The sequence below is a fragment of the Vanacampus margaritifer genome, chromosome 12, assembly GCF_051991255.1.
Source record: "Vanacampus margaritifer isolate UIUO_Vmar chromosome 12, RoL_Vmar_1.0, whole genome shotgun sequence".
Classification (NCBI taxonomy): Eukaryota; Metazoa; Chordata; class Actinopteri; order Syngnathiformes; family Syngnathidae; genus Vanacampus; species Vanacampus margaritifer.
In genome coordinates this window covers 5,381,270-5,669,627 of record NC_135443.1, presented here as the reverse complement: position 1 = coordinate 5,669,627, position 288,358 = coordinate 5,381,270, and the positions used below count along the sequence as shown (strand labels likewise).

At 39.1% G+C, this 288,358-nt stretch overlaps 3 protein-coding genes and 2 long non-coding RNA genes across 13 annotated transcripts in view; 3 read left to right on the top strand and 2 right to left on the bottom strand.

The window, feature by feature from the left end:
* LOC144061371 (protocadherin-15-like) overlaps positions 1-128,053 on the top strand; it is a 254,801-nt gene extending 126,748 nt beyond the window's left edge. For 2 of the 3 annotated variants that reach the window (XM_077581759.1, XM_077581758.1), the window contains 25 exons: positions 795-905; positions 5,246-5,416; positions 11,656-11,764; positions 11,922-12,034; positions 17,214-17,420; positions 20,196-20,330; positions 24,755-24,904; positions 30,178-30,371; positions 31,554-31,686; positions 33,121-33,200; positions 39,830-39,923; positions 47,700-47,828; positions 54,897-55,202; positions 58,935-59,165; positions 61,715-61,831; positions 69,693-69,833; positions 71,891-72,003; positions 93,011-93,120; positions 94,960-95,100; positions 102,604-102,731; positions 105,777-105,992; positions 107,251-107,339; positions 109,041-109,217; positions 112,161-112,379; positions 113,089-113,465. In XM_077581759.1, the coding sequence (XP_077437885.1) occupies positions 795-905; positions 5,246-5,416; positions 11,656-11,764; positions 11,922-12,034; positions 17,214-17,420; positions 20,196-20,330; positions 24,755-24,904; positions 30,178-30,371; positions 31,554-31,686; positions 33,121-33,200; positions 39,830-39,923; positions 47,700-47,828; positions 54,897-55,202; positions 58,935-59,165; positions 61,715-61,831; positions 69,693-69,833; positions 71,891-72,003; positions 93,011-93,120; positions 94,960-95,100; positions 102,604-102,731; positions 105,777-105,992; positions 107,251-107,339; positions 109,041-109,217; positions 112,161-112,379; positions 113,089-113,101 (3,627 nt within the window). In that variant the 3' untranslated portion in view covers positions 113,102-113,465. Of the gene's footprint in view, positions 1-794; positions 906-5,245; positions 5,417-11,655; positions 11,765-11,921; positions 12,035-17,213; positions 17,421-20,195; positions 20,331-24,754; positions 24,905-30,177; positions 30,372-31,553; positions 31,687-33,120; positions 33,201-39,829; positions 39,924-47,699; positions 47,829-54,896; positions 55,203-58,934; positions 59,166-61,714; positions 61,832-69,692; positions 69,834-71,890; positions 72,004-93,010; positions 93,121-94,959; positions 95,101-102,603; positions 102,732-105,776; positions 105,993-107,250; positions 107,340-109,040; positions 109,218-112,160; positions 112,380-113,088; positions 113,466-113,493; positions 113,614-120,709; positions 120,732-122,081; positions 122,121-122,270; positions 122,345-124,142; positions 124,258-124,434; positions 126,380-127,903 lie in introns of those variants that run through there. The other variant, XM_077581760.1, reaches the window with a different exon arrangement.
* Positions 128,054-147,500: 19,447 nt separating this feature from the next.
* On the top strand, positions 147,501-149,690 carry LOC144061121 (uncharacterized). Its single transcript, XR_013296088.1, has 4 exons — positions 147,501-147,639; positions 148,679-148,709; positions 149,121-149,156; positions 149,597-149,690. It is a non-coding gene; the product is annotated as an uncharacterized LOC144061121 (long non-coding RNA).
* Positions 149,691-173,390: 23,700 nt separating this feature from the next.
* On the bottom strand, positions 173,391-178,999 carry LOC144061799 (dickkopf-related protein 1-like). 3 transcript variants are annotated; one of them, XM_077582567.1, is made up of 5 exons: positions 178,842-178,970; positions 175,875-178,774; positions 175,415-175,559; positions 175,218-175,328; positions 173,391-173,843 (listed from the first exon to the last, which is right to left on the bottom strand). In XM_077582567.1, the coding sequence occupies exons 2-5, from the start codon at positions 176,055-176,057 to the stop codon at positions 173,587-173,589; spliced, it is 696 nt and encodes a 231-aa protein (XP_077438693.1). In that variant the 5' UTR covers positions 176,058-178,774; positions 178,842-178,970; the 3' UTR covers positions 173,391-173,586. The 3 variants fall into 3 exon arrangements, with proteins under 3 accessions (XP_077438693.1, XP_077438694.1, XP_077438692.1); XM_077582568.1 differs by having other exon boundaries at positions 175,415-175,556; positions 175,875-178,999; XM_077582566.1 differs by having other exon boundaries at positions 175,875-178,994.
* A 552-nt stretch (positions 179,000-179,551) lies between these two features.
* Positions 179,552-288,080, bottom strand: LOC144061798 (cGMP-dependent protein kinase 1). 5 transcript variants are annotated; one of them, XM_077582562.1, is made up of 18 exons: positions 287,508-288,080; positions 268,325-268,491; positions 241,087-241,200; positions 216,514-216,619; positions 211,799-211,862; positions 208,467-208,544; positions 207,020-207,114; positions 195,385-195,450; positions 192,109-192,183; positions 187,132-187,228; positions 186,882-187,021; positions 185,278-185,367; positions 184,575-184,716; positions 184,338-184,501; positions 184,143-184,265; positions 184,010-184,072; positions 182,767-182,833; positions 179,552-182,694 (listed from the first exon to the last, which is right to left on the bottom strand). In XM_077582562.1, exons 1-18 carry the CDS (start codon positions 287,762-287,764, stop codon positions 182,596-182,598), a joined length of 2,007 nt encoding a protein of 668 aa, XP_077438688.1. In that variant the 5' UTR covers positions 287,765-288,080; the 3' UTR covers positions 179,552-182,595. The 5 variants fall into 5 exon arrangements, with proteins under 5 accessions (XP_077438688.1, XP_077438687.1, XP_077438690.1 ...); XM_077582561.1 differs by lacking the exon at positions 287,508-288,080 and adding an exon at positions 277,796-278,296; XM_077582564.1 differs by lacking the exons at positions 268,325-268,491; positions 287,508-288,080 and adding an exon at positions 252,904-253,014.
* On the top strand, positions 240,534-241,665 carry LOC144061801 (uncharacterized). Its single transcript, XR_013296274.1, has 2 exons — positions 240,534-240,882; positions 241,069-241,665. It is a non-coding gene; the product is annotated as an uncharacterized LOC144061801 (long non-coding RNA).
* Positions 288,081-288,358: the final 278 nt, after the last annotated feature.

Sequence of the window (288,358 nt, the reverse complement as noted above, 5' to 3'; positions counted from 1 at the left end):
TCAATAAATTACAATAACAATACAATAAAAAAATAAAAAAGAGACCAATGATGATGACATGTCAAAAATTGAAAAAATGAATAAAATAAATAATAAATAAATATAAAAATATAATAAAATTACCGAATGAACAATACTGAGCTCTCCAGAAAAAAAAATAAATAAATAAAAAAAAATTACAATAACTTAATACCAATATGAAATTAATATAAACAACAACAATATAACTATAAACTTTGTCCAGTAACTTTTTCTGCCATTTTCTTCACATCCACAAAATCTTTTGCCGTTGCCACTTTAAAATCAGTCCCCAACAACGTACGTAACTCGGTACTATTATCTCTTTGACTGCCAAAAACGTTAAATAACGTTTAGTAAAATCCTACGGAGGAGTGCCAAAGACGTTAAAAGACGTTTGTTTCAAAACAGAGGTGAAACTAACCATTTTCTATTGTTGATTACTCAAAAATGGAATAAGGTAGAAACTAACTTTTTTTTTCTGATGAAAGATGAGAGTCCAATCTTTCATTTGGTAGTATGTGTGTTTCCATAGTCCAAACACATACTTTTCTATGGACCTTGAAAGATCAGTCAAAATGCTTAAAATCGGCTGGCACTGGGGACAACCCGTTTCTGAAAACGTCTGGCAGTCAAAGAGTTATGAAGTGTAAAAACCGACATCCCCAAACTGAGCCGTTGGTATAGCGTCGCGATAACCTCACTGGAGTTCCTCAGCCGCCGCTAACTCATTAGTCACGCCGACCTCATTTCCTGTCTTTTATGGCTCCTTACAGGAATCCAACAACACGGTGAGCGTCGCAAATACCCTATCGGGACACATTGTTCTGGCTGAGAGGCTCAACTACGAGGAGAGAACACGCTACCTGGTTTTGATCCAAGCCAACGTAAGTGATCCAGACTCTCGTTTCAAGCGCTCCCATTCCGAAAGGGAATTGGATGCAAATGTTCGCTTGCTCCTGCTTGTGATGCTTCTCCAACTAAAAGGTCGATTTAAAATATATATATTTTTTCCTAGCGTTATTAATGGTGAACATAAGGACAAAAGTAGTCACCTATGCTAGAGGATAATTGATAGTGTTGGTCAAGCATTGAATTTTAATTTAGCACACCTTGCACATACAGTAGGTGTTATATGGGATGAAATGAAAGCATCACATTTCCCGCTCAGAAGGTCAAAGACGGAGGTGGGAGGCGGCCGTTCGCCGACCACCAGCTCATTGATTTTTTTGCTGATTTTGACCTTCAAGTGATTGACATGCACCGCAAGCTCGTAGCTGTTTCCTGAACTCCGATGTAATATTAGTGACAGTCATAATAAAAATATCCCCAAATCCCGTTGCAGTCTGCGCTACATTCAAACATGGCTCAAAGTGACACTTTTTCTTGAAATACATGAAAGGCCAATTTTGATCAAATATTATTCACAAATCTGTTGAAATCTGTTAGTGAGCACCTCTCCTTTGCCAAGATAATCCATATATTTTTGGTGCGGGGTTATTTCTCTCACATTTATTGAAAAAAAAAAAGGTTATATTTTTGTTCAGTTTATGTAGATGAATTAAACAACTTTTCTTTACTAACATCAGGGATGTGATTTTTCCGCTAATTCGCGGAATTCCGCTTTTTTTATCTCCAACCCCAAAAAAAAATTTCGATTTTTTTTTTTTTTTTGTAGTTCATTGTGTATGTACATGACTCCGACAGATAACATATTCTGCTATAACAAAGACATTTGTGGTATGCTCTAATATGAGTTACTTTTCATTTGGTCATGATACAATTATTTGTTCATGAAATTTGAACTCTTCAACATTATTTATGTGTTAACTTAGTAATCACATTAGTTAGATATGATGATATTCTCAGTGATAGTTTTTAAAAGCAAAGGCAGTCCAATGTTTTTGAATGTGACTGATTTTGAGTTGACTAAAACTGCCATTTTATATGGGATAGTTCAATATACATTGAAAATTTATGCTGTTGTTTTGTCTATTTCTTTGTCATGTGAGTGCATTGAAAGTACTTAAAAACACGGAAAACCCATGAGCTCCGGGGGGCTTGGCCCCCCTTGTCCCCCCACCAGGGCACTGCCCTGGACCTAGCTGGGTGCCAGCGGCCCCCAGACCCCCGGCTAAATTTTCAGATAATTTCACTTTGGTCAAATCACATCCCTGTAACATCTTAATGTATTTAAGTCACTTTAATTATTTATTGTATGTTACTGGATTCACATTTCTTGAGATAGCGATTTTGGATTTTTCGTTAGCTGTAGGATAAAATCATCAACATTATGAAAAATAAAACATTGAAAATTTTCATTCTGTGTGTTGTAGCGCGAATCGGGTCAATGAATTATCATTAGGGCAATTTTGCCGAAAACGCCTAAAAAGGTTCACCCAAATTTGAAGCTGTAAATTTTGGAGTATCGTCATAGTTTTAGCTCTCTTTTTGAAGATAACACTTTGAATTTTTGCCACCGCTTGGTCAACTCTTCAGCTGACAGACAGCAGTTCAAATGTTCTTTTTATTCATTTCTCTTTCAACTACAAGTAGTACTTTGTAATTTTCACATAATTTATCTTCCAATTCACTTCATAAGCTATTAGCATTCAGCTTCCAGCATTCCCACGCGATTTCTGCAGAAATTGCACTTAGTCTAGTCTTATACGGACAACCGTTGCAAAACCTCTTTAAATCAGTTATTAATTAGCAAGTTGCTACATTGGGAGAGTTTTCCAATCTGTTTTCCAATCTACATAGGTTTATACGGTGCAGTTTATCTATATGAACTAAAAATAATGAAGTGATCAAAAAAAAAAAAAAAAAAAAAAAAAAGCAAACTCTTTTTATCACATGTAATTCATTGACAAAAGTAGCAGAAATTACAGCCTGCCAGCCAATATAATTACTCATACCGCGATAACTCGAGTCATTCCCGCGGCGGTTGGTGGTCAACTTTGCATGACAGAGTTGATTGAAGTGCTACTTAAAGAGGTGTAATGTCCATCTCTGCGGAGAACATGTAAAAACAAGTCATCCTAATGACGCTATTAAAGCAGCCGCCGTCATCGATGATGGACTTTGTACACACTCGCCCTCGGCTTCCGGACGGTAAAGTAAATTACTCCGGCCGGGCTCCATTCCAGTAAGTATTTCACAGCCGGGGGTCCGATTTCATTATAACATAGCGATAAGTCATCCTAAGAAGTAAACTTATGAGATTAAATACATCAGCAAAGAAGATTTAGGCTCCGGTTGCTGATGGTCATTGTGCAGCTGAATTTATTTCTTACGAGCTGCCTGGATGATCACATGACTCAGCCTTTCAAAAAGCTCCACGAGTCCCTGAGAGGCTCTCCGGAAAAAGAAATGGAAGGAAAGCGCGCTATTTACAAGAATCCTCTTGCTGTGTGTCAAAAGTTTAATTGTACTTGGACTCTGTGAACTTGCTTTTCAAGTGCTCGCCTCAGTTCGCAGGGTTAGCTATTCTGGGAACAACCGCTTATACTGTAGGTTTTGGAATATTGCAGTGGGACTAAACAAACAAACAAAACAAAACAAAAAAAACAAATTTAATCATATTTTATTCAAGTGTGAATATTTGAAACAATAATGTTCAAAAGCTTTGGGGTTAGCAATTAGAAACTCGGGCAACAACATTGTTGAGCTGAATATTGAATGCGACAGTTCTATCACTCTCAAGGCCTTTTCACACTGCACTTAGCTTTCTTGGAACCGCGGGGGCAGCACGCAAGACCAACAGTGTCAGTTTGCCCATATTTGGAATTGTTTGCGTAACAGCCCACCAGGAATGATTAAATATTAAAATTAAAATTAAATTAATTAATTAAATTAAATTAATTTCCCACTGGTTGATCGATTGCTGTTAGCACTCTGAAGTCACTCCGCCAGCCCCTCCCCTTTTGGATGTGCCGTCTTACATCACTGTAGCTCTTGAGTTTTTTTTTTTCAATTTGATGGCGCGACACAGCATTACATCCTCGAGGCCCTCGTAGCAAATGCACAATTAATGGGTTTGCTGATGGCCCATTGCTAAGTGCAGTGTGAAAACCACTTCAAAAGGGTGGTACATATACGCTGTGCAACACTGGCTTAAGGGCACTTAAAATGGCTTGCTCTAATTTATTAATACACTTTTTTTGCTGTAATTAACTCATTCAAACCCCCAAAAACATATAAATACCTTTTTAATACTTTGTCATGCACTCCCAAAAACGTATTTATATGTGTTTTATGTTATTTTTAATGCTACAGCATACAGAAGACTTTGATACAGCTTTTGACATGAAGAGGTCACTTAAAGCAAAGGTAGTTATTAAAATGGCCAGCAGGTGGCAGCAGAGTATAAGAGATCAGCCAGGGCCATGTTGCAACAAGCTCTTTTTCCCAGTGTTTTCAACAGGTTAGTTAATAATGATGACACTTTGCTCTTTTTTTTTTTTTTTTTACAAATATACTTTTTTTCCGATGAAAGAAGAGACTCTAATCTTTCTTTTGGTAGGTTCCATGTTTTTATAGCAATAGAACAGAATATTCTGTGGACCTGGCAAAATCAGTCAATATCCAGTAAAACAGCCGGGAGCGAAGGGGGTTGCTTCAGTGAAAATGGCTGCGAGTGAATGAGTTAATGAATATTAAAGCAATTTAAAGTCTTGACTTTAATATATGTGTTTATTTATTGTGACTATTGACTATAGTGTTTTTTTTGGCATGGCTGCAACAGATGAATTGAATTTCAATTTATATTTGATATATTAGTTAATATTTTTATTTTATTTTATTTTATTTGCCTAATAGCGTAGTTGCCTAACTCATAATTGGATATTTTTTAAAAACTAGAATAAACACAAAAAACGTATCCGATGAACAAGAGCAGTCCCTCGATACACGTTTTACGTATTACCAACGTCGGGACGACGAGAATATACGTGGACAAGAACAAAAAACACAAACTTTTTGATATTGTAACGGTAAGTAAAAATGACTTCGGCAATTATGCTAATGATATTGTTTTCGCTCGTAGTTATTCTAATGCTCTTTGGTGACGCAGCGGTTACAAATGTTTGCTATCAACCGGCTGCACACAAGTGTTATGATATATTACAGCGATTCTATTTAAAGTATGTGCAGCGCCAGCTCACAAATCAACACCTCTCCGGGGAGTTTAAAGGTTGACACCCGAAAACGATTGTTCCGCTTCCAGGACCGGGCGCCGTACCCTCCCAACAGACGCACCGCCACCACCACGCTGACGGTGGACGTCCTGGACGGCGACGACCTTGGACCCATGTTCCTGCCCTGCGTTTTGGTCAACAACACAAACGACTGCCACCCCATCACCTACCGCGCCGCCATCCCCGAATTCACCGAACCGGTAAGAGCCGGCAAACGCTCGCCAAGCCACAAGGTCGTTTGAATAGATTACACCCTTTTCTTTCTTTCTTTTTTTTTTTTTATAGTGTGCACCCGTGTTTGGATAATATCATAGCATTTCTTGTTCTGTATGGAGGGAGAACGCCGCTGTGGCTGCAAAGCGTCACTATGGTAATTCCCGGGGCAATTTTCCAGGGTGTTGGACCAGCAATTAGAGCTGAGGGCTGTGTTGGATGACAGTGAGACACCCACAGAATTCATAGCAGCAAGAAAAGTATATGGAAAGACGACAAAGTGGGTTAAAAAGACTAAGCGACTTGTGTTATTATGAAGGGCTTGTTTATTGAATCAGACTGTTTTTTTGTAACCTTAAATGGGAACTCAACTTTAAACATTTCTTTACAATAATATATGTAATAATATAACCATGATATTCTGATTAATATTACATTTGTGGAATATGAGTTATGCAGCAAAATCCAGCATTTTTTTTTCCATCCATCTCAGGAGGCGGCCATTTTGCCACTTGCTGTCGATGGAAAAATGACATCACAGTTTCTCAGGGCTCAGGCAATGACCAATCACAGGTCACCTGTTTTCTCAAGCTGAGCTGCGATTGGTTGCTATCCGAGACCTGAGCACCCGTGATGTCATCTTCAGTCGACAGCAAGTGGCAAAATGGCCGCCCAGTGATGTGGACAATCACATTTTTCTGTCATTTGTTTTTTTTGCTTTATAGCAGAAACCTAATCATTTTTTCACGCCTCCATCACATGCACAGATAATTTCTAGAACATTTGACCTTAAAGCACAAGGATCTTTGTTTGTCACTTTTTTACTCGCGACCAAAGCGTAACTACAGCATCTGTGTCAGGCCTGCTCATGGTGCGCGCGTGCGAGTACGTGCACGATCTTAAGTGCACACCACATGTGCATGACGTCACCCTCTATCACTCTACCCCTCCCCTCCCCAAAGAAACTGTGGAATGTGCTTGAGTAAAACAGTCAGGGCTCTTCGTACTCATCTGGGCATTGGCGGAGCACGCATGATGTAGAAAAAGCTTCAATATGACCTTTTGAAACGTCACAATGCACCTGCCGCACATTTATAAATATTTATTATTAGTATTTCATTTATTGTTTTAAATTTCTATTTGTTCAACTTAGAAATACATCTGTTGCCATTTTAATTTTAAAGGATGTTTTGCTTATGACCAAGCAAAATGTTCATTTTTGCTTTCATATGATTTTAATTAGATTACTTCCGATTCCCATTAACTCATTCCCTGCCTTGGACGAATGAATGACGATTCACTTTCGGTGGAACGTGTCTAACATTTTCCAAATTTCCCATCTTAGCCTTATATGGAAATGACTTCCTCCTTTACAACTGACACATTAGCGCTCACGTTGTCTCAACACGTCACCCTGGTCGTCATGGTAACGGATGGCCTTCTTTTACTTGTTTTACTGCTGAAAGTGACATGATGTATAAATCTTTTTTTTTTTTGGATGATGTGTGTGCTTACACCATTTAGTTTTCTATGTAATTTAGTACAAGGTCGTAAGAAGCGATGTTGGAAATTCAAGTTTGTTTTGGAACAGTGTGATTATCAAGTTGAATTTAAATTCGACCTGATTAGATTGACCCGTGTTGAATCCGATTGATTGGCCTAGACGAGAGTAATCCGGATTGGATTTAGTGGACTGGAGGTCTGAATGGCTGTCCTCAAAACATTCTCATCGGTCCGCGAGTCAACTTTGGATCCCCTCTGTTTGATTCCAAAACATGCCGAGTGACAGTTGTTTATTCAGAACTTTTCCCCTTCAGATGAGCCCGATGTGTGATGTGCTGTATAATTCATCATAAAAGCTCTGCACGCTGCCAAGCGGCGGCCGTAGAAGCAGAGGCTAATTCTTCACTGGAAGGAAAAGTTGGCCGCCTTCTCCCCCGTCGCCATCCCCCGCTCGTTCCCGCCTCAGCACCGCATGTGACCGAATTCCTTTACTGTCAATTATGACTGATGTTGCAGTCATGTCATATTTCTTTCTGCATGGCAATGATGGGATCGTGTCACTCGCCTGCAAGTTTCAAGTTTGACCTTCAAGTTTCAAGCAATTCCCGAGTAAGTTTGTCTCGGGGTAGTCAAGACACGCCAAGTCACCTTATTCATGCAAATTCCACCTTGCGGTATCTTTTTTTTTTTTTTTTTTTTTTCATTATTTTTGTGCAAGCAAAAAAAGGAGTCAGGAAAAGCCTACTAGAACAACTGAATTTACTCATAAGCACTTTCTTTTATTTTTTTTCTGGAGAGCTCTATATTGTTCATTCGGTAATTTTACCCATTTGACATGTCATCATCATTTTTTTTCTTCTTTTTTTTTTCTTTCTTTTTTTTTGTATGTGGGTGATTATGTGTATGTGCGTGTGTGCTCTTAAGCACTTTCAATAGTGACAGGTGCCTGCTGACTCACATTTAACTCTTTGACTGCCAAAAACGTTAAATAACGTTTAGTAAAATCCTATGGAGGAGTGCCAAAGACGTTAAAAGACGTTTGTTTCAAAACAGAGGTGAAACTAACCATTTTCTATTGTTGATTACTGAAAAACGGAATAAGGTAGAAACAAAAAAATTTTTTCTGATGAAAGATGAGAGTCCAATCTTTCATTTGGTAGTATGTGTGTTTCCATAGTCCAAACACATAATTTTCTATGGACCTTGAAAGATCAGTCAAAATGCTTAAAATCGGCTGGCACCCACGGCATTCCTTTTCTGAAAACGTCTGGCAGTCAAAGAGTTAAGGAGTATGTAAAGCCATAGTGGAATCAGGTGAGAGATTTAGATAAGCAGCTGTATGTTTATTATTTAAAAAAATTGAGTATAGGTTTTCATCTTTCTGTGACCAATCTAACACCTGGACATTAGCAGCATTGTACTTTTCCCCCACTCCGTTTTTTTCCTTTCTCTTCCCCGACGTGGTGGCGGCGTGTCGCCCCCACCGGGAGTTTTGTCTCCTCATAATTGATGATTGCATTGTAATAAATCACAATGGCGGGACGCCTGTTATTAAGTTGATGTGAAATAATGCCGGGCTCCCGAGTCCCGTGTATAATGACCACTGGAGGAGGGTATTAAAGCTAATCATCATTGTGCCGAGCTAGGGGGGGATTGGATTTAGCACACCTCGAGACATTGTAAACGCGAGAGGGCTTCTTAAGGGAGGGCTGCGAAGATTACCCCCGGAGCTGTGAGATATAAATATACACCTTAGGGAAAAGAATTTTTTTTTTTCTCCCCCAGCCAGACATCTGTGGAGAGGCATGTGTCTGACTAAACCAACCGACCCCACCCTCCCACCCCACCCCCACCCACTCACCTGCACAGCAAGCACGGCTCTTAAAATACGACACGCTAAATATATTCCCCTTTAGCTATATGTTAGCGCTGTAAAGCTTTCTAATTGCTGCCGAGGATGTCAGATTGTGCCCGACTGCGGCGTTGCAAATACATTAACCTGGATATGCAACACTGTTATTGTGAAGCGTCGTGAAGCATGCTAATTGCAAAGCTCTATTCGCCCGTGGTTCATTAAACGCTCTATAAATTGCACACCGGCTCGCTTTACGTGGACATCGATATTTGCCGTATGAAGTCAGGCAATGCATGTGAATAGAATTTTCCTCCTTCCCTGAACACAACAAATAAGTTGACATTTGGAATCATCTATAAGTAGGTCAACTAGAACGTAAACTAATCAAGATATTGCGTTTTCTGGTCTTCTGGTTGCTATATTGTTGACGTGAACCGTATGATGAATTATTATTGACGTCTATGGACTTGATGAAAAGAGATACATTTAGCATACAGATAATTGAATTAATGAATTCAATATAAGAATGGTAGATATGTAGATATGTATTTATATATGTATTATTTTATATAAAATATATTTCTGTATATTTATATATGTATATATTGTTTAATGCCACTTCCATTTGATTACTGTCAAACTAGACATACAACAAAAAAAAAATATTTGCGTATTTAAAACAATTTGACCGAATGATTTCTACCTGGCAGAACAGTGTTTTGCTATTTGATTACATTTGAATTGTGATTTTGTGATTTCTTAGTTGTTGTTTTTTTGCACTGCATGTTAAAAAATCATCCATCCAGCCATTTCCTGTACCGCTTACTAACTCATTCACTCCCAGCCATTTTCAGTGAAGCAACCCCCTTCGCTCCCGGCTGTTTTACTGGATTTTGACTGATTTTGCAAGGCCCACAGAAAATTGTGTTCTATTGCTATAAAAACATAGAACCTACCAAAAGAAAGATTAGAGTATCTTCTTTCATCTGGAATTTTTTTTTTATTTCTATCTAATTAGCATTAGAATATAGCTAAGTTTCATCGATATTCACATCCCTGGTGAGGACACTGGGAAAAAGAGCTTGTTGCAACATGGCCCTGGTTGATCTCTTATACTCTGCTGCCACCTGCTGTCCGTTTTTGTAATAACTATCATTGCTTTAAGCGTTCTCTTCAGTTCAGAATCTGCATAAAAGCCCTTTGTATGTTCGAGCATAAAAATAAAACAAAAAACGCATAAATACGTTTTTTGGGACCATGGTAGTATTCAAAATATAATGTTTTTTGGCAAATGAGTTTGATATCAGTATCTGCAATACTGTCCTTGTATTTACCCGATGATGGATGAAACCAAATCTTGCACCCTACTACTGTAGATGTAACATCATTTTTCAAAAGGATTTTAGCAACATCATTCCTAATACAACTGCAAAAAAGAAGATGAACTAAATATGCTTGCAGTGTTCGCGACCGGAGGCACGAGCGTAATCCTTTCCTGGTGCAGACGGAAGCGGGATAACATTATTATGAGAAGAATATCAGCGGGCGGAGCTTGGGGCTCATTCCGTTTAAACGAGGAGACTTTCTTTGTTGACTTTCTTTTCAAGGGAGCTCAAATCTGATACAGAAACCTAAAAAAAACATGAATGTAATAAATAATCATGTGGCATTATCATACAGAACAACGGACACGGTCTTGCTTTTTCGGAGGGCAGATTTTGTACGACGAGAGCTGGATTCTCCGCATTTTGATGCACGCGCTTATTTTAGGAGACTACATCAGGGGCGGGGAGCCTTTCTTTCATCAGGGGCCATTTCAGTTCGAGGGCCATACTAAGTGCATGATGCAATTAGCAAAGCAATGCTTGGTCTTATATAGTAAGCTAGCAACCAAGAGTGAATGTGGAAAGTAAAAATTCAGTGATTACACAAATTCTCCAATTTTTTAAATACTGTACATACAAAAAAGTTCCGGATAGAGAGCTTTCAGGTGACATTTTAGGATGAACCTAAGTTACAGGTGAACCTCATTTGACCTTCTATAAACTTTTGACTGCAGGTCAACTGCAGCAGCAGTTTTTGACGTGAGAGTTACGTGTGGCCTATGGAGGACCAAAAATGCCCAAAATGAATAAAATAAAAAATTAAAAAAATATATATATAAAAAAATTAAATTAAAAAAATAATAATATAAATGAAAATCAAAACAAAAATATATATACATACATAAATCAATCAACCCGTAAGTACAACCCAAGATGCTGCTTTCATGCTGACGTCTGAGCACGAAATAAATGAGAGCAGAATTGAATTCTACTTCTATATTTATTTTTAGATTTATTTTAATTTTTTGAATCTCATTTTTAATTGTTGTATTTATTTTTAGTTTATTTTTTTATGCCTATATTTATTGGTGTTTTTATTTCATTTATAGAATTTTTTTGTATTGAATTTTTGAAGACAATTTTTGTTTGTATTGTCATTTTTGGTCCTCCATAGTGTCCAACTGTTCAGTGTTTCAGTACTGAACAAAGAAACAGAAACCCTGACAATATATAAAATTATATTTGAACATCTTAAACAACAACAACTTTTTTTAAAATTTTGGTATCATGAGACCAAGATCACATCAAACAATTATTAAAAATTCAGATCAACAGATCATCAACTTTGCCATTGAGAAGTTGTTGAGCGTCTCTTGACACAAAAAGTCATCAGCCGCTTAACTTGCATTCAAAGAGGGGTGTGTACATTTTTCATATCAGTCCCACTGAGGTTTCTCGCCCACGATTGATGTCTTTTCCGTCGTTGCTCTACATAGTAACGTTTGACCTGCGCAATCTTGACTTTTCTGTCTTCTCCCTGCAGAGCAAATTGAACCCCCTCAATGTGACCCCTCCAATCCGGGCGGTGGACATGGACAGAAACATACAACCCCCGTCAGACCGGCCCGGCGTGCTTTACTTCATCCTGGTTGGTAAGTCCATCACGTCCCCTCGCCATTGATTTTTACTCATTTAATCTTCCTCACCTCTGCTGCGACAACATGCTTTGACTTTTGAATGATCACTCTTGCCGCTCTTGGCCGTGCCGTAAAGTGTTTTTTTTTTTTTTTTTTGAATTCTTCATCGCAGGCCATCCGGTCACGTATCCTCAGTACTTCTCGCTGAACAAAACCACGGCGAAGCTGCGCGTCCTACAGCCCATCAGCAGGGACTTGTATCAAAGGTTCACGCTTGTTATTAAGGTAAAGGATGAATTTTAATGTGCTCATTAATGTTGCATCAGTCAAGCCCGCACAACTTTTTTCTTTTATTCAAATTTTCACGGCTGCTAGGAAGGCTGACCGTGTCGTTGTCGCCTTTGATTGGACGTATCAAAAAGCAACCGTGCATTGGGCTGGGGACCATTTGCGGCCTGCAGGATGATATTTTAAGGCCCATACTTGATATCAAAGTTTGTTTTGTTTATTTATTGTATTATTTTTGGACTTTTGCAGTTGCCCAGGTTCTTTCTTTCTTTTTTTTTTTCGTGACACCGGGTCACCAATCTTGTACTCATTCTGAAGAATCGTTAATGTTCTAGAACTGTTGTTAATAAAGATTGAGAAGATTTATTTTTGAATACCCTTTGATTGTTGAATATTGTAGTGACCCAGTTTCTGTCCCAGTATTAGGGTTATTTCTGATCCTGGTGCTGAACCAGTTTTTATCACAATGTAAACGTTCGTGTTTAATCTGGTTCTGATCCAGCTTCTTTCCCAATGTTAGGGTAAGTTCATATTCTGATGCTTTTATAGGTTAAACCCTAATGTTGGTGTTTTTTTTTCTGACCCTTGTCAAGTTTCTATCCCATTGGAAGTGTTGGGTGTTTATGTACTACTGTGATGGTCCAGTTTGTTTCTGGGTTAGTGTTGATTTTGCACTCTAAAAACAGTTGGGTCAAAAGTAACCCAATTATGGATAAAAAATTGACCGATCCACTTTATGGGTCAATTTGACCCATAAAAAATAGACCGATCCACTTTATGGGTCAATTTGACCCATAAAAAATAGACCGATCCACTTTATGGGTCAATTTGACCCAATGGGTCTTTTAGTGTAAAACAACTCATAAATACTGTAGATGATACCACACTATTTTGTTGGACACAAATTTGAAAGAAGAAGAATGAAAACATAAAATAGGCCAATTTCAAACTCATCTTTCATTCTAAAAACAGTTGGGTCAAAAATAATCAAACTATAGGTCAAAAATGGAACGATCTTCTACTTGGGTCAATTTGACCCAAACTTTGAGTCAAAAAATGGGTCTTTAAGTGTAAAACAACTGGTAAATATTGGTCAGATCCTTTAACTCTTTGACTGCCAAAAACGTTAAATGACGTTTAGTAAAATCCTATGGAGGAGTGCCAAAGACGTTAAAAGACGTTTTTTTTCAAAACAGAGGTGAAACTAACCATTTTCTATTGTTGATTACTGAAAAACGGAATAAGGTAGAAACAAACTTTTTTTTCTGATGAAAGATGAGAGTCCAATCTTTCATTTGGTAGTATGTGTGTTTCCATAGTCCAAACACATAATTTTCTGTGGACCTTGAAAGATCAGTCAAAAATGCTTAAATTGGCTGGCACCCACGGCATCCCTTTTCTGAAAACGTCTGGCAGTCAAAGAGTTAATTGGGTCAAAAAATTGGGTCATTTTGTATAAAACAACCCAGAGAATTGGGTCGAATTGACCCAAGTAGAGGATCGGTCCATTTTTGACCCATAGTTGGGTTATTTTCGACCCAACTGTTTTTAGAGTGTGGTGCTGTTTTTAGAGTGTGGTACTGTTTTTAGAGTGTGGTGCTGATCCAGTTTGAACCCCAACGTTAGGATTAGTTTTTATTCTTGTGCTGTTCCAGTTAATATCCACTGTAAATGTTAGGTATATCCTGGTGATCTTTCAGGTACGGTTTATTATTTATTATGGGACCGGTCCAGTTTGAGTAGTATATACATTATGTGCAGTTTAGGGATAGACTTTTTTTGCAGTGCTGGTCCAGTTTGTAACTCTGAGGTTAGGGTCTTGGCAAGACCATGTCCATCTTCACTCTAATCTAGGAAGTTCATATGATTAAAAAAAAAAAAAAGTTGACTTTGAGTTGGTTTGTCCACCTGTTCCACGTAGATAGCCTCAATCGCTGGCGGCTGGCGTACCTTATCTAGAACCGCTTTGGTGATCGAGCCTAAGTAGATGTGACGATTCATGAGGGGGAAAAAAAATGAGCTTCTCTCGCGTGAATCCTAATTCGAACCGATGGAATCGTGCCTCCCTCCCGATAAGATCATCAACCTGTAGACGCCTCTGAGCGCGGCGTTTAACTCCCTGTTTACTGTGAAGGAAGGGTTGAGAGGAAGAGGAGCTAAAACGGGAAGCAGGAACACCGGAGATGCATGCGGAGTTTTGATCGACAGAGATGGGGGAAAGGGGGGAGGGAGTACAATTGAGAACGGGCACTGAGGAACCCGAGTGGAAATTAGACTTTGGTGTCTCGGGAACGCCGCGCAACTTGCTGCACTGTACCTCTGAAACGGGAACAAATGGAGCTATACGGCGAGAGAAGTCTTCTTATCATACACCGGGAGAGGGAAACAAAACGGTCCGCTGTGACATTTTAGAGGAGGATGGGATTGGGAGACACGCGAGAAAAGCGATAAGCAGTGAATCTCCCGCTTGGTCGCAAGGGAGCGGAGGTCATTTAGCGCCGCTTCCCACAAACGGGGACCTGGCTAAAGAGTAGACTCTCAAGAGAACACTGCACTGCCGGTCTGTCTTTTACCAGGCTCAAATGTGTTAGAATGTTGAGATGGTGCGCGCACTTTATCTGTCAATGACAGCCATTTTCCCCTGGGTGTTTTTTTTTTTTTTTTCATTTTTTTTTTTTTTTCCAGAGAGCGCTTTGGATCTTCGGGTAAGGAGAGTGTGGGTGTAGGCAGATAGTCTTGTGTGACATTGCGGTGGCAACGAAACCGGGTCGTAATGTCATCTGGAGGCTTGAAGGCGGAATAACCGGCAATATGGAATCATCACACACACACACACACACACACACACACACACACATTTCAACAATTAGCACCAATGACGACGCTCGCACTTTGTCAATCTGCTCGTCAAAATTGAGCCCAAGTGCAGAATTCGTCTCAGGTCGTGGCGTAAACCGATGTTGCCTCACTCGCCGCCTCCCACAGTCTCTCATCTGTATTTTTTTTTTTTTCAAAGCCGTAATGATTCCTCGGTGTGGGTGGCCTGGTGGGCGCTTATAGGATAGAGCAGAACCACAAGCGCTTTGCTTCAGTTTGATCCGGTTGGGTTGCTCTCAACTCACATTTTGGGGACACTTATCGGATAGGATTACACGCACGTTGGTGTGTGGCAATGCAGCAGGTTATAAAAATTGATCGCACTGCAAATAGAAGGGAAATGACTTTATGCTTCCATTTTGATCCCGATGCACGACACTCTGAAGTTACGGACTGCGTATTGCGCCGTGAGAATAATATTGTCAGAGGTGGGTGTGTCGATGAATTTTGTGAGTCCGTTCTTTGTCAATCGTCAACAATTGGGGCAACCATCCGTCAATATTTCAAACCGAATCGCATTGTAATGTTTGCGGTGTACCTTGCATCTCGTTCCCAAGTCAAACTCGTGTTCTAATGGATTCTCAAAGTTGATTTGAGTGGAGCTTCAATGTTGCGTTTTTTTTTGCATGCCTCATGTTGCCAGAAATGGATCAACAAAATGCAAAGTAACATTTGCAATTGAATTCTGAAGTTTCTCGCAGCCCTTTCAGACTCATCAAAGACAATCCGCCTCGGTTCCGTTGATTCTGAGCGATGTGCGTGCGCTGACTGATGCACTTGTTTACTTTTACAACTCAGCCTGTTGCCCTACGCATGGAAAGCTCATCGCCTTTTGCAGTCCAATCCTCTAATTACATCGCCGCTCGCATAAACGAGGGCGCCCGTGCTAATTATTAAGGCCCCGTTCCTCAGTGAGCCGCTGATTAAATTTGCTCAACTTTTACATTTCGTTTAAATTACATCCTGAGGATCGACCGCACGTTGTTTTCCGCCTGCATTTGGCAACATCACTCAAACTACCAGCGGCCCTGCATACGTTTAAAACAGAGCTCGCTGTCTTATATTTAATACCCACAAAAAATCGTGATGTAAAAAGACAATGTAAAAAAAAAAAATTAACTTTATACTTAAAACACTTTTAAATGTGTAAATAAAGCTCCCCCATGTTTTTTTCTTTACACTAAAATGCCATTAGATGGTGTCTAAGCACTACTTTCATTTAGACAGGGTTATAGCCTATGTGAATGAAGATCCTCCAGTCACTTCAACATAGTTCATTTTCACCAAGATGCCAATTGATGGCGCTAAAACACTACATTTGTTTTAGATATGTTTTTTATAAATAAAGCTTTTCCACTCTCTTCAACATAGTTCCTTGGCGCCATGATACTACGAGATGGCGTCACAGCACTACTTTTTTTTTTTTTGGACATTGTAATGGCCTGTGTAAATGTAGCTACTCCAGTATCTTCTGCGTGGTTCCTTTGTACCAATATGACACTAGAAGGTGCCAAAGCACTACGTTTTGGATAGACACAGCTATGGCCTGTGTAAATGACGCTCCTCCCATCACTTTAATATACTTCCTTTGTACCAATATGCCACTAGTTTCAGCAAATTTAGCCAATTGATGGCGCCAAAACACTACATTTGTTTTAGATATGTTTTTTATAAATAAAGCTTTTCCACTCTCTTCAACATAGTTCCTTGGCGCCAAGATACTACTAGATGGCGTCATAGCACTACTTTTTTTTAGACATGTTTATGGCCTGTGTAAATGTAGCTAGTCCAGTATCTTCTGCATAGTTCCTTTGTACCACTAGAAGGTGCCAAAGCACTACGTTTTGGATAGACACAGCTATGGCCTGTGTAAATGACGCTCCTCCCATCACTTTAATATACTTCCTTTGTACCAATATGCCACTAGTTTCAGCAAATTTTGCCAATTGATGGCGCCAAAACACTACATTTGTTTTAGATATGTTTTTTTTTTTTTATAAATAAAGCTTTTCCCCTCTCTTCAACATAGTTCCTTGGCGCCAAGATACTACTAGATGGCGGTATAGCACTACTTTTTTTAAATTTTTTTTAGACATGGTAATGGCCTGTGTAAATAAAGCTACTCCAGTATCTTCTGCATAGTTCCTTTGTACCACTAGAAGGTGCCAAAGCATTACGTTTTGGATAGACTTTAATATACTTCCTTTGTACCAATATGCCACTAGTTTCAGCAAATTTAGGAGAGGGTAGATGATTTAACTGGAGGCACCACTGCATTTTATTTATCTTGTGTCGGCAGGCCGAACAGGACAACGGCCACCCCCTGCCAGCGTACGCCGACCTGGTTGTGGAAATCCTCGACGAGAACAACCAGGCGCCGTATTTCCAGTTTGTCTCCTACCAGGGCTACGTGAGCGAGTCGTCCCCGGTGGGCACCACCATCTCGGCCGGGGCCAACCTCACCGCGCCGCTGGGGATAGTGGCGCTGGATAACGACGTAGAGGAGGTACGAGGGACGGCATGCGACATCGATCAATCATAGCCATTGTCATTTCATACACGTCGAAGAATAATGATCCATATTTATCCTCCATTTATGAGTCATTTCCTATGTTTGTCATCATTGTAGCTGGCCCCTGGTGATACACCTGTAGGTAAAAGGGATGCTTTTGAAGCTGTGACGCACACACAAACATATGCAGAATTGATCATCATATCATGGGGATGTCCTGAGTTTTGAGCGCATTGCGATAACGCCTTTAATTCACAATTCCTGCCCTGTAAAGAACAGCAGCAGAACCCTAATGACTTCTTCATTCATGCCAGCGTACCTCCTAACGATGCAGTATTAAATCTGCATTTGAGTTGAATTTGGTTTTAGTGTGCTGCGGAATGTATACCACGTTGGCACTGATCTGATTAATACGTGCAAATTTAGCGCAGATTGTAAATAGGTTACGATTCATTTGCTGGCTAATGAAGCCAAGATTGGCGGGTTGGATCTGCAGTCTCACTCAGGACGTCCCTCCATCCTGTGCATGGGGAAACACTTAGGATGACTACTGGAGATCATTAGGATGATGGAGGCGCTCAAATGGTACACCTGCGCAAGCTAATGGCGGAATAATGAGAAGTTTTGAGTCACATGGTCACATGCTGGAGTACTACTGTTACTACTACTACAGACACTTTCATCACGAATACTACTACTACTTTGACTACTACTCTTACTGCTATTATTAGTGCTACCAGTACTACTATTTCTGGTACTATTATATCTATTACTACTATTAATATGAATTCATTCACTCCCAGCCATTTTCACTGAAGCAACCCCCTTTGCTCCCGGCCGGTCTACTGGATTTCGACTGATTTTGCAAGGCCCACCGAAACTTGTGTTGTAATGATATAAAAACACGGAACACACCAAAACTATCAGGAAAGAAACATTTTTTTTTCTGTTTCCATTTTGTATCAATTAGCATTAGAATATAGCTAAGTTTAATCAATATTCATAATTCCTTTTGAAAACACTGGCAAAAAGAAGTTGTTGCAACATGACCCTGGTTGATCTCTTATACTCTGCTGCCACCTGCTGGCCGCTTTTTTAATAGCTACCATTGCTTTAAGCCACCTCGTCATGTCAGAAGCTGCATCAAAGCCTTCTGTATGCTATTGCATAAAAAAAAAAAAAAAAACATTAAAAAAATGTTTTGGGGAGTGAAGGGCAAAGTATTCAAAAACGGTTTTACACGTTATTGGGTTTCAATGAGTTAATAAAAGCTACTGCTTTTACTATTACAGCATTTTCTGTTACTCTTCTTTTACTACTACTACTACTACTATTAGGGATGTAACAATAACGTAATATTGCAATATTGCGATATTAAATTTGCCACAATATCATCGTTGTCATGCCACAATATTAAAAGCAGCACATCTCTTAAAAATGTGAGGTTGTATCTCATTCGCGCACTTCTAGCACCCTCTGGTGTTTATTTTATTACGGCAGTTTAATTTTAATTAGGAATGTTTTAGAAGTTAGAACTCCTATAAATCAGTCATAACAGCAAATATTTGTCAACATCTCCATAAAAAAACTAAAAAAAAGACATCGTTGTGAACATGATACTTTGCACTGCTGAGCCAATAGGAGCGTTTTTTTTAAATAGATTTTTTTTACAATGTAGCGAATATTTTATACAGTATCGTGCACTTTTTTTTTTTTATATATCGCCAACCTCCACACAATGTTGTGATAATTATTGTATCGTGAGGTATCGTGATTCTATTACTATTATGACACGACTAGCAACTACTAAAACTGCTACTGTGTTTACTTCTGCAACACCTCCAGTACTGCTACCGTGGAAGCTAACGCTACTAGTTGATTGTGATATTGTCATTCGAGGTCAGGGGTCACCAACGTGGTGGCTGCAGGCACCAAAAGTAGCCTGTTCTAAATGTAGCTAACCCGTGATGGGACATTATAATTTCCTAGGAATGTTGCTAAAGTGATCGTTAAAAAAATATAAACACAAATGTGGCATATTATTAAATATTTCTGTAAAGTAAGCATTGTTATCTTTGTAAAGGCAATTTTAGGACACAGCTGTCATTACATTGTGAAGGTGTACTTTATGACGAGTGAGTGTAGTATTGATGGAAAATGTCAATATTTTATTTGACTTGCGTGTGTTTTATTGGAGTGTTTTGCTGTGTTGTTATACACTTTGCTTGCATCTCGAACCCTGCTGTTGAGACTTTTGGCATGTGTTTGATAACACGAAGGTGTGCTTTTCTATATAAATACATTTCTATACATCTTCCCCAAAGAGAAATCCACCATCCTCAGTTCACCTTTCAAAAGATCTTTTTTTTTAATTTTTTTTATGCATTTCAGGAGAAAATGTGAAGGGTAGACACGCGGAACGTAATCGATAACCGTCTCTGTTGTGATGTTTACCGACGCAGACTGGCAGACGCTAATCGAATGCGCCCAACCACCGCGGCGGACACGCGCAGACAAAGAAGTTGTGCGCTTCTGCGAAAGCTTTTGTTCATCAGCGGCGTGCATCTTCTTTTTCTTTGTGGCGATGGCTGTTTGAGTAGAAATAATTCATTTATTGATATCGTCACGTTAAGAACACATCGATCCATCCGTTCTCTCACTCCTCGCTTTATAAGCATCAGACATTCGCGTTCCTCAGCCTTGGACGAAGCGTTCACGTCGTCATGGTAACGCCTTTCTCGTTGTATTCCATATCTCCGCCGCTGCAAGACTAAAGACCCCATGTTGAAGATAACCCAGGACGACTACACGGCCGTCTTCGGCCTGACCTCCACCGGCATAATCCGCTACCTGAGGCTGCTGAAACCCGTGGACCGGGAGAAGCAGATGACCTACACCTTCACGGTACGCTCCTCTTCTATTTGCCGCAGTAAATTACCGCTGACCTTTGACCTGCGGCTCCTCTTGTTTGTTTGTCCGAGTTGAAGGTTAGAGCACACGCAAAGTCTGGGGGCAGGTGCATCTCGCACCTTCGACCTTTGTTAGGTTTTCAACAGCACTGTATGTTCTCGTCAATGTATGAGGTGTGTCAGGAAAGTTCCAGGACTGCCGTCACCAACGATATGCAATAAAGCCATCTCCATCACGGGGTTTTGTTCCACAATAAGTGAGGTCTGCAATGTGGAAATACTTTATTTAAATACTCCTTAGGCATGTTTTTATAGCATTTACAACACTTAATTTTTTTTAAAGTGTTTACACATTTAAAATAATACTAACACAATTAAAGTCCCTGTGTCAATAAACAAAACATTTTTTTTTTTTTTTAAATACACTTAAATTATGATCTCACACATACATACTTCAATAATCATGCCATCGTGTCATCAACAGCTGTCACATTCTCTAACCCTAAACCCGCATAAAAAGCAGGATTAAAGTCGATTTTATGTTCAATAATCTTTAATAAAAACAACACTCTAAAAACAGTTAGGTCAAAAGTAATCCAATTACGGCTCAAAAATGGACCGATCCTCTTTATGGGTCAATTTGATCCAACTTTCTGGGTTGTTTTATACAAAATGACCGCATTTTTTGACCCAAGTAAAGGATATGACCAATATTTACCAGTTGTTTTACACTTAAAAGAGACATTTCTTGACTCAAAGTTTGGGTCAAATTGACCCAAGTAGAGGATCGTTCCATTTTTGACCAATAGTTTGATTATTTTTGACCCAACTGTTTTTAGAATGAAGGACGAGTTTGAAATTGGCCTACTTTATGTTTTCATTCTTCTTCTTTCAAATTTGTGTGCAACAAAATAGTGTGTGACAGTAGAATTATGAAGTTTGCCTTTTTTTTTTTTTTGCATTTTTTTTTTTTTTAAGGTTTCCAAGTTAAAGATAATTATTTTTTTAACGGTAATAAAGCAGCTCAGTGTAAGGTCAATATTATGTCAATTAGCCCCTCTTGTTACATCAGTACAGTATTTAAAATTTAGAATTGCTAGCTTAATACTATATGGATAACAGAATAGACAGGCTAACGATTTGCACCTGTGTTGTCTAAACACTTTAAGCAACGGATATTTGAACACAAACAATGCATTGAAACATTTAAACGTTCACTATAACAATACTCAGGCATATATTTTTTTTATCCTTTGTGAAAAACGACTTATTACTGTGGTTTCGGAGTCAAAGTAATTGTGAAAGTCTTCTTTTGTTCGTGTTTGCATGCCAGTTATTATAACGCCCCCCAGTGGCCAAGAATGATGCGCAAACTGTTTAATTTTTTAAAGTTCTATTCAATATATGATGAAAAAAAAACAATTATATAAACTTTACAAAATGTTTTTTGGGGGTGCGGGCTAGAGCAGGTGAAAAGCATTTGAATGAATTTAAATGTTGGCAGATCTGCCCATGAGTTTTTAGTGCAACTCTTATTTGTAAACAAACAATTAAAAAGTCCATTTTCCATAATGGGCAACCTTTAAGCCACACACTCGTTTTAACATGCCGCAATAGCAGACAGCCAGCGGGCGGCTGCCATCATTTTCATCTACTTGGCTTTAAAAGTTCACTTTTTCAGTTAAAAAGAAGCCAATTACGGGTTTTTACTAGGCTTTAAATGTGGAAAAACTGGCACTTGGTGCGATGCTTTCCGTAATTATGAAGTTCTGCTTAATCAGCAAAAGGTAAAATTGGGTATGGAATAGTTTGAAAAGAATTGATTATGCTCATTTTATTTTATTGCTCTGCTCGCCACATTTTTCTAATCTCAGCCAAATCCTGATGATCCGCATAGTCAATATGGGGGTGGGGGGGTGGGGCAAAAAACTCTCAAAAATCTCTTTGCTCCGTTTAGAAGTTGTCCTGCAGGTGAAGCTTTATACAAGCACCCTTAATATCACTCCTACGCGCTGCTTGTAAAGTTTTCCATTTAATAAACACATCCTTCTCCTGTCAGATTAACCTTGTGTCAAAACGCAAATATGCGAGGCTTGTCTCAATAAAACCTCACTCACTTGTTTTATTGCACATATTGTATCCGTCCGGCAAAGGGCAGTTGGGGAAAAAGCGCATGCATCTTGAAATATTTTGATCATGTTACTATTACTCAGAGGTCACATGGGGGGGCCAATATGATTAACAAGAAGAATAAATTAGACGGAGCCAGCTTGACGAGACGTTAGTTTATAGTGGAAATAAATTTGTTTGCCCTTTGGATAGTTCTGAAAAAACTGCTTCTATAATTAAACAGAAATACCGTTTTGAAACTTTTTGAAAAATATAGACAGTATGCTAAAATAAGTAATACAATTGCATGTATCCATCTGGAATGATAAAAATAAATACAAAAAAAAAAAAAAGACTCAAATTCCTGAATGTTTGATGCCATATTTTTGTACAAAAAAGGAAGTCAACCCCCCAATTTTTTTTTGGACAATATTATGTTCTATGCAGTTGAATGCTGAAGCATTCCCACATATGTTTTTGTGATTTTTATTCTCCACACTTTTTTGCCGTTTAAAAACTCCCACATAATACTTTCCGATTTACACCGTTCAAATTTCAACTTGCGTCAAAAATTAATGCCTCCCAGGGTATATATTCGGATTTCAGATTACGTAACATATAACGTTAAATATCAACGTTTCCCCATTCATTTTCAATGGGACAGACAAGTATCACTTTCCACGCCCATTTCCATAAATATCTCTTTGACTGCCAGACGTTTTCAGAAAAGGGATGCCGTGGGTGCCAGCCAATTTTAAGCATTTTGACTGATCTTTCAAGGTCCATAGAAAATTATGTGTTTGGACTATGGAAACACACATACTGCCAAAACAAGATTGGACTCTCATCTTCCATCAGAAAAAAAAAAGTTTGTTTCTACCTTATTCCGTTTTTGAGTAATCAACAATAGAAAATGGTTAGTTTCACCTGTTTTGAAAAAAACGTCTTTTAACGTCTTTGGCACTCCTCCATAGGATTTTACGAAACGTTATTTAACGTTTTTGGCAGTCAAAGAGATATAACTTAGCCTCTTCTTGCTCAGTGATGCAGTTGGTAAAGTGCACTGTCCAGTAACCAGGAGGTCGCGGGTTCGAATCCCACCTTTGCCTGTACATTCCAAATATATCCATTCCCATTATGCTAAATCTTATATATGTACACCAACTGACTACCATATCAAGAAATGCATTATAATTTCACTGAAATGATTAAATAGCCTACATGCTAGCTTTCGGCATCAGATGACACTTTTCAAAATAAATATGCCATAATCCATGATTTGGAACAAGTCACATTAGCTCAGTGGTTAACCTGGGTTCAAACCCTGCCCGGACCATATTTTGGTACATTCGATGGTTCGATACGATTATAATTTCACTGAAATGATTAAATATGTTAGCTTTCATCAGTTGACACTTTTCAAAATACATACGCTATTAGCCATGATTTCCAACAAGTAAAGTTAGCTCGATGGTTAGAGCAATTGCCTTCCGCCACGGACTACCTGGGTTCAAATTACACCACATTTGAGTACTTTAGTAATTTATCTTTCAATTGACTTCATAAGCACACATGCATTCGTAGTCGTAGCATTCAGCTAATAGCATTTAGCTTTTCTGCAGAAATTGCACTTTGTCTAGTCCTAAATATGATATTCTGGAATTAAGCAGCAAAATCCCGCCATTTTTGGATTTTGCTTCATAACTCAGAATGTCATGTTTAGACGAGTGAGGTCACATATAACATATTATTGTCAAGAAATGTTTAACTCTTTGACTGCCAGACGTTTTCAGAAAAGGAATGCCGTGGGTGCCAGCCGATTTAAGCATTTTTGACTGATCTTTCAAGGTCCACAGAAAATTATGTGTTTGGACTATGGAAACACACATACTACCAAATGAAAGATTGGACTCTCATCTTTCATCAGAAAAAAAAGTTTGTTTCTACCTTATTCCGTTTTTCAGTAATCAACAATAGAAAATGGTTAGTTTCACCTGTGTTTTGAAAAAAAAAACGTCTTTTAACGTCTTTGGCACTCATCCATAGGGTTTTACTAAACGTTATTTAACGTTTTTGGCAGTCAAAGAGTTAAGGTTGACTTCCACTTTAAAGATGAAAGTACAAATAGTGATCGTTTTCTTTCAAATCCATAGTAGTCACGCATTACTTATATACTTGTTTTATCCTTCCTTAACCTCCATTAAGGACACCTGCCGCAACATGTTTGCGATGCTCTCATCAAACCTACAGTTCTCTTGTCTCGCAAGGTTACAGCAACTCGACCCTGCGCAATATGTGTCGTCCGCACAGATGGTGGCGTCGGACGGCGTCCAACGGAGCGGCCCCGTCACCGTCAACATCTTAGTCATCGACGCCAATGACAACTTGCCCACGTTCGCTCAGGTGTCCTACAGCGTGGATTTATTCACAGACATGCAACCCGGGGAGACGGTGCTGCAGGTAATCGGCACGCACAAAAAAACATTTCTGCCCGCTCGGCGGATTCTCTCAGCAACTCGCCAATGTTGACAATCACGTTCGCAGTCTTGACACGCAAGGTGCGCTTTGCTTTGACCGTTTATCACGTTTGCATGCGATCAAGAGGCGAGATGAATCAGTCACATTTGTTATCTCCTTTTCAAATAGTGAAGGCCAGCTTTAACATTTGCAAAATGTCACATAGTGAAGCACTAATACGCTAGGTTGCCTTAAAATAACCACTTCAAAATAATGTGGACGGTGTAGTGATTCATAATAAGAATAGAAAATAATGTATCTCGGCCTGATTTATTTAAAAAAAAAATTCCAAGCATTCAGGTGGAAATGAACTGAGCAGGATTTTGGCAGCTCGTGAACAAGTCTTCAAAAAGAGGCTTGCAGATGTTTAATGCCACCTCCAGATGAAGTTGCTTTTAAATTAAATAAAAAAAAAAAAAAGACATGCATTGTGTATTATAAAGAATCAAGCAATGTTGCCTAAAAAATGGCCTCGCTAGCTTAATGCTAATATAGGCTACAATGGAAAACTTCATTCACATGCTAACAGTGGATAGTCACTGTTTCAAGACTCATTAGGAAAAGGATATTTAAACACAAAATGGTGCACAATACATGTAGACAGATAATATAACAAGACTCAACTCAATGGCCTATATTCTTTATCCTCTTTGGAAAAATGACTCAAATTACCAGGGCCCGAGTGACATGGATTTTGATTCCGATAACCAAACAATCAGCCATAAAATTAAAAAAAGATATATAATGAATACAATAACTTCTTTTTTGGTCAATATTTATGACAATAAATAATTAATTACAGGCAGAACTTTTTGCAATACTTTCCTTTCTATTTGTTATTGACTTTTGGGGGTGTATGTATGTCATTATCTTTATCTTAAGTTGTAGTTTGTGTAAAAAAAAAAATAAAAATTAAAGATAAAAACTTAGAATAACTAAAAAAAATAAATGAATACATTATGTTAAAGAGACACTTAAAGTAGAAGTCTGCATTTTTTAACCTAATTCCGGTTACTTAATTCTGTCTGTTAGCGAGAGCCACTACATCGTGATAACTTACATTGATGTTTCTGCATCTGGCAATTTATTATTATATTATATTATTAGTATGGGATTTTTTTTTTAATGGGCTTTAGGTGAACTGATGAATACACACACGCTCGCACGCACACACACACACGCACACACACACACGCACATACACATACTCACCCACATACAAAAAAAAGGGTATATATATATATATATATATATATATATATATATATATATATATATGTGTGTGTATATGTGTATATATATATGTATATGTATTTAAAAAAAAAAAAATAAACATTTATTAAATTTTTTTAATTGATTTGTTGGATTTTTTTAAAAAAAAAAAAGGAGAGCAATGATGATGTCAAATCGAATGAACAATACTGAGCTCTCCTGTAAAAAAAAAAAAAAAAGAAGTCTGCATTTATGTCTGCATGCCTGCATTATACTGTCTCCTGGTGGCCAAACTGGGCAAATCAGAGGGACCATCACAATGAATTATATTGCAGCATTAAATCCTCATGCACAAACTGTGTAATTCGGTACATTCTATTTAATGAAATTATTATTCTATGTATTTTTTATTTTTTTTTCAATTATAGAGTGCTGTTCTGAGCATGGTCACAGTACAAATCAAACCCGTATTTGAAGGCACCAATGTGCATTACTGAGATTGGAACATGGAACATTTTTATAATTAACTGGTTGCAGCAAAAAGCACAAACATCCAGTTGCTTTTCTTGCATGATACTCGAAACACTGAAGTTATCATTAGCATTGGTGCTACTGAGTGAATTTTCACACACCACCTTTGAGACCTTTTTAACGGCACATGTAGACTTGTTGCTGTCTTTTCGGCCGTATCATAAACAACTGAAGGATGCACCCTGTGGCATACATCGTCGAGGAGCGTGCATCCATGCTGGATGACTAATGTCCATTGTAAAAGGTTGTGTCTTTACACACTCCAGTAAAAAAAAAAAAAAAAAAAAAAGAATCAATAGGTCGTGAGGCTTGTTTCTCCTCGGCTGTTTAGTAATATATATAAACTTTATAAGATTAGCATAGGTCGACAAATATTTACCACTGCCACTGGCACTGCTGTGTGCAAGTGCATTATATTCACTGCTGTAGGGGGGGGGGGGGGGTCAAGGAGTAAAATGGAGCCAATTAATGATTCCACGCTGTACAAAAGGGCTTTGTGGTGGAAAATAGGCCAATGGCGCGAAAGCAACACAAACTGGTTGAATGTCATTTTCACTCGGCCTTCAGCGATGGATTTATGAACATTATGGATTTTTTTTTCTTTAAGACCAATGCTGATTCTGATATTTGACAGAATAAAATTTTGATAGTTGATTAATTTAAAAAAATATATATATAATGATTAAAATAACTTTTGGCAAAAAAAATTGACAAAATATCGTACTATTATTTTTTGTTTGTTTGAATGTCATTATGTTTGTCTTCTTTTCTGTGTTAATCTCTAAGAAAAAAATCCCAAAAAAAATTGGCGTATTTCTTTTACTTTTTTTTTTTTACGAGTTAATTATGGCCTATTAAATACAATACAAAGTCATAACAGCACACAACTGTGCCACATGCATCACATGTACTGTGGAAGTTGATAATAAACATTTATCCAATATGATAAAACTCATTTAATGTCATTTTCACTCGGCCTTCAGCGATGGATTTATGAACATTATGGATTTTTTTTTCCTTTAAGACCAATGCTGATTCTGATATTTGACAGAATAAAATTTTGATAGTTGATTAATTTAAAAATATATATATATAATGATTAAAATAACTTTTGGCAAAAAAATTGACAAAATCTCGTACTATTATTTTTTGTTTGTTTGAATGTCATTATGCTTGTCTTCTTTTCTGTGTTAATCTCTAAGAAAAAAAAAAAATTTGGTTTATTTCTTTTTCTTTTTTTTTTTACAAGTTAATTATGACCGATTAAATACGATACAAAGTCATAACAGCACACAACTGTGCCACATGCATCACATGTACTGTAGAAGTTGATAATAAACATTTATCCAATATGATAAAGCTCATTTAAATACAATATATTACATACTCACCATATACTGCTGATTTTTTAAAATTATTTTAATGTATGCAAACCGCGTCTGACGTCTTTCACTAGTTGAGCTTGGTTTGCTCTGCCAAACCAAACAGACGACAGAAAAAGGCTGATGCTATTCTGTGCGGCAAATTTGAATTGTGATTGGTTAAAGGGATACTTAACTTATTTCCATTTTCAGCAGTAAAAAGCTCATATTTTGTCCATGATTAATTTAATAGCCTAATTGTTTTTCATGTACAATTAATACCTTTAAGAACGTTCGCTAGTCTAACCATGACATTCTGATTAATATTACATTTGTGGAATATGAGTTATGCAGCAAAATCCAGCCATTTTTATCCATCTCAGGAGGCGGGCCATTTTGCCACTTGCCTTCGACTGAAAATGACATCACGTGCTCAGGCTCAGGTAACAGCCAATCACAGCTCAGTTTGCGAACGTCACATAAACAAACCCAGAAAACAGATTTTTACTGCTGAAAATGGCGAAATGATTAAATTATCCTTTTAAAGAAACATTAATATTGGTAATATAGGCCAGTACTGATTCTGAAGATCCTAGGCAGATCAGATTGTCATGGCAACACAAAAAGGCTGAAACCTGATTGGACAAAAAAAAAAAAATACAAATCCATCATACCTGGACACGTACTCGTGCGGTAAAAAAATGGTATGATAATTTATTATTATATTATATTATTAGTATGGGATTTTTTTTTTAATGGGCTTTAGGTGAACTGATGAATACACACACGCTCGCACGCACGCACGCACACACACACACACACACGCACATACTCACCCACATACAAAAAAAAAGGTATATATATATATATATATATATGTGTGTATATGTATATATATATATGTGTATATGTATTTAAAAAAAAAAGAGAAAAAGAGAAAAAAAAAAACATTTATTAAATATTTTTTAATTGATTTGTTGGATTTTTAAAAAAAAAAAAAAAAAAAGGAGAGCAATGATGATGTCAAATCGAATGAACAATACTGAGCTCTCCTGTGAAAAAAAAGAAAGAAAAAAAAATGGTATGAAATGAGGAAAATGCTCAAATTTAGGTTAGAAATGTAGGTCAGTGTTTCAGTCGAATGGCCGACCACCACTGCCACTATATAAAAAACAAAACAAAACACAATGACGCAGCAACATGAAAAGCATAAAAAGCGCTTTACGACCAGCATCAGCACCAAAGGATTATTTATTTATTTATTTATTTATTTTAGCGTTCTACCTACTCTGATTATGTTACTGGATTAGGGACATTATCCCTCCTGATTCCATTAGTGTGCCGCTTAAAATATCATTGTTTGACTGCAGCTGTGCACAAACATGCGGGGCTGCCAATTAATAGCGAGCGCGTACGCGCGCGTGCACGTCCTAAAAAATGGAACTCCGTAACCCCCATTCGGCTCAACCCACTCATGCGGGGGGAGTTCCATCTTTTTCATTTCCTCTCCATTCGCATTCGGACTACGCTCGTTTGTCTTTCTGTCCGACTCAGAAAGGTCGAGTTTAATCTGTCTTTAAAAAAAAAAAAAAAAATGTCCGTTTGGCCCTCGGCGAAATGAGGCCAGCGGTCGCGCTTAACCGTTTTTTATAAGCCCTTATGAAAGAGGGTAAGCAGGCAGGTTCCCTCAAGCGGTTGTTTTATGTTTGATGCACATACTTGTACGAGAAAACAAAGTGCGGTTAGTTTAGGATGAAAGTTCGGCGAGGTCTGAAAGATGTAATTACTCGCAGCGGGCCGCCACCGAATAATTGTCTGAACCGCACTAATGCCTTTTTGAAATCAAAGCGATATCCCGAGCTTTATTCTTTCATTTTAAAAGCGTACGATCCATTCAGTGCAATCTAAACTTTTATTGATCTCTATTGTCAACAAGCTGCGACCACCTACAGCGAGGATTTATCTTCAATACAGCATGTATACCTTTAATGTTCCGGAACAAAGCCGGGCGCTTCTGTTTGGTAGTAGCCAGACATCAAAATCGGTTCGAGTCATTTTCACGCTTGACTGCTGATGCGCCCCCCGTTTCTTTCTGTCTCCCTGCGTCCCAAGTTAACGGCGGAGGATGCAGACGAGGGGTTAAACGGACTGGTGACCTACGAGATCCTGGCCGGCGCGCAGGGACATTTTGTTATTAATAATCGCACGGGCCGCATCACGGTGGCACCTGGCGTCGGCCTCGCCGTCGGCCGATCCTTCGCGCTGACCGTCAAGGCGTCTGACAATGCGCCCGAGGCCCTGAGAAGGTAAAGTAATCCTGCATGCAACTTACATGGAGGGATGGGAAATGAAGCACTGAAACGCTACATCGGATTTGGATGGACAGATAGATGCGTGGCAGGGGTAGAATAGATTTGGACTTTTTATAGGGGTGTCAAAGTAAACAAATGCCAGTCGCAATGCAGCAGATACATCCATGTCAAAATTTAGCAGTAAAAAAAAATCAATAATAATGCATATATTTGTGGAGACTGGGGTCAAGTTGTATTTTACAATTTTAAAAATGCACTGCGCTGTCACCAATGTCTTACAAATGCAATGATGCCATCAAGTGGCAGAAAAATGACCTCAACCCAAATCAATATCACACAAATTTTTTTTTACTGTACTGTAAGTCTTTGTAATTTTAACAAAATTTTATACGTAAATTATTGTATGACTAAAAGATGCAGCCATATTTTTATTAATTTTACATTTTTTATGTTAACAAGAGGATGAAAACTTTATTGTAGATTGTATTGTGCATTTGGAACAGATATAAAATTTGCGATTAATTGGGAGTTAACTATTGAAGTCATGCGATTAATTACAATTAAAAATTTTAATCACTTGACACTCCTAAATTTTTATTTTAGTTAATTTGTTTTTAGGACAAGTTCGTTAGCTAATTTTTCAAAAATGCTTTGTTTTATTTTTATTTTCGTAATAGTTTTTTTTTCACTCTCTAGGTAATTTTAGTAAATATGAGATGCAATTTCAGTTACTTTTCATTTTTGTTATAAGCTCTTGCATTTTCGTTTTATTTTAATTAATTAATTTGATTTAATTTGGCCTTTATCCTTATCTTTACAATAACATTTGTATGTGACCTTTTATGACATGAAACATTTTCTAATTAGTAGATTAACACCTTGGCTGTTCACAATGGGTACTCTTCTGGCCAATAGTTTTCAGACAGAATTCGGGTTCAAATTTCCCACCCTCTGTCTGTGAATGTGGCGTCCTGTTCGTGTTGTGTAAGTAGGCTATGTGAATGTGGTTTCATTTTTCGGCCACAGGGGGCAGTAGCGATTCGAAATTCAATTTCCTGCATCCAGTAGCTTTAACGGAAATGTTTTTTCAGTATTTCATTAGTTATCTATAATAACTGGTGGGTGTTTTATTATTTTTATTTACTTTTTTTTTTTAATTAATTATATTCTTTCCAGGAGCTCCATCACAACTGTCTATATCGAAGTGTTGCCACCCAACAACCAGAGCCCGCCGCGCTTCCCCTTGCTCACTTACAACCTTGAGGTGAGCGAGGCCACCAGGATTGGCGCAATTCTGCTCAATTTGCAGGTGAGTCATTGATTTCAATGTTTATTGTAGATTATTGAGATATTTTAGTGGTTTTCCTACCCATGTTTTCCAATTTTATAGCTAATCCCAACCTTCCCCAACACTAACAAAATATATAGGTATAGAAATAATCAGCTCAACTCCATGAGTGCTGTAGGTGGACCCGTTCCAATATTCCAAATCTGACTTTTCACCTCCCAAGAAGTCAGGTAGGTTAAAATGAGACTGACCCCTAACACCCAGACCCCCGATAGTGTTTGTGGATTCTGTGCCTTGGAACTAGGAATCCATTTTAATTTCAAATAATTAATTCCCTACGAGAAGACCCTACCACGAAGGCATAGCCTACCCGCCATTTAAAACATGCAGGAGATTGGCCCTTGATTTGTACACCCCTGATCTAACCGTTGCTCATGGCATAATGCAAAGAAATCTCGAAAACTTTCCAAAGTACACAAAACTGATGTTTTCATTCCCCCACTTTGATTGGTGTTACTCCGTATGTCGTTTCCCTCCAGACTCCAAAATGCTGATTGTGCTTTGCTTATTGATTTTTGTGTCTAGTTTTATTAACTTTAAAATCAGGTCTTGAATTAGGAATAAATGCCACTTCAGTCCATCACAAATGATTTTGCTTATCCTCACTTTGCTCTTGTTTTGCGTCTTAAAGGAATAGGCTGAAATGATGTTTTTGTCAGAAGTTAAGTTCGTTTCTATGTTGATTGGACATTTGTCATCATTTCTACCGATATTTATATCCTTAACCCTGGAGAACCCACGGGGTCAAATTTGGCCCCTATAAATTCTGCTACCCAAATAACAAAGACCTTTTTTTTTTTTTTACAAATTTAACTTCAAAAGTCCAGAGTGCCACTTCTGACCCCTACATGGGGCCATCTAGTGGATGAATATTGCACTTACATGAGCCAGAGTGGTGGTGACAAGATGGCTGGCAACATGCTGTTTTGTTGAGCTGGAAATCAATCCAAACAAAACCGTCTTCTCAGCAAACCATCAGATGGTAAAATTGTGTTTTTTTTTTTTTGTTAATCTATTTCATATCATGTTGCAGAATGCCTAGGAGTATGTTTTATATATATATTTTGATAAATTAGCAACTCCGAGCTAGTTAAAAAAAAAAAAGGGTTAAAATTGAAAAAACATATATTTTGGTGTTCAGTGAACTTATAGCAGTCATTTAATGTATAATTCATAATTTTCCAAAGGAGAAAAGGGTTGTTGGGTTCTCCAGGGTTAATAGAAACTGGTGAAACGTGTGCCATAATACTTTGCTGCACATGCAGGACGTCCTGGTTTTGCGTCTTCTCGACTCATCCATCCATCCATCCCTACGTTCATGCGCAAATTGGGTTGCCCAGCCTTCCACCTTAATAGGACCTTTTAAAGCCGCCCCGCATTCTCTTCTCCCTGCAGGCCACAGACCGAGAAAACGACCCCATCGCGTATCACATTGTGAGCGGGGATTCCCAGAAGGTGTTCAACCTCTCTGAAACGTAAGTCTGCAGCTTTTGTCTCACGTTTGACGGCTGGCGAAAAGTCTGTCTATTTTCATATCAGCTGTGAGTTGACATTTGATTTATTTGTTTGAGTGTGGTAATAATGATAGTTACCTGCTTTGACGCATGCTAATAAAACTGCATGCGGAAACATTTGAGCGGAATTGTAGTAGTAGTAGTAGTATGTTTACGTTTTGCAGCAATTAGCATTAGAATATTTCATCATTATTCACAGATCCGTTTAAAACAGTGGGGAAAAGGGCTTGTTGCAACATGGCCCTGATCTCTTATACTCTGCTGCCACCTGCTGGCCGTTTGTGTAATAGCTACCATTGCTTCAGTTCAAAGGCTGCATCAAAGCCTTCTTTCTGTATGCTCTAGCATAAAAAACAACAACACATAAATATGTTCTATTTAAAATATTACTATGGTCCCAAAAACGTAAAATAACGTATAAATTTGTTTTCGGGACCTTGTTGATATTTTAAATAGAATGTATTAATACGTTTTGGGGAGCAAACGAGTTGTAGTGCGTTTTTTTTTTTTTTCTTCTCCTGTCTGAAACTGTCCTCTTTTTCAAGCCCCTTTTGCCGTCTCCGAGACGACAGCGCGTGAAACGCAATGCGCCGCAATCCTCAGAAAAGGGAAGCCGTTGTAAGACTCGTGAAAGCAAAAAAATCTTAGCTCAAAAATGTCAACGTGAGATAGCTATCAAAGGTGTGCAGGCTAAGCAAAAGTGGGAAATGATGCTAAGCTCATGTGTGGACTGATGACGAGGGTCATGGAAGAGGGTTTGGGGGCAGCAGGGACGGTATGCATAAATAACACAACCGCATACATAAAAGCCGAGAACGGACCAACTCTTGAACAAAAGACGACAACGCCGCTATTATTACCTGTGGGGAGGACAAGAAACGCAAATAGAAGTTTCCCAGCCGCCTTTGTTCTCGCACTCAGAATCAATATCGGCATATAAAAATCCCACCCCGCTCTGCCGCCTGTCGCACGGCGAGGAAACGCCATGAAATATTAAGGTGCCTTTTTACCGTCTCGTAAATGAGGAAGTCAATTTGGAGGGTCAAGACGCGAGGAGACTCGAGATGCGCGCGCACACACACACACACTCAACTTGCCCGCCTCATTTGTCTTTTGCACACTTTGCACTGGCGCTTGATTTAAAGGCGATGCTGTACTTCCTATGGATGGCGGTATTTTATTTATATGGCGCCAAATTCACAACAGAAATGATCTCAAGGCACTTTCAATATGTAGCCATTCTCACAAAGTTAATAATCTTATTTGAGCATTTATTGGATATTCTGCTAGCCTTACGCCAATAAGACAATTCAACTCACTAGTAGAGTGACAGGGCTGCGCTAGTCGAACGATTGATCGAACATGTTACAAAAAGCTAACTGTGCAAGTCACAGAATATTGTGTTTGAATACAATTTATTTATTTATTTATTTATTTATTTATTTATTTATTTATTTTTGGGAGAGCTCAGTATTGATCATTTGACATGTCATCATCATTGTTCTCCCTTTTTTTTTTTTTTGTATGTGGATGTGTGTGTGTGTGTGTGCGTGTGTGCGTGTAAAAAAAAAAATCCCATACCGTTCACCTAAACCGAGTGTTTGTGTTTGAATACTATAAAAACATGGAACCTACCAAAAGAAAGATTAGAATTTCTTCTTTCATTAGGACAAAAAAAGTGTATTTCTATATGTTTACGTTTTGCAGCAATTAGCATTAGAATATTTCATCATTATTCACAGATCCGTTTAAAACAGTCTCTTATACTCTGGTTCCACCTGCTGGCCATTTGTGTAATAGCTACCATTGCTTCAGTTCAAAGGCTGCATCAAAGCCTTCTGTATGCTGTAGCATAAAAAAAAAAAAAAAACATATAAATATGTTCTAGTTAAAATATTACCTTGGTCCCAAAAAACGTAAAATAACGTATACATTTGTTTTCGGGGCCATGGTGATATTTTAAATAGAATGTATTTATACGTTTTGGGGAACAAATGAGTTAATAGTGAATTAGGGATGTTTCAATCAGGGTTTTATGTTGCCGATTCCCATATCAATCATTCATGAGTGAGACCGGCTGAAATCAATTCTGATACCGTTCAGACGGATTAGCTGCACATTGCTCACTAACGATTATTTAAAAAAAAATTGATTAATCCCTCTGTTTTGTTCGACTAATTGATGCATCATATCACATACTTTCCCATGGAAATCGGTTTGATGGGATTTTAAACTTTTTGATACAAAAGATGAATTAGTGAATTTGCTCTTGACAGAAAACTGCTAGTGGCAGAAATGGGGGGTGGGGGAAGGTCGTGTGTTCGGTTGGGGTGGGGGTGCGCTGACGCTGACACCGGATCCGCATCACAAGCTTTATTCGACTCAGTGTGTGTACAACATTATTACATTGCATTAACTCATTCACTGCCAAAAACGTTAAATAACGTTTAGTAAAATCCTATGGAGGAGTGCCAAAGACGTTAAAAGACGTTTTTTTTTCAAAACAGAGGTGAAACTAACCATTTTCTATTGTTGATTACTGAGAAACGGAATAAGGTAGAAACAAACTTTTTTTTCTGATGAAAGATGAGAGTCAAATCTTTCATTTGGTAGTATGTGTGTTTCCATAGTCCAAACACATAATTTTCTGTGGACCTTGAAAGATCAGTCAAAAATCAACTGGCTGCATAAAACATACAGTAGGCAGCTGCTGATGGTATCAAAGGGGAAAAGGAACAACAGCTGCAGTAGCAGTCAGATAGATTGGTGTAACGCTACAGTTTAAACATTGTTAAGCAAAACAAAATATGCATTTTTATTTTTTTTTTTTCCACTTTTGGTCGCCATCCTCATGTTCTACACTGTAGTATCTGTGACTTTGAATGTATGTGGCTTTAAAAGGCGGGGGCCTGGCCTGGTGAGTGACGTGGGTGTCGGTGAAAGATGAGTTGGCTGTTGAAAGCTCAGGTTAGCAGCCGGCGGTTAACTGGCTAACCGTTGAGACGCTCGGTATAATCAGAAATGAATGTGCTTTTTTTTTTCTTTTCTTTTTTCGTAGAGTTCGTTCAATAAAGTTATTGAAAATGAAGCGGCGGCTGTCATATGTGCTCACGGAATTCCCTGCCTTACAATACAGCACAGTGGGTCGGGCTGCATTTAAAACGCTTCGCAAAACGCCCAAGCAGATGTGGATGTGGCACACTCGGAATGAAGACTGATTAGCTACTACTCATGTTTAGTCGCGCATCCAACACACCCACTGAGACTTGTCATTTTTCAAGCATTAAACTCGCAACGAGATTCTCGCACCGCTGCGTTTTCAGACGACACTCTGCATATGTTGCTACTTGTGTTAGGCTATTATAAAAAAAAAAAATGAGCGCTCCAGTCCACCACTTCTTATAAACGAGGCAGGTTCCCCTGGGGGAAGGCGAGTGGGGATGCTTGAGATGGTCACCATAGCAGCAGAAGTGAACAATTTAAATGTCTTACATTACATAGTTGGTTTTAGTGTAACAAGTTAATGTAAACTGAGCCGAGTCAGTAATGGTGGCAAAGCCCTCCAGGAAGAAAAAAAATATATATATATATATATATATTTTTTTTTATTTTATTTTTTATTTTTTTTAAATAATGGTGGCAAAGCCCTCCAGGAAGAAAAAAATTAAAAAAATATATTATTTTTTATTTTATTTTTTATTTTTTTTAAGTAATGGTGGCAAAGCCCTCCAGGAAGAAAAAAATTAAAAAAATATATTATTTTTTATTTTATTTTTTATTTTTTTTAAGTAATGGTGGCAAAGCCCTCCAGGAAGAAAAAAATAAAAAAATAAATATTTTATTTTATTTTATTTTTTATTTTTTTTAAGTAATGGTGGCAAAGCCCTCCAGGAAGAAAAAAATAAAAAAATAAATATTTTATTTTATTTTATTTTTTATTTTTTTTAAGTAATGGTGGCAAAGCACCGGCATGAGCACCAACTGAGCATAATTCAAAGACTCACCTTGTCTAGTATGGCCGCTGACCATGTCATCATCCCCTTTTATCGCGACGACGACTTCCAGCGGGATGACCGTAAATGTTCCCTTTCCACGTACTGTATAGAGAAATCATAAAACAGACTTCAGCTGTGGCTCAGCGATTTGATTGATGCCGTCCGTGTCACGGTATCATATCATGCTGTCCACCTCGACACTGTATATATTGATCCACATTCTTTCGCGACATCATTTATACCCATAAAGCCGAACAATGGTCAATGTATCATTCCGAAAGGTAGAACTCAAGTCAATTTACAGCCATTAATCCTCTCTGAAGTGAATCATTAGCGTGACAGCTTGCACATTTATCACGCCAGAGCTCTTTTTCTTCGCTTAAACCTCCTTTTTTTTTTTCTTTCCCTCATTTGCATCTCATCAACCAACAGAGAATCTCACTGAATCATGGCTTATGTCTATTAACGCCTTAGCTTTTATAAGCATAATTGTGTTCAGATTGAAATTGTTTTGGTCAAAAACTGTAAACATAACATAATTTTTCACAAAGTACAATCAAAATGTATTACAACATTAACAGTGTTTATTTCTCAGAAAAGTAAGTAACATCAAAGTGGCAACGAACTGATGTTAGCATGCTAGTTAGCTACTTAGATCGTTATCCGCTGATGCAGCGAGTCTTTAATATTTATTTCACCAATTGTAGACAAGCTAACTCATGTAGCTGGTTGAAAACATTCCGTTCCGTTCGGTACACATTAAAGTTACCTTGAAGATGTCAAAGATTGACCGGTTGCCCTCTCGTCAATGTGATATCCTTCCTCTGCCAAGCTAGGCTAACCTCACTGACTGCTGACGCTGCTCATACGCAGTATAATTTTGAACCGGTAACCAGATATAAACATTACATTATTTTTTTATTTTTTTGTAATAGGTATGCTCCTCCCACATGCTATAAACACATTTAAACTCATTAAAGCACACAAACTTAATAACGATGGAAGCTTGTCTGGCCATGTCCACCGTTTGTTATTGTTGATGAAGGGACATTTTGTCATATTGTTGATGAAGGGAATTTTTTTTTAACCTATAATTATAAACAATTGATTCAAATTACAATATTTCACGGAGAAAGAACGATTATCCATGATATAACAGGGGTTCAATAAACAGTGATTGTGGCCCCACTATATTGTGGGTGGATTGTTTTTTGTACAGCATAGAACTGTTTTGTTCTGCCTCCCGATTATTTTGGGTGTCATTCCCATGTCAACCACCAGATGGCAACACACACTGAAGATTTCACTAAAGAAGACTGCAAACAGGAAGTATTTCAGCACAGCTAAAAAAAAATAAAAAATTGCTGAAGATTAATGAATGTCAGTCCTCTTCAGTCCTGTTTTTTACGTCTACAGAAAGCAACGGTATTTGGTTGGTTTTATAATGTTCATGTTTGGAAATTGTTGTTGATGTATATTGTGAGAATTTGGCGGGGGGGGGGGAATTTACTTTTCAAGCTAGTCCGTTGATGTTATTGTAGCTTTTTATTAGCTGTTTTCATTGTTGTTTATATTTCATATTTTTATATTCTGTTATATTATATTCTTAAATGTTCTTTTCAGTCTTTGTCATTTGTTGATGAGAGTTCAAGATGTCGTTGTCGATGTCAAGAAGTAACCACATTGTGGGATCAGTACACTTTTTTTATTTTTTTTACAGTATTTTTTGTTTTATCAGTTGACCTTCCTCTTTCAATATATACTTAAAGTGCTTCAAAGTGTGTTTTAATAACTTGATTTTTTTTGTGTCAAATGCTACAAAAATGCCAGGAGTGTGTTTGAATAGGGTATTTCTATGTGGTAAATGTAGCTTATTAATACTTTTTTCATTTCAAAGGGCATCACACGAGCATATCAGTGTCATGGATTTATCATTGGAGCGCAAGTTAAGAAAGAATGAACAAATGGCATTCATGAATGAAAAAGGTCATACCGTTTGTCACATGTGGTCCACAGCAGCCGTCAATTAGAACAGCAAAGAGACGACGGGGAGTTGCGGCTGTCATTATTCTAGCTTGGCGTTCCGATGCATTTTGTTTGTGGCCTTGGCAGATGCTCTCCTGGGCGCCATTGTTTTGTGTGTGCTGTGCGCCCGTGAGTGTTTGTATTAATGCACTCGCACCCGCTGCCATGTCTTACGCCACGCGGTGTGTATGTGTGCAAACAAAGATAATTCCGCGCGCTGCTCTCGGGAATGCGCGGGCCCGCCGTGCGGAATGCCGCCCTGCCAACAAATTGTAGCTTGTGCGCCGCACTGACTGGAACCACAACATGAATTTCTGCTGTTTGTTGTGCGTCTGGGCGGGAAGCACGGTAAAGTTTAAAAGCCCACCTGCTTCTTTCCCAGTAGTCAGTAGCCAGACTTTGTTTATTTGCCGAATCTATAAGCAAATACATTCGGATACTTATATGACATATTCATGTGCTTACAAGAGACAAATAATGCGAGAACGTGGATACTCAAAGCCTTTTTTTTGGTTGTTTGTGAAAATGAGCCTGAATCTGTTGAATTTTACATTTTGCTTTTCTCCATAGGATTGGTCTTCTAATTTTGGATCAACCTCTCGACAGAGAAACCAACGATCGCTACCATCTGGTCGTCACAGCCTCGGATGGCAACCCTGGAGGGGTAAGACACAAGCTGCTTTATTGCCACCATCGCCGTATGGCTGCTCTTATGTTGGGAAAGTTTGGGATGAAATTGTGGACTTGTGCAGGTTTCAGGTCCATGCGTGACACTTAATTATACCTCCATCTGCTTGTAAGAGCAAAGTGACATTTAGAATTTTTTGTTTTGTTTTAATTACTCATTAAAGTGCAACTTTTCAGTTTTATTTGCTGTCATGATGACATCATTTACAAACAGTTGAGTTAAACATATGACAGTCTTGTATTAGTTTTTTTTAAATGACCAAAAACAGAAGTTATATTTTTATTACAGTTCATTTTTTGGTATTAAACTTTAATTTACTGAGTGCAGCTTATGTTCATTTTAAACAGCTTCAATTAAGACAATATTCCTTTAAAAAAAAATTTTTTTTTTTTAATTTTCTACTAATTAAATAATAAAACTATCCAAAGCTTTATTTTTTATTTTTTTTATTTTTTTTATTTTTTGTGCTAATTAGTGTTTTTTTCTGCACAGAATGTTACTAAATTCTGGATTATTGACTCCCGATAAAGCTACAAGTATATATATATATTTTTAAATTATCTTATTATATTATCCCTTTAACACACGTTTCTCTTCCTCCCACTGATCGTCATATTAACCATCCTAATTTAATTAAATGCCACCTAACTTGGCCAAGTTGGGTCAGCTGTCTCCGTTCCAAGCCGAGGTGAAATTGTCGATCTGAAGCATCTCTTCATTCCCTTGGCATAGTTATGGTGAATACATCTTTTTTTTTTTTTTTGCAGGAAAAGAGTAGGAAGTGGTTGGGAGGGAATGGGGCTATTCATCTCACTATAGATGGACAGATTGTACGAGCCAATAACCTTTACCTATGTTGTGCGAGTTTTAGATCCCGGCGCAGCAGAGGGAAGCATCTCAGGCGCCAAATAAATTGCCGCGTGACTCGGGTGTGCCAAATGTCAGCGGCGGGATGAAAAGCTGTCACAACAGGAGGGGAGTTAAACGAGGACGGGGGTGAAGGAAGAGCTCCTTCTGCGAGATAAAGTACTGCGCGGAAGGTCGGAAACAAAAGAAAAGATCCAAATGATGCTCCGGGGGCAGGAAGGGACGGAAAGTCAGGATTTTGTACGCGGAATTAGTCATTGGGTTGCGGTAACCGTGGCAACTCGGAGTGATGTGAACGCAGATTGCTGTTGATCTTAGTAAAATGGTCATAAGATAGTGACCGAAAAGAGACGCTCTTGGATACAAGAGCAGGAAATGAGTTTTCTTTGCAACTCGCCTTCAGCGACGGGGTGAGGAACTTGCTCACCTAAGAATCAGCTGACTTGTCTTGGGGCTTCTTCTATGGATCTGAGCAGGCCTAGTACACTCTAGAGGTCTTTCAGTTGGCTTGTCTCAGAGTTCTTCAAGGACTTGGGATGGTCGTACCGCAACCCATAGGTTGTGGGTTCGATCCCATGCCATTGTGACCGTGTCAAAGTATCCTTGAGCAAGATACTGGAGCACCATTTGCTCCTGATCAGGGATGTGATTTTTCCGCTAATTCGCGGAATTCCGCTTTTTTTTATCTCCCCCCCCCCCCCAAAAAAAAAATCCGATTTTTTTTTTTTTTTTTTTTTTTTTTAGTAGTTCATTGTGTATGCGCATGACTCCGACAGATAACATCTTCTGCTATAACAAAGACATTTGTGGTATGCTCTGAGTTACTTTTCAAAATTTATGCTGTTGTTTTGTCTATTTCTTTGTCATGTGAGTGCATTGAAAGTACTTAAAAACACGGAAAACCCATGAGCTCCGGGGGGCTTCGCCCCCCCTTGTCCCCCCACCAGGGCACTGCCCTGGACCTAGCTGGGTGCCAGCGGCCCCCAGACCCCCGGCTAAATTTTCAGATAATTTCACTTTGGTCAAATCACATCCCTGCCTGATGCTGCGTCATCAGTAGGTGAATGAGTAGTCGAATGTAAAATGAATGAAGTAGCATTTACCATTCAGATGGAACTGGAGGAGGCCAGAGATGGGAATGTCTGGGCTTCTGGAAAGTCCGGGTGAAGAGACCCTGAAACAAGAATTGCAAATCCTCAAAAGTCGAAGAGGTTATCAGTCAAGCAATTCCCAAATTCAGCCATCATTTTGAAGAAAAATGTGATTTTGAAGTCTGATGTAGTTTATATTGAAGATTAAATGTCTTCAACAAACAAGAAAAGTCCGTTACCTAGATTTATTTGTGGGTTACCATGACCTGGATAACAGGGTATATACCACGGAGGAGGCGGGACTTCCGACTTCCCTAAGACACACACCCACACTGTTTCCGGTTACTGTTGCGACGTAATAGGCCGTGTCCCAATACTCCTCCCAACCACCCTTGTGCCCCTCAATTGCACGTTCCCGTTAATGGGTGCGAGTGTGTAGGGGGGTCTACAGTTCTCCGAGTGTATCTCAGAGTGCTTCAGAGAACTGACACGGCCTATTACGTCGCAACAATAACCGGAAACAGCGTAGGTGTGTGATTTAAGGAAGTCGGAAGTCCGTGGCATCTACAGGATTGAGAACCCACACAAACCTATTAGCCGCGTTTCCACCGCAGGACGTTCGGGTTTGACTTTTCACAGGAACAGTCCTCTCAGCCGGCACGCTTTGTGGCTGTGTCTCCACTGCGGAGTACGACCCATTTCACCACGTCACGAGTTTTGATCGACACGTAAACGCCGTGCAACGGTTTCTCCCGTGACGTCACTTAAGCACCGCGCGACGATAATCACAACGAGAAAAGAGAAAAACTTTCGGTTGCTGTTATTCTCTGCTTTTGATTTTATGTACTTGGCGTGGATGGAGGGTTCGAGTGAGAGGAGACGGCGTTTAGATGAAGGCTGACTTGCAAGTCATGAGTTTTGATCGACACGTAAACGCCGTGCAACGGTTTCTCCCGTGACGTCACTTAAGCACCGCGCAACGATAATCACAACGAGGAAAGAGAAAAACTTTCGGTTGCTGTTTTTCTCTGCTTTTGATTTTATGTACTTGGCGTGGATGGAGGGTTCGAGTGAGAGGAGACGGCGTTTAGATGAAGGCTGACTTGCAAGTCATGAGTTTTGATCGACACGTAAACGCCGTGCAACGGTTTCTCCCGTGACGTCACTTAAGCACCGCGCAACGATAATCACAACGAGGAAAGAGAAAAACTTTCGGTTGCTGTTTTTCTCTGCTTTTGATTTTATGTACTTGGCGTGGATGGAGGGTTCGAGTGAGAGGAGACGGCGTTTAGATGAAGGCTGACTTGCGAGTCATGAGTTTTGATCGACACGTAAACGCCGTGCAACCGTTTCTCCCGTGACGTCACTTAAGCACCGCGCGACGATAATCACGAGGAAAGAGAAAAACTTTCGGTTGCTGTTTTTCTCTGCTTTTGATTTTATGTACTTGGCGTGGATGGAGGGTTCGAGTGAGAGGAGACGGCGTTTAGATGAAGGCTGACTTGCGAGTCATGAGTTTTGATCGACACATAATCGCCTTGTGACGGTTTCTGTGACGTCACCCAAGCACGGCGCCGCAAAAATCAAAACAAGGAAAGAGAAAAACTTGTGGCGGTTGCCGTTTTTTTTTCAGTTTTTTTTCCTGTACTTGGCGTGGATGGATGGCTTGAGTGAGAGGAGACGGCGTCGAGATGAAGAATTTGAAAAGGCAGTAGAGTGGAACGAAAATAGGCAAAGGATTATTAAGAGAATTGTTTTGGTGAAAGAGACTTAAGCCGAGAATGCATCATCGTCGCGCATGAAGGTAAGATCATTTTTTAATACGAAATCATTTTTAACCAATCGATCGGGAGTTTATCGGGTCTCTCTCTCGAGTAGGACCGCTCGTCCCCGTAAATTCCTGTAAATGTGTCCCGGTTGGGAAGGCTCCTGCAGTGGACACGCGCACATACGGGGCCGGCCCCGTAAATTGACCCCGAAAGTTCCTGTAGTGGAAACGTGCCTATAGACTTTTAGTAGTTTTGCTATAATTTTTCCACCTAAACTTTGCGCTGTCCCAACGCTCAATAAACAGGAGAGACATTTTCGGATTTCAGACGTCTCTTTATTTGCAAATTGGTGCCATCAGACACAGTCATAAAAGACTGTGAAAACAGTACAAATGAACACAGTCAGTTCCAAGATTAGGGAAGGAATGCAGTGTCTTATTACAAGTCAAAAGAAAATGTCCTCATTTCGCTTGCCAAGGGAGCTAATCCAAGATGTCAGCTTTGTTTCTTCTTTCTGTACCTTAACATAAGATTCAAATGTGAACAGCCGTAGGATGAACATGAATCCAATTACATAGGTGAAAAGCAGAGAACGTTTCACTTTGAATTTAATGATTGAGGATTATTTCAGGACTTCTGTTTCCTTGCTTTGTCTGCTAAAGCTCCTTTTTCTCCAAATTCTCAGGACCTCTTATCCTTATTTGATGTGAGATCCTCTCAAGAAGTTACTATTAAATCTCAAAGATTACTTAACTCTTTGACTGCCAAAAACGTTAAATAACGTTTAGTAAAATCCTATGGAGGAGTGCCAAAGACGTTAAAAGACGTTTTTTTTTCAAAACAGAGGTGAAACTAACCATTTTCTATTGTTGATTACTGAAAAACGGAATAAGGTAGAAACAAACTTTTTTTTCTGATGAAAGATGAGAGTCCAATCTTTCATTTGGTGGTATGTGTGTTTCCATAGTCCAAACACATCATTTTCTGTGGCCCTTGAAAGATCAGTCAAAAATGCTTAAATCGGCTGGCACCCACGGCATCCCTTTTCTGAAAACGTCTGGCAGTCAAAGAGTTAAGAGTGCGTATCATTTAAATACTTTGTGACATGAAGATGATAACCTGTACAAACTTTATTTGCCGGTTAAAATCTGACTTCTTCCGTACCAGGAGCACAGTTTGCTCCAGCTCTAGTCCGTGTGACCAATTCCAAAATCAGTATTCCCAAGTGTGAAGTCTGTAATCCCAACCGCCTCGCGGGCTCAAACACCAGCTGGGATGACACTTTTTTTCCCCCCCAGCTGATGAGCTACATGAGTCCTAACAACATGATCTTATCCACGGCTTCCGGTCAGTTGAAAAGTCGACACGCAGAAGGGTTCCACCTCTGCGTCCTTTCAGATCCCACGGAGTGCCGGCGTTTTGACTTTAAATAAATAAAAGCCGCTCGTTAATCAGGCTCTCGCCTCCTGCGGCTTTGATGAGAACATTCACGCCAGGATGGTGACACTAATTGGCTCCAGGTCTTGTGCAAAGCGAAAAAATAAATAGAGCCTGTCACCGCCACCCCGATGTTAATGATACCCCGCTTACTGTATCCCATCGTGGCGGCGGATCAAGCGGGCCTTACGTGTGACGGTTTCCACCAGCGTGTCAGCTCCCACGTGAATGTCTGTAATTACGGCGAAACAAAGCAAACAACAATTGCGGATGAAGCCCCCCGTGAGGACTGCGGGATGGAAGAACTAGATCCTTTCCTCTGGGACGGACGCCGCTCAAGTGCCGGGGGCAAACTTCAAACGTACGTCTTGGGGGAAGTGTTGCGAGGGGCCGACCACTCCCACTTCGCCGCCATCCCCTCCAAGACCGACCGTTTATTCCATGATTAGCATACGGCTTTGTTCCTTGACAGTCATTTTTGCCGAAGACTACCACAGCGAGGCGGCGGTTTACAGATGGTGCAAATCATGCACCGGCATCTGGCAATTTTACGTTGCTGGAATAAACAAACAAGAGGTTAAAAGTTAGATCCACAATGTTAGTAGTATACTGTAGGGTGAACTAAAGGTTTAGAATTATGTAGAAACATTTCAAACAGAAGTCCCATTGGTTGTTAATCGAGACTCTTGGGCTCATAAATGAATTCCTTTGTTTGAGTGTGAGATTTTCCAAATCCATTCATTTTCTATTGCGCTTCATCATTAGGGTTGAGGATGAGCCGTAGCCTTTCCCAGCTGACTTTAAGTGAGAGGCGGGGTAAACCCTAGACTGGTTGCCAGACACTTGCAGGGCACATATAGATAGACATGCGTTCATACCTATAGCAGGGATGTGATTATTCCGCTAATTCGCGGAATTCCGCTTTTTTTTTTATCTCCCCCCCAAAAAAAAAAAATTCAGATTATTTTTTTTTTTTTTTTTTAGTAGTAGTTCATTGTGTATGCACATGACTCCGACAGATAACATCTTCTGCTATAACAAAGACATTTGTGGTATGCTCTAATATGAGTTACTTTTCATTTGGTCATGATACAATTATTTGTTCATGAAATTTGAACTCTTCAACATTATTTATGTGTTAACTTAGTAATCACATTAGTTAGATATGATGATATTCTCAGTGATAGTTTTTAAAAGCAAAGGCAGTCCAATGTTTTTGAATGTGACTGATTTTGAGTTGACTAAAACTGCCATTTTATATGGGATAGTTCAATATACATTGAAAATTTATGCTGTTGTTTTGTCTATTTCTTTGTCATGTGAGAGACCTAGCTGGGTGCCAGCGGCCCCCAGACCCCCGGCTAAATTTTCAGATAATTTCACTTTGGTCAAATCACATCCCTGCTATAGGTGCATAATTTAAAACATACATGTTTTAGGAATGCGGGAGGAAGCCTAGAGAAAACAAACGCAGAGACACAAGCTCTCTAAAACCAATCATTGCACGGTGTAAATCATATAACTGGCATTCCACCACCACACATCCGATGGCGGGAAAAAAAAAAAAATCACAAAAATAGACCGGTACAAACAGAATGATGAATGATCCCAGACACCTATTATTTGGACGCAAGGAAGTGAGGAGACGACTTTATTCTCACAAAAGCTTTATAATCGGAAAAGAAATCAACCGAAGCCAAGAGGCTTTTTTTACAGAATGGAACACTGACGGGGGCTACGACAGCGAGTAATCCAAAAACCAAATCTAAAAGGAACACTGCTGCCAGGATCAGAATTAAATCGGAAAGACTGGGTAACTGTAAACACAGCATGGAAAAAGGTCGGGAAAACCAAGGACAATCCTCACAAATGGGGACATGACAGCAGTCCTGACCCGTCCATGTGGAGAAACACACAATGAACCGCACCTTTTAACTCTTTGACTGCCAAAAACGTTAAATAACGTTTAGTAAAATCCTATGGAGGAGTGCCAAAGACGTTAAAAGACGTTTGTTTCCAAACAGAGGTGAAACTAACCATTTTCTATTGTTGATTACTGAAAAACGGAATAAGGTAGAAACAAACTTTTTTTTCTGATGAAAGATGAGAGTCCAATCTTTCATTTGGTAGTATGTGTGTTTTCATAGTCCTCATAGTCCTTCATAACCCATGGCATCCCTTTTCTGAAAATGTCTGGCAGTCAAAGAGTTAAGAATGCCAATTGAGTCCTCACAGCTTGAATCAGAGTACCTTTATTGTCATTGTACTACAAGGCGCAACAAAATGGAACCGAAACAACTCGTCTAAGAGATTTGAAAAACAATAACCAACACAGGGAGACAGAATTATGGTTTCACAAATTCCAAAAAAACTTTAGGAAGGTGGAGGGGGGAACATTTAAAAATGAAAAAAAAAAAGATTTAAAAAAGATTTAAAATATGCTCAACAAAATTCATGTCATCATAAATTTGAGATGAGATGAATGAATTGTTTGAGTGCGGACTCTAGATTTCAGCACACTCGCTTGTCATTTTGATCATCTAGCGCATTGATGACTTTCATACTGAATTGAACGTTTCTCTCCCCAGACATCAACAGCAACAGTTGACATCGTTGTGACGGACGTCAATGACAACGACCCCGAGTTTGACCCCGCCACGCCCACTAACTTTACTGTGCGAGAAGAAGAGGCCAATCTCTTCGTTGGACAAGTCAAGGTAAGTTTAACGCAAAGGAGTTGAGATCCCGTTTTTGTGCTGTCCCTCGCGCCATCTGAATGATCCTGCATTTCATTCTCACTGCTTGAATTGGACTTTAACAGCATAATTGATCATCGTACTGACCTTGTTATTAGCGGTTTAAATGAATCATTCCTGGTTTAATGATGAACCCATGAAAGGGTACATGAGAATTAATGTCTATAGCCACTAAATTGTCGATATAGCAATAAAATCAATTGGTCTTGGTTTTATTGCCCTCCTCCTCCTCCTACAGCCACTGCCCCATTTTGCATATAAATAGAGAATTAATCTCAAAATGATGATGAATAGAGAAACGGATGATTATCATCTGTTAGTGTATCGTGTCTTTGATGTTGCTATTCAAAATTATGTTTTCATTATGATCGAATACGTTGATTTCGAAAATACGGATTTTGAAGTTGAGGCATCTCACACTTGAACAGATTATGTAAAATAACGTGTAGTAGAAAGTGTGTGTTACAATTATGAGAAAAGACGATGCAGTTTATGCAGTGAATGACAAACGCCATGTAAAAAAAAGACGTTCAATTCAGGTAATCAGAACCCATTTTATAAAAAATAAAAAAAAAATAAAAATAAAAAAGGAGAGCAATGATGATGACATGTCAAATCGGTAAAATTACCGAATGAACAATACTGAGCTCTCCAGAATTAAAAAAAAAAAGAAGAAGCCATTTTGTAATGTTTGGTTCACAAAATCCAAAAATGTTAGCTTGATATGTCTCTTCAGAAACAAAACAAAACAGGTATTTTGGGCAAAACCAATGAAAAATTTTGTAAAAAAAACAAAACCGTATTCTTAACTCTTTGACTGCCAGACGTTTTCAGAAAAGGGATGCCGTGGGTGCCAGCCGATTTAAGCATTTTGACTGATCTTTCAAGGTCCACAGAAAATTATGTGTTTGGACTATGGAAACACACATACTACCAAATGAAAGATTGGACTCTCATCTTCCATCAGAAAAAAAAAGTTTGTTTCTACCTTATTCCGTTTTTCAGTAATCAACAATAGAAAATGGTTAGTTTCACCTCTGTTTTGAAACAAACGTCTTTTAACGTCTTTGGCACTCCTCCATAGGATTTTACTAAACGTTATTTAACGGTTTTGGCAGTCAAAGAGTTAAATATTAGTCAGTTTTATTGCATGCATGATTTTTTTTCTTTAATCTGAAAATCTTTCATTTCTTTTCGATCTCCCCTCCCCACTTTCACTTTGAATGCCATTAACTCTCCTCCTGTTCACACACATAAAAAAACAGCTGGATATTTTTTTTTTGTACCGAGAGTGAACCGAACCGTCGCCTCAAACCAATATTAACCAATGTTGCACTAAACTGTTAATGTCAGGACTTGCCCTTTACTTGGAGTACATGTTCAGCTCAATCAATAAAAATAAGAGCTCCTACAGTTAGTTCCGTCGCTTGTAGTCCACACCGGCCTTCATTTAGAATAGCGGCGAATGGCAAAGTCATTTTTCTAGCCGGGTGATACAATGCATTTCTTTTTTTGTATTCCTGGCAGACTCTCTCCTGGGTTCAAGTGCTTCACGCGTGTAACAATACTGCCCAATAAATAGTGGTTTGTGTTAAGAGTAACTTTCCCTCCATTTTTTGGGGTTTAACTGTTTAGACTGTTTGCCATTTTATTTTTTGGCCTCCAAATATGAAATAAGAAAAGTTGCACTTAAAGGATTGGACTGTATTTTCATTGATTTAGCACAATGTATTTTTTTAGGGGGTGCAAGGTGTAAAAAGTTTATGAATCACTGATTTTAAGACATTCCTCAAAAATGTGTCATAAAGGAATGAGAGCTATTTTCTGCAGTGTGTGCCTCCGTTTCAGAGTCTCAAAAGTTTTTGGCCAAATTTGAATTAATACAATAATTTCTTCTTACTTGGATGAAAGAGAGACGGACTTTTTGATGGCAAAGAAATGGAATATTCTTTCACGGCCGAGTCAGTCGCTTGATGTCCCGCCAATAGCGAATGCGTCTTACTGAAGACAAAAGTGAAGACGACAACACCCGCAATTAACGCCATTATTTTGTGAAACCTCTTTGAAATTACATTTGAAACGAGCGGAGACTCTGGCTTTTTCCGAGGCGATATAACGATGTGTGCATTTCTCATTTCAAATACGCTCGTCTAGCGGCAAATGTTTCTTTATGAAGTGTGAAATAGACGCTAAGGAAGCCGAGTTTCGTTTTGACTCTCGTCCAAGTGCGCGTCCTCACAAACGCGGCCGGCGGCCGGGTTGGTGCTTACACAAATCTCCTCGTCTCTCTTCCGCCTCTCCGCCCCAGTAGGTAAGCCTCGCCATGCTCAGCTTTTTCCAGGACTACAGTGTAAAAGTACATTAAGGCCCGAAGACATGGCGGCACCCCCACTACGCACTCGCCAATGCCGAGGCTGGAGATGAGCTTGATCAAGAGGGCTTTTTATATTCTCCACGCAGCGCGTTCCCATAGTAGTTTTGCTGGCTTAAAGACACTGCAATGAGATCTGCCATTTGAAAAATCACTTCAAAGCAGTCTACTTCTTTATAAAAAAAAAAAAAAGTCAAGAATGGAGGCTTTGTGTGCCCTCCATGCAGCCGTTCACCAAGGGCACTTTCCATAAGAAGACATATAAAGAAAGTACAGTTCAAATAAAACGCTGATGCTAAACTCTCAAGGAGAGCATTAAACGGCATGTCCTAAAACTTTACAATGCGTCAAGGTGGTCATACACCCAGTTTTTAACCACTGGGCTTTTTTTTTAAGCACTTAATTGCTTTGGGCATAAAAACATGCCTGATTAAGACTATTAAAGCAGTTAAAGCAGAGATCCTTAGGGATGTGTCATCTAACAATCGATAGTTTTTTATTTTTTATTTTTTTGCTTCTTGGCATAACACTAGCATTTTATGGTTTCCAGAAATGTGTAACAAAACATAATTTTTATACACAGTAATTCACTTAGTAAGTAAGTAGCTAAGTTACTTTTGTCATGTTTTTGTTTTTTTAACGGACCCATTACAACCACACCATGGAACAGTCCACAGACTCCCGTTTGTTTTGGTTCTATACTATCTGGCTTACAACATGTTAAGAATTGAGACGAACCCCCTACCGCAGACATGCTATTCACTTGATCGCTGTTCTGTCCTAGTTTTATTGTTTAAACCTTGACTTACAATTGCCGTCATTCCGTGACGACACTCACAACTCAAATTAGAACACATCTCAAATCATTGTTGTCCACTGAACTCAATACAAATGCCATTAATCTGTTCCGGACCCCGCAAAAAGCACACCAACAACTAAAGAAATCCACTTTTTTCTCAAAAACGAATTCTCTTAGGACCAATGGTTGAAAAACATAAACATTTGTAAAAAAAAATATCTAAAAATACACACCTGCAAGGTCGCTAACGTGAACTGATGGTGTTGTAAGTTTGCTATGCCACCATCAAGCAGTGAAGTTCAATCCGAAGTCAAATTCTGTTAGAGCAAAAAAAAATCGACCCAAAAACTCATAAGTTGGTGCACTTAAGTAAGTTAAGGTACCACTGCATGAATTATTTTGTGTAATTTAATCACTATGAGTTATCTGCACCATTGGCGTTGCTGTTTGTTTATTGGCGAGCAGGAGTAAGCACAAAATCCTCAGTCATTTTCCATAAAACTTGGTGCACAGGCCAAGAAAAAACCTATTAAATCTTGGTGCTGTTCCAGGATTTTATTTTTCCCCCACTTTTTTTTTTTTATCATTGCAAAACATGTTTTTGGCATTTAATTTTTTAGGGAATGATGTGTGAATATTAATGATTATATTCTGGCACGAACATACAGGAAGTCGGTGTCCAATTTGATACCCTCAAGCGGGCAGGACTATAGATTAAGAAACTGCTTACACCGTTTCCCATTTGTTATCTTTGTCAAATATGTGCTCAAATGTGGCCAAGTTGCACTTAAAGGATTAGATGGAATAAACAGCGCTTCAACTGAACCAACAATAACACATTGCGGTGTAGACGTTGAGCTTTTATTTAAGACGTTTCACAAAAAGAAGGCATTTACGTTTGAGGATTTTTTTATTTGTTTTTGAACGTTTGTTGTTTGTTGTAAAATAATAACACTGCAAAAGTTCAAAAGTAAAGACTCTGTCACTGTCCAAATACTTGCGTCTGAAAACTGTAACGTGTGTCGCCTACAGGCCAAATAACAGCTTTGCTCATTGTGCTAATGTGCTAATACGAGTGGAGTCGGTGACACGTCCTCCATTATACATTCGCGCTGTAGGCTCCTTCCTGCGAGCCGTGATTTCAGCTCTGTGATCAGCAGAAGACAATTCCGTTAATTGTATTCCTACCTACTGTTCGGTGGCGTCATGCTTGTTGTTGAAACCATTTGTCCTCAATTTGCCGCTGCAAAATCCAGTGTACTGTATTTTTTGTCATTTGTCATGTAACTTGAGCCACTTAACCATAATGGGAAACTCGAGACGAAAATATATTCTAGTTGCCCCCATGATTTTAAACATGATGTTTTGATTAATATTGCGTTAGTGGAATAAAAATAACTCCGATAAATCCATTCATTTTCATCAATCAATGCGCTACCATTTTGTCGCCCTCTGCTGTCGACTGAAATTGACGTCAAATTGCCCTCGGGCTCGCATTGCGGACATCGCGGTCCACCTGTTTCTTGGGTTTTGGTCATGTGACGTTTGCAATGCGAGCCTAAGGGCACTTTCAGTTTCAGCATTGTTCGCTGTCAGTTTCAGTCGACAGCAGAAGGCGGCACTGGACAAAATGGCAGCGCCCTGAAATTGATGAAAATGTGTTTGAGATTTATTTCCTGTCTTCCGATCAAAGCCAGCAAAGTATCCCATATCCCGACCGTATACTCTTGACGTGTGGGTTGTGTTAAAGGCGCTGTAAAGTTTAGAGGGCATTTCTATTTTTGCTTTATAGGGACTTGAAAAGGGTTTTTTCCTTTCTGTTCACAAAATGGTTGTGGCAGACAATCGTAAATGTTAAACCGGTTTAATATTTAAGATGGCAAAAATCCTGCTGGCTGTGCTGAGTTGTTTGTGTAAAGTTTCTCAGTAAAAAATGTCGAGAAGAAAAGTTCTCACGAGCAGTGTTATTACCAGATGGGCTAACAGTTAGCCTAGCCTAGCCTAGCCTAGCTTCTTTTGTTTGTATTTTCCTTCATTCTGGAAGGCCCGTAACTGTAAGAAAATAAAGAACACATCAGTAGTTTTTTTTTTTTGTATTTTTTTATTAAAATAAAAATAAAACCGCTTGACATGAACAAAATTTGAATGAATATTGCCAAACCAATTATTGGAAGTAGGTCTACTCCTTGCCCATGGTTTTCTTATTCATTCTTTTTTTCTTTTTCTAGTAGTAATTTCAAATTCACTCTTCTTCACTTGAATCATTTTGGATATAATACTTATTTAATATCATTCTTTTGTGATGAAAAGCATGATTGTAATGTGTAATTGTAATATGCTATTATTCATTCTTTTTTTTCTTTTTTTTTTGAGAGAGCTCAGTATTGTTTATTTGGTAATCTTACCGATTCGAAATGTCTTCATCATTGCTCTTTCTCTTTTTTTTTCTTTTTTTTGTACGTGCGTGAGAATTTGCGTGTGTGTGTGTGCATATGTGCGTGCGTGTGAGTGTGTACTCATTAATTCACCTAAAACCTATTAAAAAAAATCCCATACCGTTCACCTAAACCGAATACTATTCATTCGATTTCTGATTCATTCTAAAAGGACCACAATCAGTAGGTACACACTTCCTCCGCACAAGAAATTGTCAAGGACCAAATGTGAAGGACTTTTTTTTTTTTGTTTATTTCATGCTATTGACTCGGAGAATAGCTTGTTACCTATTGAGGTTAATTCCAAGCGTTTCCTCTGTGATGAAAAGCAGGCCTTGCGTAAGCAGAGCGTGTTGCCCTTTCGAACCAGCGCATAATTCGTCACAAGGACTCACGTCTCCCAAGTGACGGCGAGGATGAGAGCCCGAATTGCGCCAGCGTTGTTTCAGCCGGCGTCTGCAGGCTGTGTAAATATGCAAGGTGTTAGAATGAAAAACCCGGCTCTAATGGATCGTGTTCTGGATCAGATCAAACACAAAACAGCTGCCGTCAGCCTCCGGGCCTTCACTTTTGAAATGTGCTGCTCATTCCAGTTGAATATTTAGCGCTTTGCGCTATTAATGGTGTATGTTAATAGTCTTACTCACAGTTTTACATCTGGCGGGTCAGGAGGGAAATGAGGTTATTTATGACTTTTGATGTATTTTTCATCCGGGTGCTGCAGACTGCTAATGACGTTGCAAACTCATACGATGTCATCGCACGGCGCAGTCGCAGTCATTACTGGTGGATCACATCTCTTTTTTTTTTCAGCTCAGTATTGTTCATTCGGTAATTTTACCGATTTGACATGTCATCATCATTGCTCTCACATCTCTATGGTAAGAAGAACAGATGGAAACGGGTATAGATTGCACGTCCGTTTTTGCGCATTTTCGGTAAATTCGCATAAAAATTTCGAAACGATTGGATGGAAACCTGACTAATGAACTATGTTGGAGTTGAGGAGTGACGCCATCATCTTGTGGCATCCATAGGCAATTTGAAATATTTTTTCGGGGGCATCAACCACTCACTGATTTTTTTTGCTAATCTGGCTAATCTTTTCTAATTAGCTCGGATTCTCGGCATGTGATTTATTATTATTTTTTATTCAATTTCACACATTAAGTGGTGTCAACCAAGCATAATCGACATTGTACAATGGATCACAACAATTGTAGCAACTCACAGTGGGATCTTGGCAACATTTAACTACAGTGGAAATAAAAGGCTGCAGGTTCCACATAGTGGATCGTGTAATTTAGAGGTAGAACACTTGGCAAGCAAATCTCATTTCTGCATGTATTCATGTCGCAAGTACACAGAGGTGATAATTTATCTTCCTTCCAGCCAAGCTCTTCTGCCTTTTATCCCCGCCGCAGGCCACAGATCCAGACGCGGGGCCGAACGGCCAAGTGGGTTACCGCGTCATCAATCACCCCGACTTGTTTGTGATCGGCGCCAACGGCAGCATCTACGCTCGGGTGCCGCTGGATCGCGAGCTCTCCGCCGGCTACGAGCTGGTGATCGAAGCCTCCGACAGGGCCGTGAATCCCCGGCGGACCACCTTGACCCTCGCGGTGCAGGTGACGGATATCGACGACAACAGCCCGGTGTTCTCGCAGCAGACGTACGCGGTGAACGTGCCCGAGAACAGCCCCGTCGGAACCGTGATCTTAACGCTCAGCGTAAGTGTGTGTGTTTGCATCCTGTCTTTCCGTTGGCTTATGTGTTATTCAACGTGGAAGCTTGGAACAACTGTCGGGTGATTTAACACAGCTTTTAGAGCAGGGCTTGTCCAAACTATCTACTGAAAAATGGGAGGAAGAGGTGGGTCCGCTTCATCTTGTGTTGAAATATGCTAAATCCAATTTCATTCGCTTTAGGTCAGTGATTCTCAAACAGGATGCCACAGCACATTAGGGTGAGAGTTGCTGGGGGAAATTATTTCACATCAATTTCATATAGGCTTGTCAGATTTTTTATTTTTTATTTACTATCTTAAAATCCCGTCATTAACTTGCACATTTTTGAGAAAAAAAAAAATCACATTTTATAGAACTTTATTAATAGTATCAGTAGAAAAAAAACTTGCATTCCAACATATATGTATATAAATATATTTTATGTCTAATGTTAAAAATTCATGTAATATAAAATTTATAGAATCTGATAAGTTCAGTACAAGAACAAGATTTTGGAAAACATTTAAAAAACACTTTGAACGACCTTTAATCATCGGTGTAGGAGCCCCATGTTTGATTTGTCTTTACCTCCAACCACTAGGGGGCAATATGTTTTTGTTTGTTGACCTGAGCCATGGATAGGTGGCCAGGTAATACTAAAGCTACATTTACACTGCAGGGCGTGATGCCCAATTCGGATTTTTTGTCAAATCCGACATTTTTATGTACTATTCACATTACAAAAACAATTTTTTTTATGTTCTTTCTTCGCCTTTTTTATTTTATTTTACAAGGAGTCAAAATTAAACAACAGTCAGCGTAGCAGATAAGTGGGGGTGAAAAAGAGAATAGTTGACCTTAAATTTAAATGCATTTCGATTTCAAAGGTATTCCAATCATCATTCATTATTCATTCATTCGCAGTCCAAACTTCTGTGTGGTGTTAACAACGATAAAGCTAAAACATATTAAAAGTGTGATTTCAAGATTAATTAAAGAAAAAAATAGATATATCCTGTAACATTAATCTTGAAAAAAATTGAAAAAATAGCGTAGTATATTTCATCAGTCAAAAAGGTTCTCAAAACTTTTTTTTTTCTTGTATTTTTATTAAATAATCTAAAAAACGTTTTCTTGCAACCACCTATTAGATTATTTGGGCAGGCCAAAAATAAATAAATAATTTTTAAAAAAAACATTTAAATGAAAAGTGAGTCGACTTCAGTCCATTCATTGCATTCTTAAAGCAATCATGGCTCACTTGTTTTCTGGGTTTGGTCATGTGACGTTTGCAAGCCGAGCCCTTCGGCACTGCGACGTTTTATTTAGCCGACAGCAAGTGGCAAAATGGCCGCCCCCGTGTGATGAGATGGACAAAAACGGCTGATTTGTAAATAAATTACATTCCCATTTATCCCACAAAAGCACAAATACTGCTACAAAACGCTTACGTAAAACCAATGGAGTCTGTCTTTAGATTTAACTCTGTCAAATGTCACTGCACATTTCCCCCCCCCCTTCATCGCCGTGCCGGCACGCGAAAGGAAACGCAGAGTAAACGAAGTGGAGGGATGAGTAATTGCTGGCATATTGTAAGCGACAATTTCTGCAGCGGTAGGAAGTGAGAGGAGAGAACGCGAAGGGCGAAGGGTGAGAGTGAGCGACGCGTGCGAGTGTGACATTAATCTGCCTCGAACCCAGAGCGGACACTCGCGGGGTAATCATCAGACAATTAAATCGGGTGTATCTCCATGGATGCTTATTTAAATTGAGTGGGCTCGCACGTATGCATTCGTTGGTGGATGCACGTTATTGCAAATTACGCATATGCTTATGAGGTGTCATTTCATCCCATCAACACCAATATATCGTCATATTTACTATGAGGTCTAATAAAATGGATGGATGGATTAGCCTAAGAGCTAAAATAGCATGCGCATATTCATTGTATGTCTTAAATATGCAGTATGCAGCTCTCCCGCGTAACGCCTTTTGCTTGAACCCTTTTTTCTACTTCTATATGTGATTATAGACACCAAAAATAATTGACTCTCCGAGGACCACCGTCATGGCCAACATTCAAATACAGACAGCAATACACACACATAATCACCCACATACAAAAAAAAAAAAAAAAAGGAGAGCTGAGATGATGACATGCCAAATCGGTAAAATTACCGAATGAACAATACTGAGCGCTCCAGAAAAAAATAAAAATAAATACAGACTGCAAAGTGTTCATCAAAAAGGAGGCATTTTATTTCTAAAATAAATATTTAATATTATTCTAAGTCACATTGTTCTGAACTGTAACATTATTCAGCATTTGAAAAATGTATTTATTTGATCTTAACTGCTTTGCTCAAAATACACAAGATCAAGAATGACAGCTTTTTCTTTTCTATTTTTTTTTTTTTTTTAACCTTTCAAGCTACCTTTGTTTTTAGAGAGGAAGTCAAATTACCTCGATTTAATGGGCGGTCCAGTCTCATGCATGCAAATGCGTCTCTGCCTGCCTTTATTGCTTCTGCAGTACAGCTTTGATTATTGTGATGGCTGTGGGTGGAGCTTAGGAGTTGGCTAGCTGGGACTACTAATTTCGAGTATGAAGAAAAAAAAAAAAAGTAAAAATGTATGTAATGCTTTCCTTTAACTCTTTGACTGCCAGACGTTTTCAGAAAAGGGATGCCGTGGGTGCCAGCCGATTTAAGCATTTTTGACTGATCTTTCAAGGTCCACAGAAAATTACTTGTTTGGACTATGGAAACACTCATACTACCAAATGAAAGATTGGACTCTCATCTTTCATCAGAAAAAAAAGTTTGTTTCTACCTTATTCCATTTTTCAGTAATCAACAATAGAAAATGGTTAGTTTCACCTCTGTTTTGAAAAAAAAACGTATTTTAACGTCTTTGGCACTCCTCCATAGGATTTTACTAAACGTTATTTAACGTCTAATGACACATTTTTTTGACTGTGTTGCTTCACAAAAACGTAGTGTGGGGGCGGTATTATGTAAATTAGCTGCACTGTTGCATCACAATCTGACAAAAAAATCAGAGCATCTTTGGATTTGGACAGAAAACATTATTTACTTTCAGCATTTCTTATTTCACCAATTAGTGTTTCCAAAATCTAAATACATACATACATACATATTTTGCATGAGAATTTTTTTTTTATAAAAAGTACGACTGATACACACACTAAATTTACTTGCTGCCATCTAGTGGTAGTGCAGTGAATTGTTCTGCCTGCCACTATATGTCACTGACGGCGATAACAAATACACATTTTTGTAAAAAAACAAAACAAAACCAGGCTAATTGGCTCACTTTTATTTACAATATGACAATATGACAGGATGTGATCGCAGATTCAGAATCCTCTTTATTGATCAAGTACGTCGAAACACATAACACGTTGAATTTGTCTCCGGTAGTACGAGCTCCTCATCCCGTGCTGCATTCCCCGTGCCGCAGAACATGTGGAGGTGTTATATAATGTAACTCAGCTTCTGTGAGTGTAGAAAGCCCTCAAGCGTATTAGTGAGTAACACTGGCTGCGAATCCCTTCAGGGAGCAGCTCTACAGTACACTTCCTTCATACTAAGGTGATGCAATATCGCCTCCAGTGGAACAAAGCAGAATTGCAACCTTTCATGTTTTCGCGCTGTAACTCTTTTGGGGTTTATTCCCTCCTCTCACCCCCCACCCCCGCGCTCTTCTCTGCAGGCTACGGATGCAGACCTCTTCTCCAACGTCACCTACCGGATCAAGTCGGAATCGGCCCGTCGGCTCTTTTCCCTCAACGCAATCACCGGAGAATTGTCCGTGCTGCAGTCTCTGGACTTTGAGGATTTGGCAGATATGGGAACGGGAGCCTCGTACACTTTCCAGGTGGAAGCTGTCGACCAGGGAGGCGTCACGGCCCCGGGGCAGGCTACCGTCACGGTCCGGATCACGGTAAGAACCCCCTGACATTCATCCCCGCCGCAAGCTCTCAGTGCGGTGTCATATATTTCCCCCGCAGGATCTAAAGTGAGTCAAGTGAGAAACTCTCAACTCAACTTAACTTTAAACACTTTAAAAAATATATATATATAAAATAACCGCAGCTGAAATGTAGTGTTGCACATAAATGTACCTCGAACATAAAGCACTATGAAAATAATACTAATAATAAACAAAATATGCTATTTAGATCAAGTATAATAAGCATAGACGATTATCGGCATTTTGACAAATATCGACCTTTTTACAAATATCGACCTTTTTACAAATCTGAAGACCGATAAAGCTGGCATCTCAATGAATGTAGCGAATTTTGGGATTTCATCAGCATTGGTAAGATGTTCACAGACATGTTAAAAATTAAAAAAGTAAAAACTGTCTGCGAAGATCTTTTGAAACCTTTTTACGAACCCTGACGAAAACCCAAAATGATTTTACATTTCCACTTTACTTTATAAAAGATTGTGCTGACACTGGGAACGCCCTACACTTAAAAATAATAATAATAATAATGTTTTTGTTAAAACTTGATTAAGTGCAATTTCTGCTGAAATTGCGTGGGAATTCTGAAAGCTGAATGCTAATAGCTGAATACTTATGAAACAAATTGAAAGATAAATGATGTGAAAATGACAAAGTTTTAATTGTAGTTGATAAAAAATGAATAAAAAGAAAACTTGAACTGCAATCTGGTGAAGGCGGGATTTGAAACCTCACTTTCAGCATTCCCACAATTAAGACATTTTGTTGAATTTTTGGAAAACATTATCGACAGTAAAAAGCTGAAAGTAGCTTGCTTAGTTTTAGATTTAGTTTAACACATGGTGATGACCTTTGTTATCATTTTTAAACAAAGCTGTCTATTCTTTAGATATTTAAAATGAAAAGAAAAACCTTCAAAGTGTTTAATGGCATTTCAACAAAATTATTATTTTTTAATTTTGATGGTAATATTTTCTCTTTTACTGCAAATATCAGTTAACGGCCTCCTTTACTACTAATAATCGTATCGATATTGATCCTGAAAAAAAACAAACTTATCGGTCTATCACTAAAATATAATAAATACACTTCTTTAAAATGATAAAACCATTAATTTCTTGTCATTTTTAATGCATATAATTATTTATTTTTGTACACCACTAGTAGAAAAAGTTAAGTGTTTCTCAGTGTTGAGTTTGTTAACAGGGAAAAATATTACCACAAAATGGTGACTTTCCCAAGAGTGAATTTCCGCATTTCAGCTATGAACGATTTTCCTTTTGACTCCAAAACGAACAATTTAACAAAACATTATGATGTCCGAGATGCACCGTCTTCTTATATGACAGAAAATCTTTGTGGAAAAGATTTTTTGGTCATCGTTGCAAGATTGGGATGCGCCAACTTAGTAAGTTGCATGAGCTTTGTGAGATCAATATCGCGCGGACGGCCGCTTATCAGGTGCCCACACGGCAATCTTCCGCGTGGAGTTTGTCCTTCGATAAGAGTAAGCTTTGCGTTTGATTGGCAAAAGCCGATCAGTCCTCCCTGCCGATATCAAACCACGTTTCGGCTATTTGAAAATGGCAGCCGTGGATTCGCGCAGGCGAGCGCTGGAGTCCGTTCGGCTTCTCGTGTAATATCTCCAGAGAGCTATTTGAAGTATCTGGCGTTTGATTTCCTCTTGTATTGTTTTGTTGTTGTCTCGTTCCGAGGATGCTCTGCAGTGCAGATTGTCCTGTGTGTCCTAGACGTCAGAATGAACTTATTTTATTTTTGATCACACACAAAAATAGATGGTAGCGTTATCCTGGAGGACGCGTTTATAAATCATTGATAGCCAAGACTCTGTCACAACAATAGCAAAATAACAATTAGAAAGGGAATATCAACCCAAAGTTCTTGTTTTTTTAATTTTCTCGTGGGTGAGATTGCATTAGAATACACGGCCAAACTTGAACCCTGACCTGTTGTGCATTATTAACTCATTCATTGCCATTGACGACTATTGACGTCAAAAAATTCATTTGAACTATTTTTATTAGATGAAGATTTTTTTTCCACTTTTGTTAACAAGAGTATGAAAACCTAGAATTTTTTTATGGTACTGTACATTTAGAACAGATGTCAAATTTATAATTAATCGTGAATTAACTATTGAAGTCATGCGAGTAATTACAATTAAAAAAAAAAAACCCGCCTGAGGCGATTAAAAAAAAAAAAAAAGATTATTAAAAATTAGGAGCGCCAGGCGATTACATTTTTTAATCGCAATTAATTGCATGACTTCACAAGTTAACTCACAATTAATCACAAATTTTATATCTGTTCTAAATGTACAATAAAAAAACAAAAGTGGAAGAAAATTGTCTATTTTCTGCATCTCAATAAAGCTACGTAGTTTGTTGCCTTAGTTGTGCTCATGTAGACGAGTGATCATGTTTTCGCCCAATTTTTTTCCACTGTCTCGAAGGATACTTTCAGCGATCTTCATTCATGTCGTCTCCCCTTGTTTACAGGATATGAACGACTTCTCCCCCGTCTTTCGCCAGCCCCTGTACAAAGGCATGGTTGCGCCCAATGCTGAGAAGGGGACAGTCATCACAACCGTGTTTGCTGATGACCAGGACCCACCCGTGAGTACATTTTTTTTTGCAAACCATCAGGGGTACGTCGGACCCAAAATGGTGTTGCTTGCTTCAGTTTTGAAGTTATTCCAGATACCGTAGTTACAAATATAAAAGACAAGTCGTACGAGATATGAGATTTTTTGGGGGGCGGACGGGGGAACACCCGACACTCTTTTTAACTTAACAGTTACGATTTTTTTTACTTCAATAAAAGAACTGATTGTTCAACAAAATATTATAAAACTTGATACAACTTAAACTCATTCACTGCCATTGACGGAGATAGACGTCAAAGATCAATTTTATTGAGGCTGGCAGTGAACGACTACAAATAAATCTGCTTTTGATTACATGTTGCATGGATGTGACAAAAATACATTTAATATATTATTTCTTGAATATGATACCATTAACTCATTCACTGCCATTGACGATTATAAACGTCCAAAAATCATTTTAACCATTTCTATAAGTTTAAAAAAAATTCTACTTTTGTTAACAAGAGTATGAAAACCTTGAATTTTTATTATTTAAATAAATAAATATTAAATAATAATAAATAATAAATAAATATTTATTATTGTACATTTAGAATAGATTATTCGTGAGTTAACTATTGAAGTCATGCGATTAATAATGATTTAAAAAAAATTATCGCCTGACGCCCCTAATTTTTAATAATCATTTCGTCAGGTGATTATTTATTTTCTTATTGTAATTAATTGCATGACTTCACTAGTTAACTCTCGATTAATCACAAACTAGTTAACTCTCGATTAATCACAAATTTTATATCTGTTCTAAATGTACAATAATTTTTTTTATTGTAATTAATTGCATGACTTCACTAGTTAACTCTCGATTAATCACAAATTTTATATCTGTTCTAAATGTACAATAATTTTTTTTATTGTAATTAATTGCATGACTTCACTAGTTAACTCTCGATTAATCAAAAATTTTATACCTGTTCTAAATGTACAATCATTTTTTTTTATTGTAATTAATTGCATGACTTCACTAGTTAACTCTCGATTAATCACAAATTTTATACCTGTTCTAAATGTACAATCATTTTTTTTTATTGTAATTAATTGCATGACTTCACTAGTTAACTCTCGATTAATCACAAATTTTATATCTGTTCTAAATGTACAATAATTTTTTTTTATTGTAATTAATTGCATGACTTCACTAGTTAACTCTCGATTAATCACACATTTTATATCTGTTCTAAATGTACAATCATTTTTTTTATAGGTTTTCATACTCTTGTTAACAAAAGTAGAAGGAAATGTTAAACTCAGAAATCGTTCCAATGAATGTTTGATGTTTATAGCCGTCAATGGCAGCGAATGAGTTAAATTCCCAGTGAACTCTCTATCGAAAGTTTGTAATATTTCCTGCGTTCCGCAGCAACCAATTTACCGAAAACTTTCCAGAAAAATCCTGCAGGGTTATAGAAAATGCATGGGCAGATGTTTGAATAGTGACCGATGGGATACATTGTGCTCGTCGACGGAAACTGCGCATTTCTGGCTACGTTTCTAATTAAAGTGTTGCGCCTATACAATGTGGAACAAAGCCAGCCAACCCGCTTGCGCTTTTTTTAATGAAGCCGCATGAAAGAGCGGCTCGGCGAGGTCCCGCTCCCTCACGGACACGTCGCTCTTTGAACATCAGACGTTTCCATTTGTTGGCTTGTTTCACGCCACACACTTGAAAGTTCCTGCACGCTTTTCATTCGCGTACACGCGTTTCCATTCTCCCTCGCCGCCTCGGCTTGCATGACTCACCAGGCTTTTAGCCTCTGACAGTGTCATACTTGAGAAAATATAAGTTGTTTTTTTTTTTTGTTTTTTTTGCTTGTGGTATCTGTGGAGTTTCTCCTGGGAGTGGAGCAATAATGACTTTGGTCTATTTTCTTCCGGAATCCGTCAGTTACACAAAAAGATGTCGGTCACGGCGGTGAGAAAAAAAAATGTGCGAATGTTTTTTTTTGTCATTCATTGCTAACTAACCTTTTCGTTTGACACTTCTTTCATACTTGTGACTCATAGTTGTTCATGGAGATAAGGTTGTTTATTTTTCTCTCTCCTCCTCCTCGTAAACACTTTTTCGGTTTAAGGTTGAAAACACTCACTGACCTCGCCGTGCTGCCCTCACAGCATCGAGCTGTCTGGAGAGCCCCAGCTTCCACTTCCTTTTATTATCAGCAGCCCTTCATGCTTGTGGGTTCTCGCAGAGTTGGCGTTGCACCTTGACACCGGGGGAAGTCCCAGCTGAGGGTGGGAGAGTACCTCGCATAATCACTGTCTCACTCAGCCACTTGAGCAACTTCGATTTTTTTATTTTATTTTTCCAAGTTGTTTTTCAAGCCTGAGCCTTGATGTTGCATCCAGCCATCCGTTTTCTACGCCGCTCATTGTGATCGGTGTCTTGCGGGGGGGGGGAGCTGGAGACCCTCAAAGCGGACTCATTTCACCTGTCAATCAAAGGTCAGCGTGAGCAAGAATTGACGCTGATGATAGCGTTCTCTTTACGTGTTCATTTTTTAATAGCCCGTGTCCTTATTAAAGTCATTGAAAATGAAACTAAAATGGAAAACTGACCTTTTTAGTGGTTTGTATATAAATAGAGTGATGCCTCATTAAGCCCGGTCCCCATTGAAATGAGTGAAGATGCCATCAATCCCTTTCAGCTGCCACAAAAAAATATATATATTTTTTTTTTACATAGCACTCTATAATATTTCCTTAAAACATAATACAAAATACACCACACATAGATAAAATGTAAAGTTTTGAACAATTTGTGCATCATGATTAATTCATTGCTACTCCTTCGGGTGTGTGTGACTGCATACAAACAGAAACGAAGAAGACTTTCACAAGTACTCCAAGTGACTTAGTAAACTGCTATAATATTCAATTTTTTTCGCAAACTATGAAGAAAATATGGCTGTGAGTATTGTTATATTGTGTTCAAATCATTTGCTTAGATAATTTTTACGCTGTGACTATTAATGGTATTTGTCAGTGTTGTTTTGGCAATTTGCCTTATGTCTTAGCATTAAGCTAGCAGGATTGTTTAAAATTGTTTAAAACATTCACATTGCTTAGCCTCTTACATTATCGTAGATTAGCATTTTATACAGTTATATTTTTTTCTCTTTTGGGGGAAGTTGGAACAGATTAATGCCATTTTCATTCATTTCAGTGAGGAGCGGTTATTTCAAGTGTTTGAAATGACTAGCATGGTCAAGGAACGAACAAAACTCATATCTCAAGGTACCACTGTACATTGCTGGCCTTTTTGAGGAATTCAACTGACTAGTAGATTAGCATTTTATACAGTTCTCTATTTTGGGGGAAATTGGAACAGATTAATGCCATTTTCATTCATTTCAGTGAGGAGCGGTTATTTCAAGTGTTTGAAATGACTAGCATGGTCAAGGAACGAATAAAACTCATATCTCAAGGTACCACTGTACATTGCTGGCCTTTTTGAGGAATTCAACTGACTAGTAGATTAGCATTTTATACAGTTCTCTATTTTGGGGGAAATTGGAACAGATTAATGCCATTTTCATTCATTTCAGTGAGGAGCGGTTATTTCAAGTGTTTGAAATGACTAGCATGGTCAAGGAACGAATAAAACTCATATCTCAAGGTACCACTGTACATTGCTGGCCTTTTTGAGGAATTCAACTGACTAGTAGATTAGCATTTTATACAGTTCTCTATTTTGGGGGAAATTGGAACAGATTAATGACATTTTCATTCATTTCAGCGAGGAGCGATTATTTCAAGTGTTTGAAATGACTAGCATGGTCAAGGAACGAATAAAACTCATATCTCAAGGTACCACTGTACATTGCTGGCCTTTTTGAGGAATTCAACTGACTAGTAGATTAGCATTTTATACAGTTCTCTATTTTGGGGGAAATTAGAACAGATTAATGCCATTTTCATTCATTTCAGTGAGGAGCGATTATTTCAAGTGTTTGAAATGACTAGCATGGTCAAGGAACGAATAAAACTCATATCTCAAGGTACCACTGTTCATTGCTGGCCTTTTTGAGGAATTCAACTGACTAGTAGATTAGCATTTTATACAGTTCTCTATTTTGGGGGAAATTGGAACAGATTAATGCCATTTTCATTCATTTCAGTGAGGAGCGATTATTTCAAGTGTTTGAAATGACTAGCATGGTCAAGGAACGAATAAAACTCATATCTCAAGGTACCACTGTACATTGCTGGCCTTCTTGAGGAATTCAACTGACTACGCAGGCTTCACCTTAAATTTTTATCCCCTTTCCACTTGCCTCTGCCCAAGGCGTACCACTGTACAAAAACCATTTCAAAACCTTCTGCGATATGAGAACACAACCTACCCCGAGCACGTCTACGTGGTCAGCATACGAGAACGAACGAGGCTGTGACGCAGAGCGGGGCTTTGACTGACACACCAATTCGATTTCCTAACAGGAGTGGACTAACCCAGTGTCTTATTGACCCGGGGCTCAAAGCATTTTATTGACAGAGTGCCCGTCAAAGGCTAATACAATATGTATCACAGCCGGACAGCGTACTATACGTCTCTGTCAAAAGTTCCTCACGGTTCGAACCATCCCTGTTAGCTTTGTGGCTAGACAAATATCTATCCAGCTTACAAACCTCGGGAGAAGTGATGCTTGTGATGTCTAAAAGTGGACTGTGTTTTCATCTAGTGTTCCATCACTCTGAATGAGATTACCATGGAGACAAATGCTCCTGAATGCATTATTCCTCATAGCCAGCCGGGTTTGAAAGGTCTGTTATTTATGACCGAGGGGAAAAAACAAAACAAAATTATTGCAGCAGAAAATGTATCCCTGCCATTTGTTCGAGAGCCGCCCAACTTCTTATAGTGTTTTAAAATGCATCGTTAATAAGATGTAATGTGGTGGACTCGGAAGTAAACTTGATTATTTCGCGCTTCACATTTAATTTCACTCCGTCGATTACTGTAGATGTGAAGCCGTCACAGATGCAGATGCTTTTAGGAAGTACTGAACAGCTATGACTTTTATTTTAGCAATGGTAATAGCATAATGTGATCACTCTGGCATTGTGAATCATAAAAAAAACAAAAAGTTCAACTTTTAGTTATCTATTTTTGGGTGGTTAAAAAAAAAAAGTTATTTCTACTAATAATTGTATTTTACCCCTGCAGAAGCCGATGTCAGAAAATGTGCAAAGTCATACTTGCTTTATCACACCCCGCAGTAGAGGGGGCGGGGTGAGCAGTGGCTCATTTGCATGAGAGACCCGCCCCTTCTAAATATTGATTTCAACAAGGCTGTAAAATAAGTGAACTTTAATTTAAGTTTATTTTTATTAATAATAATGATAAAGATAATGATGATAATAATAATAATGATAACAATAAAGCATTTATTTTAGTCGGGCTACTTTTAATATTTGTGTGTGGTAAAACATTATTACATATAGTGAAATTATAAAAAAAAAAAATCCTGCATGTAAAGCAACATGTGCTTGAGAAATGTATTTCAACTCACCGTTCATAATTCTTGGTGACAAGCAAGACTCAGGCATCAATTCAGGTGTAAATAAGCACTGATTATCCCAAAATGAAACCAAGACGGGAGGGCTTTATGAGTGATTGATAAAGGGTGTCGGTAAGCGACCAATCTGCTGAGTTGATGAGTTGTTGTTTTTTTAATCCAGTAGACATCTGGACTCATTTGATGTTATCGACTGCTGCTGCATTGACACATCTACAACCTCTGTAAAAATGACGGATGGATCTTTGTAAAAAAGCTTAATATATGGCTCATAAAATACGTTTTTTTAAGTGGTTTTAGCCGTGGTAGCTGTGGAAAAAAATGACCTTTCGTATCATAAAATAGAATGATTTTAATGTCATGTAAAAAATATAACAACTATGTTCAGAAGGCTAGCAAATAGTTTGACTCTGCTACAGTAATGTTAGCTTGCCACTGTGGCATCAGCTAACTAGCTAGCTCAAGTTAATGATCCCTACTGTTTGGTGTTTCGATTACCAAACACAAAGACATAAAACTACCTGGATAGATAATACAGTATATGTTTTATAAAAGAAAGTTTTTGCGGTGTAACTGTATCATAATTAGAAATTGTAGTGTATCGTAAACATTAATTTAATTTTTTTTATTGGTCTGACCAAGCTACTGTGATCCTAGCTTGCCTCTTTCATGTGAGCTAAATAGCCATCTTAAGCTAATGATTTCTATCGTTTGTGGGGATTTGAAAACAACACGCAGAGATACTAAACTCACTTATAATTGTTAATTCAACGTACATGATGTTAGTCTGATGTTAGTATGTCACTTTTAGCGACATTTTCCAGCTTCCGCAGTTGCATAGCAGTATCTTGCTAGTAGCGCTAATGTCATCACAAATTGATGGATGGATATTTGTCACCAGCGAAATAGATTTTTTTAAAGCAGTATTAGCAAATAGTCTGACTCGGCTACATGGATGCTAAGCTTGCCTCGCTAGCTTAAGCTAATTTTTACTAGTTTGCCACACAAGTAGATTCAAAATTTACTGTAAATTATTCACTAATTCAAAAGCATAATGTGTTTCGATGACTATTTAGCCACATTGTCGGGCATCGATAGCATTTTTACAGTATTTGTGCTACTCTCATGATACATGACAATTACATTAGTAGAAATTTAACTAGTTTTTAATATCATATTGCATATTTTATCCTGCACGTTTTCTTTTTAGCTTCTTTTTAAGGTGACCTTGAGTTGATAATCCCCGTACAATAAAACAGTAATTATGATAGTCAAAAGGCAAACAATAAAATAGTGAGCTGATGAGATTGCTCAGGCTGGTTTAATATGCGTGTATAATGTTTACTGACCGAAGCGGCTCCCATTACGGCGGTCATATGATACAGTGAAAACAATATTCCTGAATTTTATTGTTGATCCATTTTGACATCTTATCCATCGTCCTGCAAATCCCCCCAAAGACTTCCCTGAGAAGGTTTCCCAAGCCCTTAAAGACAAATGCGTGTGAGGAAAAGCCCCTTCGGGGACATGTTCATGCTTGTGGTTTTATCTCTTTGTCAGAGTCCAGACTGGCCAATCCCCGAGGCAGGCAACAGACCAACTTTGGCGAATGAGGCGGCGAGAAAAAAAAAAGATTATTAAAAGATCAGTTCTGTCCTCAGGGAAGAAAGTGTTGTAAGAAAAACTATTAAGATGATCCGCAATCAGGAAGTGTGTTTAATCTTAATCCAAGTGTCACACTTAACGTCCGGCGCCTACTAATTATTAATGCAAGTGATTTATTCTGCAGACTGTAGGCATGAGTTTAATAAAGAAGCGTTTCCCCCTTTTCAATAAAATTGAACTCAAGACATCTGAATTCATAAATAACGTGATTTATACTAGGCGGTGCAATCAAGGGATGACTACTAAGAGCAATGAGATGGGGAAATCATAACAAAATTCATCATTCATTTTATTTTTTTTTTTTTTGTAAATAATATTCAGGAAAAGTTTCTCAAAGAAAAATATGGAAATAACCCAACAATCCATTACCATTTTGAACTAAGCAGCCAGGACGTGTAGCTCCATTCTTACATCTCAATAACTTCTATTACTGCTTCCATGACAGTTAGCAACAGTGGTTCCACCTCTGAATTTTGGTCAAATCCTGAATTAGACTGTCCGAAGATCAGATTTTTGGTGGTATCTGTGTTATAGTCCAACAGTTCCTTTGTTTTGAGGCCTCGACCATCATTTTGCAAACTACCATTAATCTCATGTATTCTTTATCCTCCTCCGCCTTGTGCCTTTCAGGGCACTCCGGCGAGTTTTGTGCGCTACAGAGTGGACCAGGACAAGTCGCCTTACAGCGGGAGCATCTTTGATGTGGAAGAAGTGAGCGGAAGGATTGTCACCAAGGTCAACCTCAATGAGGACCCCAGCCTTACCTTTAAGGTTGAGAAGATGTTAGCGTGCATGGATAGATTGCTTGAATGACGGAGACAGACAGAGGACGTGATATTTTTGTGCTATTAACTCTTTGACTGCCAGACGTTTTCAGAAAAGAGATGCCGTGGGTGCCAGCCGATTTAAGCATTTTGACTGATCTTTCAAGGTCCACAGAAAAGTATGTATTTGGACTTTGGAAACACACATACTACCAAATGAAAGATTGGACTCTCATCTTTCATCAGAAAAAAAAGTTTGTTTCTACCTTATTCCGTTTTTCAGTAATCAACAATATAAAATGGTTAGTTTCACCTCTGTTTTGAAACAAACGTCTTTGGCACTCCTCTGTAGGATTTTACTAAAAGTTATTTAACGTTTTTGGCAGTCAAAGAGTTAAATGGACATCTTTTTTACATTGTGACAAAAAAGTTTTTAGTCTGAAAGACCACGAAAAGGCAGACCAGCTTCTCTTGAACGGCCGTTAAGCAGAAATTGATCAAAAATATCCAAAGGGAGAAAAAAAAAAAGTCCAGGAAAATTCAATTCATGGATTTATGTAGGGGTTTCTTGAGGACTACCAGTGGTCCGCAGGCAGCCATTTTGCAAGACAATACTCTCCATGAGAGTTGCATTCTAAAACTTGGGCTTCAATTGAAAGTCACACATTCTCAAAATGGGACCATGAATCAAAACGGGATCTAATTAATATGGAAGAGCAAAACTGACGATTAAAGTTCTGTTCCAAACATCAGGTCAGAAACTTACCGGTTTCCTAGTTTCGATAGGCATCTAATTTAATGGCAATAGTAAAGAAGCCACTCTGTTAAAAGCCTAAACCATGAAATATATGAGAGAAAATTCTGATTCTTTGCAAATAGAGTATATATTGGTCCTTTTGAACAAACAAACAAATATTTTGAAAATCAACTTACACATGATTTTTGATTTGTGTCATATTTGGTACATTTGGTCACAATGCTTTAAATTAGTACATTTGTAACTGCCTTAAACTTATTAAACATATTAGCATTTCCAAAAATCAGAAAGAAACATTGGGAAGTAATGACTACTAACTCATTCACTGCCATTGACGACTATAGACGTCAAAAATTAATTTGAACTATTTCTATTAGTTTTGTTCATAACATTTTTAACATTTTTTTGTAACATTTTTTTGACTGCCAGACGTTTTCAGAAAAGGGATGCCGTGGGTGCCAGCCGATTTTAAGCATTTTGACTGATCTTTCAAGGTCCATAGAAAATTATGTGTTTGGACTATGGAAACACACATACTACCAAAAAAAGATTGGACTCTCATCTTTCATCAGAAAAAAAAAGTTTGTTTCTACCTTATTCCGTTTTTCAGTAATCCACAATAGAAAATGGTTAGTTTCACCTCTGTTTTGAAACAAACGTCTTTTAACGTCTTTGGCACTCCTCCATAGGATTTTACTAAACGTTATTTAACGTTTTTGGCAGTCAAAGAGTTAATAAGTATCGTTGTCCCTCCTTTCTCAATTGGGGCGATCTTGCAAGGTCGCTGGGTGATTACCGCCCTCTAATGGATTATCCGTGCAATGCGTGTGTCAGATCATATACGTCAGGGTTTTAATGGGAAAACATATTATACTTTTAAAATTGTTAAATTGTTTTATAATTAATATGACATGTTTAACATAATACGGTTACATTTGTAAATGTGGCTATGAGTGCCACTGAGGATCATTTTTGGGATCCGTGATATCCGTTAACTGGATGACAATTTCTTTCTGCGATGTCGAAAAGCTTGTTACATAAAGCCATCGTCCCAAGGTGACCCGTTCTGTTTATTATTATTTTTTTTTTTTTATATATATTTATTTTTTTTAAAGAGAGAAGCAGGTGCTCTAGGACATTTGGTTCTAATAAGGATGTCTCAGACACCACCTTGCGACCGAAATGTTCCCTCTCTCTCCGTTCCTGCTTCTTGTGCTTGTAAAATGAATTATGGCGGCTGTTGTAAACAACTTGTAATATCTGACGGCTGTATGTGTGTGTGTGTGTGTGTGTGTGGGGGCGTGCAGCTGTTTGTCATCGCCTTTGACGACGGCGAGCCTGTGAAGACGAATAGCACCTTGGTGGAGATCACCGTCCTTCAGCCTTCGCGGATTCCCATCTTTACGCAGGAGGAGTACAGGTGAGCGCGTCGTTGTTATGACGGTTCAACATGCTTGAATTAATATTCGCCTGCCCTGTCAAATATTTATTGCTGCGAGTGCCCTTATTTGGCTTTAATGATGTGCGTCAACTGCTTTGGCCTACATTCTGCTCCTGTGTCCTTTTTACCACATGAATCCGTTTCCACCATAAATATGTACGGAATCCTCAGGGTGCTTGTCGTAAATCACAGCGGCTTAAAACTTCCTTTCTTAACGAATTCACTGCCAGCTGTGACGTTTATAGTCGTTAATGGCGGTGAATGAGTTAAGTGCGGCACGCGCGTACCGACCATCGGTTAGTCAGCAAAAGCCGAGTCAGCAAAAGTCTCTTTACAATTTGAAGCGTTTATTAATATAGTACAGTTAATATATATTACATATATTTTTTTAACCTCATTTAATACACCTCTTTGATGCAGCTTCTGACCTCAAGAGGTCGCTTAAAGCAATGCTAGTTATTACAAAAAAACGGCAAGCAGGTGGCAGCAGAGTATAAGAGATCAGCCAGGGCCATGTTGCAACCAGCTCTTTTTCCCAGTCTTTTAAACACGTTTGTGATGATGAAACTTAGCTATGTTTGTATAACAGATAAAATTAAAAAAAAACTGATGAAATAAGAGACTCTAATCTTTGTTTTGGCAGGTTCCATGGTTTTATAGCAGTAAAACATAATATTATGGGGCCTTGCAAAATCAGTCAAAATCCAGTACAACAGCTGGGAGCAAAGGGGGTTGCTTCAGATTTCTGCATATCAACTGTAATTGTTGACTGATTTATATAGCCTTCATCAAAGACGACTGATTATTTTCTGTTTTTAATCAAAATAAGACTTTTGCAAACATCTGTTTTTACTTTGGAAAACATTGGCCGAACCGGTAGCATAGCACCAAATCAATCCCCCTTTTTTTTTAATCACTATACGAATACGAAGTACAAAATAAACACCAATCACTGCTTCTAAACAGTAATCAGGGGGAAAAATGCTTTTGTAATACACTTTAAGGCAAAAGTAAAATGAACCCGATTAGTCGATTAATCGATAGAATAATCGATAGAATAATCGATAGAATAATCGATTCTCAAAATGTGTGAGTGACACCACCTAATTCGTTCTACGGACGGTCAAAATATTGACGCAAAAACTGGTCCACAAAAAAGATTGAGGACTTCTTCACCACACTCGAAGAGCACATTTTAAAAATCACTTACTTTGGTTAAGAGGTTTAAGCGCCAGCACAATTAAAGTGTCAGAAGGGGCAAAAGTCCTCCATATTTCTCAAGGATGCCGACGGTCTGCCACGCAAGGCGGTGCGTGTCCAAGCGCGGTCCGACAAAAGGCTGATGTTGCAGTGACTCAGGAGGAGTCGGCCAAGTGATTTATAATTAAACTACGCATGGATTATTAACACTCCATCTGAAGCGCCTTTGAAGAAGTCGCTCATTACGTGCCAGCGCCGGCTTGGGCGGCTTGTAATATGCTACGTTGCATGCTCGCAGCAGGCACCTGTCTGGGGTGAATTCCCAGTAGGCTGAGGCACCGGAGGACTGATGGCAAAGTTGTCTCCGGCGGGACTTAATGGGAGCGCTGCTTTTAAGTGGATTGATTTACGAGCTGACGTGTCAGTCAGCGTAGGCAGACGCGCCGGCGTAACTGAATTTGACATGCTATTAAAGACTTGGGTAGGCAGGCTGAGGCATGACACAAGATGTCAACACAATGGCGGTGTTGTGCGCGACTTTTGCACAAATATGCCCATCCATTTTTTTTTTCTCTGTGGTTACCAGTTGCAACATTAGGTACACTTGCATGATCTAATGATATGACATGAAACGCTGTATCAAAAATGCATTTCGACAGTCAGCACTTAACAAGGATCACTGGAGATATTCGCTTTTCAATTCGTATGATAGGCAGACGCTAAGTAAGCAATTTAGCACTTCCACGAGAACACAGACACAAAGATCCAGAGCCACTTTCAAGTGATGGCTGGAGTCAGCTGGAAGTGGCGATATTGAAAATTCATGATACATTTGGCCTACATTGCCTACGTCAAGCAGTTATTTGGGGGACCAAAACTGCCAAAATTAAAAATAAATATAAAAATGTATATAAAAATATATATATAATTCATAAATTAAATACAAAAAATAAATATAAATGAAAAAAATATCCTTAAACAAATAAATAAAAGTAACAATGAATAAAAAAATAAATAATGAAAAAATAAATATAAATATATGTTGAAATAAATACAAAAATACATGAATAGACTTAAATATCAATCAATAAATAAAAACGCTCTGCACATTTCATGCTGCAGACGCACTGTCGGGTTGAAATGTTATGCAAATGAGGGGGCGGTCCTAAGTGGGTCTTGGGTTGGCCTCCGCTGTTGCAATTTTTGTATTTATTTTGACTTTTATTTATTTATTTTAGGGTTATATATTTATTTTGTTTTTTTTATTTCCATTTATATCTATGTTTTTGTATTTAATTTTCGAATTATGTTTTTATATCCATATTTATTTTTTACTTTCATTCATTTGTTTATTTATTTAGTCATTTATTTATTTATTTTTTGTGGCTGTTTTGGTCCTCCATAAGCAGTAACCTCCTTGGGGGAGGTACTTACTTAATACTTAATCACAAGAATGATTAGCTTGACCAATGATTTCGGATTCCGCTCTTGGGTTGGCTCTTATTGGAATGCATTCGAGAATATCATAATGTTTGTAAACAAACAATAGCTTAGGGTACATCCAGGTGGCGGAACGCGATGACAAAACTTTATTAAGGATTTGCGCAGCCAGTTCATTCTCAAAAGCTCTTTTCGGTTTCAATTAAAAAAAAAAAAAATCTCCTTCTCCTGCTCGACCGCCGTCTCTTCCTGCCGAGGGTGTCCAATCTGCTGGCTTTTTTTTTTTTTTTGAACGGAGAGCCGGCTCATCCCTCACCCGGGCTATTCCTCCCCAAAGAGAACCCGCCGCCGCCACAAATCACCGCGTAAATATCCAGAGAAGCTCACGTCTGTCAACGCGCAGGCAGTAAGTTATATGAGCAATCAGGTAAGTTATGCCCGCAGCTCGGGGCCACACAATCAAAACGGCTCTGCTGGGTTTTGGGCCGGCTTAATGATTTCTGCCCGGGCTTTACGGTCGGTCCTGTCCATCTGTCAGAGGGAAATGAGGGCCTCCCAGTCGTTGTTAGCCACAATAAATGGCCCCGATTGCTGCTTATGCTGTAGCGGCACACCTGCTATTTGTCGCGGCGCTTTTGAGATCATAGCAGCATGAGCTGTTTATGTAAGCGGCTCATAAAAGAGAGTGCAAACAATAAAGTGGAATGTATAGCGGTTATTCGTAATTGTGTCGTGATTTTTAGAGGGTAAAGGCGCTTGTTTGAGATGGATGGAGCAGATTTGTTTGCTTGTATAAATGCACTAATACTAATAAAAACAATGTTGTTAGATTATATCTCCTCCAGGTAAAATCAGCCAAAGTGTGTATTTTAAAATACTTAGCTCGTTCACTGCCATTGACGGCTATAGACGTAAAAAAAAATATTTTAACTATTTCTATTAGTTAAACATTTTTTTTTAATTTTTGTTAACAAGAGTATGAAAACCTAGGGGAAAAAAATTTACTCTTCGAAGAGATATGAAATTTGTGATTAATCGTGAGTTAACTAGTAAAGTCATGCGATTAGATACGATTACTAATATTAACTCATTCACTGCCATCGACGGCTATAGACGACAAAAATTCATTTGAACTATTTCTATTAGTTTTAAACATTTTCCCACTTTTGTTAACAAGAATATGAATACCTAGATTTTTTTATTGTATTAGAACAGATATAAAATGTGTGATTAATCGTGAGTTAACTAGTGCAGTCGTGCGATTAATTACGATTAAAAAATTGTGATCGCCTGACGCCCCTAATTTTTAATAATCTTTTCTTTAAAAAAAAAAAAAAGAAGATTATTAAAATATATATATATATATATTTTAAAAGAAAAGATTATTACAAATTAGGGGCATCAAGCGATTAAAATTTGTAATCGTAATTAATCGCATTACTTAACTAGTTAACTCCCGATTAATCACAAATTTTCTGTTCTAAATGTACAAAAAAAAATTCTAGGCTTTCATACTCTTGTTAACAAAAATGGAAAAAAATGTTAAACTGATAGAAATAGTTCAAATTAATTTTTGACATCTATTGCTGTCAATGGCAGTGAATGAGTTAATTGCCTGACGCCCCTAATTTTTTAATATTTTTTTCTTTTTTTAATCTTTTTTTTTTTAAAGAATAAAAGATTATTAAAGATTAGGGGCATCAGGTGATTCATTTTTTTTTAAATTGTAATTAATCACATGACTTCACTTGTTAACTCACAATTAATCACAATTTTTTTTTATATCTGTTCTAAATTTACAACCAAAAAAATTCTAGGTTTTCTTAATCTTGTTAACAAAAGTAGAAAAAAACGTTTAACTAATAGAAATAGTTCAAATGAATTTACAGTATGGCAGTGAATGAGTCAATAACAATGATATTCATTGTCACCATCCAACACCACCACTAATACTGTTATTACTAAAACTATCTAATGACTAACTAATGATCATGTCGAAGTATCCTTGGGAAAGATACTTAACACACAGTCGCTCCTGGTGATGTCATCAGTAGGTGAATGCGCTGTCAAACTCGAAAGTGCTTTGATGGCCTTGCTAGGTACGAAAGCGCTATTATATAAATAAAGTACCATTTACCATATTTTTATTATTTACAAAGTCAAAATCCTCTCATTTCAGCCTCTTAATTAAATGTGCATACTTTGTCATTTATTTAGTCTTGTGTAAACTAATTACAGTCATCTTTCATTCATTTGCAGGTACATTGCATTGCATTTTTCTTTTGTTTATTGTACTTATATTGTAGATGATTTACTATATCGCAGGATTTTTTGCAGTGATTATGATTCCACGCGGCCTGCTGCAGAGAGTGTCCAATGTTTAGGCTCATTTCACACTTAATAAAAGAAACTACAATGGTGTCATTTACACAACTGTGGGTCAACAGTCAAGTAAATATTATTACGCAGCTAATTCTATGTAGCCCATCACGGCTAGTTGGAAGGAATTGTAATTGCTAAATAGGTGGTTAGGATAAGACTTAAGAGGGAATATAATATAATATAGATTATTTTCTTTGCTTTGATCCTTCCTCGGGTCTCCTGACAACCTCACGACTCTAGCTGGATTCTGAAGTAGGTGAACGGTATGGGATTTTTAATAGGTTTTAGGTGAACTAATGAACATACACACGCACACGCATGCGCACATGCACATACTCACCCACATACAAAATAAAAATTAATTTAAAAAAAGAGAGCAATGATGATGGCATGTCAAATCAGTAAAATTACCGAATGAACAATACTGAGCTCTCCAGAAAAGAAAAGAGAAAAAAAAGACTGAGGGAATATAGAAAAAAACATCTGTGCACTTTCAATCACTTTATTAAACAAACTTTTTTTTTTTTTAAACACATGTACATATACATATAAATAAACATGAGCACTTTCTTCGACGACCTGCAGATGGCCACAACTGAGGCCATCGCTAAGAGTGGCTAATATTTTGGCCAGTTTACAGTTGACATAGAATTTTACATTCTCATTCACACAAGTCAAAAGGCCAGGCCATTTTCCTAAAGTTAAGCACTTGATGTTTAAACTTCTGCCTTGTTTTTAAATAACATTAACACAGGCCTAATTCTCTATTGTATTTTAAGGTTGTTCAGTATGGTGGAGACTTTTGTTTTTTTGAGAAACACTGCTAAAGGCGCCTTGAACACGTTTGAAGATCAAGAAAAGCGACTTAGAAAAACATAGCTTTAAAAAAAAAAAAATCATAAAAAAAAGTATTTGAATATAAACAGATGTGTTATTTGTGGGCTTTGTTGCCAGAAGAGCACCCAATTTATGTCAGCGACACCTCCGGCGGGATTCAGCTTGTTAGAGAGAGAATAATGTCTCCCTGCGGGCGAGGCCTCCAGGTGGCAAATGATTTAGTCGGCCGCTATAAAACATGCAAGCCGCCGCTGCGTCTGTTTGTGTGATGTCACGATGCATCGCCGTCCTGCGGTGTGCCAGGCTGACCCGCTGGTTATTAATCATGATGATGATATTAATGTCATGTCATGTCGGGGCAACAAACTCACAGTAGTGTTATTGGCAGCCATTTTCAGAGGTGGCAAATCCAGATCCAGAAAGTAAAAAAAAAAACGCCGCAGTTTGGCTTTAGGTGCTAGCTAAGTGAGCTCCCCTAGCTAGCTCCTCGGGTGCTCGATAGCTAGCACAAGGGGCTAAAGCCAAACTGTGGCAGTTTGGACCTGGGTTTGCCAACTCTGGATGTGATAGAACATATACTTTAAGATAATGCAAGGCAAAACTGCTTCTTGCTGCGACGTGAAGAAAGAAAGTGAAGAAATATGATTTCTTATCCGTTCTACTGGCTCGAGCTAGCGAGCTCCCTAGCTAGCTCCTCGGGTGCTTGTTTACCTGCTAGGGAGCTAATTAGCTAGCACAAGGGGCTAAAGCAGGGTTTTTACTTTCTGGACCTGGATTTGCCACCTCTGGCCATTTTAGTTTTAGTCTTAAGATAGTATCTCACTGAGTGGCGAAAGCTTGCGAGTGTTGTGCTGTAGTGCTCTTCTTTTTTTCTTTTTTTGTCAGAGCTCATTAACTCATTCACTCCCAGCCATTTTCACAGAAGCAATCCCCTTCACTCCTGGCTGTTTTACTAGATTTTGATTTTGCAAGGCCCACAGAATATTGTGTCGTATTGCTATAAAAACGGGAAACCAAGTGAAGTCTAGAAAGACTGTGTGTCGTATTGCTATAAAAATAGGAAACCAAGTGAAGTCTAGAAAGACTGTACACTCTAAAAACAGTTGGGTCAAAAATAACACAATTATGGGTCAAAAATGATCAGATCCTCTACTTGGGTCTATTTGACCCAACTTTGAGTCAAGGAATGGGTCTTTTAGTGTAAAACAACTCATAAATATTGGTCAGATCCTTTACTTGGGTCAAAATATTGGGTCATTTTGTATAAAAACCCCAAAAGTTTTTTATTTTTTAAAATTTTCCCTTTTTTTTCTTTTTTTCCCCTCTTTTCTTCTTCTTTTTTTCTTTCTTTTTTCTTTTCTTCTTTTTCCTTTTTTCTTTATTTTTCTCTTTTTTTTCTCTTCTTTTTTTCTTTTCTTTTTTTTCTCTTTTCTTCTTTTTTTTCTCTTTCTTTCTTTTTAAGGGAAAAAAAATAAAAATAAAAAATAAAATAAAATAAAAACCCCAAAAGTAGAGTCAAATTGGCCCATAAAGTGGATCAGTCCATTTTTGATCCAACTGTTTTTAGAGTGTATTTTATTTCATTATTATTATTTTTCAATAAAAAACAAGTATCCCATTTATGTTGAGCAAAGTCCAGAAATGACTCCTTATTGTATTTTTAAATAAATACAAATTTTATTCTTAAACGTCACTAGAAAAAAATGCACTTGCAATTGCTATTTGTTAAGCAGGGTTGTCGTAAACGTAACTATTAAAGTAACTTAAAATCAAGTATTCAGTAAAGTACCTAGGTTGCGTTTAAAAGTAAGTAATCCATAAATTAAGCAAAAACATGCTCAGAAAAAAAATACAACATATTTTTCAGTTCTTGCCAATTACTCGTCGGGTGCCTGCAGAGGCTTAAAAAGCCTTCAATTGGATTTGTCCAGAAGTGCGCTGCTAAATTATCCTTTAAAAAATGACCCCTAAACATTAAATCTGTTGTTCAAGAGTCTTAAAAATGCCAGACCCAATAAACAACTTTTCTAAAACTTTGTAATTAGTCTACAATCACCATAAAAAAAAATGTTTTATAGCCTAGTGGCCACATTTTCTGAATGAGGGCTGTTAAATTTGATCGATATGTCCTTAAAGAACCATTCTGAGAAGTCATAAATTTGTTTTCCTCAAACCTGCAGATACCTTGATTCCTTCCCCCCTGGAACGTGTAGTAAAGTATGTGTATGAGTAACATGATTATCTCCTTTGACGTTTTTTATTACGATTATTTTTTTCACTTTTTGTTTTTCTTTCTTCTTTGCTGCTACTTGTGTTCAAATTTCCGAATGAACCAATCACTTTCAATCCTCACAACTGTGAGGCAGGTGTGCTACCCACTGGGCCAACGCGCTGCCGGCTGCCAGGAACATTTTCATAAAACTATTCGTATACAAGCAATTAAAAAGTCCATTTTCCATATTATGTCCCCTTAAAAGGCCGACGCGTGGAGCTTTTAGTGCACATGCAGCAAAATCGCATCCGTTTTTTTTTGCACTAATAGTCATCGCAATAAAAGCAACTAAGAAGGTATAAGTCATGAATTATTCTAAATTCTGTGATAAAAAATGCATAGCCAGAATTATAACAGCATAGCAAACCTCATTTCCTCTTGGTTCCATACTTAATTATGAGGAATCATCCAAGTGTAGCGGAGGTTTTGCAAAAAACGGCGTGTATCTTCATTTTACTGACCCAAAGAGGCAATTAATAACATTTTATAATAATAAGTAATGATAATTTAGCCGATAAAGAGAAAAGTCATAGAATAATATTCCCAAATGCTTTTGTCCACCCCTGATCCATTATTCATCTCCTAACTCTCATATATCAATATAAGATTATTACACTTTCTTATAATGATGTTCGTTATTCTCGTCCTTTTCATGTTTTTGATACACTGGAATGAATTATGATGATCAGGCAAAAAAAAAAAAAAAAAAGGGCACCCATAGCCAAAATGTTCCTTTTTTTTTTTCAGCTGTTGTAGTTTATTTTCTTGGCATCATGCTTCAGATTTTTTATAAAGTTAAAACATATTTTGTGCCTAATAATCATTGTTTTTGCTGTTTCTGACAGAGTTGAAGCATTACACAAATAATATACTATTAAACCTAGACAGCTAAATAACATTTTCCTTTCTATTAATGTTTTTTTTTTTTGTATGCTCTGTATCATAGAGCACTTTATTTCCCACCTCTACATCATCGGTGTCAAACACAAGGCCCGGGGGGCCCGATCTGGCTCCCTCATATCAGTTCATGTGGCCCCGGAAACCAAATCATGTCAACTTCCATGATTCTTCCTAAAATCTGTACCAAAATGTCAAATAGGCCTGTGTAATAAATAATAACTTTGAGATATTGCAAGCATTTTTTTTCCCTTACCAAACTCCTTTTTTTTACAGTAACATGGATAATCCTTGAACTGATTTCAAAACTATCTATTTGTTGTGTAATCTATCAATAAATGAATGAATCATGAGGTGATTAAACACTTCTATGATTTCACAGTCTTTCTGGGAGAAACAAATTTTTAGCGTAATTTTTCCTCATGTAAACTTCATCTGTTGAAGTTTAAATGCTTGGATGAAAATATCTCCTTGACGAAAGGTGACTTTTTCCTACAAAAACACATTTTGGGGCGTATAATTTTTTTTAACGCTTCATTGAGAGAGATACTTAACTCTTTGACTGCCAAAAACGTTAAATAACGTTTAGTAAAATCCTATGGAGGAGTGCCAAAGACGTTAAAAGACGTTTTTTTTTTCAAAACAGAGGTGAAACTAACCATTTTCTATTGTTGATTACTGAAAAACGGAATAAGGTAGAAACAAACATTTTTTTCTGATGAAAGATGAGAGTCCAATCTTTCATTTGGTAGTATGTGTGTTTCCATATTCCAAACACATTTTTTTCTGTGGACCTTGAAAGATCAGTCAAAAATGCTTAAATCGGCTGGCACCCACGGCATCCCTTTTCTGAAAACGTCTGGCAGTCAAAGAGTTAATATTCAACCGCAAAATGTTTCGCGGTCGTGCTTGGTTTCTTCTTCAGGCTTTCACGTCAAAAAGATTCAAGATCGTCAAGTTAATAAAACTGGTGAACTCGTCTCGTTTGTAAAGCAGTTAAATTCTCTTCATATTTGTCGGCGCGCTCTCACAACTAAAAAAGAGAATGCAACATTGTACGGTATGTTTAAGGGAATCTATCATTTTTCCCAACAAAAGTCGGCCATCTTAATTAATGTTTTTTTTTTTTCTTTTTTTTTTACAGGAGAGCTCAGTATTGTTCATTCGATTTGACATCATCATTGCTCTCCTTTTTTTTTTTCCAACAAATCAATTAAAAAAAAAATGTAATAAATGTTTTTTTTTTTTTTAAATACATATACATATATATATACACATATACACACATATATATATATATATATATATATATATATATATATATATATATATATATATATATATATATATATATATATATATATACCCTTTTTTTTGTATGTGGGTGAGTATGTGTATGTGCGTGTGTGTGTGTGTTTGTGCGTGCGTGCGTGCGAGCGTGTGTGTATTCATCAGTTCACCTAAAGCCCATTAAAAAAAAATCCCATACTAATAATATAATATAATAATAAATTGCCAGATGCAGAAACATCAATGTAAGTTATCACAATGTAGTGGCTCTCGCTAACAGACAGAATTAAGTAACCGGAATTAGGTTAAAAAATTCTATATACGTAGACCATGTTTCTATAAATTTTGATATTTGGTTTTTATTTGAGGCAGATATTTTTTCCATTAAAATGTGATTTATGAGGAGGTTAGACCATTGGTCGATATTCAGAGTTTGTTTATTTTTCCAGTTAACAAGAATTGTTTTTTTAGCGATAGTAAGGGCTACAAGTGTAGATTGAAATTGTTTATGTGGTAAGTCAGTTGTTGTTAGGTCACTTAATTAATGCTATATTATAATGCAAAACATCATAAGCAGGCTAATGGAAATTAGCATAGATGTTATGGTACTTACTGTATAATCCTGCAAAAAAAAAAAAGCTCCTTATTGCAGTATCTGTACCAAGGTACTTCATGCATCAAAGTCAGAATTTTGATATGATGGCAACTACGAATGTCATACAGTAGTGGAGGGGGGGGGCGGGGGGGGGGGGGTCATACCAGTAAGAAAAAGTCGTCATTACTGTATACTAGGACAAAGAGTGTATTAGTACATGAATCTGGACTGGATAGCAAATAAATGATCAAACAGCTTTTTATAGTGGTTTTGTTAAAAGCTTCAAATATAAAAGAGAATTACAAATCATGACTATCCACCTTGATTATAACAAAATGTCACACACATCCCGCTGTTGATTGCGTCAACATCTCCTACCGATTTATTGTTTCCTCTAATAGCCTTTTATGTAACATAGTTAGCTTCACGGCGCTTTTGTTGAGCCGGCATTATGCTGCCTAATCTTGAATCTCGTGTAAATGCAAATGACGGCATTCTTTCTGACGGGGCCGCTGCAACCGCCATGCGATTCTGTCATTTTGCTGCAACGGCGCGGACGGGGTGAAGCAGATTGTATAATGTCGGCGCTCCGTATAGAAAACACTGACAATAGCAAGGCCTCTGTGTTCATTGATATTCTTGTGGTGAATAAAAGGCCAATTTGGTGGCCTTGACTTGCCTGAGAGCAGTTCAGAATCAATGTGTATCTACTAACCTGATGAACGCATAAAAAAAGGAAAGAAATGCATCTCTAGAGTAATGCTGGTTATTAAATGTACTGATGTGTTGAAATTGCTAGAAATGCGTTTTCATAGTTGAAAATCCCTGTAAAAAGTTTTGCTCTGACCAACCAAATGATGACAGATTGAACATGCTAGCTTTGTGAGGATGAATTTAAAATCTCATTTGGTTAAAGAAATATCCCCATTGCTGATGAGGTGGTGCCTTATAGCGACCCAATTTAGGAGTTTTTCGCAATCCGGGCCATTGTTTGGATTATTATTTTATTTTCGAGATCAGTGCTCAACTCAACTTGATTCATAACAAGCAGTAGTTTGGTGTCAAACTAAACCTGAAACAGAAAATCTTGTGCATTTTAAACAATCACATAAATTAGCTTTAGCTGTTTTAAAAATAGCTCACCAGTGATGGGTCACCGACTTACTGAGAATAATTTAAACAGAAGTTAACGTTAACATTTATTTATGTATTTAAAAATTTCCATGCTAACCTTTTTCTGTACCATTTTTTTGTTGAAAAATAAAATTGTTTTGTGCAATAGAAAAAAAATGTTTTTTTTAATGTATCCAAATATTTCAAAAAAAGGTCATTCTAGAGCTGCAATTTTCATAACGCAATATTTTTGCTTGCATATAGTTTTTATCCTCTGCAAAGAATGACATAACCATGGCTTACTGAGGAGCTGACTTTCTCGTATGTCCTTAAGTCAGTATTATACTGCCCCCAGGTGGTTAAGATGTGCACACCAGGAGGAGCAGCACAGTGTCCATTGAAATGAAGCCAACATTTAATTTCTTGACATTCAATTTAGTTATGTCATTAGTGTGGTTTTATGATATACAATATTAGTGATGTTTTTTATGAATTTATTCGCTGCCAACGACGGCTATAGAAGTCAAAAGATAGATTGGGGGGGGGGGGGGGGGGGTTTCAGTGAATGAGTTGCCATTTTCACGATTCCTGCAGGTCCTCCCGGAGAACCCGGGGATACCTCCAGGGGGCCGTACCAAACTCCCTCGCACCCGAGGGCGGCTCCATCCCCACCTGGTGAATTTTGAACATTTTCCCGGATTCTGTAGGACTTCCAGGAAATGGCTCCAGCAGGCCTAGGGTGAATCCCCATCTTCCCATCGATCCAAACATCGACCCCCGGCCGATTTTTTACAATTTTTCCAACGGTGTATGGCCCGTCACTGTACGACCTACCGCTCCAGAGATAGAGGGGGGACACATGCCGGATTTTTACCCGCCGTAGGTACCATCGATCCTGGGTCAAATTTGGGGATTTCCCGGGGCCGTATCTCGGGGGGGGATACCCCGGTATGGCCCGTCGCTCCACGAACTTGAACTCAATGCGCAGCGCTATACTGAGTGTGTATTGTACATTGTTTTCATGTATGTATCATGCAGAAATCCCCAAAATGTAGTCATCCTAGAGAGCAGGCAGTGTGGAAGCATACAGTACCTTTCCCTTCCTCCCTCCTTCCTCCTCTCCACGCTGCTAACAGTTTTGATTGAACGAGCTGGAATTCTTTCAATGGCGGGAGTGTGTGTACGTGCTAACACTGTGGCAGGCTCCCATAACTACAAACTCTTTAACACCTATGCAGCCCCAGCAGACATTAAAATATCCTACTTCTCACGCTAATTACTTCAACGTGCCGGATTGCATTAGCAAGACCATATGTGCACGTTCACGACGATGTGGAGCAGAGAGGGTTGACACAGTCACAGTCACCCCCCCCCCCCCCCCTGTGGCACATGGCGAGGTTTGTACGCCTCTGCCTCGTCTCGTAAGCGTCACGCCGCCATCGGGCCCGAGGCTGGCGCGCTGGCTGACACCTGTGTGCCGCCCGCGCTTCTCGTGGCGTGTCGTGTTGACACCAGGACTCTCTGCCGCCGCCTGTAGACATGTCTTGCCTCTCCCCCCGCCATAGCGAGCGAGTGTGTGTGTGTGTGGCTTATTTTTTTATTACTCATTTGAATATGAAAGGAATGAAAAGTGACTTAAGTCTTGCACAGTCATATTGCAAAGCTGAATCCGCCGTTGGAATTGCAGTCGTGCCAAATGTTGAGTGTTTTAGGGGCATGTTGGGACGTGCCCCACCAAATCCAACAGACCGCCCTGTCGCAAAAACTGCTACTGTAAAATCCCATGTGTAATACCCCCGCAAAAAAAGCAAAAAAAAAAAAAATCAACCTTATGAATAATTTTTTTCTTTCGTTATTATCAGAGTGACTCCAAACATACCAATAAAGTGTAAACGCTTTTAATTCCAGATTCAAAATTATGCTCTATCCCCATAGCTATGATTAAGGTCTTTTAAAGTATACTTAAAATCATGTTTTTGAAAATCTTTTTCTAGCCCTTTAGTCATTTTAACAACCACATTGTTTTACTTGCTTTAAACTCTTTTTAACTCTGTATCTGCTTTTAAATGGTGTACTTTTAATTACAGTAAGTGAAGCATATTGAGTTCCTTTGTGTATGAAAATGTGCTATAAATCTGATGGTTCTATTTTTTTTAAACAACCACATAGGTACTACTTAGGTGCTGGAAAATGTCTAAACAATGTGGAAAAAATGTTTTGTTTCTTATTAACAGTCCTGTATAATACTCCACCTTGATTTGGGATCTTGTGTTAGTCACAGAATTTTACAATAATGTTTGGTTTCATTTCAAAACAACACATAGGTAAGAATAGGAATGTCCCCCAAAAATTAGCTTTCAGAGTTCATTTTTTAAAAGTAATTCAATCGCAAAAAAACGTTTAAATATGTTTTAAAATAGTTTGTCCTTCCCTCCCAAAAACATGTTTACACATTTTTTTTTAAATGTTTTCTTTCTTTATATATATTTTTTAGGTAATAACCAATTAGGATAATTTCACTGGGAATATTCTGACTTTATTCTGGAAACAGAAAAAAAAAAAAGTTTCTGGTAAAATAAACACTTTATCAAAACTATTTGCTTTGCAATTTCATGCCATTAAAAATGTATTTGCCCCCGTGAATTCTGGCCGGCAAAAGCAATCTCAATCAATCAGTTGATACAATGTTGAATCCTTAAATAGCTGGGGTTTAAAAAAAACAAAAAAAAAATCTTTTTTTTTTTAAATGGCTGCACGGTTCTGTGCATTGCTGTTGAGGAAATATTTGAACAGAATAATATTTTTCTACTGTGTCGTTGTTGTTCATTTGAGTGTAGATCAGATCACTTTTTGGCACAAATGCTTTAATCTGTCCAGTTAAAAGCAATGCTTTTTCTCATCCCTTTTGTCATATATGGAACATCTTTATAGTAATCTTTCTACCTGGACCCGTCCGTCTCTTGGTATTTCTCGGCAGCTTAGAGACCCCCCCCCCCACCCCCACCCCCCACAACAGAACGACTTTGTCAGGCCTTGATAACAGCTCTGACTCGTCCTGACAGTGGCAGCACACGAAGGCCCTGCAATGTGCTCGCTGTACACGGCTTCTCATATCCTGTCAAAGAATAGGATATGGGGGGGGGGGGGTAATTTGGTCAGCACCCCTCGCACCAAAGATGATATTGCTGCAATGATGAGAACGCCTCCCAGAGAGGGATTGTGGGAACGTGGTCGTCATCCGCTCACTAGCCGAGCAATCTAAAACGAGCACGGCGGCCGCTGGTCTAATCTCGGCCTTTGTTAAAGCTCCGTACTTTAAACCAATTTACTTTTTGCTGCCTTCAAAAACAAGAAGCAGGAGAGCTCCCAAGCCTGGGATAATGTTTTTACGTCCAAAGGAAACGCAGCGTGTGACATTTGAGTGAGGCTGACGTTCTCCTCAGATGCGCGTCCCCGGTGCGCTTTGCCGACTGCAGCTATTTTTAGTTCCGATCAATCAGGTAGCAGCCAGTAAAAAACGATTTAATTGTCACTTAGCCGCCACCCCGCTTTGTCAAAGACGGATCGAAAGTGAGCACCTTCAACTCAATACATAATGTGGCCTGAGATTCTTGGACTTGAGTGTGTTACACGCTCATTCCTGGTGAATTATGTTATAAGTAAATAGTCTGGAAAATGTGTCTTTTTTTTCTTTTTTTTCTCTACGCTAGACTGTGCAAATTTGGACACAACCAAAGTACCAATCATTCGCCAAGTCAAAGTATCATCATCACCAAAAGAGTACGTAACTAAGCATGATTATCGGTATCGGTCTTAAAATTTTTTATTATATCTTGCTTTGAAATCCATGCTTTTAATTTGGAAGGCTGCTCTGTATTTCCGTTTCCTGTTTCACGTTTTCCGTTCATTACAAATATAATGTAGTACAGTATATTCTGGACTATAAGCCGCCACTTTTTTTTCACTTGCATTCGACCCTGCGGCTAATACAAAGGTGCGGCTTATCCATCAGATCACAAGGGGGCGCACTATAAAGGAAGCGCAAGACGGTCAGGCACAGCAAAACAAACCAAGTGAGCCCAAATACATTAGGAGAGACAGAACCAGAGCGAGACAATTTGCGCTCTCATTATGGAAAAGAAAGCCTTACATACCAGTGCACAAACACCTGCGGCTTACATTCAGGTGCGGTTTATATGTGTAACAAACTCGAGTATTCCCCAAATTTAGCTAGCCGGCTTATAGTCAGGTGCGCCTTATAGTCCAGAAATTACTGTATGCATAAGAGCTATAATTAGCATCTCCGAGGGCCGTTAACGTCACCGTTCTATTTTTAGCACCGCAGCTCGACGACGTTAACGAGGCAATTAAACACGGTGAAGTTACTTGACTAAGTATAAAAAAAAAAAACAATATTTGTGTGTTTTGGGGTTCAAATTAAAAAGGAGTGTTTTTTTCCTGCGTGTCACCTAATAGCGAGACTCGACTTTTAGCCGCAGAGGTGTGTAATCAAACACAGCTGATATGATTGCTGCCGCTCACCACACACACAAATTACAGGTGCCATAAATAGAGCGGCGGCGGCGGCGGCGTAATCTTGCGCGCGTGTGACTTGAGTGCTGATTTCAGCCCATCACGTTGTCTCGCTCTGACACCTTGTTGTGCTACTCTGACTGATTCGCGACTCGTCTTCTCATCTCGGGCATACGTTTCCGTTCTGCCGTTCAAACGATATCGATATCGTTGAAAAGTTTCTGATGCAACATATGGTGGGGAATTGACTTTTCAATTGCCTGTATACAAATAGTTGGAGCGTCCGTCCACCCTTCAAGTGTGAAATTAACCGTCCGAGTAATCTTTTGTTTCTGTCTATTTCTGATAATAGTCTGTTTGTGAGGCTGGCTGCATTTCCGCCCAGTTATATGACAGTTGGCTAATTTACATAATAACTCTCCCATGCATGGTTTATTCACCCATAATTGGGCAAATGAGTTCTTAGAACCCGAATGTGGCAACCCATTGTTACAGTTACCTTGAAAAAATAAATTAGCTGCATTACTTGTTTTTTAAAGTAACTACATTACTGCAGATTACAAGTTGCTTTATTAGTTACATTCAACAGATGCCAATAACACCGCTTGATAAAATATTGACAACCAGTTCTGCCAATACTTCATGAGAAATGCATTTAAAAAAAATAATTAAAAAATAATAATAAAAAAACAAAGAGAGCAAGAATGATGACATGTCAAATCGATAAAATTACCGAATGAACAATACTGAGCTCTCCAGGAAAAAAAAAAGAAATGCATTTTTAACAGTGATGTTTAACTCATTCACTGGCAGCCATTTTCAATGAAGCAACCCCCTTCGCTCCCAGATATATTATATCGGATATATATATAGAATATTGTGTTGTATTGCTCTAAAAACATGGAACGTACCAAAAGAAAGATTAGTGCTGTTAAGTTTGTATGTTTTGTTTAAATTGTTGAAAAAAATACGTCTCATGTTTTCCCATACTTAACCAACACATTACACTAAATGAATAATGATGAAGCGTGAGTCATCTCGAGTTTGCCTTCAGGGCTGATTAGTATTTTACAGCTTAGGCAGTTATGCAAGGCTTCACAGGAAACCAATTTCCTACTGAAAGGAGTACAGTGCATAAGGAAAAGGCACACGAGTGTTAAAAGAGGGGGAAATAAATGATATCGAGTACAAAACGTAATCTTTTAGACAGTTGACAGGTGGAACAGCCGCGACGTGTTTACCGGGCGCAAAGTTTTCATAACAAAAAAAAGGTAAAGAAAGTCATCACAAAGTTAGAAAACAATCTATCCCGCATCTTCATAGAGACAAACACCCAACAAGGACACGAATATGAGAGGCCCGGAGGAATCATACGGCGGACAGTTCGGATCACCCCATCGCTGCCGAATGATTGATATTGATGTGCTCGCGTGATAAAGTGCACTGCTATTGGCATGTGAATAATGTGCTGTTTGGGTAATATAAATGACTTCCATTTCCCGCTCGGTGCACCATCGGGCCCCGTCGTTGAATAATTGCCGCTTGGGTTGGCGTCCAGGGACAGGAAGTGGCGACGTGCTCCTCAGTGATGATGGGAGTCGCTTTATTAATGTTGCCTTGACATGATGCTGTCGGAAATAAGCCCGGACATGACTGTGATTAAATGTACACTCGCCAGCAATTTTAAACATTTGACCCATAGAGATTGATTTTGATGCTGGTGTTTTTAATTGAAATTGTGACACTTTTTATGTACATGAGGCAACATAAAAAATGGCAGTGTTTTTTCCCCCCCATCTTTTCCTACAGTTTGGAAGTGTAATCGACAAATTGATGACAGCAGTACACAGTGTAGATCCGAGGCTAATGATGCTAAGCGCTAATGAATGAAAGAAGCCATTTGATGCTTACGGGACTAATCAATGTTATTGTCTTGAAATAAGCATTACGGTTTAAACAAAGCACAGTTTTGAACGGTAACAATAGCAAAGATGCTAACGCTAACTTGTCATGATAGGTGTCCAGAGTGGCATTAGCATCGATGCTGCTACGTCTTCAAACATTGTCGGATCATTAAAACACCCCCCAAGTTTATACTAGGATGGATGACTGAGCAAATATGTGTTATGAAGTGTTCTGGCTGGAATTCTATTCTAAAATAATAATTATAATAAAGTATTAGTAAAAGCTACTTTTATATGTAGAAGTGTGTATCTTGCTGTTCTTGCTGTTTTACAGAATTAGATTCCATTAAAAAAAAAATGTGATAAAGAAGCTAAGCTAATATCCGCTAATGGCTAACTGAACTAATGTGTTGGTGTCCTGGCTGGTCTACCAATGGTAGGGAATTTATTCTAAAATAAAAATGCTACTCAAAGCTACTTTTATATGTGAAAATGTGTATCTTGCTGTTCTTTTTTTTTACTTTTTTTTTTAACAGAAGTAAACTTAGATTCCATAATAGATGTGATAAGGAAGCTAAGCTAATATCCACTAATGGCTAACTGAACTATTCTGATTGGTGTGCTGGTTGGTCCACCAATGGAAGGGAATTTATTCTAAAATAAAAATGCTACTCAAAGCTACTTTTATGTGTGGAAATATGTATGTTGTTGTATTTATACAGAAGTATACTTGTATTCCATAAAAGATGTGACAACACGCGAAGCTAATACCCGCTAACTGAACTAATCTGTTGTTACGAGGTGTCCTGGCTGGTTTACCAAAGGCAGGGACTTTTTTCCAAATAAATATGCTACTAATGGCTACATTTATATGTGGCAAATCTGTGAAATAATACAAAAAGGTTGTTTTAACTGTTCAAATAAAAATGAAAAGCCTATTAGTCATCTCAGTGGCTGAATTTTTCACAAGTCTGCGGAGACGGATGAGATTTTATTTTAAGGGATCAGTCGAACACTGATACCGATCCAAACCAATGGTGCACTCCTAGTTAAATTTCATGAAAACGTAAAACAAAAAAAATAATTTCAAGTTCACGCAGAGCTTTCCTCTTACCAGTAATACATAAATGAACATGTATTTTTTTTTCTTTTTACAGCACACGACTCACTTTGGGGAAAACATAAATTATTGTTCAGTTATTGCAACAAAAGCACTTTGCGTTGACTACGGAGGCTGCCCGTTCTCTCCAAGGAGTTGCAGCCAGGAAAGAAAAACATTAGCATGGAGCAGATGCAGCGATAAAAGGCCGGTCAGGTGGGATGTTTAGGAGGAGGAAGGTTTGGAAGAACGTATGGAAAAAATATCCCCCAGCCAGAGCTCCTTGCAGAGCAGCATGAATAACGCTAATTACACCTTTTTCAACATTTATCAGCACTAAACTCCCAAATGATCGTCTTCACTGTGAGGCAAATCTAAAATTGGCTTCAGTGTTAATCACACTGATGGCACGCATTCAGCCCGGAATGCACACAACCCTCCCTTTAGTGGCGCCGTCCTGCCTGCTTCATCATGAACAACATATGGAAAGAGCTTCCCCCGCTTTTACATTGCCAACAATGGATGACTGACATGACATCCCTTTTGTTTTAATGAAATGGAACATGAAAACATTTTCTTGATTTAAACATGGGGGGGGAAAAATCTATAAATCTGAGTGCTGTCACATCCAATGATGGAAAATAGAATTGATTAAAACCATATATTGCCGTCATAGTCTGTCCATAATATTAGTGGATGATTAGTTGTGTTAGCCTCAAAGCTAACTCGTATATTTTTGGAATTATTATAATAATTATTGCTGACATGTCATGAACGTCATAGTAAAATACAATTATAAAAAGATTATTTTGATAACTAGACAAATTGCAATTTCTGCAGGAATTGTGTGGGAATGCTGAAAAGATGAATGCTAAGATTTGAATGCATGTGCTTATGAAGTCAATCGAAAGATAAATTATGTGAAACTTACACATTTTTTACTACTGTAAAAAATGACAAAATGACTTAATGACAAAATAATAAAAATAAAAATAAAACTTGAACTGCAATCTGTCTAAAGTGGGATATAATCATTTCAGAGAAATATATAATAGTTTTAGTAGTAGTTCACATGTAAATGTGTAAAAAAAAAATATGATAAAACAAAAAATAAGATTAAAAAAAAAATACACAAACATATTTTGGTGAAACTTTTTTAATACATTCTGCATCCTGTTTACTGGAAATGAATCTTAAGAAAGTTTGAATTCCTTAAGTCATGTTTGCGCCAAGCGTAATCACTGATGCTTTTTGAAACGTCTCGTCCCTAAATCAAGGCTGAAGTCCATTGCACTGCATCTTTTTTTTTTTTTCTTCTTCTTCTTCTTTTCCTGCCAACGCTGATGTTTGCTGGAGTTTCGGGAGCATCATCGATTCCCTAAAGTCTTCCCGTAATTCATCTTGGCATTCACGTGTTTTCGCAGGTTCCCGCCCGTTAGCGAGCTGGCGCTGGTGGGGACGCCGATGGGGACTATTCTCGCCGCCGCCATCAACCAGACCATCTACTACTCCATCGTGGCAGGAAATGATTTAGGTATATTTCCATTGGCGCTGTCTTTGCTATAATGTGCTTGGTGACAAAAGACGCATAAACATTTTATTTCAAATACCTCGGTGCCAGTGTGGCCACAAAGATAGTTGGCGTGGAAAATGTTGAAAGAAATATATGTTAGTGAGCAGTCTATTGATTTGTGTTTTAATACACACTGGGGAGATCTGAAATTCAAGTTCTACCTGATATCGTGTCAGCAGAACTACAAATAGGACTTGACAAAATCGGTATTTTAAGTTGTAAAAAATGTAAAATATAAATTATTAATCAGTTTGTTTATTTTTTTTTTTTTTTAGTTAACACTTTTTTTAAACAGTGAATATGGCACACCATTTTTGATCAAAATGACACTTTAAAAATAAGTCAATGCTCACCCCTTAATTTGGCATAATTTAATGTCCACCTTGCTAGGCAGAAAATATTTTTTCATGCTGTTTCCTTGGCATTTTTTGGTGCCCTAAACAGCTGAAAATGGCAGTATTGGTAATTAGGCTCCCTTATTTTTAACTCATTTGCTCCCAAAAAGATATAAATACGTTTTATTTTAAATATTACCTTGCTCCCAAAGGCACATTTGTTTACGTTTTTTTGTGTTTCTTAATGCTAGAGCATACAGAAGGCTTTGATGCAGCCTCTGAACTGAAGAGAATGCTTGAAGCAATGGTAGTTATTACAAAAACGGCCAGCAGGTGACAGCAGAGTATAAGAGATCAACTAGGGCTATGTTGCAAAAAGCTATTTTCCCCAGTGTTTTAAACAGATTTGTGAATAATGATGAAACTTTGCTATATTCTAATGGCAATTGCTGCAAAACAGAAACAGATACAAAATATATATTTTTTCCTGATGAAAGAAGATACTCTCATCTTTCGTTTGGTAGGTATCGTGTTTTTATAGCAATAGAACACAATATTCTAGGGGCCTTGCAAAATCAGTCAAAATCCAGTGAAACAACCGAGAGCGAAGGGGGTTGCTTCAGTGAAAATGGCTGCAAGTGAATGAGTTAAACTAGACATCAGCAGTTTTTAAACTTCATACAACAAGCACCACAGTACTTCTATCGTGGCCAACAACAACAAAATAGCAATAGCATTTTAGCATGTTTCTGTTGACTCTGTATTATGTATAAAAGTGCATTCACAATACAGATTCGCCACCGGTGCCAAGTAGCAGATGGCCCGGACTTGCTCTCAGCACTAAACGCGGCAGCAAGTTGCAGACACAGCCATGTTTGTCCTTGTCTGTCCTGGAGTGCGAAAAACAGCGGCGACATATTTGCAAAGCCGACTGCTTGCTTGTCACACTCGTTGGCAAAATCGGCAACGCGTAATTAGTCCCTGAGAGAGCAGACAAGCCGGCAGGTGTGACTTCAGTTGGGTTTCTTTGGAGGAACAGGAAAGAGTTTCACTTGAGTGAGAGTCGGCAAAATGAATTGAGTGGCCTTTTATTCATATGCATGAATGGAAAACAAAAATGAGTCAAAATCCAGTATAACGCTGAGAATTATGAACCGTTCCTACCATTTGCTTCTCAAGTGTTACCTGCACAGTATATTAAAAATAATGTCATTACTAATTCCTTAGAATTAGCCTGTGTTTTTTCTTCCCTTGAAGGTAAGTCAATACTTATAAAAAGTTAACATTTCAAAGTTAAAGACTAAAGTTTGGATAACTTTGAGATAGAATGCAAAACTTTTGTGTTTCTCACTTTTCTCCCCCTTGATCCTCTTCTTTTTTTTTTTTCTTTTTTTTTTGCCTTTGCCTGGTTCTGTTTTGTCCGTTTCAGTTGGCCTCACCCCGCCGCGCTCTTGTTTGCTTGCAGGTCATTTCCGTGTGAACAACAGAACGGGCGTCATCTTCACCGCCAAGCCGCTGGACTATGAAAATGTGACCAGCTACGTGCTTCGGGTGCAGGCCGACTCGCTGCTGGTTGTCATGTCCAACTTGCGCGTGCCTTCCAAAAGTAAGAAACCGCCGTTTGGGAATGTGCGGGGCTTGAAAATCATCTTTCATAGGATTTCTGTGTACCTAAAGAGATTACAACACAGAATTTTAAGTTAACTAAACGCAGAAAATTATTCAACCTTACCTTCGACACCATGGCGATGTCATTTTTTTAAATTATATTAGGTATTAAGTTGAACAATTATTTTTTTTTAATTACCGAATGAACAATACTGAGCTCTTAAAAAAAAAAAAAAAAAAAAGGTATTAAGTTGCAAACAGAACACTCTGAACTTGAAAGTGTATTTAAAGGCTCATGCATGTCATATAACACACAGCAGTATCTTTTGATCACGAGTGACAAGCGACAGCTAGCCCCTCGGCGACTTGCGCGGGAAGCTAACGTTAACAGTCGCTTCAGTCACAGAAGAGCTAAATGAATTATTTGTTCACGCACACGCAAAAAAACAGCCAACAGCAATTGAACAAAAACAGGAAGCGAAAACAATAACAACCCAGTAAGTTTACTTACTTAACAGTGACTTCAGGTGGACATATTCTTCTCTTCTCACATTGTTCTTCTCTAAACACAGTCGTCCTTTCAGATCAAGTGTCCCAAAATGCAGGAATCATTTAATGTTGGCTTAAATGAGATCTACGGAGTTGTGCTACGTTCGAAGAAAAAAAAACGATTATTTGAACGTCGTTTTGTTTGGGCATGATTTGGTCAAACTACTAATTGTCGATATTACACTATAATGTACAGTACAAAATTGTTTTGTTATGGTCATTTATCTTCTTGCAGCCTCACATATTTGTTGTTCAACATTCGCAAACTCGCCTTTTCGCGGATTTTTCGGAAGGAATCCATCATTCGTTGTTTGGTGAAAAACTCGCCTATTCACTGTTTTTGTGCTCAGGCTAAAGCCATGTCTCGTGCAAAAAAGGGTTTTACTGCCCTCTGGTGGCATCTTGGTACCAAGCACCTATGTTGAACTGAGGGGAGGAGTTTAATTTACTAGCCACAGATTTATCTAATTGGATTTTTTTTTTTTGGGTGGGGCTGTCAATTATGCGGGGTACACTGTACTTCATAAGAACAAAGTGACTGTCCATCCATCCATCCTCCATCCATCCATCATCAATGATCCGTGATCAATGATCCATCCATCCATCATCCATCCATCATCAATGATCCATCCATCCATCTTCCATCCATCCATCCATGATCCATCATCCATCCATTCATCATCCTCCATCCATGATCCATCCATCATCCATCCATCCATCCATGATCATCTATGATCCATGCGTCATCCATCCATTCTCCATCCATCCATGATCCATGCATCATCCATCCATGCATCATCCATCCATCCATCTTCCATCCATCCATCCATGATCCATCATCCATCTATTCATCATCCTCCATCCATCATCCATCCATGATCCATCTATGATCCATGCATCATCCATTATCCATCCATTCTCCATCCATCATCCATGCATCCATCATCCATCCATCCATCATCCATCCATCTTCCATCCATCATCCATCCATCTTCCATCCATCCATCCATGATCCATCCATCATCTATCCATCCATGATCCATCTATGATCCATGCATCATCCATCATCCATCCATTCTCCATCCATGATCCATGCATCATCCATGCATCCATCATCCATCCATGCATCATCCATGCATCCATCATCCATCCATGCATCATCCATCCATCCATCATCCATCCATGCATCCATGATCCATCCATCCATTTTCTAAACCGCTTATTCCTCCCAGAAAGCAGGTCTTCTACATGAATACTCACAATCACACAAACATAATCTTTTCTGCGACATCCTGTCAAATTTGATGAAAACCTGTTACAGTTTACGCAAATGCATATTACTTCCTCCCCGACACATCTGCTGTCCTCCATGATCACCTGTTCTCTTTCCGTTTGCTTCAAACTAAGCAGTTTAGGCGGACTCGTGCCATATTTGACAGCTTTTTCCAGTCCACTCTGGCAGCTGCTTCTTGAAAACCAGCTTTGATGATCACTTGTCAGTCTGCCGCCTTTGTTCACCCGCTATGCATACATATTGGCTAATTTCCAAGCTCGGCTTGATATTTAAATCATGGATTTTGACTCCTCGTGGGGTTGTTTATTTCCTTTTCGCAAATTGTCAAAGTAGACGTTGCCGTCATCAGATCGTCAAAAGAACGCCGAAACCTTGAAGCCGTCCTCGTTGACATCCACATTTCAACCGGATCCCACAAGCCGGTTCACGGTTTGCCGATGAAAGCTAATAACGAATGAAGTTTCCGAACAAACGTTTTCCCGCTGAATAATCGATGACCTACTGTACGTTGCTTTGCCTCGCTGCACCTCTCAAATGCTAATCACGGGAATTACAGACGCGTGATCCGCAGATCAACAGCTCCACAGATCCGCACACTCGTCTCTTATCTGGCAGAGTCAAAGGCGCTCGCAATTGAGATGTGCTCGCTGACATTTCGTCCTCTTTTGGCAAAGCGCCATCAAACACCCACATTAATACAATCGTGATCAGACGGCGGCAAACATGTCTTTCATCTTGTTGAATGACTGAGTTGAAATGAGCAATTTTTTTCTCCGTACGTCCTTTCAGTAAGATCATTCAAAGGAGGCACTCTGAGAAAACTGAACCACAACTGGCTTAGTCCAAATAGAAGTAGAGATTCAAGAGGTATCTCGGCACGTTAGGTGTACTTCGACTATATTCGGGGAAAACTGAAAAACACATCACATTGAAAACATCTGAAGCGAGACGTGCTAATCAAGACGCGACGGCTTTCTCTTTGATACACACTAAATCAATAATCACTGAAAGTTTAAGACTGTTTGGGAATTGCAGTAAACAATTTCAAAACAGTTTCTTGTCTTCATGTCTTGGCCTGTGGCTGTCGGTCACGGTAAGTCATCAAAGTGGAGGCTCTAAAGCAATCATGTGTGCGCAAACTGTTAGAATGTTGCCACAATAATAATCACTTAAGTGTTCATAAAAATGCTTTAATTTAACAAAACAAAATGTACTCACTGTCTTACTGCATTTAAGTAGATTTAGTTATCCTGGTCGCCCGCCATTCATTCCAATGGGGGAATAGGATGACAAAACATTCTCTTTTGCTCAAACATTTCAACTTTTTTTACATCCGGAGGATTTTATAAATTCATGAGAATGTCCGTTTTTCATTAACCAATTAGCAATTGTTGGAATTTAGATGTTTCTGGGGTTGGTGAAGGACTCTGGTTGGTGGCCCGGTGGGTGCTGGATTTCACTTTCCTTTTTGTTTTCTTTGGTCCTTCCTCGGGTCTCCTGACGGCCTCACGACTCTGGCTGGAAGTGTTCGGTTTAGGTGAACGGTATGGGATTTTTTAAATAGGTTTTAGGTGAACTAATGAATACACACTCACATGCACGCACACATGCACATACACATGCAAAATAAAAAAATAAATTAAAAAAAGAGAGAGCAATGATGATGACATGTCAAATCGGTAAAATTACCGAATGAACAATACTGAGCTCTCCAGAAAAAAGAAGAAGAAAAATTAACCAATTAGCATGTGTCGAATTTGGCTGAAAATTTACGTGACAAATAATTGTTGCTTAGAAGAGCTCCTTGCGGAGCTTCTCGTGTGCAGTAAATCCCGTGTTGCTGGATAGCGCATCATTTCCGGAGCAAATCTTGCCGTTGGAAACAGTCGATGTTTCGAAGAAGAGAGAGCCAGAAAGAAAGTGAGTGGACCTCATGCGCTTTCTCCCCGAGGGTCCTTGCTCTCTGTCGCACAGGTTTTGTGGCTGTAATCTGATGTGCAGTCGGTGTGCGTCCAAATCCCCTGGCGCTCGCTGCGCTCCGATGCAACATGACTTTACACTTTTGCATGCCAGAAGACGACAAATGGGATATGACGGTGTTCTTTTTCCTAACCTAGACTGGAGAGGTGGAGAGATTTTTGCTATTGTAAATATTTAGGTAAATTCTAATGTAATTGTACCTTGATTTATGAGAGCCGGCGTTAGGTGATTTTTAAAAAATATTTGTTTTTTCTGTTGCAAGCCGAAATTTGAGTGATGAGGCAGATACGCCAACACTTTCCATCTAAGAAACTTGGGGCACTAATTAGCAAACTGCCAGGCTTCCCGCTATTGGTCATTGTTCTTTTTTGTGTTTCTTGGATGTCTTGTGACTGTGAAGACAAGACTCCAGCTTCTGATGTCATTCACTAGGCCACTCCCCTTAAAGTCCCCTATGTACATAGCCTATCAATTTGTGTTAGGTAGCATGCTTTAAAATAGCTACTGTAGGTTCTCAAAAATAAAGCACTCGTGTAAAATTAATATACAGGTTAATAATAGCCCTTTGAGTAACCCCCCCCCCCCCCAAAAAAAATGGTTTTAAATATTTTACTTAGTTTAACCACTGCTCCACTCACCGTATAAAAGGTGTTAGGGTAGTTTTGCTTTTAAAAAAAAAAATCTCATTAATATAATGCCGAGGTATCAGATCGGGACTTGGAATCGCCCCATATTCAAAATGAGGTGACTCAGACTCAGGTCTAAAAAAAGTGGGATCGGGACATCCCTAGTAAACACACTGTAAACTGGAAAAAAAAAAAGAGTGAAAACAGGAAGAATTTCAAGAGCAGCCTCATTTTTGCTGAAGACATTACAAGGAGATTATTGAATGTCTCCATCCTCTCTCATCCTGCATTTTACACCTACAGAAAGCATCTGCTGTTGGTTCATTTTTTTATGTATATTGTGAGATAAATTTCTTATATTTTTGCCTTATCTATTACCCTTGTTTTCTCTCTCTCTCTCTCTCTCTCTCTCTCTCTCAATGTAATAAATATTTTCCAATTTTTTTTCTATCCTTTTAAAGTGTGTTTAAAGACATAAAAAAAAAACAAGTACCATAAATGCTATGAAAACATGCCTAAGGAGTATTGGAATGTAATGTATGTAAGGGGGGAGTTACTGTCATTACATTTCCCTTTACTTCAATTGGGAAAGATGATTTAAGACTGACAGAAATAATTCAGCGTATCTCGAGGCACCGCTGTACAAGTAAATTAAGTAACAAGCTTGGTCACAGGGCAAATTAACTTCTTAACTATCACCGTGTTTGTATTACTCGATTTGAACTGACCTTCACATAATTCTTTCCATCATTTGCATTTTTTAATGATGGCCAGCAGAAAGTTGAAGTTGGCACAAACTTTCCCAAGATTGATTGGAGTTACACACCCACTCGCCTCCGCTAATATTTCATCATCATTTTGATGAGTTCACTGAGACTCAACATCCCCACTGTTTGCTCTGCGAATTTCAATTGTTGATTTCCCGATGTGCTTATTGGGGGCAATAGGAGACCCGGGCGCCACTCTTGAGTTTCTCGCCGCGTAATATCGCCATTGATCAAGGCAAGTCGGCCTCATTATTGACTCTAACGGCGTCGGATGAAACCAAACGAGCTCCTGGCGCTGGCGGCGTTAGAAGCAATCTCCAACGAAGATGAGAGCACCTCGCCTCGCTCCTTGCTGTGGGCGGCCACGAATCTTTTCAACGATTTAAGAAACATCTGAAGAAATACCGCTGAAATTACCACTGAATTTACAATGACTTGTGCCGCCAAATGTTCTTTTTAATGAATGGATGTCGAAATTGAACCGAAACAATTTATGTTTATGTTAATAATATTATACAGCAACTTTATGATTTGATCATTCTCTTTATTTGAATATTATATATATATATATAATATAATATATATATATAATCAATATTTTGATTTTATTGATTTTTTCCCCTCAACTTTATTCTTGTAATTCTTTTTTCCCTCATGGATTATTCCGATATATTTTTCTACGTAATATCATTTTATTCTTGTAAAAAATTATGACGCATTTTAGCTCTTATCACAACTTTATTTTTCTTTTGCACCCTGTAATATTGCAACTGTGTTTTTTTTTCCTCATGTAATGTCACCATTTTTTTTTCTCATGAATTATAATTTATTTGTTGCAATATAAAAAGTTTTTTCATGTGATATTATGACTTTACTGATATGCTTGTGAATTTATAGTCCTAAAATTGTGACTTTTTATATGACATTTTTCATCATCACAAATTCTGAACTTTTTCCGAGAAATTTTGAGGCTTTATTCTGACAACATTCGTGCAAAATGTTGACATTTTTTTTCCATCTCAACTTTATACTCGTAAAATTAGAGCTATATATTTTGCAACTTTGACTTTGCTTCCCCTCAATTATTCTGACTTTATTATCGTAAAATTACGACTTATTCGAAATACAATGACCGCTTTTTTCTTCTTCATAATGTTAAGATTTTTTTATTTAAAATTATGACTTTTCTCTTCTAAATGTATATATTTTCCACAACAAATTCTGACTAGATTTGTGTAAAATGAATGCTTTTCTCTCATCATATCACACCTTTCTCATATTATTGAGACTTTTTCTTAAACTTGTATATTTTTTTTCCCAGCTTTTCCGCTCCATTACAGCATTTTCCTAATGCAGTCTTATTAATATGGCCGTTATACTCTTTCACAAGAAAATTTGGATTAAAATAATCATCAAATAACTTCACATGCAAAGAAAAACTTTTTTTTCTGACCAAAAGTTTATAACGCAAACCACACACAATGTTCTCAGTAATGAGATGGCTACCATATGACACGAAATTTCAAATTGCGATCTGGCTGACGACCGTGGCGAAATGATAGTGACACCGCCATTTTCAGTTCAAATGATGTAACGTTCGATCAACAGTGGTTCTGATTATGTTTCGGGACGTGTTTATTAAGCCGCCGGTGACGGCCGGCAGCTCTCGACGGGCCCATCAGTGGGAGAGCGAGAAACTGATGTGTCGTGTCATGATGTCAGAAGACTTCAAATCGGTGCGAGGATCAAAAGTTTGAAACCCACCGTATGGAGATCTGACCATAAAACTAAACCTGAAAATGATATTCTGTCAAGTTGAAGGTAGCCTAGTGGTTAGAACATCAACCACACATTTCTGGGTTTGAATCTCGGCTCCAAAAAACTTATACACAGAGAATGAATGGATCGATTCAATCTCATTAAAAATGGTGCACGTCCTTTGATGTGGAAAAAATCATCCCCAAAAGATGAAATTCTGGTGGAGTGAAAAGGATCATTGAAGTGATTTCAAAGCTTGCTTTGTCTGTGTCTGTCGAATATCATTTGAAAATGAAAAGTTTTCTAGCTTTAACCCAAGCAAGAGCTTACTTGTGTTCAAAGTCAACCCAATGTGTCTCGATACGAGGCACTAATCAACCGATAACTTATCTTAGAAAAATAACTGCTTTCAATTGTGTCATGTAAATGAAATAGGACTAACCAAAGTAAACATGGTGAGGCAGCATTTAGCTGCTATGCTGCATGCAATTTTAATAATAAGTAACAACGCTATTGTCTGGTCACAGCCAACACGGCCAAGGTGTTCCTGGAGGTCCGCGACGAGAACGACCACCATCCCGTTTTCACCAGGAAGCTCTACATCGGCGGCGTGACCGAGGACAGCAAGATCTTCAGTTCCGTTCTCAAGATAGTGGTGAGGGAAATATCCGCTTTCCTCTCCTTCATCCCGTCTGCAGCACTTTTCTGTCCACCCCCGCATCACCTGTAACAAAATCCACCTCATTTTTATTCCCTTCAATGTCGTGGCCGGACAAACATGCCTGGCCATCTAATGAGTTTGCTTTGGCACACAAAACAGGTTTTATGCAATCGTGCATACAGTCTAGTCTGGGAAGTGTTTATTAAATAATAGTAAGTTCCCGTCAGATACATTGCTTGTGTCAGAAAAGTTCCAGGACCGACCTCACAAAAAAAAATAGAATCCAAACTCAAACTACAAAGTATGAGTCTAAAACAAAGATGTATTCATTTCAAGTCATTTGCTCCCAAAAACGTATAAATATGTTCTATTTTAAATGTTTTAAGTGTCCCAAAGACGTATTTATACTTTATTCTCTTTTTTTTTAATGCTAGAGCACACATTCACACTTTGATGCAGCCTCAGACCTAAAGAGGTCGCTTAAAGCAATGATAGTTATTGCAAAAAACGGCCAGCAGGTGGCAGCAGAGTATAAGAGATCCACCAGGGCCATGTTGCAACAAGCTCTTTCCCCCACTGTTTTCACCAGGTTTGTGAATAATGATGAAACTTTGCTATATTCTAATGCTAATTGCTGCAAAACAGAAACAGAAATATACTTGTTTTTTTTCCTGATGAGAGAAGTGAGTCTAATCTTTCTTTCGGTAGGTTCCATGTTTTTATAGCAATAGAACACAATATTCTGTCGGCCTTTACAAAATCTGTCAAAATCCAGTAAAACAGCTGGGAGTGAAGGGGGTTGCTTCAGTGAAAATGGCTGGGACTGAATAAGTTAAAACACATAGCTTTGCTTTTGGTAATTCAGTTTAGCTTAATGCTACCAAGCAATACAAAATACCATAGACAAGCTAACAAACAGAATTGGTGGTACAGTATAACCTTTTAGGCAACTGATATTTGAACACTAAGAAGGAACACATGTAGACAGATAATGGAACAATGCTAGCAGGAATACGTTCTTTATCCTCCGCAAGGAACGGTGAATTACTGTAGCTTACTTTTCATCTTTACATTCTCTTCAATCATGTCATCACGGTATGTTTGAATTTAGTGCAATGTAGACTGGACTGTTTGAGGCTGAGACAGATGTGGACCATATTTGTTTCTATGATCATGCGGCATTTATCCCTTCATCTTGGGAGTCATGAGTCCAATTTGCGTAGTGCATTTTCTCCCCGGCATACCTTCCTCGGTTGTTATTATCGGGCATGTCTGCGGCCTTCCGTGAGGTCCCCTCGCGCCTTCCCCTCTTCCATCAATAGCAAGGGAGGGAAAAAGACGAGATTGCTGCTATTCATCAGTGTCACTTGCGACACGGCCGAGAATTGATGCCTGTGTTTGAGCTCAGTCGCCACTCGGAATTTGCGCCTTCGAGCTTTTTCTCCGGTTTCACTTTCCATCACATTTAGTAGATGGACTAGCTTAATGGAGTGTAGGCTGCCAAGGAATTGAAGATGGATTTAATCCTGTCTTGTACTTTTTTTTATTTTTTATTCTCTGATTCTTAAGTGACCGACGGAAATAATGCATAAGGAGAATTTAATCATAAAGGGGAAACATTGGCTTCCGAGTAATCTATTACAAGAAGTCCCAATGGAGCAATCTGTAGCAGCCAGGTAAAAGCACACGAGATGGAAATGACACAAACGCCCGCGGCTGCGACTCCTCTTCCGTCAGCCACTTAATATATCGCCTCCACACCTGCATGGGGAAAAAAAGCAATTATCTCCCCCATCATTTGAAGGCTATGTTCTTTTTTTGTTTTAAACCGCTCGAAGTTACGTTTGTTAATTATTCCTGTTTTTATGCAGCATTCCCTCCTCGATTAAGACATCTTTGTACGACATCGAGGAATTAATAATCGGAACTGCTGCCCCCACAACGCTTTCCGCTCATTGAATTAGCGAGCCCCTCGCAAATCGAAGGCAGTCCGTTCCGGGAGGTTCTTTGGCCTTCTCAATTCCAATCACTTTTCGGCAGAATTAATGCTTTCCAAGGGGTTGAACTTTTTGCCTCATTATAAAACTTTGAAGTACAGGTAATGGAATGTGGAGAGGGGGAAAATAGTTAGTGCCCATGAAGACGTAAGAGCATTTGCAGAAGGCACATCTTCATGACACCCTGAAGTGGTTGCCAGCCAATCGCTGCGCTGTATTTAAATAGCAATTTAGTTTGCAATGTTAAGAAATGTGAATACAACAAAAATAAATACAGTAAAAAAATATATATTACAAATGACTTTTAAACTTACTTTATTACATTTAAAATCAAATCCTTGTGTAAGCAAGCATGTAAATTCAGTTTCAAAATTATTAATTAAATTGCTATTTAAAATGTAGTTTTATTTTAAAAAATGGCATCATATAGGAAATTCTATTAAAATGGCAATAAAAAAAAGACTACCAGGAAAATTATGTAATCTAAATTGTTAGATTAAATTTAAGTAAAATTAGGTCAATTAAAATGATTTTATTTTTGCTTGTACAAGTGAATTACTATTTATGTTGTATAATATATGTATATATAAAAAAGGCTATTGCAATAAAAATTTAAATTGAAATTCAATAACCTTTCATTGACAATGATTCCACTAAAAATCATCATTTTTATATTTTGTCGAATATTAAAATAAATTTAATTATTTTAATTATTAAATAAAAAAACTTCAGAATTTTTTACATTCCATTCACAATTACATATAATACATTCAAATTAATTGTCAAATTGAAGTCAAAATTCTAATTCAGTAAAAAAAAATATATTATACTGCAATGATATTAAAATTTCAATAAAAAGTTTATTTCAAATATCAATAGGTAGTGTTAGTCTGATTTGTCGACTTTTTATTAAGTAGCCAACTTTCCAGATAAATCACCATCATGGATGGATGAATATTTCAAAGAAATTGTGAACATTTATAAAACTTATGTGCATGTGAGGTTGTTTTTTTTCTTTCTTTATTTTTTTTTTTTTTTTTAGGCTAGCGACCAGGACACCGGGAACTTCAGCGCCATGGCTTACCGTCTCATCATCCCGCCAACGGCGGAAGGCCAGGACAGCTTCGTCATCGAGGCGTACACCGGCATCATCAAGTCGGCCATCATGTTTCGAAACATGCGGCGCTCTTACTTCAGCTTTGAGGTGATCGCCACGGACGACTACGGCGAGGGTCTGAGCAGCAGCGCCGACGTGGTGGTGAGGCTCCGCTTTTGTCGTCAATGCTTGATGTGATAACAAATAGTGCTGCAGTTTAAAATGGTTGTCAGATGAAAATGTTGTATTTAATGAGCACATGGTGGACCTTCGCTATGCAACAAGATTCAGTTAGCAAGCTGACTTTGGACTGTTTTTGACTGAATTTCTGAAAGCTTTTTATATCGATTGATATTCCACTATGACAGATCAGACATCCATGAGTTATTTTTGATCACGTATATTTGATTTGCGTAATCATGCTGAACATTCTGCAATTGTTGTCCACCCTGTCATCATGGGGTAACTGCACCTTTAAGAAATCGTCTGATATTTTCAGTGACATTTTTTTTTTTTTTTTTGCAGCGGAGGCGGAAAAGGTGGATAGTTGCAAAATCAACATCACGTTATGTTTTATCTTAACATGTCCACTCTGTCATACATAAATATCAATTGAGATCAAAACTATTTCAGAAATTCCAATATCAACTTTTGTTCTTGGGTGAAATGGGGACAATCCAAAGGCACCTGAAGGCGAAATCCTTATTTTTGCTCGCTATTTTAGTATTTGAGATCAACCGCAATGTGCCAGTGGATGTTCCGCCGACATTATTGTTCCCTGTTTGAACTTGCTTAGCTGTAAATCCGTGACATTTGGAGAATACGTCACCTTGGCTTTCTTTTATCTCAGCATTGTGCGGCTGCATAGCGTTGTTCTGTAGTTTGGACTGATTTCACCTTGTGTATGCTGCGAAAGGTCATACAAGGGACATTGCACCTCCCTTCCCAGACATCCTTTTTTTATTCCAGCGCGACGCATCGGGCTAACAAGCAGACGGCGGGAAAGGAACGTGCGGGATTGCCGCTTGGAAATTGAGCGAGAGAGCGATGATTGCTTTACAGCGCTGCTAGTTAGTCATCAAGGGTATTCTCCTAATTTTACTAGTACACTGTGAGATTTATTTTTTTTTTTTTAAGAGTACCAGAGGCTGTTGCACTTAATTTCGATTTGAAAGGGGTTTACCACATCATGGCATTAATACCATCCAGCCATCCGTACATTTTCTTTAGCGCTTGTGCTCATTAGTGGAGCTGCAGACGATCCAAGTTAACTTTGGGTGCGAGGCAGGGAACTTCCCGGGCCGGTCGTCACCCAGTTACAGACCGCATTATTACGAGCAGGCAATTTGAGGGTGCATGATATTCGGAACTTCTTCTGACATTTGCGGGGTTTTTCTCCTCTACTGTGTGCTCATCATAGGTGTCTGTGGTCAACGCATTGGACATGCAAGTCATTGTGTCGACCGTCCCGCCCACTTTGGTTGAAGAGAATAAGGAGCAACTCATAAGGTAAGGATGCTAGAGATTCCAACTCTTGACGGATTGTTTGTATTTTGTTAGGGAAATCGCAGAATGCCCGTTACGACCGTACCGCTGTTTGTTCCGGTTATATACTGAAATCATGGCTCGCATTGCACAAACAGGTTCAATGTACCGACCGATCCGCTCCACACTCTAAAAAGAGAATTGTTGAACCAATTTAAGATTGAATGAATTGAATTGTGAATCAACTTTTAAAAAATCGCTTCAAGTGGTAGTAACACACGATCAAATTAAGTTAGTCCAAAGTGTCTCCAATCCAAAATATTAAGTTTAAAGAACTCATAATCACTTTAACTTAATATATTCACTTTGGACTAACTCAATTCAATCGTGTGTAACCACTTGAAGCTATTTTTTTTTTTTTGGTGGTCAACAATTCAATTTGTACTCTTAAGTTGGTTCAACAATTCTCTTTTTAGAGTGCAGTAAAGTTGTGCTCACGCATGCGCAGTGGAAGCTAACGGATGACTCTGATGTTAGCTGAAAGCTAACGCTAACCCTGATTGCTAACTATAACCTTAATTCTTAACAGTGGTTCTTAACACCATACAATAAGGCCCATGCTAGGATTCAAACCCAGAACTTTTAGACTGTGAGACACACTAACTACATGACCAATGTGAACAGTTGACATTTTTGAATTGGGATGTGAGAATCTATGAACTCCTGTTTTGATAGCAGAGACTTGGTTGGTGCAAATAGCTAACGCCAGGTTGTTCTGCGAAAACAAACTCTTTCAGAGTAAATTAACGTTGCCTCTAGTAATGACACCAAATTATAGTAAAACTAATGACGTTAATATGATTTCAAATGATTGTGTTTACTTCATTTCAGTCCTGATTTTACGAGAAGGTAAGTTACTGCGTAATAAGGGCGTGAAAGGGACGGCGACTACATTTCACCAGATGCATCATATCGCCGCATCCGCCCCGTACCAATCAGTATTTTATTTTCCGGAACATTTGCTTGCCCTCCAGTGTGACTTCCAGTTAATTGTTTTCCTTGTTTGAATAGATATACCCCCCACCCGCCCCCAGAAAAAAACAAATTGCACCCTCTCCAGCAGCTCTACCCGCAAGGATATGAGCCTTATTAGTTTTAAGGTGGCGCCTAATTCCGCATATAAATATGTCACTGGAAAAATGATTCATAATAACGCCGACTCGCCAAACTAAAACTCTTCCCGGGCTCTTAAATAAATATCAATCAGCCGAGCGGAGGCCTTGGTCGATGACCCAGTTGAGTGTATAATACAGTCTCTTCTGTCCCCGTCCAAATTAATGAATGATAGCGATTCGGCGAAACATCCTTTGGCACATCCAGAGACTCGCTGTTTTGGCCTAATGAGGCTGTTTGAAAGGCAAATTGGTGTTAATAGTTGATTTTCAAGAGCTCACCGTGACTCCCTCAAACACGTTTAGACCTGCAGATGCGCATGTTGGGAGGGGAGAGAACGACATTAGTTGACGACTGCTCACGCCGTTTATCAGCGTTGGCTTGCAGCTTCCTCTCATCCTGCCTGAAAAGGATAATCAAGGCTCAAATTGCACCAGGGTCATTGCCAGATCGGCTGGATGGTCCGTGCCAGAAATGGTTAATTGTTTCCCAAGCTAAAATGGGAGTCTGATGACCTTTATAATGGCTTTTATTGCATTGTGGCAATTTCAGTATCCTGGAACGTCACATCCAGGACCAAATCCCCGGCGCCAAGGTGATTGTGGAGGCTATCGGGCCGCGTCGCCACGGTGACGGCTTCGAGCTGGAGGACTACAGCAAGTCGGACCTGATGGTGTACGCCATCGACCCGCTTACCAACAGGGCCATTTCACGACAGGAGCTCTTCAAGTAAGCCGGCTGAGTTTATTTTGCATTTATGTTCCGGTCAACCGATCTCGCTTTGGCCTTTTTCAATATATGGAGCAGCAGCTATTCATGATCTCCTTGGCTTTTCTGTTTTTGGCCCTTTTTACCCCATTTGCTCCCCAAAATGTATACAAACTATTTTAAATATTGCCATGGTCCCAAAAACGTATTTATACGTTTTTTATGTTTTTTTTATGCAGCCTCTGACCTGAGGAGGTCACTTAAGGCAATGGTAGTTATTACCAAAAACGGCCAGCAGGTGGCAGCAGAATATAAGAGATCAACCAGGGTTATTTTGCAACTGTTTTGAACAGGTTTGTGAATAATGATGAAACTTAGCTATATTCTAATGCTAATTGTTGCATAGCAGAAACAGATAAAAATATACTTTTTTCCCGATGAAACTTTTGTTAAGTTCCATGTTTTGATTGCAATAGAAAACAATATTCTGAGGGCCTTGCAAGTTCAGTCAAAATCCAGTAAAACAGCCGGAGGGGGTTGCTTCAGTGAAAATGGCTGGGAGGGAATGAGTTAAATAATTTAAACTCTAATTTACCATTCCATTTCAAAATATTTTTTCTATTGGAATTTTTTTTTTTGTCAATTCTTGGGTCACACTGCCATTATAGAACCGTTATAAACCATTCACGTTTATTATTATTTTTCTGGAAGCATTATTTTCTGAAAAACGAATTTTCAGTTTTTGTGTTTAGGCCAAAGCCCTATTACTATAAAAGTATGGCATTGGCGCCATCTTGTGGCATCTTAGAGCCAATGAACTGTGTTGAAGTGAGTTGAGGAGGGTCATGTAATGCTTTGCCGCCATCTTGTGGCATCTATAGTCAATTTTACACCTTTTTAGAGGAGGCTGGATATTGTATTACTAATGAACCGATTTTGGAAATCATCCTGTTGTTGGGGAGTGGCCCTGCAAATGGCACACGGATAACCCCGCCCCTCTACTACGACGCTACTTGTTAATTAACCTGTGGTTCTGTGTATGCGATACGTGAAGCAGAAAATTGCCAAACAAAACGGTCCGTGGTAAGTACCCAAGTGTACTTACTCCCAAAATATTTTGAAATTCCAAGCTAATATATGTGTATGAATATTTTTGGGGCTCTCAATTCGTCTCTGTAAAACGAGCACTTTTTTTTTTTTTAAGCAAGGTTTAAACATCACATTGATGCACCGCTCACAAAACGATTTTCTGCACCGCTAATGACTGTCATTTGCTACATTTCATGCCCGCAATATATTGCCGCAAAAATATCGGTCCCATTATTTTTTCTCCTCTCGCCACCGCATACATCAGCGCCTCCAATTGTTTCAAGGGCTTGGACATAAACCAGCAAAAGATTTGACTTGTTGTCTTCGAGAGTGTATCAGTCGAGGGACTGTTCCCGTGTTCCCGGCGTCTGTCTGGCACAGCGTGATTACCCTTTTTTTTTTTTTTTTTTTTTTTTTTTAACCACGTTTGCATTTTAGCGCAGCGACACATAGAAAAGTGTTTACAAGACATTTTTCTTCCTATCAGGGGGGGAACAGGTCCTTGGTTGGCAGTTGGGGACGGTGTTGAAATCCCGTTTTTTACAGTTACAGTAATAATCAGGAGCAGGTTCTTCAAATCCACTCTTATCTGAGCAACCAACCAAAAGGGAACTTCTACTTTTTTTTTTTTTTTTTTTTTTTTAATTTTTTTTTCCAGGAGAGCTCAGTATTGTTCATTCGATTTGACATCATCATTGCTCTTCTTTTTTAAAAAAAAAACAAATAAATTAAAAAAAATTAATAAATGTTTTTTTTTTTTTTTTTTTAAATATATATACATATATATATATACATATACACACATATATATATATATATATATATATATATATTTTTTTATTATTATTTTTTTTTTTTGTATGTGGGTGAGTATGTGTATGTGCGTGTGTGTGTGCGTGCATGCGTGCGAGTGTGTGTGTATTCATCAGTTCACCTTAAGCCCATTAAAAAAAATCCCATACTAATAATATAATATAATAATAAATTGCCAAATGCAGAAACATCAATGTAAGTTATCACGATGTAGTGGCTCTCGCTAACAGACAGAATTAAGTAACCGGAATTAGGTTAAAAAATTCTATATACGTAGACCATGTTTCTATAAATTTTGATATTTGGTTTTTATTTGAGGCAGATATTTTTTCCATTAAAATGTGATTTATGACGAGGTTAGACCATTGGTCGATATTCAGAGTTTGTTTATTTTTCCAGTTAACAAGAATTGTTTTTTTAGCGATAGTAAGGGCTACAAGTGTAGATTGAAATTGTTTATGTGGTAAGTCAGTTGTTGTTAGGTCACCTAGCAAACACAAGTTTGGAGATGGAGTTTGGAGGTATCCTACAGTCCAAAATAGCGGAACTAGGGATAAATAGGGAACTTCCACTTCTGAAGCGGCACCATTATTCGACATACAAAGTGCAAAGGGGGCGAAACGGTCCATACATTGTTTTTTAACTGATAGTTCGGTTCATGTACGGTAAATGAAGAGACCAAGAACAAGAATTGACAAGAATTTACTCAAACTGATTTTATGACATTTAAATTGAAATTGTTGGCAGTAATTTTGCCAAAAAGCACAATGTCCACTAGCCAGAGGCTGAGCTGCACTGTATTTGTTTACAAGCCTCAAATATACCTCAGCTAGGACGCCTGGTAGAATCATGTTCTGGTAGAATCAAAATCTGAATGCAGTGAATACAAATAAAATGAAACAAAAATAATTCTGCTTGTCTCAGCTTTTTTTCTTTTCACATTTTTCTTTACGAAAGGGCGGCACGGTTACGCCATCATCCTGCTTCCGGGGATTCTGCGTAAAAGGCAAGCGTGCAATGTTTTTCGACGTATTCTCAACTCCTGCCTGTGCTTCCATATAGATTTCTCGACGGGAACGTTCTGGAAATCAACAAGGAGTTCCAGCCTTTCCTGGGCGAGGGCGGCCGAATCCTGGAGATCCGCTCGCCGGACATCGTGGCGAGCGTGAAGAAGGCCGCCCAAGCCGTGGGCTACACGGAGGGGGCTCTCCTCGCTCTCGCCATCATCATCATCCTCTGCTGCATCCCCGCCATCCTCATCGTCATGGTGACGTACAAGCAGTGAGTACCAGTGAATAGCAAAAAAAACATTCCGATCAAGCCCTTGTTGCTCAGTGGTTGTTATTTATTTATTTATTTATTTTGTCATTATACATGCTGACTGCGCACTCTGCTGGCCTCATTTCCACGCCGGTGCTTTGGGGAAAGCAAATTAATTAAGGCTCATTTGTAACAAATACCTACAGTCGGTTGTGACCGCCACAGCGCGTCGTCACGCCACTTAATCATGTCTGCCCCCACGCAGATACACAATAAACAGTCTGGCTCGCTTAAGTGTGCAATTCACAAAGAAATAATGGGATGGCTTTTTGGGCTTGAATACAAAGAGGCTGGCTTCTGTATTGTTTGAAAGAAAACAGAATGTTGTCCATGCAATAGCAGTAACGGAAAAGTGTGAGGGACTGACAGGGACGTGATTCAGGATTAGCTCTCATATACATGTGGACACAGATTTTTACTGATTTGGCTTTGTGGCCTCAATCAAAACATGTGTCATATTCTTAAAAAAATAAAAATAAATTAACAGGATTTTTTACCCCATAAAGATTGATCTTTACATTCATTTGTACATCAGATGCCTGCCACCATTTTTCAATCGACTGTGAATAGAAATGGCAAACGATATAACTCTTTTTTTTTTTGTCCCCCCCCCCCCCCGACCCCACCCCCCCCGTCCTCTCGCTGCACTATTCGAATCGTCCTCCATCAGGTTCAAAGAGTAAGTATTTATTTCCATTCATGATTTTCAACTTCCTTTGTTTGTTCTGGAACTAGAAAGATCAAGTGAGAGGTGTAATTTGCCTCATCTTAATTATTCATTAGCTATTTAAATAGGATCTAATGTGATGTTGCACAAAATACACACTGACGTTCTTTGGTGTCGTAGTAAAGTGTATATTTACACTGTAGGGTTAGCAGGTTAATGTTTCATTCACGCCAAATAGTTTCTGTTCACGCATGAAAGCTTATTAGTTTTAAAGGGAAAATCCACTTTATGTCAACTGAGCTTCCTGATTAGTGTTAATACCTTCACACTAATTTAATATATCATGTGTTTGCTCCGATAACATTTGTTCGGGGGGGTGGGGAAACTGTCGATTCTTTCTTTTAATAGGCGACAAGCTGAGTGTGCCAAAACCGCCAGGATTCAAATGGCTTTACCGCCGGGAGGCAAGGCACCGCCCACTAGCGCTGTGGGGGCCAACCTTTACGAAGAGCTCGGGGATAGCAGCATGTGAGTCCCCCAAGACCCCTATTTTTAAACTATATCCCATTAGGTAGTAATTACAACCACCACCAACACCTTCCTTGAATCTCATTGACTTGAAATAAGTGACAAATTAAGCAATTAACTTTTCTTTCAAATGTATTAGGAGCAATGACTCAACTCTACTTCAACAGTAAATAACTAGCAAGCTAGCTAGCTAACAAGCTAGTTTTGGTATCTATCTATCTATGTATCTATCTATCTAGCTAGCTAGCTAGCTAGCTAACAAGCTAGTTGTGGTATCTATCTAGCTAGCTAGCTAGCTAGTTAGCTAACAAGCTAGTTATGGTATCTATCTATCTAGCTAGCTATCTAGCTAGCTATCTAGCTAGCTATCTAGCTAGCTAACTAGCTTTTTTATTTTTTTTAAATACAGTTTCTGGCTATATCTAGTTAGCCATCTGAAACACATTTGTTACATCACTGCAAACCGCAACCACTACAATAGTCATATCAATAGTGTCAGTCAAAACTAAGCATTATTATCTTGTTTTTTAATGAGTTATTTAAAACAGCTGTTGTCACATTCGATATGTGCGGGCCTACCCAATATTGTGTTATCTCAGCAAAATAAGCGGCGAAGGTTCGTCCAAATTTGCCGGCACAGTCAAATAAAAGTTTGTTGTTTGGGGAGTTTATTTTCACGTTACTCCTACGCTCTGCTTGTTAGCTAGTTTGAAACCACTCCGGTTGGTTCAGCTCGATTCCCCGGGATGCAAACTTTTGGATACGTGAAGTCCCTTGGTAGTTGTTGGCAGGCGAGGTTGTGCTATATCTGTCCATTTTTCAGCCACAGAGTGTGAAAAAGCATTACGCTGCATGACTCCACTTTGGTCTGGACTAACATTTTAAGCATTGCGTACTGTCAACTGTCACCGGCAGTCCTGAGGCGACATCACCTTTGCGTTACCTCATGTGGCTCCTGACATGTACTGAAACAACATCCAGTCTTACCACCTGTCTGTTTTCTGTCCTTGCCATCTTGTCCCTTCCTCCCCCGTCTGTCCGTCTCTTTGGATTCAGGCTGCAGTAAGTAATCTCCACATCAAAAATCCACAAAACCTGAAATCTCAGGATTGTAGATTCCCCTTGTAGCTGATAGCTTTCAGGTACGCTTTTGATTAGTGTGACCTTTTCTAGCGCAAACCTGAAGCGAAAGCCTTTTTATCCCACGTGTCCTAACAATTCTCCTCGAGCTTCTGCTTCATCCTGTCCTATCGTCACACCTCGCAGTGTTTTGGGCAATGACGCCGCATCCTTCACGTTGTGGAATGATGCGGGTTTTGCAGCGGACCCTCAAATGTTGGCGATCATTTGTTTACGAGTGGCAACTTTTGATACGTTAATAAGAAAGAGTTAATCTATTCCAGTGGTTGAACTTTCACGTTATTTTTCTTTGGGCAACTTGAATAGATGATACTTTGTGTTTGATTTACATACATCTGATTTGAATTGCTTTGAGATTCGTCATATAGTCTCATCTAGTCACCCAGGAATCAGACATTAGCTCTTTCCTTCCTCCTTTTGTCCAAGCTTTTCCCTCCCTAAAATCATCTCTGTCAATTGTTTTCAAGTCTTTTTTTCTTCTTCTTCCGCATCACCCTCTCCGGACCAGGGCTAAAAAGTCTGTCATTGAGGAGGCCGACCACCAAAGGATTCTTAGTACCTTTGCCTGTCGTGCCCTCGCAGCCCACAGCAACGGAGCGCTGCGTGTCAACCTGCCCAAGTCCGAGAGCAACGTGACCTTCCTCTCGGACCGCAACCCGCTCACCACCCACAACCCCGTATACAATGACAACAGTCACCTCGACAGCCCCGACGTCTACGCCGGAAGGAGACGCCCTCCCAAAAATGGCTTCTCCTTTTCGTCTCCTTATTCGGAATGGTCCGGGTGCGCTTGGACGATGCCAGCTCGCATTCACACAGAGGGTAACGACGCGCCCCGGAGGCAAGTGCTCATGGCTCCGTCCGACTGGGAACTGCAGAGCATCCAAGCTGCCATGAGACGCGAGCAACAAACGGAGGGTTTCGGCGTTCACCCCTTGAGTGAAAGCTTCGAAACCAAAATGTCCGTCCGTGAGCAGGCCAGGCAGTTTGAGCAGCAGGCCATCCTGCAGAACAGCCAAGGCTCCGCCTCCCCAATACTCGTCAGGGACCAAGACGGCACTGATGTGCTGGAGGTGTCCCCGGATGCCCTCCTCTCAATTATGGACCACCACCCGTCATCTTTTGGCAGGGATGCACCCCCGAATATTATCGTCACCCAGGGAGACGAGTCGTGGTCCCTGTCGAACCAGAGGTTGACTCCACCCGTCCTCAGGAAGTTCAGCTCCAGCATCTCCAGTTACATGACAGTGCAGCCATGTCAGATCCATGTGGAGATCATACCCGACCCACCAGAAAACCCGCCGCCCCCTGTTCCAGAGCGGTCACCCTCTCCGCCCTCGCCCTCCACCTCCCCGAGCCCCGAACCACCTTCATTCACACCCTCGCCCCCTAGTGTTCATAAACTTAACAGTACCAATCAGGACTCTCCTTCTAATGTTAACAATCAGGTCTGTCCTCCTTCTCCCGCTCACAAAGAGGTCGTTCCCTCACCTTCACCTCACAAAGAGGTTGCCCCCCCGCCTCCGCCGCCCCTCCCTCCGCCACCGTCACCTTCCATCGACCAGAGTCGCCCGGTGGTCCAGTTCGTCCCAACGTCTTTGCCACCCGCGTCCTCGCTTCGACCCGTTTCAGAACGCAAGCTCCCCTCTCCCGCCGTCTCATCACGGGCCGATACCGGAAAGCGGGAGCTCAAAGGGATCCTTAAAAACCTCCACAATCTCGCCGACATCGAGCGGTCGGTTGCCAACCTGTACAGCCAAGTCGACAAAAATTGCAAGGTGCCCAAGTTGAACAAGAAACCGCAAGTGACTGAGGAATCGGAGGGTGCTGACAAACTGCAAGACTCTGATCTCGGCGGTGAGCCGAGCACGCCAAAGCCGAGCACTCGCAGCTCTGCGGTCCAAATCTGCTCAAGCGTGAACTGTGCTGAAAGCGAACCAAACGCGGCGGCCGAGGTTCAACGCTCAGACGTTGCCGAGCTCAGCGAACCCTCTTCCTCTCAAACCACAGTCTTCTGACTTTTTTTTTTGCTCCATATTCACGTTGTTTTGAATTTTTACATCTCCGCTCTTTGTTTTTCCTGTTCTTTGTTTCTCTTTCTGAATTTTGCACGACTGCTAGTTTTGCATCAAGTCAACATTTTTGAATGTGTAGATTTTTCCCAGACACGCAGTGCTTTTTTTTTTTTTTTTTACTCGCTATGTTGTTGTTGAAAGCCGCCATCTGCCAAAGAAAGTGTACTCAGCTTTGCCACATTGATTGTACGATGCTTTTATAGGCCTGCTTTGCTCCATAAAAGTTTATAACAGTTGTCTTCTGTCAAATTGCAGTTTTTGAGCTATTCAGTAGTAGTTCCAAATATTATGCATAAAAAGGAGGGACATACAGTTTAAACTTTGACTTCTGACGGCAGTTGACCAATCAGAGGGACGGGAACCCCTATGTTGTAAAAAAAAAATAACAAAATCATTCTGAGGAATTTAATGCAGTTCCTGTCTACAAAGCCAAAACTAGCCGGAAGGGAATATTCAGATTTTATTCCATTTCTTTAAAAGATCCAGGAACTACCCATAACTCTCACGAATTTCCCAAAGGCATGCACGTTTCTTGGATATGAACTCTTAAATATTTAAGGCGTATGGATGATATTAAGGATAAGTAACTCAAAATGCATGCAATACATTGCGCTATAAATTATTTTCCATCATATCTGCTGTACGTCTCTGAAGTCTTCTTGCCCGTTAACCATAGAAACAGCAGTACTTGAATGCAATATTAATGGGGGGTGTTTCAGTCCTCAGAAAAAACACACGACAAATGGCAGTCATTATATTTAGCCCCGGCAATATTTGCTCCTTGTGGATTTTCCACGCTTAATCCCTGACCAAAGGAACCTCCCAAGCACATCCAGGAATCCTCGCAAGCAGACCGCGACCGCATGTTGTACCGAGAGAAGCGGTCGGTAAAGACTTGTGTTGCCTTCGCCGATACGATCACGTTTCCCTCGGCAGGCTCATCCTAAACGAGGCGACCTCTGGAGACTCTGTCAATTCGCGTGTCTGCAGAGATCCTGCCAGCTTGATAAAGTAGTCACTCTGATGTTGTGCAGCACACTTGAAAAGGCTAATTACAGAACCAATCAATCCTTGAGCGGAGACTCAGGGCTGCTGCCTGTGGGACTGTCAAGTACAGTTACCTCCACCCCCACCCCCCCCCCTTCTCTCTCTTGGTCTCTTTCACCCTCCATGTGTCCCATTTATCTGCTTCCTTCGTCTTCACGTACAACTGATAGTCCCTTCCAATCCTCGGCCCCCTTCTTGTTAATCTCAGGATGATCTCTTACCTTTTCCCTCCTTTGCCTGCTGCACCACCATCATTTCCGACAGTACAAAGACTGAAAACCGCCACTAACTGCTGTTTGTTTAAATATCGAAGTCAATCACATTTTCCTGCATTCACTCATAAGCATCCCATTTTGTCCACGGTGGCCTTAAACTGGTCAAGTCACCACCTCCCGAAGTCTCCATTACCGTATTTCTGGTGACTGGTTACAAAAATAAGAGTGTCCACAAATGAACTTCCTCCTCAGGCTCTGCAGCCAGCCGGGCTAGCTGCTAGCTACCAAGTTAGCCTTAAGGGTTACCAAGGTTGCTTCCAAGGACCCCAGTGAGCCTGGTACCTTAAAATAAGGTCGTATCGGTCCAATACCAATACCTGGTATCAGTCATCAATCATGTTAGGCTTGAAATCTTCCAATCCAGAGTCAAGTCACCACCTCCCGAAGTCTCCATTACCGTATTTCTGGTGACTGGTTACCAAAATAAGAGTGTCCACAAATGAACTTCCTCCTCAGGCTCTGCAGCCAGCCGGGCTAGCTGCTAGCTACCTAGCTAGCCTTGAGGTTACCAAGGTTGCTTCCAAGGACCCCAGTGAGTGAGCCTGTTCTAAAAAAAAAAAAAAAGCTCATTAGTAATGGGACATTGTGATTTCCTGATGAAAGTGATCATTTGAAAATGAGATTTATAGAAATGAAATTTTGCATTTTGCTATGTATTATTATCTATTATTAATAACATATAATGAGAACATTATTAATTGTAATTTAGGCAAATGAGTATAACACTATACCCAACACAACGGCACAATGTGTAAATCGGCTGCAGTATAGTGCCAACTGGTGGCTAATATTGGCAACTTCCACAAGAACCTGGTACCTTAAAATAAGGTCGTATCGGTCCAATAGCAATACATGGTATCAGTCATCAATCATGTTAGGCTTGAAATCTTCCAATCCAGAGTCAAGTCACCACCTCCCGAAGTCTCCATTACCGTATTTCTGGTGACTGGTTACAAAAATAAGAGTGTCCACAAATGAACTTCCTCCTCAGGCTCTGCAGCCAGCCGGGCTAGCTGCTAGCTACCAAGTTAGCCTTAAGGGTTACCAAGGTTGCTTCCAAGGACCCCAGTGAGCCTGGTACCTTAAAATAAGGTCGTATCGGTCCAATACCAATACCTGGTATCAGTCATCAATCATGTTAGGCTTGAAATCTTCCAATCCAGAGTCAAGCCACCACCTCCCAGTCTCCATTACCGTATTTCTGGTGACTGGTTACAAAAATAAGAGTGTCCACAAATGAACTTCCTCCTCAGGCTCTGCAGCCAGCCGGGCTAGCTGCTAGCTACCTAGCTAGCCTTGAGGTTACCAAGGTTGCTTCCAAGGACCCCAGTGAGCCTGTTCTAAAAAAAAAAAATAGCTCATTAGTAATGGGACATTGTGATTTCCTGATGAAAGTGATCATTTGAAAATGAGATTTATAGAAATGAAGTTTTGCATTTTGCTATGTATTATTATCTATTATTAATAACATATAATGAGAACATTATTAATTGTAATTTAGGCAAATGAGTATAACACTATACCCAACACAACGGCACAATGTGTAAATCGGCTGCAGTATAGCGCCAACTGGTGGCTAATATTGGCAACTTCCACAAGAACCTGGTACCTTTAAAATAAGGTCGTATCGGTCCAATAGCAATACATGGTATCAGTCATCAATCATGTTAGGCTTGAAATCTTCCAACCCAAAACAGCAAAGTCAACAGGTCATCCATCAGAGCCCACTTCCATCTTCATCTCTGCCTGGGAGGTGTGGCGTACGCAGCCCCCTCGCCGGCCCGCCCCTTACAAGTCTTTACAGCTCCCCAGACAAACTCCCCCAATGTTGGGGTCCTGTATCGGCACGCTAGTGAAGTGGTCATTATTTATGTGACAAGTTGGACTCGTGCTGGTCACGGCGCTCCTGGAAGCCTTTGCAGCTCCATTCCGCCGCCTCCTTCCTATTGACTTGTAATGAATGCGCTTCAGCTGCATTGTTGCTCGCAGCAGCCTTTTGATGGATTTGGAGATTTACAGGCTTCATTTTAGTTCAGAACACAAAGCGCATTGCCGCCCGTGGAAAGGATGTGGCGCAATATGTGCGCCGAGATAACCGAGGACACTTTTATTAACTTTGTTTGAGTTATCATCCCTCCTGGAATCGCAGCACTCGTTTAATATCTGCCTGGAGATTGTCTAGGAACGGCTGTGTAGACGTTTTTTTTTTTTTTAAGCTTTTCCCGAATTCCAATCTGCACACTCGCTTTGATATGTGCGTTCATTGTTGCTTTTTTTTTTTTTTGGGGGCTCCTCTTAAATAAGATAAAGGAGCGGAAGGGGGGAAAAAATGAACCCATACCAATGTGATAACACGGAACCGGGGAATCTTTTCCCAAATATTGCAACGTTGTAATTGCATATTTAAAAACGCACTGTAAGTAAGGCTACAATTTTCGAACTGGTCAGCAGAATTGAGACGCGCCGCTGCTGTAGACCAAACATTTCATTTGTGCCAAATGTCAATTTCAGTCCTAGTCATTATTTGTCCCATTTCCCTCTTTGTTTTGCGGCACACAGGAGGCGAGGCTACGGCAGGCAGGTGAGTACGTGCATGTTGTGATGTGGCCGCTTTTTATTCTATTATTCTTATCTGCAACTCCTTTGATGCGAAATGTTGAACAAGCACAAGACGTTTTTTTTTTTAAGATGGAATATCCGAACAACACATTTGGAGATTTTACTCTTCTGTCGCATTCTTGTCACAGTTCTTATAATCGTATCTTTAATTTGCTGTTGTCTGTTTGAACCCAATTAGGCACCAAATATAGACAATTTATTTTGTATTTTAAGTATTTTCAGCGTATCTTGTATAACCTCTGCTTTGATATGATTACATTGTTTGGGTTAAACTGTCACCATCAAAAAACGCACATTAACATTCTTAACTCTAATAGTAAAAGTGTCCAACAACTGTTATTGATAGTCAAAACATAAAAGCATTTAAATGTGATTTGTTAAAAACTTTCTTAATTATCCTTAGCCATTTTCACTGAAGCAACCCCCTTCACTCCCGGCTGTTTTACTGGATTTTGACTGATTTTGCAAAGGCCCACAGCATATTCTGTTCTATTGCTATAAAAACCTGCCAAAAGGCATCACGAAAAAAAGTATATTCATATCTGTTTCCGTTTTGCAGCAATTAGCAATAGAATATAGCTAAATGTCATCAATATTCACATTCCTGGTGAAAACACTGACACAAACAGCTTGTTGTAACATGGCCCTGGCTGATCTCTTATACTCTGCTGCCACCTGCTGGCCGTTTTTTGTAATAACTACCATTGCTTTAAGCCACCTCTTCACGAACGGCATCAAAGCCTTCTTGTATGCTCTAACGTTAAAAAAAAAAAGAAAAAAAAAACTTTTAAAAAAAATGAGTTTGAATGAGTTAAGAAATGATCATCATTATCCTATTGACTTTAACTCTCCCTATTTACTTTTTTTTTTTTTTACGTCATGTCGTCATCCGTAGAGGTTGGAAAAAAACAACAAGCTTAATTTTGACGAACAGAAGTGATCCGAAAAAATACTCAAGTGGAAATACCTGAAAAGTCTATTTTAGTATAGAAACAAATTTGCTCTTCATTTCCCAGCACTGATTGACTGTGAAAGATCATTATCGCACCGTGAGTTTTTTAACAGCCCACTTGGGGTACCCAGTCCTCACTAAAACTTTAGTTCACTGTCTTATTGTCGCCCTCAACTTCTTACCTTTTCTCTTCCTCATTTTTTCATCTCTATACTTTATTACAAAGACATTGCCATTAACAAGCGAGCTCTGCTTTTTCCCACTTGAAACATTAAACTCCTGTTTGTGTCTCTCCTGGCGATCTCGTTCCTTCCTTCCGTCACCTTTGCCTTCTTCTTCCTCTGCACTAATCACTGACAGCATCAGCAACTGCTGAGACCATCTCTGCTGAGACCCGAGGTAGAAACGCTGCCTTTTTTAAAAAAATAAAAATAAAATAAAATATACCATCCTTAACTTGCCCCATTGTTGCTCAATCTGCTCCGTCTGCATCTTGTACACGACTCCTTCTCTTCCTCATAATCTGGAATTTATCCCTCTCAAACGCAGGAGCTCTCCATGGAGTCCGGCATCGACCCCGGCCAAGACTACTACACGCAGGACTACTATAATTACGATCAAGGGTGAGGCGTGCAAACCTGATGGTTCATCTCGTTTCTCAGCACAAATAAAAGCGGCCTCTTTCAGGGCTTATCTTGGGGGGGAGCATAATGATTAAGTCACAAATGAAAAGTGCAGACGTGACCTTGAAAAGAACTGCAGACAATATCGGGTCGGCTGATGAGCAATCACAAGCTATGAGTGAGGATGACGACTTGTAAATTGTGGCCAACAAGTGCTCTAATGTAAATATATACCATAGATACGTACACCATTCAAAAGGAATTGGGTCAGGAAACTCTTAAGGTTGTTTTATTATTATTATTATTATTATGATTTATTTATTTTTCTGGAGAGCTCATTATTGTTCATTTGATAATTTTACCGATTTGACATGTCATCATCATTGCTCTCCTTTTTTTTCTTTTTCTTTTCTTTTATTTTTTTTATTTTTTATTTTTTTTGTGTGTACGTGGGCGAGTATGTGTGTGTGCGTGCGTGTATTCATTAGTTCACCTAAAACCTATTAAAAAATTCCATACCGTCCACCTAAACCGAACACTTCCAGCCAGAGTCGTGAGGCCGTCAGGAGACCTGAGGAAGGACCAAAGAAAGAAAAAAAAGGAAACTCTTAACTCTTTGACTGCCAAAAACGTTAAATGACGTTTAGTAAAATCCTATGGAGGACTGCCAAAGACGTTAAAATACGTTTTTTCAAAACACAGGTGAAATTAACCATTTTTTATTGTTGATTACTGAAAAACGAAATAAGGTAGAAACAAACTTTTTTTTTCTGATGAAAGATGAGAGTCCAATCTTTCATTTGGTAGTATGTGTGTTTCCATAGTCCAAACACATAATTTTCTGTGGACTTTGAAAGATCAGTCAAAAATGCTTAAATCGGCTGGCACCCATGGCATCCCTTTTCTGAAAACGTCTGGCAGTCAAAGATTTAAGGTTGAAGACAATATAGCTCTACTTTGTTTGGATTCCTACAAGTATCATAAGTTCAAGTACGTGCTTCCTTGAGTTGGACTCATGCGAACGTGATGCTGGCTTTCTGATCAGGGAGCGTTCCAAGTTGCCAATTACACCTCCCGTATGGCAGGAAATAGGACCAACAAGTCCAACGAAAGCGAAAATGTCCGTTAAACTCCCGGATGATAGCAGGCGACTCTTTCTACTTAGGGGACGGCAATTTGCCGCCTTTCACGCTGGTGAAAGAAAAAACGTGACACTTGCACGACACCGTGGCCAATTGCGTTTGGCTAATGAGTGTAGCATCAGCGTGACTAGATAGCGTTTGATCTGTTTCTATTTGCACTTAATCCAAAAATCCAAGTCCTTGGAGTCACTGCTGCACATTTGCTAGTTGAGTTTGAAGTCTTACCTGGAATGCATTAAATTCTACTTGGGCTAATTAAGGACATGTCGCCAAACGAAGGATGATAAATGTGACGCATGTTCATGTGTGCAGTTTTGAACATTGCAAGGAAAAAGTATATTTAAGTCTCCTCTTATCCTTCCATTAAGATGACAAATCCCCCCAAACTATTTCCATAAAAGCTAAATAAAAGTGTAAAATGGTAATTTATAAACGGCACATTGGATAAAAGGCAAACTGTGTGGTTTTCATCCCCCAAGTGCTTATTGGGCTCTTCGGCATTATTTTACCACACTCAGGGTTCGCACTCCAGCATGTTTGTTTTCTTGTGATTCATTTGATTCCTGTTCCAACCTCTGCAAGAAATGTTTTGTAAGAGCTCTCGAGCCATTGAACAAAATTACATGCATTTCCTGTTTTCTCGCTCTGTTTCCAAGGTATGACCTTCCTCAGTATGGCAGTCGGAGGAGGTTGATTGCGCCCGTGTATGATGAATATGGCGAGGTGATCATGGAAGATGATGGTTATTACTACAGTCCGCACGGCCCTGAGGTACCGCCTTTATTTCAATGTGTATTTCATGCTCTCCGTGACCATCAAAATGTCAAGTATTGTCTTAATACCGTGTGTATCGTTTGTTAATAAATAAGTAACTTCGATGCACTCCGTGGCAGTCCATTATGGCGTAATCAGCACAAAAGTATGATGAATTGAATATCGCTGTCTTAGGGCCAAGGCCGTGGAAGGGGCCGTGGCGGTGCGAGGGGCCGAGGTCCACCAAAGAGGGTTGCGTTTAGGGACGACGATGGAATCGAGCCGGCTGAACCAGAAGCCGAAGCTGAGCCCTCCAAGGCGGCCAAGAAGCTCAAATCCGTCATCAAACTCAGCAAACTGCTGGCAGCCGGCAAGAGAGGAGAGCAGGCGTCTGCTGCCGCTGGCCCGTCTCCGTGGAAGAAAGCCAAAATGTTCAAGATGTTCGGCGTCAAGAAAAAAGATAAGGATTACGCCAAACTGATGTCGGCCCGCCGTATTGACAGTCTGGAGAGTCTGAGTGATGGGCCTTCGCCCGCGGGACCCATCGACAGCAAGTCGCGCACTCGCAGCCGGCTTGGCAAAGTTTTGAAGAAAATCAACTTCGGCAAGAAGTTGCAGGCCCGAAGAAAGTCGCAGAGCAGCGTGAGCGTCACCGGCAGCGAGAGGGATGAAGAGGCCTCGCAAGTGACGAGTGAGGATGAGAAGAAATCTAAAGTGTCCATTAGTGTGACGGAAAGTGAGCCCGAAGCAGGGACAAGTGGGAGCACTAAGGACCAAGGCTCAGATGACGAGTCCTCAGAGAAAAGCAGTGTGGACAGAGAGTATCTGAAAGTGGATTTAGATCGCGATGACGCCAACGAAAGCACCGTGGACTCGGAAGAAGAGCCCGATCAAGACCCCGGGGACTCGGAAGAGGACAGCAAGTCTGAAGGGGACGAAACGGAAAAGGAATCAATCAGTGGGAAAGAATCAGGTACCGAAAGAGATTCAGGCTCGGAAAAAGAGTCCGAATCTGAGAAGCCGTCAGGGACAGAGAAAGAGTCTGAAACCGAGAAAGACACAGAATCAGAGCAAGAGTCTGAAACAGAGAAAGACTCAGAGTCAGAATCCGTCAAAGCGTCTGATTCGGTGACGGCAACAGAGAAGGGCTCAGGATCGGAGGGAGAATCGGATGAAGAGTCGGAGGAGGAGGAAGAGGAAGAGACTGCAGGGAGTGCGAAAGACAGTGGGTCGACTGCCCGCTCATCCGTAAGATCGTCAGCTACTGAGGCTAGCAAGGCAAGCAGTGGGAGTGGCAGCGCGAGTAGGCGGAGTAGTGGTAGTGGAAGTGGAAGTGGAAGTGGAAGTGGAAGTGATAGCAGGAGTGAGAGTAGTAGCAGGACGGTGGGTGGTAGCGGAAGCGCAAGAAGTCGAAGTGCGAGCGCCAGCAAATCTGGTTCAAGTGTGAGGTCATCGCAAAAGACCAAAACGTCAGGAAGCACAATAACATCTGAGAAGTCCAGCGAGGAGCTCAGTGAGGCCGAATCAGGAACAGGAACGGTCAGCGCGGCCGAGTCAGGGTCAGGCAGTGAGGGCTCTTGGTCTAAAAGGTCCAGCCAGAGAAAAATGTCCGGTTCAGACTCCATCGGCAGGTCATCCAGCGGCAGTCAGATGACAGGGGAGAGTTCCTCTGGCAGCAGGAGGACTTCCTCAGGCAGCGCGTCCACCAGCGGCAGCCTGCGCTCCCGAAAGTCCATCCTGACACACAGATCCGAGGGCACGATCACCGAGGAGAGCGAAGACGAAGCATCAGCATCGGAGACCGCTGATGAAAACGAGTCGGCTCGTGACATGAGCGATGACGCGCCATCCAGAAGGTCCAGTGTGGCGTCCGGAGGCCCCGAGCCATCCGCCCCGTATCGCAGTCCTCCGTATCCCGCCGACGTCAGGAGCATCAGCGGCACTTCCGAAGAGACGTACGGAGGATTGTCACCGATTACCGAGGTCGACGAAGACGCCATCTCCACGGAGAAATCTTCAACCGGCGGCTCCGTGTCTGAGGCCGGTAAAGACACGGAAGAAACCGAGGCGACGTCAGACGGCGATTCCGAGTCAGAAAGGGACTTAACGGCCTTCTAGAAAACACTTTGGTCACAGTGAAGTAAGAGAACATCGATCATCTCTGCATGGGAGTGAACTCGTCACTGCTTTCTTCTTCTGAGTGTCTTCAACGTCCACTGAAGCTTCCTTAACCCGGCGCGTGACTGCTGCACAAGCAATTTACTTTCCTCTCTCTCAGTGTGCATTTAAATCTTCTTCTTGATCTTTATTATTGTGTGAATACTGACAATCAAGGATTATTCTCAGGACCGCTATTAAAACCATTATAGCGCTTGTTTTTAAAGTGCAATCTCTCACCAGATTCAACCGCAATCAAAGAACAAAACCACTCTTTTGGGAGCGGTTAGCAATTACTTCTCTCAGCCACAACATTTACTACTTTTGACAAAATTGACTCTTTTTTTTTTTTGTGTTCATGGTCCTAATGATGAAAAGGGCATTGCCTCAAAGTATTTAGATTCCCTTGTGGCTCGTCCCTGAACAATATGGAAGCAAGTTGCATGCTAGCAGTAATGTTTAACCATTGTTACTGTTTTTCTGATCGACCAAGACTTCTAGTGCTGTTAATAATATGCTCTATGCAGCCCCACTAGTCTAAATACGGTATTCTGGTTAACTCATTCACTGCCATTGATGTCTATAGACGTCAAAAATTCATTTGAACTATTTCTATTAGTTTCAAATTTTTCCCCACTTTTGTTAACAAGAGTATGAAAATCTAGAAAAAAATATATTGTACGTTTAGAAGAGATATAAAATTTGTGATTAATCATGAGTTAACTAGCGAAGTCATGCGATTAATTACAAATAAAAAATGTAATCGTCTGACGCCCCTAATTTTTTAATAATATTTTATTTTTTGTTTGATTACTTAAGTTATTTAAACTCAAGATTAATTAATTAACAGAAGTTGAAAAAAAATATAGAAACTAATAGAAATAGTTCAAATGAATTTTTGACGTCTATAGCCGTCAATGGCAGTGAATGAGTTGATATTGTGTTAGTAGAAAATCTAGCTGTTTTTATGAATATCAGAAGGCGGCCATTTTGCTGCTTGCTGTCGAGTGAAAATGACATCACAGTTACTCAGGTCTTCTAGTAACTAACAACCAATCACTGCTCAGCTCCAGAAAACAGGTAAGCTGCTGATTGGTTGTTACCAGAAGACCCGAGCAACTGTGATGTCATCTTCACTCGACAGCAAGCGGCAAAATGGCCGCCCCCTGAGATGGATGCTGCTTAACTCATATTCCACAAATGTAATATTAATCACAATGTCATGTTTAGACTAGTGAGGTCACATATAACTTATTATTGTCAAGAAATGTTAAACACTGACTTCCCCTTTAACATAATGACGCAAATCTTTTGAACCAAGCCTTTCTTTCGCCGATGTATCAAACTGCCGCAATAAACGGCCGAGAATAATTTATCCCATGTCAGATTTTCTTTACCTTAAGGATTGGTGGCGGGTATTATTAAATGTGTGATTTTGAAATCCGCCTCTTCGCATTTCTACTGCTCGAAGCCTCCAATGAAACTGATCCCTTGTTGTTCTTCTCAGCTGGGCAGAAAGAAGCGTATGAAGCTGGTGGTGGATCGAGAAACTGAAACCACCTCCACCGGAGAGGAGAGCTCCTCGGAGACGCAGAGGTGCCGTCCGCCCAGCAGCCACAGCAACATCAACGGGAACATCTACCTCGCCCAGAACGGCACTATTGTTCGAACCCGACGGACACCCCACCCCAACAACCTCAAGGTGGGTTCCCAGTTTAAAAAACTGGACAAACTGGGGGTGACTCACGAAGAGCCGTCGCCCATTGTTAGCATCGAGGGCCTTGACGGCAGCACGGAGAACGGGACGGGGACCTGCGTCCCCCCCATGGTGGACATCAACCTTAACACCCGGGCCTCTTGCGGCTCCCTCAGCTCCAGCCTGAACGGCCTCAAAAGCTCCGGGTCCAAAAGCAGTATCGGCAAATTGTCGCTGGGCACAAACAGCGGCGGCCCGTGCGGCGGCGGCGGCGAGGAGCTGGAGACTTCGGTGGACAAGTGCAAGGACAGCAGGGAGACGCTGCCGGCCCACAGCGATCACGCCGTGTCGGACGAGGAGGAGTTGTGGATGGGACCTTGGAACAATCTGCACATACCAATGACCAAACTCTGACTCATCAGCCTCAACGGCAACTTGCCTTTCATGAGTGGTTTTTGTTTTTCTTTTCTTTTCACAAATAACTGTGTGCCTCGACTGTAAAATCTCTCTAGTTGAATTTGTTCCTAATTTGTATTGATTCGATGAGGAATCATCAAAGAGCTGCAAGGCAATGAGGGCGGCGTCCCAGTGGACCATGATTCACCTTTTTTAATTTTGTACTCTGTTGAGCACAGATCATTAGCCTCTTTCTTTTTATTTCATCACATCAATCACTGGTAAAGATCTTTAATATATTAACAGTTTATGATGACAGAAGTTCTAAAAATGTGATTATAAAACCTAATATGAGGTAACGCTTATTTTCCAGAATTATTTTCATTCATGGAGATTTATAAAAAAAACAATATATATATCTACAAAATTATTTTCTGGATTTTGTATCTAATAGTGATGGAAGCAAATGTCCACATGATTGTTATCGCTGTTTTTCAGCAGTGACAGATGGTGTTGATTTGCATATTTTTTAACTACAGGATATATTTCCAAATGTTCATCAGTAATGTACAACGGCATATTAGGGCCACGTATAAATATATATATTTTTTAGAAGGTTGGGGCAATATTCAGAGAAAAAAACTCTCACAAATTTGCCACTTTATTAAGTCGGAAATTTGCCACTTTATAAAGTGGCAAATTTGCAAGAAAAAACTCGGAAATTTGCGACTTTATAAAGAGGAAAATTTTCGAGAAAAAAAAACTTAAATTTGCAAGTTTATAAAGTGGCAAATTTGCGAGAAAAAAATTGCAAATTTGCCACTTTATAAACTCGCAAATTTGTGAGTTTATAAAGTGGCAGTGGAAAAAAACTACAAAATACATGTAGCGCAGCTATAATCTAATGTGAGGAAATTTGCCACTTTATAAAGTGGCAAATTTGCAAGAAAAAACTCGGAAATTTGCGACTTTATAAAGAGAAAAATTTTCGAGAAAAAAACCCTTAAATTTGCAAGTTTATAAAGTGGCAAATTTGCCAGTTTATAAAGTGGCAAATTTGCGAGAAAAAAATTGCAAATTTGCCACTTTATAAACTCGCAAATTTGTGAGTTTATAAAGTGGCAGTGGAAAAAAACTACAAAATACATGTAGCGCAGCTATAATCTAATGTGAGGATTCATTGGTGGTTAATGAAAATGAATATTGCCCCCACGCTCTAAAAAAAGTATATTTATATGTGGCCCTAATACGCCTTCTAATGTCAGCGGGGCTAAAAAGGACTTCAAGTGAAATGTGAACATCGAGCCTTGGTGAATTCCGTTGTTCGGATGTATGCGAGTGTGTCTTTGTGACGTGTGGAATGTTCGCGTTTTTTTCAAAGCGACGTAAATTGCACAATCGAGTGAAAGTTGAATAAAAGGTTGCGCATTGCCACAACTTGGCAGCGTTTTCGTGCTCTCGCTTTGTGGCAAGTCGCCAAATACGGGATGGCGCGTCGCTCAAGTGCCAGCGGGAAGCGCGAGTGGGGGAAGTCTCGCTCTTTTGACTTTGCTGTCTGTCAAGCTACACCAAAAACAAACAATGGATCTCTCCAGTCGATTCCCTTGATTTATTCCGTGACGCATCCAACATGTGGAGGATGACATTACTCTTTCATTCTGCAGTCAATCACAAGCAAAAGCTGTGCCAATCAAGTCGGCGGGGATGTTTTTGAAGGCTGGCGTTCATAGAGCAGCAGCGGGGGGGGGGCGAGCAAGCGCCAATGTGGAGTTGCTTCAAAAGAGCAAAGCTGCAACTAGGTCAGAATCGGGAACCTTGTTAGCTAGCCTCAGTCTGCTCGCCTTAAAATAACCATGCAAGCAGAATGATGACTTTACCAGACGTTTATGCAACACCTTGACTGAATGAATTTTGCGTTAGTGGCAGTTTATCTGCTGCGTTTTTGTTTGTTTGTTTTTTCTTGCTTCTTTGTTTGCATGCTGGCCTAATAGGCAACAGGTTAGCATCACTGTGCTGACGTTCGGGTTCAGAGGTGGCAAATCCATATCCAGAAAGTAAAAACCATGCCACAGTTTGTCTTTAGCCATTGATACTAGCTAGCTAGCTAGCTAGCTCCCTAGCAGGAGCATAGCTAGGGAGCTAGCTAGCTAATTGTGAGGTGATTATGGTGACTAGCTAGCTAGTACAGATAGCTAGCTAGCTAATTGTGAGGTGATTATGGTGACTAGCTAGCTAGTACAGATAGCTAGCTAGCTAGCTAGCTCCCTAGCAGGTAAACGAGCACTATGGGAGCTAGCTAGCTAGCACTTGGGGGCTAAGGCCAAACTGTGGCAGGGTTTTTACTTTTTGGACTTGGATTTGCCACCTCTGTGCGGGTTCCAAATGCCCATTCCTGTGAACAACCACTCACATTCAGAAAAAAATATATATGCGCCAACCCGGAGCTCACAACTTCCTTTTGTCCTTTTGAATTGGATTAAAAAGATCCTCCTGGGCCCGTGGCAGGATGATATTCCTCCATTTTGTGTCTCTTAGCGGATTAAATGATGCGTATGAAAGCGGACGCATCCCAATGCTTTTGCAAAGAACCTTGAATCCCGCAAAACAAGATTAACGTGATTTGTATTTGTTGTTGACTCAAAACGGCCTTCTAATGACTTAATGTCGGTTTCATGCGTTTTATTAAAAGTCCCCAAGAATAAATAATTAGAGTGGTCTGTTTTGAAGCAGGGGTCCCGTCTGCCACTTTCCACCTTGCCCTCTCTACTTACGGGGCCAATAGCAGGGCAGAGCTGCTTATTTATTTATTTATTTATTAATAATCTGCCGTAGGGTCATTTTGTTTTGAGTTGTCCTTTTCATGAACATGCTCAGGCTTTTTCTTTGAAGGTGGACGCACTGCCGGCTTTCCTAATGTGCTTTGGCGCATGTGCAGCAGCGAGGCACGCTGGGATGTTCTCCTTGACGTTTGTGAGTATTCTCATTCTCATTCATTCGTGTTGGGTTTGAAAGGGGCTTCGGTGTGCTGGTTGTGGTTACAATTCAAACGATAATTTATAGGCAATTCATTAGGTACACCTGTGAGACGTAACAACAAAAATCTGACTTTACAAAGATCATCCTCATGTTCTCAAAGAACCACCACTATTACTGCAGTTGACTGAGTCACTTGATTTAAAACTCTTAATTTATCTTTATGCCTATATTATACTGCCACCTGGTGGCCATGTGCCCCCAACACCCATCAGCCCCCAACAGCCCCCCAAATTATTTCACATCCATTACTTTTGATGTCATTTGTTTTGAAGTTTTAACACCATTCTATAATCAAAATTCAAATTTTGATTAAAAAATTGAATACTAATTATTGTCAAATGATTTGACTAATGATACTTTGTAATTGTCACATAATTTATCTTTCAATTGACTTTATAAGCATTCATTTCAGCATTCCCACGCAATTTCTGCAGAAATTGCACTTAGTCTAGTTTAATGATAGTGTTACTGTATTTTATTTTATTTTTTATAAATTATTATTATTATTATCATATAATTATTTATTATTTAAACACATTTTTTGAAAGAGGCTGTAACAGATAAATGGCATTTCCATTCATTCCAATGGGCAAAGATATCTGAAGCCACCACTGTAATGTTTTTAGGAACAAACATCACTTCACCTTATGTTTTTTTTTCGTGTGTGGGGGTGGTGGGGGGGGGGGGGGTTCTGCTCCACCCTGTCGACAGGCGATGCGACAACCAGAGTCTTTAAATGCTCCCAATCAATGCTAAATTCATCAAAACTTTCCCAAGGGCCATAACTTAATCAATCGCGCTAAAAATCCATTTCATAAACATTCGGTGAGTCGTCTTCGGGGCATGCAGAGGGTTTTTTAATTTTCCCACTGATCGATTTGACTCTCCCCTTTCCAAGTGGAGGCCCGCGGCTCCAGATTACGCTGTGGCGCCGCTCTGCACATCATCGCTCGCTTATTACGTTTGCCTGTGGTGCGCGCTCTTCAGGTGGCGTTCAGGATGCGTTGGAGATCCAAACGCCACCTGCAGGGATTGCAGCTGTTCCTCATTTGTTCATCTCATTCGTTTGAAGACTGACCCTTGACATGGATAGTGTCGTCATCAACAAGTTGCAACTGAGACTGGAAGGGTCACAGAAAGGCACAGAAATTAATTTGTTTATTTGGGCCATTCTAAAAAGATTTTCACTAATAATCTCTCTTCACTTTTTATAGGGAAAAATGGACGCCTTGAGCCTCACAATGATCATCGAAGAAAGGTAAAAGTAATGATTTGATTAATACTATTAAAAATAATAAAATAGGATATCAGTGATCATTTTTAATTCGATAAAAATATATAAAAAAATATATTAAAAGTATTGGTATATGCTAATTTCAGAATCTGAAGTTAAATATTGGTGTTAAGAAGTGTACCATTTGTTATACTAAGGCCAGAATGAAAAGATTGCATGTCGGTATTAATTTTATTTGAATCTTTATATATGTCTGTATAATATGCATATGTTGTTTTGTAATAAAAATAGTTTTAAAAATACGGATTAAAAAAAAAAAAAAAGCTTAATATTTGTCACATTCATTTCCAATAAATGTAATGAATTTTTGGATTATTTAAGTTGTTACATGGTATTAATATTTTTTTTAAATAGTCAATGGCATTTATACATTACAAATTTCGACACAAGTAATATTTACTCAGCATGTCATGCTGGTGGTGCTGTTTCCCCGAGATGACCGCTAGATGGCGCCTGCAACTCATAGCAGCGAGTGATGATGTCATGCAAGTGGAGGCAGCAAATGTGGAGTGATGAAAATAGCTTCTTAAAAAAAAAAGTAGAAGACAAATGTGCGGAGTTGTCAGAGCTAAAGTGAATATTTGCTCGCGCTCTGGTGGGACGTTGTAGCATATTTGCACAAGATATATTGTGTGGCTTTTATTAAACCACTAAATGGGGACATGCTGTAAGCGATGATGCCGGTAATTCTCTTGGACCCAAAATGTAGCCGTAAATCACATTTAGTATCACATGTTATGATTTTTAGTGACTGTCTTTTTATTCTGTCTTGACTTGTGGGAAAATCCTATGGGATGTTACTTTAAATATTAATAAAACTTCACTTTTTTTGCTTCCTTTTTTTTTTTTTTTTTCATCCCGTATGTGAAAGTGTTGACTTTTTTTTTTTCCTATTTCTATTTTTTTCTATTCTTTTTCTATTTTGGGTAAGGGTGCCGCTTAAGCAAGAGGGTATGTTAAGATGTCGAGCTCCATCATCATCTGCTCATTTCCTGCAGCTATTTAAGAGCACGTCTGACAAAAATAGGTGCACGGCGGGCCGCAGACGCAGCTATCTTGGGGGACACGCTTTCAGAATTCAAAATGCTCGCCAAATGTTTTTCTAGGTGTTTTTTTTTTTAAATATATTTTTTACCTGATTTAATTAATGCCGACGGTACGGTGTACTAGTGGACAGCATGTCTGCTTTCCAGTTCTGAGGTTCTGGATTTGAATCTCAGCTACAGCCCTTCTGAGTGGTCTTTGTTGATTTATATTCTGCACACTCTAAAAAGTAGGATGCTAACTTTGTTTCTTTAGGCCGAGTGCTGCTTCAGATTTTTGGCTAAATAAAATTTCAATAAACAATTAATTGGCCGATCAATTGAAAGAATACAAGGAGATTAAATCAGCCGGATGAGACGGGCCCAACAAAAAACATTTAGAATTTTTTGGGGACAATGTTACTAGACTTTACATTGATCTGATTGGACTGGGATCAATCAATGACGCCATTGATCGGTTCCACGAAATAAGACGTACATGTTATACTGTATTTAATGTTTATCAGTATTTTTTGAAGACTTTTTTGTTTTGCTTTTCAACTGACATCAATTATATATATCATTTTATATACAGTATATATATATATATATATATATATATATATATATATATATATATATATATATATATATATATTATTTTTATTTATTTATTTTTTTATGCGTTTGTGTGTGTGCGTGCGTGCGTGTGAGTTTGTGCTCTTTAATTCACCTGAAACCTGACAAAAAATCCCAAACCCTTCACCTTAACCGGATACTTCAGAGTCCCGCCAGAGTCGTGAAGTTGTCACAAGACCAGAGGAAGGATCAAAGAACGAAAAAAATGAAACAAAGTGAAATCCAGCACCAAGCAGACACCCCCTACCACCCACAGTTACAAAACCAGTCTTTCACCAACCCCAGAAAAATCTAAATTACAACAGATTAGGAAGACCTCAAGAGACCAGAGGAAAGACTAAAGGAAGGAATTATTTTAAATATATAACAAAATGTTATGAAAATTTGTTTTTTCCCATAAACATTAAAAAAATAAAAAAATTCTTTAGGCATTTTAACATACTTAGTGAATATCAATCAGCAAGGTGTCAAGAACGCCAATACACAATATATCGATAAAATAGGAATTATTTTTCTATTCCTTCTACTGCTGAATAAATGTCAATTTGAACATTATTGCTGCTCGTGTGACAAACAAACCCAACAGAGGCTTTAAGTGACAGACATGCCTTCCACACATGCAGGTAGCTATTGCGATAGCATCCCGCCCACTAAAGCGTCTGGCTCCCCTAATAAATCTTATCTCGCGCTGCGTTCGCCAGCCGTGCCGTTCGACTCGGCATCCCCGAGTCAATTAGGGACAGAGTGGCGACGTTATTCCAGACATGAGGCCTCCGCTTTAATAGGGTGCTGAAGCTTTTCGCTCCTTGTTGCTTTTTACTAGGGCACATGATGGAAGTTTCTCACCAAAAAGCCTCATTGGGTGTCACGCTTGTACGTGGCCAGACGTGTCCCGGCTGCCAGCGTTTCAGCGTCCGCGGCGTTAACGTATAATGTCAACGCAGTAGGCAGCCTTGTTAAAAAGCAATTAAGGCAAAAATGATTTAAACGGCGTGCGGTTTGGCCACTAGGACGAGCCCCGAGGTGTGCGCGCCGCATCGTTTTCTCCAAATGAGTATTTGACTCCCAAACCGCCATTTGTGCCAATGTCGTTGAAACCGCTCGTTCCCACACCCGCCTCGCACTTGAGTGGGGTATGCGCACATGCTCGCGTACCAGATGAGTAATTGTTGGGTTCGACTCGCTTTTGGGTGCATTAAAACGGTAGCTGGTTGAAATAACACAGGCTAAGATATGCTCCTGATGTGTGTGTGAGGCCGCTAAAGTTGGCTAGTTCTCATGGGTTAGTGGGGTTAGGATTATTAGTTTTGTTTGGGTTGATGAGTTTGGGTTAGCAAATTTAGGGTTAGTGCATTTAGGACGAGTGAGGTTCGGTAAGTGTTAGTTGTAGGAGTTGTTCATCCATCATCCATCCATTTTCTTCCACTTTTCCAGGGTGGGTGTCGCAGGTCAGCCTGAGCAGGAAAGCCCAGACTTCCTTCTCCCCAGCCACTTCATCCAGATTTTCTGGGGGAGTCTAAGGTGTTCCCAAGCCAGTCGGGAGACATAGTCTCTCCAGCGTGTCCTGGGGCAGCCTGAGCAGGAAAGCCCAGACTTCCTTCTCCCCAGCCACTTCGTCCAGATTTTCTGGGGGAATCTAAGGTATTCCCAAGCCAGTCGGGAGACAAAGTCTCTCCAGCGTGTCCTGGGGCAGCCTGAGCAGGAAAGCCCAGACTTCCTTCTCCCCAGCCACTTCGTCCAGATTTTCTGGGGGAGTCTAAGGTGTTCCCAAGCCAGTTGGGAGACATAGTCTCTCCAGCGTGTCCTGGGGTAGCCTCAGCAGGGAAAGCCCAGACTTCCTTCTCCCCAGCCACTTCGTCCAGATTTTCTGGGGGAATCGAAGGTGTTCCCAAGCCAGTCGGGAGACATAGTCCCTCCAGCGTGTCCTGGGTCATCCTAGTGGGATGTGGGTGGAGTACCTCACTAGGGAGGCGTCTAAGGGGCATCTTAACCAAATACCCAAACCACCTCAACTGGTTCCTCTCATAGCGGAGGAGCAGCGACTCGGCTCTGAATCCCTCCCAGATTGCAGTGTTTCTCACCCTATCTGCGGAGGAAACTCTTTTTGGTTGCTTGTATCTGAGTGCTTGTTCTTTTGGTTACGACCCACAGCAAATGGCCGCCATGGGTGAGGGTAGGAACGTCGTAGATTGACTCCCAGCTCAACTCCCTCTTCACCATGATAGATCGATACAGAGTCCGCATCACTGCAGATTCTACGCCCAACCTGGAGAGAGACTGAGGACCATGGTCTGATTTTTAGAGTTTCTGATTTTCATCCCAACCGCTTCACACTTGGGCTCGAACTGCTCCGGATCATCAACCAATTTCACCCCACTTAGGTGAGTGTGACAATTGGTGGTACTTTAACTTTAAAAAGCAGCAATACTGAGGCCACCAAACCGGACCTCCTCAATGCCTTCGGCTGCACTTAGGAATTCGTTACATAAAAGTTAGAAACACAACAAAGGGCAACCTGGGCGAAGTCCAAACATCATTAGAAACGAGTCTAATTTACTGCCGGCAATGTGGACCACATTCTGACCTCAGTGATACAGGGCCCGAACAGCACCGATGAGAGGGTTTGGTACCCGGTCCGTTCAGTGACGTTAGGGTTAAACAAATCAGAATGAAGGCCTTTCGGACTGGTGAAGTTGCCTTTTGAGTTAAGGGACTTTGACGCAATCAGGCCATTTACGCCAGGATTCCGCCTTGGCATGGCCATGTGTTATTCTCATTTGGTGAGGATCAAAGCGCGGCTCCCTTGGAACCTCGTGCAGTCACTTGTCTGCCTTGTTTCCAAAGGAAGAGCTCATCCCCGAGTCCACGTGACGCGTTGCCATTGCGAGTGTGCCTCCGAGCTGGTCCACCAGAGTTTCCAATGGTCCTTGTCTTTAAACAAAGATTAGTGCTTGGCCATGGCAGACTCCGTTTAGCTGCTGGCGTGTCGTTAGCTTACTCCGTGTGTGTGCGCGTGTGTAAGAAAGTGTCGGTACCAGCCAGACTGCTTGGATGTGGTTTGGAACATCTGTGTGGTCCCCACTCTAGAAGAAGACAGACAGGGCAGAGACAGAGACAGGGGTGGGGTGGGGAACAAGGGAGGAGGCGGCCCTCCAGCCGGGACCCCAGGACCGCTTTTTCAGAGACGCCCCTCAGTTTTTCCATCACAGCTGTCATGGTGGCAGCCAGGGAAGAGTGAGAGTGTGAGGCAGGAGTGCACGTATCGCAACGAGGAGGCGGCTGGGGGGGGGGGGGGGGTGGTCTGGGGGAAGGGGTTTCCATCAGTCTGCTTGATGACTTATGAAGCCCAAGCGTCGGGTCTGGCGCTCGCTTGGCACGGGGCGGGGACGGAGGGGCGTCGCGAGGAGGCCCCGTCCAAAACCGCAGGCCCGGCCGGCTCCCCCCGGGCGCATGCGTGCGGTGTTTATTTACGAGGTCGTTTAACCGCGTGGCGGTCCCTGCGGCGCGCTGACACAAGATGACAGCAGCCCAAACGTCTTGCCCTTTAAATCCAGCGTCATGGCCGCCGCTAAAGACAGGCAGCGGGATCGGCGCCTCGGCCGCGTAACACATCAGCGTGCAGATGGACGGGCCATGCCGATGGCTTTTTAATATCTGTGTCTGTGGCGTCTGGGACACTTTGGATTGCCACTGTATGGCTGGCAGGGCCAAAGAACAACCATTTAATGGGATGTTTGGGATGTTTACGCCCCAGCAGAGACGAATTCTTAATTCCAAACCTGCAATTTGAATTTAAGACTAGCTTTTTTTTTTTTTTCCTTGTTTTTCTTGGTACATACTTGCCAGACTAGGGGGCCTTTTACACAAGACAGAAACTGTAAAAACTGTCATGTGGGGTGGGGGTTGGGGGGGGGGGGGGGTCGTTTTAAAGTGTGTCCATTTTTAAAAGCAATAGGTTCCACTTGAGCCTTAATGTCGGTAATTTGTGAAAATGGAGTCTGTAGTCTGGGCACTTGTCTTTATGTCACAGTCAAAAAAACAGCATTTGTTCAACAAAGTACCGTAGTACATAAGTGCTTTTCACACTGCGCTTAGCAGGGTGCAATGCATTGACGTCAAACCCAACTATAACTTTTTCAGAACCAGATTATTGCCAATATTCGGGTTTTGAAAGGCCATGTAAGCACTTCCAAATATGAGCAACAGTGGGCGTCTATTTGCCCTGCTGCGTAACACTGAGCGAGTGCAGTGTGAAAAGGGATTCCCAAACGCTTCAACTGACATAATCGCTCATAATTTGGCAAATTTCTTTTTTTTTGTTTTGGCACTGTGATATGTTGTTTCTGTTTTATACTGCCCCCTGGTGGCCAGGGCCAGCACACAACAAGGAGCATGTTAGCTTTCAACATCAGATGACACTTTTTCAAAAATCAATGTGCTATTAGCCATGATTTGGAACAAGTCAAGTTAGCTCAGTAGTTTATTAATTTCCTGGTTTCAAACCCCGCTTGAACCACATTTTAGTACTTTAGTAGTAATTTATCTTACAATTTACTTCATAAGCACGTGCGTTCAAATCTTAGCATTCAGCTAATAGCGTTCAGATTTTCAGCATTCCCACACAATTTCTGCAGAAATTGAACTTTGTCTCGTTTTTCTAATGTACAATCATGAAGAGTGCTATTTCTCCTCATCCCTCATCTAACAAACAACAAATCAACTTTCCCATGTTCCCTTGAGAAAGAGTTCATCCGACGCGTTCCTTCCTGCCCCTTTCGGAGCTCTGCGGTGAGTTAATAGCACATGTGACTGTTATTGAGCAAATTATATGCAATATTAGAGCAAACATTAAAAAAAGAAAGAAAGAAATAGCTGCGTAAACACACCATTCATGGGCGCATACCATTCTGTGTGGGCCCGCCTGCCGATGCAATTAGATGCTTTCTGTAAGGAAGGAGAAGATTATCTTCCTCGCTCGACCTCCTCGTCTTTTTCCACACCGCGCATTAATAATCATCAGCCCGCGTACGGTCGCACCTCGGGGAGGAAGCGGGCAGCGAGACCGCAAATCCCCCCCCCCAGAATCCGTCACCCTCTCTCCTTCCGAGTCACCTGTCGCTACCCCCGCCTGGTTACGACGCCGTCACTCAAAAAAGGCTTCACCGTGTGTGCTTGAGCTCTGCGCAAACACACGGCGGACCCGATTCATCGGCCCGTGTCGCTGGCACTCATCGACCCGTTTGTACTGCAATTTCCTCCCGGCTCTTATCCGTGTTTTGTCCACTGTCATTCCAGCGGGATTATGGGATGCTTTCATCCACTAGAGGAGAGGGGGCGGGGGGGCAAAGGAGTCGGAGTGTTTTGCTCCTCTCATCGCACACGCTGTTATCATCACATGCCGTAATGAACGCCGGCTCGGGTTCTACGTGGGGCTAATTATTATTTTGTAGCTCCGCAGCCATTCAGACATTCATTTGCCGTGCTGTTCCCTTGCTATATTGTGGATTCACATTTATTTTTTGGAGCGTGCTCTGGGTATAAAAAGTCTACACACCCCTGTTTGAACGTCACTTTTACCCAGATAAAAAGATTTTCACAACTTTTGACACTATATATGTGACCTATTAACTGAAGATGGTGGCTAAAATAGTATCAAACAAGAACCATTTTGGACAGGGTCGACCTCCCACAACTGGCGGGAAAGTACTCCATGGCCGTGTACTCCCATCTTTTTGGCATCCACCATCATCTGGTAGTCACTGTTAAAAGAGTGAGCATTAAAGATGAACAGAAGTTCCCACAGAACTTATCGAGTGGCGCCGTGGCCTGACATAATGCATACTCATTTAGAAGTATGGCCCAAAAGTTCTAATTTTGCATCAATGGACCATAACTCTTTTCCCCACGTGTGTTTGGGAGAATTCGTTATGCGGGGACTAACACTGCAAAAACAGTTGGGTGAAAAATAACCCAAACTGGGTCAAAAAGGGGCAGACCCAATATTTTGGGTTATTAATTTAACCAGAAAGTTGGGTCAATAGAATAAACCACAAAATAACCCAATTTTTTGTGTGTTTTTTTAATGTGGCCATTTTGTTTGTTTGTTTAACTCTTTCACTGCCATTGACGGCTATAGACGTCAAAAAATCATTTGAACTAACTCCATCAGTTAAACATTTTTTTCCCACTTTTCTGAAAACCTAGGAAAAAAATATTGTACATTAAGAACAGATATAAAATTTGTGATTAATCGTGAGTTAACTATTGAAGTCATGCAATTAATTACAATTAAAAATTCTAATCGCCTGACCCGGATTTAAAAAAAGAAAAGATTATTAAAAATGAGGGGCGTCAGGCGGTTAAAATTTTTAAACGGAATTGAATCGCATGGCTTCGCTAGTTAACTCACGATTAATCACAAATTTTAAATCTGTTCTAAATGTACAATAAAAAAATCTAGGTTTTCATACTCTTGTTATCAAAAGTGGAAAAAAAATGTTAAACTAATAGAAATTGTTCAAATTAACTTTTGACGTCTATAGCCGTCAATGGCAGTGAAAGAGTTAAATGACCCAATGTCAAAGGTTGGGTCAAATGAATGAGCCACAAAACAACCCAATTTTTGGTGTGTTTTTTAAATGGGTTTTTTTTTTTTTTTTGTACAATGCAATCCATTTTTTTGTGTGGTTTTGTGAGTTATTACTTTGACCCAACTCGCTTCCTTTTTGACCCAATATTTTTGGATTTTGTAAAAGCCTACTAGAACATGAACCTGAACTTTATTTGGGTTTATTAGACACACTTTAAATTGTGACAATTGTGTGCTGCTCCCATTTAAAGTGAATTTGATTGATTCAGTCATATTTCAGTAACAAGGGGATGTGCACACTTATGCAAACATCTCTCTCACATATTATTTTTCTTGTACAATTAATCATTTTAAAAACAAATTTTTTCGACAGCAAGTGGAAATTGTACATGTAAAATAATGACCAAATTTATTCTGGACAAAATATAAACTTTTTGCTGCTGAAAATGGAAATATAAAATAATAAAATAAAATAAAAAAAATAAATATACTTGATATTTCTACATCCTCTCTCAAAACGATTTTTAGAAAACAATTGTGGTTTTTTTTGTTATTCAAATACATTTCCAATGCATTGAAGTGTGTTTGCATCAGTTTAGTGTTGAAACAATGTATAAATTGCAAATAGTTATTTTCCGATTTTTGGGAAGTGGGTTTCACTTTTGTCCCCACCACAAGCGGATGCTTCGATTTGCTGTTGATATCGTGTGACTCGTGTCGGTGTTCGCAGGCAATAAGTCATATTGTTTCGTTTTTCCACCTCGGTGGGATCAAGTGTCGTGATTGTGAAGCGGCAGTTTTGCTGAACGGCTTTTCTATTGTCCGAGCGGTCACGCATTCTGACATAATGAGCCTCATTTGTCAAGCAACCGAGATGTCTAAATATTACAAATAGGAACAAGACTCTTTTGTAGGATGCGTTCTTTTCTCCTTTTTTTCTACATTTCCGACATATCTGAAGACCGCAGTTTACCACTTTGGGCACACAAACTTGCGCGTGCTATTATCGTGTTATGCTCGCTTGAAGGCCAAAGACCATGAGCGGATAAATGACAACAAATGAGGTTAAAATCAAATACCAGATTTCCAATGCATCTCCGCGCAGTCAAGTCGAACGCTGAATCGGTCAGCACTGATGTCATTTGGGGTGGAAATTACAACCTGTAAACGAGAGAAAAACAACATGTACTGACCTCAGTTTTGACCTCAAGCATCTTGGATCGCCGATCCGCAGAAATCATTTTTACATTGGCAGAGTGCGTTGGTCACTAAATCATATCAACATCATCATTGACCTCATCTGGGTTGACCAGCTTGTACTGGGAAATGTTCAAGATTCTTTTTCATTATGATTTTTTTTCGTATTATTATTATTTAAACCGCACAACAACATTTCCCACAAAATGACATTGTTTTTGGCATCACATGTTCAGAAAAAAAACACAGAGGAAGAAATGGGACCAGTCACTATATATATTTATATATATATATATTTATATTTATTTATATATATATATATATATATATATATATATATATATATATATATATATATATATATAATTATTATTATTATTATTATTATTTATTTATTTTATTATTATTTTTTTATTATTATTAATATATATATATATATATATATATATATTTTAGTATTTTTTATTATTATTATTATTATTATTTTTACAGCCCACAGCCACGAATGTCTAAAAACGCTGGCAACAAAAGTGAGTACACCCCCTTGTGTAAATGTCCAAATTGGACCCAATTAGCCATTTTCCCTGCCCTGGTGTCATGTGTGAAGAAAGTGTCTCTGTAAATTCTACCATCAGGACTAAATTGTTTTTGACAAGAAATCACACCATTGCCGCTGGAAGACAAACTGCACGTTAAGAGAAAGTCGGGGAGCCTTGAAGCACTGATGTCAAATAGAGTCAGCGCGGATGATCGTCAAATGTTGTTTTTTTTTTTGTGCGCAGGCTCTCCGTTCCTCCACGGCCGATCGGCAGCGACGTCCATCTGCAAGTTCTTAGATGGAGCCGTCAAGAGAAGATGAGAAGATTAAGGTCCCGTCTAGACATAATCTGCGGTTAGTTGTGTGTTTTCTCTTGGTATTATTTAAGGCTGTCGGGGAGGCTAAGATTAGCCTCGGTCACTTCAGCCAGGCCTCTGCCACTTGTAGCTATAATCTACTTTGGGGAGATTGGGGTGGGCGGGGGGGTGTGGGGGGGGGCAGTTGTGATGATGGATGGGGGGTTCCTAGATCACACTCCCTTCCAAATGCTCGAAAAACAGCTGGAAACACTTAGATGACTGTGGCTCTCCTTGCCCACACGTGAGGACATTCAATTATCCATTTTGTTTTCACTTCACTTGATCAACGGCCGATCAAGTAGTAAAAATGTGGCAGAATTAATGTGGCGGTTTAAACGAGGGTCCACCCCAAAATCATCCTTATGAGACCGCGAGGGGCTCCGACACGGCTCCTTGGGGGCCCTCGAGACTGCGAGGATTAAGATTACGGGGGAGGGGTGGGGGGGGGTTCCTCCACATGACTGATGGCACAAAGTGAACGAGGGAGCGAAGGCCGGCGAGGAGTCTGCATGGCGGCTTTACTCTTCAATCAGCCGCATGAAAATGGCCGCTCGTGTCAAAGGGGGGACGTGTTTACCACAAGGCGAGAGGCGATCGCGGGAGAGTTACAGTTTTGTCCAAAATTCAAAAATATTACAGCAATTTACTAAGGTTATTTTAGCTAACGAAAACTAATGAAAAACTCAAACTAAAATTCCAAAAACAATTTTGTTAACAAAATAAAATAAAAACAAAAATGCTTTTTAAAAAACAAAAACTAACTGAAACTACATTTTATGTTTACAAAACTAACTAAAACTAACTATAATAATGCCCTTCGTTTTAATCTTTAGTGATTAATTTAATGACTGAGCCCTTGGGGATGATTTTAAATGTGATTTTCAATAGATTCATTTTTGATATTAATCGGAATAAGGATGTGTGAAAGTGTGTCACGCAGAAGTGACATCATCTAGCAGCAGCCAATAGAAAAGCACCTTCAGATGACGTCGTTCCTGGGCGACAATTTTTCATGCCTGCTTTTTCCATTTAACGCAACCAAAATGCAACAATAGGTTAAAAAAAAAAAGTGTTACTTTTCTAATTTTACCATTGTGGGTTTTTTTTTAACTCTTTTACCGCCAAAAACGTTTAATGACGTAAACCAAAATTCCAATGAATGCCGCCAAAAACGTTAATTGACGTTTTTATTTTCTCAATGGGCAGTGCAACGTGTTGTGAAGCGCTGCCTGGTCAATGGGCTTGTGAAATCAAAAACACCCACTGATTATGGCCAGCAGATGGCAGCATTGTATCCCTTTTCAATGGAATCCCGGTAGTATGAAATTACAATGAAACATGTCGAATCTGGTGAAATAGAAGGATGACAAGGATGATCAAATCCCTTTGTCACATTAAATCTAATTCACAGAGCGTTACTGAACTAGGAATATTAGTTTCAAAGTCACTGTTGTGCAGAAAATGTATCTTTTCACAAAAAGCTTGTCTTCTTATCTTTTTAATGTCACTCAAATAACCTATTTTTAAATGGTGATTACTAATGAACGGAATAAGGTAGAAGCACACTTTTTTTTCTAATGAAAGAATGGAACGCGATCTTTCCCACACAAAATCGTCTGGCACCGTCGGGGTTGTTTTTTGGATAACGTGTGGCAGTAAAAGAAATACTGCGCACAAGTAATACAGTTGTGTTTTTTTTTGTTTTTTAAATAACTAAAATTAATAAAAAATTAACAAAACCACCCTGAAAACGAATTCAAATTAACTAAATTTCAAAAAAAAGAAAACTCGAAACGAACCCTAAAATGAAATTTCCAAAACTATAATAACCCTGCAGCTTTGAATTTCAAATATCTGATTTTCTTGAAATTCCTGCTCAGAATACGATCATGCGCTCATTTAATGGCCCAAAGCCGATTGCCAATATGCCTAAAATGTGGTGACAAGGGCGTGTCGAGCGCATCATCGTGAAAGTGGAGATAATTGTTGAGGGCAAAGACAAGCTGTCATCGTGTAAAAAAAATATGCGAGTGACATCAGCACTTTCATTGTCTGGGTCTGCTTGCGCAAATGATTCACACGCCTCGCGGGCCAAAAATCGAAACCTCGTGTGTTGGGTTAGCACGGTGGTCCCCATGATGCGGCGGGGGCTTGTGCTTGCCCGTGCGTACGTTTGAGCTATCAGGCGGGGAATGGCGAGATGTGCTTTTGCGGCCACGCCCACTTGCATCCTACACGCAAGATGTTTTGGAAAGCATGCCAGGGTTGAAATTGCTTCCAGTTGAAGGCAATTTGCTTCACCACCATACAAGAGGTGTCATTTGAATTATTAAATGGATATCCATACATCATCAAGTCCTTTTGTTGGCTGGGGGTGGGGTCGCAGACTGAGCTGGGAAGGCCGCACTTCCACAGTTGTTTCCAATTTGTAAAATATACAATAAAATTAAGTTTACAAGAAGACAGAAGTACAAATAAAAAACATATTTTTGTTCGTCAAAATACATAAAATTCAAAAGATTCGATATAATTATCATTAAATTTTCTGTATAATTTTACAATAAGTGAACATTTATTACTGTTAAAAATAAATAAAATATATTTGTCTAAAGCACATTTATCATTTACTAGTGTTGAATTTCTATATATGTTTCCATAGATTAAAATAATAAAAATATTATTTATTCGTGAATAAAATTATTATTTATTCAGTGCTGTTAAATTTGTTTAAAAAAATATATATATATTTGTTTTATTTTACATTATTGTATCATTTTGTATTATTTATAAATTTGTGTACAGTACATAATTTTACAGTGAATTAAAGTAGATCATTATAAATATTGTTTTTATTCCTATGTACTAAATAAATGTATTAAATTAGTAATGTGTTTTTATGTATTGCTGTTAAATTTAAAAAAAATCGAATAAATTTAATTAAAATGCATTTATTTGTGTTGAATTTGGATGTCATTTATTAATAGAAAATTAAATTAATACAAATATTATGTATTATTTACCATTAAAAATAAAACATGGAATGGATTTATTATTTATTAGTGTTACATTTTATTTGATTTTTTAAGTTACTTTTTTACTTATTACAATTACTTTAGTTTTTTTTAGTGATACTGTATTTCAAATCAATTAATTATTTTAACTTTTTTAATTAAAATCTTTAATGTTTTCACTTTTATTCTAATAAAAAAAAAAATATATAGTCTTGTATTATTAAACATATTTTGAAACGTAAAAATGTAATTGTTATTCAGTGCTTAAAAATTGCTTTGCATGGTCGAGCTCTTATCATGACTGACAGGTCCGGATTGACATGAAAGGAAATCGACATCCTCAAAGACGCACAGTAAAGTGTCGTTTATAGCCACGCGTCACATTTTCATGGCTAGGTTCAAACGCTTAACACTTTTTCCCAATTCTGAGGCCCACAAAAGTATATGCTTGTGCATTTCCTTTTTGGGAAGGAAGTGCATCATATTTATGTGACACACATAAATCAGTCCAGTAAGAGATTTGCGGTTGTGCCTCACACCTCCCCCGAGTGTGACCAATGGAAACGCTTGACTAGATAATTTAGCGCCGCATGCTCTCAGCTGTCAAAAACAGGGAAGATGACGATTTTTTTTTTTCACACCAATCGTTCACTCTTTCTGGTCCCATTCAGTTAATGTGTCCATAAACTACTAAAGTACGGGAAAAAAATTCCCAGCAAACCAAAACCATGTGACATTACTTTCTTCTCTCATTGGAGGGAAATGTCAGAAATTGGGACCTTATTGACACCTTGTAGCAGCCTGCAGTGTCCACAAAAAAATGACATATGCCCTTTGACAGCCATTTTTACAGAAGCAATCCCCTTCACTCCCGCTTGTTTTACTTGATTTCGACGGATTTTGCAAGGCCCACAGAATAATTACAGAATTAAATTCTAAAATACTTTAGAGGTACTGATTTCCATTTAACATGAATTTAAAGGTGATTGGTCATCCTGAAGACAGCCACATGCTAGTCATGAGGGTGTGCATACTTATGCAACCACATTATTTCAGTTGCTTATTTTTACTTCCCTTCTCAAAAAAATTAACTTGGTAAAAGTTAAAGAAGCAGAAAAAGTTTTAATAAGGATTTATCTTGGTTTCAATTTTTTTTGTAGCAAAATCCTGCCATTTGCACAGGGTGTGTAGACTTTTTATTAAATCTCGTGTATTTACAGTGTTTTATAATAATCCCTTTGCTAAATTCAATGTTATACCAATTTTTTGTTAACCGCACAAACAGAGGGAAACGCTTAATCCAACGCACTGGATTTCTTTCAGCCTGGCGAGGATCTTGAGGTGGGCCCTTCCCGCCCGCCGCTGGTGACACAGACGACAACAGCCCGGCCCGGCCCCGGCCCGGCCCGGCCCAATGCGACACGACCGTCTGTCAAAGTTTCCAGCAGCCGCTGGTGTCGTCCACGGTGAGCGCGGATCTGGTAGTGATTACCGTAACGGAGACAGTAAATCATGACGCAGCATGAAACCAATTTGTGGTGCGGAAAGAAAAAAAAAAAAATGGACCCGGGCCTTGCTGGATGGAGCCACGCTTAACTAGAAAAGACGCGTTAGCGCGCAGCCCAGCCTGTCTGAGTGCTAGACGCTTTGGAACGTGACAAATCGTCACATTTGGCCTCGGGACCGCAAGTGACAAATGCTAATAACAATGCTAATCATCTCAAGTATGCCCTCAATATCAATTTTGTCGTGTAGCAAGTCAAAATCCTCTATTAAAATGAATTGAAATGCTATTAATTGGTTCCAGCCCCCCAATAACGTCACAATTTTCAGTATACGCACACATGTACACATGTCGAAAGTGTTGAAAGTCACATTGCAACACTGTGAATAATGAGGTGTTGCTCACCTGTGAGGAGTCACTATGTCTCATCTAATAACATTAAAAGGGAAAAACATTTCCACTTCAGTAAGAAGGATGAGTCAGCAGCATTAGTTCTAAGTTGCTGGAGTACGACGGCGTATTAGGGCCACATATAAATAGATATATATATATATATATTTTTTTTTTTTTAGAGGGTGGGGGCAATATTCCGAGAAAAAAACTTAGTCCACCTGGTCTCCTGAACACACAGTATGTCCACCTTCCTCCTCTGCATCACGTCAACCAGCTCGATACCTTTTCCTGTCATAATTCCAACATCTTAAGTCCTTTCTCTCAGTCCCAGACTTTATAAAATGGCAAATTTTCAAGTTTATAAAGTAACAAATTTGCCACTTTAAAAAGTGGCAAATTTGCAAGTTTTTTTCTCGCAATTTTTGCGACTATATAAATAGGAACATTTGCGATTTTATAAAGTTGCAAATTTGCAGCTTTGCAAACTCGCAAAATTTACGTTTTTTTTCGCGAAAATTTGCGACTTTATAAAGTGGAAAATTTAGTTAGCTTTCAAATTTATAGTCTGACTCTCTTACAAGGACCCGTATTTTTGTGTGTCTTTTCAGATGTACATGTGGACCAACTTAACAATCCAAGGTGTGCCACTGGAGTTGGGTTCGAGGGCCCTAAAGTTTTCAACATTGTTCAATTTGCATGGCTTCTTTCGTGGTGTAAATTCACCAAATTCCATGTTAGTCCAGGCATTTACCCTTTTTATTTATTTATGTATTACAATTTCTGTAGGGAGTGCCACTGAGATCATGTTTAGGACCCCTAAAATAAAACTCATCTTTAAATCGCAGGTTTCCTGTTCATTTTCGAACATGGCTTCTTAAAGACGTTTTTTTGTATATTCTTTTACTATAGGCATTCACTGAATTTTGTGTTGATTGGACACTTTTTATTTATTTTTTTTAGACTTTTTGTGCATCCTTTCATAGTACATGTGTCCACCAAATTCTGTATTCATTTATATATGTATAACCAATTTTGTTTCCGACTCGCCAGGTGGTGGCTTGGATTTGGGACTCAATACAATCCGAGGTATGCCAACTTCCCGATCATTTTTGGATACTTTATCTTTTGTTTTTTCATCAAATTTAATTTTGGGCTCGAGTTCAAGACCACTCCAAAAATTGCTTCAAAAAAAGAAAAAAGTCCAACTTCTGATCAATTTTAAGGCATTCATTCTTGAGACTTTTTCTACTGGTACACAGTACATTTCCACCAATTGTTGATCTGGCCCAAAACTTTTCCACGGGTGTGCCACAAGGCTCATGTTCAGGACCCTCTGAGTAACAAAGTACCTTTTCACCTAGATACAAAATTTGGTGAATCTTTGGGCATGTCGAGGCCAGCGGTGACTCAATTAATATCTCAAAGCTCCTCATGCCGCACAAACAATGTTTAAAGAGGCGCTGTCTGTTTTCGTCTCTCCAAATCGACGTCTCCCTCTCCTTGGCGATGACGCGGCGTCCTCGCAGCGCTTCTGTGGTGACTCCACTAATGGCGCAGTAATTTCCACGCGCCTTTGAAGTTCCCCCCGTCGCGTTACCTGGAGTCTGCCCTTCTCTTGAGGTTTTTTTTTAGTTGTTTTTTTTAGGATGGGGCAGGCTCGCCCTATAGGCTCTTTGCAACCTAATTAAATGTAATTGCTCCATTTTTTTTTTTTCCCTGCAGTGGTGCCCGCGCCAAACGGGGATGCCTTGTAATAAGGGAGATTGCGTGAAGGGTCCGAGGATCACAGACGCCAAAGAGGAGCCACGGCGGAGACGATTGGAGACGCTCATCCAACCCCCCTCCCCCCCTCCCCAACCCTCTTCCCTGTGTCGCCTTCTCTGTCCTGAGCAGACCTACTCATTACTCCCTCCACTCCTCAACGCTTCGTCTCTCCTCTTTGCCTGCTCCTGTCATAAAGGCGAGTTCTTCCGTGGTCTCGTATATGCTCACATATTCCACATTTCCATCTCGGGACTTCAAACTTGTACACTCTAAAAAGAGTTGGGTCAAAAATAACCCAAATATGGGTCAAAAATGGACCGATCCTATACTTGGGACCCAACTTTGAGCCAAGAAGTGGGTCTTTTAGTGTAAAACAACTTATGAATATTGGTCAGATTCTTTATTTGGGTCAGAAAATTGGGTCAAATTGACCCATAAAGTGGATCGGACCATTTTTATCCATAATTGAGTTGCTTTTTAGAGTGTAATAATAATGCGTTTTCTTTGTGAGCATGAAAGCAAAATGAAACTATTTTCACTTGTGGAGGCAGCACTTCAGGTTAACCAAAATGGATCTTGGGCTGTCTGAACGTGAGCGCAGGAAGTGCGCCATGATGTTTATCGGCGGCATTCCCTAAGGTGGCGTCACGGTTGCGGGTGCAAAATACTTGGAATGCTTTGGGCGCTCCATAACTGAGTCAGACGGCAAAATGGGCTGTTTGGCCTCCTGACGGTGTTGTTGGTGCAGCGACAGGAGACGCATTCTTTACGGGAAAAGACGCGAAGGGGGGGGCGAGAGAAGAAGAAGAAGAAGAAGAAAAAGGAAATTACAGAGCGGGATGGAGACAACATGACACAGACCAGAGAGCGCCGGCTTGACCGTGACCCTGCGGGATGACAAGCCGAGAGGCCACGTGTGTGATGATGTGTGAGGCGCAGGTACAAAGGTGACTCAGACGCAGACGTGCAGGGCGGGGCCGAGCGTGCGTCGGCATTCCTGCGCATGCTTTTGTTGTTCACCCCTAAAATAGGATTTATCACTTCAAACTAAACGTGTTCATGAGCCTTCTTGAAAGGAGCAGATTTATCGGGGCAATTTTTTTTCATGACCTTTCATGGAGCGCCACAGGGGTCATGTTTGGGACTCCTAAAATACGTAATTTTCCCGTAATTTGCCCCAAAAAATTCTTGACAATAATATCTTCTATGCAGCCTCACTAGTCTAAATACGGTATTCTGGTTAATATTGCGTGATTGGAATATGAGTTAATCAAAATCCAGCAGTTTTGAGCAATATCACAAGGCGGCCATTTTGCCATTTGCCGTCGACTGAAAATGACATCACAGGTGCTCAGGTAACAACCAATCACAGCTCAGATACAGTAGACAGGGGAGATGTGACTGGTCGTTGCCTGAGCTTTTCCTTACTATCCGGAGTGCCACTGGGATCGTGTTCGGGTCCTCTAAAATTCTTCCATTTTCATCAGGATAAATGTCTTCAAACCAAAAAATGTGACTTCCTGTTTATTTTAAGACGAAGGTTCTTATGTCTTTTTATGTGGCATCTTTCATAGTAGGATATTCGTCCCACCGCCTTATTTAGCCATCGCCGCCGTTGTCTTCTTCTTCGCTCTATGGTGCCAGTGCGTCTGCCACAGCGCCTGTGAAGGCTAATGCGACACAGGCTCCGGGCTCATATTTCACCCCCCCCCCCCCCTCACTTCCCCTCCTTTCACACATCTCTCCCCCATCCTGTTTCCCCGCCGCACTTTTCCTCTCTTCCGAGAGAGCGCAGGAAGTCCACATTGATCACATTTTTTTTTTTTTTTCAAAAAAAGTGCAGGTTCTCCGCCGCCATTATTTGATGTTTTATGATCCAAGAAAGTGTCGGCCAAAGTCATTCATTGAAGCCCGAGCGTGGCGACCAAGTCGTGAGTGAGAGTAGGGTTCTTTTGAAATAAGTTAAAGGTGGGAATTGGGGGGGGGGTAGGGGGCGGGGGTGTTGCACATCAAAAGTGCATTAAGGAGTGTGGCGAGATCACACACGGCGCCTTCTGCCTCTCGACGCTCCTGACCTCCTTGTCATGTGGCCTCCATCAGAAGCAAACACAGCCAGCCGCAGTTGTTTCCATGCGCAAGTCGAGCGGCTCCGCTGAGCCCAACGCGAAGGCACAAAAGGGGGGGGGGGGGGTCGGGGGCAGCGGGTTGCCACAGAGCTAATCGTTTGGTTGTTTTGACACATGTGAAAGCATCACAGATGAAGGCGGGCTTTGTTTTTGCCCGGTTTAGTTCCCGCAATGTGACGTCACTGACCTGCATCTCCTCCGCAACGTCTTCGTATCGCAGACAGAAAGTAGATTTGTGTCAAATGCAGACTTGAGACAAGCCCGAAATTGTATCCAAAATGTTATTGTTTCACCCTCTTTTACAATACAGTAGATTTAGTTTTAAGCCCGAAACAAGTGTTTGTAAAGAAATGCACTTTCCGTTTTAGTTTTGAAAAGTTAGGCCGAATACTTGCGTCAAACTTTTCACGATGTTGTCTGGTGGAAGTTTCCTTCTAAATTAAACAGAAATATACATAAAGATAATTGCGTGTTTTGTATTTAACTAAACCACATAACTTTTTGTGAATAAACAAAAGTCCACTAGTTAAATGCTAACACACAATACAACGCGTGAAACGTAGGCTAATGGAACATAAAACTTTACAGAACTTTTATTTGAATACGAGTAGCACATTAAGACAAAACATACAATACTAAGAGGCATATATTCTTTATCCTCTGCAAAAAACAATAAAGAGCTATAAATTGATGTGTGGTAAGTTTGTATGTAATATACTGCCCTCTGTTGGCCAAGGCCACAATGCCCAATGAATTACTGTAATAACTGAAATTTATCATTTTTATTACTGTATGTCTTTATAAAGTAAAATACTGTATGGCACTATTTTTCGGGTAAAAAAAATAATCCAAATGTTTTTGTGTGTGTGTTTTTGGGTGGCGGGAACAGCGTAATCGTGCTAAGACCTGAGTAACAAAACATGACCTCCTTGGAGGAGGTCACCGCAATCATCCAAAACCACAATGCTGCTGCTGCAGCACTAACCCACAAAGCTGCCGAACCGATCGCGCCCCTTTTATTGCAAAAGGAAGGCGTGGCTAATTAACAAGACCCACCTCGGTAATTAGCAGTCTGAGCTTTATTTAACTCCTCCCTGCACGTTAGCGGCAGCTTCCAAATGACACCTGCATCGATGTGCAGCATTTATAAGCACACCTTCTTTATAATTATACGCTCCTGCTTCCTTCCCTGCTTGTTTTGACACATTCAGTATGTTGTGAGCTCCTGCTCGCATTTGGACGCATCCCAACGTCGTGTCTTTATTTCTATGAAAGCGGAAAAGCTCAAATCCTTTTTTTCCGCCGCTTCCGAGCTGTGAAGTTTTCTCATTGTCAAACATGTTTACGACGATAAGTGGGCACCTTGTTTTTATTCCGGCTGGGGATTAATATCATTTTTTGAAGCGTAAAGTGTAAAATCAGCATCACATGGCATTCATTTCTCGACTCATGGAATCCAGATGGAGCCATATTTTCACTCGGCGTGATCCCCAATATCCATTTTCTTTCGGGTCTGCTTGCAATTAAAGCGCTCGCTGAACGCAGAGCAGGCGAGTCGGTGGGACGCGAGCGACGGGGGGGGGAGAAAGACCACCCTCCATTGCAACTGCACATCCAACGGCCGTCCCGGGGGGGGGGGGGGGGGGGGGGGAATGCGCGCGACATTCTGCGAAAGGTGCACAAAGGAGAGTCAGTGTCAGCCTGTGAATGAAAGGTGCATTTATGGGATGTTTGAGTGTGAAGGAGGAAAAAGAGATGCTGTCAGAAAAAGTGCCCTCAGGCCACATCGGCTTGTAATTCAATCCCATTAGGACGCATTAGGGGTTCAATTGTTGAAAGAAAAGGAGCTGTTGTGTAGCCAGAAGAAGACGTATTGTCTTTGGAGTGGGGTGACCAGCAACACTGTCATTTTAAATATCGATTTTTGTCCTCAGAATGAGAGAGAGAAGGGGGGGGGGGGATTATTATTTTCCTACATTTCACCTCATACTGGCCCACAATTTAGAGCGACCAGTCCGTTTATCCATTTTGAATATAGATAGCAAACTGAAACATTACAATAAACATCAGTGGCAGAACTACATGTTAGGCATGAGTAGGGCTCAGCCGGGTCGATTATTTTTGTGCCAGTCCAGCCCTGCATGTTGAATTTTTTTTTTCTTTTTTTACAATATTGTTTTTTTTATAAAAAAAAAATAGTAAACTTTTTTAGATTAACAACATATTCATTATTTTTCATAAATTAATATGTTTTTATTTTTTTCTCCCAAAAAATTAACAAAAAAATACTTAAAATTGAATTATTTAAAAAATACATATTTTGGAGATACTTTTTTTTTTTTTTTACATTACACCGCCATGGAAAAATGAAATAACTCAAGACAATATTGATCCAAACAATTATTCATTTTTAAATATATGGCTAAAAAACAGCAAATATGTTAAATGTTGCTTTTTTTTATTTATGAATTTAAACAAAATATGTTTTGTTGTTTGTCCGAGAAAAGAAGACAATGAATTGCTTCAAATTGTTTCAAAATCTCTCATTTTGAAGATACATGCTTTCCGTTGGATATAAATTAACCCTTTGATGAAAGTACAAATCAAAACAATATATTTTTTTAATGGAAAATAGTGCAGAAAAATATTTTCCAAACATACATTTTTGCAGTACTGTTTTTAATATCTACTTAGTTTTAAATGTAATACATCTTGTGCAGGTGTACCCAATATTTTTGCAACAACATTTTTGCACAGCGTAGTTCAAAGTGCAGTTAAATTAAAAATAAAATCAAAAAATAAAAGCCATGCGGGCCTCTCTCATTAGAGTGTACAGTGGGGACTTCCTGCCTTAATAACTGGGATGCAGTTTGTGTCTGAGCGGCGGGAGAGGAACACAAGCCTTTAATACAGCAGCTTCAATGGCACCACATCAGGAACGCGACGTCTCCTTAGATCCCATTAACAAAAAAAAACAAAAAAAAAAACGAACTGTGCCGCGTGTGTGTGTGTATACGCGCATACATGTGTGTGTCTGTTTGGGCCGGTTATATTTGGGTTCCGCTCAAAAGTGCGGCCATTTGTCAAAGGCGGCCGCCGACTGACGCGTTTCAAAGCTCCGGCCACATCTGTGGGATTGCGGCCGTTTTCGCCGATAGCCATCGCAACTGCTGCGTCTTATCGAGGCGCAATTAGGGAGCGTTCGGAACTTCCACAAACACCCACGGGCTGCCTGCTGGCTTCCTCCGCCTGCCTTGTGGCCTCATGTCGGCGGGGGGGGGGGGGGGGGGGGTTGCCTCTTGTTGCTCAATGACCATTGAAGGAAGCTATTTTGCCAAACTCATTGAGTTGCTTCATATCCTGTCCGATAAGGAGCTACAAAAGAGCCCTCTTACCCCCCTTTTCCCCCTTCTGCTTTCCCCCAAAGTCTTCCTAACATCTCAACATCCTCCGCTCCCCTCCTGCTCCTCTTGTTAGTTGATAAAGAGCGTTGTAATGTCAGGAAGGACGCACATTCCTCACGCTGTCCTCAGATCTCAGAGGAGCGGGGATGAGCTTTTTTGTGTATGTGTTGGAGCGTTTGCGTGCGCGCGCGCGCGTGCGTGCGTGCGTTTCGGCTTCAGGAAATTGGAGTGGAAAAGAGAGAAAGAGACTCGGAGTTGTAAAGTGAAACTAGAAATTAGAGTCGCCTCAAGAATGATGTGAAATATGCCAAAAATAATCATAGTTGAGGCACAGACACAACATATCTTGCTAATAGCCCGATAGCATGCTAATATGGAAAAGTATGCGCTTCTGGCAACGCCGCCGCATCATGACCACATTTTTATATTGAGTGAAAAGATGCAATGCGAAAAGCAAGAAAAAGCAAATAAATAAATAAATGCTATTAAGCAAATAAATGAATAAATGCTATTGTACTAGACGACAGCATATCATACACTGTCATGACGATACGATGCAAAAAATTGGGCAAAAATGCTTTCATATAAAGCAGAAAAAATACTATCATGCCCTGCTGTGATTATATAACGCATTAATGAGATGAAATTACTTTTATAGTGCTAGAATTTTTTTTTTTAACATGGTACCTAAGGAAAATGTAAACAAAGTGACAACATACAGAATCTCAGAGCAGGTTTTCGGATTGCAGCCTAACATGCACTGTTGTAACTAAGCGATGCAAAAATGAGATGAAAATAGTTTTCGCCTATCAAAAATCAGGGGGTGGGGGTGAAATCTGATACTTGAGGAAAATGTGAATAAAGCACGTCAGAGCAGATTTCAGTTAGCAGCATTTCATGCACTGGCGTGACTGTTCATACAAAAATGAAACAAAAAGTACTTAAACAGAATTAAAAAAAAATATTTTAGTGGAGAGAACTTTGGATAAAATGACACAACATATATCTGTGCATGTTTAGAATGGCATGACTACAAACCGGACACAGAAGAGAACTATTTATTGCACTGCCAGAACAAGTTTAGGAGAAAAGCATAGCATGCACTTTCATGACTGTATGCAAAAAAAGTGACTAAGGAGAAACTAGTAAAATGTATATAAAGCGATGGCATAAGTCAAGAGCAAGTTTAGGAGAACAGCATATGCACTGTTGTGACTGTATGAGGTAAACATGAGATATAAATACTTTTACAGTATCAAAGATACTATTGCATTGTGAAAAATATGTACGTAAATATGTATATTCAGGGATGTGATTTTTCCGCTAATTCGCGGAATTCCGCTTTTTTTTTTTTATCTCCCCCCCCCAAAAAAAAAAATCGATTATTTTTTTTTTTTTTTTTTTTTTTTTAGTAGTTCATTGTGTATGCACATGACTCCGACAGATAACATCTTCTTTTTAAAAGCAAAGGCAGTCCAATGTTTTTGAATGTGACTGATTTTGAGTTGACTAAAACTGCCATTTTATATGGGATAGTTCAATATACATTGAAAATTTATGCTGCTGTTTTGTCTATTTCTTTGTCATGTGAGTGCATTGAAAGTACTTAAAAACACAGAAAACCCGTGAACCCCCGGCTAAATTTTCAGATAATTTCACTTTGGTCAAATCACATCCCTGTATAATATACGATGCAAAAGTATTTCAACAGTATCAAAAACTGTATTGTATTGAATCAAAATGTGAATAAAGTGACACAAAATTTAGACAAACGTCAAATTGTTACCGTAAATTCCTGTCCAATTGTTTCATATTGTCCTTGAACCGCCATTTTTGTTTTCGCCCAACTAATGCCGGTGTGGGAACCCGATTTCCAATGACTCATGACTAGCGGTAAGGAAGAATAATTGCTCGATGGCCGTAAAATTAGCAGCGCTGCAGGAGGCGTCCCGGCAGGTCGGCCAATATAAGACGCCACTAATTGACATGCTTTGCAAAACAGCACTGGGGCGAAACCAACCGAACCAACGACCCAACGCATGCCTCTCAAAGGAGGAGCGTGAGACTTGGAACGGCAGAGTGGATCTTGGGATTGTGGCAACATAAATATAAATAGTCATCGTCCTCAAACTTTTACAGCACCTGTCATATAACTGCAGTCCCACATTAATAATATTCATCATAAAAAAAAGATGACTATATTCATTTTGCTTAATTCGCCTCCCTGTGGGAAAAAAAAAAATTCAACGCCGCCGTTCCAAAACAAGTTCAGCGGGCCAAGAAAATGAGGCGCGCTCATGCGATTACACGACGGGAGCTACGTTTTGCTCAAGTTGACCGTAAATTGCATGCGCAACAACAAGGAAGGGAAAAAAGAAAAAGAAAAAGATGTTTCAAATGTTCCCTTGTGGCAACTGTTGGCCGTCGGGACGCTCAATTAAAAAAAAAAAAAAAAAAAAAAAGTGGTCTGTGGGCTTCAAGCTATTAGCCAGGCTGCTCGCTACATAGGCGTTAATTGCAACGCACTTCGGGAATGCTTGTTTTGTAAACACCCTCGTTTGGAAAGGGATTACAAACACCTGTATGGAAAACTAGACAATTCAGCTTGCTAGTAGAACACGTGTGTTATTAACAACTTCTTTTTTTTTTCTTCCACTGCTGTATGACATGTATGAACACAATTAAGACAACGTTGACACATTAGAAGTATAATAACATGTTACTAGTGAGGCAAAATGACTAGTGGCCATTTTAGTGCTACTAGTAGAGGTCAAAAGGCTACTAGTGCATGACACAACCCTACTAGTTGGGACTAGTAGTGTTACTAGTGCACACACAGTAAGGTTTAATTGCATACTGGTAGGCTAAAAGTGGCACTAGTAGTGGAAATTTTTTACTAGTAAGACATTTTACTAGTGAGCAGAATGGTCTTAATGATGATGAAATGACAATTGTAATACTAGTGCCAGTATAAAAAAAAAAATCTATAAGTTAACATCTAACAGTAGTTGAAGGCAGCAGTATTTAAAAAATAAAAAAAACATTACTAGTAAACAAGTCAATCTACTAGTTGTTCATGCTACTAGTGCGCTTAATTGTCTTACAAGAAAGTACTAAGAGTGTACTAGTACTTGCACCTTAAGTGTGTTTAAAAAAAGTGTACTAGTTGACAACTTTGCGCTACTAGTACTACTAAATCTATAAGTTAACATCTAAGACTTCACAAGTAGTACTAGTAGCACACTTATATCAACTAGTGCACAGTTTTGCCTCACTATAACATGTAGTACTAGTGCTACTAATTCAGTCATTGTCCTACTAGTATGCAGACATCATACAGTAGTTGAAGGCAGTAGTGTTTAAAAAAAAAAAAAACATTACTAGTAAGACACAAGTCTATCTACTAGTTGTTCATGCTACTAGTGCGCTTAATTGTCTTACAAGAAAGTACTAAGAGTGTACTAGTACTTGCACCTTAAGTGTGTTTAAAAAAAGTGTACTAGTTGACAACTTTGCGCTACTAGTACTACTAAATCTATAAATTAACATCTAAGACTTCACAAGTAGTACTAGTAGCACACTTATATCAACTAGTGCACAGTTTTGCCTCACTATAACATGTAGTACTAGTGCTACTAATTCAGTCATTGTCCTACTAGTATGCAGACATCATACAGTAGTTGAAGGCAGTAATGTTTAAAAAAAAAAAACATTACTAGTAAGACACAAGTCAATCTACTAGTTGTTCATGCTACCAGTGCGCTAAATTGTCTTCCAAGAAAGTACTAAGAGTGTAGTAGTACTTGCACCTTAAGTGTGTTTAAAAAAAGTGTACTAGTTGACAACTTTGCGCTAGTAGTAAACATGGGCACAGTTTTGCCTCACGAGTAACGTGTAGTTGTCCAACTAGTATGCAGAAATGTCATACAGAAGTAGCGGAGGGGAAGAGCCCTAGTAACTCTACTAGTGCACTGTATTGTATTACTAGTGAGGATAACGAGTGTACTAGTAAGCTGGATATGGAATAAATGCTAAAAGGTCTTTCCATGCACCTGTGCTGGGAGATATTGATTGAAGCCTTGACCCGGATCCCAGGCCATCATTCTTCATCTTCTTCTTTCTCCTCCTCGTTCATCTCCTCTCCTTCTCCTTCCTCACTCATCCTCCTTTCCAAAGCATCTGGAAAATGTCTCCAGATGCTCGTGATTCTTTATCTTCAAGAAGACCAGAAATAAAAACAAGCCAGAGCAACGAGAGTGGGTAGAAGTCCTGATTTGTTCCATCCCCGCGCCAGCAAAACCGCAGCCCTGCTCATTAGATTCACAATCCATAACCTTTTACTAGCGCCTGCCATTTATTTCCATTTTATTTGCACTATTTTCAATTTGTCAACATGCGCCCGTTGCGACCAGGCCGGCTCCGCTGACTCGGCAGAAAGCGAGTGCGCCGCGCGCATACGTCCGACTGGCAAAGCGAGCGCCATTTTGGCTGCTATCAAAATGTCTGAGATGCTTGTGGCTTTGTGATTAGGCTCCTGCGAAAACCGCACGCGCCGCCGCCAAAAAGCAGCCTGGGCAACAACAACGCGAGCATATTAGTCATCATCCCAAGACAAAATGTCCATCATTTTGTGTGGGAGACACTTTCGCAGGCAATTGGGGCTTCTCGGCACACGGAATGAAACACCGGCCCCGGGTCGTCTGTGGGGATGACGAGAAAAAAAGAAAAAGAAAAAGAAAAAAGCTTTCGGAAATAAAGCGACAGTCAATCGATTCCAAGCTGTAAACTGGTGAAAATGTTTTGTGAGGCTAGAAAAAAACTTAGCGTACATGCTAATGCTAACGAATGTCCTAAAAATACAGTGATGGGTTGTGAATTTTTTTCTAAACAATTCATTGAAAAATGGTGACATCATCAAGAGCCAGCTCATCGTGAAGACAAATTTGAAATCGAATTGGTTAAACAAACAGTCCTTTTGCTGTAGATGACATTAGCCCAAAACTGATTTTAAAAGCCTTGGGCAGATTCGATTGACATAGCAACACAAAGAGGCTGAAATCTGATTGGACGAGAAATCTAATTTTCAGATCCACGTTATGGAAGCAGTGCGGTCATGAGGAACACTAGAAAATTGATGAAATGAAGAATGTTAGGAAGATATAACAGGCTGGTCTAGCAATTTTGTTTGTTTTTGTTTTGTATCTGACTTTGTAGGTTAAATTTATGCCTAAAATTGACATATTCACTGACTCATGAGATTAAAACATCATGAAACATGAAAGTCTAGTCCAGCAATATTATAGATTGAATTGTTACATGAAATGGTCTACTTTAATTTTAATAATTTTTTCTGGATTACAGTGGTGCCTTGGAGTTCAAATTTTCACTCACTCATATCTTAAATCACCTTTCTCCATTAAAATGAATAGAAATCCCATTAATCCGTTCCAGGCTCACACACAAAACAAAACAAAAATTTAAATTGTTTTTTTTTTCTTAATGAGAAATATAGCACTCCAAGTACTAATTAAATCTATGTGACTGTGAGTTCTGTCATATTGAATGTTGTTAGATATTATAACATTTTAATACTTAATTTTCTTTTATTAACCATTATTAACATTCCAATTCTTTATATTAACCTTGTCGAAATGTTTTGTGTCCTGTGCAGAGCAGATGGTGTTGATTTCGGTATAATCTGACCTTAAACTGGGTCATACTATTTAGCCTAAAAAAGTTCCTTCTCAGCGCTTTGTACACGCACATTTCGGTCTTGAAAACAAAATTTGCTTTGAAATAACACACACACACACTCTTTACTTTCTTCATCAGTCACGGCCACCGTAAATTTGGTTCAACTTGTTTGTGAGATTTTGTTATGGGGAAAAATAGAACCTTCAACTATATAACATATTCAGTCCCGAACACACACCCAAATCTGACCTTGTTTACGCCATCGGCTCTGGAAAAGTACTCAGAGATATGTTTTGTCTACAAATAAAAGAGAGGAGGTCCTTAAACAATAAAAGCCGTCCGCCACCCGGAAGAGACACATTTGACGCTCTGAAATCCCACGTTTTTTAAGTGATGAAATTGGAAGCTGTTATCTGTCCAGAGATCTCTGATTAATTAAAAAATCATTTTTGCAAAGGTGTATTTTTCTTACATTAAATCTATCTTCATTTTTGGAACACGCAAAGAGGACAAAATTCTCTTATTCCTCTTCAATGTCTAAATGTGTTTCTGTTTGCTTAAAGTGCTATTCATGCATTTCCCAAATCTGTTAGCATTAGCATTGAGCTAGCGGAAACGTGTAACTCTCTTTGCTTTCTGTTCAGTTTGACTGTCAACTTCACCTGGGAGTGGCGTTAAACAGCTTGAAACGTCTTTTTAAAGAATTGTTCCCTATTCAAGAGATTTCTCAAACTATTTACGTGTTGTTTGTGCGACTATGAATGGTAAGCAGCAATTGTCTATCGCCAGCACCAGATGGCTTTGACTCCATGACCAGCGGGACCTTGTCGAGCAGCGGTTTAAAAAAAAATAAAAAATAGCCCCATCTGTCCGGCAAACGCTTCCATATGGACACAAAGAGGGGGCGGCACATTCTTGTGGAAATGAAAGCTCGTCCTTTCATCTGAGAGACATAATCAATAAATGATAAGGTCCGTGTCCGCCAGGCCCAAGCGCTAGTTTGAAGATAACTTAAAACAAGATTAGCGATGAGACCGTACGGGACGTGGGGGCGGGTTATGTCGGATTAGAGCCACTCCGCACGCACCGAGGACCCCGAGTCTCTCGCCGGGTAATCACGGGGCTCCTATCGGCTCTTGTGATCACTTCCTGCTGGCTTAGCTCGCGCGCATTTAAGCGGCGCTTGTTTTATCTGGAAGGAATGCTAATCAGGCTTGTACGGGAGCCAGCGCTTGCCCGACATCGCCAAATGACGCCATGTGGTGGTCACTTTCAAACGGGATGCGAGCAATTCAATGCAAAACAGAGGCCAGAGGACTTGTAGTACTAGTACACTTAATTCAGTGCGCTAGTAGAATGACCGGGTCTTGTTTTTTCCACGACTGATGCCACTTTTAGCTTACTAGTAACCAATTCATACTACGAATGGATTTTTGATTAAAAAAATAAATATCGCTTTAAAAACATAACAGATCACAACATAAGCAAATGGTAAACAAACTGGTTTGATAAAGTGTACTTATGTTTATTGGATGTGTGCCTTTAAAGGGGCGTGGCCTAATGGAGAGGTGGATTCTGGTTGGCTGGTTAGTCAGTACCTTGCAAGGTTTCTAATTTCGTGTTTGTTGGATTGTTTGTCCCATCGAATACACGCTGAAAGTGTGTGTGTGTGTGTGTCTGTGGCTCTCCTTGCCCACATGGGAGGGCATCAAGGTACCTTAATTGCTCATTGTCTAGAGTCTCCTCCAAGCTCCTTGCGGGTGTTTTTATTTCGTATTAGTGTGTTTGATTGTCTGTCCCGTTTAATAAACAGCTGAAAGTTCCCATCCAGTTTTTTGAACACTAAATCAAGAGTCGATGTGGAATGCGTTGGGTTGGACAACTAATATCATACAATAACTGTGATGTCACACTAAATCAAGCAATGTATCAATGTTATTATTTTGCACTTTGACTTTTGAGGACATGCGGCCCAATGTTAAGAGATTTACACCTTTTTGTCTCCGTGTCAGCCCGGGATAAACGCGGTAATCCGACGTTTCCCACCCACAACGTCGGAGGAACACACACAGTGCGCGTAACCTCAACAGAGGCTTTTTTTTTTTCTGCTTCTGCGGCTATTGGGTGTTTCCAATCATCGGCCTCGCCACAACACAGGCGCGGCGAGCTGTTACGTCTCCTCTTCTGGCAGTTGGAAAGAAACTGAGATGGGATCCAGGTTGTAAATTGCGCTCGTTTTGCTCGTTTACTAATAACACAACAACTTTTCAGCGTGTTTTTTGGGAGGTGGCTCGGAACGTCATGGTTGCGAGCGCTGCTTTCTTTGGCATTCAGAAGAAGCTGAATGACGGGTAACGTTTGATTTGACAACGAATCATTGGTCTGTCTGTCTGTCTAGATAGCAACGTAGCTAGTTCGCTAGATAGCTAGATAGAGAAGCAAGGTAGCAATCAGACAGACAGACTGATTTGACAGCTCGAGAGACAGATCAGTGGACGGACTGACAGATTACACTTTCACTCATTTCCCTCCTTTTTTAATAGAATAAAATATTGTTAACAAAAACGAACAAGACCAAACCTTTTCTTTTCTTTTTTGCCTTGTTTTTTAATGTTATATCAAAAGTGTAAAGTTATTAATGAGACAAACATTACTTTCATTACTTTAATTAAATTGTCTAAATTATTTTTCCCTAATTTGTGTTTTTTTTCCCCCCATTTTCTCTTTTCCCATTTAATAATATAATATGGTAATATTATAAAAAATATTTTTACCAAATTGTATTGATTGATTTAATCAATTTCTCTTTTAATTGTAATTATGAAAATGAATTATTAATTATATATTTTAAAATCCTTGTTTTTTTAATTCATTTTCACAATTTCCCCTAGTTTTTCCTTCTTCTTTTTTTTAAATATAACATTAATCAAAGCATGTCTTATAAAGAAATTTCCCAAAATTGTATCAAATTATATTAAAATAGATTTTATTTATATATATCTTTCCTTGCCAGGTTTGATGCTTTTTTTTTTAACACACGTGACAATTTTAAAGACACATTTTGAAAGGTGAGCTGAGTGAAGCATATCCCGCGTCCAGAATAACTCGCTTTCACAATATGCCTCTGAAGTTATAACTTTTTATCTTTACAGATTTCACAATTGTATAAGCGTTAAAATGGAAATAAAATATTTATTATCAATATTTTGATGATACTTATTCTTTGATATTTCCATGTGGAATTTCCAAAGAGTTATTCGAGATGGTTTCCAATATTTCCAAAAATGAAAGAAAATCTTTTTAAATTCATACTAAATCGTCGTGCGATCGTCTAACTACCTTGACCTCGTCAAATTGCCAACAAAGGTCTTTTAGTGTTGTTAATTTGTATTTACAACATTGGCTTTAAAGTGAATGACTCTTCACTACGGGGGTTGCAAAAGAAACGAAACAAAAAAGGACAAATTTATTCCATCTATCTGCTTTAAAGAGAAGTGAACTTGACCGCTGCGTCCATTTGCATCAGCGGGTGTTTCCTTTTGTCGCCTCATTTAGGGGCTCCTCAGATGTCGGCGTGAACAAATCAACATTTAGATAGTGTACTAATGTGCCTCTGAAGATAAAGCACCTTTGATATGACCCCCCGCGACTCGCACTGTCCCCCGGCTTAAGCCCCGCCGGCGGGGGCAAGACAATCCCAAAGCCATTTGCCCCCCAGGGGAGATCAAAGGTGAGGACCACCTCCTTGTCATTCTAGCAAAAGCGACCCCACCTTTGCCAAAAGTCCCCGTGCGCAAATGAGATTGGAGGCCATTTTCCTTTGGTGGGGTTAAAGTGTTTTTGAAAGGAGGGACAACACAAGTGGAGACATTAAAGAGTTTTGGGTGATGAAGGAGAAGCGCCGGACTGGAGGGAGTTAAGGGAGGAGGGGGTGAAATGGGGGGTGTGAAAGGAGGTGGCGAGTGGCGGAAAAGGAGTCTGGGGACCGGGACAATGGAGACACCGATTATTGAAGGAACTGCGCAATCTTAAGTCTCTCTTTCTGGATGTGGAACTGAACCGGAGTTAAATAACATCATTTTGCAAAGCCCATTTTCAACCAAATTTTGCACACTCCTAGTGAACATAACGCTACAAAAGTAGGGAGCAGTAACGACTTCTTTGATCCCAAAACTGTTCAAAATCATTACAAACTCATCTAACATTACCCTTAAAATAAATGGCTTATTGATGACAACGCAAGCTAAATTTAGCTCCTCACCAACACACAACTTTTGTCTCAGAAAATTCCTTCCTTGGTTCAAGTACTGCACTCTTAAAACTTGGCCAAAAGTTACCCAAATTGGGTGAAATCGCCAACGCACTGGGTCCAAAAGGGACCGAGCCAATGCTGGGTTATTTATACCCAAAGTATTGGGTTAAGGATTCGATTCAGCATGTTGGGTCAAGATTTAAGATCCAAAAGGGGTAAAACTACCCATACTAAGTTAAAGATACCAACAATTGGGTTATCTGTATGTTGTGGTTGAAAAATAATAGACGGTACTCTAAAAACAGTTGGGTTGGAAATAACCCAATAGAGGGAAAAATGGGTCCAAAATGACCAAATTTGTTGATCCAAGTAGGGCAGTCAATTTTTTAACTGGGTTATTTTTTTCCCAACTGTTTTTTTACTGTGCTCATTTTATTGCAAACATTTTGTACAAACTTTCAACTCCCTCCTGCCAAGTTGTGTTGCTGTCCGTCGGCAATGTTTTGAAGGATTTGACATCAAATTGACTGTAGCTTCACAACATGACAAAATTGATAACCAGCTTCAATTCTTCAGCCTTCCCCAAATCCAATCTTAATTGGGTCAAAATAATGAACCCAACCCTGGGTTAAAGTAACAATCTGCTCAGCGAGCGGATGAGGCAAACAACCTAGCATTTTTTTTTTTTTAGCGTCTATTGTTTAAACACGGCTTTTTGGCACGAAAACCAGGACTATGACTAGCAAACCGCTAACATTCGACGGGTTTATCGTATTTGGTCAACGGATGCCTCCCCCCCCCCCACCAGGAGATATTTGTTCATGTCTCGCGGGAGGAACGCCAGACTCATCTCCTGTGCAGGATTCCTTTGAAAAACCATCGGAGGGCTTATTATGATTTCCTGCCGCTCTGACAACGCTTGATGGAATCTCGCATCCAGCGACGCCAGCGGCGTGCGCCGGCACTTCTCCTCTCAAACAGCTGTTCCTCGCCCACGGTGACTTCATGGCACGTCTCTATGTTATATAACCGCGTATAACATGACTGAATAGTCGCTCACAGTCCGTGTTCCTTTTCCACCGTTTATTTTGCTCTTTTGAGAACTTTGTAAATAATGAGTAAATTATATGTGTCAAGCGGCTTTGCGCAATGTGGTTGCGGCCGAGGCAGACTTTACACAGCAGCCAGGAGCTGAGCCAGCTCTGGCCGCTGTCCGAGCCCCCGCGGGCCGCCAGCAGCCGGCTCCCCGACCTGCCATAATGAAGCGTAGGCATTTTTTTTTCTCATCACCACCCACTCCCCCTCCCCCTCATTCACACCCCCCCCCCAGCTGTAACTCTGCTCCACCCGGTGAATCTGTGCACTCCCTGCCCCGTCTGCTGTTGTATATTGGGATGATTTGGGATCAACAATGGGCATATTGTTTATTTGGGCAGCTGGGAAAGCATAAAGTGGCTAATGCACCTGAAGGATGCAGGTGTCGAAGGGGCTGCAACAGTGCTGGGAAGTATACCAAGTATTTATAAATACATGGCGGCTGTGTTTTTGTACAATTAACTCATTCACTGCCATTGACGGCTATAGACGTCAAAAATTCATTTGAACTATTTCTATTAGTTTAAAATTTTTCCCACTTTTGTTAACAAGAGCATGAAAACCTAGATTTTTTTTTATTGTATTAGAACAGATATAACATTTGTCATTAATCGTGAGTTAACTAGTGAAGTCATGCGATTAATTACGATTAAATATGGTAATCGCCTGATGCCCCTAATTTTTTAATAATCTTTTCTTAAAAAAAAAAAAAGATTATTAAAAATTGGGGCGAAAAATATATACAATTATTTATTTATTTATTTTTTAAAAGAAAAGATTATTAAAATTTTGGGGTGTCAGGTGATAAATTTTTTATCGTAATTAAACGCATGACTTCACTAGTTAACTCACGATTAATCACACTTTTTATATCTGTTCTAAATGTGCAAAAAAATTGTTTTAGGTTTTCATACTCTTGTTAACAAAAGTGGAAAAAAAATGTTAAACTAATAGAAATAGTTCAAATGAATTTATGACGTCTATAGCTGTCAATGGCAGTGAATGAGTTAAAAGACAGCAACTGTAGTTTAGGTCATATTTTCTCTCTGTGCGCCTCAGGACAGATGATTTTTTTTTCCTTTCTTTTTTTCAGGACAGATGATGATAACTTTAGTTTTGTCCCGGTTAAGATGGAGAATGTTTTCTGGATTTGACATCAAAGTACAGCTGAAAAGTGCAAGAACCTCCTGATGACTTCACCAAGAGGGAGCATATCGTCGCTGTTGTGTGAAAAACACTTATGTCCATTTTTTTTAATAAAAAAAAAAAATTCTCACATTTTTGGGATAACTGCATTCAGTTTCATCACATAAACATACAAAATGTAAAAAAAAAATTAAAAAAAAAAGAACAAAAATTGACAAGTCTTTTGCACAAGGCAGCAACGATATCAAGGTTAAAAAGCACTGGGTCTAAAATTGAACCCTGGGGGACACCACGTGATTTTTATGGACCTGAAGGGATGGGATAAAAGGTTAACCCTTATTCAATAAAAATGTGCATGTGTGGTGTCAGTTCCTCTACTTTGTCTGCCTCTAAAACAATTATTAAAGTTGGAACAACTTTAAAACCTAAATTATTGATTTCAACAATGTTAGCTAGCACAATAAAGAAAGCAGGTTGTTAGCTTCTGAGTTGTTTTTAACCTCTATCTTTAAGTTGTGGGGCAGTACAATGAAAAAGTTCGTTCTGTCAACTCTTGTCAGTCAAAAAGAAGATTTGGTCACATTTGGGCAAAGTTTGTTGGACGCAGCTGCTGTAAATTCCATTTGAATATGTGAGATGATTGAAAAATAGTCATGGTGGAAATTCATGCGGAGTCAACGTGATCATTGAGGGACCGGCGAGTAAACTGACCTTTCTGTGATGTTGAACGGTCTAGAAAGAGAAGTAAAGTGGCAAGTTAGCAAACAGCTATTGTGTCGAATTTGCCGTTTTTTTTTTACTAGTTTTGTACTAAATTTTATTGCAGAGTCTGTACTTTCACCAGCTCGGGTTTGGCTTTGCCGAATAAACACGAGTCCCGAGCGTTTCCAAGCAGCACGTGTTCTGCGGCGTGGCGCCACACTCCGACTTTCATGTCGTATTACTGCAACGGGCCGGCGACACAACATAATACGACACTTGTCTCTCTTTCAGGCCCGACGCGGTCGCCGCTCCGGTGAAGTCAGAGCGAGCGTCTTCATGTGGTCTCCGGGGGTTGATGGTTGACTCCAATAGGGTATGACATCATCGCCGAGGGCGTGGAGACCACATGGTCGCGGCTGGAAGGAACGCCGCCGTGCATCAAACCAGTCAGCCGGGTTCGACTTGTGGATGTCACGTGGAGCATCATTATGAAAATATATTGATGATTTCTTTATTACTTATATATTACATTATATTGTTGATTTGACTTGCGCACAGACCAAAGCAAGAAGACTAGTATTACTTTGCTGTGGCATGTTGGTGCTTAGGAACCACGTTGAACTGAGTTGAGGAGCTGCATGTCGACAAAAGTAGTGCTTTACCGCCATCTTGGTGCTAAGGAACTACATCGAAGTGAGTTGGGGAGCTCCACTTAGACAAATGTAGCGCTTTGCCAACCATTTAGCTTCATCTACCTGTTAATGAACTATGTTGAAGTAAGTTGAGGAAAATATTTCGATAAATAATCCGTTGCTGCCCTCTTGTGGCATCAATGTCGACAAAAGTAGTGCTTTACCGCCATCTTGGTGCTAAGGAACTACATCGAAGTGAGTTGGGGAGCTCCACTTAGACAAATGTAGCGCTTTGCCAACCATCTAGCTTCATCTACCTGTTAATGAACTATGTTGAAGTAAGTTGAGGAAAATATTTAGATAAATAATCCGTTGCTGCCCTCTTGTGGCATCAATGTCGACAAAAGTAGTGCTTTACCGCCATCTTGGTGCTAAGGAACTACATCGAAGTGAGTTGGGGAGCTCCACTTAGACAAATGTAGCGCTTTGCCAACCATCTAGCGTCATCTACCTGTTAATGAACTATGTTGAAGTAAGTTGAGGAAAATATTTAGATAAATAATCCGTTGCTGCCCTCTTGTGGCATCAATGTCGACAAAAGTAGTGCTTTACCGCCATCTTGGTACTAAGGAACTACATCGAAGTGAGTTGGGGAGCTCCACTTAGACAAATGTAGCGCTTTGCCAACCATCTAGCTTCATCTACCTGTTAATGAACTATGTTGAAGTAAGTTGAGGAAAATATTTTGATAAATAATCCGTTGCTGCCCTCTTGTGGCATCAATAGGCAATTATCAATGTTTTTAAAGATTGCCTTAATCGCGCGCAGATTTTCTCTCAATCTTTATTGCTAATCACAAAGAAGCAGACAAAATTCCCCCAAAAAGGACGCTAGCAATGTACACAGCCGCCATTATTCGATACGTGGTAATATCAGCGCAGAAAAGGCAATTGCTTTCAACACACGGCTCTCACTGGTAAAAGATGCCTTTTCACACTGCACTTAGCAATGCGCTGTAGCAAGCCCATTTACCGTGCCGGGGCTTTCTTTTACAACGCGGAACGATGCATCTTTGTCAAGGTGTGGCCAACTTCTCGTCTTAAGAGGGGGAGGCGAACCCGCAGACGTCAATACCATCCGTGGACTGTGGCATGAGAACCCGGGGCATGTTCACCGTAATGTTTGCCGAGTCATGCCTGTGGTTTGACACCTTAGCTTGGTCGGGATGCCAACGCGAGCGTCCGATGCATTCCCCTCTCCCCCGTGATTGGAGCGTGACCGTGTTTAAATGTGTAGTAACGAGCAGCGGGCACATGATTGTGTGTGCGTGAGCGCGCTGCTTGGCTTGTTGTTTTTTTTTTTTTTTACTGTTGACTCTCTCACTAAACGCAGCATCTCACACACACACATTGAAACACACTCTGCTTTTTTGGCTTGGCCTGCATGCCTGTGGCTTGTGCTAGTCTGAGGTTGGTGTAATGATGACACACACTCACACACACCACACACATAGCTTCCAGGACCCCCACAAACATGACTTGGCCCCGGGGCCGCGGGGGTATATTGTAGTGCTGACAATGCTCCCCATTACTCTTAATTACTCAGCAGAAATTGTTTAAAATGGCGGGTGTCTCTTGCCTGTGTCTGCCCGCCTCCCCATATATCGGCACACGCTTGCTTACAAGCAAGTTTAGATAGGAATCCATTATTTCAACATCGACTAATCGAGTGATTGGATGAAAATTTATTTTGCGTTACTGAAAAGCAAAAACGTGCATTTGAGTCATAAATTTATTATCGTCTGTATTGTCTGTGAAATTAAGTGTATGGTTTTTAAAAGGCGGAGCCTAGCCTGGTGAGTGACGTGGGTGTCAGCGAATAAATGTAGTCGAGTAGAGTTGGTATCGTCCACAGACAATATCGGCTGTATTGTCTGTGAAATTAAGTGCATGGTTTTTAAAAGGCGGAGACCTGGCCTGGTGAGTGACGTGGGTGTCCGCGAATAAATGTAGTTGAGTAGAGTTGGCTGTTGTGAGCTCAAGTCAGGGGCCGGCTGTTAAGTGGCTAACCGGTCGCCACAGCCACGTCGTATTCGTCAAAGCCAAGAAGCCACGCCCCCAACCAAGTCTTAGCCACTCCATAGCGAGTCAAGTCGAGGCCAATCAGGTCCTGTCACGTCACGCCCGTCCCAGTCATGGCGACCGGTCTACTCACGTCCTGTCCAGTCACGGTGACTAATCCAGTCACGTCCTGTCCAGTCATGGTTGTCTGCTCACCTATTGGTTAATTAAAGTACCACACGTTGCACATGGTTCTTGTTTTCCTGCATTTGGGTCCGCCATCCCTCAACCACTCACGTTCCATCATGACAGCTTTAATCTCAATGTATTATTGATTGAGATTGCTGGTCAGATTGATTGTTTTATTGATCGATTAACTGTTTCTGTTGACTTTATATAGACAAGTAACAGAAGTAAAAAAAAAAGGAAGTAGGAATGAGTAAATAAATAAATAATGTATCTAGTCCATGAAATAATGACCCATACAATGATTGGGCGCTTTACATGAAAAGGTTCAAATAGCATCAAACTGTGACTAATTTCCGTCCTCATCACAGCGCCGCATGTACTGTGAAGTATCAAAGCGTTCATCTACACGACACCACTTCAGAGGACGTAACCCGACGAAGACGGCTTTAATGTCTTTGCCTCTTTTTATCATGTGACTTGAGAAAAAAAAGGAAAAAAAAGCACCGTAATTTCCTGGCCATCTTCTAATCGAAACGCTTCTAATTACAGGCACAGAAGGTGTATTTGGGAAGGGCTCGTGCCGGGAAACTGCACGCAGCAAATGACTTTCAAAACAACAACAAAATCACAATTCGCTGCATCTTTGTGCGCCGCCTGACGGTTCGAGGGAGCTTCTAATTACAAAGTAGCCGGCGACAGCAAAGACTTGCACTCACCAAGGCACGGCCGATACTTTGTTATTACCTCGCTGCTCTTACCATTTGATATGTCAGCACCCTGTCTTGTTTTTAATGTTCATCTAATGACATGCCCCCCCCCCACCCCACCCCCTCCCTCCTCCATAGCAGGATGTGGCACGCTGTCTGGGGGCTGCTCCAGTAATGCCTCATTAAAAGTAGCATTTTTTTTTTTTTCTGTGTGTGCATATCTCAGTCATTTGTGGGTAATGAGTTGGTGCGGCGCACACGGCCAAAGTATTCCAACCATGCGCTCGCTCCCAACCCGCTGATTTGTGAGAAATGGCGCGACGTGTTAAACAACAACGCTGGTAATTGTCCCCCCCCCCCCCAACCCCCCTAACTCCACACCACCCTTCTGAAAAATGTTGGCGCCTCAAACTATGGCAATAAATAGGTCAGCGACAAGTGAGGTTATTAAGAGTAGTGTTTAATAAAACATTCACATTCTCAATATAGATAAGGTTTTCTTATAAAACAATATGTAACACATTTACACTGCATGCGGCACCGTGTTGAGATAATACTGGTGTTGACTCCATAGCGCAATCAAGTGCCCCCCCCCCCCCCCCAAGAGTACTTTTTACAACAAGGCTGAGGAACCTTTTGTGATATCGATCCAAGGGCCATGCAGAATTTATGAAAACATGTCATGATCAAACTTTAGTGTTTCCCTTCCTGTGCTAACTCGCAGATTTTTAAGCACTCAAACAAAGTATGTCAAAGTAGCTGCAGTTGTTTGAAAGTTTGTATTATCATTACTTTGATGTTCATTTCATTAGCCGTCTATGCCGATTTGCATTCAATGTTAGCATTAAGCTAACTTGTAGGAATGGTTTTCTGTTTAAATATGCTACGCGTGGGTGAGTAGCAATACTAGAAATGATCAATTTAAAGAATAGAATATTGCCATTCGTTTTATGGAATTTTAAGGAAAACAATTTGGACATTGTTTTTTGGGGGAAATTTGATGTCTCAAAAGTACTCCTGCTATCAGTCAGTGACTACGCAAAAGTGGTATTGAACATCCCTAATTCATATAAAATGTTTAATGATCTTGTTTTGTAACATTTTTTTATAATAAATTTCGAAAGCAAGCACACTTTGCAATTAATCTTGGGGTCAATTTTCCTCAAAGTGATATTAGACGATAAGCAGGAAGAGTGAAAACAGGTGCTAAAGGACACTTTGAAATCGGTTTTAATACGTTCAAATGTGTTTAAATTTATGACTACAAAAATGATACGGTCCGTACATGTGGTGGATTTTCACCTATTTCAGATAAGTCTGGATACTGTTTTATTATATATTATGAACATTTGTGTCTTAAATGCATTTAAACTCTCTGGTAGGTTCCCCAGCCGTCATTCACAAAACAGTAATTTACTGCAATAACCGAGGCTTCAAGTTCCATAAAAACAGAAACAAAAAAACAGCTCTGCCATTAACCGCCGTGGACAATTGATCCCGCCCCCCCCCCCCCCACCACCACCACCACCACTCCCCCCCTCCCCTTCTACATCCCCTCTCCTCCATTCACAGGCAAGTCCATCATCTCTGCGGGTGTATCACTTTTCCCAGGAAGCGCGTCTTTGCTTCCTGGCGCTGTCTCGGTGTCAGCAGCGTTGGCAGGAAAGAAAGTCTTGGGTGTTGGCATACGTGTGTGCGTGTCAGTGTCTATGACCCGTGTGTGTGTGTGTGTGTGTGCGTGCGCGTCAGCGTCTCTGACAGGTGTGTAGGTTCCGGGCCGACGTCCTGCTGACGGCGTCGCCCCTCTCGGGCCTGCACGCCAGGCCGTCGCCGCAGTCGCAGCGCTGGAAGAGCTCCAGGCCGTGGGTGCCCTTGCGGCGGTGGCGCGTGCACACCTGGCCCTCGCTCAGAACCGGCTTGCAGATGCGAGACCAGAAGTGGCGGGCGCAGCAAAGGCCCGCCGAGCAGTCGGCCGAGCGCAGGCACGTGTCTCCTTCCTGACCTTGGATGCAGAAACAAAACATGGCAGATGATAAGTCATTGACAAGCCTGCATACAAGTTTACAATTGAGATGGTGCAAGATGGCGCCGAAGCAATACTTTTATATTAGATAGGGTTTTGGCGTGAGCACAAAAACAGCAAAAGACATTGATACCCCCTAAACATTTTTGTAATTAGCTAGACAGGCCACAAGATGGCGGTAAAGGACTTCTTATATTTAAATGAAGCTCCTCCACTGACTCCAACAGAGTTCATTGACACCAAGACGCCAAAGCACTAATTTGACATTTACATTAGAGAGGATCAGCGAATAACGGAGGAATAGGTTCTAAAAAAAATAATCTGTGAATTTGTGAATGTCAACCTGCAAATACACACACATTTGTATATATATTAGGGCCGCAACAAGCGACTATTTAAATAAATGATTGATCTGTTGATTGTTTTGTCATCCCTTCATTCAAAAACAGTTGCTGGTTTGGTCTGTAACATGCCAGAAAATAAGAATTTTTTTTTAATTATTTTCCAAAGTGAAAGCAAATGTTTTATTTTGATGTGACGCAAAGATGATAAATCTGCTTTCATGGAGGACTACAGAAATCGGGAGCACATTTGCTGCTGAGAAACTGAAATTCTAAGGATTTTATATATTAAAAGAGGTATCAAAATAATTAGCCATAAATTTGGCCGCAGATTTTGAAAATCCACGACTGATGGACACCTGCCCTACAAATTGCCTCAAAATACTACTTTTCTCTAAATGAAGCTCTCAACTTTAGATTTACATAATTCCTTGGAAACACGGTGCCAAAGCGACACGTCTACGACCTGTGCACAAAAATAGCTGATATTTTTTAGTGGATAGGTAAAAAAAAAAAAACATCCGCATGCAGCCAAATCTGTGAATACTAAATTATGAATATACAGATGTGATGCTACAAACAGTGCCAAAGCAATACTGTTCTTATTATTAGCTGGCCTGAGCCCAAAAAACAGCAAATAGGTGAGTTTTTCAGAAAGTTACAGAAGCTAAATTCCAAAGTAAAATCCACAAATATGTGAATGCTTAAGTGCTCATATGAAGGGTTTACTTTATTCCACCTACACTATTAGCAAGGGAAGTGGAATGAGCCCTGCCACAAATACCAAAAATCTGCAAAAATCTTACACCCCCGCAAAAAAGGTTGATGGTGCCAAAGCACTACTTGTATACAGCATTAAACAGGTTGATGGCCTGTTTCAGAAAACAGTAAAATATTCTGAAGAAATGTGCTACCAAGTAAATCCACGTGTAACAAATAGACAGGGGCTACATAGCACTTATAAAAACATGGACGGTCACCTATTTTTTTCTTTGGTAAATGATATAATTACCTTTCACATTGTGAGCTTCGAGGACAGTGAGCGGCCTCTTGGCATGATGCTCCATCGTGTTGTTGTATAAATGCCAGCCAGGGCCATCAATGTCATTCGTCTGGCACACACCTGAACAACAACAGGGCAATATGAATTTACACTTGTGGAAACAAGAAGAGTATACGTTGACTTTTATTTGTTTAACTTTCTCTTACCGTTGCTGCAGCGGCTTCCGGCGCAACACATGGAGTCGCGTGCGCAACGCTTCCGGTTCTTGCGGCACGGCAGACACGCACTTCGGACGTCGTTGCAGTATTCGTCCCCGCCGCAGTCGTCGTCGTCCGCGCACACACCTGACTGCTGGGGTGTGTGTGTGTGGGGGGGGGGGGGGGGAAATAACGGGGCAGCCGTTAAATTACAAGACAAATGAGCTCCTTGTACGCACATGGACGCATTTACGTACGCTAACTTGGACGCATTTACGTGCTAACTTGTACGCATTTACGTACGCTAATTTGTACGCATTTACGTACGCTAACTTGTACGCATTTACGTACGCTAACTTGGACGCATTTACGTACGCTAACTTGGACGCATTTACGTACGCTGACGTTTACGCACGGGAACTTTTACGCACGCTAACTTGGACGCAAGGAAAGAGACTTGGGAGCGTACCTGCAAGGCGTCCACGGGAGATTTGTGTCCCACGCTGCCCGGCGATGAGGTGCGCGGACTTGGGCTGACCGGGTCGAAGTTCTTGATGGCGTTGGAGTTGAGCAGAATCGGACCCGCGTCAACGTATCCAAGCAGCGAGAGCCACACAGGCAGGAAGCAACGCGCGGCGCATCGCAGCAGCATGACGGGGATCCTTTTCTTTTTTTTCTCTTCTTTTTTTGGGGGGGGGTGGTGGTGGTTCGCGAGAGCAAAAACAAGACGTCCAAGGAATTCCTTCTCCAAAGTTTTCCAGAAGAGAGTTTGTGTCTAGTGTGCAGGCGCGTCTCCAGTGTCGCCCCAAGTGCCGGCTCGGTGCTTTTATACGCGCGGAATTGTTTGTCTTCCCGCCCCCTCGCAGAGCACAACAAAGGCGAAGGGCTGGAATTTCAAAGAGTGCACGGAAAACGCTCATCTGTTTGAGAGTCATGATAACGACCTGTTAAGTCTGTCTGATTGCGCGGAGGGGACCGCTGCGCAAATAAGGATTAAGGGAAGATGGCTTTTTGAAAATGGGCTCCAGCGGGGAGACAGACAAGTCGGCAGGATGCTTCACATGGCAACGGTGGGCAGAAGAAATCATTTGATGGATGGACGGACAGACAGACAGACAGTTTTCTTTCTTTTTCTTTTTTACCACACTTGACCGTAAAACAATATTCAACCACTTTTGTCTTCTTTATCATCGTTTTAAATGTTACATTTTGATGTCATATTTAAACATACATTGTACAAAATAAATTATTTATCTCAGTTGATCTTTCATTCATTCATTCTTTTAATCGTAATAATACTAACAAGCATGAATTCCAGCTCGTTAGTAATACTGTATTAAGATTAAAAAATAATATTTTTTCCCCGTTTTCCTTACATTATATGAAAAATATTTCCCCAAAAACATCTTTAAGCATAATACATTTTTTAAAATATTTTTTTCATTTAGTAAAGCTCAATGAATCATTTCTTCATTCCCCCTAAGGTCCTATTTGTTGTCTTTTTTTTCTTGTCCCCAAAATGATCACTTTCAGGCCCACAAAGACAAACATAACACAAGTTTGTCAAGATGACAAAATAAATAGTTAAGACACACTTAATTCAATCTGGTTACATCACAATATTGCCCATTTTTATTTCCAGAATGTTTTTGTTCATTTTGTACACACGACACAACCCTCTAGTATTTTGCCTCTTTTTTTTTGTGTGTAAGCGAAAAGACCATATACACAATAAAAATAATATTTTTAAAAGAAATGAAGATTTTGTTTTTGTGATAAAGTAAAAGTTAGATCACATTTTTCCAAACCTTACTTGATTATATCACATTATTAACATGTTAAAATGAGGAAGAAGAAAAATGTGTGAGGTCACTGGAAAACTCGAGGCAATTAGGTCTTTATGTGATGATAAAATGATCACACACACCAAACAAGTCAAAACAAGTGATTCTCAAAGTGTGCAATGAGTACCACAAGTGGTAGGCCATACAGGCTCCCTCTAGTGGTAGTCAGAAGAAGCACTGAATCAAGTATAGATTTTAAAAAATAAATAAACATGAAATAAAAGCAAACATATTGGAGGGGGGATTCTTGTAATTTATGTACACGTTTTTGGTTAAAATACAGTACAATACTTTTTTTCGTTTACTTTTAAAAATGGCACATTTTAAAGTACAGTTCAGTTGTATTAAACAACGTGCAGTACAATAGATTTGCATTTAATCTTGCTTTTTTAAATATATTTTTTTTCAGGATTTCCCCCCCCCCCCCAAAAAAAATACAGTTCAGTGGTCCAAGTACTGTACAAGATTTGTAACTATTTATTTTTACACATTTAAGATAATTTTCATTGTTAAATGTGTACTTTTATGTGCAAAATATTTTAATCTAATCATTTAACTGTTCAGATAAAAATAATGTTACACAGGTTTACAACAATTTTAAGGAATAAAATCTGTAATTATTGCCTCGGCTTTTTTTGTTTTGTTTTTACCAATAAAAATTAAGAACTCACTAGTCTGATGACATCATATGATAGATATTGCGCATTTTGATGTTTTTGTTTTCTTCTTTTTCTTAAGAGTTATGTGTGTTTTGTGGTCATCCTTACAACTTTGCCACAAAATTATTCATTTGACTTCATCTTATGTGGAGCTAAACAAATGTTTGGCGTCTTTGTCAGAGCTAATTCCATCATGTTCTTTGACATTCAAGCGTCTTCTGAGGCTGATTGAAGTCACTCGCGTCGATTAACTCTTCATTTGATCCCCTTGTTTGCCAAAGGGAGGGCTCAAGTGGCGGGGGGGCAATTATGCCCCCCTCCCCCGATGACACCAAGGGGCGGACATGAATGTGTAGGATATGCAAGAAGACCATTAAGGGGTGTGAAAAGTTGACCGAATTAATAGGCTTCCGTGGCGAGTCCTCTCAGGCTTGACTGGCACTTCGGAGATGAAAGGACACCCCTCGACCCTCAAGGGACCCCCGTTTGCGTTCTGGCTTGTCGAACCCGAGTCCGAGCTGTCCTTAAAGGCTTCAAAATGTGTGTATTTGACGGGGAATTCTCCAGCCAGACTTGTTTACACGGAGCGCTTATCTTTAACTGGTTCTTCTTCGTGTGTGTCAATACGTGTAACATGACGCCATGTTGGTCCGGTGCGATGTCGTTGAAGCGGCCGATAAACACGAAGATGAGCGCTAAGTGAGTTCTTAACACTTGACAAAGCTTCACGAAGGCTCTTTGGTGCAGTTTAATTGCAGCATGGCTTTTGAAGTGACGCTTTTATCTGCGCTTTTTTGAACGTAGTCAGTCCCTTTGAAGCGCCATCTTTGCCCTTTGATCTCCATGACGCGTCAACCTGTTGTCACCTCCACAAAAAATACACTATTCAAAGGAGTAATACCTTAACTCGAGGAATTTGACTTATAAACTTACCAATAAGTCACTCACAGTAGATTTTTGCTGGGAAGACATTAGTCGGGTCGTGCATGTGTTTATTCTCATTCATTGAAGAAGTCCAACGGTGGGAAAGGGCTCACTTACCTGCAGCGCCCTCATGTGGACACTCAACATCACAAACTAAACTTATCAAAAATATATTTCAAATATTTACTATATTCGAATATTTTTATCAAGTTTTTTTGTTTTAAATTATATTTTGACACCACAAGCAAGTGAGACTGGTACAGTCTCATTAAAAATAATCTTGTGTCATTGACATTTTATAATTTTTTAATTATCAATGTTTTCAAAAATACATCTAGTTAAACAATGGTCTTTAATTTAATTAATAAAAAATAAAAATAAACTTAAATATATTTTAAAACTCTTAATTGTGTAATTCCCTACCAAAACCATACGCCTAAATTAGATATTAGATGGACCATGTAAATAAAAAATATTTTACATGCATGCAATACATATATTCATAATGAAATAAGTTAAACAAGACCGCACAGATAGACGAACAAGAACAATTTAGTGTTCATACTGTTCAATGAACCAAACATGTTTTTGAAATTCAAAACTTAAGTATAAAAGTTGATTCAATCTCAATATAAAAATGTTTAGTCACTTGTTTAAATTACTGGCATTTTATCTGGGAAAATGGTTTATATTATTATAAAAACACCAACACACATTAGTTGTTTTTTTTATCTCTATAATTCAAAAATTCATACACGTGGCACTTTGCAAAATTAATTTACAGCAATGAAACAAAAACAACACAAGGCAAATATCCGGCAGCATGAAGATGGTCTAAACATGAATCCACTCACTTTTCAATGTTTTAGATAAACCTGCATTTATAATAAAAAATAAAAATAAAAATAAAATTGTCTTTTGGTATATAACTTAAAATAAGCACTAATAAATAAACATCTATTTTGGGATCAAATGGCACGGCTGTTGTATTCCACTTGATCATTTTAACACGCCATCTCTCAATGCATGAATAACAGAACCCTATCTTCATAATCGTAACACTTGTGCCGATTTCAATCCGCCATTTGATTCCTTCCCTCAACGTGGTCTCATGTCTGAACCGTATGCCACATGACCCAAATATCGAAAGAAAAATGTACAACTGCAAATCATTCCTGCTTCTATGATGTGTGCGATTTCATAACGATGTGAAAAGCATGTCATTGCAGTCGTTCATATGTGATGGATTTATATGAAATCGTTTTTACGGACGAGGTGTACTTTTCAGTTGTGTGTGTTCATGCAGCATCAAAAAGGCCTTGCGACGATGATGATGATTTTTATGCCGTTGATTTAAGGCACTTACATTTTATGCTCTTGATTGTTGAGACGTGAGAAGTGACAGGTGATGCCTTCAAGATCGCTTTCAACCTCATGCAGATGTGATGGGAGGAAATACAAAACAAAATCCACAAAATAGACAGCGTCATTAATATTCAATTAAGAAAACCAAGCACAGGAAAAGATAGAAATCACTGTACAAAAAAATGATTAAAAAAAAAATCCAAGCAAACAGTACTGACATGTCACCATCTCTTCGTTGTGGTCCTAAATCAAGAGCAGCACCAAAGACATTGACACCGTGTTCACAGTTGGAGCTGTACAGGCGCGATGGCGGTCCAAACAATGTTTCATGATTTGTCTAACGGGGGAGCCGGAAAAAGAAACGTGCTATGAGTGCATAATGGACGACACATTACCTCATGGAAATGTTGTCATTTCACATGTGTCAGCTGTGTGATGGTTTGACATCTGAAACAGGGCACTTGGAAAGTCTCCTTTCTTTAACTGCACACAATTTTGTGCTTTTTATGTGTTCGCAATGTACCTTAAAGGGGACGTATTATGGAAATTGGACTTTTCCATTGTCTGCATACAAATAAAAGTACAACCACAAATGGGCGTATTCATTAAATTAGAGTGGCTTTAAGACTTATTTCGACACTCTCGCAATCTCATGTCCTGCATCTGCAATTCGGCCTATTTTACTGCCACTTCTCCTCATTCCTACCTCCACACTTCCCCAGAGTTGTCATTTCATTAAACGGACTCCGATGCTCTTTAAATTAGGGCCTCGTTGCCAAGTAAGACTCTGACAGGACTACGCAGCAGCGTTATCATGTCAAAGGCAAAAGGTAAGCAGAGCTGCAGTGTTAGTACAGAATAGATTAGCATTAGAGTTACCAGCGAGAAGGTTCTGGAAACTGAAAAGTATCAGGGGTGAGGTTTTACTACACAAATTGATAAAGTGTAATTCAGTGGTATGGTGATGAAGTGCTGTTCCCACCAGTGAAAATATAATCCGATTTTTATGGACAGTCACTTTTTATGGCGGGGATATGACCTTTACATTTATCAAAATGTTAATTAATACACACGGTCCCCTTTTTCTTTTTCTTTTTTAAGAAGAAAAAAAATGAAATTTGGATGAATTAGCTAAACGTGGCAGTCTGGACATGACGAGGCGAATTCCATCGATTGAGTCTCATAAATCTCTAAAAGGCCACAAATAATTATACGTTTGTTTTGCGAGTTCAGAAAAATCGCACAATGTGGTGATAGTTTGGAAGGTGGCATCGCTAGCTTTGCCAGAACGCCCTAACTCTGACCCTGGTCACCCTAGTAACGAAAGCCAAACACCCATAACCCAAAACTGAATGTTTTTTTTAAACAGGCTGTGCCAAATGGATATCAAGTGTGCTGCAATTCTTTTCTTTTTTTAAGACACCTGGGAACTTTTTAACTCATTCACTCCCAGCCATATTGTGTTCTATTGCTATAAAAACATGGAACCTACCAAAAGAAAGATTAGAGTCTCTTTTTTCCATCAGGAAAAAGAAGTATATTTGTATCTGTTTCCGTTTTGCAGCATTTAGCATTAGAATATCGCTAAGTTTCATCATTATTCACAAACCTGTTGAAAACACTGGGGAAAAGAGCTTGTTGCAACATGGCAATGGTTTATCTCTTATACTTTGCTGCCACCTGCTGGACATTTTTTTTGTAATAACTACCATTGCTTTATGCGACCTCTTCATGTCAGAAGCTCTATCAAAGGCTTTAGCATTTAAAAAACAAAACAAAAAAACGTATAAATACGTTTTTTGGGACCATGGCAATATTTAAAATAGGTTTTTATATGTTTTTGGGAGTTAAATTAAAGATAACAAATCTTGCATAATATGTCTCCTTTAAAATGTTCAAGACTACAGTATGTAATGCGGCAATCGGTGACATTCAGGTTAGTCGAGAGCACTTGTTGTACAACGGGAGAAGCGATGATCGGAGCACAACATTTCACATTTTCACACGCTTATTTATCCGAAAAAGAAACACCAACAAAAAAGCAGAAACATTGGCCGGCAGCCCGTCACGTGGGAACGTCGGCCATCCGTGGCCGGCCATGTTTGTGTGCGCGCGTGTGTGTATCCCTGCACTTCCTCCGCCTTAGAGCCGAGTGTAAGACAACACCGAACGTGTGCTACAGCTGTCCCGCTATAAATGCTTGATCCGGGGCCACAGTGAAATAAAGGCATATCGGTGACCCAAGTCGGGCGTTGCCATCCATCCGTTAAAATCGACTTCTTTGCTTTCTTTCTTCTTTTTTTTTTTTCTCTTTGACCACGTAGCCACGTCCTCTGCGTGGCCTTCGTATCAACAAAAGAAGTTTCTTTTGGTTCGGCGGCGAGCTTGAAGGAGAACTTCAGAAATCAACGTCCCAGCCCGAGTTGTCGTCAGGCGGCGGGTCCTCGTTGTCTTCGGGGAAGCTGTCAAAGTTACTCGTGTCAACTGCTGATGTGACCTGACCGGGACAACAACCGCCTTTGTTAAAACTTCGGCGCAGATGGAGAACAAAAGCACGAAATCCACTCACGTTGGGGATGATCGGAGGCGTCAGCGTCCCCTTCTTCAAGCCCTCCCAGTTAAAGCCCTCAAACCACCTACAAACAAAAAGAGCGCCGTAGATCTCACACTTTTTAAATACTGTATTCGGAGATTCAAGAAACATACTTATTTAATGATTCAATTAAAATGTATCACACTTAAAAGTTAAATCAACATTGTCTATAAATAAATATTTATCCATTCCAATCCACTTTATTTCTATAGCACATTTTATAAACAAGCGTGCTGCACATAAAGATCCGTATACTATCATAAAATCCAATAAAACCAATTACAAAAATAAAAACTGTCCATAAAATAGTAAAATAAAATTTAAAAAAAGAGTACATTAAAACAATTAAAAAATAAATATATAAAATATTTATATTATAAATATTTATAAAATAAATAAATCAAATAAAACATAAAAAGACAACGAAGACCATGTTTAGAAATACACGGTTTAGAGATTAAATAAATAAAAATGAAAGAAAGAGTTGACATATAAGAAGACCTTTTCTTTGCCTTTTTGTAAAGTCTCACGTAAAGAAAACACAGTGGATTTTCTTAATTGGAACCCTGCTATTCAAAGGAAGGAGGGACAGAGCCAGATAGTGAATAGCAAAAATAGAAGACATTTTTATGTCATAATAACACGTGCAATGAGATTAAAATCTGTGAAAAAAATTCGGACAAAAACAGGTAAAAAAAATGGGAGGATAAGTAACCTTAACATTTTTTGTGTAAATGAATACATTTTTATTTTGATATGTACCGTATTTTATTTTCTATATGTACGTTTTTTGAAAAGTTTACATTTCGATAAATTTTCAGATATCTTTCTTTTTCTGACCATATGCATTTTTTCATTGTAATTTGAGAAGTACTGCATACAAGTACACTTTGATTTTGAAGATGACAAAACTGCCAATATGATGGTTTAAAAAAAAAAAAAGAAAAAAGTATGCTTAAACACAAAAATAGATTTTATTTTCTGACATGCTAAAAAGGATACTGTTGAGGGAACTATATTTGTTATGTAATGATATTTTAAACATCTTCAAATTTTTTTTTTTTCAATTGTATTTAGCTAACAACTGCTAACCTTATTTAATGACACTGCACAGATGAAGGCAGCATTCTATTCATTGTATTTGATGATGCCATTATGAGCAAAACTGAAATAACGATGTCATCCACATGTCATCTCAGTCACGAATGAGTTTGCTTACTTGTGCTTTTGGATATCTTTGACGCCATTTTTCAAGTTTCCCAGTCGTTCAGAAGGATTATCCCTGCAAAGACAACGCGTTAGTTGCCACGCCGATGAAATCAATGGCAAGTCAAAAAGCACAAAACACTCACCTGCATAGCTTTTTGATTAAGTTGGCAGCATTTTTGGTAATTTTCTTTGGGAATTCAATCATGTCGATGCCTCTCAGGATGATGTTGTAGGTCTTCATTGGATCGGGGCCAGAGAATGGAGGGCTAGGAATCAATTAGATGAGATTTGCCTTCCATGGAGATAACGTAGCAAGAATGTTCCCGGGCTGCTGGTACCTGCCGGTCAGGAGCTCAAACATGAGGATTCCCAGTGACCAGTAATCGGCGGAGATGTCGTGACCCTTGTTCAGGATGATCTCCGGCGCGACGTACTCGGGCGTCCCGCAGAAAGTCCACGTTTTCTTCCCAAAGCCGATCTTCTTGGCAAAACCGAAGTCCACCTAGCGAGAAGACAGTTTGAAGTTTATGGAAGGAACATCTGGACCGAGATCGATTCTAGGCGCTCCTTCCTACCAGTTTGGCGTAACCCCTGTGATCCAGTATAAGGTTCTCAGGTTTGAGGTCTCTGTAGATGATGCCTTTGGAATGTAGGTAAGCGAAGGCCTCCACCACGCAGCCTGTGTAAAACCTGGTGGTCGAGTCCTCGAATGAACCTCTGGGAACGGCAAGACAGCATTTCAGACGATTCACATTTACAGAACAGTGCTGGCCCGTGATTCGAGATGACTTTGTATCGCAAATCTTTTTTCCGTATTCAAATGAATAGCAATACCATTACAACCCGTTCCAGCCCCCAAAATGACAGCAAAAAAACTCAAAATACACTTTTTTTTTTTTTTAAATGTTCTCTTTTTTTGATGTTGCAGAAAACAGTTATTGGTGGTTTATTCAAAACTTTTTGTGGTTAAAAAAAAAATCATATGAAAAATTTCCAATGTAACTTTAATGGCATTTATTTACGGCTTTTTTACTGTTCATGCACTGGAAAAATATGTACAATGTGTTATTTTTAATATGGAAAATGGCACTTTAAAAAAACATATGTACACAGTAAACCGACCCTAGTATACTCGCTGTACGGCACTTTTTTTTCTTAAATTTTCAGAATATTTATGCTCTTTTTTACTAGTCTCTTTTTTTGTTTAGTTTGACAGTAAACTTTAACTAACGTGATGTAAAAAGACATTTTAAATACATGTAATTTGGTAGAGCATACCGGTCTCGGAGAATGGTCCACAGTTCTCCTCCTAAGCAGGCTTCCATCAGCATGTAGAGGTACTTGCTGTCCTTGAATGTCCTATAGAGTCTGGAAAACACACCGTAGTCAGATTTCTGACTTTAAAGTGAGAATTCTGAGGATAAAGTGAGAAGTCTCACTTTAAAGTCCGAATTCTGAGATAAAAGTCCGAATTCTGAGATTAAAATCCGAATTCTGAGGTTCAAGGGAGAATTCTCACTTTAAATCAGAATTCTGAGAATAAAGTGAGAAGTCTCACTTTAAAGTCCGAATTCTGAGATAAAAATTTGAATTCTGAGATTAAAGTCAGAATTTTGAGATTAAAATCAGAATTCTCACTTTAAATCCAAATTCTGAGAATAAAGTGAGAAGTCTCACTTTAAAGTCCGAATTCTGAGAATAAAGTGAGAATTCTTACTTTAAAGTCCGAATTCTGAGATCAAAATTAGAATTCTGAGATAAAAGTCCGAATTCTGAGATTAAAATCCGAATTCTGAGGTTCAAGGGAGAATTCTCACTTTAAATCAGAATTCTGAGAATAAAGTGAGAAGTCTCACTTTAAAGTCACAATTTTGAGAATAAAGTGAGAATTCTTACTTTAAAGTCCGAATTCTGAGATAAAAATTAGAATTCTGAGATAAAAGTCCGAATTCTGAGATTAAAATCCGAATTCTGAGGTTCAAGGGAGAATTCTCACTTTAAATCAGAATTCTGAGAATAAAGTGAGAAGTCTCACTTTAAAGTCCGAATTCTGAGATAAAAATTTGAATTCTGAGATTAAAGTCAGAATTTTGAGATTAAAATCAGAATTCTCACTTTAAATCCAAATTCTGAGAATAAAGTGAGAAGTCTCACTTTAAAGTCCGAATTCTGAGAATAAAGTGAGAATTCTTACTTTAAAGTCCGAATTCTGAGATCAAAATTAGAATTCTGAGATAAAAGTCCGAATTCTGAGATTAAAATCCGAATTCTGAGGTTCAAGGGAGAATTCTCACTTTAAATCAGAATTCTGAGAATAAAGTGAGAAGTCTCACTTTAAAGTCACAATTTTGAGAATAAAGTGAGAATTCTTACTTTAAAGTCCGAATTCTGAGATAAAAATTAGAATTCTGAGATAAAAGTCCGAATTCTGAGATTAAAATCCGAATTCTGAGGTTCAAGGGAGAATTCTCACTTTAAATCAGAATTCTGAGAATAAAGTGAGAAGTCTCACTTTAAAGTCAGAATTCTGAGAATAAAGTGAGAATTCTTACTTTAAAGTCCGAATTCTGAGATCAAAATTAGAATTCTGAGATAAAAGTCAGAATTCTGAGATTAAAATCCGAATTCTGAGGTTCAAGGGAGAATTCTCACTTTAAATCAGAATTCTGAGAATAAAGTGAGAAGTCTCACTTTAAAGTCAGAATTCTGAGAATAAAGTGAGAAATCTCACTTTAAAATCTGAATTCTGAGATTAAAGTCCGAATTCTGAGATTAAAGTGAGAATCAGAATTCTGAGATTAAAGTTAGAATCCTGCCAACCCTAACCCACCCCTCTCTTCTCTGGCCCTAATCCTAATCCGTACAAAAGCCATATTACATACCGAACAATAAAATCAGAGTGTGCCTCCTGCATGATGAGTTTCTCCGAGCGAATGTGCTCCTGCTGCCTGGTGTCGACGATGTGCCGCTTCTTGAGGATCTTCATGGCGAAGGTTTTGTTCTCGTCGCTCTTGAGCTGAACCTTAAGCGAGATGACGAAAGAAGGAAAAAAAGAGAATTAGCATGCGCGGCCGATTGGATTGGCGTCATTCATATTCCCATGGAAGAGTCACACCTTCCCCTTCTCCTTACCAGCTCCACACGACCAAAGCCGCCGACCCCCAGAGTGTCGATGATGTTGAAATCAGCCAGATTGAGATTGAAGAAAAAAGCATTCTCGGCTTCGTACCTGCGGTTCGTTTGAAGGAGGAGGGAGGGAGGAGAGAAAAGCCGAGACAAGGAACGGGATTAGACATTAAACGGTTGATGAAAGACAACAAGATAATCCACCCTCAACTTTGTCTTTGAGTTCATTTGTTTGCAAATCTCAGCGGATTACCTCGCAGTAATCTATCAGGCATGTCCTCAAGGATGCGGAGTGTATGAATACACAAAAAGCTTCCCACGGAAAGAGACTCAAGTGTCCTCAGCCTGCACCCATTACACGACAGCGGACATCTGTCCACCCCGTGCAGAAGAAATTGTTTCCACGTGTTCGTCTGTGATCCCATCACGCCGCCCGTGTTTTCCGGTTATTGTTTGAACCGGATCGAGTTTCGTCAGATCAGGATCTGGATCAGCGGTTTTAGTATTCCTCGGGCTCTTTGTGAGTCACTCGGAATATTTGAAACCAGCCGGCGGTCAGTTGCTCGCGCTACTCAAAGCTTAAAGGGAGACTTGACTCATTGATCTACTTTCAGCAGCAAAAAGTTCATATTTTGTCAAGAATGAATTTGATACCTTCATTATTTTTTGTACAATTAATACCTTTACAAACAGATATTTCCACTTGAGGTCGACTGAAGATGACATCACCTGTGCCGAGGAAGTAGGTAACGACCAATCATGGCTCACCTGTTTTCTGGGTTTGGCCAGCAAACTGATCCATGATTGGTCGTTACCTACTTTCTCAGCGCAGGTGATGTCATCTTCAGTCAACAGCAAGTGGAACATTTCTTTTTTAAAGATATTAATTGTAAATGAAAAAGTAATGAAGTTATCAAATTCATTCTGGACAAAATATGAGCTTTTTACTGCTGAAAATGGCTCAATGAGTCAAGTAGCACAAGTCAGCTCAGTGTTTATTACAAACAAAGAGAGGTAACCTAGGCAGGCTTTGTTTATTTATGTGCGTAGACCCGGTAACGAATTTAAAGGATTATTCACACGTGAGCTTTCGATTTTTTTTTATTCATTATCTGGAGGGATGCCCAGAAAAACACATCATTCAAATCCTTCAGAAAAAGAGGCTATTTTCTGTCATTATGAAGTGTCAGAAAGATTGATGGCGCGCCCAATTACACTCATAGTCAACAGAAAAGACAAATGCTCATATTTCAAGGCCAAGCTTGCCCACAAATAGCAAATGTATTTCCACAAGAAGCCAGCAGATGGCAGAATTGCCCTGTTAGAATGCTGCATTCGTTTGTCACGAACGTCTGAAATAGACTCACAAGAGCAGCCGATGATGTTTTTGGGCAGACTTAAAAGTGCATTCTTACACTTACGTGGATTTTTTTCCATCAGGGAAAAAGCACTTGTTGTTATTCCATAGCTGAAGCACTCAGTGGTGAAAGGGAACAATAAGAGACTGTCCGCTCCATCCAAAAGGATTTCAAGCCATAAGTCAAACCTTAAACAGATAAGCCTGACCTTGAAACAAAGCTGGACCGCATCCATCACGCACTTATCCCACTACACACATGCTAGACTGGCTTCAGGTTCAGATCAATGCTATTGCCCCTCATTCATGAACACCTTGTTGTTGAATTCAGTTTTTGACCAAGACATTTTCTGTAATGATCTTTTTTTTAAAAAAAAAATTTAATTGTACATTTTGTCCATGCCTCTTCCCGGGACAGTTTCCCAAGGTTTTAAGGCAAGGCAATGCAGCTTTATTTATATAGCACATTTTATTTACAGGGTAACTCAATACATGATTAAAAGTACATTTGAACACAGAGAACTAAACAAAACTAAACGAAAAAGAATGCATAGTGCAGAAAAAGATTTCAATGTTTCTTCCAGTGTTTATAGGCTTGGCAAGTATTATAGGGCAAATCCTGGATTTTTTTTTTTAACTGCTGATTGAAATCTATAAAAAGAGCAAAAAGTTAACATGGTGAAGCAGCATTCATCTGTTACGCTGCACACAAATGGAATAGGCTGCCGACAGATGTGAAGTCAGCCCCGAGAGTAAATGCTTTCAAATCCAATCATGTTTTTTCTTTTAATTATTTTAGAAAACTATTATTAACTAGTTTTTTTTTAAATAACTTTTTTTTCCCTCTTAAATAGTTCCGTTAATGTGTATTAACGTTGTCAATTTATGTTATTTCAGTAATTTTTGTACGCTTCTTTAGTTTTTTATTCTTTGCTACTTAATGTCGTTAACTGTTGCGTGTTTGTTGATGCTTGTGGGTTCTTTGTCTTTTCTTGTGTTAAGCACGTTGAGTTGCACTGTGCTAAAAAATGTGCTATATAAATAAAACTTGCTTTGCCTCAATGATAAACATGGGGAAAAAAATATTTTTTAACCCGAATTAAAAACCGCCAGACTACAGAATTCACTTCGGTTGGCAGCTTATTCCATCGGTGTGCAGCATAACAGCTAAATGCTGCTTCACCGTGTTTGCTTTGAACTCTGGGCTACACTAGAAATCAAACTTTAATCAAAAACCTAATGATAACACTAACTCTAACTGAAATCAAAGCCGAACACTAACAAAAAAAACAAACCCTCACCCTGAATTTAACCCCAAACTAAATCTTACCAAATATGGTGTACGCAAACCCAAACTGTAACTATAATACCTGATTTAAACCAAAGCCAGCCTGAATGCCAAAAGTTAGCACTTGAATCTAATGATAGCCCAATATTGGGAGTTACCATAGCAACAGTTATGCAGCTTCCTGGTGAAATATTGGCTTTCATTTCACCACTGCTCAGTTTTTAGCCAAGCACGAAATGTCAATTCAAGGTGCCTTAACTAGCCCCCGGCTGTCTACAATTGCACATTTGCAGGTAGAATGCTACGTCGTTCCATAGCAAATCTTTTAAAAGCTCCGCATGGCAAAATGTTCCTCTACAGATGGAGTCGCACCCCAGTGGGTGATAAAACGGTGGAGGACTGATGAGGTCATAGAAATAATACAATCGCTCTGAGTTTGGGACGGAGTTAGTTTGTGCACTGCAGTCTGCTTTGGTTTTCTCTCAGGATGCATCGAAAATGCAATATGACCTTTCCAGATGAACTTGAAATTGACTTTGTGACTTGCTGTTTGTTGTCTAACAGAGCACAGAATGGCAACATTTGAAGTATGTTTCAAGCTATATCGCATTTTAGGTTCATTCTGAAATGTTATCCTAAAGCCCAAAAACTTTTTGTGAAAAGTTACAGAGTATCTAAATGCGGCACTGCACTTAAAAAAACAACAACAACAACAACAAAAACATGCAGAATAATGCATCTATTCTATTTCAGGTAATCGCAGACTCCCGCTGAGTGAACGAGCGGCTTGATCAAAACAAACGTTGATACTCTTTGAGGGAAAAGCGCTGCTAACAGCGGGGAAAAGCTGCATCCTTACAGCGATGCAACCAAAGGATCATCGCCGCGGAATGTTGACTCAGGCTTTTCTTGCCGCGCGGCCTTGTTAGGCCCGGCCGGGTTGGGAACTTCCAACAAAGTGACGCACGTGCGGCGCGGGAAACTCGAGCTAAAAATGGCGCCGGTGGAACTTCGGGGAGGAATTTCTGATGTCGGGCTGAAGAATTAATCGAATTCAAATCGATTATTTTCAAATTGAAAAGACTACAATTTGCTTCAAAATGCTTCATTTAGGTCAGTTGGTAGGCTTTCGTTTTGTATATATATGTACTGTTTGTTTATTTATTTATTTATTTATATAGTGTCTCGATAAATTCAGTGATTAAAGAAGTGCAGTCCACGTGTTTACATGACAAATGACAAATTTGTTTGTGTTATTGTTGTTTGGTAGAATTTTGTCTAGTTGACGTAGCGCATGCTTTAAAGACTCATGCAAGTGTTTAGTAAGTTACCGTATTTTCCGTATTATAGGTCGCTACGGAGTATAAGTCGAACTAGGCAAAAAAAATAATATATGCATAAGTCGCACTGGACCATTTAGTATAAGTCTAGATCCGCAACCAACCTATAAAAAAAAAAAAAAGTGTGACTTGTAGTCTGGAAAATATGCTCATTTTAATTCAGGTAGAAAAATAAATCATATTTGTATATGCTCATTTTTCTTTATTTAAATAAATATCATATTGCCTATTGTAATACAGATTAATTTACTGTTTGTACTTGTTAGGAAAAAATAATTGCATATTAAATCGCAATCACAAAAATGTGATTATTTTTCAAAATCAATCATCTTTACTCAGAATTACAACTTTGGAGGTGTTGACAGTGGGCAGCATAATGAAAAAGTGGTTAGCACATCTGCCTTACAGACCCCACCGAAGACCATTTAGTTATTATTTATATTTTGGTGACATAAAAGGTGCAAAATATTGTGCACGCCTCATAATATGCAGCATATTCATATTTCAATGTTAGTGTTAATTTAAAAAAAAACTAAGAGCAAACTCATAGCTGAGAGTGCCTTATGATTTCTGCATTGGTATTCTCTTGTTTCCATGGCGACGGTAAAACTGAGTCGCAGGTCGTCACTTCAATTTTCTCTCTTTTCAACCATCTGTTGTTATGCAGCAGACCTAAAGGTGCAGTTTATGTCTTATACTAGCGCTAGCGTGTGAAACTTTTTTTTTTATGTTTTATTTTTAAATGGGCCATTAACGCCCTCGGCCAAGCGCAACGCGCCACATGCCCGAATTTGTGCTCAGTTTCACCCTTGAGCCTTCGACGTCGCCTCTGCTTTTATCCACATTCAGCAGTTGGGACATTTTTTTGATGGGGTTTCGAACCAAATGCTCGGCCACAAACTGCTGCTATTTGTTGAAAGTGCTCTGTGACTGATGATAAGAGTGTTTGAAATGAAATATAAAACACAACATATTAATATGAATAACAGTCGTCTTACTTGGCTTTGGCGTCGACATCCTCGTGGCCTTTGCTGGACACGTCCTCCAAGCCTCCTATCAGATGCTTAAATGAACTGCAATAAAAGAAGAGCTGGCGTCAACACACTTTTTGTGCACGAAAGGCTGATGCAAAACCGGACCAGACTGTCATAACAAATGCTGCCAGTTATAATAAAATATTCAGTGGGCGAGACTGTAAAAAGTCGGCGAAGACAGTGCTAATCGGAAAGGCCATAAAAGTCAGCGCGCAGGAGTTGGGAGTTGCTAATACTGTAAAACTTTACGACAAAGCTGTGACGTGTGTGCAAGGTGACCTGATTAGAACTCATTTGAAATGATTTGGTGCTTGGGCCATTAGCCAGGGACATTGAACCTGCTGCAAATTTTGACCGTATGACTTGCCCTTATAACAAATTACAAGTATACTTGTAAATGACGTTTTTTTTTTTTCAACGAGGATGGTTGGGGAAGCATCTGATTTTGCTCCATTGTAAATTTCAAACTTGGAAACAACTTTAGTGAAGCAAAACCACCGGTAGATGACATCATTGCCCCCATTTTAGATACGAGATCAACACAGTTTGAGAGTCCGTGGGAGAAATGGCTGCATTTTGTGCAACCTACCTTTTTTTTTTCTACTATTGATTATAAAAGAAAAAGAAAAGAGTCTATTCTGTCATATATATTAAACATGGAACACAATATTGTGCTTGTATTGACAATTTTTGGAGTATGAGTTATGAAGCAAAAGCCAGCCGTTTTTTATCCATCTCAGGAGGCGGCCATTTTGCCTTATGACATCAATGTTGCTCAGGACCAATCAGGATTTACCTGTTTTCTGAATTTGAGCTGTTATTGCTTGTTATCTGAGACCTAAGCAACATTGATGTCATCTTCAGTCAACAGCAAGTAGCAAAATGGCCGCCCCCTGAGATGGGACAAAAACGGCTGGATTTTGCTGCTGAATTCATATTCCACTAACGTAATATATTAAACAGAAAACCGTATTTAGACTAGTGGGGCAGCATAGAACATATTATTGTCAAGAATTTTATTTTTGGGTTGACATTGACAAACATTAGTCATATTGTACTGTGGGGGAAATTTTATGCAAATAATTGAGATACTAGAGAGGGCAAATTCCATTTTGGATTCATTGTCAGGAGGGTGATATAAAGTTTTATGGTTACAATAGGGGGTGTAATGAAAATCGATTTAAAACATGTGAGTGCATCCAAATTGAATCAAATGGAATCAAATCGTTCCACTTTGAAGTGATGAATCATATCGCACCCCATGGATTAAGATACACATCAAATCATCTTTAATTGGAGAGATACACACCACGAGATTTACATCTTGGTGATTATGAATCTGTCCTCCATTCACTGGAAAACTCCCTCATTCACTGCTTTTGTGCCCAGGCCAAAACAATAACAGAATTATTCCACTGACGCCATTTTGTGGCATTTTGGTGCTCAGCGACCATGTTGAAGTGAGTCGAGCAGTTTCACTTAGACGAAAGTAGTATCCGGTGGGTAGTAGGTGTTGGTCGGTGCTGGATTTAATTTTCTTTCTTTTCTTTGATCCTTCCTCGGGTCTCCTGACAACTTCACGACTCTAGCTGGATTCTGAAGTATTCTGTTTAGGTGAAGGTATTTTTAATAGGTTTTAGGTGAATTAATGAGCACACACGCACAAACATATGAAAGAAAAAAAAAGATGAATGTAGTGTAATTCCGCCATTTTGTGGCATCTAGAGGCAACGATTTTTGCTCTACGAATTAGCACTACTATGTTGGAACTAACAAAGTCGGACAACCTTTCTGTAAGGTCTATGCAACCATACCAATATATATCGGCTTTCTGTTCAAACAATTCAAAAATAGCAGAAAATATCTCACACACTTCCACTCAGGCCTCGTTAAGCTGTCACACCAAAATTGCAATACATCTGTTGAGCGCATTCTGTTTTGAGTTGTGGTGTTTGCCTTGCCATTAATGGCCCACTGCTTGTTTTCATTCCCAGTGTAGCACGTCAATAAATGCACACAGACAAAAAGACAATACACATTTCACTCACATCGAGCTCTCTCCACAGGTTACGACACCATCGGACACGGGTTTGAATGACAGGCGATGGTCGTCACCTGTGCTAGATGACTCTTTCATTATCCCCTCTGTTAGTTCCGAGGAAAGCCACAGCTGGGCCCTGGGTAAGACGATACCCCCCACCCCCGAACCTCGTCCACTTCATTTATTCCCACCACAAGACTTAACGCTCCTCGGATAAACTGTTCCCTCTGATCTCGGGCTTCTTTCAGGGTCAATAAACACAAAGAATACGGTTATGCTCCCTGGCAATCACAACAACAAACAGCCCGGCTGCTCAGTTATTCCCGTATTCGGAATTCCTACACCTGTCCTCTTGGCACGGCTCCTCAAAGCAAAGCGATTATTTTTTTTCTCTCCCTGTAGCGTCTAGCAAAAACATTTACATGCAAATGAGCTGAGCACAAAAGCAAGTTGGCGGACGGCAGGTGACGGCGCGTTTAGCGAAAATGAGACGAACGTGTTTCAGGAGATTGAGTAGCATCTAAATGTTCTGTAGTCACACACATCTGATCACATCTTTTATGGAACTGGGTAAAAACGTATATTTCTAGCAACGGTCACTTTTCCTTAACTGTAATAAAATCTAAAAAACGTGTTTAATGACGCAAGGCATAAAAGTAGTCCTGCCTAGTAAGGGTACATCATGAAAATGAGACACAGGTAAACAGGAAGTCCTTATATAGGCGTACCGGTTGTGTGCCTGTCTCTCTGTCTTGAAACCAGCGGTTTAACGACACTAATAAGGACAAAATCCAACTGCAACCGACAGCACTGCCCAAAAAAAAAACATTGGTACCCTCCACTCAACAAGACAAGGGCAGGCTAAATTCTCTCAGACCCTCCACATCCTGGTCACCACCTCTTCTAGCTCCACACCTCAGGTAGGCATCTCAGTGGGCGGCCATTTTGCTACTTGCTGTCAACTGAAGATGACATCAATGTTGCTCAGAGCTCAGGCAATGACCAATCACAGCTCACCTGTTTTCTGAAGCTGAGCTGTGATTGGTTGTTACCTGAGCAACATTGATGTCATTTTGCTTCATAACTCTTATTAATCAGAAAGTCAAGAAAGGTTTAAGGTTGGCTTCCACTTCAATAAAACGATTAAAACCAACAAATCAAAGAATCATTATTTATAATAGAAGCTGATAGATACTCACTCTCGATCAATGACTAGGCAGGTAACCGCCTCTGCTGCAATAACATTGGCAGTTCTGATGTCCTCCCTATAGGGGAAAAAAAAAACAACACAATTAGCCACATAGCACATGTAAGAACTTTTACTTTCCATTTAAAAGGCTCATCGGATGCGGAATCTGTAAATGTTGGACATTACACTTTATCATATTTCAAGTCCAATCCATCATCTGATGGGCATTCTTCATCCGACGAGTTACTCCAGTCGCACGAATCCTCAGAGTCCGTGTTCCAAGAATCCATCGTTAACGAGCTCCCAAGTCTTCCGATAAAAAAAAAAAAAAAAAAACTAAAACGTGCCGCCAAAAAGACAAGCACACTCTCGGACTGACATCCCGTCAGGAGATTATTTGGACACTTGAAGGGGCTCAGCTCCGCTCCAGTTCGTGCGCTCCATCACTCACTGTGTCTCTGCTCAACTTATGACAGCCTATTTCAACGATGGTCCATTTCAACTCCCTCGGACTTCCCTCCTCCTCCTCCTCCTCTTCCTGGCGCACTCTCGTGTGAACCCGCCTTTACCCCCCGCGTTCCCATACGCTACTAATAAAGGTCACAGCTGGTGCGTTTTGATAGCCGAACGCTGCGTAGGAGAGCTGAGAGTAGTAAGGAGGTGTTTGTCAAGGCCGGCGGAGGTATTAACAGTTGATGGATCGGGGGCCCTCTGGGCTAGTGGTGGACCACATGGACAACTTTATCTTTACTTTAACTTTACTTTAAGTCAACCCAACCCCCACCCACACCCCCAATTTATTTATTTATTTTTTTACAATAGTATGTTCTATGCAGCCCCACTAGTCTAAATATGATATTCTGGTTAATATTGCGATAGTGGAATATGAGTTAAGCAGCAAAATCCAGCTGTTTTTATCCATCTCAGGGGGGCGGCCATTTTGTCACTGTCGACTGAAGATGACATCACAGTTGCTCAGGCAGTGACCAATCATAGCTCACCTGTTTTCTGAAGCTGAGCTGTGATTGGTCAGTGGAATATGTTAGCGGAAAAAGTTCTTCTCAGTGTTGAGTTGGGTTGGATTTATATGGGTGGGATTATAAAACAATGTAAAAAAACAGCTGTACTGATACTGCTACTACTAAAATTAACTATAGATGCATGGTTATAGATGACAATACAGTGTGTCCCTAAAGTCACTATAAACTATTCCATTTTTATTTATTTTTTTATACATTAACATTGTAACATAAGACAGAATGCGCAAAATTATTTAAAAACTGTCAAATGTTCTGCCTGTAATTCATATACAGTATTTATTGATGTAAACACAACTACATTTTCATTATAATCGGCCGATTAATTGGTTATCGGAATTTTATTCTGCCAAATATTCTGCGTCAGCATTGGCCTCAAAAAACCCATATGGGTCGGGCCCTTCTTTTTTTCCCCCATTTCCATTTCGTTGAAGGTTTATTCAGACAGATGTGAGGCCATCATTTGACAGCTGATGCTTGGCAGTTTTGCTTGCAAAATTGACACTGGCAAGATTTTCTGTCCCAAACTGACGTTCAACTGCAGCTTTATGGTCATCACGCGGCTCTAACATGAAGTATAATTTATGCCTCAAGCTGTTGAGCATCATATCATTCGGCTTGAAGCTTTTTGAAGAACCTTAAGGTTAATACGGGTAAAGAGATTCTATGTTTTGAGAATTTTTTCTTGGATAGTGGAACTTTTGTTGTTCGCAAACTGTCGCTGTTGGGAGGAAATGTCTTACAAAAAAACTAAGGAACGGAGTCAATCGTGACTTTTGGGACTGACGTTTGGCATCTTCTGGATTCTGCCATTCATACTGCATAAATGCACAAAATATAGGAGAATGAGACCAGTTGTTTAAAAAAAAAATATATGATATGTCTAAATATCAGCATCCAAAGCTAATACTGTATTTCCATGACATTGATTTAATTCGAAAGGCTAAGGTCAAAATGATTTATTCAAGTACAAGTAGTGAACTTATCAAAGTTTTTGTAACGCACCAGCTGTGATTTGACACGACTGCTGCAAGTTGTTGCTCGACTTCACACAAAGAAAGAAGTAAAAAAAAATAAAATAATGCGTGTCCCCTCTACAACTGGAGCGGGCTCATTTTTAATTCATGCCACATATGTGCCAGGCAAGGACACAACAAGAAAGCTGCCCTTACGTGCCCGGCAGACATTCTCATCAAAAAGCGAACAGAAATACATTTCTCAGATTTCATTGAAAATGCTTGAGAAGAATTCCTTATTTTTATCTTTAAGGCTAAAATTCCATATATTCATGTCTTTTTAATACCACTTTGGGCTTTGGGCAAAAGGCAGCATAGCCTGGTCGCCAGCGAATCCCAGTTATCTCTTACAAACAGACAACCACTCATACTTACATTCAAACAGTCAATAAGTGGGCAAAATGATGATTATTATTGTTACCATTATTATTGTAGTATTATTATTATTATTGCAAATTATTATTATTATTATTATTACATTTTACTATTAATTTCAAATGATTCAATTTATATGAATAAATGCATTTTAGATTTTACTAAAATGTACTTTGTAGTTTTTAATTCATTCAATAAAATATTTATTTATTTATTATTGTATTATTTTTATGATTTTAAAGGTAAAATGTTATTACATTTTGAACGTTATCAATTTTAACTGTTAAATAAAATACTATTTATTTATGTTCTGAAATAAGAAGTGTTATAATTTATTGTTAATTTTAAAGGACAAATTTGATTGTAGATATTAAATTAAGGATTTAATTACTATTTTTAAAGACTAAGATTCCATTTAAATTAAATTTGGGTCATAAAAATCATATAAAACTAACAATTGTGTTAAATACTGCACATAATTATCATTTTAAATTATGATTATCTCTGATAGTGCTAATCAAGTAAAGTCAGTTAAAAAAAAAAAAGTGGCTAATGAAGTGTCAGCTGCATGTAAAATCAAATGGATTTTGGATTCAACTCTTACATAATGTCGCTTCAACACAAACAGTAAGCAGATGACACCTCACGACACCTCATTTTCCTAACGATGCAAATACGTCAAACCAGGCCTGCAGATGTGCCGAGCATCGTTTTGTTTCTCTGCGCAGATGAGCGACAGTTAATGACATCCACGATCTGTTACATGAGCTCATTAGCCCCCCCGACAAGGAAGTACTCCACGTCTGTGTCACTTACTCGCCATGACGACGACGCACAACAAGGCCTGGAAATGCATGTATCAAAAATAATGGTTACATAAGGATGAATCCCATTTAAGTGACCTCAAGGGTTACTTGCGTCTTGTTACTACTACACCCCCCGACCCCCCACAAGGGTTACTTGCGTCTTGTTACTGCCCCCCCCCCAACAGTGTGCCATTGTGTTGACAAGGTCTGCAACCGTATCTGTCATTTGCACACTTCGGAGGCTTAAGTCAGCCACTAAACCTCCGAAAACAGACAAGCTCTTTTTTTAATTAGGCCAGAACAAACACGCCGTCCTGGATGCACGTACAGTATATACTAGCTCAGACACTAAAAGCAGAGAAGAATGTTCTTTTGGATTCGCCGGCGGTGTTGATTACTGAGGCAGAGGGCAGGAATTAACCTCGTAATTTGACAGCGATCTAGTGTCCTGGGAAAAGGGTTATAAAAATAATATACAAGCACGCAGCCTCGCTGTACAGGCCAAACGGCAACATGAGCATGTAACAAGTGATTTGTACTCTACTCCGCTGCCAACATACTGGGGATGTTTTGGACCTTTCATAGGATTTATTTCATCAGGACCTTTTGGATGGATGGATGGATCGATAGATAAACATCTTCAATGTCTTTTGTTTTACACAAAATGTCTTCAGACTTTATCCCATTACTAGATTTTTATGTAAAAGATATCACAAATGTATAAATAAATATACATGTATTTATCTTTTGTGCAATGACACAAACCAGCCATAAAGGAAACGCAATTCAAATTCAAACCAGCCCCGCTCGAGTTACTTTTAGAACGCCTTTCACCTCATCCACCATGGATGAAACACACATTGACTCATGTCAAGACTAATATAGCTTTCTCACTAACTTGGAAAGTCGAGTCTGAAAGCTTGTTCATTGCAGTTTGTAAACACAGCATTAGCTAGCATTTATTTTGGATTAGCTGTATAGCATTTATTTGATTATTTCAGCAAAAACTTCCAGTCTCCCCCTTATAATTAGTGAATGCAATGCTTGTTCATTAATGATGATGATGATGATAATAATAATAATAAATTGTATTTATTTATTATTATTTTTATTTTTTCCCTGGAGATCTCAGTATTGTTCATTCGGTAATTTTACCGATTTGACATGTCATCATCATTGCTCTCCTTTTTTAAATTTATACATATATTTTTTTTTTGTATTTTTTTTTTTCAAAAATCAAAAAAATAAATAAATAAAATAAATAAATAAATTGTATTTATAAAGTGCTTTTGAAAAGAACTCAAACATGCTTTACAGTTTAAAATTTTCCAGTTTTAAATCAAAAACACATTACTCACTCACATATCCACATGCAGTCTGTAAAAGGTCAACCTTTCTTCCTCAAAGAATGCATGTGTTTCAGGAACAGTTGTCAGTTGTCAGTCTTCTCTGTCACATTAGAAAGAAGAGGTGGCTGTCTTAAAACCCGTCGCCTTTGTCCGATTATTTGCGATGTACCCTTGATGACCAAGGGACATGACATGGTCCTAAATTGTTTAGACTTCCGAGTTGCGTGCTACAAAAAAACACCCTTGCGCATTTTGCGACGAAAACTTCGATTTCTTTACTTTCTTTCTTTGTCTTTGTTTTGAAGAACATGTTAAGCGGAGCAATGTCTGTCCCCTGTGAGCAATGGCAAAAGGGTTCACGAATGGACCAATGAGCAAACACTGTGTGAAGAAGGTGTATCATGACAGGTGGATAGCTAGTTAGCTAAAAAGCTAGTTAGATAGAAGCCCTTTCTCAATTTGCATTATTGTCCGTTCTTACATTGTACCTTGTGATCTTGTGACACGTCATCAGTCGTGGCCCAAGTTCCAATTGAGAGTATGAATAAACCAAGCACACAGGGGACACCCGGATGTTGTTCTTGTCAGCTAGCGTAAACCAAGGATCCTTGTGAAGGCTTGGCTAGTAAAATATCCCAAGATGCATTTCATAATGTTATCAAGGAAGCATGTCAGAGTCGGGGGGTGGGGGGAGTACACAGCCATTTTAATTTACAAAGAGACTCGCACTGTGAAAAACTTTATCCTGTGCATTCTTAGAAAGACCATTCTTGGCAAATTCACAAGACTGCACTCTCCGTTCTTCCTATGGAAAAACGGACAAAATAGCTAGCTAAGTAGCTAGCTAGATCGCTAGCTGGCTAGCTAGGTAACTAGATCATTAGATGGCTAGCTACATAGCTAGATGGCTAGCTAGACAGCTTTAACGAAAAATAGCTAGATTGCCAGCTGGCTAGCTAGACAGCAAGATAGCGAGATAGCTAGCTACATCATTAGATGGCTAGCTAGATGTGTAGCTGGATAGCTAGCTTGAGCACTAGATGACCAGCGAGACAGATAGCAAGATAGCTAGCTACATCCCTAAATGGTTAGCTATATAGCTAGGTGGCTAGCTAAATAGCTTGCTAGATAGATTGCTAGATTGCCAGCTGGCTAGCTAGACAGCAAGATAGCGAGATAGCTAGCTACATCATTAGATGGCTAGCTAGATGTGTAGCTGGATAGCTAGCTAGAGCACTAGATGACTAGCGAGACAGATAGCAAGATAGCTAGCTACATCCCTAAATGGTTAGCTATATAGCTAGGTGGCTAGCTAAATAGCTTGCTAGATAGATTGCTAGATTGCCAGCTGGCTAGCTAGACAGCAAGATAGCGAGATAGCTAGCTCGATAGATATCTTGACAGCTATATATAGGCAATATTTGCTCTTGAGATGGAGGCAACTGATTCGCTGTGGCGACCCATCAAGGGAAAAGCCAAAAGGAAAAGGAGCGATTCAGTTATTAGGTTTACGGTCTCTTTAAGGGTGAAATTGTACGCAACTGTTGAGTGGTCTTAAAAGACAGACAGCAAAGAAAACAGTAAAAGGATGCAGCAATAAAAGCCTCAGAATGGACAGAATTCATTTCAGTGTTCTTTTATTCCTCCCTGATGTCAAAAGTCAGACACGCAGTTGACAGCTCGGCCGGCCGACAGATGCTTACGAGGATCTTGCCTATGTTGAGAATTTGGCGATAAAACCTTAGCTGACTTGAAATTCTCGATGGAGTTAACGCCTAATCCAAAAATATCATACGGGCCCATGGGTAACACTGACACGCTGTTGCTTTCACACTGGTGTTGCCGAATCTGTATGTTTGCGAATTACAAACGAAGCAACGTAATGCTTGGGCTTGAATGTCATGTAGAAATACAGTGGAAGCCTCTAGGGTCCAACACCTGCTAGTTGAAATGCAATTTGTTCGGCTTTCTAATTCTAATAGAAATAGGAATACAGTGAAATACACACGACAGTGTCGTCATTTCAGTTGTCACGGATGAAGTATAACACTTGGATTTGTTATTGCTTGTGTTGGGCAAGGATTCACAACACATATACTCAGATAAATAAACACACAACAGCACAGCCAGAGGTCAGGAGAAACTCTTTGCATGCTGTTGATGGATATCCACCTCATCTCAAGAAGTTCACACCTCTTGACATCTTGTTAGCGACATCTAAACAACAGTCAGAACCTATCGAGATGACATCCATTCGTCATTCCAGCCATTCTATACAAAAGCCCTTTCAAAAAAAAAAACTAATCATGTAACCTAATCGTGCAGCTTAAAAGCGCACACACAAACATTCTGTCGTCATTAGCAGGAGAACTCGCTTTGATTTGTAAACATGTTCCCTTCACAGATGAAAGGCCGACATTGCCGGTAAAGACAAGAGAAAGCTTTGAGGGGGGGGGGGGCTGTTGGTGTTCATACACGAACGCATAGTTAACTTTCTAATTAGAGCGGCGGAGGGGGCAAAGCGGATATTCGCCGGGTCCCCTGATCAAAAGGCCGCCTTGCAAGATGGCCGCTATCCGCCGTCATTTACATTTGGGCGAGACGCAGTCATCAAAGCTGGGCCGGCTCAAGACGACAAAAGGCGCTCTGCACAATAAAAGATGATAATAACCGGCGTCTTTATTGTGGCATGGAGATGAAGTTGCGTGAATAAACAAATGGTGAGATGATCTTTTCAATATGGACCTGCTTGAAATCGCAGTCTGGGAAAACAACTTCAAATATCATTTTCTATTTATAGTGCAAAAACAATGCTTTTTAGTTTTCATCTCGGGGATACGTTTCTGACTCACCTGCAGAGACCATATAATGAAAAAGTTTCAGATTTGTATCACTCCCAAACTCTTTAAATGCTTTCAGACTTGTTAAAACACATTTTTGAAGACGTTGTAAATGCGCCCCTCTGAAAGCAGCTGGGTCAAAAATAGCTCATTTATTGGGTCAAAAAGAGACTGACTGCTACTTGGGCCGATTTGACCCTTTTACCAAAGTTGGGTAAACTTGATCCATTTACCAAAGTTGGGTAAAATTGACCTAAGTAGTGGTTATTTCATTTTTGACCCATAATTGGGTTATTTTTGACCAACTGTTTTTGCAATTTGCTATTTGTGCTCATGTATAACAAAACCAATTTGGGGAAAAAAATAAAAAAAAGATAGATCCCCAACTTGAGTTAATTTGACCAAACTTTCTTTTTCAATTTCTGGGGTTGTCTTATACAAAACGACCCAATTTTGAGGGTTGTTCTGTACAAAATTACCAATTTTTGGGTTATTCTGTACAAAAACCCCAAAATTGACCTAAAAAGTAGATCAGCCTGTTGTCGACCCAAACTGGGTTATTTTATTACCCTGTTTTTAGAGTGATGGGCATGAGCTGTGGCTGATAAAATTGGGTTATTTTGTTGAAAAATAAATAAATAAATAAAAATCGAATTAACTTAAATAGCAGAACGTCCCACTGTTGACCCATAATTGGGTTATTTTAGACTCAACAGTTTTTCTTTACTATTTGTGTTCATATAGAACAAACCCAATTTGGGTTAAAAATAAATAAATAAATAAATAAATGGACCAATCCACTACTTTCTTTCTCAATTTTTTAGGGTTGTCTTATACAAAACGATCCTATTGTTTGAGTCGTTTTATTCAAAATGACATCTTTTTGGTTAGTTATTTTGCACAAAACAACCCCAACAATTGGGTCAAGTTGACCTTAATAGTAGATCAGCCCATTTTTGACCCAAACTGGATTATTTTTGTTTTTAGACTGCTGGGTGTGAGCTGTGGCTGACAGCAGCTTCTCATGTGTGAGTGCGCTCATTGTGTTTATTATTCTCCCAGTGCTCAATAATTATATTGAAACTAGGTTCGTTTTTGACAAACACCTAGAAATGGTCACAATGACCCAATACAATTCTAACCAAAATGGAAGACTTGCTGTTTCTTTACTATGTGACAAAAAAAGGCCATTATATAAGACAACTAGTGATTGCCCAAGACTGTTACTAAATGATGTCATCACATCTTTTTTTTCAATGGTGGCACAGCTGTCGGATCTAATATCAAAGTGTATGCCGTCAGGCTCTCAATCACATCACGTGTTGGGTCGGATTTCAATTTGGATCTGAAGATTCGACCTCTCCGTTGCCACGCATGTTGTGCGCGTCATCTCTCATAGCGTACAGTCATTAGTCAGTAACATATGGCCAAAGTCAGGACATCTGCGCCACACCAGCTGTCTCGTACGCAACCATGGAATTAACCTGTTGGAAATATGCTGCTGAAATGTAGTCTGAAGTCTGCACTCAATAAATACGCAAAAAAAAAAAATCCTTAATTATATGCTGTAATGCCAGTTACATGTTTGCACAACTATTCCAAAATGTAAATATCCGATTAAAGTTACTTATTCCAATCACTGAGATACTTAAGTGGCGAGAATTAGTCAGCAAATAATAGTACTTCAATTTGCTGAAGCAAAACGCTTTAATGAGCAATCAGCAGAAGATCACACACGCAGCAACTGGAAAGTGGATTTTTAACGCAAATGGTAATGATGAGGATTTCGCTACACGACGCACATCCTACCGTGTCAGAAGTAAAACAAAACAAAACATACGTGCATCCACAGCACAGCACCCGATTGTGTATTTAGGTGATCCAGCTGGCGAAACTGTGACCCGCCGCACCCACGTGGGGTTTCGTATTAGCCTTTTAAAAGTAGGGTCACAATTTTTGACGGTGATTAGAGTGTTAGCTGATGGGTGCAACAGTCCGAAGGTGCGAGAGTTAGGGTTTCGAAGTAGGGTACTAAAATAGGATTATGGTTTAAATTAGTTAAGGTTTCAAATTGGGGTTTTCAATTTGGGTTAGGATTTCAAAGTAGGGTTTTAAATTAGGTTTAGGGTTTCAAATTAGGGTTTTAATCTTGGGTTATGTTTCAAATTAGGATTTTGAACTGGTGCCAGGGTTTCGACATAGGGTTTTAAATTAGGGCTATGCTTTCCTAGTTAGGTTTCAAGTTAGGGTTAGGGTTTCGACATAGGGTTTTAAATTTGGGTTTTAGGGTTTCAAAGTAGGGTTTTAAACATGGGCCCCAATATTCAACAGTGGGTTGGGTTTTCAGTGATGAATGCAACCATCACAATATGTGACTTCTGTTTTCAAAGTAGAGTTAGGGTTTCAAATTGGGGTTTTAAACTAGCATTGGGGTTTCAAACTATGGTTACTGAGGTTTTGAAGGTAGGGTTTCAATCTATGGTTTGGGTTTAAAATTGGGGTTTTAAAAAAGGGTAATGGTGTCAAAATAGGATTTTAAAGTATCATTGATGTAATATTTTCACATAAAGTGGAGCAAATCATTTTTGCTTTTGAAAAAAGTTATGACGAGAAATTTTGTTAATATTTTGGCAAACATTAACAACCCCCACCCCAACTTAGTTGAACATTTTCACAACAATAAAGTGTTCCCCCGCTTTAACATATCAACTTGTTGTTTTTACAGTATAAAATCCATTTTCAATATGATCTACTCTTCAGCGTGATTATTTGATGCCCATGTGGGCTTCTTTCCGCAGTTACATGCCTGACCACAAGATGGCAACATCCTCTTTTTACAACTTGCCACTTAAGGCCTCACTCCTCTCTTCTCAAATGTGCTTCTCCATCCCTCTCCCTTTAGTTTCAACTTAACTGCCCCGTCAAGGCAAAAGAGGCGGCCGGGTAAAAATAGCTATCGGGGCTCCACTCGTCTGCGCCAGACAACATATTTTATTTATTGTACTTAAGTGTTCTTCAAGACAAAAGTGTTGTGTGATATGACTCAGAGTGTTTGCAGTGGCCGTGGAGCACTCCAGGCTTCAAGTAGACACAATCTGGCCCTTTGCTGTGCGTGTGTGCGCGAGCATCTGCGTATAAGTCTGTGTGCGCGCGTGTGTACGCGTGCATACTCCAATTACAAGTAATTGAGATTTTTGCATACTTTTCAAGAGATGTACCGTTGGCTTTGTTGTGATTGTTTGGACATGAAAGCGTTTATGTTAATTAGGCGTGTCAAAATTAGTGCATTCATTTTGAGTTAATTTCAAGTTCCTTTAATGCCACAATTTTTTTTTAATGACCGTCAAAATTGAGCAGTAATACATTTTATAATATTGCATATAATTGTGGAGACTGGGGTCAAGTTGTATTTTACAATTTAAAAAATGTGTAGAATTTCACAAGTTATTTCATGTTAAAGATTAAATAGCTCTCAAAAATGAAAAGAAAAATGCACTGAACTGTCACCGATATCTTACAAATGCAATTATGCCATCTAGAGGCAGAAAAATGACCTCAACACAAATCCATATCACACTCATTTTTTACAATATATATTTTCAATTTTAACTAAATTTTTTGAATTATTATGAAATTACTGTATGAATGATTAAAAGACATATTTCGATTAAAAAAAAATCCACAGTATGAAGATTTGCGATTAAGCTAATTACAATTAAAAATTGGAATCGCCTGACACTCCTAATGTTTATTTTTATGGTGATGTCATCATAGGTGATTTAAAAAATATATGACGACAACCATAAAACAGGAAATGGAGTACATTGTGATATTATACACCTCCCATGTGACCCCTCCAGTAGCACAGATGAAAAATTGTGATCACCCATCCCTGATCTAGGTCCAAAAACGATTTGTAAACACCGCGCTAGGCTACGTTGCCGTCATCATCCAGCATGCGTTCCGACTTCAACGCCATCAGCAAACGCCCCACGCGTCGCATTTGAAAACATTCGCACCTGTCAAGCGGAGTGAGCATTGGCAACAAAAAATAAATAGAAGAAGGTTATCGTAAGAGACAGGCGGAAGATGGATAGCAAATTAGAGAGGATAAATGCAGGATGTGCAAGGCAATGGGAGAGAAAGAGTCTGACAGTGATAGAAATAGAAGCGGCGAGAGGATCTAAATGGGAAGAGGCAGCGTCGTTAGGCATCAACGTACCCTTGCAGTGCCTTTTCTCCGAACCAGTCGCCTTTGCCCAGGCTGCGCAGGTAGACGGGCTCCCCGTTGGGCGAGTCCTCCCGGGTCACATTGACCTGGCGAGAGAGACGTGTTGAGATGTCACGCGTCCGTCAATCAAAAGTAAATCACGCCGGGACATCTCTCACCCGCACACGTTGCAGTACGCATCACGAATAGGTGAGATGTGGACACGGGACATTTCGTTACAGGTAAGATGTGTGAGTCATGGTTGCAGTGCACTTCAGGAAGTTCACTTGTCAGAGGGAATGATGCCCGATCACTCCATTTTTAGAGGAAGTGGAAGAAGCTGTTCATTCCACTTTTTGCACATATTCACATAAAGGCATCCTATAGACTAGTCAAACTTTTTATACTAAGAACGACATAACATACGTTCATTCCAAAAACATATGCCGGTGACTCCCCAGCCTCCAACTAGTGAAAATCAATTCCGCGTATAACTGATGAAAAAAAAAATTCTTCAAATTAACTCATTCACTGCCATTGACGGCTATAGACGTCAAAAATTCATTTGAACTATTTCTATTAGTTTAACATTTTTTTCCACTTTTGTTAACAAAAGTATGAAAACCTAAAAAAATAAATAAATGTACATTTAAAACAAAAAAAAATATAACATAAAACATAAAATTTTTGATTAATTGTGAGTTAATTAGTGAAGTCATGCAATTAATTACGAAAAATTTTAATCATCTGACGCCCCTCATTTTTTATAATCTTTTCTTCTTCTTTTTTTTATTAATTAAAAAAAAGTAATAATTTTTTTTTTTTAAATAAACTTTTCCTTTCTTTTTTAACAAAGAAATGATCATTAAAAATTTTAAAAAAAAAAGTTTTACGATGATGTATTATTGTAATTGTGGAGTGTAATATTTAATTGAATTTCGATTAATTGCACAGCCCGACCTTTAAGACAAATAACATGGCATTCATTTTGGGTCTGATGTCATTCCAAATCAATAGTCTTTGCTGTAGTACGGCTAAAAGTAAACTTTTCAAAACTGTGTGTGTTTGTGTGTGTGTGTGTGGCAGGATGCAAGCTATAATCATGTGTCCTCTGCAGAAAGTTCACCACTACGTTGTCTCCATGGAGGGGAAATTAGGGGAAATAGCCATGTGGAAAAAGGTCAAGTGTGTGTGTAAAGGCAAATTGCAACACAACATTCATCACACCCCACTATCGCATTTTTATTGCACTTTGGGCATTTCCCGTGTCCTTATTGAGGACGTTCTGATTGACAAGAACATAACGGCGATGGGGAGGGTGTCACGAGATGGGACAAGGATGAGACAAGTTGGTGCTAAAAACTGGGATGACAGGACCGCAAGCGACTCTCCCTCCTCGGCGAGACGTGCCGACGGATTCCGAGCCGCATTCCCAAAGCCGTCGTCTTCCCGCACTCACCTTTCCTTTGCCGATGATGAAGAAGGTGTCGCCTCGGGCCCCCTGTCTGATGATGTACTCGCCGTCCTCGTAATGGGTCTGACAAGAAAAAGACGAGAGAGACTTTCAGGTACGTGCCGTCGTTCTTTTCGCCTCCCTCGGTGCGAACTTTGCAGTTAACGAGGCTGAAATTGGGGATGTAAAACAATGAGTTGTTTTTATGTCTTGTTAGTGGTGCAGATTGATCAACCAATCTAGTGCTTTAAATGGACACTGAATAATCAGTGAGGTTTTGATGATGTCGGTTTTAGATGTACATTTAGTTGGAGGTGTAACCAACGTGAAAACCGGAGAGTGGTGCACGGGTGGAAAAAATAAGTGATTGAGATGCTAAGAGGAGATATCAAATACATTTTTTACCATTGCTGAAATGTTAGCCGCAGCTAATACTAATAATAAGTCGTGAAGAAGAATTTTCATTGGTTAAAAAGAACAAACCTTTATAATGTTGGGGAGGGATTGATAGCACCACTTTTTGGACAAATAGAAGTAAGCTTTTACATTAATTTACACATACATAGGTTGTATAATGTATAGTTCTAAAAATTATTAATTCTTAATAACTTGTAATTAAATTTGCTGGCCACTCAGGTTTCCAGTTTCCAAACTGTAATTTGTATTTAAACAATAAATACCACTGGAGGTTTAGGTATTACCCGTGAAAACTACACTGTAAATTCTGTACACTCTAAAAACAGTTGGGGTAAAAGTGACTCAATTATGGATCAAATATGGACCGATCCACTTTCTGGGTCAATTCGACCCAACTTTCTGGGTTGTTTTATACAAAATGACCCATTTTTTTGACCCAAGTAAAGGATCTGACCAATATTTATGAGTTGTTTTACACTAAAGGACCCATTTCTTGATTCAAAGTTGGGTCAAATAGACACAAGTCGAAAATCGGTCCATTTTTGACTCAAAGTTGGGTTATTTTTGACAGCTTTTAGAGTGTAGAGTAAATTTGACTTTATTTAGATTGGGACCACTATTTTCTAAATTTAAGGGGGAAAACAATCACAATAATTGACTTATAGATTCAGATCGGGATTAATCGGGATTGAATCGAATCGTGACCTATGAATCGTGACACAGATCGAATCGCAAGCTACTAGGGAATTCACACCTCTAAAATGTTTGGTAATTTTTTTGGGCACTCTTAAATCTCACGGGTATAAAAAATAATCAGGAAAATATCAGATTTAACTTGAGCTTTTACATTAGGTTACCGTAAGTCATTACAGATAAGGGTAGTTATTTAAAAAAAAAAAAGAAGACTTTTTTCTGTGCAATTTGGCCTTTGGGTTACAAGCAAATTGCATTTTAAATTTAACGAGGATAGTTTTTAGAAAATTGTATTTTCAGGCTAAATGCCAAAAGTAACAAGATAAAGATGTTTTTTCTCTCTCTCACTCAGAGAAGTGGCGTACAAAGAGCGGGGCCAACGGGGTGGCAATAGCCCCGAGAAACCACCTGAGGGCTGACAAAAAAAATTCAATGGGCATCTCGACCACACAAGTCTTACATCCCCCCCCACAGCCACCCGTTGACAAAAATTCAGAAGAGGGGTCATATCCACATGCTCATCCATGTCACTGAATCCGAGGAATTTGTAGTGAAGACTTGAAAGGATGGCATGGAGCAAAGACCTCCGCCAAGCCCCACAATCAAAATCAAAATCAAATCAAAAAGCAGTTTTTCATGGAAATCAGTAGCAGATTTCCCTAACTAATCTGTTTCGAAAAGAAATTACGTGTCTTTTTATCGTCTCCCCAAACATTCTCTCGCTTGCCTTCTTCTTTATCTTTGCAGCATGTTTTTGCTGCTTAACAAATGCCCTTTTACCGCCGTCCATTTGTATTCACGCCAGCGACTGAGGTAAATTCAACTTAAACAAATGCAGGCAGAGACATCTTCCGGCAAGAAAAACATTCTGTGGCTGCATTTGGGCGGAAAAAAATTCAAATCAGCGTGCGCTTACAGTTATGCACTACATTAGGTAAATTGATTCATTTATGCTCGGGCTTGTGTGAAAGGCTTCCATTAGTTGATTTAATGGTTCATGAAATCAACAGTCCCGTGTTGTCTCTCTGTAAATAAAACTGCAACAAGATTGAAATCGGGGGTGGGCAAAGTGCGGCCCGTGGGCGACATGCCGCTACCGTTTAATCCAGACCACTGAAAAATGGCCCATCCTTTACGCAATATAGGGGATTGCTATGGGTGCCAGGGAAATTCGCTTTCAATACTATTTCATTATATTAGGGGTGTCAAGCGATTAATTTTTCAAATGGTAATTAATCCCATGACTTCAATAGTTCTCACGATTAATCGCATATCTTATATCTGTTCTAAATGTAGAAAAAAATGTACAATCAAATATTTTTTATTTGATAGTTTTCATACTTTAGTTAACATAAAAAGTGGCTGCTGATACAGTAATTTCATAATAATTCATAAAATTGAGTTAAAATAAAAAAAATGTACTGGAAAAAACAAGTGTGATAAGCATTTGTATATGCATTTATAATATTGCATATTAAATCAAAACTAGCATTTATTATTAAAGCTAGCATACAATTTAGTGTGAAGCAATTCCCAATTAAAATTACGATGTACTAGAAATTATATTTTTATTATTGACAAATTTATTTGATGAACCAAACTGAATCATGACATTTTAAAACGGTTTTGTCCTTGAATTGCATGTATCGAGATATTTATCGAATATTCTTGGATGAGAGACGTACAGCCTATTTCTTTGAATCTAATAGCGTTTACATGTTGTTGACAAAAGCTACAACCGTGCCTTAGCAAATCAAATCGTAATCCCACTGAATCGAATTTTTACATTTTACAATTTTTTGGCTCAGGAAATTTCTGGAGCCAGTTGGCTGCACTGAGAGAAAAGGGGGTGAATAATTTTGTTTATTCTACTTTTCAGTTATTAAAAAAAAATATATATATATATATATATATATATTGCGTAAATTATATTCCACTTAGCGATTGTATCCCATTTGGTATTGATTAAAAATAAATATATATATATTATAATGTTTGAAGCCTGCAAGGTGGCAAAAGGTCAAAAAGTTCAAAGGGGGCTAATACTTTTGCAAGGCACTGTTCATATATACATATATATGATCTTAACCGTGATTTACATGTTCTCTGCGTGAAAAGTGCAGCAGCATCCAAACATCTGGAACCGTCCTTTCACTGTGACTGGAGCATATAGAATTGCACTTTGCATACATTGTTGTACGCGTCTTGTGAATGGAGAGCGCTCTCACCTCCTCAAGGACGTCGGCGAGCTTGCTCAGAATGTCCTCCTGCAGGCTGTGGAAGGTGGGCACGCTGCAAGAACAAGAACAGGAAGCACTTTTCAATTGAGGATCCTGCTCTTTGGTGTCATCCATACAGTGCTCATTAAAAATGCATGAAAAAAGGCAATGGGGGGGAGATGCTTAGAATGCTATCGGTGCCGTCTTATGCTATGGTACATCATGTGCGTATTAATATTTAAGCATTCAATGAGAAAAGGCTCGGGTTACACAGCGGCCCACAGTGCGGAGGAGGTTGAAAGCGCCACAAAGAGGCTCTAATGTAGCCGTTTTTGCTTTCTAGCAGTTCCATTGAATGTTATTGAGCCAACTAAATAAAAGTCAGACAACGTTTCTCAAGAACGAAAGGGAAACATCCCGCATTGGCGAACAAAGAGCTTATCTCCATCCCCGCCGCCCAGCCCATTTTCCATGTTGTATTATAGTAATCGGAATCATCTCATCGCTGCTGATCTTTATTCCGCTCCGAGCTTCCTCAATGGGGGTGAGGCAACAATGCGGTGATCAGATGAAGCGGCGTCGCGTGGGTCGACAAGGCCTGAGGCAAGTTGAGTATTTTGAGTTTTTTTTACCCTTTACGGTCACTGTACTGTAGTTCTGGCGTGGAAATGAGGAAGTGAGACAAAAGGTGGTACATTATATTTGTGTCAGACAAAAAAAAAAAGTTACCATCAGGACTGACAGGGACTCTTAAAAAGGGAAGGGTGGGGGAGCATAGCATAGCTGAGAAGATATATATATATATATATTTGTATCAAATGTTATGAATTCTAATCAAAGTGTAATTGTGAGGAAATCAGGAAATTATTCATTATTCAGTTGTTGGATCAGGCAGTAGTCTGCTTTTGAACCCTAGGGGGCAGCATAGTGCAAAGGCCGTACATTAACAATTCCATTTTTGCTTTTGAAGTAAATTTTTGAAAATGTTGATAGTCTATCATTTTATTTATTTTATTTTTTTTAATATATTGTTTTATTCAATATCATTATATGTCTTTTATTTTTGGTATTTTAATTTTATTTTTTTAATATATTGTTTTATTCAATATCATTATATGTCTATTATTTTTGGTAATTAATTTTTTTATTTATGTATTTAAAAATGTGAAGCCGTAGCCAAAACGACTTATTTAGTGAACATTTTAACAATGGAAGTCTCTGTACAGCCACGTTACCACAAATCACTCCAAATTCCAAAAAATGATTCTCAACTGAAATGAAAGTCTCAACAGGTCGTGCGCTTTGAAGTCATATTTGATTGCTCAACAGCTGGCGGTCCAAAATCATAATACATAAGTCAGCCACCACGGGCGAAAATCAAGTTGCGCTAATGATCATGCGGCTTATGATACGACTTTGACCTTTTCGAGGATCCTGTATATGAGCGTCTGGCTACGCGCCGACTATTAAATAATACAATCATACAGAGGAAGGTGATCCCTATCTCGCACGGCGACGTCTGGCTCTGTCGAGACCGACATTAATGCAATTGGAATCTTTTCTCTTTTTGCTTCATGAATATTTTCAACCGTTTGGCTTGTTTCTTGGATAGGCTAATGGAAAAAAATGTGCTCCTGAGAGGTAAGTCCAGATTTGTCACCTTCATGCAGTCACTATTACAGGGTAGGGCTGTGCAATTAATTGAAATTAAATTTCAATTATTACATTCCACAATTACAAAATCAGCATAATCATAAAAAAAGATGAATAAAATATTTTTGACATTATCAATACTGATTTTGAATTGTTTAAATTTATACATTTGCACTTTTTTTTTACATTTTAAAATAAGTAATTTAACAAATTTGGTTTCATCCAAAAGGAACTTGCACAATAGCGTTTCAACAAATTTTAGTGTCTTAATATTTTTTTATTTGTTTTTTACGTTTAAACCAAAAATCCTCTGCACAGTGCACATGCTGCACTCCAACTTCATGTTTTTGCCAACATAAATAAATATTAATATAAATATATATTATTATAAATTATGTTTGGTCCAAAAGGAACTTACATAATTATAGTGTTTTTATTATTTTTTAATTGGTCTTAATGTTTTTAAATGTGTAAACATTTTCTTGTTTTGTACAAAAAAATAAATGATTGTGCTACTGCACAAGTTTTTTGCCTAAATAAATAAATAAATATTATTATTATGAATTATGTTTGGTCCAAAAGCAACTTACATAATTATAGTTTTTCTATTTTTTTTATATTGGTCTTAATATTTTTATTTTTTTGTTTTGTACCAAAAAATAAATAATCGTTTGAATTGTTTGATTTCAATTATTGCCAAAATAATCGGGATTATTATTTTTTCCATAATGGAGCAGCCCTATTACAGGGAGAAAACATTTTGAACTCATGACAAGGTAACAAACATACACACATGCGCTCTTAGGAGAGGATTCTACAGTAGGTTTATAGTTGTAAGTATTATTCAAGCGAGAAATAAAACATTTACTTATTTTAAAATTATAGCCACAAAAAAAATGGTAGCGACCCTGCCGTTGAGGCCATGAAGGCATGTGAATGTGATTGGATGAGAAAGTCAGACTGATTACTCGAAGTCCACTTCACTATAATCACCTTCTCATTGACTTAAAAACAATCTGAAGTCATTATAGTACAAAAAAACACAACACACGCAGAGTTAATCATTTAATGCCTGCACGACTACTCTTGCGCTTTGAGGCAAATTCCAGTCGACTTTGGCAATTGTTCCAGCTTGTTTTGACATTTCCACTACATTGCACCTGTGGCCAAACATTATTTTATTGGGAGGTTCTGATGCCTTGCTGCATCCATCTGCCTGCCATGAAATAACTCTTGTCAAAAAGTGACAGCTTCTGATCTCTATCACTGTGATTCATTCGCTTTGGTGCAGTGGAAGGGATCCTGGGAAAGGAGCGAAAGTGCAGCGTTTGCATGTAAACGCAGCGGGAGGCATCACATTTCGTTTTGTCATGACCACAGTGGTGGACGGTAACATGTGGAATTCTAACACCGAACCGGTTCTCATTCATCTTTATCGACACTTTCCGTGTCCTTTGATCAGTCTATCATCCTATATAGCGCTTGCACGCACATAAAACAGTCAGTGGGCCTTTAAAGTGATAATGGGCTTCCCTATTGAGAATAAATATAACGATGAATCACATCAGTGACTTGAATAACTTATTTAAGCTAAGACCCCGGTGAGTGGTAGCTGGCACATCCAGTTCTGTGAAAAAGTTATTTGCCTCCTTCCTGATTTCTCAAAAACATCCCAAGTAAAATATAAAAAGTAATTTTGAAAAGATGGGAAAATAATCCAAACTTATCTGAGCCCAGGTGAAAAAGTTCAAAAAGTTTTACCACAAGGTCCCACTTAACTCATTCCCTCCCAGCCATTTTCACAGAAGCAACCCCCTTTGCTCCCATCAGTATTCACAAATCTGTTTAGAACTATGGGCAAATAAGCTTGTTTGCGACATGGCCCTGGTTGATCTCTTATACTCTGCTGCCACCTGCTGGCCGTTTTGTAATAACTACCATTACTACATTACTACTACTTCAAGCATTCTCTTCAATTATGAGGCTGCATCAAAGCCTTCTGTATGCTCTAGCACACTGGTTCTCAGCGCCGGTCCTCGAGTACCCTTATCCAACCTGTTTTCCATGACTCCCCAGCCAACCCAGCTGAGGATCGTTATCAGGCTTCATGCAGAGCTTGCTGATGAGCTGACTGTTTGCAACACCTGTGTAACTTGTGGGAGACATGGAAAACAGGCTGGATAGGGGTACTCGAGGACCGCGGTTGAGAACCACTGCATAAAAAGGAACATTAAAAAAAAAACGTATAAATACATCTTTGGGACACTTAAAGCATTTAAAATAGAACGTATTTGTACGTTTTTTGGGAGCATTTTGCTACTTGTTGTCGATTGAAGATAACATCAATGTTGCTCAGGGATCGGGCAACGACCAATCACAACTCACCTGTTTTTTTCAAGCTGAGTTGTGATTGGTTGTTACTTTAGACCTGAGCAACATTGATGTCATCTTTGGTCGACAGCAAGTAGCAAAATGGCCGCCCCCTGTGATGGAAAAAAACAGCTGGATTTTGCTTCGTAACTCATATTCCACTAACGCAATATTAACCAGAATACCATATTTAGATTAGTAGGGTCGCATAGAACATATTATTGTTAACAATAGTTTTTTTGGTTGACTTCCTCTTTAAATTAAAGGTAATTTAGAGGTGACCTTTTCATTACTACTTGGTGTAATGTTTCAGTTTGTTGTCCTGCCGCATAAATCAAGAGCACTTGAGCTTGAAGGCAAACTGACAAGCGGACATTCACTTGCAGGATTTTCTGATAGACAGCAAAATTCATTTCAAGTCATCCAGGTCCTGAAGTTACAAAGCAGCTCCAGACCTGCACATTGTCAACACTGTGGTATTTTTTACACCAGATGTACTGTTGGCCTAACGGGCCACTCAACTTTCAAAAAGTTCAACTTTTCTCTCGTCAGTCAACAGAAAATGTACCTAAAAGTTATTTTTGGGCAAATGTGAAAAAGTAATCAGAATCAAGAAAGGGATCAAATACTTCTTCACATCACTGTATAGGCCTTCATTCCTTTTGTTATTGCATATCAGGCTATTCAGGCGACTTCTTTACCTTTTCAAAAACTCCATATACTCGGTGTGCTTGATGAGACCCGTCCGCATCATGATGGTCTGGAAACATTGCCGATCGATTGCCCACAGCTTAACGTTTGTCAGCGCTGGAAATGAGAGTACAAACACAGACACTTCTTTAAAAATCATCCTGCAAACAGGATAAAATACAGTAGCAGCCCACGCACGCATTTGCGGCTTCAAATGTTGTGTATGCAGATCAGGCATGAGGCGAATATCCCGTCTTAAGCAGCTGAAATTGAAGTTGATATGCAGCCAAAATCATGCTACATTTTCTCAAAAAGGAAACAGAGAACTTGCATATCTTAGAATTGCATATCTTGGTGCTTTCTGTTTACGGGTATTTTTGGAATTCCTTGCATGCATGACTTGCTCAAAGTCACCCGATGGCATCCTAATGAAAGTCAAGACTGTGTGTGTGTTTTTTTTAATAGCTTTTCCTCCTGTCTTCCTGATTGTGACTGCTCCCAAAAAAACAAAAACAAATTAAAGATGTGTGCAGAGATGAACGTGCCCTCGCACTCCTGCGCCTATCGTGGGCGTGCGAGAGAAGGGAAATGTGGCGGGGGAGTACTGAGGCGAGCATACAGAGTATGAAGGAAATCAGAGAATGGAAATTCTTGGTTTACAATCGAGTTCTGTTCCTACACCGGTGACATAAACAGAGTTTGTATGTATGTCAGAACCCTCCATAGAAAGCAGCAGTAAAATCAGAATTACTGTAAATGTTGGTATTAATGACACCTCTAGGCTGTGAATATTAAACAAAATAAAATAGTACATAAGGCGATAACTGCAAAATTGTTCATCACACGCCGTTTCATTCCTCTAAAACTAATGCTACGCTAACATCTACGTTAACCTTGTTTTCATTTCTAAAAACCTCCCATGGAAAGTTTCCCAATGGAATTTGGGAAATATTCATCATTAGAGTACAAACATGTACAAGTAATATTTAAAAACTACGCATGAGTATTAATATATAGTATATATTGGCTAATAAACAGAAAATTTAGGATGGTTTCAATAGCTAGCTAGCTGATTCCATGCTACTCAGTGAAAAAGGCTTTGGGGGGCTGAAATTTCAAAACAATGAAACTAAGCTCAATGTAAGTTCACCCGGATAACAACAGTGGAGTGAAAATATAGTGAGTGTGAGCCTAAGAATTATAATGACAAAAAAATGAAGTCATTTAAAGCACGGCTTCACACTGCATGCTTGGATCGTCGAAATCTCATATTGTTTTTGCCAACATACTGCAATAGTTCGACTCTAACTTTTCCCACCACTGAATTCAATTTGTGCTTGCCTGAAGGCATCAGGCCGACCCCTGCCTGATGCACAATGATGTGGCCGTATGCTATAGAACTAGACAGTTCTATTAGCTATAAAACACTCCGCATTATTCCTTTTTTTTTTTAATAGCTATTTGTGGTCATTATAGCTTTTAGCTATGGCTGTCACATCTCGCCAACATTAAGGCTAGATACACTGCAAGTCTTCTTTTTAAATGCTCCATTTTACTGCCTAAATCTAATTGTTTAGACTGACTATTTACATCTACGGGAGTCCTAATAAGAAAAGTAGTACTCTGTGTTATACTTCATTTGATAATTTTTTTAAAATGCAGTAATGACATTCAAATAGAATGCAAGTAACAGTTTGTGCCACATTGTGCTGCTCCTTCCGGTGTGTGCTGCTTGTTTGTTAGCCTGTCTGCGGCGTTTAGCATAGTTTGTTAGCATTATGCTAAAGGACTTTGGTTAGGCAAAGTTATATGGCTGATTTGAATAAACCACGTGTAATTCTCTGTTTTATGATTAGTTTGCCAGTAAACTTGAACTGGGAGTGGCAAAAAAAAAAAGAATCAGCCATCTTGATAAACTTGAAGTTAGGTCATTCTTATATCAAGGCACCACTATGAACTATGGGAAAGTTTTGGATCCAAATTATACTCATAAGAAACCAAATTTTATTTAGAAAATCTCATCTATGAAATATATTAGATGAGATTTTTGTATGTTTACGTCCACAGAACCAATGTACAATATACTGTTTATCACAGCCCAATTGTGTCACTTGAGTTTTGTCTTTTGTTTACGTGTGGAGCTGACTGGTTGGCTTCATGAGAGCGCTGGCGCGTCGTTAAAGTTCCCCCCATTAAAAGTGTGTTTCATCGTCCTCGGCGGGGCCCCAAAACTCGTTCTACATTTCAACGTGGCTGAGTCATCCACGTGCAGTGGCTCTGACCATCCTCTCCTCTATTTTCCTAATGGCTTTATTTACCTCATTATTCCCAGTTAACTTGGGAATCGTTATTTTCTATAATAACGGCTTGTTATTATTCGGCTTTGGTGGAGGAGGATTTCGGAGGTGGTGTGGGGGAGATCATAATACCTTGCTGTCTTTGTATTTTGTCAGTACTTGCCTGGTTCTGGAGATTTTTTGCAACTGTTTAGCAACTGGTAGACAAAAGTTGGCAAGTTATGAAATATATACAACATATTGAATATTTGCGGTTCAGCATCTGTGAATTCTGCTAGTCGCAGATTTGTCAATTAATGAAAAATTCCCTTATTTGCTGCTTTTATGTTCAGTCCAAAACCATATTCACAGATGGCAAATCTAGGTCCAGAAAGTAAAAACCCTACCACAGTTAGGCTTTAGCAAAGGTAAACAAGTTGCCACCTCTGACAGCAATATAACAAATATTATCTTGGCACCATTATGTGGGATTTTAATCAAGCTTTTAATTATTGCCTTTTCAAGCAGAAACAAAAAGTGCTTTGTCGCCATCTTGTGGCATTCATAGGCAATTACAAAGGTTTATGCATGAGTGTCAATAACTTTTGGATTTTGCTTTTCAATACCAGGTTAACTTCAAACCAGTTTCAGTGCATGCTTTCTTAATATTTACTGTGAGAGATGTAAGCACAGCCCTAAAAGTAGTGCTTTGGTGCTATCTTGTAGGCATTTACAAACCTTTTTGGGGCATCAATTAGTCGCTATTCACACAGGGAACCAGTTCCTTACTGTATTGGACAGTGTTAACATTTCAAATAGTCGGTCCGATCGTTTTCTGAGCAGGTCGAGGAGGCCGGATTGTTAGTTTGTGCGTACTCCATCTTATTCCAGTTGTGCCTGAGGTGCTACTAAAAAAATAAAAATAAAACACCACTCCAAATGATCTATAGCACTATATAATTATCTTTTATTTACTTAAAAAAAAAAAAAAAGTCAGCTTATCCTTTCTTAGCATTACCTCACACTTTGCGTTTACCACTCACCTGACCCGTGACTTAATAATTGCTGATACGAGATGTGATACCATTTTTCTTTCCTATTGTTATTGCTGCTTCTGGATAGCACGATTTCCTTTGGGATCACTAAAGTTTCCAGCCTAAGCCACACCACTGTAAACTATAACCACGAAGGGAAGCCTGTTGAAAGTGCTTTGCTATATTTGTAAAAGACTGTGGAGCAAATGTTGCTGGAAATGGCACGAGAAGGTGGAACATACAATTCTATTGTATAATAGTGTATACAAATTATTATTAGTTTTTTTTTTTTTATTAATCTGCAATGCAATAAAGTCGTAAAAGTGACACGAGATCCAATACATTAGTCTTAGCCATTCTTGGTTGTTTTTAGCTGAGCGCCCTGCGTCATTACCCTTTTGGAAGATCCATAAGTTTTCTGCCACTATCCATCCATCTATTTCCTGAACCACATATGCAGAACATTTCTCTCCAGATTGCCTAGATAGTCTTGAGATTTCAGTACACCTTACGTAGATCCAGGACACCCTACGCCTGATGTGGCAAAGCAGCCCCGGAACAAAACTGAGCGAGCCTGATGAAAGTACACAGCACAGGACAGTAGGTTCTGTGTTCTTTTCTTTTTAAAGAAAGAAAAACTCACGGAAATAACTTGAAATAACTTGAAAGTGATGAGATGGATTTTTTTCCTGAAGACTTTTTGTTTTTATCATATTTGCATGATCATTGCTAAAAAAATAAAGCTAAGACACACATGGCCAACATAAAAAAAAAAGAGTAGAAAATACCAAAAAAATGGATGGACAGAAGGTATTACAAAGAAAACAAAAAGACTGATTTGTTCATAAATATCCTTTCCAACCAAATAAAATCACTGTATCTCAAAATTCAGCCAGAGTATGAATCATTTTTAGCTCAACTGTACATTCAAAATGAATGAACTTTCTCATGTTTTCCATCCCTCTGCAGACAACTTTATAAATAGGACCGCTCAGCGGGGGAGGTGCCCTCATTACACAGCCTGACATCCTTTACAGCTCCACTACAGGAGACACAATATCAGAAATCAAGCCAGAACAAAGACATGTGTCACGCAAACGTGTCGTGTGACACCGGCCTGCATCATCAAAAGTCTCAAGAACGCCAAAAGAAAAATGGATAAATCGAGCCCTCAAATGACTACTCAGCATGTGGAGGAGGTGGGAAAAAATTGATTAGGGTCGTCTTCTAATTTGACCCTGCGGCCGGTCACATGAGTGGGAGGTGGAACATCATTGGCCACTAAGCCAGGCAGGCGCCCATAGGAGCGTTTCAAGAGAAGGGGCGCTGGGAAATAAAATGTGTGGCTAGCCTGCAGCCGAGCGCGGTCGCTAAGCGTTTTTACTCTCAGGCGCTTGTAAATTGCGCTGAGACCCGGGGAACGAGTTATCTGCTAGCGAGGACGCTGATGAATGTTGTAATGCTCACGGGTTGCCAATTAGCTTCCCGGGGCTGAGTGGGGAGGGGGGGAATGAAAGGTTTGAAGGAATTTTGGGAAGCGTGGCAAGAGGGATTAATGAATTTTTGGAGAGTCGCACCATGACGGAGGCCAATTCATGGATGTGGCTGTAAGCAAAGTGGAGAATGTGGGGTAGGATACCGCAGGGTCTGGTTCGAATGCCGCTAGAGTTTGCCCACTAAATCCGCTTCATCATTAGTGACGTCACAGTTTTTAAACTAATATTTTGTTTTTATGTGCTGTTACATTTAACAGGGTTTTTCCCGTGTACAAAATTTAGAGGCGGCCACCTCCACCTAATTTGCTCGCCACCTCCAGCCTGAGCCATTGATATCGCTCAACACAGCGCTCCAGATTTTTTTTTAAAGTGACTGAGCTCTGCCACGAATAGCAGATACAGCCCAAAAAGTTTTTATTGCCTTTAACTCATACACTGCCATTGACGTATGACGTAAGTATGAAAACCTAGAAAAAATCTTTATTGTAAATTTAGAAGAGATATAAAATTTGTGATTAATCGTTAGTTAACTAGTGAAGTCATGTGATTAATTACAGTTTTAAAAAATTAATCGCCTGACGGGCCTAATAAAAAAAAAAACATTAAAAATAAGGGGTGTTTAATCGTAATTAATCGCATGATAATTTTATAGCTGTTATTAATGTACAATAAAAATAATATAGGTTTTCATAAAAAATGAAATGAAATTTAAAAAAAAATGTTAAACTACTAGAAATAGTTCACATGAATTTTTGACGTCAATGGCAGTGAATGAGTTAAAAAGATGGTGGCAAAGCACTACTTTTTGTCTCTGCAACTCACTTCAAGTTATCATTTTTTTGCATGTGTTGTTACAAAATAGTGACCAAGTCAAATAGTGATCTGTCGCAAATAGCAAAAATCTGTGAGTTGCTCCCTACAAAGGTTTACAATTGCTTTTAAATGTCATCAGATATTGGCAAAGCGCTACTTTTTGTCTAAATGAAATTCCTTGACTCACTTCAACGTAGTTCATTAGCACCAAGATACCACAAGATGGCGGCAAAGCGCTGCTTTTTGTCTAAATGAAGAGCCGCAGCTCACATCGACATCATTCATTAGCACCAAGATGCCTCAAAATGGTGGCAAAGCACTACTTTTGTCCAAATGAAGCCCATCAACTCAGTTCGACACAATTCCTTGGCACCGACGTGACAACAATTTGGCAGCATAACACTACTTTTACAGGAGGAAACTATTGACATACTTCCAACACTCATGCAGGAGCTGCTGTGAGCCACAGCTCACACTCACACAATAATATCGCAGGTGACATTCTACGCATTATTCTAAACGAGACATGCGAACAACAATGAAGGAAAACAATCTCATGAAATTGTGCGGACATCTATTTGTTTGCCCTTGTTACAACTCAGTGTAAGTGGATTTCAGCCTCCGGGCATTATGCAAAATAGAATATGTGCTAGTCTTATAATCCACTTTGTTGCCTATTGAATTGTGACACTAAATAATAAAACCTATTTTCATTGCACTCATTCATGGCGCTTTATGTTCTGTTGTTGCATTTGACTATTTTTTACCTCGAGCTCAGTGCATTTGTACAAGTTGGAAAATGATTCCGCTGAAGTGCGTTTTCACCGCAGGAAATCCTATCCCAAAACTCGGCAGGCTTATCCACAATGTGCTTAAATACAGATTAGAGCAGTCGCAAGCAGTGAGCTGAGTTTTAAAAACGTGCGTTTGTCAGCATTGTAGCATCAACAATACAAATAAAAGCTCCCAGCTGGGTAAATACGTCACTAGTGACAAAAAGGTTGCCAAAAGAAGAGTCGCTACCAACAAAATGTTTTTTTTTTAGTTTGTATGTCTGGGCTAAAAAAAAAAAAAATACACATAAGTAGCCTACATGCCCAAGCAACAAGTGCTGTTATAAGCCCATTTGGCCATTTTAGTCAGAAGCCTGAAGAAACTCACTCCTGGGAAAGGCAAAGACAGACCAATAATAGATGGTTATAAAAGGTATGAAATGATGTTGAAAATATTTCTTAACAAAATAAAATCCATTCATCAATTTATTTAAACCCATGGAGCTGGGTAAAAAATAAAAGACAAAAAACTATGGCTAAAACATAAAAATAAAACAATTTACTCACGTAATTCATATTTATATTGCAATTACTCCTGAATAAAAATGACAAATGAGCGTACGTGCACGTGGGGTTGACTGTACATTCAAACACTAAAATGGGAAATACAAACTTTGGCATGCATGGGGTTTGTTTTCACTAAGCTAAAATGAAAGCTGCATGTGGATTTGAGTCCGTAAATGCACAGAAATGTATCGCGTGGACGTGGACACCCTGCTAAACCGGCAAGAAGAAAAATAAACTGGGGAAAAAAAGATTTAGACGACAGATGATGAGAAAGACAGAATCCTGGCAGACTCTTCACTTTCTCTCTCGCACTTCAGCACGCTCATCATCAAAACCTTGTGATGCGGCAAAGAAAAATGTGTGAAATGATAATAATCAAATGTGCTGTGTTGTTTATTCAGATGCTCTTGCCCGCAGGTGCTGATTTTAGCACTTGGCGATGTTTAGCAAGGAGCTGGATCTCCAAACTAATGAGCGAGAGCTCTCACTCGGGTGTATTATTATAATCAGAGAAGGCGTTTGAATTGTTCCTGCCCGTCAAAATGTGACGTGCCTGCTTTTTGCAACTTCCCCACACACACACACACACACGCGCGCGCGCTCGTGCAAAGTACGGAAGAAGTGCAGGGGCTGTCATGGCAGCACGCTGGAACAGTGCAGGCTCTAGTTCCCTAAAGTCATTAAAAGCATCAAGTTAGGTCGGATTGATGGAAACGGAGCGTGAGAAAGTACGACGGGTCATTAGATGCCACGTTTGGTCACAGAGCTGCAGGTAAATACATCAGGAATTCCCTGTATGTTTATTATCTCCACTTAGCAGTCCATGTTTGCGTTGCTAGCGAGCATAAAGATCTTCAAATGTGATACAGATTTGAATAAAAAGTTCTGATACGATGGATGGATGGATTACAGAGTTAGACAGATTACGCAAAAATGGCAATTAGTTAGCTGGTTGGTTAATTAGCTTGTTTGTTCATGAATCTGTTGGATTAAGATACTGTAGTGAGTGAGTGAGTGACAGATTATAATTAGTTAGTTAGTTAGTTAGTTAGTTAGTTAGTTAGTTAGTTAGTTAGTTAGTTAGTTAGTTAGTGTAGCTATTAAACAAGTTTACTTCAATTTCTACAAAAACTTGGACTAGATCCTGCTCTAGTTAGTTAGTTAGTTAGTCACAGTAGCTCATAAACAAGTTTACTTCAATTTCTACAAAAACTTGGACTAGCTCCTGCTCTAGTTAGTTAGCTAGTTAGCTGGTTCATAAACAGGTTTACTTCCAATTTCTACAAAATGTAGCAGAAGACTAGGTATAGTTAGTTAGTTAGTTAGTTAGTTAGTTAGTTAGTTAGTTAGTTAGTTAGTTAGTTAGGCACAAAAGGGGGAGAACCACATTTGCACTCTCTTTTCAAGGTTTCTCATTTTTCACCTAATGTTTTTTTTTGTTTTTCTTTGCCCTCTTTTGGTTCGATTAGTGGATGTCGTTGATATTTGTCAACTGAGGGCATGTGAAGCCCTTTGAGACTCTTGTGTGATTAAGGGCTATATAAATAAACTTGACTTGACTTGACAAAACTGCATAACCAATATCTACAAAATCTTTGATAGAAGTAGTTCATGGGCTAGCAAGTCAGTTGTTTGGTTAATGTATTCGTCAGCAGTTATACGCAAAACCAATTTTTAAAAATTGGTAACAGTTTACCCTAAATTTGTTGCAACTTGTTATTCTGAATGTTTTCTTTGACCAACAAATGTTCTGTTATTAGAGCACATTTTCTAAAACTCCTGCATCAAAGTGACAGCTTTCACATATCCGCAAATTGCAACACAGACAACTATTTGTTTTAATCAGCAGCAGACTCCAGATGCCAATATTCTCCTCCGGAACACTCAAAATCGGAGCAGCAGCTGCCAGGGCAATATTCTGCCGTGTGTCAGCCCACCTGCCATCATCCCTGCTATGTATAGAGTACAAAAGGCTTGTATATTCCAGAGGAGAACAGAGAGCGATATTGTTGCATGTTACATGTTTCTATTCCTGGATGGATGAATCTCTCTCAAGCAATGTCCAACCAACAGTAAAATTCAAAACAGACAGCCACACTTGTGGGAGTCATTACAAGAGTAATAGTGATGGTACTCTGTTCCACACACAGCCTTCATGTTTCTCTAATGATCAATGATGAATGAGGAGGCCAAAAGGCCAGCAAGAACTGTGCCGTCATCACTGAGCAAACACTGATCAGTAGTGAGGGAAATTGGCAGACCTCGAAATCGCTACTTTGTAGCTTATAGCTAGCTAGCAGTATTATGGAACTACTGTAGAGACTGATATTTTAAAACAACAACTTTGTATTGGAGTTGTGTATTAGCTATCTAGCTAGCTAGTTAGTTCTTTGGAGAGGAGTGAGAATAGCCTAGCTATACTTAGCCACCTAGCTACATAGTTATTTTGTCAGTAGGTGACTTGGTTTAGTTCCAATCCTACAGCGGTGTTCATCATCATGTATTCATCTGTTAGTTCTTCTTGCCACAAAACTTTGTAGAGGAGTAGCTATACCTGGCCACATATCCAGTTATTTTATTTATTATTTATTTAGCTAGTTCTTTAGCATGATCTAAAGAATGCCCCCCCCCCCCCACAAAAAAATGTTTTTTTTAAATGTGTTGCTAAATAATATGTTGTATAATAATAACTAAACACAGGGAACGGGGGCCGCTTCCTTGGACTAACAACAAATGACCCATTCGCATTAAATTGCTCTGTGGTTGGTTTGTGAGATAAATTTTAATTGTTTGTTGCCCCCAGTCATTACAGGCAAAAACAATTAGGCGTAGAGGAAATGTGTTTGAATAACCTGATAAGTTTGCATGTGTGTGTGTGGAGGAGGGGAGCTGCAGAAAGTCAAATGGAAGGAAATGACGTTGGTTTGCTATTTATCAGCACCTGATGCTACTTTTAGCTCCCTGGTGGAGGTAATGCCAGGTCATGGCAGCTGTCATCCATTATGATTTATCTGGATTTCGTTTTCTATCGTACATTGTCAGCTAGATGTGAACAATAACGTGTGAAGATAACGTTCCGCTGGGTGAGTGTAGTGTCAACTCACTTTTCAGACTTTTTTTCCCCCCCACATAGAAAAGTATGACTCATTGTTTTAAAAGCCTCACTGTCAGTCAAGTCAGGAGCTTCTTCTGTGAAAATGCACGCTAATCAGTGCAGAAGTGCGCGTGAGGGACATTGATTATTCTCACGAGTTCTTCACGCTACGGGGGGCACACTAGACGCGATGAGTGTGTCATTAATGGAGAAATTGGTCATTAAATCAACTTCTCCAAGAAATAAGGTCAGTGGCACAAGAGACGTCCTAGAATACATAACAGCGCTTTGCCTTCCCTTTTGGATTGATCATAGCATATTGCTACCCCCATCGGATGGATATTAGCACATTGCATCGGCCCTCACACGAATAGTAGCACATTTTCTCAGTAGCTGCGGCTCATAGTTTGGCAACCTTATTGCCTTCCTTCCGCAGGGAAATTAGAATCAGTAATCCACTCGTCAACTTTGCGACCGCCAAGGTGACACGTTCTTTTCCAGGAACTAGCTTCCCGACAAAATCCCTAATAAATTGATGGATCGATACGATGGGAGTCAATTTGTCAATGGAATCAAACTGTGCGTGCTCCCGTCGCAGGTTTTGCTCGTACGAGGCTCTCGATCAATAAGGCTCCGCTTTTATTTACTGCTAACACACGTTATTTAAGACACTAGCACTTTGTGGTTATTTTTAGATAACACAATAGATGGTTGGCATGAAGCCAGTGAGTAGACTGGCTGCCTATTTAGTCTAGATACTGTCCTTGGTTTATAACAGAGTTCCGTTTACATGGCGGCAACAATCTGGTATGGTACGAATTTATTAAAATATAAATATGTGAATTATTAACTGATACAAATTATCAATAAGTGTGGAAATAGTCTTCATTTCTATGTATGATCAATGCCAATTAATGTCAATAAAGTTGCCGTGGGAAGTAATAAAAAAAAATATATATATATATATATATATATATATATATATATATATAGATAAACAACATTTACAGTTTCATCTGAAGCAGACATAGAGAACAAACTAATACGACAGAGTTCCGTTCCTATGGTCACAATGTAACCTGAATTTGTGATAATAAATTTTCATTTTCAAAAAAGCAAACAAAAACTAATAAAAAACTAACACACGCTCCAATCTAATTAAAATAACAGTCTAAATGAAATAAAAACTAACTATAATGAAAAATCTAAAATTATTATAACTCTGACTGGCATGCTCTAACCTACGCTAACACAAGAGGAGTGTCATAATTACAGTAAATATTTGTATGAATCCCTAAAATATTTCTAGACCATAAATATAAAATGGCGTTCAATTCATTTGCCTGACCACGCTCATGAAAACACTCAAATCGTCTTTCCCCATTAAAATGAATGGCAATGCCATTATTCTGTTCCACCCTCCCCGCACAAAAAAAAAAAAAGTACAATGTGTTTTTGACAAAAAAGCAGCATTTTATACTCTTCTATTTAAAAAAAAAAACATACAGTAATGATACTATTAAATAGAATGTAAATAATTAATGTGAATAACTACGTCAAGGTGCTGCTGTAAAAACCTTTTTTTTTTATGTAGCGCGTTGTCCTCAGATGTCCTACACTTTGTTGAATGTACCAAAAAAAAAAAAAAAAAAGGAAATTCCAAATTGTCGGACAAGGCTAATTTGCATATAAAGCCCCTCCTCTGGCTTTTTACACCTGCAAGACAGTGAAGGAAAGCTAACCTCTGAAAAGACCCAGAGATTTGCGACAACCTCTAGCTTCGGAACACCTGCGCTCCCGCTGAGATGAGAATGACAACAGCAGCCAAACACACACACACTTACACACACATTTGTGCACAGCAAAGCGCAGCAAGGCCACAAACTCTTCTTGCATCTCGGCCCCTTTTTGTCGTTACACACAACAAAGGTGACTTCGAACAGTGGGATGGCGGCTACCCTGACACCATTACTGTTGCGCCTTCACATATCTCGCCACGCCATTGGTAGCAGCGTTGCCATGGCAGCGGTGGGAAAACAGAAGATTTTCATCCCTTTGGATGTTTTAGCTCCTCAAAGCCATTCTTGGTCCGTCTCGTTATTTCTGTCCCCTGTCGTCGCTTGTATTTTGCATATTTGGTGGAGATGCCTCATCTGAAAACACCTCCACCTCATTAGCAAGGAGTCCGTCTCATGAATAGGCCAGAGGCTAATGAGCTTAATTTGTCAACAATCATTAAAGTGTGAGTCAAACTCATTCTCTGCCGCTCGCATACTAATAGCGGAAAGGTAACGTGTCAATAAATCTGCCACTTGCGCTCATTGTTTCTGTAGCTAAATTGCCTTTTTTATATGGCTTCTCTTTCCTGAAGTGTAACTAAGGTCAGTTATACAGCGGAACGCAGTAGGTGGCGGAACGCAGTAGGTGGCGCCTTGTTAAGAATATAATCACAAGCTGCATTGCTAAAACGCGTACGTCCTTGGCTTCTAAACAATGGATCTAATTTCTTTCTCCTGGTATGTTACAGGTCAAATTGCCACTAGGAATAATAAGTCAAAATAAAGGTCGAAACATATTCTGCTGCCTTATTGTTTTGTTTTCTTTAAAAATATATATTGAATGTGTTTAATGACACTATTGCTAACTTGTATATGTCATTAGCTTGCTAATCTCATTTCTTTCATCACCCCTGTTATGTTGAATGTCAAATTGTTCCAAGGAATATTAATAATAACAATTATTATTATTATTATTATTATTATAAAGAGAAGGGTAAAAAAAAACATTGGCCCACCTGGCCATGGGGAAACTGAGCAGCCATTTTGTCTTACTAAAAGTAATATAGAAAAACTGTTATTATTCATACATCGTTCACCTGATTTGGATATAAATATCCTTAAGTTTAATTTCAAATCAATTGTGGTGGTGTTTAGCTCCAAAAATATGACAATTGTACTGTTTATTTCCCAATATTTATTATTTACCTATTTATTTATTGACCTGGCTACCATGTGATCAGTGAAGCGGGATGGTGGTAGCGTATGTGTGCTGCCAATGCAACAGGTTGCCATTTATTTACTGATGATGTGACAGCTGACAAATGAAGTGTTTCGGGCATTATTATCTGCTCACATTCCGCCAATTACTTCAGAACGTATTGGATGGCGCTTCACAGTGCAGATGGACAATGACCCGAACTTTGCATACAGCAAAAGGAACCAATTCTGAATTCAAAGAAGTGGAATGTTTTGCAATTGTAAGTCAATCAATCACCTGACCTGAATCTGAGTGAGCATGCATTGCACTTGCTGAAGACCAAACAGAAGGGAAGTTGTCCGTCCAAAAAACAAACAGAAACTGAAGACATTTGCAATTAAGGCCAGGGATGAAAATCCAGCATCTGGTGATGTCTGTGCGTTCCAGACTTCAGCCTTCAGGCAAAAAAATTGCAAGCAAGTATAAAAAGGACAAGCTTCATTCAGCATTGTTCATTTTTCCCATTACTTTTGGTCCTTTAAAAACATAAATTTTATGGACCTAATAATAGATGATAATGCCTCTGTACATACCAAAGTTTAAGTACCGAAAAATCTGATTATGAATATAGGAGACATTACACCACTAGTTCCAGTGTGCCGACTCAGCGACTTTTTTTTAGCTAAATTTAGCGCCTGCTAAACATCTCTCTTTTTAAAAAGCCACCAGCAACAAATCAAACATCTTTCACTTATTTAATCTATCCATACACCCTTTTAGCCATTGTTCCCCTTACGTCTGCTCAAAGATTTAGCGCGCTCTCTAAATTTCATCTCGTGTCAAAACGTATCTCCTTTGAAGAGGAAATACTGTGTCGCAATGGAACACTTCTTTGTAAAATAAGGGATAAATAAAGGAAATAAAACACGACACAGAGTGACAGGCGTACCAGCAGGATGTTTTACGACGTAAACACAAGCCGCTTCGTCATAAACTCAAGGCCCTATTCTCTGCGACTGACGGGAGAAGATCCATGACACTGAGCAGGCGTCGTCATCTGCACGCAAGCACTTGCATGTCAGCCCTCGCAAGACGGGTGACAGCGATGATCCTTTGGTTTGGTCCTTACGGAAGGAAGGCTTCCAAAACAGCGGCGCCGCTTTGTTGCCTGGTAAAAATGGCACTCTTCTTGATACCAGGGTCTGACTTTTGAGTACCCTGTATGTTTATATGAGCCAAATAAGGCTAAATTAATAAATAATTGTATTAAATAATGCTCAGGGCTAAATGTTGTCCACCTTGCTTCCTTTTCTTGAGCCGTTTGAGCTGTTTTCATGCAAATGTAATGAAACTCCCAATTTCAGCTTCAAATTCTTTAAATATATCAATTCTGTTTACATCAAATTGCACCTTTTTGCTCTATTGTGGCAACTTTTGGCTAGTTAAAATCCATTCCCTTGTTATTTTTCATGCGGTGAAGCATACAATTAATTTCAGACTCAACACTCAAAATTTGAGTTTTAATTTTCTCAACCAGATTTTTATTTTTATTTTTTAAGATAAAGTACTTTTATTTGTGTTTGGGGTGGGTCATCTAATTTAGAGTTTTTTTTAGATAATTATTTTGTGTTTTAAAGACTTAAGGGGGAACGAAACACAATATGTCAAAACTTTTTTTTTTTTCTCTTTTTTTTTTTTCGGGGAGAGCTCAGTATTGATCATTTGACATGTCATCATCATTGTTTTTTTTTTTTTTTGGTATGTGTGTGTGTGTGCGTGCGTGCGTGCGTGTAAAAAAAAAAAAAAGAATTCCCATACCGTTCACCTAAACCGAACGTTTTTTCTTTAGCGTTAGCAGCTAGTGGCTAGCAGCTAGGCTTATTCAAATACAGCAGGCTAAGCGCTACGGGACCGTCAGTTTCAGTCTGCGGCTGATGATGTTATTGAACTTGAGTCCAGTGGCGCGTCGCGATGTCCCACCATTACGCCGCCTTGTAAACGTACAACTCTTCATCTTAAAGGACATATTTAGTCACGGCTTCGGCTGCTGCCAGCGCCGGCAAATTAAAATGGTTCTGCACATTCATTAGGAGCCGTTCATCTTTCGGTTTTAGCTAGTCAACATTAGCTGGGAGTGTAAATGTTAATAATTGGGAACATAGGGTAGTGGAAATGTCAATTAGAGTTACAACTACTGACAGATACATACAGATATTAAACTTTAGTATCTCATAGAATTGTATGCATATAACATCAGTGTATTCAATAATTTACATTTTAATCACTGATTAAACATAGATTAATTTTCCATTGTTTCTCTCTACTTTTTTTATTTTATATTATGGACTGGATGGATATTGCGGATTGTCCAATATAAACAGTGTGGTAAAATGATTATGTTTATAATAATAATGGATAAAAAGTCATTACAGTCTATCAATTTATTACCTAAATTTAAAAAAACATTTTAACATTTTAACCACTGATTAAATATTTTTTTACTCTTTGCATATTTGATTGCCATGTTAGTTTGCAGTATGCATACTTTAACATGTTTGGTAAATTTTAAAAAGAGAAGTCAAGTCACACTCCATTGCAGTCATCAATCTTTTTTGATCAATTTCCTGCTTGATGATTCGTTGAAAAGATAAAAGCGCCATGACTCATTCGCAAGTGGACCTGATAAAAATCAAGTGATTAACTGCACTTTGAAAGATTATACACACATTTATTAGGCCACCTCTCGTTAAAAAACGAGAAGAGACCAGCCAGCATCATTAAGTGCTTTAATGCGGACTCATCTTTTATCATTTTGAAAAGTAATAGGGCATTTTTCTCTTAAGCTCTGCAAGTAAATAATTATAATAGGATGTTTAAATGAAGAAATAATCATGTGCTTGACATTTTTACTCACTTTTCTTTAAGGCTGAAACTTTGAAAAGTCACGGATAAAAATAAACATATTTTAGCAATGGAAATAGCTTATTGGTGTTTATGTGAAATGAAAATCATGCAGTTAACTCTTTGACTGCCAAAAACGTTAAATAACGTTTAGTAAAATCCTATGGAGGAGTGCCAAAGACGTTAAAAAACGTTTGTTTCAAAACAGAGGTGAAACTAACCATTTTCTATTGAAAACGGAATAAGGTAGAAACAAACTTTGTTTTTCTGATGAAAGATGAGAGTCCAATCTTTCATTTGGCAGTATGTGTGTTTCCATAGTCCAAACACATAATTTTCTGTGGACCTTGAAAGATCAGTCAAAATGCTTAAATCGGCTGGTACCCACGGCATCCCTTTTCTGAAAACGTCTGGCAGTCAAAGAGTTAAACTACTGTTTGTAGACCATTTGTGATGTTGATATATAAATTTGCCATTGATTAGAAGTTAACCTGAGACGTCAGATGGTTTGTTTGTTGCTGGGAAAGATTTGACAAACATTTTGAAAATTAAAGCTTTGTATAGGTTATTGGCTACACATTCTTTCTATCATGTCCAGTGTTGCTCTCTGAAAAAAACGATGGCCAGTTCCGATAAAACTGCTGCTATGGCAACAGGCACGCTCCATCTCCGCAGCTTCCGTTCGTCACGGGGACTCATGATTTTTTACACCATCGTTCAAATGGGAGAAATTGTAAGACTGCAGATAATCCCCCATATCCCTCGCAAGGCTGTTTCTAATCCCTTACAATACATTCATATGCCATCGAGTGATGGGTGTAAATGATCCAATACAAAGCCTGAGTAGAAATACGAAACACAATGAAACTTTTTTTTTGTTTTGTTCCCATTGTACTGTTCGTGTCGAACGAATGATTAGATGAGGGTTAAATCTATCCATTTCTTACTGCGCATACATTAGTTGAGAGTGATTGATGTGGACAGCCTGCAGGCACATTGCTGACGGTGACTGATGACAGTACAATCGTGATGATGTTCATAATGTTCGGAGGTGAAAAATAACACGGTTTTTTTTTTTTCATTGTTGCTTTGTTTTTAAATGACGCCCGGAAGCTAGAAGAGGCGTGATGATGAATGGGTTTGAATTACTTACATGTGAAGAAAAATGGATTTTTAAGTATCTTTAAAGACAAGGTTTTAGCTTCTATGTGATGGTTGTGAGGCTTCAAAACCGAGGAGCCGAGCGGTGACATTACAAGTGGGTTTTAATCTGGCAAAAATGTATTTAATAGATTTTTAACTTTTCATCTAGACCAGTGACTCTCAATCTTTTTTCATTTACAGTATGTACCCTTTGTGCCATCATTGTCCGATTTATTAAAGTTTGGAAACTCATTTCATTCATCTCTTTACATTTTTGGACATAAAAAGCAACTACAAAAAATAATAATAATAATAATTTAATTAATGATAGATTTGTGCACATAAAAATGATTACAATTAACTGTTGGGGTCATAGTAAAGATCTGTTCTAAAAAAAAAATCACTATAAAGATCTGTTCTAAAAAAAAAAAAAATCCACTATCTTAATTTTAAATAAAATTTAGAAATGATTGACAGGTGATGCTTGGTGGCATATAACGGGTTGGGTCGAACCATTCTACTATGGGAAGACTTGGGGGTTTTAGGACAATGAAGTTGAATAACATTCATTTTATTAACTTAAATTTTACTGAAACATTTGCATAATTACTTGCGTAATTATTTTTAAAGCATTTTTGCATGGATGCCACAGTTTGGCTTTAGCCCCTAATGCTAGCTAGTGAGCTAGCTAGCTAGCATCTGAAATTAAAAACCCTGCCATATTTGGATTTAACCCCTGATGCTAGCTAGCTAGCTAGCTCCCCTAGCAGGTAAACGAGCTTCATGGGAGCTAGCTAGGGAGCTAGCAAGCTAGCACTTGGGGCTAAAGCCAAACTGTGGCAGGGTTTTTACTTTCTGGACTTGGATTTGCCACCTCTGCTCAACATTGTTAATAGAGTTGTGTATTGCGTTGTATGATCATGTGAGCGCGTGTGCGTACCAAAACACATCGTCTTAGTCACCAGGCAGACGACCTCACTAAGTCCTGAACAGAAGAGAGATAGGAGAAGCCCCAGCGTCTGGCAGCATCAACATCCAGGCGATAAGGGTCCGAGATAACGGTTGTTTTGGGACAAGGCTGACAATAATTTCATTTCAGTCAGCCTCCAGCCTTTCACTGGAGCTCTCAATGGGCATCAATTGGCCGAATTGGCGGTCAATTCTTCGAGGCGAGCCGTCAACTTTGCAAAGTGTCTCAAAAGTCACATTCGACGACAGGTAGGGTAAAACCTGGACTGCTAGCCAGTCAATCATAGAGGACATAGAGACAAGCAAACATTCATACTCCCACAAACAATTCATAGGGGTTCATTCTCATGCACATCGAGATGTTCCAATGGAGATTCAAACATGGATATCCGGACTCCTAGCATAATTGTTTTTTAGTAGCGGTTCAAATTCGCCCTCTAAATCTAGATTTGTTATTCATGTTGACAGCGACAAATGACTTTTGAATCAGAATCAAAATACTGCATTACTCCTTGTAGAACTCCTTGTCCAACAAATGAAGAACACAATTTGACTACTTGAAAATGTAACTTAAAGTGCAATAAGTCAGGTCTTTCATAGATGTAAGAAAATACTTCTAAATTCATTTGAACAGTAAATTTCAAGAAAACAGTAAGAGACAAATAAATGGCCTTTAAAATTATAAGATTTAAGATATTAAAATAATCGATTCATGATTTTATGAATCGACATCAGGCTCAAAAAGTAAAATCGATTCGATATCGATTATTTTATTTTTTAAACCCAGTCCTAAAAAAATTGTGGAATATTTTGTATTTTTCTTTAGTAAACACGGCAACCAAGTGAACTTTTTTTCATTCAATCAACCATTCATACTTTTTGGCCAATTTTCCTCTTTGTATGTTTAAGGAATTTGGTAAAATCCCTTCAATTGGTAACAATTGAATTAAGTTAGGTCAAAGTAAATATATTAAGTTTAATTAATCATGAGTTCATTACACTTAATACTTTCGATTGGAGTCGCTTTGGATTAACTTAATTCAGGTGAATATATTAAGTTTAATTAACTCATAATTAATTAAATTTAATATATTCACTTTGGAATAACTTAATTCAATAGCGTGTTGCCAACTGAAGCGATTTATTTAAAAAGGTCAACAATTCAATTTGTAATCTGAAATTGGTTCAACAATTCCCTTTTTAGCGTGCAGGGAGCCGGAATAACCGCAGAAAACACACACAAGCACGCGGACAACATGTAAATGCCAGAATACAAGAAAACTGTGAGGTAGATGTGCTAACCACTCATTCACTATCCTGCCCTAGTTTTGTTTTCACACAAGAAGCTTCGGGGGTTTTTTTTCCCACTTAATTGTTTTCCACGCAACCTCGCTGGCGTTAATAAGTCAATTTTCACATTTTAATAGAAGAGATTCATATCGTCTCTTCATTTTTACGGGAAGCAATGACGCTTGTATGTGGGAATTAAAATTCCATCTAAGATCCAATTTAAGTGTTTTATAGGGCAAATCCCCCCCGCAAAACACACACAGACAAATGAAATTTTCATTCCAATAACCCAAATAAATGTCTTAGTACGTTCCAGCAACCCCCCTCATCTGAGACCCTCAGTAACCCATCGATTGAGACCTCAAAGGCGCTAAAAGAAAAGCCTCTGTATCCCCCGTGGGAACTGGAATGGGAAGAGTAAGACCCACACTACCTCCCCTCACCCCCCACATGGGTACCTGTTGCCATAGCAGCGGGAGCAAAGAGGAGGAGCAGCGTCAGGTTGGCTGGGCAGCGCATTGGATCATGCGATTTGAAAGGGGTCAGCAAAGAGCTCGCAACCTTGATGCCTCCATCAAGTGGATGCCATCACACCTCCACTAGACCCTCTTTGGCCTCGGGAAGCCCCCCCCGAGAAGCCCCCCCACATCACTCAGCCGACCTTCATGTATTAGTACATACTTGGTGGAGGTTGCACATCAATTTCCAGTAAATGTAGCTTGAATTGTTTGTTTGTTTTTTCTGAGGAGAGGTGAATGCAAAGTGATGGTGTCTTGGAGTACACTACAAAAGGTGCTGTTGATTCACCCACTAAATTCATATTTAGCCATACAAGCACCGTTTCTGAGAACTGCTTCACATCTGTGTTGCATGGAGATGAAAACTGGAATAGATTGGACAATTTTGCTCCCTTCTTCATTTCATGACGCCACCACACTAATATTTAGATGTACAAGCATTTTTGTTGACAATTGCTTCACATTTGTGTTGCATGAATTCAACAAAAATATTATTAAGATGAATTAGCACTGTTTTACAGAAGTCCTTCACACATGCGCCTCATGCTGTCAAGGAGTGGACTACCGTTAACAAATTTCTAGCATTTCTTGAGAAGACACATGCTGTATCTAGTCATATTAAGCACTGTTTATCTCAATTGCTTCCCATCTGCGTTGCATGGAAATTAAAACTGGAATACATTGCACAATTTTGCTGCCTTCATTTTGTGAAGTCACCACACTAATATTCAGTTGTACAAGCATTATGTGTAGAATTGCTTCACATCTGTGTTGCATGAAGTCAACCTAAATATTACTTAGCTGAATTAGCACTGTTTTGGAGAAGTGCTTCACACCCGTGCCACAGGCTGTCAAGGAGTGGGACTGCACATTTTCTTCTTCCCTCATTTCTTGAAGAGACTCATGCTGTATCTAGTCATATTAAGCACTGTTTATCTCATCTGCTTCACATCTGTGTTGCATGAAATCAAGGACTTTACTATATTCTAAAAAAAAAAATCCTCATCTTGTGAAGTCACCAAACAGATATTTAGTCATATAAGCACTGTTTTTGAGAGCTGCTTCACATTTGTGTTGCATTGAGTTACAATGAGCCGACAACTGGAGGACATTCCATAATTGTTGTCTCTTATTTAATTCTTAAAGTCACTGAACTAATGTTTAGTTGTATAAGCCCTGTTTGTGAGAGCTGCTTCATATCTGTGCTGCATGGTGACAACTGAACTGCTATTCTAACCCATAATTCATTCTACTAAGATCAGCAATAGCAAAACAATCAGGCTCCCCTAATAAGGTCAGCTAAAACAGAAGGGCTAATTGCTTCCAGTCACAGCGAAGAGGTTACACGCTTCTCTATTATTAAAATATGAAAAACAACTATGAACTTTACTAAAACTGTGTGTACTTAATTGGATTGAATTTATACCATTAAAATACTTTGCAATCTAACAGCCAAGAGTCTGCACAGTCTCAACAGTCTGTGGTGGTTGACTTACGTTTCCCACCGGGCATTCCCTGGTTATTTATGATGTTGTATATGAACCATAAAAGTTGCTCAACCGAGAGTCCAATAATGGCACAGAAGAGGCAAGAACTACTATAAATGGCTTTGTATATACACTATATTTATAGTACCTTATACAATCACATCACAACAGTCTTACACATGACCAAAGGGAAGGATAAACATATTATCTATTTGCTTTATAAGAGTCAAAATATTTACTCAAAAGGGTTAGGGCGGGATTTGATTAATAATGATGATCTAAGTGGAAAAAAATCCCTCGTTTTAACGCCATCAGATCCCACAGGATCCAATTATGAAGTGATTCCCACACACGCGCCCGCCGTTGATTTATTAAGGTATTAAGGAATTCTGCCGTCATTCCCTGGCAGCGCAGCAATTACACAGCCGCGAGTGTGTCGTCATCCAGTCTATTCTGGGTGTGCGCTTGAAGCCAGCGGACCTTATATCATCTTTGGTGGATTTATTATTCCGAGTCCAGGAACGCATTTCCAGCCATTTCCCCGTTTCCTGCCTCCCATAAACACGTATTCCTCATTCTGACACACTCTTATAACACACTTGTACTCAGCCATCTGTGCTCACTCCGCACTCCCGTCACAAAATATTCAAATGGCTGGTCTGGCAGACCACCTACTCGCTGTCATGCATGCTGTGGCGCTGGAACTGGGGAGAGCGGTGGGTTCCAAAATGGGGGTCTCATGGGGGGGTGTTATGCTAGAGCATACAGAAGGCTTTGATACAACTTCTGAAATGAAGAGGTCGCTTAAAGCAATGGTAGTTATTACAAAAAAATGGCCAGCAGGTGGCAGCAGAGTATAAGAGATCAGCCAGGGCCATGTTGCAAAAAAGCTCTTTTTGCCATTGTTTTCACCAGGAATATGAATATTGATTCAACTTAGCTATATTGTAATGCTAATTGCTGCAAAAAGGAAAGAGATACAAATATACCTTTTTTCCTGATGAAAGAAGTGACTCTAATCTTCTTTTGGTAGGTTCTATGTATTTATAGCAATAGAACAGAATATTCTGTGGATCTTGCAAAATCAGTCAAAATCCAGCAAAACAGCCGGGAGCAAAGGGGGTTGCTTCAGTGAAAATGGCTGGGAGGGAATGAGTTAAAATGGGATAGATAGACAGACAGACAAATAAATGAATAAATAAGGCCAGCAGATGGCAGCATTGGGTATGAGATCCACGTGTAAAACCGAAACCAAGAACTCAGAATTTCCCGTTCCCTAACTTCCGTTTCTAGCTACAGAAAAGGTTTTCTTTTGTTTAAAATGGCTTACCATATTTAGAATCCTGTGTCACGTTGTGGCCAAACGTAGAATCACGGTCGGTTATTGTGTTTTTTGGTGTTGTAAATACCAAATCCAGGTCCAGAAAGTAAAAACCCTGCCACAGTTTGGCTTTAGCCTCTGATGCTAGCTAGCTAGCTACCTAGCAGGTAAACGAGCACCATGGGAGCTAGCTAGCTAGCATCAGAGGCTAAAGCCAAACTGTGGCAGGGTTTTTACTTTCTGGACCTGGATTTTGCCACCTCTGATCCTTGCTGTGGCAGATGCCGCATGCTAAAGAAGGTAGCCATAATACATAAAAAGAAAGTACAAGAAATCAAAGAAGAAGAAGTATTCATGGCAAGTAATGTGTGACATATCGCTAGTTTAGCATGCTGCTTCATTTACAGCACCAAAAGACAAAATAGTCGACCAGGATTCTACCTTTTTAGCCATTTTGGGTCCTACTGCGAGCTTTAATTTGTGATTTATAGTCTGAAGAATATGTTAAGCAACATCTGCCATATATTGGGGAGTGGCGTTATTACAACTTAAAACTATAGTAGATGAAACAAAAAAGATAGGGGAATCAACAGATTCATCTAGTAATCCATATATATAGAAGTCCTTACAGTACTCTTATCTTCTTCTTCTTTTTTTTTTTTTTTACTCATTTCCATATGTATGACTCCCTGTTGCTTGCATCTCTCTGTCCAGGGGCTCAGCACAGTAAGCCCTCTAATTTGCCATTCAAACAGCTCAGTGGGAGTGAGTGACACATGCAAATTTTATCATTGGCCGACAGGGAAGTTGGAAGTGTGTCTGATTAACTCCCTTCCTTGCAACATGTGATCGCACAAATGCACGACAATGGCTGAATTTACACCGCAAGTCCACTATACAGTATGCCTGTGTGTATTGTTGTATGCTGTTTGTTTTGTGTTGCTGGTCTGTGTATGTTGAAGCCGCGTGAAAAACACTTATGTCCATTTTTTATTTATTTATTTTTTTTTACGTTTTTGGGATGTCTGCATTCAGTTTAATCCCCAAAACATAAAAAAAAAAAAAAAGAAGACAAAAATGGACAAGTTTTTTTCAAATAGCAGCGAGAAGCTTTATAATTACCGTGACATCTATGCTAACATAGCATGTCTGTGACATTTCACATAATGTTAGCATTAAGACAGCAGGCTAAATTATGTGGTTTTGATGTTTAAACATACAGTGATTGATTCTCTTTTGTTTTATGTGTCGGTTTAACAGTAAACCTCAACCGGGATTGGCGAATAGCTTCAAGCAAACACTCTTCTGATTTGGAAAACTGCGCAAGTGACAATGAGAACAGGTACTCGGGAATACTTTAAAAAGTGTGTTTTGATAAGTATAGGTTTTCTGTAATCCATTTGAATGGGTAAGACTTATGGGAACAAAAGTTTTTATATGGTCTCTGGATATCACAAAATTTGCGGATGGATGGGTCTGTAACGTATTTTCAGATCTGTGCGTTTAGGCTGAACTCGCCTTGACAGATTTCCAATTGCTGTGCCTCCGATTTTTTTACACATCCGGAAGAGTCCTGATTTTGATCTGAAGATAACCATTCCATGTGTTCTTTTTTTGTCTATTTACGCTGCCACGACTCATATCCCAACGGCGCCGATGGAGAGAAAATCTCGGGAATTGCGTCACTTGAACCATGCAGAGTAAATCCGTTCTTTTACCCAGGTAAAGGCATCTGTAGTTCTACATTATGTTCAAAGCACCCTTTTTTTTTTTATAACGGCTCATGTGGACTATAGTGAATTTCTTGAGCGCTATTGTCTGCCTTGCAATTGTTTTCCACGTTATCTGTCAAAGCACAAGGACATCGTGCACATCCCAGCACTGAGGATGTTTTGTTTCCCATCCAAGTTGTCTACAGAGACTCACTTTTGACAGTGGCGGTCCTGGTGCAGTTGTAGAGAATGGCCAGCTCTCCAAACACCTTCCCCGGGCCCATGGTGCACAACTTCAAGCTCTCCTTTGTCACCTCCACCTTCCCATCTGCAAAACATGAGAGAAGCGGCGGTGAGGCTCACTGCTATTTTGAATTGCACATTTCAGCCCAGGTGTGCCGCGCTCACCGAGTGAGCGGCAAAGTCGGACTGATGGAACTGACTGTGTGCAAGTGTGTTTTCGCATGTGTGTGTGTGCGTGTGCGGACCAACGATGATCTGTGCGAGGGCTTGTACTTCATTTTTGAGGGCATCCAGCCAGAAAGCTTTTGGCTCACTGAGCTAGAAAAAGAAGATTATTTTGTGGTGTGGGCCTTCCAGTGTGGGCTGCCGCTAAGCTACTAGCAAGTCAAAAAGCTGGCAGCAATACCCAACGGCACACGCCATACTGCTCCATACTGCTTGACTGACACTGTCACAGAAGTAATCATATGGCGGGATGTTATGGTTGTTGCGGTTCGCAGTGGAGTAGAACTGCACTGAAAGTTGTTTGGAATAAAACCACCGTGATACACATCCGTTCCTTAGTGTTCTAACACCGCCACATACTATAGATGCTAGCTAAATCAGTTAGCATTAAGCTAGCAGACTTTAATTTGTTTTGAATTGTCTTTATTTTATGTTAAGTTTGAAAGTGAACTTAACTAGGAGTGGCATTAAACAGCTCGAAGGCTCTTTAAGAAGATTTGATTTGATTTGATTTGATCATTTGTGAGCCGAGTTGAATTTACTGCCGCCATACCATATAGAGCGCATCTCACTTTGCCAGCAAGTTAAAGCAAAAAAAATTGTCCAATGTCTCATATCTTGAAAAAATGTGTAAGTCAGGTCACCCGCTGCATTGTTAAATTAACGCCGATTTAGTTTTAGATCTCAAAACTGATGTAATGGTTACAACTTTATTTTTTTATGTAAAAGATTAGCACTGTGTTTGCAGTAGAGACAAAAAAAATGTAATGCATGTTTAATGAACACTGACAGAGAACATAATTCAAGGAAGTAATATGGTAATGCATCAGAAATGAGTTCAAGTCCGTGAGTTGTGTCACCGCTTTATTGGATTTGGATAATAAAATGTAAAAAAAGAAAAGCTATATCAGTTTTATGTGTAGCAGAAGATGCTAGCAACTAGTTTGAAACAAACAAACAACAAGGTCATTGATGCCTGTAAATTTAAATATATGGTGACTGTTTAAAGGCTTTATGTTTTGTTTAAAGGAATTGTCACTGTCTAACAAATACAGTGAAAACCTACCTAATCGCGATTAGCGCTATACAAATTCACCTTTTTGAGTACTTGGAGGCTCAGCCATTAGTTTCTTGTTAGCCGTGAGCTAAAAGCATTTTTTCCCTGCCAATATTTTGCCTTGACAAAAGTATCAGAGCCAAGACAATGCCTGTGAAGAAAATCAAGTTTCACATTCACCACTCATTTCATCGCCACCACAACTGTCTATGCCCAAGTAGAATTTTATCCGTCTCATTATGTGATTGCTGAATGCTGCGGTGCGAAAGCACACATTCTTGAGTTGTGTCAGTAAAGTGGATAAATCTTCTGTGTCCTGTCCTGGCTTTGATATTGATCACCCGCCATTCATTTCAATGGGGAAATTCGACCCCTGGTCACCCGCCATTCATTTCAATGGGGGAATTCGACCCCTGGTCACCCGCCATTCATTTCAATGGGGGAATTCGACCCCTGGTCACCCGCCATTCATTTCAATGGGGGATTTCGACGCCTGGTCACCCGCCATTCATTTCAATGGGGGATTCCTGTCTAAAAAGGGTCTTTCTTGTTTAAATTTTTTCAACCTTCAACACTGGAGGTGATGTCAAGGACACAGCTGACATATTTGAACTGGCATGGGGTTCCGGGTTCAATTCCCGCTCTTTGTAAAACTTTTATGCAATATCTTCGTTTGCCTGGGGAAGGCGACTGGAGTTAAAAAAAAAAAATCATCATGACGCCAATTACTGCCACTGATAATTAGTCTTTTGCGGCTTGTACTTAATGAGTTAGTAAATGTAAGACGCCTCAGTAAGATAATATTACCACTTGCTTGAGCAATTACCATATGTTTACGCTGAGTATTCTTATTCAAGACGCTCATCTCTTGACAGTCATTGGCGAGCAAGTGCTCATTAAAAGTAATATACTCCAATTACCACGGAGCCTCGACACTAAAACCTCACGAAGAAACACTTGATCCGCACACTTTTCCTCCGCCTTTAGACGGGGGCTCACACAGGATGCACTCTTTCGTGGAAACGCGGTGTACTAGCGGGAATTCAAATGACTGCAATGATTCACAAAGCACAAACTCGAAGAAAACATTTCGAGGCAACCTCTGCGGGAAAGAGTTTTGATTGCTTGATCTTGTTAGAAAAACTGGAGAGGAGAAAAAAAAAAGCTTTTTTATGTCTTTGTATGCATCATTCCATGTTGCGGTACACAAGAGAGGCAATTGTCACCTCTTTGAATGTGTAACTATATTTTGGTCGACCCCCCTGCTGTTTTGATTGCACTCGTTTATCTTCAATTTTGTGCCCGAGTCATACCGAAAAAAAATAAAATAAAATCTTTTCCACTCATGTAGCAGCAGGTATGCTATTAAAATGGTCTTCAGCACTGTTCTTATAAATCTTTTATGAGCTTGACTATTCACTGAAGGGGTTTTAATATAAAATCATCAACACAACAGGCAATCCAATGTATCTTAATTTCAGTCCTGTCGAGCCAAATGCAAGACAACAGAGTAATTTTTATTTTTTTTGCTTTTGCTGACCACTGATGTATGTAATGCGTTACTTCATTCTTACATTCATTCTAAAGTGTTACTTGAAAAAAATCGATTCGGCGATATATCGCGATATTACAGCGCGCGATTCTCAAATCGATTCGATTTTTAAACATCCATTTTTTATGGGAATATTCAACAAAACGTCTTACTTAGGGTTAGGATTCACACATTAAACATGGAAGAATGTTATATTAATGGAACATTAAGCCTTAATATTTTATTTCAGTGCTGTTCAAACATGAAACAGACTGCAACCTGTTTGTTAGCTCTTTGACTGCCAGACGTTTTCAGAAAAGGGATGTCGCCAGTGCCAGCCGATTTAAGCATTTCGACTGATCTTTCAAGGTCCACAGAAAATTATGTGTTTGGACTATGGAAACACACATACTACCAAATGAAAGATTGAACTCTCATCTTTCATCAGAAAAAAAAGTTTGTTTCTACCTTATTCCGTTTCTGAGTAATCAACAATAGAAAATGGTTAGTTTTACCTCTGTTTTGAAACAAACGTCTTTTAACGTCTTTGGCACTCCTCCATAGGATTTTACTAAACGTTATTTAACGTTTTTGGCAGTCAAAGAGTTAAATGCAGTGGCTCAGTTATAATAAGCCTGAATTTTCAGATAAATACATTTTCCTACAAATTTTACAGTGTACATGTACAAGTTTGCTGATTAGCATTTTCTAAATTTGCCTTTTTTTAAAAATCGCAATAAGCAATTTATAGATTTGTATCGGGATTAATCGGTATCAAATTGAATCGTGTTTATCTTATCTTGGTTTGAATAAACATTTCACATTTATTTCCGTCCCTGTCTTTACCGTGTTTTCCTTCCATTCGGGTCCACAATCTCTCACCCCACCACTAACCCGTGGCATCTTCAGAGAATGCAATATTTGATAATTGTCACGAGGCTGTAGAAGTGAGTAACATAAGATTTGTGGTACTTTGTGACAGCTAAAGATGAAAATATTAAGGTTGGTTGTACTCTCATTACTGTCGACAGGGTATTATCTAGCATTGGGTTCTAAAAATACATCAAATTTGAAGAAACATTTGGGCTGCTTTTATTTATTAAAAAAAAACTTTATTCATAAAATGCACTTCCAATAAAGTATTTTTATGTTAAGCGAGGTTGTCGGCATCTGCTGAAAGTAAGTAATAAAGAAACTTCTGGTTGAACTTACAGTAGTTCCTCTTTAAATCAAGTAAAGCAGTAAAGTGACACATTTGCTACACACTCACGTCCACAAATACGGCAATGACGGCGCGTAACCTGCCTTAGGCCCCCTCTCAACACGTTTTAGTCAAGTATTATATCGATGATTTCATACGCCGTTTCTTTCAGGAGATACTGAAAGCATTCATGCGGTCCCCCCTCTGCAAGTGGCTGATGTTATTTCGCAGAAAAGAGTAAAAAGAAAACTCATTGTGAGGTTTAATTTTTCGAGGTCAGCCTTTGAGAATCGATTGAGCTTTAAGCATGTGATAGACTCGACTGTTTATGCCCAAAGGAATGGAGAAGAGTTAGGTCATGTGATGAATAGAAATGGAAAAATTAGTTGTCATGCTGCAATTTAATTGAAATGGGAAGGAAAATAAAACAAAAAAAGCTCTGTTAGAACATCAAAATGCTGCGACCAATGAGGCCAAGTTGTTGGGCAGTTGCTGTAAATCATTTATTTGCTTTTTATCTTTATTTCAATTTTTTGTCATCCATGATGACTACAAATTGAAATAAAGAAAAATAAAAAAAAATTAAAATAAAAAAAAGAACATCAAAATGCTGCGACCAATGAGGCCAAGTTGTTGGGCAGTTGCTGTAAGTCATTTATTTGCTTTTTATCTTTATTTCAATTTTTTGTCATCCATGATGACTAAAAATTGAAATAAAGAAAAATAAAAATAAAATAAAAAAAGAACATCAAAATGCTGCGACCAATGAGGCCAAGTTGTTGGGCAGTTGCTGTAAATCATTTATTTGCTTTTTATCTTTATTTTAATTTTTTGTCGTCCATGATGACTAAAAATTGAAATAAAGAAAAATAAAAATAAAAAAAGAACATCAAAATGCTGCGACCAATGAGGCCAAGTTGTTGGGCAGTTGCTGCAAGTCATTTATTTGCTTTTTATCTAGATTTAAATTTTTTGTCGTCCATGATGACTAAAAATTGAAATAAAAAATAAAAAAAAAAGAACATCAAAATGCTGCGACCAATGAGGCCAAGTTGTTGGGCAGTTGCTGTAAATCATTTATTTGCTTTTTATCTTGATTTCAATTTTTTGTCGTCCATGATGACTAAAAATTGAAATAAAAAAAGAACATCAAAAGGCTGCGACCAATGAGGCCAAGTTGTTGGGCAGTTGCTGTAAGTCATTTATTTGCTTTTTATCTTGATTTCAATTTTTAGTCATCCATGATGGTTTGGTCTGTCAAACGAAATGATGGTGTGAGAACATTGTTTGTGCTTGTCTCTGAGGAAACATGATTGACATCCTTCCCAAGATCTGGGAGGTTCAGCACCGAGATTAGTTTAATGGGGCTCTAAAAGAAATGTCCGCGGGGATACAACAAACATGAGCGGAGCCTGCAGCTGAGGGAGTCGTGGCTTTTCAGCCTATTGGCTTTACGGTCCGCCTTGCAGAACGCGCTCGCTTAGCGGCCTTGGCCGCGGGGCGAGGATGTTAACGCCGTCTTGCTGGATTTCACTACTTGTATGAAACGCCGCCGTTTTCAACGAGGGTTGTTTTGACGCATTCCAAGCCATTTGTCGGCATTCTTGCAGATTTAATTATGTAGACGCTAACAGCTCCGGTTTTGTGTTGAAAGTCAACAATTTGACTGAATTGCAGCCCAGGCGATGCTTTAGTGGAGTGAAAGTAAAAGTAAAAAAGGCTTCATCTCTACTTTGAACAAATCATCGTCGCAGCTTCTTACGCTGCCAAAAAGAAATGGCATAATTGTACCTTCTAAAGTACTAAAGTGCTTGCCTTTGTACCCTTGACACTTTTCTTTATAAAGAAGACAGTAACTCATTCAATGCCATTGATGGCTATAGACGTCAACATTTTGAACTATTTCTATTAGTTTAACATTTTTCCCCACTTTTGTAAACAAGAGTATGAAAACCTAGAAAACGTTTTTTTTTAATTGTACATTTAGAACAGATATAAAATTTGTGATTAATTGTACGTTTTTTGTTTGTTTTGTTTTTAGTTGATCAGGGGCAGACAAAACAAGTTTTACTTCTTTCTGTCCCCTTTCATTCTTTTGCTTTACTTGGAATTTGAATTTGGCTTTTTATTGTCTTTTTTCTTTTAAAAATTTATGAAATAAAGTGATTGATTGAGTTAACTAGTGAAGTAATGGGATTAATTATGATTAAAAAATTTAATCGCCTGACGCCCCTAATTTTTAATAATCTTTTCTTAAAATAAAAAATTAAATAAAAAAACAAGATTAAAAACTTTTTTTTTTTAAATATATATAAAGAAAAAGAAAAGATTAATCGTGATTAATCGCATGACTTCACTAGTTAACTCACGATTAATCACAAATTTTATATCTGTTCTAAATGTACAATTTTTTTTCTCTGTGTTTTCATACTCTTGTTAACAAAAGTGGAAAAAAATGTTAAACTAATAGAAATAGTTCAAATGAATTTTTGACATCTATAGCCGTCAATGGCAATGAATGAGTTAATAAGTTTTTTTAGGATTTAAAACATGACAACATATTTCTTGTCTTTCTGAAATGAGCCCATTTGAAACGGCTTTTCCCGTCTCATGCAAGTGAGCAATTGTACACTGCCGGGCCAATGGCGAATCTGGCTTCCGTTACCATGACAACCAGGGGCTGCCAACTAACTACAGCGGCTTCTAATGCGAAAGTTTAGATTCCTCTTTTAATTTCCGACTGTTCAAACAATCGGAATTGCAGCGTCTCAACAGTAAATATTCTCCAATTTCTGTAGTCCTCTACCAAAGCAGACTTTGCCGATTGCCGCAGCAGAATAACTTTTGAAGTTAACAAAACCATTTTGTCTGGCAATTTAGAGAAAAATGCATCCAAATTGGGATTGGGATCATTGGGAGAAGCTTTATCATGCAACAAGATAATGTCCCAAAAACACAAAAAAGGACTTCATCAGGTGTACGGCTGCTCGATTACGGAAAAAAAAATAATAATCACGATTATTCAAATGATTATTAGCGTGTAGGGTATGAATTGTAGCTTCCACCCCTTTGTCACGGACCACTCAAGCAATCTTTGGCAATCATACCCAGTTTGAGCTTAAAAGGGCAGGCAAATACATTTTCATCCTACCTTTACGTCTGTGGCAAATCACTGGGAAAGCTCTAATTGTACCACTTTTCGTGTCAGTGTCAGGTAAACATTTGAGCACGGTGTTCAAGTGACAGGAAGAGAAAACATTTGTCAATGTTTGCTTCAACAAGAATGGATCCACGGCTTATAATCGTCGGATAATTGTCGACCTTTTGAAAAGGACACGACTCAAGCAAGCAAGGCTGTAATAACAACATGGCCGAGACTGGATCTGTGCGAGGATAAACGCCAGGGTATTTTCAAGTTGTTCTGCACAAAACTATTAATTTCCTGTGTAGAATCATGGCATTAATTATTGAAGTCAGAGGAGGATGCCGGTTTTGGACCTCGCCGGAATGCTTTCAGTGAATGGCGGCATTGAATTTGATGAATGCTGCTCTTCTAAAAAGAACGAGTTCATCAAACGCGGGAAGGTTTGGCTCTTATTTCTCTCTTTTTTTTTTAGCATCTCAATAAGGCTTGCTTTATGACAGCGTTGGGTGCAGAAGCTTCCAGCTCACCTGTCGTCGGAAAGAGTTATTCAAATCCTATGCAAATAGCGCTACAGGCAAATAAACACATCCGCTGGCTAGAGGGTCTGAGGTGCGAGTAACTACACAGCTGTGGACAAAAGTCAAATATGGAGCAGGATGATGGAATGAAAAATGCATAAAATTCCGCATGTATAATGAACATCATTTGATTTTTTTTTTTTTTGTTTGTTCCCACGCTGGATGTGTCTCAGCATGCCATCTTTCGACCCCATCCTGAGGATGCGGGGTTTTGCCTTCGGCGGATCATTTGAATGCGCGCAGCATGCCGCTCCACATGGCGGGACATCGGGACACACCACTGAAACTACTTCCCCCCTACAACCCCCCCCCCCCACTCCACTCCTGTATCAAGATCACATGGGATTGTGGAGGCCTTCCAGAGAGCCGCTGTCTTTTGGGTTGACTTTATCTCTCGCGGGTGCTAAAAATATCTCAGCAGTATAAGCAACATGAGCAGCTGCTTGCTCCTTCATTTGAATGCTACTTAAGGAAATGAAACCAGGTGAAGATGTTTTGTGACACGCACATACACATACAAAAAAAAAAAAAAAAAAAGAGAGCAGTGATGATGACATGTCAAATCGGTAAAATTACCAAATGAACAATACTGAAAAACTCCAGAAAAAAAAAAAAAAAAAAAAGATGTTTTGTGACTGTACAATTGTCGCTTTGATGAGATGATTTACTCGAGTCTGATTAATTGACTACAAAGAACATATTGTAACACTATTATGTATTGAATGATATATCACAGGGTTGTCGCTATTGAATATTTTTAGAATCGGTTATTGGTTTTATTTGTTTATTTTTTTGCATTTTTCCATTGGATATCATTCGTTCCACTTTTCCATCTAAATGAATGCAGGGTACTTTCAACTTGCATCAAAAATTCACACCTCCCGGGCTCCCGGGTTCAAGTGTTCTTGAACTTTAAATTACTGTAACTCAAAATGAAAGTGAATTTACAATTTTACTTTGATAAGCGCTATAAAGAAACGGATGGACGGACATTTGGATGAAAGATTGGCTGTGAGAAACCACGAGGCGCTTTTATCTTACATGTCATTTGTACCCCAGTTTAAATTCCATCTACTTCCCTAAAGGGTTAAGCAGTAAAATAACCCGTGAGAAAAGCGCATCAAACTCACCATTCACACTGAGGCCGTAACATTGGCGGGTCCGAATTTTCTCCCCCTCCCACTGTTGTTTGGCTATGGGGGTGCTGGTGAACATCATGAAACAGGATGCTGGGGAATTGAAATCCCACGGAGGATAATGAAGTGTACATGCTGACACGTCATCCCTGCCGGACCTTCCGCCGCCACCCGGATCAGCCAATCTTATCCCCATCGAGCGGAGTCACAAAAGAGCTGATAGCGTACCATGTACAACATTGTTTTTGTCCTGGTGATGAATGGCCCGAGGCTTACTATACGCGTGTGGCACAATGCACCTCAAGTTGGTGACCTCACGGAATCACCTTAAATCACCTTCCTTGTGACAGTTTGAAGGGTTTCTCAAAAATGAGCCGAACGGCGAGCGTTGCAATCTCTTTGGGTCAGACGCGGGCGCTATTCAGCAGAAGCTGAAAAGGCTTCAGAGGAATCCCCATCTGCTGTCTTTGATAGATGAAAGATCATAGAAATTGCTTGTTTATTCACACGCATGAAAGTAAGCGCTTTAAAGCAGAAAATCACAGGATTGATTTGTTTTCACCTTTACAGAAAATGATGAAATCTTAAAGCATGAAAAAAAAAAAATGGGGTGTAGAAAAATAACTATTTAAAGAAAAACGTTTTATTTGCTTGAAGGCTTGTCGACAAGAGTTAATAAAGGCTAGGAAAAATAAAAATAATATTCTGTAAAAATCGATTGTTAACTCATTCAACCCCCTTTGCAACCGGCTGTTTTACTGGATTTTGACTGATTTTGCAAGGCCCACAGAATATTGTGTTCTATTGCTACGAAAACGTGAAAACCTACTAAAAGAAAGTATGTTTCTATCTGTTTCCATTTTGCACCAATTAGCATTAGAATAAAGCTAAGTTTCATCATTATTCACAAATCAGTTTAAAAGTCTTTGCAACATGACCCTGGTTGATCTCTTATACTCTGTTGCCACCTGCTGGCCGTTTTTGTAATAACTACCCTTCTTCAAGGGTCCCTCTTCAGTTCAGAGGCTGCCTCAAAGCCTCCTGTATGCTCTAGCATTTTTTTTTTTTTTTTTTTTAAACGTATAAATATGTCTTTGGGAGCATGGTAATATTTAAAATAGAACGTACTTAAACGTTTTTGGGAGCAAATGAGTTAAGAATCTGGCTGACTACGCTTGTTTTGCCAGATGCATTGCGGCACTAGCAACATCCATGCAGACCTACTGGCATGGAAATAGGAGTTCAGAACACTAAAGATTTTTTTTCTTTTTTCAAACGACTTTCCCTGCAGTCAGTCAAGTAAATCACTGCCAGGCTAGAGCATGATAGTAAAAGCAAAAGTTATGACATTGTTAGTAACAACACAGACTACAGATCTGATAAAAGCAGATTATCTGTGGTTGCCGTAGCAACAAGATGCTGCAACAGATTGTTGCTTTAAGAAACCGCAAACACACCCCAGTATCAACGCCGTAAACAACCATTAGATCCTTCTAAAACAAAATAAACAGACACAAAGATATTTATAGCCGCATCGGCTCAAGTGAAATTATATTCTTACGGAAGAGCCAATGAGTCAAAAGTTTTCAGGCGAAGTTGTGACACTAAGCGCAATTTTAGGATGCGTCATTCCTTCTGATCAAAGAAGTGCCATGTTCTTAGAATTATGGATATAAGCCGAAGTCTTAAATGAGCACAAACACAAAAAAAATAAAATAAAAATAAAAAAGAGCAGTGAATAATGTAATATTAATGAGCTGGGAAGAAGTAAGAAATGAAAATACTATTTTCATAATTCAAGCCCAATTGGGATGCGGCTAAGAGAAAAAGTGAGCTAATCAACTCAGTGTATCAGCATTGACAGAAGAACAAAAATAAATTAATTCTAGTAAATAAAGAAACATTTGGGGGCAATTAAGTGACATTGGATGCTTTCCCAACTCTCCCGGCACCGCAATGTGGCAAAACACAGACATTGGGCCTCAAAGCTGTAAATGTCGGAATTGGAGTGGTTTCACAAATCCCAAAGAATGATGCAAAAAGGTGAAACCAACCCGAGTGACACAGACTGCCGGTCGGCTCTCGCAAGTGTCAGCAGTCGAAATTATGATATTGATTTTGGACTTTTTGTGACGGTGTAAGTCGAAGTATTCTCCACCCGTCAGATGAACAGAAATGATGAAGACAAGAGATGTCACTTCTTACTTTGCTTCAATAATCCGAGTGGCAGAAAACCTCATTCACTGCCATTGACGGCTATAGACGCAAAAAAAAATATTTTTACTATTTCTATTAGTTTAAAAATATATATCCACTTTTGTTAACAAGAGTATGAAAACCTAGAGTTTTTTTTTATTGTACATTTAGAACAGATATCAAATTTGCAATTAATCGTGAGTTAACTAGTGAAGTCGTGCAATTAATTACGATTAAAAAATTCAATCTCCTGACGCCCCTAAATTTTAATAATCTTTTATTTTTATTTTTTTATTGAAATTTTCAATCGTAATTAATATATATATTATATATATATATATATATATATATATATATTGAATATATATATTTTTTTTTTAAGTAGCATACATGCAAGAAACCATCTTGGCTTTTTTTCAGTTTCTGCTTTATTTAAAGTTAACTCAATTATTTGTTTTGAAAACCAACTAGTAGCATGATCCCAAGGAGGACTTGTTGATGTTGATAATTATTGCACACTTATTTATTTACCACTGCCCTACATGATCCTAATCTAGCTAGTTTAGGGCTAAGTTGCTAACGTTAGGATAACATTTCATAACATTCGACTAGCCAAAACGCAGTTTAACTACAATATATTGGCGGCAAAAAAACTTCTCTGTACAGTGATATTTCCACGTTAAAACAATGATTTATTTGGAAACAACTTTAAAACTTACCCCTGAATGATGTTTTCATTGTATTTACAATGTATGTCCGGATAGCCTGCATGCCGTCACTCACTGGAAAGACGTTTATTTATTTCTGCCTCACGCAGGAGACAGAGCGACCTGTCAATCAACTCGAGTGGCATTGACACCCACCCGTTAGAAATAAAGTTCTCGGCATGACCCGCCCTACTCATTTTCTGATAGGGGCATCAATTCTCATGCCTTTCATTAACCAATAAGACAGCGAGTGCGGGCCAGCCAGTTAGAGGCAGCGGAGGGTGGGTCATGCCCACTGATCTGTACATACACCTGGATAGCCGATAGCAGAGCCCGGCTATGGTAGAGCACATCCAGTAATATATACAGATCAGTGGCCATGGCTGAATGGTTCACAAAAACAACGCATCCAGGAGGATTAAGAAGTGGGTAGACGCAAATTGACTGAAAAAGAAGTAGGTATATACGCGCGTAGTCCCTGGACTACACCACTGATCACTTCTATACAAATAGTTGGTCTCTGGATTGCCTGTCCACCATTAAAATGTTAAATTAAATAACCCAGTAAAGCTTTTCTGAGCTGCCATTGCTGAAAATGCTCCTGCGAATACCCTGTTGGAAAATTTTAATGGGTTTTAACGTAACAGTGAAGCTAATTTACATAATACTGTCCCCACACTGAGTAGTACTTTGCCCATGACTTGGCAGCTCGACTGGAAAAGATCAGTCTTTTCCAAGTGACAGTGAGAGATCAGTTATCAGGATAATGAAAATTCACACATAAAACAAAAGCAGCCTACACCAAAATGTTCAACCAAACAATATCAATTCGTCAAAAAAAAAAAGTCAGCTAACTTGATGCTCATATACAATGCGAGAGCCAGGATAACAAAAATCTAATTGTAAGATTTCAAACGAATTGAAAGCATGTAAAAAAAATAAAAATGCTACGAGGACACCTTTTGATATGTGAAAAAATCCATCACACGTCCCCTTCAAGCATGCTTAAACTGCAAACATTTACCCTGCGTGAAGTTGAAGAACTCTCCAAGCGTATCAGAGCTCTTGGATCCTTACTAATTACGTCTTTCACTGGGGTCCATTCATCGGCCTCTCAGGAGCTAAAAATGGGCATACCGGCTGACACAAAGGCCACCTCGGCCTTTATCTGACGGGAGAAAATGAGAGACAAACAAAGACGGAGGACAGTAGGATGGAAATGAGCCCGAGATTGCTGGACGGAGGACAGGAAAAAAAAAAAAAAGACAGGGTGATGAGCGAGTGGAGGACGCGAGTGACAGGAGGACAGATTGAGGTCAACGCGGGTAGAAAATGTAAGGCGGAGTGAAATGGAGGGAAATGTGTCCGTCTCACGGCGTTTGAGGAGTTGGAATTAAAAAACAAAGTACCTGTTTGAGTGTGTGAGTGTAAAGTGACAAGAACATGACGAGGCAAAATGAAAAAGCAAGCTTGTTGACGTCCAGTTTTGGCCCTGCTAGTTCAGCATTCAAATATTAGCATGGGGCTAAAGTATCTGAAAAAAATCTGCATCAATGTGGAAAATAATTCATTATTTTTCTTTTATATGCTTTTATATGTTTCTTGAAGGAATTAATTGTTTCAAGTTTAGAAAGCAGAGCTACTTTCTCCAAGTTACTACTTGGCTCAATATTGTTGCTAGCTTAGACGCTAACACCAATTGCCTGATGCCCCTAATTTTTCTTTTTTCTTTTTTTTCTTTTTTTATATTTTTTTAAATTCTTAATAATCTTCATATATATATATATAAGGAAAAGATCATTAAAAATTAGGGGTGTCAGGCGATTACAATTTTTAATCGTAATTAATCACATGACTGTGATAATGATAATAATAATATTATTAGTTAACTCACGATTAATCACAGATTTTATATCTGTTCTAAATGTACAATAAAAATATATAGGTTTTTATACTCTTGTTAACAAAAGTGGGGAAAAAATGTTCAACTAATTGAAATAGTTCAAATAAATTTTTTACGTCGATGGCCGTCAATGGCAGTGAATGAGTTCAAATAACTTCTACACCTAAATGAATAAAAGCGACAATGATTCATTTCAAATTTGTGCGTGAAATTTTTGTGACCTACATAAGCGAGAGGAAGATATTTCTTAGAATGAAATATGGAAAAATGCAAAGCGGGCCCACCATTGTCCAAAAAAAAAACTTGGGCAATTTAAGATCCTTAACAGATTGTGTTACACTATCAAAACTCAACAAAATGGGCTAGCCGGATAGCGATAAATAAATGAAATGCGGTACTGGTGAAGGAACTATAATAGTAAAATCAAAGATAGAAGAAGTTGGGCATAACAAAGCAAGTAATAATTAGCGCTAATTCCAGCCATTCCATCCACGCCACAAACATGTATCCCGGGAGATCCGCTTATTTGCAGCGCACCTCCCGAGAGCAAAAAAAAAAAATCTTTCTCTCCTGTTCACACACGAGATGCTCATGAATAACTGGATGGCTGAAAAGCCAGCGACCCATAAAGAATGGATCACCAAAGCAATTGAAATGATTAGGATGGGGCAGGTTGCCTTTGGAATGGAAAATAATGAGATTGGGCGCCATTGGAAAAAAGTGCTTAATGTCACGATACTATTAATTGATGTGATCCTTTTTTTTTGTTGTGTCGTAGCATTTTAGTGATTCCCTACCGCTGTGTTGCGGCACATTTGTGTGCTGTGAGTGATCATCAGGAGCGCTGTGGGGTAAATTATCCAATTTCACTTAATTGAAAGTGGAAGTGATTATTTAGTTACTACAAAATTAAAATCATCATCCTGTTCATCTATCTATGCCAGCAGTATACAGTATAGTGACAGTCATTCCTCTTAATGGCCGCAGGTACAATTAACCTATGAATCCACCTGTAACAGCTTTGTGTTACTCTAATGAGGCCCGCATGCCACATTACGTGAATACATTTGTGACCAAATTGATAATAGATCGGCGTTATATCATTATCTGCTAAAGGTTAGCAAACACTGCAGTAAAGTACATACATTCTTAAAAGGCGGAATTTTGCATCAACGGTCGGTCAAGCGGCGAAGCAAAACACAATCAGTTCAGTTCACGCAGAACTGGAAGTGAAGTATAATTCCACGTGTGCTTGATTTAATAACAAACTTGGGATTTAATAACATGCGGCTCTTGTTTCTTTGCCAGAATGTGCCTTGGCTTTTGCCGGCAATTGAAGTGGACATGCACAGCAGTCAGCATGGCGGGTTTTTTTTTTTTGGGGGGGGGGGGGGGGGTTAAACACCAAAGCCAAGATAACCAGGTGAGTGTCATTCCAATTCCAAACTCTCCTCACCCATCCCCCTTTTCCATAATGGAATCCTGATAAACCTATATATATATATATATATATATATATATATATATATATATATATATATATATATATATATATATATATATATTAGGGGTGTGCCCCCAAAAAAATATTCTTATAAGAAACACGATTTTCATTTAATGCGATTCAGAATCAATTTTAAATATCCCCAAATCGATTTTCTTTAAATTATTTTACACTGTCTTCCCCTTTATTGGGAGCGCTGTTCATGCTGTACCCGCTTTGGCCACTTAGGGGCAGTGTGGTTCCACGCGGTCTGACACACTGTTAAGTTGTAGCCACATTAGAGAGTAGAAGGAAAAAGTCACGATCAAGTTATTCCAATTAAAGTTGTGGGGGGGTTTTTTTGCAGCTTGGAGACGTTCTTTTGAGTGATAAAAGTGCGAGTAGAGCACTAATTAGCATTAGCGAGTCAGACTGGAGTAAATCGTTACGATTCCTTGAACATCTATAAATTGAAGCAAAAATCATTGTCAATAAAATCATTTTGAAGCAAAAATCATTGTCAATAAAATCATTTTGAATCAAAAATCGTTCTTAATCGAAAAATCGATTCTGAATCGAATCGCACACCCAAAAATCGGAATCTGATCAATATATATATATATATATATATATATATATATAAAGTAATGTCAGGACACGACACTCCAATGGTTTTGACAATCAAATACTTGAAGCGGCGTTCCCTGGTGACCATCAAAGCAAAGTGTGTCAGTCTCACTCGACTTTGAGAAGCTTTTCCCCCAAAAATGCGCAGGCAACACTCGCAACACTTTTAAGGTCTACTTCGCTTAAGTTGCCAGGCAACCGTGACAGTGCGACGGCTTTGTGTGCGTGTGCACTTGTCTTTCTGCAATCCCAAGCATTTGCTATTTTCATACTGCTTATCAGCGCGCGAAAAGAGATGGGGGATCCGGAGGTGGGGGATCCGGAGGTGGGGGATCCTTATCATTAGCGCGTGAACAGAGTGATAATAACGGCAGAGTGCCGGTAGTTGGGGTAACCAAAGGTGTTCCTTCTAATTAGCTTCACAAATTGTGTCCTTTTCACACTTGCGTGACACGCAGTCACACTCTAGTGGCGCCGCTGATTGCGTCGAAGGTTTGTAACAGATTACAGAGGACCCATCTGAAGCCTTGGAAGAAATCTTTTAGGAGACATTTAAGAAGGTTTAAGGAAGTCCAACTTAAGACTTTTTTTTTTTTACAACCGTCTCAATCAAATTTGACCAAGCCATCAATTCATCCATTTTATATATGTATTGGGGGTGTCAGGCGATTAAAACTTTTAATCGTAATTAATCGCATGACACCAAAAGTTAACTCACGATTAATCGTAAATTTTATGTTCTCTCTTTTTTTTGTTTTCATTCTCTTCTTCACATTAAAGTGTGTGTGTGTGTGTGTGTGGGGGGGGGGGGGGGGGGTTAATAGAAATATGGCTGCTTCTTGTAGTCATTGATGCAGTAATTTCATAATAATTCATTCAATTGAGTTGTTGATACTGATTTGTATTTATGCCATTTTTCTTTCACTAGATGGCATCATTGCCTTTGTAAGACATTGGTGACAACTCAGTGCTTTTGTCTTTTCATATTAAGGGCTATCTAATCGTTAACATGAAGTAACTTGTGAAATTCAATTACTTGATGGCAACACAAAAAGGATATTTGTCCTCAGCTTTTGGGGTATTTCCGGTCAAACTCTACCACAAATCTAAAAAGTAAGCCCGAGAGCAAAATCCCTGAAATGACAACAGGTTCAAAGCCAGCCATCCTTTCCCCTGCCTGGAATTATGATCACGATTGTTAAGACTCGTAGACACCAAGACGTTTACAAGCGCAGCAAATGATGAGCGCTTAAAGTCATTACAGATAAATTTCCACGTCTGCTTTTCAGCCCGTAGGCTGGAGTGCAAGGTGACAGATGTGATAAGGTGCGGGAGGAAGCCAAAAGGAACGATCCTATGACAAAATATACAGATGAGGAAAAATGCCGACACACACTCGGGGTTTTCAATTGCCACATGTTGTTTGAACCTGATTAACTCATTCACTGCCATTGACGGCTATAGACGTCAAAAATTCATTTGAACTATTTCTATTAGTTTAACATTCCCCCCCCCCCCCCCACAATTTTGTTAACGAGAGTATGAAAACCTAGAGAGAAAAAAATATTGGACATTTAGAACAGATATAAAATTTGTAATTAATCGTGAGTTAACTATTTAACTAAGTCATGCGATTAATTACAATTTAAAAAATTAATTCCCTTACGCCCCTAAAATTTTAATACTCTTTTCTTTAAAAAGAAAAAAAGATGATTAAAAACAAAATGTCTAGGTTTAACAAAAGTGGGGAAAATTTTTAAACTAATAGAAATAGTTATTATTAAAATAAAATTATTATTATTAATATAAATTATTATTTTTACGTTTATAGGCGTCAATGGCAGTGAATGAGTTAATCGTGAGTTAATTAATTACGATTACATATTGCAATCGCCTGATTTCTTCTTCTTTTTTATAATAATCTTTTCTTTTTTTTTAAGAAAATATTATTAAAAATTAGGGGCGTCAGGTGAGTACTATTTTTAATCGTAATTAATCGCATGACTTCACTAGTTAACTCACGATTAATCACAAATTTTTATATCTGTTCTAAAAAAAATACTAGGTTTTCATATTCTTGTTAACAAAAGAGGGAAAAATGTGAAACTAATAGAAATACTTCAAATGAATTTTTGACGTCTATACCCGTCAATGGCAGTGAATGAGTTAAAGATGCACACAATAATTCCGACCAGCTGTTTGAGTGTCGCGATATAAAGAGGTATTCAACTCTGCGCTTAGTGCAAGTGGTGAGCAGGTATATCCTCATTGTTATTCACCGGTAGATCCCAGGAAACCGCACGTATTCAATCATCCATTCATCTGTTTTGTAAGAGCTGTGCCAGAAAATCCTGAAAGTGCTGTCACAAAAGATTTATTTCAAACCAAAACTACGAGACTTCCCATGAGCCAAACAATCAACCGGTCCGTTTACAAAGAGATCCCGCCTTCACTTAGCGCGCAAGGAGACGGGAGAGTTTCTATGACACCTGCTAAAAATGCCCTGAGCATCTGACAGTGCCTGACTGAAAAGAACATCAATGCGCTGGATGGGAATTGACGGTCATTTAGCGATTCCTTATCGATTCTCCAACCCATCCTCGACGGGTGAGGGAATGAAATTATACGAATGTGTTTGTTGACTTTAAATCTTTAAAATCTGAAACTTTGGACACAAGATATTGCATAACAGTACAAGCATAATCTGTAATGTATGTAAATGAGAGGTCTCATTCAAGTATGTCAAGAGACCAAAAAGTTTGATGCCGTTTTTGCTTACCTTATAAGATTTCAAAATACCTTATGAAACTGTGAGTTCCACTCTTATTGGTCCAAATGAAATATTTGGATTTTTAAATCCACCTGAAACTTTCAACTTTGAAACCGAGAACAGTCAAAGTACAATTAGTCTACTAAGATGCTTTTTAATTCAATTTGATCCAAAACTAAGACATAAAAAAAAACTTTTTTTTTTCAATGTAAAAATTAAAATACTTATCCTGGAGTCACTAGAACACAATTTAGCTATAATAAATTAAATTATACCGCATATATTTGTGGGGACTGGCGTCAAGTCATATTTTACAATTTTAAAATATGTAGAATTTCGCACGTTACTTTTTGTTTCAATTAAATTGCTCTTAATATGAAAAAAAACACGTTGATCGTTCCTGGCTCCTTTGTAGTAAAGTTGTGTCATTTATTTACAAATTCGCATCCGTTTTGAACTTAACAAAATAAAAGCATTCAACGTTGTGCAAAGGAGTACAGTGAAACACAATTTAACAGTAATAAATTAAATAACAATGCATATATTTGTGTACTGGGGTCAAGTTGTATTTGAAAGTTTTTTCAAAATGTGCATAATTTCACAAGTTACAAATGCAATTATGATATGTAGTGACAGAAAAACACAAATCAGTCACACTCGTTTTTTACAGTACATAATTAATTCATTAATATTTTAAAAATTGTTATAAAATTACTGTATCAATGACTTAAAAAAATGCAACAATATTTAAATTAGGGAAAAAAAATACATTTTATTGTAAATTTAGATAGAAAATGTGCGATTAAACGGCAGTTAATTATTGAAGTCATCCGATTAATTACCATTAAAAAAAAAAATAATCAACTGACACCTCTAAATTATACTCTTGCAACTTTTCAAATCAACCCACACTTAAATTCTAGCCGTCTGTCAGATTGCTACCTTTACAGAAGGTATGTCAAAGAAATAAAAAATAATTGGTACTTTGTAGTGAAAAGCTGCCAAACTCAGAAGGTTTTCACAAATCCCCGAAACACTTGGAGCTGAATAAGAAAGTCCTCTGAGCATCAATGACCGCATTGAATATGGAAGCTGGGCATAGAAACTGTCAATGTACAGTGAGCACTCCACTTGTACACACTCGGCGCTCTATTTCCCGCCCCGCCCGCTCGCCCGCTCTGCCTCCTCGCTTACTCCAGCTAGTAAAATGTGCGCGAGGGCAAGCCGCCAGCCAGCCTCTCTAAAAGACAACATGCATAATTCAGTATCGGCGGTACGACTGCAGACACCTTTGCCCATGGAATGTATTTGTTTTATTCTTACGCTGCAACATAAATCCCCAAAACTAATACTACTCTTTAGCTTAAAAAACTTTTTTAAGGGTGAGTAACTAAAACTAAAACACAAAGCGAAGTTGTAAATCAGTTCTTTGTGCCTGTGGAGATAAAAGGATTAGCTTGGTCTAAGATTGGAATCACCTCTGATTGGAATGGTTATTTCATTGATCTAGTTTCTATAGCACTTGTCTTCATTCGGTCACGGGTGTGAACTAAAGCCTATCCCAGATGATGATGGACCGGTTGCCAGTCAATCACAGGAGACGTATAGACTAACAATTGAAGAATCTTCAACGAACGGGGATGTTTATAGAATGTGGAGGGATGACGTCATTTGTCCTCACATTACAAAAGATGATTCATAAATACTCATTTACTGCATGCGGTAGCTAAGACTCCAAACCTCATATGAACAGCGTGCTTTGGTGCTGCTGATTTGGTTAGCAAATGAGTTCAAATAGGTCCAATACATCAATGTGTGAACAATAGCGTCTGTGAACTGAAATAGCATTTGTTGTCTTTGTGATATGAAAAACAAAAATATATATTTGAGGAAGGCATTTATTTTCGCAGGCAGCCACTATTTTTTGGAAATACTGTAATTAGGGCTGGGTTTAAAAATAAAAATCGAATAATTGATATTGAATCGATTTTCCTTTTTGAGCCTGATATCGATTCAAAAAAGCAAAAATCGATTATTTTAATATCTCTTTTTATTTAAAAAAAATATTTATTTATTTTTTAAATTATTAAAAGTATTTAAAAAATACAAAAAAACTAAATAAAAAAAAAATCTATTTTTACAATACTGAGCTCTCCAGGAAAAATAATAAAAATAATAAAAAAATAAAAATATATATATTTTAAAAAAAAAACATTTCTAGGCCATAAATATAAAACAATATAACAGATCTGTTTACAGTTACACAAAACAAACATTAGATTTAAGTCGTCGTGTCCATTTGAGAAAACTTTCATTCACAGACAACAAATGAGCAAAGTTTTCGCAACAGTGCCTCGTTATAGTAGCTGTTTATGAGAACATTTCTGCGTGTTTACAATTTGTCTCTTTGCTTAGTTTCAACTTGCCATGGAAGCTCATTATTCTGCCCTTTTTTTTTTTCTTTCTACGAGTCCTTTGCCAAAGAAAATCCCCAGCTGCAGCAATTGAAGCCATCGTGTTCACTTTGCAAATGTTTGGCCCGTGCCCAGTCTTGCACTGTATTAACGCCATCCAAACAAATCCTTAAATCTCTTTTCCCAGTGCTCTGGATTAGAGTCCGCCAGTTCACGCGTTACTGTTCGCACTGTCAGCTGCGACATGGTACCGGAGTACAGGTGTCATTTGGTTTTCGGGTCTATTTGCATACTACGTGCTTGCATTTGATTATGTTTAATGGTGACGGTCTGGCTGTTTTATTGTCAATACAGTACTCTATTACTTAGCATCATTAGCCACCTGTCCCGGCTGCTTGAGGCTCCTGTCGCCATAGAAACACTTTTGCGTTGACTTAGGATCTGTTTTTCAAACAAGATCCATGTGGGCAAACAAAATAATGATACAACAAAAGTTCATTATGGACCCGCCTCATCAAAGCGGCGAGCGAGCATCCTTTCTGGCTCGTCTGATCTCACTCGATGATTCATGCAAACTACCCTGATTGCCCCGGATCACGCTTTTCTCAGGAGACTTTAGTCGGAAATTGTACAAAAAGGTTAGGCACTAAAAGGTAGAACTGGAATATTTTTCATCAACATGTGCCTCTGAAAATTTCCTAACTGAAATTCCAAAGAATGTCAGTTCTGCACTTGCATAATTCTGACTGGATTAAAATGATTATAAAAAATTGAATTATATATTACATTTTATTGATTATCATTCATTTATCGTTCATATATTTTCCATCCATCCATTTTCTTAACCGCTTGTCCTCACAAGGGTCATAGGGGGCGCTGTAGCCTCTCCCAGCTGGCTTCGGGCAGTAGGCGGGGAACACCCTGAACTGGTTGCCAGCCAATCGCAGATATTTTATTTTATTATTATAATATATATTTTATATATTCATATATTCTTATTAGGGGTGTCAGGCAACAACAAAAAATAGTCGTAATTAATTGCATGACTTCAATAGTTAACTCACGATTGATCGCAAATTTTATATCTGTTCTAAATGTATAATAAAAAAAATGTTTTTCTAAGCATTTGAATTAACTAAAACTAATAAAAACGAACTAACTAAATTAAAAAAAAAAATTATATAAACTAACTAAAATGCAAGTTTATAATAACCCTGGTTGCTACTAGCCCCATCCTAGCTAGCGCTAAAATAGCTAATCTCTCAGGTCCAGCATCCAAGTTTGAAACTCCATTTTGTTTGTTGCTAGCACGGCGTTAGCCGACCAACCGCGAGGCGTTAGCCATAGGCAGCTAACAATGGAAGCTAGCTATAAACATTCACAGAGCGTCTCTCGCGTTTTCTACAAACAAACAAGTACACTAAATCATAAGTGAATGAAATGTAAATCTACACAAACTCACTCAAAGGGTCCCACAAAAAAAAGTCATATAGCAGTCGAGTTTCCGATACGCTTCAAATCACAAAGTCCCTTCACAATTACTCATTGACTCATTGGAGACCCCAAAAGTGACGAGACAACCTCCAGGACGTTCATTTTCTTACAGCCGCGATCAAACCTCATTACCAAAACACTATGGGGATAAAAAAAAAAAAAAGATATATACAATAGACGCCAGATTTTGTTTTCCAGCTCAACATCTACAGGCGTATTGTTTCTGTCATCACAATGCTCGCCATAAGCAAAAGTGTTCCGTAATTATAATCAAAGATATAATCCCTGATTTGCTTGTAGCGTCTCATCAGCGGCGGGCGCTTTTTTTGCATTTTATCTGCTTGATGATGACACGTTCGATGGCTCGCATCCACGTCTGCGTGTTGCAGATAAGCCGGTGATGTCATTCTTGCGACGCCAGGACAATGAAGAACACATAAAGGATGCACGGAGGCGATGTTTACATTCTCATTCGAGCATTTTTGCAGTTGCGCTTGCGTTGCTTGAGTGTTTAATCGGCTCTGGATGTCACTGTAGCCTCTTTATATGGTAAGGAAACGTATTGAACTCGGGTCAACATTGATGCCAATTTGTAAAGTAAATACAGCGAACCCACATTTATCATGGGAGGAAATGCACCAGACCTGCCTGCAGTACTTCAAGATCTGCATTATAGGTTATTGCGGTAAGATAATAAATAACTTTTTCTTCTTCTTTTTTTACCCTGGAGAACCCACGGGGTCAAATTTGGCCCCTATAAATTCTGCTACTCAAATAACAAAGACCTTTTTTTTTTTTTACAAATTTAACTTCAAAAGTCTAGAGTGCCACTTCTGACCCCTGCATGGAACCATCTAGTGGATGAATATTGCACTTACATGAGCCAGAGTGGTGGTGACAAGATGGCTGGCAACATGCTGTTTTGTTGAGCTGGAAATCAATCCAAACAAAGCCATCTTCTCAGCAAAACATCAGATGGTAAAATTGTGTTTTTTTTTTTGTTAATCTATTTCATATCATGTTGCAGAATGCCTAGGAGTATGTTTTATATATATATTTTGATCAATTAGCAACTCTGAGCTAGTTAAAAAAAAAGGGTTAAAATTGGAAAAAACATATTTTATATTTTATCTTGGGTTCTCCAGGGTTAATGAAGGACAAAAAGTAAAGACATTTTTGTTTGGCAGATTTTTCCTTACAACATCGCTTCTTGGCAAAATATCTTACCATTGGAAAGTCTGTTTATTACCCTTTTAAATGGTGCCACATTTGTCAGGAACATTAATTTTTGGAACGGGTCAATGTCACTATAAAGCGCCTTTGGCGTGATCATCAAGATCACTCGGTCGTCACAAAAATGGAGCAGAATAGTAAAATCGCTGAGTTCTGATAAGAGGCCAAACATCTGCACGGCACAATGACAAGTCTCTTCAAATGTGTTGCCTTACTTTTGCTCAATGTAGTTCCACCCCTGCCACATGATTTAAGCACATTTATACGATGGCATATTAGGGCCTCGTATAAATATAGATTTTTTAGAGGGCGGGGCCAATAATTATAGAAAAAATAACTCGTAAATTTGCCACTTTATGACGTTGAGAATTTGCTAGTTTATAAAGTGGCAAATTTGCGAGGAAAAAACAAACAAATCAAGCACTTGAGTTATATTGTTAAAATAAATATTTACTTGTACATTTATGTTTCCAGAATTATTATTTACACATTTAGGTTGTTTTTTTTGTACAAGTATCTAAGTTGATGTGTCGAATCTGCTGCTCTTTGTCATTCACTTGCGTTTACCTTAAGTATGCTAGCTTCTGATTGGTTAGTGTTAAGTCAGCTGATAGGGAATCAGGAAGTGTTGTGACTATAGCTGCCGTGTAAAGTTAAAATAAAGTTAAAATTACGAATGATCTCCATCCTGCCTTTTTAATTTATAAACGGTGTCCCGTTAACCACCAACGAATCCTCACATTAGACTATAGCTACGCTACGTGTATTTCTCGTAAGTTTCTGAGTTTTTTTCTCGCATATTTGCCACTTTATATACTCGCGAATTTGCCACTTTATAAACTCGCAAATTTCCGATTTTTTTTCTCGCAATATTGCCACTACCCTCTAAAAATATATATTTATACGTGGCCCTAATACGCCATTGTGCATTTAACTTGTAAAAATGTATAAAAAGTATATATATATATATATATATATAAAAAATCCTGAGTCCTGAGAATCCTGCCTGTTCTCACCCTCTCTCGCACGCAGTTCTCCAAGAAATTGGCAAAACGTGCCTGCCTCAAGCTGTTTTTTTATTGCTTCCAGTTGCACTGTAAAACTGACAAATAAAACTAAAGACAATTAAACGTTGCATATTTTAACCATGAGCTGTTCAACCAAACCATTTCGTTTCATCTTCACTCAAAATGAAGATCGAATAAGAAGAAAACAACAGAAGGCGCTGCATCGACCTATTGAAAAGTTAGCAATGGCTATCATAGCAACAATCCTTTAAAAATTGAAGTAAAGCTTATTAAAAATATATATATACTTGGTTGCTAACAAGGACCACAAACGCATCACAACCAGTCTGAGCTCAAAGAAAAGTTCTCAATGACGCTAATGCAAACGCTACAACTTTGTCGGATATGAATGATTCGCATCCCTAATGTTATCCTGTTTTGAAGCCAAATTGACTTTGCCCTTCACAAAACGTTTTGGAAGTCGCCCCCAAATGACTCGGGAGATTAGATGAAGAACAAAAGCAGCATTTAACATTCCTGCAGTCATCACAACGCTCGTTGTCCGCTGGCTCCCCATTACGCAGTTACGCAGGACATGCACACAAATAAAGAGCGGTGGAGGTATTAAAAAAAAAAAAAAAAACGTTCAAATAGCTGTATCTGATTCTCTTTTCCAATAGATCCGCTCAAGCCACCGCCAGGACAAATCGAACCTCCAGGAAATGTGGGTGAGATGGAAAGATCAATATCGGCATTCTCCAAAGTATGTCATTGACCTTTCAGTGTAATATCATTTCACAAGATGCCGGCTTCTTGCATCTTGCTTTGAAACTTGTGAGCAAAGTCTTTCCACGAGGGTCGATTGTAAATCTTTAGCTGAGACATTAAGTCAGCAATGAAAGACGAGACGCATACCGATAAACGGGACGAATTTGAGCCCGACTATCGGACATCTCTAATTGATGAGCCTTAAAGATTCCGGTGGGGGGGGGGGGGGGGGGGGGGGACAGACAGCACACACTATCCCACCAGGCCAATGCATGTACACAGACAAAGGTTATTATCGTTAAGGGAAATAAACTAAATAACTACAACTAAAATTGATAAAGCGTTTTTGTTGACAAAATAAAGAAAGTGTATTAAATTATAAAAAAAAAACGGAGACCAACTGAAACTATATTTTACGCTGACAAAACTAAAATTAACTATAAATATGGTCAAAATAAATTTCCTTCATTTTTGTCTTTGTCAATTAATGTTTTCCATTTTAAATGTATTTATATCTGCTCTGCCGGTTTTACAACAACTGTACTTTACAGATAGAGGTGGCAAATCCAGTTCCAGAAAGTAAAAACTTTGACTTTAGCCATTGATGTTAGCTAGCCCTTATCGCTAATTGTTTCAGTTGTCATGTTAGCTAACTAGCTCCCCAGCTAACTCTCATGGTGCTCGTTTACCTGCTAGGGAGCTAGCTAGCTAGTGGCAGGGTTTTTACTTTCTGGACCTGGATTTGCCACCCCTGTTTACAGACGTACTGACGGTGGGTTATCTTTTATTGAGTTTTAATCGCGCACCTAAAAAATACCCTATACTTAAAGAGGAAGTCAACCTTAAACATTTCTTGACAATAATATGTGATATGTACAGTAAGTGACCTCACTAGTCTAAATATGACATTCTGGTTAATATTACTTGTGGAATATGAGTTATGAATTAAAAAAAACAGCTGTTTTTATCCATCCCAGGCGGCGGCCATTTTGCCACTTGCTGTCGACTGAAGATGACATCACAGTTGCTCAGGGCTCGGGCGACGACCAATCACAGCTCACCTGTTTTCTAAAGCTACGCTGTGATTGGTTGTTACCTGAAACCTGAGCAACTGTGATGTCATTTTCACTTGACAGCAAGTGGCAAAATGGCCGCCTGCTGGCGGAACTGCTGGATTTTACTGCTTAACTCATATTCCACTACCGCAATAATAACCAGAATAATCGTATTTAGACTAGCGGGGCTGCAAAGAACATATTGTCCAAAACAATTATTTTTTTTTTTTTACTAATTTAAACTGAAACAAAGCATTTTGGGACAAAATCAACAGTAATAAAAGTTAACAAACGGGCTCTCTACATTGCAGGTTGGTGTGAAACGTATCCCTGCAGTAAACAGTCGTTCACTGTACAATCATATTTGATTGACTACATTTTTAGCAGTTAAAAAATACATAAATATAAGTATGCCTGCTCGTAGTCAGCAATGAATTATTACATTTAATGTGCCACAGATATTGCCGCAGTATATTCTGTGTGCTCATCTCTACAGTGATTCATAAAAGGATTTATCTGAGCACTTGATCATATTTTATTGTAGCAAAATAATTTTTCATAGATCCAGACAAGCAGTGCAGCAGACTTTCACATGACTGCAGGAGCAGCAGTCATTATCATTAAAAACAAACAAACAGGGAGACTGGCAATTTGCATGCACTTTTCCGTGTGCTCGTACCTTCCATGACGTACACCAGCGAACCCACGTCGCCCTCCTTGATGATGCAACTGTCCTTTCCGTACTCCACCGGGTACATGCAGTCCACGATCTCTTGGATCTGCGACAGCTCCAGGTTCTTCATGAAGTCGTTGTCCAGGATGGCCTCTTTGATCAGATCTTTAGACCTTGCAGTCGAAAGGGGAGGAAACAGAAGGTGACCAGATCAGACTTAGAAATGTCATCGGTCGTACATTACGGGTTCAAATAGAGTCCAAGAGTGGCCCGGCGCAAATGTCAGCTGTGAAAGATCTACGGGGTTGGGTGTTGACCAGCAAAAGAATTCTTAAAACAAAAGATTTGATTGTATTTACTCTAATATGGTAGATGTCCGATCATGGAATAAAAAATAAATAAATGCCTCACCTCAAATACACGTCATAGACAACGGCTGTGATTAGCTTTACATACTAATTTATTGATCCCGCCATGTGTCGGCGTCTGTAAAAGTGACGTTTGAAAAAATATTCCCAATCAAAAGCTGCAAAGCATTTGTCATTGACTTCAATAAATGCCTGACCGCAAATAGACGCCTAGCGAAAGAACAAGGAAACTTTGTGACTAATTACTTGGATGTGGCATCTGTAAATCCCAAATTTTGGGCAACAGTCCAGAGCGAAAGCAGCCTAGTATTTTTAATATCACCAACTTGAAAAAATAAACGTCTCGCCTCAAATAAAACCTAACTTTTTTTTTACCCTACAAGAACAAAACAATACACTCTAGAAACAGTTGGGTCAAAAGTAACCCAATTATGGATCAAAAATGGACCCATCCACTTTATGGGTCTTTTTGACCCAACTTTCTGGTTTGTTTTATACAAAATGACCCAATTTTTTTGACCCAAGTAAAGGATCTGACTAATATTTATGAGTTGTTTTACGCTGAAGGACCCAAAGTTGGGTCAAATTGACCCAAGTAGAGGATCGCTCCATTTTTGACCCATAGTTGGCTTATTTTTGACCCAACTGTTTTTAGAGTGTAAAAACCACTAACAGGCCGTGGCTGTGACGTCATTACCACAAAACACTCGCCCTGCACAGCAGACATGGCATCTGTAAATCTGAGCATAAAATAAAAAATAGCACTCTCTTATGCTACTTACTCCTATGCTATCCGTTAGCCACTCTATGGCATTTTACATGGATTGTTAGCATTAAGCTAAACGGTATCCTCTAGGTGCCTCGCTTGTGCCGCTCCCGAATGCAGCATGCAAAAAAAAAAGTCAATCAACGGCAAAATATCGAACGCAAGCTAATTGCTTCCATTCAAGGGTGCATCGAAGTGCGAAACGAGGACACGCTGCGGCAAGTGCGTACCAAACAATAAATTGCAAGGCGTTGTCGAGGTGCAGCTGTGCGGACAATGAAAGCGCTCGATGCCAAGATGGAGTCGGACGGCACGACGAGAAGCCCGCCAAGTCATTTGAGCGCCGCGCAGGGGCGACTTGATCTTTGCCAAACAAGAAGCAAAGAAGTTTGACCACATCCTTGAATAGTCATCAAAGGCGCTCGTTCGCCGGAGCGTGTCGGCTTTGTTTCCGCGGGACCGGCCAGGTTAATGATATGCATCGAGGTTAATCTAGCGACAAAAAAAAAAAAAAGTAGTCCACCTCCGCCAAGAAGAAGCGAGCCTTTTTTACATTTATTCATGACCTTCCTCCGACTTGCTTTGTTCTCATCGGCTTTTGTAGCAGCACATTTCTTTCAGCGTTGTGGACGTGGATCACCGCAGGCGCTTAAATACAACAGCACAAATAGATTTGTATTTTTCTTGGCCCCCCCAAAAAAAACTATATATAAACACCTCTGCCAAAGTACAGCCTGTAGCGCTCCGACACACGCCCTCTTGCAGTGCCGATTTTAAAAAGCACTGACAAAGTATTAGAACTTGTAAATAAGGGTTAGATTCAAACATTACGAATAACTTGCAAAGATTAATTATTTATTACATGCATCGTCTTAGCAATACTTTTCTCACTGTGACACAATCAATGCAAATGTTTTCATGCAAATGTACACGTGAGGATTAAGCTCCTTCTATTGAATACCACGACACGTGTTCCCTGTTCACTGCCTGTAAATGTCACAGGATCACAGCAGAGTACTACTTTTGTCGAAATGAAGCTCCTTAACTCACTTCAACATAGCTCCTTGACACCAATATGTCATAATAGGATGAAGAAGCACTACTTTTGTCTAAATAAAGCTCCTCAACTCACGTCAACAGAGTTCCTTGGCACCAAAGCACAACTTTTCTCTAAATAAAGCTCCTCAATTCACTTTAGTATAGTCCATTCACATTAGCATGCTACAGGGTGGTGACAAAGTACTACTTTTGTCCAAATGAAGCTCCTCAACTCACTTCAACAGAGTTCCTTGGCACCAAGTATGCCACAAGATGGCACCAAAGCACAACTTTTGGCTAAATAAACCTCCTCAATTCATTTCAACAGAGTTCCTTGGCACCAAGATGCCACAAGATGGCACCAAAGCACAACTTTTCTCTAAATAAAGCTCCTCAATTCACTTTAGCACACTCCCTTAGGATTAGCATGCTACAGGGTGGTGACAAAGCACTACTTTTGTCCAAATTAAGCTCCTCAACTCACTTCAACAGAGTTCCTTGGCACCAAATATGCACAACTTTTGTCTAAATAAACCTCCTCAATTCATTTCAACAGAGTTCCTTGGCACCAAGATGGCACCAAAGCACAACTTTTCTCTAAATAAAGCTCCTCAATTCACTTTAGCACACTCCCTTAGCATTAGCATGCTACAAGGTGGTGACAAAGCACTACTTTTGTCTAAATGAAGTTCCTCCACTCACTTCAACAGAGTTCCTTGTCACCAATATGGCACAAGATGGCACCAAAGCACAACTTTTGTCTAATTGGAGATCTTCAAATCACTTTAGCATCGTTTCTTGACATCAGCATGCTACAAGGTGTTGATAAGGCACTATTTTTGTCTAAATGAAGCTCCTCAACTCACTTCAACATAGTTTCTTGGCACCAATATGCCATAAGAAGGAGACAAAGGCACTATTTTTGTCTAAATGAAGCTCTTCAATTTTTGGGCACCAATAATTGACAATATTTTTTTTAATCCCCTTCATATCCTACTCAATTTCAAGCCATTTGAGTTCACCTCGAAAGATGAAAAGAAATGAGATTAGATCACATTCATCTATTCTCTTTCATAGCCTCAGTCAAGATGTATCACTTGAACAGACTTCCTTGACACCAATTACTACTTTCAGGCCTTGGCCCCATCTTCGAGTGCACGAGCTCATCTCCGACATGATCTCACCTCTCTCTCTCTCTTTTTGTCATTCCCAAACTCACCCGATGCAACACACTATCTTCTTCCTCGTATCTTAACTGATTTCATTTGACCCCTCGTTTTATGTCCCCTCCATTTGATCTTAACTTTTGTTTCATCTCATTTCATTTTCACTCGAGCTTATCTCATGTCTAGTCTGGCCGCGTCATGTTTGCGAGTGGACGGCAGGCGAGATGTATCAGTCTGTAGATCATGTTTGGCGCGTTGTCACCTGCAAAGCTTTTGACACCCTCGCCCACGCTCTAAAAGCTTTACTAATGTCCTTGTGGTGGGCGTTTAAGGCTCCTGAGAACGATACTGAAGCTCCTCCTGGGAGATTTCTGCACAAGCGGGTGTTGCTTCTATTTTTATTTTACAATTTTTTTTTTTATTCCTCAGCAGGGCACGGGGACTCGTTGAAAGGATTTGATGCTGACAACCTTATTAAAGAGGACATGGTGAGGGAAGGCGGAATGTGAAAGACTAACAGGGAAAACATTGGAAATCTATTATTTTCTGCTTCAAGAGCCTGTGGAAATGTGCCTCATTACCCTTGTTACACTCGGGAGCTTTGTCGCCTCTTCACATTTATATGCTTAGCCTCTTGGGGCGACACTGAGCAGACTCCAATAAAAAAAATAAAAAATTAAAAGCAGCCTTCCGCTTTTTGGGGGAGGGTGATGTCGTCCACTGCACGGTAATGTTTAGGGCCGAACAAGAGTGGCTTTCCTTAAAAGGGCAAACTATGCAATTTTAAAAGGGGGGGCATTAGAGGGTTGGTGTTAAAAGTGGGGGAGGCTCGGAGGAATAAAGCGCCAGTCGAAGGGAGACGGCGGATGCATGAGCCGCTCTCATCTCCGTGGGCCTTGTAACAAAGATGGAGTGGGTGTGAAGCCAATAAAAGCAAAACAGCAACACTCGGCCAAATGCAACAATGGTGATGGTTTTTGTATAAATGCTTAAAAAAAACATGGATGGAGACAAATTGAATACTTCTTAGCGAAATAAGAGCATGTTTAGCAAATAACTAACACCCCCCCAACCCGGCCCCTAATAAGCAAACAAAGATGAATGGATGATTCTTATTGCTGCAGCTTACACCAGCTTACTGCTTGCCACCATTAAATTGAATTGAAGCAGAAAATGGGGCAAAAAAATGTTCAAACGTTCTCTTTTATGTCAATCAAAGATGTTCGATACCACTTTTTTTAGGCCGATACTAAAGTATGAATACTCACCTCTTGAGTAGTCACCAATACCAAACACTGATACCACCAGTCCGTAAAATTCTCTCCTAAAACAATGAGAGATATTTTTAAAGATCTATTTATCCCAATAGAGAAATTTGCCTTTAAATTGCATGAAATTATGGCAATTTTATATCCTTACAATTTGGCATTCCTAGTTCTTGATTGTAAAACTGCAACAAGAAGGCGGCTGATACTGGTATCGGCCACCGACGCGAGTATCGATACCTTAAAATAAGGCTGATTTGTCCATCCCTAATGTCAATAATGTTTTTATAAAGTATAGCATTATGAAAAACTGTTTTCTTTATTTAAAAAGCACACTTCAACACACACTTATATATATATATTATTATTATATGTATTATTTTAACTATATATATATATATTATTTTAACTTTTATTTTATTTTAATAATTACATTTATTTTATTTTTTATATTTTTAGCTAACTATTAAAATTAATAATAAACATTACATTTTAGCTTTTTGATTTTTTTTAAATACTGATTATTAATTATTAATAAAATAATTAATGCTTTTTCATTTTTCTTCTTTTTTTTTACCGGTGGCGGCAAAAGGAGAAAGCCTGATGAGAATTATTTTTCCACCTGCATTACAATAAATTCACCACCTAGGAAAGACAATGTTGTTTTTGGGAAATTAACAATGACATATCAGTCCTTATATCTAATTTAATCATCTTTGCTGATTGGCTGCAAGACATCCCATGTTTCTTCTGCCTTATCATGAGTGGCAACCATTTTCCACTTAAGTTAACAAATATGGCTCCTCGCCTTAAAGGGCTTCCAAGGGAAGCTGCTCAAAAATGTTGCAAAAATGCCACAGCTCAACTAAGACCCCCCCCCCCACACACACACACACAAAAAAAATACAGAATTTAGAAGAGAGAGGGAATCATTAATCGTCGGTATGATGATGAGAAATATGCCATCAGGACGCCACTAAAAGCCTGAGTGGGACGTCTCTTAATAGTAAAGGCACACATGATAAAAGGTTTAGTGCGGCAATGATTATTGTAATGAAATTTTCATTGGAGCGAGTTGTCCTTATCTCACATACTGAGGCCGCGTCCAAACTCTTGCATTTATTTATTAAATTTTAAAGCCAAATAAAGCGCTTAAAGATAAACGGGGGGGGGGGAGTTCCAGCGCAGACTCACTCGTGACCTTTTAGTTGCTCGACACAATGAGCAACTTCACTTTTAGTGACGTTCTTGAAGCTTGCTTTGCTGTTGCCATGTTTTTATATGAGGCATGTCCTCTTAGTGTTTGTGTTCTATTCTCTTGCTCTGCGCTGAAGTAGCAGAAAGCCTTTTTGTTTTTTTCTGTTGGCTACAGTAAAGAAAAAAAGACTAAGGGAGAAAAACATTCCATTTTGGGGAGTACAGCAGATCTACTTTACATTTGTATTCACTTGTAAACATTATTCAAACCTCTGCAAGGATGTGTCTCTTAGCGACCGTCCTGCTATTGATGCACTAGCATGGTTAACAGTGGAGAGCGGTTGTGTAAGCGCTCCTATGTTAAGTGTCTATGGGGGGGACGACTTCCTGTCACTTCTTTAAATAGAACCCCTTTAGGCTTCTTTAAATGTTTAAAATTCATTGGGTGAATCAAAACTCTCCAACTTGGACCACCAACCAACTCATTAACTAGCCACATAGCAACCAAACTGTCAACTAGCTAAACAAGCAGTTATCTAACCCACAATCAAACCAACCAGCAAACTAAATAACCAGACTACCATCCATTTAGCCAATCAACCAGCTATCCAATCAATTACCTAAGTACTAATTACCAGTTACCTGCTAACTAGTTAACAAGGCAACCAACTAATTACTACTTCATCAGCCAACTACCAATCATTCAATGAACCACTGGGAAAACAAAATACCTAAATTAGGAAGCCACCAAATAACAAATTAAGCAGACATTAACAAGCAACTCATTAACAAATTGACCGACTAACCAGTCAATTGAGTACTCAACCAACATATTAATTAACCAGTTGATTAATAAACAAAGTAACTACCAACTAACAAATCAAAGAACAACATAACTAAAAAGATCAAGACAATCAATCAACTAATTGATCGTCCAACTTGTCAAGAAAAAAGTATTCAATAAACAGCTAACTGATGAGCAATGTAACATTCTACTTGTTAACCCATCAAACAAAACACTTAAGAGCTCAGTTGATCAATCAGCTAAACAACCAATTATTTAACCAATAAACAAAAAAAAACTCAATTATTAACCTACCAACCAAAAAAACTAACCAGACAAACATCTAACCACACAATTAACTAACCAATAAGCAAACCAACCAACTAATTAACCAGACAACCAACTAACTACTTCATAAACCAACTAAACAATCAATCAATGAAGCATTTGGCAAATACCTAACGAAACAATAAACAACAAACAATTAAGAAACAACCCACCAACCAATTAATTACCCGATCAGTAAACTAAGAGGCAAAATAATTTACTAGATGACAAATCATACAACCAACCAATCAACAACCAACTAGCCAACAAATTAACCAATAAAGTAATCGTCTACAAAAACTAGACAACTAACCAGACAACCCTCTAACCACGCAATTAACTAAGCAGTAACAAACCAACCAACAAAGTAAATAGTGACCAACTAATTCACTTGATCAACCAACTAACTAGTTGGTGCAACAATTAATCGATCAATTGACAGTGTAACAAAAAAACATTTTTGCAAACAGCGAACCAATTAATGAACTGACCAACTAACAAAAATAAATTCACCAGTTGAACTGGGTAACTCATCAATTTAGTAAATGGGATTTTCTTTTCACCAGTATACCAACGCAAGGAAAACCCGAACCTTTTGAATGTTTTTCTGATTCAAGAAGCCAAAGTGAATGAGCATAAAAGAAGGAGTGAGTCTAAAAGGAGGCGAGATAGTCAAATCTTAAGGTAAACACGCGCAGGGGCCTGCGAGAACTCTTCGTCAACGCACTGGCAGTTTGTTTAAACGGGCTTTGGCACACTTGAGCCCTTCCAAAAAAGCTCTCCACTAAATCTGCTGCCAGCATGTGGAAAATTCTCCCGCGCTGAATCAGACTGCCTTTGTCTGCTTCCCGTAAGATTCCTCTTTCACCTTTCACCTTACGCCGCCACGCGCTACCAAAATAGACATACTGGGGGGGACAGACGTGGTTGAGTGGTCAATTATGTGACCTGTCCCCCACAGATCCCTGGTTCGATTCCCCCTGAATGACCCTTGAACAACTTGCCTGGATGAAATTGCATTGAAAGTGCAACATTCCTAGCTGTCATCTTTTGGAAAACAACATACATTTGAGTTATCTTTTTAGGAAAGGGCAACATATATAACAACATCTATTATTTGTTTTCTTTTTTGGAACATTTCTGGTTTATCTTCTTTTTAGAAAAGTGCAACATGTCTGGTTTTCAGCTTTTTTGGGGTGGGGGGGGGACAACATACATGGTTTATTTATTTTTTTAAACTTGTCTTCTTTTTAGGAAAGTGGAAGATGTGTGGTTTGTCTTCTTACGTGCAGCATCCATGGTTTGTTTTCTTTTTAAGAAAAGGCAACATACAGTATCTGGTTTTCCGTCTTTGTAGTAAAGGTCAACATCCATGGTTTGTCTTCTTTTTAAGAAAGTGTGACATGCATGATTTGTCTTCTTTTCTCAAAAGAATAACATCAATGGTTTGTCCTCTTTTTAGGAAAGGACAAGATTTCTTAGGAAAAGATACATTTTCTGGTTGTCTTCTTTTTGGGAAAGAACAACATGCATGGTTTGTCTTTTTAGAAAAGTCCAGCATACTTGTTTGTTTTTTTTTGTCTTTTTTATAGGTAAGTGGATCATGTCTGAATTTTGTCTTTTTGGGAAAGAATAACATCAATGTTTGTCTTCTTTTTAGGAAAGGGCAGTATCCGTGTTTGTCTTCTTCTTAGTAAAGTGCAACGTGTCTGGTTTGTCTTCTTTTTATACGAAAAAAAAGTCCCATTCATTCTTTTTCTCCTTTTTTGGGAAGTGCAACAGATCTGACTTATTCTTAGGAAAACGCAACATACATGGTTTGTCTTCTCTTTAAAGAAAGTGCAACAACGTGTCTTTGTTTTCTTTTTAGAAAAGTGCAATGGCGTTGTTTTTTTTTGTTTAAAAAAAAAGTACAACTTTTTAGGAAAGTGCAACATCAATTGTCTTCCTTTTACAAAAGTGCAATAATAAAGTGTTTGTACTTTCTTACTTGCTACTGGCGGCATGGTACGTTCACCTGACTTTGGTGCAGACCGCGTGGGTTCGGTGTGTGAATGTGAGAGTGACTGTCTGTCTGTCTCTATTTGCACCCTGGGAGTGACTGGTGACAAGTCCGAGGTGTAGTGTGCCGTTTGCCCAAAAAGTCACCTGTGATTGACGGATGATGGATGGATGGATGGATGGACGGATTCCATCACAGTCTACACTCTCAATCAACCAATTCCCCAACATTTTAACTATTCAAACAAACCAACCATTCAACAATGATTTGTGTCTTAATTACTCATGACAGCCCAAAAGAATGAGACGTCTTATTGTTGGCACGTGATGTGAAATAAAATTGCTTTGTAACATGACTGCTCTAAAAATATGTATTTTTTATTTTATTTTTTTTAATCAAAGGAGACTTTTAAAGGCATGCTCGTCCTACAGGTGCTCCACCTGCTGCGCCTCCCGCAGCATTACGCACCAAGGCACGTCGAGTGCAACAGCCAGCGCAAAGTCAGACAACAGGTAGTGCGCGTGGGAAGAAGGGAATGGGTGGGGGCGGGGGGGCGCTACCTACTGTGGGCTCTTGGGGTAGAAAGGCAGCGTGACGTGGCTGAGATCGTGGATGTCGAAGGCGGTGGGCTCGGCCGAGATGGCCTGCCTCTTGGTGCGCTGATGCTCCGAGTGCAGCTCGCTCTGCTTGTGGACCTGCTGCGTAGCCGGCTTGATGACCGAGCGGTACTTATCCAGCTCGTTCTGCAGCCTCTGGATCAGCTCGTCCTTCTGGTCCAGCTCCAGCTCCAGCTCGTCGATGAGCGCGTCCCGCTGGCGCAGCTCCTCGATCTTCTCCTGGAGCGCGTACTGCAGATCGCGCAGGGTGCCCATGACGGCGTCAAGTTCGCACTCGCGCGGGTGTCCTCGCTCCTCTGCTCTGCCAAGCCGCGCGCAAACTTTATCCGGCATCAACAGCCTGCGCCTGCCGTCCCTCTTTTTCGTCTTCTTGTTTTTCCTAACACCCCTCCAAAAGTCCGTTTACGCGGTGCTAGGCGCGCTGGATCCCGCGGCTGACATGCTGGGCTTGGTCCCAACCGCGCAAAGTTTGCTCCGCTCTCTCCCTCCCTCCCTCTCTCTCTCTCTCTCTCTCTCTTCCCTCTTTCTCTCCCTCCTCCTCTGCCTCCTCGTCGTCTTCGGTGCACGTCAGGCTGACAGCCGCATGGCGAGAAGGGCGCCTACAGGAAGCGGAGGGGCGGTGCAGCATTGGCTTGTTATTGTCAATGAATGCAGATGAAGTTCGCTGCTGATTTCAATTACAGTGCCAGGACTCCATTGCAGAATTCACCTGCACAAGCCAATGCAAGAAAACCAAAACAAGAGCTCCATCCGTCCATGTTTTTTTTAATGGCACGGACCGTGGCGGAACTACTTTGCAAAATTTTCAATCAAGCAACAAATTCACCGAGGAATAACCTACCTCAACAATAAATGAACCAATCACACAACTGACCACATGACAACTGACCAACCCACCAACCAGCTAATTAACAAATACATTAGAACAAAGCACCCAATCCAGTAATCAGACAAATAAATCAGCATGTCAACAAACAATCTAATGAGCTAACGAATTAATCAAGCAATCAACATTAACCAACTCTAAAAACCTACCTGACTTACCCACCAAACAATTAATTCATTAAACAAACGATGTCCCAACCTTAATCCCTGAAACAAGCAAAACATGAACCAATTAACAATAATATAAACTACCTAACTTAATAGGCAATCAGTCAACAAACTACCTTAACAGACGACTAACCAGTTAAAAACGAGCAACCGTTTAAATAGCTTTGGTGACAACCAACCAATTACTAAATCAGCTATCAATATAACCAACCAACCAGCTAACTAACCAGACAACCAACTGACAAATGAACCAAGAAATAAAGTATTCCAGTATTCAACAGCTAGACAATAATCCAGTTTACTATTTAACCAACTAACAAACCTGCTAAATAACTTCAGTGACAACCAACGAATCAACTAAAAGTAACTACTAACCAACTAACTAGTTAACTGGCTAACCAGGTGACATATCAATCAAGCAAAAAGCATCTAACAGCAACTTAACCAAGAAATTAAATACTTAACTTAGTAAGGACCGGTAATCAACTAACCAACACAGAACAAATACCAACCTAACTACGGACACATTCAACTTGCAATTATCAGAGAAACAGACCTGCTAACCAGTCGATTAATCAACATATGACACGGGCTAAAAGCAAAAGTGCAACATCAATGGTTTGTCTTCTTTTTTTAAGAAATGAAGGAACAACAACAATCCGAAGATTCAGAGTCATAAAATGTATTTTTAATTTATACTATAATAATAATAATACTGTAAGCCACTGCAACATTATCCAGTCTGAAGAGAAGTAAAAAATAAACACCCAAAACAATAGGTTGCATAAGTGTGCACACCCTCTCATAAATGGGGATGTGGTGCAGTTGAAAATTAATCAATCACAATCAAACTCTTGTATAGTGCCTCTGCATAAACATACACCCTTTCAGTTGTTCTAGTAGGCTTTTCCTGACATTTTTGCATTTGTTTGCTTACGAGCAGGTTTCTATTTTGAACTGTCCAAGGAATTACAGCCAAAAAGCTCAATCTTTGACTCTTGAAAAAAAAAAAATATATATATATATATATATATATATATATATATATATATAGAGAGAGAGAGAGAGAGAGAGAGAGAGAGAGAGAGAGAGAGAGAGAGAGAGAGATAGCTTGTAGGTCCGATTAATATTGGAAAAAGTTTTGACATGATTTATGTTGGTCTCATTTCTTTAGATCACAAAAGCTGGAATATGAACAGGGGTGTGTAGACTTTTTATTCCCACTGCATGTGTCCTGCAACCAGTCCAGGGTGTACCCAAAGACAACAGAAATCAGCCCAAGCAAAAGGGAGTTTAAAAAAAAAAAAGGATGAATGAGTGAAATACCTTAAAAATGTTCATTTTTATCTTTGTAAAAAATCTCAGAATTTGCATCAAACCGACGTCTAAAACTAACAAAGAGCATCTCGTTCTCATCGAGGCCTTTCAGATAAACAACAATCATCTGCGGCAGCAGAAAACATCCCCTGGCCTCATCTTGAGCCTCATGTGCACATCTCCAAAGTCATCTCCCGTGCAAATGCAGCCGAGGAATAAACTGTCAAGGCCAATCAGACGAGATGGAGACTTAGCGGGGTTTAAAATAAAATCGCAATTACACAGGCGAGAACGGGAGGCAACATGCCGGCCGGCGAGGAGGATAAACTGTTTGTTTGTTTTTGTTGCTAAAAAGAAAAGCAGGGTGAAACATGTCCAAAAACAAGATGATCTATTACGATGGGGCTAAATGAAGAGCACAGCTGCCCTCTAGTGTTGGATTAAAGGATTAAAAAAAAGAAAAAAGAAAAAGTGGAGGCTCATCCCAGCGACAACAATAGGAGATGGCATGCCTCTTGTCATGCAAGCACCACGTGATGGCTTAGGAGGACAATTTGGGAAGTAGGTTGTGTGAGCAAACACAAAAGATGCAACAAAAAAAAAAGTGGGAGGGATTTGATCCAAGCAAATATGAAAAGAAAGAAGAAGCAGACCTCATTTGCACAAAAGCAACTGGAATGCAACTATTTGCCAACAAAGTCCTTGACTTTGAATTCATTTGCAACACATTTGGGGAAACTTTCTCCTTAGCAACCTTTTTTTTTTTTACACACACACTTTTAAAAAAATATAAAGAAAAAATAAAAAATAAATTACAGATTTTCCACTATCTGAACTTTACTTGAGTATATAACAGATCAGTCCTTTTTTTTTTTAAACACAAATATCTGTACTTGCCACCTCATATAATTTAAACTTTATACAGGTACAATCTGAAAAATAATAAATGTCTGCATCTGGAAAATGTTCAGAGAGCAACCACTGATCATTTAGCTATTTTATTTTAAGTGTGGAGGCCATTGAGATCAATACAATTGACATAATGAGCTATATCTATCATGTTTATTCATTTAAATTGCGATTTTACACTCTAAAAAACAGCACACCTATCTTCTACTTGGGTCAGTTTGACGCAACTTTGAGTCAAGAAATTGGTCTTTTAGTGTAAAACAACTCATAAATATTGTTCAGTTCCTTTACTTGGGTCGAAAAATTGGGTCATTTTGTACACACAAAAACAACAACAAACTCCAGAATTTTCTTCTCCGTAGGGAGACCAAATTTTGGCCAAACAGATGGCAGTGAGAAAATGAAGTCTGTGGTAAACTTGCTACGTAGCATCTGGCTAATGTTTGTTATGTTAACCTGGAATTCTTTGGAACTCTCTGCAACTTTTGATCATCCATGCATCCATTTTCTTAACCGCTTGTCCTCACGAGGGTCACAGGGGGCGCTGGAGCCTACTTTTGATCATGTTTGAAATCAAAAACAAAATTTTGGGAAAAAATATTTACTGTAGAAAACGATAGGAAGCTATTTACTTGTTTTAGTTTTCATTAAACAGCTGATGACCCTCGGAGCTCCCTGAACTTTTTTTTTTTAGAATTTAAAAACAAAGGTGTCTATTGTCTATAGATTTTTTTAAAGACATTTTTCAAATGTGAAAATTGTTCAATAATGCTTTAAGACTTGGAATTTGTATTTAAAAAAAAAAAAAGTTTTCCATTTACTGAAAATTCATATCGGCTCAAATATTGATATCTATGTATCTAAAAAAATGTGGGTTGTCTGCATCCAGTTTCATCCCAAAAATTTAAAAATAAAAACATAAAATAAAGGAAATAAGTGTTTTTCACATAGCAGCGATGAAATACAGTATTTATTAATAGTTAGTTTGACAACCGTAAGATATAGAATCAGTTTTTTTTTTTAAATTGTTTTCATTTTTATTTGATTTCATTAATATAAATGTTTTTTTAGGGGTGTCAAAATGAGTGCGTTAATTTAAAGTTCCTTTAATGCAGAAAAAATGACTCCAACAAAAATCAATATCACACTTGTTTTTTACAGTACAATACATCATTTTAATTTTAACAAATTTTTATGAATGATTAAGAAAATAGTGTATCAATGCACTGAGCTGTCACCAATGTCTTACAAATGCAGTTATGCCATCTAGTGGCAGAAAAATGACCAACACAAATCAATATCCCACTTTTTTACTCAATTTTATGAATTATTACAAAATCACTGTATCAATGATTAAAAGATGCAGCCATATTTCTATTAGTTTAACATTTGTGTCCACATTTATGTTAACAAGAGTATAAAATTTAGGAAAAATATTTTACTGTACATTTAGAACAGATATAAAATTTGTGATTAATCGTGAATTCATGCGATTAATTACGATAAAAAAATTAATCAGGTTTGGGTTTTTTTCAATTGTAGTAGTTTTGTGACTTTTTGCTAACTCTAACAACCTCGGTCCTCACCGCCAGTGACCAATTAACCTCACCGACCACGTGAACCACTACACTAGCAGTCACTTTTGAAATGAAGCTCTACTTCCTAACAGAGGGTCAGCACAGCGATTAAACAAAAGTTGAACTCAGCAGGTACTCAATAGACTCAAGCTGTGACCTCACTACCGTCGGCGCGCGCGCGCACGCACACGCGCACCTCCTGGCACGATGAAAAAAAAAAAAAAAAAAGCCCACTCACTGTCCTTCAAAGCACCTCTGAGCTTTCAATTTCACCTCCGCAACCATCCCAGCTCAGCCCTTTTTTTCTATGCAGATCAATAGAAACAGGATCCGCGGTAATCCGATGACGGCTGGTGCCACCGCCTGACTCCAACGCTCCGAGGTTAGAATATGGGAAGATGGGGAAGGGAGGGGGGGGGGGGGGTGTCACATCATGTTAAACATGTATGTCACAGGTGCCCGCAGTGAGAAAACACGTGACGTCACCGGCGCTTGTTTGTGTGCTTTCACGGCATATGGACACGTCGGATTACACGCGGGGGCCTCGTGTCATGTTTTCGAGGCTCGCAAGACATTTTGTCCTGGTGTTTGTCAAACCAGCACGTTCGTGTGCTTCCAGAAGCCTCCGGGGAGTTTTTTTTTTCTGCCGCTGCTCGCAGTCCAAGCGTCAATTAAAGTTTGCAAATGAGGATCTGCCCCGCACGTCCTTTTGTCTCGATTGAAATTCATTCATGTGACACATTCAAGGCGCGCTGTCTGCCAGTTAGCGGCGCAAATTTTGCTCAGGCACACACAGCGGTCGCAATATTAGGTACACCTGCTCAGTCTAATGACATCAGAGAGCTGGATGAAACAATAAATGCGCACTTTTTTTTAAACAATATCAGAGAGGTAGGCATTTAAAAGTTGAATGACTATATATGCGATTGATCAATTTCAGCACCCTTAAAAAAAAAAACACTGCAAAAAAAAATTGTAACAAAAACAAAGATGTTGCAACCAAGTTCCCTTAATGTTGGCCATTCTTTGCAGAGGATAAATAATATATACCTGTGAGTATTGTTGTATGCTTTGTCTGCGTGTGTTGCTATTGCATGCGTTCAAAAAGAAGTTGTTTAACAGCTTATAAACTGTGACATTAATGCTAGTTAGGAGGTTGGGGGGTGCATCGTGAGTTAGCATTAAGCTAGTGGACTTTCTAAAAAAATTCGAGTTTTGTTTTAGCGAAATCAGTTCTACCAAGGTGATTATGATTTCATCTCAGTTAATTATTAATTCGTCGGATTTCGCTACTTGTCCTAAAATATTTTCAACAATATATTTTAACGTCTTTCAATGTTAACAATCTGTATATGTTTTAATCATTTATAAAACTAGAATTTAGAAGAAAAATAGAGGTTGTTTGAAGGTTTACAAACTGCAACGTCACTGCTAGTTCTTGTTAGCCTGTCTATGGGTTTTTGCATTGTGTGTTAGCATTAAGCTAAAATTTTGAGTTATTGTTTTAGCTAAATTAATTCTACCAAGGAGATCATGTTTTCATCTTAGTTAGTTAGTTAGTTAGTTAGTTCATAAACAGGTTTACTTCCCATTTCTACAAAATGTTGCAGAATGCTAGGTATAGTTAGTTAGTTGGTTAGTTCATAAACAGGTTTACTCCAAATTTCAACAAAAACCTGGACTAGCTCCTGTTCTAGTTAGTTAGTTAGTTAGCGAGTTGGTTAGTTGGATTTCACCATTTGTCCTAAAATATTGTTAACAATATATTTTAACTTATTTCAATGTTAACATCTATCATGTATTTTTAAAATAATTTATAAAACTAGAATTTATCAGTGAATAATTCATATTTACAAAACAATTACAACTAGATGTGAGGAGGATAAATAAAGCACAAGAGAGGAGTTCATAATGTTTCTCACAGTGAGTGTATCTGTATCTTTTCTTGGGTAATCGATTCTGTATCATAAAAACAAACGATATATTGCAATATTGATATTTTGACCGAGACCTAGTGTGAAGTAGAGATGACAATCACACACTACAAGTTCATTCCAAAAACAGTTGGATCAAAAATAGTCCTAGTTGGGTGAATTTGGTCCAAGTAGTGGATCAGTCCATTTTTAACCCAAATTGGGTTATTTTTGACAATATTTCGTCTCACCTCTAATATAGCTCCAAGCAGAGCCTTGGTGGAGGTCATTCCAACTTCTGAAATGTGTTCATTCAAGAAATGTATTTATTTACTATAAATATCTTCATTCAACTTATCTATGCTAGTGACATATAGTGGCAAGCAGAGCAATGTAGTGCTCTTCCACTGGATGGCAGAAGGTACACAATTAAACTGTGTTGCCACTTTAGTAGTGCGCCATAAGATTTTTATTTCTTTATTTTTAGAACATAAAATGTGTGCTAAATGGAGAATCGCTGCATTGGATTGTTTGGGTGTACCTAATGATTTGTCCAAACTTCATGGGCTGCAAATCCTGCACTGGGTCTATTTAAAGCCCATTTCTGATGCTTAGTTGGTGATAAGTGACGAGTCAAGCCACCCATGGGGGGGTGGGGGGTGGGGGGGCAAACAAGCCGTAAGGCCACATGAAATGCAGGCGGGGGGTCTGGCCACTATGGAATGTATGTAGAGGTGATTTAGTATGACAATTCAGCACACTAGTAGAACGACTTTCTTATGAACGTGTCGGTCTGTTTTTTTTTATTTCTGTCTCCCACTATTACATGACATTTTTGCACACTAGTAAACCAACTTTGGCATACTATAGCTCCTAGTATGATCTGTCCTCACTAGTAGCACAATTCAGTAGTCTTGTTTTTTTTTTCCACTACTAGTGCCACTTTTGATCGAGTTTGTAATTGGACCTAACTAGTAAAATACTGTGCTGCACTAGAAACACTAGTCTAGTATTAGTAGGCATGTGTCACACACTAGTAGCTTTTTGGAGCCTATTAGTAGCACAAAAATATCCACTAGTAAAAAATACTAGAAATGTTATACAGTAGTGGATAAAGGATTACTAGTAAGACACAGTCGTGCTACTAGTGCACTGAGTTGTCTTACTAGTGAGGGGTACTAGTGTTTGGACCTTCAGCTGGGTATAGCTGGATTTTCATAGTCGGCCAAAAGTAAATGCTATTAATAGGACAAAGTCATGAGTGGAATTGTCTTACTCGTGACTAGTGAGAACAAAGAGCATACTAGTACATCATGGACTATCTAGAGACGATGGATATTGATTAAATGTTCAAGGAGATTTATGTAGTCGTACCAGTAGGCCAAAAGTGGCACTGCTAGTAGCGGGAAATGTTGCTAGTGAGGCCATTATTCTACTAGTACTGTCTTACAAGTGAGTACAAACAGCATACTAGTACATAAACCTTAAGCTGGATGAAGGACATCAAATAAATGCCTTAATGGATTTCAAGAGTTGTACTAGTAGTCTAAAAGTGGAAGGACAAGAATGACATTACTAGTACGCTCGGTCATTGTATTCATTATAGTCATTCTACTAGTGCGCTGAATAGTCATACTAGTACATGGACCTTAAACTGGATATAAAGGATATATGGCTGTCAAAGTCAGACTAGTAGGCCAAAAGTGGAAGGACTACAGGAAATAACGTTACTAGTCATTCCACTAGTGCGCTGAATCGTCTTACTAGTGAGAACAAAGAGCGTACTAGTACATCATGGACTACCTATAGACGATGGATATTGATTAAATGTTCAAGGAGATTTATGTAGTCGTACTAGTAGGCCAAAAGTGGCACTGCTAGTAGCGGGAAATGTTACTACTAGTGAGGCCATTATTCTACTAGTACTCTTACAAGTGAGTACAAACAGCATACTAGTACATAAACCTTAAGATGGATCAAGGACATCAAATAAATGCCTTAATGGATTTCAAGAGTTGTACTAGTAGTCAGTACATTACTAGTATGCTCCATCATTGTATTCATTATAGTCATTCTACTAGTGCGCTGAATAGTCATACTAGTACATGGACCTTAAACTGGATATAAAGGATATATGGCTGTCAAAGTCATACTAGTAGGCCAAAAGTGGAAGGACTAGAGGAAATAACATTACTAGTCATTCCACTAGTGCGCTGAATAGTCATACTAGTACATGGACCTTAAACTGGATATAAAGGATATATGGCTGTCAAAGTCATACTAGTAGGCCAAAAGTGGAAGGACTAGAGGAAATAACATTACTAGTCATTCCACTAGTGCGCTGAATCGTCTTACTAGTGAGAACAAAGAGCATACTAGTACATGAACCTTAAACTGGATATATAAACTATATGCCAAAAGTGTAAAGTCGAGTAAATGCTCAAACAGATTACAACGCTTTTTCGACATGCTTGGTTTCCATCTTAATGCTGGAGACCAAAAGTGACACTAGTAGCTTATGACAGTTCTTGTGCTCGATTGAACAAAGCGTACTAGTACACGGACCTTAAACTGGATGTGAGAAATATGGACAAAATGTTCGAGCGTCTTTCCCAGTAGGACAGGAAGCATATGGTCCAGCACAGGCGCTCCGTGTCTTCTTCTAATGGAGTATTAAATATCCTCAGACATGCACTTCGGCTACTAAAAGCCAATAATGCATCACACTTCCTCCGGACACCCCCCCCACCCCCACCCCGGGGGACCGCGCGTGATGGATCTGATCAATTAGGAGCTCTTTTACAGAGGCTGCGTCATCCCCCACCCCAAGCAACCCAACAACCTCACCCCCCCATTCATGAGAAAGTTGGAGGTGCGAATGCTTACTTACCAGTCGGTTTTGGCGTATTTGCGGAAGGTGTGCCTGGACACGTCCTGGTGGGTCTGCGGTTCGGCCGAGATGCCCTGCGCGCGCCGGGTCCTCGGGCCCAGAAGTTGCGCGCTGGGCAGAACCGACTGGCACTTGTGCAGCTTCCTCTTCAGCTCTTGCACCTCGTCCTCGCGGTCCAGCAGACGCCGCTCCAGCTCGCGGATCCTCTCCTCCTTCAGCAGCAGGATCTTGGCAAAGTCCTCGTCCAGGTCGCTCATGCTTGCGGCGACAAGTTTACCAGCCCTCCGCCGCCGCCGTCAAAAAAAGAAAAAAAGAAAGAAAAATAAGTCGACTCCGCGAACAAACGTCCGTTCTCGATTCTTCGGCCCCCCCCCCACCCGCCACCTCCGGCTCCACTTGTTGGGATGAGCCGAGCAAAGCGTGGCGTGAAGCGGCCGGATGGAGCGACGTTAGCCCGCCGAAGCCTCTCTTCGCTGGGCTTCTCTTCTTTTCTTGGGAGGGAGGGGGCTGATTTCTCATTGAGAAAACCAATGACAGCAGCTCTTCGTGGACTCGCGGCCACGCACTCGCCCCCCACCCCTCCCCCCCTTTCCCCATTCGCCCTGAAAAAAAAAAAAAGAGGACGTAAACAAATATTTGCGCTTCTTTAAACAGCACACGCACGCGGAGATAACATGTTGCACTTCAATGCTTGGCATTTACAAGTCGGTTTTGTTTGCTTTGCACGGTTAGAAATGTTTCACAATGTGAACATTCTTTTACTATTTCAAAGCAAGAGTCATCTGACTTGATGGAAATCAAATGGGGGGAAAAATACAAATAATAAATCAAGCATTTTGGGTAGTCTACAC

Bases quoted from the DNA above. Each gene is read 5' to 3' on its own strand.
- LOC144061799 (XM_077582566.1), bottom strand. From the start codon at position 176,057: ATGCTGCTGCGATGCGCCGCGCGTTGCTTCCTGCCTGTGTGGCTCTCG. The intron at 175,560-175,874 runs GTACGCTCCCAA...CACACACCCCAG, and splicing joins CTCCCGTGGACGCCTTGCAG to CAGTCAGGTGTGTGCGCGGA. The intron at 173,844-175,217 runs GTAATTATATCA...TCTGCATCCAAG, and splicing joins CGAAGCTCACAATGTGAAAG to GTCAGGAAGGAGACACGTGC.
- LOC144061798 (XM_077582561.1), bottom strand. From the start codon at position 278,181: ATGCCGGATAAAGTTTGCGCGCGGCTTGGCAGAGCAGAGGAGCGAGGA. The intron at 184,502-184,574 runs GTAGGAAGGAGC...TCTTCTCGCTAG, and splicing joins ACAGGGGTTACGCCAAACTG to GTGGACTTCGGTTTTGCCAA. The intron at 184,266-184,337 runs GTACCAGCAGCC...ATTGATTCCTAG, and splicing joins TTTGAGCTCCTGACCGGCAG to CCCTCCATTCTCTGGCCCCG.